The sequence below is a fragment of the Dromaius novaehollandiae genome, chromosome 4 (assembly GCF_036370855.1).
Source record: "Dromaius novaehollandiae isolate bDroNov1 chromosome 4, bDroNov1.hap1, whole genome shotgun sequence".
Classification (NCBI taxonomy): Eukaryota; Metazoa; Chordata; class Aves; order Casuariiformes; family Dromaiidae; genus Dromaius; species Dromaius novaehollandiae.
The window spans coordinates 73120662-73409019 of record NC_088101.1 but is presented as its reverse complement, the minus strand read 5'-3'; the positions used below and the strand labels follow the sequence as shown (position 1 = coordinate 73409019).

Below are 288358 nucleotides of genomic sequence, written 5' to 3'. Positions count from 1 at the left end.
GAAAAAAACTTCTTTGGAATATTTAAATGGTTTGTTTTTAATACAAAATCAGTTCTTTTAATTAGTACAATGTGTTGTACTTGAGAGAAGCACTTTGGATCTCTCCCACTCATTTGGTCTAAAGTTAGCGAATAATTGTGACTGCTTAGTTGTGTCAGTAGTACAGTTAACTCTGCTTAACACAGACACAGTCAGTCAACATCAAATTGGTAGTATGTGTATAGTATGTAGTTGTAAAGTACAAACAATTTAAATGTGCATTAACTTTTTTCACAGAAACTCAAATAAAACGTACACTGTGTGTATCTCCCTGATACAGTGATGTACAGTGTGTTCTGATTCTTTCTAAAATCTTCCTTCTCTTGGGAAATGACTAATACTGGCTTTGCAATACCAAAGCAGGCTTTGATTGTTGGATGCAGTCTATGAACTTAGTGTATGAGAAGTGTTGCATTTTGCTGAAGTAAAATCTTATTTATTTGATCCCCTATGAGAAATGCATGCTGTTTGTCACATCCATTTCACTGATAGCAGTTTATATATTGAAATAAAAAAGGGAACTGAAACACTGAAAATATTTTTCTTTAGAATGATGAACAAAGTTTGAATGTGTTTGAAGTAAATGTAAATTTCAGTAATGCAGAGTAGAGGGAAGATGCTGGCAATTTCTGTCTCTGATAGTGGAAGCACCAGGGGTTTGAAATCTAGTGCGGTGCAAAAAAAACATTGTAGTAGGTGAATTTGGAATAACCAAACCGCAGAGGAAGTTTCTTCCTAATTTTTGTTTGTTCTAACCTTTATATAGATACTATATCCAGTGTTTGGAATATCTTTTGACTGCGGATCTCTTGATCTCAATGTCTTAAACAGCAAGGCCCAAGATACACTTAGCATTGTATAAAAGGTGGGAATATTTCCTTTTATTAAATACTCTACATTTAATGCCACTGAATACTACATGTTTGGCAGAAGGAATGAATAAGAATATTTGGCTTATCTTCTCTCTGCTGTTTGTTCTTCATTTGCCTCACTGAGTTTTTCCTTCTACTTTTTCTCAAAACTAGGACCACTAAATGTTTTCAATTTCTTCTATTTCAGCTACCTTCTTATATTTCAAAGTATTTTTATTAACTTTTTCTGAATCCATTTTTGTAAAGGTGGTGACTGGAATTGGTTTTAACACTTAGTGTTATCTTTTACTCTGCTTTTCATTCTCTCGCATTTCTGGGAGAGTGTTCTCTCCCATTACTCGTGCTCTGGAGTTGATTGTGTTTTGCAAAACACTAATATGTTTCTTTTAATTCTGTCTTCCAAAGCATGTCTCTGCCAACTCTCTAAATTATTGCAACAATTCTTCAGGGGAATTTGCCCCATCTTTCCGTCCTCACCTTCTCCCAACTCATCATGCTGGTATGGAGTGAATGGATGCTGGATTGTACCACTTCTCTGTGAGTGCACTGACAGTCTCATTTTTCTGAAATAACCAGAAAAAGCAAATCAAGTTTTCTGAGAGCAGAAGGATGAAATTGCAGTGCATTTCTGGGCTTGTTTTCTTCAAAATAATGATGCAGTAGAACTGTTTGCATCAAAACTTTTCTTATTAGGTATTCAGCATTCAAGAGCAATTGGTGAAAGAGATAGGTGGAGAGACAACATGGGTGTCATTTTAGCATTGACTCCTTGTTCAGTTCTTTTTCTACATATGTTTTCTCTTGACTTCCTGGGAAACTTCCATTGATTTTTTTTTTTCTTTTCTTTTCTTTTCTGGATATGGATGTAGCTACAGTTGTCTGCATCACGGTGAGATGAGGTTACTAGTCCTAAGAATTACCTGCTGATGAGTTTTACATGTATGTGGCTATCCATCTACTAAGGACTAAAAAGCCAATTATCTTGTCCCTAACCAGTTTTCTAACTTATTTTTATTGATGTTTGAGGCTGACAAACATCAGTATACTTGCTCTTTGCAAAGCCCTATTTCTAGGGCAGTGCACTGTAGCAGTCAGGCACACTAGCAGATGGAGCACAAGGCCATGCAGAAAAAGCTTTCTCTGTCAGATGCTTACTTATCAAGGGTCAAGCCATTGTGAAGGTGTACCATGGTGTAAAAAATCTCATTCAGGTAGGATTATTGTAATAGGATGTTAGCAGGTAATATGAGCACTGTGCTTTTGAAGCCACAAATCAAACCCTACTCTGTAGATAAACATGGAGAAGAATTAGATTTCAGAAGCAGAAGTGACTGTCTTCTGTAGGATATATTGAAATGTAATGGAATCCAGAAATACCCAAGGGTCTATACACAAATGCATGTCTGTGCAGCACTATCTGTGTAAGGAAAAATGTTTGAGTAAGAAAGATAGTGAATAGATTTTAATCATTGCTGTTAGCTTTGGACGTCATATGACTGACATTTATCTTGTATGTGTCTCAAAAGGGTAATTTTTATTTGTTTATTTTCCAAATATCTGTGGCTTGCAGTCTGGCAAAAGCTTTTAAAGCTGAGCTCTTGTCCATGTTAAATATAGAAAAGAGACAGTAGGAGTTGTGGATCCGGTGGGGCCAGATACTCCGCACAAGTTAATGTGGTGGTGATTTTGCACTGGAACTGCTGTTTTACCTCTGCTTTCCATTGCATTGTTTATCTTGCTTGCTTTACACTCTTTGTATTATCAGGAGGGAATGAATTATTTACATGCTTGTCCACATATGCAGAAATGATTACACTGTGGTATTAAGAGAAGTGAAAGTAATTATTTTCTGCAATCACAGATTATTTTGACGTCATTATTTTGAGAATATGTGAAGTAGAAATCGCCTCGTGTTATGAATTAGCATTCAAGACTCTTGGATTGGAAGCACTGGCACTGATTGAAAAAGAACTTCTGTCTGTACTTAAGGATTTTTAAGTTACCTTGAAATTCCTGATATTTAAAAACAAACCCATGGTTCTGTGTTTCTGGTAAGCCTTGCAGTCTCTTTTATTTTTTTCTACTGAGATTCACAAACGAGTGACACCTGTAGCGCTTAATAACATCTTTTCCTGAGTCAGGGACTATGGATGAACTGAAATCGTATTTTGGTGCTCAGTTTTGTTATTAGGGATCTTTCTTGTTAAGCTTAAACACAGTTTTTGAACATAAAATTTTTGAAAACAGAGGGAAGAAATAGCATAAGCAGTCTAGATTTTGACAGATATTAGATCATTTTATGAATTCAAGAACGTTTTGAATATAAGCAAACATTAAAGGATTCTTTAATTGTGTGTGCTTTGCTTAGAATTAATGGTTGTATATGCACAATACAATCAATATTGTATTAATGGTAGATTTGCACACTGTAGTTCAGCTGTAGTTTGCTAGTACATTGATGGGTAAACCATAACTGATTTAATCTTCTGCTTTTTGTTTCTTTAGTGCTGCAAGTTGATTGAATAAAGTTAAGAACTCGGAATATAATATGGATGCAGTTCTTTGAGCAGTCTTTCTTCCGAAGTGCATATTTTGCAGATTGGTGACCTGGATGATTGACTGACAAGCAGCATACGCAAGACTAATACCAAGAAAACGTTCTGTGTGTTGCAGCTGTAGTTTGAGTATAGTGGTGCAGAGTCATACCTTCTGAAATGCAGTTGAAAAAAATGAGGGAAATTTTACCAAAATTGTACCCTGGCCAACTTAATGATAAAAATAATTCCTTAAGTACATCCCCAAAGCAGTCTTCTGAGGATAAAACAAATCCGTCAAAAGGAGATGATGACCAGAATTGCTGTTACCAAGGGACTGAGGCTGAGAATAATAATCTGTCACTGATAAGCTGTATAAAATGCAGAAGTGTTCAGAAAATTTCAATGCAAGATATAGAAAAGCATAAGAAACTTGGGTGGACTGAAGACAAAACTTTCATCTGCAAGAAATGCAGTCATATTACACCACCAGCTCTCCATTTTGTTCCCGAGGGTGCCAGTGCTGTAGACTTTGAAAAACTTGAAAAAACATCCCCAAGTAAAAACCAGAAAACTTTTAAAGTAAAAAACTTTCTGCCAGGTAAATATTACTGTGATAAATGTAGATTTTCAACAAAGGATCCTTTGCAGTATAAAAAGCATATAAGTCAACATGAAGAAATTAAATTTATTTGTTCCCACTGTAGTTATGTATCCTACACCAAAGGAGAATTCCAGAGGCACTTGGTGAAACACACTGGAACTTTTCCGTATCAGTGTGAATACTGTGAATATGGTGCTGTTAGACATGATTACATAGTAAAACATACAAGAAGAGTACATGAAATGCCCACAAAACGGCTAACAAATACTATCATAAACCATAAGCAAAAGAAGTCTTGCTTGCCAAGTCAAAGCACTTTATTTGAAAAGCAGAAATATAAAAAAATTCCTTTTCGAAATGAACTTTCAAATTCATCTTCAAATATGGTTTGTGAGATTCCAGATAAAGTGACTAAAATAGTCTGTCTGTCTCGTGATATAGAATGTAGCATAAACACAGCATCAACCCAGGATAAAACAGTATTGGAGCCATCCGAAATGAGTGTATGTGAGAATCAAAGTGTGGAAGTTGAGGTGTATTCTCCAAAAACAGAACCTTTACAACCTGGGATGCCTTTAACAGTAATTGCACCGTCTGAACTCGTAGTTCCCTCTAACTGTTTAGCTCAAATAGTGGAGATTAAAATAGTGAATGGAGCACAACAGCTGGTTCTTAAATTAATTCCTATGAAAGAAGCAACTTACAAACCTGTGAACTGTGCTGAAGAAGAACCTGAGAATCAAGGTATAGAACAATCTGCAGAAGGAAAAAAACCATCTTCTGTGTTTCAAAATGAGTTACTAACCATGGAAGTGAATGTAGACAAATTATCCAGTGTTAGTAACCAGCTCGCATCAGATAGTATATATGGTAAGAATTCTGAATGTTTTTGTTCTTCTAACTGTCAACCCTCAAACTGTAACTCTGTATCTATACAGAAAGAAGATGCATCAAAATTATGCTTTCATTTGGTGAAAGGTATTGATGTCCATTCAGGTGTTATAGAACTTTGTTCTCAGTCTCTAGTGACTTCTAGTACTGAAAAAGTAAGTGATCCTAAATCCTTAAGGAGGGAAACAGATGGAAAAAATAATTTGCATTATGATTTGTATTGTTATGAAGAAACTCTGGATATATCCCCTCACAAATATGCCACTACTTCTGAAGATAAAATTTCCAAGAATGTTTCAGTAGAGGCTGGTCAGGAAGGCAAAAATTCCTCTTCTGCAGTCCTTAAAGAAAAGGATACATTGCCTTTAAAGAGTGAAGACAATGAATGTAAGAGTCCGCTAGTCAGCTCTCCAGGTATACATTTAGCTAGTAAGGGTTTTGATAACAAATCTGTTAAATCTTCTGAAGCAGAAAGAAAGTTTCATGTCACTAAAACTCCACCTCTGGAGGATACAAATGTTAGCGTAAGCAAACTAAAGAAAGTTGATACCATAAATCAAAAGAGCAATCTTCTTCTAGAATCATTAGAATTACAGAAAATGGAAAATAAAGGCAACCCTTTTGAGGGACCTGTCATTTCGTCTGTATTTTCTCTTAGCGCTGGTGCTGAAAATGTTCCAGAAGGCATTAGATGGGATGATACAACATGCAGTAAAAAGTCAGCAACGTTGCTGTGTAGAAAGATTGCTCAGTTGATGTCTGCTGCTGAGTCTGACATGAAATCTATGCCTTTGAGATGTCAAGCCTCTAGTAAAAAGGTGCTTTTGCCTCAGCAGAATTCAGCAAGCTGTGAGAGACTTGTCCCTGCCGCTGAGTTGGAACAGTCTGCGTCTTCACCTCAGCTGCATGGTGGGAACAGTGTGATTAGTAGCGAAGAACACAATGAAGAACATCTCCTTGCAGTCACAAAAACATCTAAAAGCAGGGTGACTAAAAACTCCCATGTTGCTACTCCAGTGTTCATTCCCAAAGGGACGGTGCTGAGAGTGCTGAATGCTACTAGCAGTCAAAATATGAAAGGAATAGAAAACAGGAGTGAAGCATCAGCTCCTTTTACATATTGCAATGAAATGCTTCTGCCTCGTCCAGTTCCTGTCAGTGTTTCTGAGAAACTTGGCAGTAATTTGCCATGTTTATCTAATCAGAGTGAACCAAATGGTCCATCCCGAAGTATATCACTCAGACAAAGACCAAAGCGAGAGGCAAGCGTGAAAAATAATAGTAAACAAAATGGTGTTTTGTATCAAAAAAGCAGTGATGTGAATAAGCAAAGCAAACTCCATTCAAAGAGTCAGCAAGGACCCAAAAATAAAGGAAAACAAGCAAGCTTCAGGGAACTTCCTAAGAGGAAAACAAGAACTCAATCAGAAACAAGTTCTGGTTCTGACATGGCCTATCTGTTGACAGCAAGACGTCTTAGGCTTGTCCCTTTGAGAATGAATCAGTTGATAAAATGCCCTCGTCGTAACCAGCCAGTTGTGGTATTAAACCATCCTGATGTTGACTCGCCAGAGATAATTAATGTCATGAAGACTATCAACAAGTACAAAGGTCACGTCCTGAAAGTAGTTCTCTCAGAAAGGACAAGTAGTTGTCTTGGTGTGAAACGTTATCGAAAGCGTCTCACTCTTCAGAATGTTGAGACAGGAAACCAAGCAAAAAAGCAGAGTATGTTAAAAATGAAACTGAAAAAGACACATAAAAACAATTACCAGGTGGTGGAAGCTTCACCAGCTGAAACGCTTCAATGTATGTTTAAGTGCTGGTTTTGTGGAAGGGTATATATGGACCAGGAAGAATGGATAAGTCATGGACAGAGACACTTGATAGAGGCAACCAAGGGTTGGGATGTTCTTTCTCTTCCAACAAAAAACATCAAGTGAGAGATTAGTTTATTTGTCTTATTTTTAATGAGTGACACTAATTTGCTTGGAAGGGAAGATAGAAATAACTCCTTTATTTTGCCAAAAGGTTTGTATTATTAGCAAAGTGGGAAATGAGAACAGAGTTACAGAGACAATGAGAAGCCAATAGTGAGGGCTAAGCACCACTTTGCACTCTCATAATTGAAATATGTATTGGAGGGCAACTTCATCTGTTCCCTAAGAGAAATCTGAAAATGATTTGCTATGCAAACATCTTTCTAGTTGCCATTCTCTGTGCTAGGATACTGTGCTGTAACTGGTTTGTGCTAGTTTGGTATGGATTAAAATCTTAGACTACAAGATATGTGTAAACTTAACTTTTTTTTTAAATTACAACATAGTGTTTCAGAGATCAGGCATTCATGTACTAAAAAACACCTTTGATCCTGTATGGGCAGCAAGTATACATCATAGCTTTAGTTACAAATTAAGTGCCATGCAGAAAAAGTAAGCTTAAATGAAAGTACCCTGTTCTGGTGGGACAGAAGCACTTCCGCTGACTTCATTGGTATATAGGGATGCAAATGAAAAATGTGAGATCAGTTGCTCCTGCTACATCAGATGGCACTGAAAAGCTTAAGTCTGTGTAGTGCCGAGGCTTTACCTGGCCTGTACTGCATAGATGTGAGAGGCAGGCAGGCACCTTGCTGGCTTTTTGTACTACCTTTGTTCTGAGCGGGCTTTGCCGGCTCAGGTATCATCAAACTTAGGCTGTTAGGAGAGAAAAGTTTTTCTCTGTGTGGTCCCAACAGACTGTTCTGGAGTCCAAGGAGAGAAGAGCCAAATGTGTAGCTCCTTACCACCATGCGTATGTGTAGCCTGATAGAAACACATTGCAGAATTGGGCTTTTGGTTAGATCTCTAGACAGTGAGTTCATGCTTATTCACAGGGAGAACTTGCTGAAGATGAAGACTTTTCAAGATGAAAAACCATGTTACACAGCTTTTATGTTGACAGTGTTGAATCACATTTTCAGTGCAGTCTTTCATCCTTCTTAATCTTAAGGCCTTGGATGTTGTTAGAATATATTTTAGGTAGGCCTCAATTCATACGAGCATGTGCCTAGTTACATATGTACATACAGTATGTGTCTGCTGACTTGAGTGCAGTGTAAGCAGATTACTCAGTTGCTTAAATACTTTTCTAAATCAGGGCCAAATTTGAAGTTTTTAGTAAGGAAGAAGGATGGATGATACTGAAGTCTAATGTTTCTGTATGTGAACAATAGATGTTTTCTTCATCTTGTTAATTCTAAATCATTCTATTCTAAAATTATTTAGAATGAACTATATTGAATTAAGCACATATTTGCAATTAAAATCACTTCTTACATTTTTACAGATAAAAAGTCAGTACTGACTCTTATGCTGGATATGTATTATATGTTTGAACAGGGGCTACTATTTGGAAGAACTGGTAGTTCCTAACTTCTTTTCACTGTTGATGCATTTTTGTAAACGATTTAACTAGGCTGGGAATATTTTTTTTATATACTCTGGCAGATTATACATTGCTTTTGATAAAGTATGTACGGTATCTGTATTGAAATGTAAATATTTTAGAACTATAAAGTACATCTTCTGTTTGAGGTTTATTTTACAAAAAAACATTTAGAACATTGATTTCCAAGCATTTTGCAATACAGTGTTAAAATCCTTCAGATACTTGGTGCTTTCAGAAGTCAGATCTTATGTATCATTGTGTACACATTGAAAGTTTTTGTGTCATTTGTGCCATAGGCTAGCCTATTCCACAGAACAAATTTCCTTTTATCTGTTTTGTCAGTAATAACGAAATGACAGTTCTCATTTTGTATTCAAATGGAATTATATTTTTTTAGATGGGTACACTAGAGGGTTTTTTCACTTCATGTACTTTGATGCTAAGCCTAGCAGTACTATTTGCATTTTTGATTGTGAAAATACTTTCATCTTAAAATCCTGGCATATCACATATAATATTGAAATTGTTAACATAAGAAAATACATGGTTAAATCTGTCTGTTGTTTAAACTCTTTCAGTCCAGGTTACTGTTTGAATTAATTTTGTTTCTGTAGAAGCTACTAAATAAATGTTTTTGAATTCGCTTTTAAGAGTTGTCACTGGCAAAATTAGAACATTCTTAACAAAAGCTGTATTTTTTTAAAGTGTTGCTCAGCATTAGAAACTATAGATGTTTTAAACATACTAGTAATGCTTTTGTCTTTGTTTTAGTAGACATCTACAAAAGCTTTTTATGTCAGTGACACAGTCTGTTATCTAAATTGTTAAGCTGTGTTATTTTTTCATGTGTTTAGTTTGGAAAATGTCTTTTTTTTTTAAAAATATGATAACCTTTCGTAAATTAAATTGTATGGTGGCTACAAAACTCTTAAAGCAGATTATTTCATGCCTCTTATCCTTTTGATGAGTTCTGCCAAACTACCTAGCAATTTCTGTTTTGTTAATTTTGGTTCTAACTTCTAGGTAATGTCATGTCAGAATAATTTCCTTCAGGAAGTTCAGTAGTCTCAGTGGTTTCAGATAAGTAATTATAATGAATGTTCTCTTTTGCATTTTGATGCAGCTTAGAGAAGTAAAAAGGTTTCAAGTAAATTAACAACCAACTGCTATATTTTTTTAGAACTAGTCTGTGCCATTGTGTACTACAGCATAATTTGGATTGGAATGTCATGTTTTTGGGCTTGAATACTTTTATTCCTCTTGTTCCTGTTCTGTAAAGATAAAGCAGCTGAGGTTGCTTTCTGGTGTTTTCCAATTAACTAGTCAAACTTTGAGCCTGCTTAGAAAGGAAGATTATTGATGCTTCATAGAAAAGTACTCATGTTTGCTTTTCATATTCCAATATTTCCATATTGCAGTGGAAAAATATCACGTTCTTCCCATCTCCTTTGGTACAGATTGGAAAATCTTTTTTGTTGAGTTTAAACATTTCTGCTTTTCCCAATGGTGTTCTTTATCTCTGAATTTGCAGAGGCAATTCAAATGGACTGTTTGCATAAATGGTCTTACTGTGTAAGTGTTTGAAAGCTCAGATATGAATACAAGTATCTCTCACTTGAGCTAAAGAGCTAAAGTCTTACTTATGTCAAGTAACAGGATATATTTCATTAAAGCTAGCCTTAGAATCTGGTCTGGTACCTATGAGCATCAACTGACACCTGTTGATTTTGGTGGCTACTGAGCAGGGCTTTTTAACGTACACCCACAGATACATATGCACAATGAATGAAATAGCAATACAGTGAACCTTCAGATAAATAGAATATCATGTCTATTTTTAACAGCAAGAATATTTTTGATATGGATGTAACATAGTTTATTAGGTTTTGCTACAACCTGAGCTACAGTGATTTTTGCTAAGCAAGATTGAATTTGGTTTTCATCTTGTGTTACCAGGTACTGTGCAAGACAAGCAGTTTGTTCAGCTGTTGTCAAGATATCAGAAGTCAGCTTCTTTTAACACTTCCATGTGAATTAATACAATGACATGTACTTTGTTTGTAGTACATCCTTTTAATTAATACACTTGCATGTATTACATAAAACAAGAATCAAAAAAAAAAAAAAAAGTAGATCTATAGTCCTAGTTTGAGAAAGCTTTCTTAGTGGAAGATTTAGACTGCTTCACAATATTCATTGGGAGCTCATGACCCAAAGTCTAACCTGACCTCTTCCACATTTAAATAAGTGTTCTATTTACATTTATACAAACAAATTGGTGACGTTAAGGCAGAAAGCATCTTTTGCGCAATTTGAATGGATATGTAAGGTAGCACTGTTCTCTCTGGATTCCTGATTTGTCCTTTCCATCAATAAGCGTGATGGGAACATATTTGTAGAAGTCAATGATTTCTTTCACAGAATTAAATTTCTGGGGAAAAAAGTAACATTTTAATCAGTGACTGAAAATAGAAATGCTGGAAGTCTTTGTCCCTTCTAACATTAAAAGACTTTCTATTGACAATATTAGAAATAGGCGATATTTTGCACAGAATGATAAGATTCAATGGAAACTATCATAAAAGGAAGAGCACCAGAGTCTAATCATCTTATATTTCCTTTGAGCCTCTGAAGAACTGTCGTTTTTAGGAGAAAGCCGCTTCCTGCTTGGGACAAAAAGGGAGTATGTCTAAACCCCAGGAATGCAGTATCACCTGTAAAAGTTCGTGATCGCACATGCATGATAGACTTTGAAATGTTGAAGTAACTGTAAATCATTATTAACTTTTACCCTGTTACAAATCACACCTATGTAGTGCACAGTGCTTTACACTGCTAGTTCCTCTGTCCTCATTTAAATGTACCTTTTATTTTCCAGTTCAGTTTACTGAGAAAGTAAAGGGCCCTTGAAGAATGGGACTGAAAGGGTCTCGGCAGGGTTTTAGTGGTGTTCTCTGTTGATCAAACCAATGGCATCCTTTAATCCTGTTCCTATAATGACAAAGCTCTGGATCAAGGTTCCTGAACCAATCAGGCTGCAACTTAAAATTGTCAAGGTATTTATCCTCACTGCTGTGAGTCTCTTAAATTCTGACATTCTGACAATTATCAATCCTCTACTGTCCAGTCAATGCGTTAGTAATCACTGTCTATCACTCGCCTTCAGTTTAAATAGTTCTATTCCCTGAGGTTGGCCCTGTGTGTAGAACTTCTAAGTCTTCACTTTCTAGACTAAACAAGCTAACTTCTGATTTTGTGATCGATTTCTGTCATCACACTACTGTTTCTCCTCAGCTCTTCTTTGGATTCATTGTTACTAAAACACTAGAATTGTACACAGTAATGAAAGTTTACTGTGACATTAATACTTACCTATATCTAAAAGAAATACATTGTTCGTTATATTACATTTACTGTATCCATGGGCATATGGTGAGGGCATCTCATGATCATCTGTCATTTCCACCTGATCCACACTCAATTTATAACAAGAGAATCTTTCAGATAAAATCTGTGCTCTGGTGCAACTGGTCCTTTGTTATCTTAGCATCAAAATTATTTGATGCCAAAGCAAGTATAGTAATTTTTTAAGGTTTTGCTTTCATAATATTTACTTGTATATATTTGTTCAACTTTTCTGTCTTTGCCTCATGTTCAAGATTGCTATTGTTATTAGAAATCTAGGCAAAATTGTAGTTTCATGCCATGCCAAAGTAATCTTTCCTTTTTTTTCTTTTAATCCTAAACTTGTTCTTTAGCAGGTCTGCTGCTTTTCCTGTTGTCTGATTTTTGTTTGTTGAAACACTATGCTAACTGTTTAATCTCCTTTGGACCTAGTTTAGTTTCACTTGGCAAATGTCACATTACACATCACTGTAGCTCTTTTGTAATGGGGAAAAATGCCTCTCAGCTGTTACACTTCTCTCTTTTTTTCCTGATTTCTTTCATCCTCCATTCTCATTTGAGTTAATGAGATTTAAAATATTAAGTCCTGAGTCATGGCTGCTAGACCATAAAATTGACTTAGACATCATAGTGACAAGTATTGACAGTCCCAAGTTTTATGTTCTTGGCCCTTTTAATGGAACCCCACACTTTCTGTTAGGCATAAAGCCACAAAGATGAAGAAAATGCAGTCTTTCAGAATTGTTCTTCTCCCTTGACCATGTGAAGAGATTCAAGCAGATCTTTGCTATCTTAGGGGTGTCCTACCTGCTGGTCTCTAGGCTATTCAGAGGAGGCAGGTATAGGGTCTCAAGGGTCATTCATTTATTTTATAATAACTGTCATTTTAAAGAAAGCAGATCCTGATGCAGGAACTAAAGCCTCATACTCAGCTGTGCCCATGTGAATACTGTAATTGTGCTGCCTTTTGGCTCCTCCTTTGTCCAGCTAGGGATCTCAATGTTTTCCCTGAAAAGCAGAAGAGCTTCAAAAACCCGCTGAAAAGCAGTCGTTAGTTAGCCAGTCAGTACTTCCAGGAAGATGGAAGGTGTAGTGTTGAATTGCTTAGAGGTGGTGGTAAGACTCTGGACTAAGCATCTCACATCCTGAATTTAAAGCGTCATTCAAGCCACGGAGAAGGTGTTTACCTTAAAAGTATCTCTCTCTGTTGAAGGTATTACCATCCTTCTACAGGTGTTTGCTGCTCCCATTTTGTTGCAGGTCGATTTTGATACAGCACTGTCAGTGTAAGGGGTTGCGTGAGTGATTGCTCATCTACTCTAAAGCTTAATGGCTGCTGATGGTAATTTGAGCTAATCCATTTGACTCCCCTTGAAATGAATCAAGCTGAAATGATGTGAGCTGCATGAGCGATAGTTTGCAAATGACAAGTAGCTGCAAACAGTGACGGAGTGGTGATGACTAAGAAAACATCCGTGGCCAGCACAGCTAGATCCAGAGATGCACATCTGTCCATGGGTCTAAGTTATTCTGTAAAACAGGCTGTGAGCTGAAGCACAGCCTACTCCTGCTTTTGGTTTTAGAAAATAAAGCAGTTGTCACTGCATTTTGAGTTGAGCCTCAAGCTGCAGGCATGGTAAAACAATGTATTTTGTGTGTGACAGATTTAGTTTTGCAAAGGAGTCAACAAGAACAATGTCTAATTTCTGTGTCATGATTAGCTTTGAATATAAGCAAGCTTTTGAGTCGTTTTGAGCTGTCAAAACAGCTGTGTATATGAAAAGAAGAGATTCAGGTATCTGTGGATCTTTAATATTGAAAACTGATGGCAGTATGAATTGCAGGAAGGCAACAGCCAAACAGAGAGTGTTCATGACAGCAATTTTGAATGTAAATGCCTACATTTCACATATGTCCCATTTAGGGACCTGGCCATTAATGCTTTGTGTGATTTGGCCCATAGTTGGATCAACAAAATACATGAAATATATTTGTAGATGTGAACATCTGTGGCTTAACTGCTAGCAAAAAATTTTGGTATACTAACAGAGTTTAAAATTTTTTATTCTCCTTCGCTTGTATTCATTATATTCAAGTTTAGTACTAATTTATGTGCATGGCAGTTCAGTTACTTGCTGTTGATCACCATCACTCTGACATAGAAATAACAATTTTCTAAGATAATCAAAAGTCTGATGATGAAATATCTTTATAAGGTTACATAAGAGCTAATGATGCCCTGCATGAAAATTAAATTAAATTTTCAAAGAATTGTTAATAGAAAATGTAAATTCATGATGTAAAGTGTTAACACTTCATAATCTGTACCTGGAAAATCAAGAGTTGCAATAGGATAGGAAAAACTTTGAAGGATTTTATTAAATGTATAAGAAAAAATAAGCTTTTAAAGGATGGAAATAGACTAATCCAAAAGTGAAAATACACTGCAGAAAATCAGAAAGACTGAACCTGTGAATAAAATGAGAGAGAAAATGCCAATATGTAGATACTGTGCAATAGGTCTGCACTTTTGGGGGAAGGGGGTTTCTTTTACCAGGTAAAGAGGGGATATTCACCTAATTTTGATAAAGCGTCTGGTCTGCGTTGTATACTGCGAAATGTGGTACAACAGAGAGTTCCCTACAGAACAAAGGGACAATGCAGTGTGTTCTGAAAAGCATTTAACAGATGTTGGAAAATTATAGGCTGCACTTTGCTGACACAGCCTGACAAATTGTTTTAACCACTTTGAGACGAGAACCTTAAGAGAGGTGCAGAAGCTGAGATTTTAGTTTCCAAGAAACAGCAGTTTGGAAAATCCTTTCAGATGATCTGAGATGAAAGTAGCCCTGCTGAACAGGGTTGGTGCCACTGATTGTTCATTATTACTTATGCACTTCTTGCCTACTTCAGTGTTTTCATTTTATTTTCACATCTGCTGAAAATAATGCAGAGAAATGGGGGGCTGTCATCTCTGTCGCTCCCCAGTGCTACCCATAGCTGATTATCTAGCCAAACAATTCTGTAATTTTTCTGTTGTAGTTGATCTATAGAAGATTTCTAAATAAAAGAAAAAATTATTCACTCAATATTAAAAAAGAAGGTTTAAGGTGCATGTCACGATTACAGACTTGTCTGTTAGAGACAAGTTTTAGATATACTGTTGGTAGTTAACTAGATGCTTGAAATCCTTATTCTGGAATTGTAACATTGGAATCTGAGTAGTGTCATTCCAGAACCACTGCTTAAGATGTTTTCTTTCTGTGAACAAGTTGAAACCAAGGTCATGATTTTTTGATATTTCCTGAGACAGGAGGAATCATGTTCTCCTTCCTTCTGGTTCTGTAAAAGTTGTTGTTCTCCCTTAAAATTGTTTTCATATTGTGTTCAGGTCACTTTTTTCCTTTCCTAGTTGCCTTAATTGTCAGATCTGCTAAAGTGTTAAAACTTCGGCTTTATGTCATTAATTTGTAGTAATGTGTAGTACACATACTACATTATTTTGTAGTATACTCTATTTGTGTAATTCCATTTTTTTAATAAGTCATCTCTTCTAATCTGAGACTTTCTGATTTAGGCCATTATAGGAAGACTAAACAACCTAACAGTCATGGAAAACTAAACTTGCATTCTGTTAAGGACATACTAAAACTCCAGGAAATTATCTAGGAGGTTCAGTTCAGAGAGGCAGACAATGTTTTACAGAGGATTGATAGTCCTCAGCAACAATGCCATGATGATATATGCAGTGGTGTTCTCAATTTGTTCTACCTTGAACAAAGATTTCTTTTCTTCATTATTAAACCAATGTTCCTGAAGAACAATTTGCCACTAAAACTTGCGTCTCATCTCCGAAAGCTCATGAATCCTATTCCACAATTTCTAAGAGAGTCCAAATTTAGTCTTGGTCCCAGCAAATTCATCAAGTTATCTCGAATCAGTTTTGGTTTGAGTTTTTCAAGTCTACCTATAGAAAAGATAAGTTTTAAAAGTACTATCACTCATAAAAAGGACATAATTGAAGACAGCTGCAGTGGCTTTGCCACTTCACTTTAGTTGTTTATCTATTGATTGCATATTTAATAATCTTCATAATAATTTCTTGTTCTCCTTTACCTGCTGCAAAGTGTGGTCCTCCCTTATGCATGATCTGATGCTCAGCTAGGACTTCTGTAAGTTTCTGAATTTTTTTTGCCAGTATTGTATCTGTATGGAGATAACTGTTTCAGTTCTGAAATATTTTTTTCTTCATGTGAGGAAGACATGCAGGTATAGTATTTGTCATTTAACCATATAGTTAGAATAGCGATTAGACTCTTATGATTAATGTAATCAAATGTAATTATGTAAAGGAGCATATTGCTAATCTAAGGGGATTTTCTAATTTAAACATCATATTTCAAAGACTGTTTGAAGGGAAAGAAGTCATTCTTTCATTGCTTCTGAAGATCCATGATAACTTTTGTCGTATTTCCTCGTTTCTTTTTAAAGATACTGACTTCTCTTTTGCTATTTGAGAGAAAGACAATATGAGAAACTGGCTGATTATGCAACAATAATAGCAACAGGGCATGCTGTCAGATGTATACAGCTGCATATGTTTTAAAAAATCTGCTTATATTGTAAAAAATTACAAAAGGTGTTGTTGTATGTATAAAGATGTATACCTTGAAAGGAAAGACTCTTACCCTTTGCTTTGCAGGTGTTACTTAGAGTCAGAGTAGGTAGAAGTATTTAGACAGAATTATCCATTCTTAGGAAATTTTCACATTGATTTACATCAGAATTTGATTTAAATTATCTTGAAATTCCTTGAAACATTGAAATGTGCTTGAAATGAGAGGACTCTACAAGAAACTTCAATGAAGCATAAATCAACTTTCCTGTTTGGGGGAGTTTATAACTAATTGCTTTTAGTATGAAGAGCTGTTAATTGCAACACACAACCAATAGACTACAACATTAGATGGTATTTTACTTACATCATCTCCTCTGAGCCCTGTTCCCAGTGCATACTGCTGGCTGTCTTCCAGAAAACGTACTTTGATGTTGTATACCTTTTTTCCATAATAGACAACCAAAACATATGGTTCAGCATTTGATTTCTTTGAACAATCTCTGACCAAGAATGTCTCATCCTGTATGACACAGATTATAATAGTTGTTATAACAGTAAATTCTAATGAAAAGCATTTTCACACATTGTCCATAACTATAGTTTGGGGGTAATTCTTGCAGAATTATTATAACAGTGCTGTATTTCACAGCTGCAACAAAATCTACTTCTTAAATGGAATTTATTTGTAGGCAGTTTAGCAAAGTATTTTTGTAAGCATAGTGAAACCGCTTGTATTAAAACAGCTAATTTCTGTAATGAGTCATATATAATCAACAGACTTTGACACTAGTGAAAAATCGTAGTTAGATCACTACTACTATATTGTACAATATTAGTCTGAAATCTGTATTGAAATTCCATGCTAGAAAATGATCTTAAAATTAACATGGGTATTGAAAGTCAAATCAATGAAAAGAGGAAAGTTAATGGATGACAGCAGATAGGAAGAGAGTGATAGTAATTCCATAAAGGGTGTGGAGATTATAATCCATGTTTTCTTTCAAAAACACTTTTATTTTGTGTGCATAATTTCTTTCGGATAGAACAATTCTTTGAAAGACTGAAAGAAAAAAATGTAGATCAATGAAGCTAAGTTTTTAGATTCTTTCTGAATAATAACAAATTAATGTCACTGTAATAGGAACTGTAGGAATTGCAGACCAGAATACTTAACTGCACCAGGAGTCCTGAATTATATTACTTTTTTCAAGGATATGCAGTTAATTAATATCATCTCTTGATTTCTTCATCAAGAAATGTGTTTGAATTTTGGATAGCTGAAATCACTATGCCATTCCCTAAAGATGCTATGAAGAAAATGAAGTCCAAAACATATCCCCTATATCATTGTACTTGCTGATAGCCCTTCTAGGTACAAAGAGCTGTGAATCTCAGTATCAGAGAACCTGGTTTTAATGAGGTAACTCTCACACTTGGCTATGACAAATAGCACACTTTTATTAGTTGCTTTTCTCTGACACTGCTTTCTTGTAAAAACACAGAGTGGCTGTACTCTTTGTTTTCTAAAGTGTTCTTAGAGTGGCCAGTCCAGGGTAGTGCAGTAAAACATACAGCTCACGGGTAGCCTCAAGCCATCACTCTAAATTGAATTTCTTTCCTTAAGGAATAGCTGAGCCCATTGAGAAACTGGCTTCTCCGCCATTTGCCATGGGATTCAGTACTTTATTTAAAGTTATTATGCATAGAAGTAGTCTAAAGAAACATTGTAAAATCCTTTCCGAGCGTATGTGACTGGAAACCTAGCTTAAAAGTTAGATGACCACAGATTTTAGGAAAGTTAACAATATCAGAATATCTTGATGCTGTTGTAACTTAGCCTGCCTGTCCTCAGAATCTCTCTACAGCTGGTTCTTGTGTGGGTCTGCCAGAGAACCTCTGACAGTCAACAGGAAATGCAGCACTGCACAATGTCCTACAGGGCAGCAGCTATTTGAAGCTCTCTGCTGGGGATTAACCCTTTATAGCACCCTGGTCATTATTCTCTTAGCTGTTTCGATGAACACACTTTCTGAGACTGCAGCTGAGAGGTTCTGTGGTAAAATTACCCTGAAAAAACCCAGTCACTGTATTTAATTCACAATGTGCTCAGGGTGGAAAACTTCTATTGCTATTGTGAGTTTCTCAAAATTTGTTATTTTCTTAAGGAAATGTCTAGCCCACCTTACTGAAGATGAAAGTTGGACAAGTGCCCTTAAAAGACGCAACAAGAGGGGGGAAAAATAGTCAATAATAATAATAAAAAGAGAAAATCCAGCTTTCAGAATTTTGGGTACTGGAGGTTGACAGGTCTGAATGGGACTCATATTTCAGCCCTGCAGACATGATTTCAATCTCTGATTAAGTTACAGGTTAGGAATATTTTATACCTTTTTTTGACCATACTATATATCTTTTTTTTAAACCAGTACTTTTTATCCCACCCACTTTGCCTAGAGTGGGACAATGAAAGTATCCTTTCTACAGATCATAAACCAGTATCCTCAACCTCTGCTGTTCTATGTTGTCCAGGTCACTCTGCTCTGTTCTTTCAGCTCCCATGGATCATGCTGCTCCTTCTGTTCAGCCCACTTCTTTTAGATCTCACCTTGCAGAGAACTTAAACATAATAATGACTGCAAAACTGCAAGACATCTTGGATGCTCCTATGCCTATCAGTTTATTAAAAAAAAATAAAAAGTTCAAAATACTGAAATATGCTGCTGCTCCAAATCCCATTATTAATCTGAACAGTCAATCAGTAAAATACTTTGTGATAATATATATGTTTGATAGTGTCAAAACTGAACATTTTAATGTATATATATTTAGCAAAATGCAATAAAACCCTAAAAGGTTAGCAAACCTTTAAACTCTTTATATATTTTTGTATCAAATTTAAGTTGTTATGGATTGTATGACTAGATTACAAAGCACTTGTAAACTACTGTAGTTAGTTTACAAATGTTTTCTCCACAAGTCTACACCACTGGTTTCAAGATAAATTGCACTTACAGTGTTTTCCTGTAACAATGCCTCTTCTGCTTCATGGCGATCACATTCTCCAGTGTACCAGTCATATTTGTTTAAATCCTTAATTTTAAGATATCATAATTAGTATGTAGAAATTAACCACAGCTGGCAGAAGCCAATGAAAACTGATGTATCTAATTGCATTTAAAACAAGTTTATCACAATTTATCGAAACAATTGTAATGCATCTGTAACAAGAAATTATTTTAGAAAATCTGTTTCAAATTAGGCATCAAATTTGTTATCCGTAGTATCATAAACTCATTGGACTCTTTTCAGAGGTGCTGAAAACACACAGCTATCAGACCACTTAAGTTCATAGATAAGTATATTCAGTAAACAGCAATTCTTTTGTGTGTGTGTGTGTGTGTGTGTGTCATACAGTGATAATCCTGTTTTCCAAGAAACTGTCTCTTTACTAAATGAAGCATTCTTTACCTTTTCAATGGGCTGGGTAAGAGATTCCATTTCCTGTTTTACAAATGAATGTTTTGATTTATTTTCATATGATAGGAGCTGTGTAGGAGATGGTGACCTCTTAACAGAAAAACTCTCTACATTTAGCATGGACCCTGTAAAAGTATATTCAGAAGGAAAAAAAAATCACATGGTTTAATTATAGCTTTATTTTACCATATCACTTTTTACTCAATATGTGTTAGAGTACAATTTACAACTTGGAAATACACTTTTGTGATATTAACCTTTAAAATTTGGAATTGTCAGTTCCGATTAGTCTGGTACTAATAGAGCACCAGTAATTTCAGATTCAAGCCCAAAGAGATTTTTCAGATTTTTTTAATTGACATCACTCTGCTAGATTCATGTGCACATAAGCATAATAAACTGTTAAACAGAAATTAGTAATTAAATATTTAATGCTAAATAAAATATTTAATAAATATAGAGGGACATTTGTATTCTACAAATATAACAGTTCATTCTATTCTACTTTCACCTTTTGAACCCTTGTAGTAGTGTTTGATCAAAGCATATTATAGCCACTTATTATCCCACTGTCAGATAGCATTGTTTCTACCAAGCTGTAGGAATCTTAAAGGATTCAGGAGTTCTGCTGTCCTGATAAAATTCAGTCTGCTCTGCAACTTGTTTAAATTAATGAATTTTGGATTTGGCCTTGTTTTTTGAATGCAGAGGAGTGAGTCCGCTTCCTCTTGTATTATGAAGGTGGTGTTCCTAAGCTGCATGTTCCTGCCCCCTCCTTATGGGTGAGATTACAGTGAGCTGACTGAGGGAGCCTAGATAGCTGAAAACTGTCCTCCTGAAGCAAAAGTGATTAGCATTCTAGATGTTTAACACTGTACATTTAACGGCTGGAATCAACTTGCCATGTCCCAGGAGAGCTGTGTGAGCACAAGGGCCAGGGCAGGAACATGCCATGTAGGGTAACACGGGAAGGTGTGCTGTCTAAGCTTAGGCTGCAGCGAAACTGCAGGCTGAGGAAAAGCAATGGAATATTTCTAGTTGGTGTTTGAAATGCAGTTTACATGTACATGATATGGAAACAATGGTTACTTAGGAAGAATAAAAAATGTATCCTGCTATACAATAGATTGGATTTTTGTTTGTTTTGTGCAATGCCGTGGGGAGAACTGACCTAGTGAATGTTACAGAAGTGAAGGAGTGAATATGTGATTATCAGTCCTTTCCATCTTTCTTGCTGGTGACTGCAACAAGAGACTGCAATGTTTGCTGAAACTGTATTTCGTTATGTTTTATCTATGGTTCATGTTCTATCAGTTTATTACTTTTCTGCCTATACACAGTGTATAATAGAATATTAAGGAAATTCAAGTAGGAAGATGGTTCTTTTACAGAAGAATAGTTTTCATTGTGTTTCATTGTTTCCTGCATGTGTGTGCCATGTTCTGGTTTCTGACAGCATTACATTTATTTTTAAGGCAGTAAACAATGCCCACTGATGTCAGTAGAAAAGCAGCTGTCTTCAGTGGGCAATCAATCAGTTCAGAAATGAACTTGAAGCCACTCATTTAAAGGGTCTGGAATCAAGCCTCTACATTTTATCTGGAATCATTGTAGATATGTCACCATATCCAGTTTGCAGCTACATTCAATTTATTACATACTGAAGTTCTGTCATTTGTGTTCACATTTCATTTTTGGTGGCTATCTACAGGTACTTTATTATTAAAAGGAGACCCCACAGCTAAAACTGTATTTGCTTTGTGACTGGTGCTGTATGTATTCAGTAGAAATTTTTCTGCTATGTCTTAAACTGCAGGGCAAAAAGTGGAAAATTCTATTGCAATGCTTACCAAGAAATTGAAAAAGAATGTTTTAAGTTTTTGCACATGAAAATCATTAGTTTTCAACAATAAAATCTAAAAATACCAAACAGAGAAAGACAGACATATGTAGGAGTTATTTACATAAAACGTTATTTGTATAAGTTCAACAGAATTGAGATTTCTTCTCAAAAGTTTTATTTTAACCCAAACATGGACTTTTTATTGATATACTTTGATCTAGTTCTTAAGCAAATTAGGTAATTGAAAGTGTCATTTTGGGCTCCCCAGTACTAACTAGAAAGACATTGACATCCTGGAATGAATTCAGTGGAGCGCCACCAGGAAAGTCAGGAGTGGGGGAGCACATGATGCAGAAGGAGAGGTTGAGGGAGCTGTGTTTGTACAGTCTTAAGAAGAAAAGGCTGAAGAGAGATCTTATTGCTGTCTGCAACTACCTCGTGGGAGGGTGTGGAAAAGCTGGAGCCAGACTCTTCACAGAGGTGCCCAGGAAGAGGATAAGAAGTAATGGACACAAGTCATAATACAGGAAAATTCTGAGTAGGGTTTTTTTTGTTTGTTGTTTTTTGTTTTTCACCATGAGGGTGGTTAAAATATTGGAACAAGTTGCCCAGGATGCTGATCCTTGGAAATACTCAAAAGTCTACTGGACAAGTTAGTAAATCACTTGCAAAGAGATGTTTAAGCTTATTTAGGTATGTAAAAAGTCTAATGGGATTTTTCAAAATACTTGATTATATAACCTGCCTGAGTTTTGTAGTGTAGCTGGCCTTATTTTTTTGCTTAGTTTGCCAAATGTGGTGGTGTATTATACAGTTTTGAAAGGACATTGCAGCACAGCAGGTGGGAAGGCTGCTTGCTTGTTCCATCCTTGTTTCGCAAGGGCAAGGAACTTACGGAAGAAAAGGGAGATTTTGCTGTCCCAGAGAGCCTGAGCTTGAATAAAGAACAGTGATGGTAGGAATGAAAGAAAGTTCCTAAAGTACAGATTGAGGCAAAGTACCTAGAAAAAAGAAGTAATTGTGCATAGGAGAGAGGATTGAGAGACTCCCAAGAATAACACCAGAGACATAGATGAGCTTTGTGGATTGTATAAAGAAAGATTTTTGATAGATGTCCAGAGGAGAATATGTTGGAAGAGGGTGATAAACAGGAGTGGCTCAGTGGAGGGCCACTAGCATAGTTAGAGAGCTGGAGCACTTGTCTTATGAAATGAAGCTGAGTGAGGTGGCTAAGTTTAGCCTGGAAATGACTGAAGTTAAGGTGAATTCCACATAAGCAGATGGTGTCTTTTACTTTCTCTCTTGGATTTATGGAAATGCTTTTTAAAGTAGTTGTAAGTATATTGAATAAGTAGAGACAAGTCAAATAGAAATTTGGGGTTAAATAAAAAACAGGCCACGTTTTTCTAGAAGAGATTAGGTAGAGGGGTGGGTGGATGACAGATGACAAAATGACAGAAAAAAGCTAACACAATTTTTAAGTGTTTGCAGAAGTATCATCATCTGGATTAGAGAGATAGGAATCTCTATGCATAAGACAGTAGTGAAACTACTCCTTTATGTTGCATTTAGTTCTAGGAATCTCAGAAAGATAGAAGGAAAATGAACAGTGATGTTGCCATGGTTACTGGGCAAGCCATACCACAGACCTGTTTTTGGCAGGCACCCACAGAAGTTAATATTGACTTCCAGTGCATTCCCTTAGGTAAAACCATGCAGTCCAGTGAATGTACTGTTTCCAGACATCGTAAGTTGACAGATTTGTCTGAATATGGCACCTACAAATTTTTCCCTCTAGGAATCTGCAATTTCTTCACAGAAAAGCCCAATTTATTCCTTTACAAAGGAATTTAATACAAAGGTATTAAAACAATAGTGGAGCCTATATAATGGCTTGAGCATCTGTAACTTCTGCTTAGCCTAACTAATTCTATTTCTGCCTGGAAAAGCAGACTGTTCTCCTTACAGCATACTCTTTTTCTGTGAGTGTTTCTTTGTATACCTGAACAATTTTCCATCTCTTCCTCTCCCTATTGTCCTTCCTTGGCTTGTCCAAGTCTGCTTCGTTTTCTGGGTATGGTGTTCTGTAATGGTTTAACACTGATTCTAGGTTAGCCATGGGGAGAATTAATATTTCTTAGATTGAACCAGTCATAGGTGTATAGCCAAGCACGTAACTTTCTGTTGTTTCTCCATGACTCTTGCCTGTGTCATGTTTTACTTTTTGTCTGGTTTGTCTCTTTAACAATCCCTCTGCACTAACTCCATGCATTGAAAGTACCCAGTGCAGACATACACACACAGAAACACAGATTCATTTCTTATTATGTCATGGTTTTGCATATGTAACTGTAACTAGCATTCATCCATTCCTGTTTTAGGTTTCAAAGCAATCTGCGATTCTTACCTGAGCTGCAAACGTTTTTAGAACTCCGTGTACATGGAAGACTAGGAGAAAGCAATGAATGAAAGTAATGTCAGACAAATGTTTCTGATAGTGGGCAGGGCAGTGCATATATTCCCCAGAGTATCCTTTCATCCTTTAGCAAATTGCAGCTTAGGGCCTTCCTGGGTTTCAGGTAGTGGTTTTGTATTTATAGCTTTTGATAGATTTCTCTTCCATTAACTTCCCTAGCCACTTCTTGAAATTCTCGAAGTCTTTACTCTCCACAACAAGAGTTTCACATTTTGTCTGTTTTGAACCTATCCCCTACTAATTTCACCTGATGTTGCCAGTCTTTCTACAGAAAGAGACAGTGTCATTTGTGATTTTTATAGACTACTGCTGAGTACTCAACTGATTGTACTAAAAAATATCAGCTAGAACCCTTTCATTAGGAAGTGCACTGCTACCACACAACAAGAAACAAGTTGCAAATACTACTAAATTTAGTATATGCAATAATTTTATCTCTAAGAAATTGCAGCATTGTAAATAAGGTAAGGCAAGAGGTTCTGTTTTCTCAGTCAGCTGTATTTGTCTAGGAAAGATACTAAACTACTTCAAGTTATCCTATACTATGTTTTATTTTTTGTTAAGTGCTTAAGAAGAAGAGAGATGTGAGGGATTTAGATTTAAAAAAAAACCTTTAAAAAAGGAAGATTTGCTTAGGTTAGAAAAGCAGAAAATTAAGAGAAACTGGCAGACTTCTACAGAGGAATAACTGGCCTTCAGAAGGCCACCTATGTTTTCTTTATGTATTAAAAAAAATATGTGGGAGGGAAAATGCTGAGGTTGGAGATGACATGGCTTCTTTATATAGTATATTTAACACCCTATCATGGAAATTTAGGGAAAAATGTAGTACAGTAGTATATTAGTAAAGATAAAAATTGCATGTGCAATTACAATAGCTTGAAGGCAATTCTGAAAGACAGTTATTCCCATGCTTCAGGGCAAAACATAATATTTCACTATGTGGCATCAGAGAATAGTATCATCTTGCTTTTATTGCATAGTGAAGTACAGTTTTCTAGGTGCAGAATGTTTAGGTTTTGAAGCATCCAGTACATACTCATGAAATTCTTATATTCCTACCTGTCTTCAGGATGATATTTTGGTTTATACTGTTCTGCTTGGAAATTTAATTCAAGTTTCTTCTCCAAATCTGCCACTGTTTATAATTAAAAAAAAAGGTATTATTTCCTCTCTTGTGCAACTTTGACAGTATCGAACAACTACCATGAATTAAATTAATCTAAATTCATATGTGATGGGAAGCAGTTCAGTAGTAAAAGCTAAAAGGCTACAGTAGTAAAAGCTAAAAGGCTACAATCAGTCTGACTTTAAGAGTTAAACTAATGATTTCAATGGGAAACATTTATAGTAGTACTGAATATTGCATGTGACACTGAATATTACAAGCTTTGTTGATGGCAAATATGGATTAGTATATAGGTAAATAATGCAGAATGCTTTACCAGAAGTATATGGAGGATTCATAAATCCTTTTTATAGGGAGGTATAGGTAAGCAGTGAGTGTATTAATGCAGCTGATACTATTTCTAGTTAAAGATCAGGCAACTGTGCCTTAGGCGTCAAAAGGAACTGGCAGTGGAAATTATGAGCTTATTGATACAGAGATATTTACCACATAAATTTTTTTTTATCCTGTATCTATTCTTCAAGTATTTCAGAGTAATATTTTTTCATTGGACCTTAAGAAGCAGGGCACACATACACAGTGAGTGGCTCCAGACAGTTTTTAAAAGCTGAAGAAGTCAGTAAGTCTGAAAAACTGACATGTTTTTCAAACATGTTTTTTAAAAACTGATTTGGGCCCATTTGTATCTTTAAAAACCTAACATTTTAAAAAATATTTATTTCAAAATTCCCAACTTCAAATTACTGGAGAGAGGCAAGAGGGAGAGAAGAGAGATGATCTCTGTGCAGATCGATTTAATCCACAGGCTTCACTCTTCAACATATTCTTCCCTTAATTTCTTCAGGTTCCAACAGTCATGTTTTCTCCAGGACCCAAGGATTTTGATTTGCTCTGAACAAATGTGATAATACTCTGGTTGCCCACATAGGTGTTGTTAATGCCACACTAAATTCCTTTTCCTGGTATGTCTTCCACAACTGTTGAGGGCATTCTAAATCTCTCCGTTCTCAACAGAGGTATACCTGAGGGATGTCTCTTACTAGCCTGAATACAGGGCGAGACTGTGACGCTATATAGCAGCACAGATGTCAGGTTCCTATACTGATTGCTTCAGCTGGTATGTTCTTATATGAAGGAGAGACAGCAAATTCATATCATATTATTATGTACTAACCTTGTTCTCTTCCGAGTGCCTGTATAAAATGATAAAATAGATGACAAATACATACATTTTTTATCACCAACTTGAATTTACAACAACAGACCCAAACATCTTCTGATTTTAAAACAATTTACAGACATACTACTACGAATACCTAAATATCTTAATCACTTTGTCAGAAACTCAGGCTGAATTCTGATCTCAATTCACTGGCAACAAGGACACTTGAATTTTTAGGGGTATAACTGAACATACAGTTTGTCCCAATGATGCACTCACTAAAACATCATTTCGCGATCACTATTGTATAGTAGTTTAACTTATAGCAAGGTGTTTTCTTTGTTGATCTTGTATTAAATCAGATACTGGAGACATACCATCCACAGATTAAAATCAGTCATTTGTTTTCAGGCTCCTTGACTGATAGTACAATTATTTTTCTTGTTAGGGTAGATATTTCGTTCAAAATCACTGTGTGGACAGTGTTAGTGCAGCATATTATGTTACAAACAAGTGAATGATAGATAAATGTCTAGGGACTAGTGTTTGACTCATAAACTTTCGCTGTATTTCTGTATTACTTTGATTCACACAGGAATAGTAATTATTTTGATTGTTATTTTGAAACATAAGAGTATAATTCCACTCTTTGTAGGTGTTGCTACTTGAGTCTTCCTTAAGAGTTATTGCCCCCCAAATATTTTCCAGTTAATTAGAACTTTATAGCATCATTCAGGTTGGAAGGGACCTTTGCAGGTATCTAGCCCAAGCTCCGCTCAAAGCAGGGTGAGCTGTGAGATCAGACCAGGGCTCAGATTATCATCCAGTTGGGTCTTGCAAACCTCCAGCACCACAAATTTCACAGCCTCTCTGGACAACCTGTTCCAGCACTTACCCTCATACTGATTTTTTTCCCCTCTATCTGGTTGAAACCTTCCCAGTTTCAATTTGTGATCATTGTTTTCTACTTCCACTGTGCACTCTGTAAAGTGCATGGGTCTGCCTCCTTGGTAATCTTTAACTAAGTATTGGAAGGCTGCTGTTAGGTCCAACTCCCCCAGGCTCATTTCACAGGGCAGGTGTTCCAGTCCTCTGCTGATCCACTGCAGTCTATCTACACCAGCCTTGTACAATATTCCAGATGTTGTCTAATGAGTAAAGGGGAACAATACCTTCCCTTGATCTCTGGGCTCTGCTTCTGTTGATACAGCTCTGTATGCTGTTAGCCTTCTATTAACCGGGGCACACTGATGGCTTATGTTTAGCCTACTGTCCCTGGGTCGTTTTCAGCATAGCTGCTACCAAGCCTGTCAGTGTTGCACGGGGTTAGTCCATCCCGGGTGCAGGGTTTTGCATCTGTCCTTGTTGAATTTCATGAGGTTCGTTTTCTCCCTTTCCACTAGCCTGTCTGGGTCCCTGTGAATGGCAGTCCAGCTCTCAAGCATATTGATCCACAGTGTGGTGCCTGCAAACTTGACAAGGTCACACTCCTTCAGGTCACACTGAAACTATTTATGCCTTAGGAACTATATGAGTGTGAAGTGATCCAAATTAAACTGTATCTTTTTCATGTCATGAGACGTATAATATTTCTCCTTAAAATGTTGCTATAAGCTTATTATGAGCTGCAGTATTTGGGCAGCTGTACAGTGCCAAGTCAGAAATATTAATTACAGATGTAAGATATTTGTTGTTCTTGGGGGTTGTTTTCATATTTGGTTTTCGTAATGAGCCAGCATCTAGGACAAAACAAAGCTTTTTGTGTACAAAGTTAAAACATTATCTTTCTTGCCAATATCCCATTTTTTAGCATTACATGCTTATTGCAATATTGCAATCAAAGCCTCTATTGTAAAAATCTTGCAAAATAAAACCGTTTCTAACCATGGGAAGAGTAAAATTCTGGGAGTCTCCCACTTAGAATTGTGAAGAAAAAAAATTCAAAGGATTTTGACGTTAGAGCTAGATATAAGTATATGGATTTATGACACAGTTTTTGTGATAGAAGGAGGCCTGACTTTAAAATAGTGTAGATATTGTTTTCTTTTCTCCGTTCTCTTATAGTGAGATAAAATAGTACTATAGAAATGTAGTAGTGTAATAAAAAGTTCAGTAAGAAATGCAAAATGCTATAGATCATAACCTATTTCTGAATTTTGCAAACATGCTTTAACATTCAGCATTTTTGCAGGGAGTATATCTCTTAACACATCTTATGGACTGGTTTTCTATAGAAAACCACTGAACAAGTTATTGCTCGTCATTAATTTCTATTAAGGTTTTGCTAAACCCATTTCCTCTGCTTTACTTCATTGGCCTAAGTAGAAGGTGAAGGCACTTTAAAAAACCTTTTTTTTACATAAATTGGGAACTGAAAAATAATTAAAAAACCTCACTTGCTCTATGCCATATTGCTTTATTTTTTATGTATGCCTATGGGCCTGGAACTGCTGTAGAGTGGCTGGGCCTCACAGAGGCAGCTGTGCTGGGAGCGGAAGCCCTGAGGAGAAGGAGTCAGCTTGGAGGCACGGGAGGGAGGGAAGAGCTTTTTTAGCCTCTCTGTCAGATGCAGGACCTCAGAGCTGCTGCTTCAACTGCATTTAAGTTGAGAGCACACTAGGCAGTGCTAAAAGTTGCTTTGTGCCTAGAGCTGCACTTGATGCAAAGCAGTGAGCTTTGCAAACTGGCCAAGGGGAAGGTGGATTGTTAGTTGGAGGATGGGGTTTGTAGGACATTAACTGGGGGACATACAGAGGCTTACTGGGCTGTCCATGGTTCAGGAGGAGGAAGTGTTTGAGGACATAGTGGAGTGTGAATGTGAGCTTTGGCATAGGGCAGGTGGGTTGTGCTGTATGGGGCGGGGGAGGTTGCTGTGCTGTGTGCAGGTTCAGAGGCAGGTGAGTACTGTGCTTTGCTGTGGCTGAGGCCATCTGCCTTGCTTTAGAGGGCCTTGAATAGTACGAATGAGGTAAGCTACAGAATCACACAGCAGACTGAGGAGCATTGCTGTGGCTTTGTCAGGGACTGCCAGAGCTATTTTGCAAGCAAAGTAGCCATTTGTCTGAGGTGACACATTTTGTAGGGCTTGTAAGGGAGGTGGTGTGCAAAGCCCTAGGAAAGGCTAGGGGGAGCCATGCCTGTGGGGGAAGAGAGGGAGAAGTGGTTTGTGGGGGGTAATACATAAGGTTAATTCTGCATATAAAATTTGTCAGTTTTTATTTCCTCTTCTTGAAAAGGGTCACCTTTTATTTGAAGTACCCTTGTATTTACATCAGTGTAATACTTTTAAGCTCTACTGATCCTATCATTTCAGTTTTCTGTTTTTCAAAATATATCTGGAATCCATATTTCTCTGACACAGAATGTTCCTCCCTGCTGTTAATCTTTCATAGACGTCAGCAGCACTTTGCAGTTAGAGACGTGCTTTTATCTAGATACTTGGGAAGGGAGCTTTTCACTGTGTATATATTTTTATTCCCCTAAGCAACTTCAGGAACTAATCTGTCATTCACAGAGTAATGGTTTTGAAAATACTACATACACTAGAGATATATTTCTGCCCAAATATAATATGATTATTATATATTTTTACCTAATAATCCAAGTCATGAAATGAAATACTATTACATTAAATACTATGCCATCACATAATTTGTGCATGCTTTTTGTGGTAATATTATATAGAAAGATTATTACTTACTTCATTGAGTTCTTTAACAGATAGATGTCTGGAAAAGAAAGAATTATATGCAAAACATTTCACTATTGTAAAATAATAATAAAAAAACCCTGTAAGTACTTAAATACTTTGATTACATTATCACTGCAAAATTAACAGCCCTTAGCAAAAGAAGAATTTTATTACTGGTATATAAATTCAGAAGGTGGTTATTTTTTACATAAATTATTTGCAGGAAAAAGTTACGGACTTCCATAAAAGGGAATAGCACCCACTGAATTCATTATGGTAACTGAGAAAAGTTCTTATTAAGGATTTATTCTGGGAGGAGCGGAGAGGAGATCTGAGTGATCATGAGCTTTCTTCAATACTTTCATCTCATGCCAAAAAGTCTTATCACAAATTTATTATCAGCTATAAATGCAGTTAAGTTCCTTGAAGTTTGACAAGTTTCAAAAATGAGACATTCACAGTAGTATAATGAAAACCATAGAAGAAAGGAGAGACAGAAGAGGAACTCAAGATACAAACAGGTGAAGAGAAATAGAGAATGCTTGTCAGAGTCCTGATTCAAGTAGATAGTTAGGGTTTGTTTATGCTTTTTCATGATATGCCTGATCAACAGGCACACCTTCTCCTAAGAAAGATCACCAGAAAATATTTCAAAAAATAGTTCTGTTCCCTGAGAATCAGAACTCCTTTTTCCTAGCCTGTTTCAAAGGATTTATACAAGAGTTTACAGGTTAGCTTATTCTGTCATCAAAGTAAACCCCTGACTTGTGCAAGCTGGCATTAAACAGTTTTAATTTTGGTGCCTGTGCCACCTGAGTATCAGACTAGTCACCTATCACAAGGAGAATACCAGGACCCTGACTCTTCTTATGTAAAATCTGACAGATTAATTCAGTAGTCTGATGAAGGTCAGCAATAGGATTTGTTTCTGTACCTTTTGTCACCGGAAAACTGTAGTGTGGCTTTGACATAGGATAATTATGTTTGATAGTTTAAAGATGTAATTTTGAAAAGTGCTTTTTAGCAGCTCAAATCTTATTATACAAGAGATTAAGACGAAGTTTTAGAAGTTATTTAAGAACATAAGGTGTGGACAGGCATCTATTAAGTTTTTCTAAGGCTCTAGAATCCTGTCCCTTTTTAGCTTACCACCTGGATTAAAAAAATATAAGACAATGAGTTATTCTGTTAAATCAGTCAGAGAGAAGGCAAAAGGAAGACACTGTAGAGGAAACCCTGGGACCTACTTTTCAACACCTATTCAGTGAAAAGGAGTCTATTCTGTGCACCTCTGTTGAAAACATAAGCACAGAGAGCATATCTAACAGTTAAGAGGTAAGAAATTTTCAAATGATCTGTTAGAGGAAAGCTTCTCCAAGTGTAAGAGAAAGGACAGGAATTGTTTGGCATTTGGATGGCTGTCTTTGTGTTAGCTTGTGCAATTTGTTAGCTTGTTCTCTAAGGTCATTATTTGACATGAGAAAGTATACATTCAAGATACTGGGTGCATGGTAAAGGTAAGAGATAATAAACGGGTACTTGCAGAACTAGATTCTACCATGAGGGGCTTTGCCATTGATATGCCCTAAATACCACAGGCATGTAAAAGCTTGCATCTCACCAAAGCTTCTAAGATACATTTTGTGATCCTGCACAGGCCTAATTTTTTATCAGGCTATTTACAGAATGTAAAAATAATGATGTGTATAATTTTCCAAGTCTTCCAGATCTTGTTGGAAGATGGATCTTGGAGTCCTAAATCATGTCTGCAGACTTTGCTTACAGTCTAGCTGATAATGGCTGTATTGGCATACAATCCTGGGACTAGATTCACTTAGACAGGTGACAGATATTTTACATGAAATGCCTCTTTAGGCTTGTGTGAGAAATCTGTGCAGTGCTTTCCCAGATCATATGTGGTCTTAATCTGTGCCACGCCTCTTTTACTCATGTGATTAAAAAAAACTTACAATTAAAAAAAAAATTAGAAATATGCTGGTATCTATAACTGTAATATGAGGTGAAGTTTGGTAATGATGATTTTTGCTGCCTTCTTTTACTTCTAGAATATGAAATGTCATGTATTTATATTACAGAATTTGGCTTTATAATAGGACTTTTCAAATTCAAGTGCTTTGCATACTGATGACTACTGGCAAACACAGCTCGTAATAGTTCTCACAGAGCTTTCAATTTATATGCTGCCCTACCAAGGGGAAGGATGTTGTAGCAACTGCATGACTGAAGAATCAGTCATGGGATTTGGAACTTTCAGCTATAGGTCAGGTCACACATCTGAATGTGAAGTTACTTCATATAAATAAAATGTCTTAATATCCAACAGCTTTTGGAACCTAATCCATGAAAGAATTTAAGCACCATTCAGGAAAAAAAAAAAGATCATACTTACAGCAGGCTCCTTAAGTATATACTTAACTGTAAGCAGAAAATTACTTCATTGATTTGTAAGCTTTTTCTTTTTCTTTTTCTTTTTTTTCTGTGGGATTTGGACTGTAGGATTTGCACTGTAGTGACCTTTGTGAAATGAAAAAAGTTCCATCTTGACTAACTGAAATTGGAACTACTTACAAAAGGACAGACAGAATGGACACAGATCAGCTGTGCCCAAACGTCTGGCTGCAAGAGCTTTCTATAGAGAGGCATTTGAGCATTATACGCTGTGGCCCCTGGATGTGTATCAGCCCTGATTTTCCAATATGTGTCTGCTGCCTTCCCCAATTCAGGATGTGCACTTTAGTCACACAGCAGGAGTGCTTATGTATCTGGTTACCTGACAGTGAGAAGTGTGCATACATGACCATGTGACTAGACACATGTCACAAGAAGCAAGCCTTCTCATAACTTAACATATGCGTGTTCAGTCATGTGGCTGGACACAAGTGGTCCCTGCTACATGACTCAGCAACTCATACACACTCGCATGTTAAGATGGTGAGTGAACATGTATGTCGTATGACAGAGGAAGAGCTGTGGGGTTCTGGCGTAAAGAACAGCAAGAGGTGACCTCCCTAGACATTTTCTGCAGCCTGTGACCTGCCTTCTATGTGTGTGCAGGAAGGAGGGAGGGAGCATGTAAAAAAAGGGCAAGAAGTGACTCATGATCTGGATCAGTTGGTCTCACGGGCTGGAGCAAGATTTCTGACTACAGATTAGTCATCTCTTTTCCTGAATATAATGTTCTTGGGATATGGACTGTTTTTATGTATGTTTCAGGAACGTTCAGTGTTCACCTGGTTCACCAGCTGTGCTAAGCAAGTGCAATTCTTTTTACTCAGAAGTGGTTGCAAAACCTCTAAATGTTACTGAGAAAAAGTAGGCCAAAACTTACATAACGTGTTCATAAAAATTCCACCTACTTTTCTACTCCTTCACTTTACCATTACTTGGCAGTTTTTTTCTTTATAAAGTTTAGTGTCATATTACACTAAATACCTCTACTCTTGATTATTCACAGCTGTCTAAAGAATCGACATTTTTATTCTTCAGTAAAAGCAGGGATGTGATGGAGATACAGTCTCATGGTTTTATCAAGGAGAGTGTTTTGATTCTCAGGAAATTAGTGTAAAGAAACTCCAGTGTTTGAAATAGAACATAGTATTACCTTGTGATTTTTGCTGATATTGGAAAGGTATGAGCTTGGCTGAACGTTTTCCTTGTGTGAGAGAGCTGGCTGCTTATCTTTGGTTCTGGAGGAAGTGGCTGATATTGCTTTGGCAGTGTCTTTAGAGGCCTAGAAAAGTAAAAGAAGAATTTGAAGAACTAACTATAAAGGAGGCACAAGGACTGTGTTGTAAGTGCAGGTTCAAAAAGTAAAATACTGCGATTTTCCAAGAGTGTTTCGATATATTCATGCTGAACTTAGCTCAGGTCCAGGATCTTTTTCAGATCTTTCAAAAGTAATGACAATTTTGGTTAATACTTTACATTTGCAAGATGCTACTGTACCCTGTTATGTGCCACATAACACTCTTTTCATACACTTCAAAGTTATGTACCAAAGACAGCTCTCCAGTGTCAATATTTGTGGGTGGATATGGCTGTATATAAGGCCCAGCTAGGGAATGCACTGCAATTCAGACACACCTAGGAAAAGATACTCTTTATCCCAGAAAGCTCACAACTTACAGGTACCCAGCATTTTCTGGGAGATGTGGGCTCACCCTGCCCATGCTCTAAAACCAGCCAGGCACAGACCTGCTCTAAAGTAGAAACTGTTGCTTGTAGTTGCTTGTAGCATGGAGATCTGCCTGAATGAATAAAACTGGAGGTGCATCCATTCTGCACTGCCAGTATATACAGCAATGAGTTCCTTGCAGCAGAGCCTTGTGTGTTTGTACAGCATAGACCAAAATTGTCAGGTGAGAAAATTAAAACCTATTGTAGCCACCATAATACAAATAGAACAAATAGTGAAACATTGTAGAATAATTAAAAAAGAATGTTCATATTTGTGCACTTTTACAATTTTGAATCTGTAAAGCTGTATCTTTTCTCTTTTTACTGTTTTATTTCATATTTTAACTTAAGGAATAATCTGAATATGTCTGTAATGCTAATCATATTTTAAAACTGTTTAGAGTTTCCATGGCACTCAATAGGCATTAAGAAATAAGCTTAGTAGTTATGGACTACCTTCTGAAAGTAAGTCTTAATTGTAGCAATTGTTATTGTTTGAGGCTGAAAAGATCAAGAAGTGATTAATTTTTGTTTCTGGGCACACCACAGAAAAATATATTATTCATGGAATAGAGCTTGGTCTATCTTCTATTTGGGTAAGTGGCGAAATTCCAATTGATTTCTATGGACATGATTCAGATTTGTGGTAAAAAAAAAAAAGGCAAAAAAGATTTCAGAGACAAGGAAGACAGTATTAGCAGGGTGAACAGAACCTCAGACACCAATACAAATCAACGGAAGTTTTTCCTACTAATTTAAGTCTGGATTGAATCAGATTCAAGGCTTCTACACATTTTACTTGGTCTTACTCTCAGTCAAGTTGATTTCAACTATGCAGACCTGAGATTTAGTTATGAAGACTTATGGCTCATCTTTTTTTTTGTTTTCCCTACTTGCATTTCAGAAGCTGGAAAAGTCCAAATAGAACCGGGTAGAAAAATGATGTCTGCTCACTTCCAGTCATCTTGTTAACGTGAGTGATGCAGATAGATGTGAGACTTCATTAACTTTCCTTGAGCATATTTTTCAGGAAATGCATGTAAGCTATCTCTTAAGTGATCTTACCGTGGGGGAGGCATAGGATTCTAGAACAGAGGAAACAAAAATGTGTGTAAGCGTTTTCTTCCTTGTTTTAGTACAAGAAAAGACAAAACTTTAGATTAAGCAGACATATCCGTGTCAACAGTCAATTTTTTTTAACGCTACACATAACACATACTTTAATATTCCATTTTTAAGTCACTGAGTTTTAAAAGACTGCTACATAAGCCATGAATGCAAATGAGTGAAATAATGTAGAACTGCAGATAACAGTGTGCTCTTATTCTTGGGGAGCGCAAGTTAGTGCTAGCAAAACTGGAGCATGCTTTTAAAAATCAAGTCCCCATATATTCAATGGCAAAATGATCAGCAAAAAATTGTAACTGATGAGAGATTCTGCTTACCTGGCACTCATCTGTGTTCATTCTTTGTCCTAAAGATAATTAGTAATAATTGTTAATAGCGTGCTGTCCATATAATTCACAAATAAAGATACAGTTTTATTTTGGTATTTATTATCAGCAGGCCTCATGGACTGGAGTGCCTGTAGATAAATCTGTGAAGTGATAACCTACTCCACTGTATGAATGACAGTGAGAAGTGCCTCACCATCCAGCCACAGCACTGATGTATACCTCTGCAGTCTACCCCCATCCTCCCACATACACCCTGCTCCACCTACAGAACATTTTTCTCCAAGGAACTGATAGTCATATTGCTGGCCCCATAGCATTCAACTTACTAACACATCTGTATTTACATTTTTTTCCTGTTAATTAATGGGAAGAAGGTACCTTGCTTTTCTGTGAACCCAGATGTGAGGCCTGGGAACTTCTGAGATTCAGTGAAGGATTGTTATTTGTGTGAATGAAGTCAAGCCACAGCCTGGACCACAGACTGAGTCACTGAAGCCAGGAACTGTGTGTGTATTTTTTCTGTTACCTGTTCTGCACATGACGCCAACAGGCTCTGAATGAAGCTTAATGCAAGTGGAATGGATTTTGTTCTTCCTGTATGTTAGCGTTTTTGGGGGATGGATTTGCAGATGGATGCAGATGCAATTTATACATCATTCTGAACAATTCGTGCTTCTCTCTGTATAAAATGTAAGACTAAGTATACTCAGATAATTATGTTGATGATAGAAATGTGGAGAAACTTATCTTATAGCCAGGTAATTCTTTTTAACGTCACTCACAAACATTCACTTCATAAGAGGGCTAACTAGGGAGTAGCTAAAATTAAAGCAGGAAATGCAAATATTTTGGTTATTTCAGCTGGAAATACAAAATAATTTTTTTAATGATACTTAGTAAGACAGAGTGAACTTTGATTGGCCTCTGGCTTTTTGAATAAAATGTTTGACAGTGATATTTGTTCAGATACTTTGTAAATTTAAAGGTAGCTCAGAGATTTTATATGTATGTTTATCAAGTTGTTTGAGACTTATTCTGTTTGGCTAATTAATTTGATTTGTGTATAGAAATCTATTAAAATCTTGAAAAGCAATAAAAAAAACTATTTTATTTTCTATACAAATTTACCACAGTATGACTGATTATTTAAATGAACATAGGACATCTTAGAAATAAAAGAAATATCTCACTCTAGTTGAATTAGTTTTAATTTTGAAAATATTTTCATAATTCTACATATTGGCATTCTAACTAACGGAAATAGAGATACAATAGATCTTCAATTCTGCTTCAAGTAAACCATAACAGATTGCTCTGAATTAAAATAATTGTACATTAAATATTTAACAATTCTAGAAAATAATCGATGAAAAAATCTTCTGTTCTATTTATGCCATCTTGTGGCAAAGCCACTTAACAGCACTGCGCACAAGAATAAATGTTAAGATACATTTAATAACACCATAGTTATTAACTAAAAATAAAAAAAGATTCCTGCACAAGCATAAAGTATTGAAATATATATATATAAGGTACATTCTCAAACTTGCAGAATTTAATTTGCCTGCCTGCACCATCTTTTCCTTTGTCTTTCTTAATTTCAGCACATATCCTGTGGAAGCAGATAAATGTGTAAATCCAATCTACTAAACCATTGTGGAATCTGAGGTTATATCTAAACTGGCTGTCAGTGGGAGCGTTCCTACTGATTTCTGTTGATTTTGAAGCTGGCATACTAAGAATTTCTCTTAATTTGGCTTTTGTACAAGCTATATCAATATTTACTTACAAGATTCAGTCTAACCTTTCATTTTTGCAAACTTTATGTATATACTGCTTACTTGCCAAAAATCCGTAGGAATTATTTTGACTGTATGCTTTGTATTACAGCATGAACTAAAAGAGGAAAAATAAATTCTTCTTTGTATTGAATTCTTAGCATTATATTTCTACCTTGTCAAATATAATACTATTGTCTGAACATAGAAACTGATCATATTTTCCTGATTTGGCAATTTCATTCTTTTTGCCTGTATTTGGGCGTATGGTTGAGAAATTTGAAAATGATAAGAGAAAAATCCCTTTTAAGGTGAATCAGATGTTTAATCCTTCAGTAGTTGACTTCATGAGGTATTGCTACCTCTGAAGCACATCAAATATATAAAAAAGTATATAGAAGTGTACTTTTAAAATAAACTTATAATTGAGTAAAATTATAAATTAAAAGATTTAGTAGTTCAACATTTCATTAAATGCTTGAAGAATTAGATAGTCTAGGATTTCACCATAAAAAACAAAATGGAACAAACAAAAAAGATGCATTTGTGCCTCAGAATTATAGAATTTTGAAATAAATTTACAGTTAACAGCAAAGCAATGGAGAAATGAATGTATGCTAGGTGATAAAACAGATTTTGCAGATCCTTAGTTGGAGAACACTGTCAGCTTTAGTATAGGTGGTAAATCCTTAATAGCTATTATTCTAGATGATACTACTATTAAAATGGTTATTAGAGTATGTTGTAGAATGTATTTCCTTGTCTAAGCAATCATACAAAGGCCAAGCAGATTCTAGTAACACTTGCTGAAATCTGAGATGTCACCATTACTGTCACTAGCTGCAGAGTTACAGCACAGCACAGCAAGGCCCCATCCTACACCTGCCAGCATACAGTTCCACGCTGCCACTAGCATCTACAAGGGTAGAAACGCTCACAGAACAGTGAGTCGAAAAGGCAAGACAGCACAAGGAGGAGGAAGAAAAGAACAGCGGGAATCTAACAGCTTTTAGTTGAAACTGTTTAGGAGATACAGGTTATTTCACAAGCATACGGATTTCACTTCTGAGAAAGTTAAAATGAATATAGTATAATAACTGAGCTCAGAATAAAGGCTTATAATGTAGGCTTTTTTTTTACCTCTTACATCTTTATAATTGTAGAGAAAAAGGACAATCTGATTTTTAGATAGAATGTTTTTTTTTCCCCTGAGGAACAGCGGGCTCATGGGATAAAATGTATCTCCTTTTGTAAGTAATTTCTTCAGTGCTAGGTAGCTGAAACAGTATTCTAAATTTCTCCCTATGATTATTTTTGAAAGTGGCTGCTCTTCTGAAAAGTATGCCTTTTTCATCATTTGTAATGTCTACTTACATATGTACAAAATTAAATAAGGAAGCAACATTTTCTATTTCTGATTGCAGAAACAGTTATATTTTATTATACCTTTAACATTTGGCACGTTCCTCCCCTCTAGAACAGACATGTGTTTCTGTCAATAAAATAAAATAAAGACGTGATGTTAGTCATTATACGTGAAACTATAGCTAACAGAAACCATGTGGTTCTTGATTGAGATGCCTCCAAATGCTTCCTTTGTAGATGCAGGCTTGATCTTATGCAGTTAGGTTAGGCACTAATCACAGTTGTGGGGCTGATTGTCTCCCATAAATGTAGGTATGAGCTATCCGTATTCAGATATATATAGACAGACACGGTTGGTGTGGTTCCCATAAGCTACAAGAACAACAACAGCAATATTTGTTGCAAAGTGAAACAGGAACGTGATGCAACTGTTGTGAACTTGTAAAAAATAAATGTTATTTGCCTAAGATTTTAACTAGGTTGTGCTTAACTTTAAGCAATAGCACAGAAAAGAGGAAATATGTTTGTGAACTGGGTTTAAGATCTTTACTTACAGTCAGGTATTGAGGAGGCTGAGAAGATGTGTGCTGGTTAGTCATATGGGAAGTGGTACCTAAAGACGTTAAACAACGTGTGTCTGCAGAAGAGGAAGAAAAAGCAAACTTTAGTAATTCAGTGATATGTTTTAAAAACATGAGGTTTTAATGTTTAAAGTGTGTTTTTCAGGTCAGCTACTGAGATTTTTACAGCATTTTCATTTTTTCTTTACAGAACTTCTTTCCTGTTACAGTATTTTAGTAACTGTATTGAGGACATAAGCATGACCCTGGGAATAAAATTCTATGGTTAACCTCCTTACTGTGGGTAAGAAAAAGCCTTTATAAGCTGTTACACAGTTAAGGCAGATGTTTGCTTCATCTCTGAATAAATTAGTGAATGTTTTTTACTCAAATCTTTGTTCTTGCAGTGCTGTCTGCATTCTTGTATGTGTTCTTTTTTTTCTTTACTCTCTAGAGAGTATGTCAAATTTTTACATTAACTTTAATAAATACTGCACCCATGACCATCTAAATGAAATGCACAGATAGACAAATATCCTTGCATGCTAGCATGTGTTCTAAAGTAATTAACTTTATATCTTAAGGGCATTTTTATTGTTCTAGGAAAGATGGCAAAACAGGGTGTTACCACTGTATTTTGCCTTTTGTAATATTCTTTCAGATCTTTCCTCACTGTTGTATCCCTGCCACATTGCAGTTACTGGGCATAACATATAGGTAAAGCACAGCTTTTTGTTTAATGTTTTTTCTCTGGAACCATAAAACAAAAATGTTGTCTTTTTAATACACACTATACTTCAGGACAATCTTACATAAAAAAAAAAAAGATGCCAAATGCTGACTGAAGGTCTCCGCTACTAACCAAGATGAAGAGAGTACTTGAACGTTACTTCAGCTTTCCAAATAAAATACACAAATGAATCTTTCGAACATAATTTAGATATTTGGATGTTCAGACTGTATTGTGATCTACTCACACACTGGTAAATTTACTGATGTAAAAAGTCATCCATTAGTTTAAGCATCAAACTAACTTTCACTGAAATCAATAGAAAAATATTTGCTTGGCTTTGATGTGAACAGGACCAAATCTTTCACATACATATTGATCCTATACTTTCAGATAGTTTTGGCTTACGTTTTCCATTCTTCCTTTTCTCAGATTCTGCCCTCCCCATCTGGCTGGCCAATTTCCAAATGATTTAAAAACTCCATAAAGTGTTTATAATGGCCTCTCACTATGATAGCTAAGATGATATTTCACTTCCCTAAACTGTGTATCAATTGACTTTCTATGCTTGGGGATTAAATGTGGCTTAGAATGGCTTTAGTAAACTAAAGCTTTACTAATGCAGCTACCTCATCAGGTTAAGAATGCTTGAGAAATACACTCAAAATAATTGCTTATTACTGATATTGAAAGAGGCAGCAAATGCCTTTAAAATGAATGCTACATTTATTCATCTGCAAATTTTCATGTGAAGGAAAGTTTCATATATCTTTTTTCATGTTTTTCATCTTAAAGTTTCTTGGCCTAATTAGCAGTTGGCTTTACTGAATTAGCTGTGGATTTGACCAGTCAGTTCTTCGCAGATTCCAGGTGGAATGGAATCACGGAATTTCTTATTATTTTAGGTAATACTAAAATTAAGAAAAGCAATGTGGGAGTATTAAGTTAACATAATCTAATGGAGAAAGAGGTAAACTGAAAAGGAGGATGCAGACAAGGCTCCTCTCTTGCCTGCCAGTGTTTTATTTTTCAGTTGAACTATTTTATTTTGAAAAATATCCAGACTGAAAACACCAAATCTGTACTGTCCCAATTTATATTTGGATTTGGCTCACTTTTAGCAGACATAAAAAGTTACCTGCATATTCAGACTCTTGTAGAGGTTTGGCAGGAAGAATTCTCAAAGCATGGATAGCCTCCAGAGTGGAACTACTTACAGTCTCATAATCCCCTTCCTCCTCATGAGATATTTTGGAAGAAAATTTTAACTCATCGCTGCCTTTTCTTGTTAAATCTTTGCCCTGGATAGAAGAGAAGAGATACGCAGATAATACAAGTAAATTTATGTCCAAGATTAATTTCAGATTTGGAAATAGTTAATAACCAGAACCAGATATTTTGGTACACAGGAAATTTTCTGATGGAGAGTGAGAGGTTGGAAAGTAGGTGTGCAAGTGTTTTGAGGATCTAAATTTTAGACTTGGATTCATAAAATATCATCTATGTGGCATTTATATTGTACTGACTGTTTACATATGCTACTTGCAAGAGTGTGTGTGTGTGTGTGTATATATATATAAATATATATATATATAAAATAACCAGCTCATCATGAACATCATGTTTTAAAATAAAAACATACACTGTTTTTGTGAATTAATCTTTAGAATTTGAATCCTGGGTGGTGTGCTAGCAAATTTGCAGTCCAAGTGAGCAAAAGAGCAAGTATATACTGAACAGTAAAATTCACACAAACATGGTGCTGAGAGTGACTCCAGATGGCGCTGAGTGACTCAAGATGTCTCAAGATGTGTCTACACCATTGTACTAAGTTCGTTACAGATTTTTTTTCTGGAGTCCTGCTCCACCCTTCATACTCCCTATTCATACGGCAGAACATACCTGCTGTCTACCTTTGGGAGGACACATGCGTGAACAGCACCGAGCTGAAACTACTAGGATGTGAACCCAACTGAGGATACTCTATCAATCTTAGAAAGTAGCATTTTGCTACTAGAGACAGTATAGGTGCATCCATTGACTCAATCTCACTCATAGCATATCTGGATCTTCTCTGATTTTTGTTTTAATCTGTTCTTGAATTCACTCGTAACGGGAAATCAATAGCTTCCCAAGGTGTGTTCTTCCATGAGTTAACTACCTTTTCAGTTAATGCTTTCTTTTTTTTAAGTGCTACAAATTAAACCAATTTGTATTACCATCCAAGGACACTAAAAACAATTGATTACCGTTCACTTTATTTCAGTGTTTACTATGTTTGATGCCTATAATTATATTTCCTTGTAGCTGCCTCACTCCTTGACTAAATAGGAACAATTCTTTAAAGCTTTTCTGAGTTGTCAGCCTCCACAAAGGATTTTGAACCTCTTATTCTCAGTGTTTCTCTCCTCCAGATTCTCTCCTGTTTGTACACATCTTTATTAAAACATCAAACCTTAAAGTGAATAGAAAATTTCAATGAAATCTTCCCAGGACCTAATCTTAACCTCCAGGGGTTACATACAGTGTTCTTGACAGTACATTTCAGGGTGAGGTTTGCCTTTTTGTAGCAGAACACATTATATAAAAATACCACCATATCCTAGACAGACCCCTGCAGGATACCTGGATTTGCAGGGTATTCTGCTGGATATCTCATTCCAGTTTGGTAGCAAACTGTTGTTAACCAGACTGAGTGTGGATATGTTTTCAATCAGTTGTGCAAACACTTTGCACAGTTTTATCTAGACCAGGTTGCCACAGATGCTTATGAGACTGTCTTCTGAGAAATGTCAAAAACCTAAAAAAATCAAGATATATCACATCTACTGTTTTCCTTCTCTCCAGTATGCCAGTATTTCTACCAAGAAAGAAATTATGTTGGTTTGATAAGTTCTTCTTCATGTTCATGATAGCATTTTTTTTTCTTAATCAGAGTTATTATTCCAAAAAATGCTTTCAAATTGACTTTCTTTAATAGGCTCGCCATGTAGCCAGTGTACCTTTAGGGTCTGCTTTCCTTCTTGTAAGAAACTGAGGTTACCTTTGTCCTTCTCCATTTTTTTTAGGAACTCAACTCCTTGGAGAGTTCCCAAAGATAATCAATTAATGGCTCAGAAATTACTTCAACTACATCCTTAAGTGTTTTAGAATAAATAAACATTCTCTCAGTTCTTTTCTCCCTGTCCTAGTCTGTGCTATTACTGCCTCCTAGTTGATATTAATTTCATATAGCATCTGATCACAGTCAACCTTCCTATGAAACCTGATGCAGCCAAAGCATTGATTAGATCAACCTTCTTTAGTCATCCTTTGTTCAGCTTCAGTTAAGCAATAGACTTGCACTTTATTTTCATCTTTCTCTGACTTGTAATGCACTGGTAGAGTCTTTTCTTATATCTCTTGATAGCTGACACTCAAAATCAACTTTCAGATACAAATGAGAAGTTGTTGAAAAGTTTACTGTTACTTTTTCAGCTTTCATTAACATTGTGTACATATTAAACCTCCAGATTCATGACATATACTTTTTCACCTTGACTCCTGTTAATTTCACACTGATCTTGCGATAAGGGTGTACTTTAGATTTGGACCATAAATGGATAATTAGCTAGTGTGTGGATCACTTCCCTAATCTAGCTCCCACTAAAACACAGTAAAAGTTCTTACCTATTCTTATAAAATTCTCATGCTCTATTTTACATTAACAGTGAGAGTTACATTTTCTGTTATCAGCATTATAGCTGAGATGATATTAACACACATGTGAAATGAAAGAAAAATAAAATTTTAGGAAAACAGTATGATACTTACAAAACTATATGTACTAGCAGGAATATTTCTTCTCTTGTTTTCTGTATAAAATGAATGAAAATTGACAGCAGATGTCATTCTGTAGAAAATGATATAATAACTAACAGTTTATATAAATGAATAGAAACGAGTGAACTGCACAGTATTTCACAGATAAGGAACTGAAACGAAGGAGATGAGGCAAATCCATTGATGAATTTGTTACCTATACAATGCACAAGGAAGCAGCTAGCTGGAAATGGGATTGACAGCCACCAGTGTGCCTAAGCCAGTCCACAGAAAATATTCAGAGAAGGATGTGTTTGAACTCCTATCTCTCTTCTGAGTTTAGCTGCCTAGCTCAGAATTGTAAATGTTTATCCATGTGAGCTTGGGAATCTTTGCCTGAAAATCCCTCTTATGAAGAGAAACATATATTGTTCCTTTAGCAGTAGAATACAATCTGACTTTCTGATTTCAAGACTGAACTGGAAGAGGAGTTATGCTGATGTCTTTTCTGTTACAGCATAGCACTTGGAGAACTTGCACAGGAAATGGGAGTCACGGTTTCAGTTTAAGAAGCTCCAAATCTGTATTTCCCCAAACCAAGAATATTCCAATTATACCAGGCTATAAACTATTCTAGCTGGTGGCTGCCCATGGCAGTTGTATCATGGTATAGCTAAGTAGGCATGAGTAACAGGGCCAAAGATCTGGCGAACAAGAGAGCACACTGACTTGAGAACGGAGTCCCAAATTTTACCCTTCATCTGATTTACACGTTTAATCCAGTGACTGTGTCCTTCCCCAGTAAGTGCTTTTGTCTGGACTGTTGCAACAACCCTTGCATAGCCTGTCTTTAGCCATCCATGTCTATGCAGCCATGGATGCAAGCCTTTATCTTGCATCCATGGCTACATAATAGCCTGATTTCACAACCAGGTTTCTATGAAGCCTAGCCTAGAAGCACATAATTACAGCATGCTGTAATTCTTACAGGGAAGGGAGAACTGTGGATGGAAACCCTTTTGTGCTGAGGAGGGATCTGAAAACAGACCCACTTCATGCACAGGTGTTCTACCCTGTGTTAGTATGTGAATGATGGGCAGCACTCCATGACCCTCCCTTTCAGCTGTGTTTTGAAAGTACTCTTGGCTTAAATTTGTCACTATCGTTAAGTTCTCAATAGTGCATGATCCTGGCATTTCAGAGTTTTGTATGGCCCAGCAGATGGCATTGAATGTTCATTTATATTGTACATGTAGTACTTTTCTCTCTCCTCAGAAAGTCATTCACAAGGGGGAGAATTATTCATGCAAACTGGCTGTCTGATCTTCTGTTTAGTTATGCTAGTGCAGATCAGAAGTAAGGCCAGTTAAATCAATGGCATTAAAGAGGAAAACTGATGCAGATGAGAGTATAATTAGATAGTATCAATATAATGATGAGAAAATGCAGTCAGTGTCTGTAAGTTGTAGCCTTTTTACTTCTGTTAATAAAAAATGGGTTACTCCATATGCCACAATAGGAAATGAATAACAGTGGTAAACAACAGCTATATTAGCCATACATTTCATAGGTTAATGTTTAAAGTGGACTGTTTGACACAAGCCTTGGAGTAGATTTATTCATATCCAACATCAATATATAATTTTATGTCCACGTTACTCTATACTCTACTCTGTTATTCAGGGATGACCAGAGTTTGGAGGAACTGCAGCCCTCCCTCTCTCTTGCTGTGGAGGACACCTTCTTTAAACAATGAGTGAAGAGAGAAGTGGAGTTGAGACTATCCTGCAGGCATTTCCTTTATACAAGGTAAATTCCCAAATACTTGCTTTGTTCTAGCTGAAGGGTGCAAAGCAGACAGAAACTGCTCCTCCTGTTATTAAAGGATGACATTTTGGCAGCAAAGATGAATATTTCTTTCTGTTAGCTATGCAATACATGTTGGGCCTTTAGAATGAAAAGTGCTGAGAACCATCTGGGTGGTGGAAGACTGTTGAAGAGACTCACCACTTGAGGGGCGATCATTTCTGCTGTTTACTATTTATATTGCCCTGGAACTCTCAGTTTCCTGGCTTCCATTGTGCTGGTTGTTGTACAGGGATAAAACAGGACAGATTCTTTGTGCCGAGTAGTTTACAATCAGTTGGATCATCTCTCATGACTTTTTTTCATCAGAAGCTAAAGATTTACAACTGGCAGGAATCAGTTTCCTCGAGCTATAGAGACTGATCATGTCTTATTCAGTTTTAAAATTTCTTATTGCCTTGCTACATCTTCTGTGAAATTAAGTGTTGTAGTATATCAGTTATAACAATAATAAGTTGTTATATTTTTATGGCATATGTGTGGGTGTGTTTTCTGTCAGTTGACAGAGAATGCCTGATGTCAAAGGACAAAAGGAAAGCAGTGAATTTTTCTTTAATCTACAATGGAATAAAAGTGTGTGCATTTTGTGGCAACCTTGCTTGTCTTTCATAATGACCTAAAAACATTCTGTGCAAAAGGGGATGAAAACCTAATGTCAGAAACATATCCCTTATTAAATGAGAAGTCAGGAGCTAAATCTGTTCCCATAGACTTCAGTGAGCCTATGAACATGCTGTGGTTTTTTTAGGCACTATTTGTGGTGTTTCAGACAGTTACAGATAATAAAGACAGTACAGGTGATAAAGCATTGTGCGTTATGTTTTAATAAACTTTGTTCTACTTGCAGGGTGTCTCCAAACCCGTTCAGTAGAAAAACAAAAGCAAAAAAGAGAGGCTGGAAATGTTGCAAGGAAGAACCTGCACAGGAATTTTCAATCCCTTTTTCCTATTCAGTCCAAAAGTACCATCTAAAAAGCCTGTCCTGTTAAGTGTATTGGCATCTCCCTCTAGCCTCCAGAGGGACAAGTAGGACAAGTAGAACCTTCATAAATTATATAGGTTTAATTCCAGGGCCAAGCAAAAGACTAGGCAGGCTTCTCTTCAGAGACTTTGAAAAAGTTATATGAATAAATACCAGTTGTGGTAAGCTTTTGTGATATGGCCCCTTATCTATAGACAATAAAAGATTTCTGATAAGATGCTGGACTGCTGGGTTTTATTTTAGCAGAATTGGTTGTTTTCAGCCCTAAATTTATTTCTTCTGTATTATCCTGATATTGAATACATTTAAGAAAACTTCACATAGCACAGTAAACATATGGTATATCAAACATGCTTAACTAGCTAGTAGTGCTCCTATTTAGTTAAATATTTTTATATGCTTTGCATTAAATCTCTTTTAGTTCAGTTAAAAGTTGTGGAATACAATATCATTTTCCACTGACTTGAGTAGGAGCAGTGTTTTACTTATGAAACCAGTGGGATTTAAACACATACTTAATACTAACCATAATCTTGTTGTGGAATCAGAGTTAGAGATCATATGTTATTGTCCCATGGTTTTGGAACTACAAACAAAATGTTTTAAAAGTGGGGAGTCCTTTGTGTGCAAGCATAGGGAAATGGAAAACTCCTTCAATTGTTTTCCAAACGTGATCAGCCAATCTATTCAAATTGTAATGCCTTCTGTCTTTAGCAAGGGGATGATTTATTGATGGCTTTTTGTAGTGTATAACATCAGGAAGTCAAAATTTATTGGGGCACTCTGGAAATAAACAGATTTTTGCTTTCTTTATTAGTGGGTATCCAAGAAGTTAGTTTTCTTTTCCTTTTTTCTTACAATTCATTTTAATTTTTATAATCTTGGAATGTTCTGATCCTTCATTCCTTAAATATTACAAACTATCAGAGACTCTGAGTAATAAGTATGGTAAAAAGACATGTTATAATGCTTCCTTTTTCAGTACAGAAAGAATTTTACCTTTTGGATTTAATTCCAGATTTGTTGCTGCACATATATTTGGGCAAGATCTAAATACATAAAAAAGAAAAAAAAATCCATGTAAATATTAGAAATTGCCATTGTTCTCCGAAACTTTTCCAAGAGACTAAAATGACTGAAAGCTGCAAGGGTAATAGTTTAAATTTGAAAATAATTTGTCAGATATGGAAATCTGACAATTTTGGGTTGAACCTTACGATTTTATTCACTTTCTGCCCAAAATCTGGTACAGTTACAGAAGAGTCTATTGATTTTGCAAATATGTATTAAATAAACTTTACAGGTAAATACTGTAACCGCCTTATCGATGCTTTAGCATATTTGATAAATTGTTCCAGGAATTAATTTGCTTAGGGAGATAACAGCTAAAGCTCCTTTTAGTATGCAGCTGTGCCACTATGCACAGCTCCCTTCCCACTCCACCAGTCCTCATAGGTATCATGGTTTCCCTCAACCCCTGAGGTGGTATTCTTTCCTCCTGTTATTACTCAGCCATACAAAATACAGGCCAATTGGACATTGATATATCAGTGTTGAAGAGACACAAATGGGTCTTGACCTTAGCCTGGTGTCCTGGATGATGGTTCTCTCACCATCACCCTCTCACTGACTGGACCTTAGATCTAGATCAGCCTGTCCAGCAACACATATGGCTCACTGCAGCAAGTGACCACATACTTACTATTCAGCAACAAAAACAAGAAATATTTTTCAACCAAGATGAAGTCGGAGACTGCACTAATACTACATTTATGCACATTTATTTTACCTAGTATCTGAGAAGCTACCCTCAAAACATGCAAAGTCTGTGAAGTACCAGCCCAAGTCTTTGGACTTCAAATGCCTCATTCGTAGAATTATAAAATAATTTAGGTTAGTACCAACTTTTGAACAAAGAGTGAAGCTTGTGGTTTCCTGTTCAGTGAGCAGTCTCTAAACCACACTAGAGTCATCTGCTCTTTCACTGCCCACTGCTTAGAGCACTGACACATCCATAATGAAACTTTTTTTGAAGTTACTTATCAGTGCTTTAAAAAGGAATTTATTTACTTACCTATTTTTTGGCAAAGTTATCTTCCTGCTGTTTGAATCTTTTGGATGCTCTACTATTGTTTTCCTGTTAATGCTGATAAAATTGAACAAAGTTTATTGTCAGCAAGCAGCAATAAGTGGAAAAGAAATTTGATTGGGAGCAATATTAAAAGGCAAATTTTCAAATCTGGGAAACACATATATGCAAATTACTTCCTTCTCTATCTCAAAACTTTCTAACTTCTGTATAGTATGCTGATTTTCTTGTTTTTAACTATTCAGAACAAAACAGTTTCCTGCAGAGAGAAAGAAAGGTTGGAAAGTGAATTCCTACATCCAGTGTTTTATTTTCTTAAAGTGTGGTACTTACTAAACTCTTGTATAACTGAATGGAATTAAAACCCACATGCACCTATCCAAGATCTCTACTTCTAGCAAAACACTTGCAAAACAGCAAAAATGTACGTATCAGAACAACAGGGATCTGTTCTCTTGGCCTTCTACTTCTAGTTGCTCTTGAGCCCCAGTTCGAAACAGATCTCCTTAATTCACTCATGTAAAAGAATACTGATCTCTAACTCATTAAGAGAAACACTGAGCAAGTTCCACCTCTTAACCTTTGACTACCAGAGACTTCAGTGTTTGTCTGCGGCAAAAGAGTTAGGGTTATCTCACCAAGTAATTCCTAGAGATTGTAAAGATGGCCATGTTCTGTTGAGCAATTTCACTTGGACATAGTCTTGCCTAACTCGCTCTAAATTCATAGATTCTATAATTAGTGTTGTCAAATCAGTTCTGAATTTTTTTATAAACATGTGCCCAAATCCTCTTTAGAAAAAAAATCCTTTAATCAATATTTGAATGTGCACATTGATAACAGATTTTTCTAATTGTCAGTGTGCAAATACTAATGGTCAAAAGTGCAAAGATGGAAATTTTAGAGGAACAAGAAGACTTGCAGCTGTGGAATTAGCACCAGAGATATTTTGAACAGTTGCTGCAACTGTTCATAATTTTGGCTTAGCATATTTCTCAGGTTGCAAGACAAGACCTCTAAAATCTGTATGGTACTCCTCTAGCCACCTGAAGTATAAATGATTAAATCTATACTGCTGAAGTTCTCTCTCTGGAATACCAGAAATACAAAGAGATAACTGCCTCTATACTATTTATCATTCACATATAATCTTTTTTTCTTTAAGAGAATAATTCCATTCTTTGCAAAACTCAGTTCAGTTCCCCTAAAGAAGTACTACAAATGCAAAAGCCTATTGCATATCATACATACAATGAATGTAATTTTTGTGTGTTTGAATTTACTATATTCCTCCCCCACCCTTCTGTATGACTAATTTCCCAACATGCATCTGAAAAGGACCTTCTGCAAATTCTCCCTTGCCTGCAGCAAATAGTTTTGTCTGCATATGAGATCCAGCACTGGGGTCCAGTGCTTCTTTTGCTGGCTGTGTCTGTAAGTTCTTCAGAACTGCATACGTCCTAGCGGTAGCTAGTAGCATTAATGGCTCAGAAGTACAGGATTTGACAGAAACTTTTCTGAGGTTCAGACTGCGAGGACATCCTGCACTTTTGGGGTGATCTATGTTGACAGAATCCCTACTTTGCTTAAGAAGATTACAAAATGTCCTTTTCACCACTTTTGTTTTAAAAGCTAGCTATACCATTTGTTAAATCCCCATGTCTAACTACGTGCCAAGGAATTTTTCCTTCGCATGATTTTCTTCATTCTCTGGTCTACACTACAGCCATATTGCTCCCTCCTTTTGCAAAAGGGCAGGTCTTTCTATGCAATGTAAGACCCTTTCACCTCTTTTAACTTGAGGGGTATGTGGAATTTCATTTAATTGGCAATGTTTTCTAACTTGCCATCTGTGTTATTCATTCCAGATTGACCACGTACAAAAATCTAAATTCTGTGTCTGTGACAGTGCAGTTCACTGACACAGAGAGAGTAGCAATGCCTATTCAGCTCAAGATTCAAGTTACATTATGTATGACTAGAAAATATACTGAGGAGGAAATTTAGGGTAGCATTCATTTTAAGTGACCGTTGACTAATATTTAACTGCAGACAAATTTTAATGGAACACCTACTGAAATACAGATTACATTTACCTTAATGCCAACTGAATTCACCTTGATGGGTTCTGTTGTGACAAATTATGATTAATTGATGCTGAAATGGATATATAAAAATTTCTGTTCCAAAATCTTCAAATTTGCAAGAGTTGTGAGCCATTCTAAGAGTGGCATATTTTAAGACAATAGGCATATTTTAAGACACTTACTTCACTTGAAAGTTTGTTTACTTCACATCTCTTAAGGGGATCATTGCTAGGGTAAATTTTACTTGTCAGGAATAAAAGGAACAGAATATGGCCATAACCAACAGCTGAAGTATAGCAGTTAAAAAAAGAGAAAGGTCCTATTTTCTGCTCCTCATTCCCTTTCTCTTTCCTCCTGTCTTAGCAGTGAAATAATGATGCAAGTAGTATCATATTAAATAGCTCTCCTCTAACTGCAACACTTTACATGAAGCAGTTCAATATTGCTTGATGCTTTGTTCTGTAGATTACTGCTTTCCAAAAACCCTGTCACACATGTCAGATCCTTCTCCATGAGAAATTGTAAATGACATCAATTGGCCTGAAGTATTTAGAAGCAATTCCCTATTGGTTAAATGTTATTGTGGTTATTTGTTTTTGCGGTTACTTATTTTTGTAGTTACTTGAATATTTATTTGGTTTTGCAGAAATATTTGAAAGTTCCTATCATAGAATAGATCTTCACTGTGCTAGATAATTCAAAAAAACATAAAATCAGTCCCAGTCCAAAGAATGCATAAAAAAAAAGCAAAGAGATAGATGCAACCAACAAATGGGGGACAATAAGCTGAAAGTGAAAAAAAAGTTTTGTTAGGAAGAAAGGACTAAAACGTGAGTATGCTTACTTTGTGCTAAGAGTAGAGTTCTGAAGGGGGACAGCCCCTGATTAGAAAATCTAGGTACTATCAGGTCCATGGAGAGAGAAAACAGTCTTCGTATCATTATTAGTGTTGAAAGAGCTCAGTTTTATATTTTACAGGATACTTAATACAACCAGAGGATCCTACTATTTGTCACTATGATTATCCCAATCCATGGCTTCTTTTCTCAGTAAATGTTTACCAGGGTGATTATTAAGGGATGCACTGCATAAATAAACAGCTTGTTTCCTGAATTGTGACTAAATGTGTTATGTGCACTGCATGTGGCAGTGTGATTAGATTTTTGGGGACTTTGCAATCACAAGGTCATTCTGTTATACAGTGGTTTGGCAGTGCATCATATTGTTCATTTCCTGTTTTGGTAACATTTCTCTCTGCAGACACCGTTACTTAATACTAAGCTTTTGGTTCTGAGGAGACTTAGCCACATCTGTTGTGGCCCCGATTAAGCAAAACTGAAATCAGTTGGACGGAATTATTTTTCAAATTTAACAACAGGTAACATATTGTCAAAAGACGCTAACGGAGTGCATTGCAGAGTTCACTTCTGGAGGTGACACAGGCAAGTAAGAGACCATACACCAAGCTTTACTGGGCTATCTCGCTATTTAAGATAAACTTGGATTTCTAAATTGCTTGAATATAGATGTGCATTGCCATCTTGGGTGCTGAAGTACATCCTGCCTGGCCTCCAGCTGCTGCTCTAGTGGGATATCGGTCTTCAGCATAACTTGGACTGAATTTCTTTTGCAGTGTCTAGTGTTTGTAGAGTTAGTCATCTCAGATGAGAGTCCCAAATATTCAGCTTGCTGAACAAGGAGCTACCTGGGCTAGCTGATAGGGAAGAGCAGTTATCTGAAATCACAGCCTCTCAGTGATTGTTCAAGCTTCAGAGGAAGTGCATCTGTGTACTCACAGTACGCAGTCAGGAACATGTGGCAGATGCTTTCTTCCAAAGAAAAGTGAAAGCTATCTATCCACCATCTTTTGTATGAAAGAACCTAATAATTAGAGGGTGTATGTTGCTCAGTACATCAGTTTGCATCATTAGGCCAACAGTGTATTCTGCTTTTATTTGCTCTCCACTGAAAAGAAAATAGAAGTACAGGACACCTGGTACGGCGTTCCCTTTTTGCTGAGTGCACTAACCTCTTTACTGTTCACTTAGGGCCTGTTCTGCTGTGCATGACAAATGAGTCATGTTTTTTCTGCATAGTGGTGGGACAGGTGATGAGTGCTTCTTGACAAAATACCTTATAGTACTAGTTCTTTGGGTGCTTTCCAAAATGGGAGTTTTGATCCCCTGAGGATGTGAGCCCAAATCTTCCATTTCCCTAATGCTCTAACTACATATAAAAGGGCAGTAGGAGAGATTCACCACTCCCACCACACCTCTTACAGAGCAGTAACGGCTGGTAATTTTGTGACCAACCCCACTGATGGATGGAAGGTATGCATGGAGACTGCATATCACAGCGGGGCTGTTCAGGGCCTCTAATAGGCTGACACAGAGTTTCTGTATCCAGACTTGGCTTAAGCCTGTGGTATGTGCTCAGAAGTTCTGCCTTTTCGAGGTAGTTTTGGCAGGTACAAAGATGCCTTTCTATGTATTTGAGATAATTTGTAGTACATCAACAAAGGAAGAGTGGGAAGAGACATTTGACCTTTAAACTCTCCCAGGGTTTTCAGGATCATAGTTTTGAACACAGGCACATAAGCATCATCCCAGGCCTAACCCCTTTTTTTTTGAAATCTGTCCCAGATAGTGTCCTAAAATGGAACCTATCTTTGCTTTTAATTTATAAAATCATCTTCTATGAATCAGTAAGAAGATTATCCATGGAAAATACATGAAATGCAACAGTGTATTCAGTGCTGTGGCATTAGAAAGAAACTCCATAAAACAGATACTAAAATGATTAACGTATTTAAACTACTTCAGCTGTGGTCCTCCAAGTGTGTTGTCTAGGTGTAGACTTGTTTTGTTTTTTAGCTAAAGTGAATGTTAGGAACATAATAATAAATATTAATGGCTATACTCTCTTAGCATAATCATGTAACTGATCATTTGCAAAACTATTTAAAAGTTGTGACTGCCACAATTCATTTGAAATATGTTTTCCTGGTAACCTTTAAAATGATATAAACACACCAACCAAATGCCATAATATCAGTTCAAATAACCCCACAGAAACACAAATATAATGAACATTAATTATCCCATTGGGTAAATGCAGATTTTAGAAATGTCAAATAGATACATTTTCTTAGTGCCAAACCACATTACAAATCTATGAAATGCCAGCTCTTTGAAACTCAAGATACAAAACACTATAAGATATTAAAACTGGCTTTATCAGGGAAAAAGGTCTCCTGGTGCATGTGTTCTGAATCCCACTTCTCTACTTCTGGGATGATACAGGTATTCAGATTGACAATTAAGATACACACAATGCATTTTTATTTGTGTTACAGCCTCATCTTCTGGTGTGAAATTACTGTAACGAATCCTAGCCAGGTGATTTTGCACTGGATGAAAGAGATTAAAAAGAGAAAAAATAATAAACAATGTAGCTGAAGAAAAGTATGGCACTATACTAACGCATGTTTCAAACCAAGCATCTGTGATCTTTAAGGAGAAGGAACTATTTTACTCAGCCCTAATTGCACACACTCACAGGGACTGGCCCTTTTAATAAATTACTGTTGCTAAACTGAGATTTATTTTTTGCTGTTGTACCTAGTACCATGCTGTGCAGAGAACTACCTGGAAAAGATTTGGCGTTTGGCACATTTTCCCTTCTAGAACTCTTCTATCAGATCAGACAAAACATATTCAACCAGCAAGAGAGTATTTTGGAACACTTCAAGCCAAATGGTGCAATATAATCTGAAATGCATTGCAAAGCTTCTTTGGGGAAGTATAGTATCTAAATTTTGCCTCCAAATAAAGCAGTATGAACTGTGGGCCTGCCTCCTTCTTGTCTTACCCTTCCTGTATGTCTCCTTAAAAGTATACATTGCACAAGGCAGTACCAAGCAGCTTCATTAATATTTTAATACATACTTGTTTAAACATAGCAACCAGTTCTGCCACCTTTCAACTCAAACGCTAAGGAGTGTACAGTAACCAGTATGCATTTGGTCAGATTCATGTAGTCTGAAACCCCTAATAAATTTTCAAGCAGTGACTTCCTGGCTGAACGCAGGCTGTCTGGAGAGTCATGGGCCTTGGGTACCTGAAAGATAACCAGAGACATGTGACACCTGGAAAAATGCTGGCAGGAGACTTTTGGTACCTGCAGTTACTGTTCACATTACAGTGCACGTTTATGCCAAGCGCTTTCTTATCTGCAATAGCAGCTCTGTCATGGCACAGCATAGACCAGGCAGATTAGGCAAATGGTGGATTGAAATAGAAATGCTTATTAAGAGTGAATAAAAACGGTCTCCCAGTAAGTTTTGCTAAACTCACCTGAAATCATGTATTCTATGGGAAGATCAGGAAAAACACAAATGAACCATGGCTATCATGCAGATAGGGTTACCATGTTTTTCAGTCCAAGTCGCTGAATATTAATGTGAGTGGGATTGAGTGAGGGGAGTCCTTAATGCATGTAAAATAGTTTATAGTAACATAATAATAATAAAAAGATGCTATTCAAACATCATGGTTTCTGGCCATAGAAATGGCATTCAATTCCAATACCTCATCTGAATTTGGCCCTGGGATGATATTGACACTTTGTAAAGTGCATCACTGCTGCTATTTTCATTTCTACATTTCTTAGTTTCTGTACAGCCCCTCGGGACTTTTTACATCTAAATGATAGACAGTTTCTTCTGGAATGACAAGCAAAGATATGAATGGGATATGAACGTGTTTTATTTCTTCGTGAAGATCCTGGTTACACAGACTCTCTCTGAGGACATGTAAAATGTGAAAACATCCCATTGAAAGACAATACTGCCTGCAATATATGTCTTTCAGAATTTTCAGAAGTATATTTTAACTTATTTTCTCTTGTGCCTCTCTCTCATAAACAGTATAGTTTCCAGACTTGTTCTATGCCTAACGAGTTATTTTTACTGGCTGGTTAAGTGCATATATTAGGATACTTTGCTTATCTCTGTCCTTGTATCTTGTAATGAAGAGTATAAATCCCTATTCACCTGAGGAAGTCTGAGGAAAAATATTTAACTTCTTAATTCTGTCACTACTGAAATCCTTCAGTTACAATCTACCAGGCCTTTTGGGGACTGCTTGGTGTGATAAGGGAAGCCAAAGCCTTCTAGTTTTCCATTTGCCTAAATAACATCTAGATATTCCATTCTCAGTGGTCAGAAGAGCAGAAGGTTTATTATCTCCTTCCTTCTCCAAGGATAAGCAATAACCTGGGAGCAGAAGCCAGGCAGATGATATTTTATCTCAGCGCATGTAATGTTGGCTAAAGCTACTTGTCACAGACTCTGGAGAGGCACTGAGCAACCCAGTGGTCTTATCATTACATGCATAGCTCTTTCTAGCATATACAGGATTGCAGCGATCTTCCCCATAGCCCTTGCCATAGGCAAAGGATAGACCAGGACTTGCTGCCTCAGGAAACATTTGACTCAGAGGTAATCTATGAATCAAAATTCCCTCCTTATTCCCACAATACTGATGGTTTGTTGCCTCTTTATAACAGCAAATCATAAACCATTCTAAGCAGACCTAAATGCACACAGCAAGGCAGTAACAAGATAGAATTAAAAGAACATGCCATTTTTGTCCTTCCTTGCCCATCTGCTGTCAGGTAGAAGCTAATAGGTATGCAGCTTTTAATTATTCGCTCTTTATCTGAGTCAAGGTGGAGTAATCTGCATAGGAATATAATAATGCAAGTGTTCTCTTCATCATGGATATGGAGTTTAACCTACAATATGGCTCTTAATGTCCAGGAAGAAAAAAAAATTATTCTGCCCATGGTAGGATGGAAATACATATCTAGAGAGAAGAATAGTATATACTGAAGCACTCAACCTTCACTTTACAGCTACTGTACTGTAAAACTATATCCTCACCCTTAGTAGCTGTGAACTAGACAACGCTAGACAGCAGTTACAGGTAGCCAATTAACTCCAGTTTATAGGTGGTTGAAAATGACTACTCCAAGTATTCTCACAGAAAGAGTTTTCATGCCGTATTAGAGGTAAGTATAGTAGTCATTCTTCTAAGTAAAAATGAGAGCAAGCAAGCATCTTCATAGGAGATTCCTTTGTTCATATGCTTATTGTTGGCATTTTTGAATCATGACCAAATAACAAAAAATTTTGATTTTTTTTTTTGATTTAACTGTTTGTGTTTTGGTAGAAAAACAGCCATCAGCAGTTCCTAAATACAAAGTTGTTCATGGAGGATGGCAAATAGTAAGACAGTGGTTACTGTAGGGATCTGACTGGAAAACAGTATCTATTACTTATCTGTAAATTTCATGGAATATTTTGGTGTGCTTTAGCAATCTGTACAACTTACACTGAGAAGTAAAAAAAATGTAAAAAATGCTGGTTTGGGACAAAGAGATGGGGCTTTGCTGAATAGGTTATATTTACTTATTTAAACATTTATACCACTCAGTTTGGGATCCTGAAATATGAATTACGCATCCGACTTAGCCTGCTGTTGACTCACCATAGGCATTCATTTTTGAAAAGATTGGCTTTTCCTAGCTGTAGCTAAGTGCCTCCAAAATTTAAAAAAACTCCACTTAGCAGCTTCTTTCTCTCTCTATTACCCAACCTGACGCAAGAACTCATGTTTTTGAGCAGTTCTATACTGTCATCTCTCTGTTCCCGACTAATCTGAGGTTATCCCTGCTTGTACAGTTATACCCCACTTTGGAGGGTATAAACTCTTCAGAAATCATGGCTGGATATCTGCTAGTGCTGCCAGCTACCTTAAAGTTTCAGCCAGTAACACCTCTAAGTCCAAAACAACTATTTTTGGTATTTTTTCCCCAGTGGAATATAGAACAGAACATAGGGAAAGAGGAACAGGAAAACCAAAAGGAAAGTAGCATTTATCCTTGTCTGTCATGGTCGTCACTACAAAACTATTCTGCAAACTCCATACGCTGCTCAGCTTGTGTGTACATTTCTCAAATTAATTATGTTCATGTAATAAAAACATCTATTCTCAGGCTGCTTGGTTTTACATTTATATTCATGTGCATGAGTAACGTGTTTTTTGGTGTCAAGATGATAACCAGAGAAATTTTTTCTTTTGACAGCACTAGAACTCTAGAAATACCATGTTAGAGATAGAGGGCTGCAAAAGTCTTCTACTTTTCTCTGATGATGTCACCAGATGTAGATTTAGAGACCCACATTTTTTGATGCACAGTTTCAACCCAGGGCCTGCACCTTGTTTCTGATCTCTGCTTTGTAGTAAAGGACATCATTGTTATTTTTGGGAGGCAGAAGATCTCTTGCTCTTTGCATTCAGTAGCACAGCAAAGGAAAAGGAAGTTTTGGCAATTTAAAGGTATATGTCAGCATGTGCTGGAAAATGGGGAGATTATTTTACTTTACTAACATGAATTAACATACTAGAAAATGGTTTATAATAACGCATTTTGCAGTCCTGTAATACAGTTGTCTTTAATATTTCTATAATGGCTATTATGATAAAAAAATGAGCACCCTCAATTTTCATCATGCCCCCGTAGGAAGACTAGATTTAGCACCGTATGTATAGCTGGGAAAATGAAGCAACATAATAGCAACAATAACAATGAGTCTCAAGATTAGGCAGATGTAGTCCACACTACTTAAGAGTTAAGTGACGACTTAGTGGAGCAGGATCTTCAAGGTCCTGCAACCACTGTGCACATGTGCAGGAGAGGCAGTATTGCAGGTTAGAGAATAGCGGAAAATAGCTACCTAAAAGGTTAGATACTTGCAAAAGTAGACAGTCTAAATTGCTTTGTGATTCTCATATAAAAAGAATATGATAAATCAGAGAACTGAACCTGGTTCTCTTGAGTTGTAGCCTGATGACCTACTTCTTCCTTCCCTACCTGAGAAAATATGACTTTGTTTGTTTAAAGACATTTGAGAGTGAAAGGAGCAACTTCTTGATTTTTTTTTAATGGGAAGCTTTGCATCGTTTGATCAAAATGTCCCTATTGTGACTGCAGACTTATCTATAGTCTATGACTCTACAGGACCCTGAAACTTTCGCCTAACCCACAGCCACAGTATCAGTGCATGCTTTGCCACATGTCCTTAACAGTGTTCTTCAAAATGTTATTAGCAGAATTACTTTCAAGAGTGAGATCAGTAGTGCTGTATCTAGGCCAGATTTACTGGGATGGTGCCTCCAAGGTGGTGACCTAAGAAAAATCCTATGGAAAACTGGCCAATTTTCCATCTAGGTCAACAGAACACTGGGATTGCTAAAGTTCAGATGTTTTGGTTTCAGTTTCAAACATATACTAGTAAGGTCTAACACCCAACAGCATCATTTACAACTAATACCTCTTCAGAAGGAAGATCTGCATTCAGTACTTGTCCATGCTAAATTGAATACTGACATTGAAAAAAATCTATTTTTCTGAAGGAAGAAGTTCAGCCAAGCCCCTCATCATCACTTTTAGCTGATCTGCAACTTATTCCTGTTCACACTCAGAAGAAAACTACCAGAAAACCATTCACATTTTTTGCCATTTGCCTTCTTAGTAAGCTCAACCAATACCAGGGTTTTTGGTCCCAGATAGCAAAAATTTGTCCTAGCCCTCTAGACAGACACTGCAAGATGATCCATTCTCACCCTAAAATTAACCCTGAATCATTCACTCAGCCAGCAACGCTTAACCTAGCCATATAGCCTTGAATGATCCATCAATAAACCATGCTTTCAGCTACCACTTAAACCTGCCTGCTGACTCTAAATTAGCTTTAGCTATACTGAGTGATACCTACCACAGAACTAACCATGCCATTATCAGCACACATCCTAATTCTGTTGGGTTCATCTGACACAGCTATAAAGCTAGCTCTTCAGTCTACATCTTGAGCCTCAGTCCCAATTCTGAACCATAACGGTAGCTCAGGGATTTCCGCAGAAGTTGACTAGTCCAGAATTGACTGCAAATCACCCACTGTCAGGGCCCTGAGGGCACTAATAGGCCTTAATGGCCCTGACCAGCCTCCACTTGGGCCTTCACTCACACCCCCCTGCCCATGGGCTCAGGAACTCCATTTTAGCTCAGCTCTCGGGCTACAATTACTGCCTGAACTATGCTGTAAGAGTGCTGGTCTCCAGCTCAGCCACAGCCATGCCTGTGCCAAGCCATGGATCCTGTTGATCCAGACCCACAGACTGATTTCCCAGCTTGATCTTGGCCTTGCCTCATTGCCACAAACTTGCCTGCTGATCTAGACTCCTGGCTGAACGTGGCTGCCATCCCTTGGTCTGCCCTGCTTGCCTCACTTGGGTACGTGGGATAGGGTCCTAGACAGCAAGGCCCCTGCCCTGCCAGCTGTGTTATCATGCTCAGCTCCCAGCTCCTTGACCCCTTAGGGAGCAGCTGGCACACACTGCTCCCTGACATCCACTATGGTAGCCCTGAAATGAACTCTTCAGGTCCAGTCATATCCACCAGTGTACTAAGTTCAGCTACTGCTAATCTAATCCCCCACCTTTGCCGTACATGTAACTGTACCTCAGTAAGCCATATCCATCTGAAAAGTCGCCTTATACGATACGTATCTGCTAGCAAGAACTGCCATCCAGGCCCTGTGGGTCTCACCAGCATTCAGCAATACAGTGACCTTTTCAGTTCTTAATATGTGAGAACTTTATACTAACTCCAATCCTAATACCAATTTTAACAAAAGAAGCCCAGAACAAACATAAACCTTTTGTTCATACCAGCAGAAGTCTTCATCTAGCCCTCGTTGCCTTGCAGAGTTTTGTAATAAACAAACTCTTTGGTTCCTTCAGTCTCAACCTCCAGTCCTAGAGGTGGTTGTATGCCAAATTTAAATAATGATCCACTATCCTATCTCCATTCTCCAACCATTATCCAGTGGATTCACACTTCTACTGACTGTCTTCATCTCAGCCCCCAGTTATGTCTGTGTAAGTATAGTCGCTAGCGAGAGACTCTTGGATAGCTGTCTGTCTGATTATAGTACAATTATAAAAGAAAATGCTGAGGCTGAACTAACAGTTTATTGCTTTGATTCCTTTGAGTGATTAGCTCCCTGTTGTCACCAATTTCATGTTTTTAATCATTTGTACTGAAATTTCTAAAAATAGAAATAGATTAATGTTTCCTGTAAGAAGGAAATCAGTAAAAAAATTGGGAAATCAAGCTAAAAGATTAAAGGCCGATGCCTGCTAAAGCTTTGCTTTTCCAGACAGGGTACCAGTCTTGCTTTCTCAGCGGTCAGAGCTGGCATCAGCATCTTAAAAATCGAAACCTTTATTTAAGTACTTCCATGTAAATTGAGAGGCCAACTTTTAAGCATAAAACTTTTCAAATATAAATGTTTAGAATATAAAGAAAAGCAGATGAAAACCACAGGAGCGTCAGATGTTCTATCAGTTGTTAGAAAGCTAACCTTAATAAAGCAATTACAACTTACATGATCTGGGCTTTGTACCACAGAGTAGGGAGATGTATAATGGCTTTGAACTGCATGTTTTCCATTCTTCCCGAATGTAGATTATAGCTATGTTAGATGTACACAAAATGCTCAGAATAAAGATTTAAAACAAAAAAAAAGTATCACATTATGAAAAAACTGGGTAATCAACACTACAAGCATGTCTGCTGTGACGCAGTTAAATAAAACTAATGTTTTAGTATAAGAGTATTATCATTTCTGCTTGCTCCCCCGATCATGTACCACATAGAAAAGCACTTTCCGACATCTCTCAGTGGTGCCTTACTTTAAAACTTTCAATATTAACTGGAAAATTGAACATCCTTTAACAGGTGGCTATGAAGTGAATTGTATTGTGAAGAGTTGTATTTCACTCTTGGGGCTTTGTGGCTATTCAGAAGTCACTTGAGTTTAAACACTCATGGTTGATAACATCAGTAGAGCCACTCCAGTTAATTACAGCATTATATTTACTCCATAGTTCTCTATTATTCTCTAAATCAGAGTAAGAAAGATGGCAAGCAAATGATCCCTCCAAAGAGATTGTTCTGCCCTTGTTAAAAAGACAGGGAAATCTTCATAACCATGGACAAAATGTAAACTCCATTATGGTATAAGAGATACTCTTTAAAATTGGTTGCACAGAGCAGCTTAATTGACAGTAATTCCAGACCAGTCAGATAGCAGAACTTTGTACTGTTTCTTATACAGGGCTAATAAAATGGAGTATTTCCTCCTGCCCAGAGGAAGAAAGGAGGAAATAGAAAGTGTAATGGGTATGTATAAATGAGTTCTACAAAGCACAGAGCTGTCTCCAGTTTAATTTAGTTTCCCTCCTGACTTCACCCTATTTTCCACTTTTTGTACTTTTTTATCATTTTGTTTCTGAAGAAGATGAAATGTGTAAATAAAGAGAAATAAACTAGAATATTTTGTTTGCCAACTAATTAAGACAAAGTAAAATAAAGCTACTTCACCAGTGAAGTCTTGAGAAGTTTTTTAAGAGTCCTTTAAGTCAGCAAGGTTGTAAATTATTGACTTAGTGTTTTCATTAAAAATAAAAGGGCAAACTCTAAAAAGCAGAGCTACATTTCAGAGGAAAAATGCCATGACTGAAAAATGGAAAAGACAACCAAACAAAAGCCTAAGGTCCTGTTCTTAAGATATTATTTCACTCCTTCTGCTGGTTCAATACCCGCTGTAGACAATGGACTGGCAGCGAGTTGGCCTTTATGTGTCATTTGCCCAAGTTTAGATGCTCTCTTTACACTCCAAATCCACAAAGAGAAAGAGAATGGCAGAACTATATAGCAGTGGACCAGGCATGAGACATAGGCCTATGGATGAATCTAGGAAATACAATCTAAGGATGTATCACAGGGACCATTTTGATTTTTTTTTCCTTTCTTTTTTACAATTGTATAAAATTTGTGATCTTCCTCAGGGAGCACTGAACTTCCCTTGAATGCAGTGTCTCCATGGTGAGGAGTTCCTTCTCACCCTCCTTGCCACACTTTACATAGTGACAAAAGCCATGATATTGCTGTAATTTTTCCCTTCAGGCATCAAACTGTGTACATGAAGTGTTTTAGTTACTTCTGAACAAAATTAGCAGAATAATGGTATAGCTCTGTAAAATAGCACTGGCCTTTTTACAGTGAACACTGTACTTGGGTAGGTTGTGAAATAAATCCTCAGTATATTGTATAAATATTTCAGAGGCCTTGGCTGATCTTAGGAACCATTCTACCTGACATGCTAATAAAGATGAATTTTACTTTCAGTACCTTACAAAACTACAGGAGGTATACTTGTGATCCTTTGGAAAGTAGGCCTACAACAAATGTAAATAATTCACAAGTACTAAAATATACACTTCATCTAAATAATAGTTTAGAGCATAGCTATATTTCCCACTAAAACTTGTTTTAAAATTGCAAATTAATGTGATAAATGACTTGCAATTGATTAAAATGTGTATATTTATATAACTGATGATGGAAATCTTTAGATCCTAAAACCTAGCTTGTATTGAAGCTGGCATCTCAATTCTAGCTTCGGTTCCAGCTGTGGCACCTATGCCTTTGAAGCACTCACAGCTGGGGTTGAATCTCCTCTCTCCAGACAAAGAAACCTGCTGGCTTAAAACATAGGCTTTAAGTTTGCTAGTAGCTTAGTTGGAATTTGACTTAAAGACTTGCTTCTCATTGCAGAGAGCTATCTTTGTGTCTACTTCAAAGGCAGGTGATACCAGGCTCAGGTGTATTTGAAAATCTACTCTCATAGCAAAGGTAAGTCAATAGCTTTAAAATATAGGCTTAAAATCTGTTTCTAGCTAGGTGACACTTAGATGTAAAGACCTGAGCTTAAATCTGAGCCTCTTTCCCATGCAAAATGTCATTTAATCAGTTTAAACATTTTTAAGTGTATGTATCATCCTCTCATTTGAATACCTCTGCCTGCTGCTCAGCAGGAGCTTTTCCAGAACAAGAAGCAAGTAAGCTCTCTGGGTTCAGGCTCCTTGGTTCAAAACAGCAGGGCTTTCTCTGTTGAGCTGCCCCTACCTGTGAACACTTCAAAAGAGAAGCCACAGCAGAGGCAGAAGCTGAAACTGAAAGTAGTGGTTTTATCTAATGGGGGCGATTTTAGGACTCTACAGCCTTCGGGGCAACTTGTACACTTAAAAAATATAGTTTTAAAGTGATATATACCATTGCTGCTATAAGAACTTGAAGAAGATAATGCTAGTTAATGTTCTTTTCCTTGTGTCTGTTTCACTCTGGTCAGCTTTATGAGAAAATGAAATAGAAAATAGAAAAGAGGATGAGTATACTGCTCCAGAAACTCCATGTTAACTTCATTTCTTTACTGCACCCATAGAGTGACAAAATGCAGACAAGTGAGCTGCAAAGATTGTTCTCTTTGATGCTCTTTTATGCTGTACAAAAACAGTACCATTTTAGACATTACTTTCCTTTTCAGCCTCAGTTTAAAAATATCAGGAAAATTAGGTTATGACTTTGCTCTTTGTGGTAGAGAACTGATGGTGGCAAGGCTTTTAGAGATTTTGGGAATGTCTTTCCTTGAAGATGGAAGAAAATGTGGACTTTAATGTAGTTTTAGGCTCATGGATTTAAAGGTATTTAGGCATCTACTTCCTATTGGTTTCCAAATTAGAATAAATGGCTTTGTCTTCCTTATCATAAGAGAAAAAAACATGTGTGTCACTGTCGTTTTTACTGACTATAACCCTGATGCTATGAGTGTTAAGTGACCTTATACACGTGAGGTTTTTCCAAAAAAGACTATACTGGTCAGGTTCACAGGCATGTGATTTACTGACAGGAGGTTCAGGGACTAAAGTAATTTGTTCAATGATTACTGAATTTCTGTATTTATAAAATTCTAGCACCTATGTATGTCATAATCCACATTCATACATTATCTTAATTTCTTTTTTAATCGCCTTCAAAATTAAAGACTTATGCAGTGTGGGAGCTACCACTGATCAGTCAAACTCAAAAATGTAGATAAGTTAGAATGGAGAGCTGACTAACTGTATATTTGACTAGATATATATAAAAGCTATAACAAAGTATACATAGAGATCTATCTATCTGGCAGTCCTGGCAAGACCTCAGCAGCTGCTCTTAATTCTAAGGTCAGACTTGCCTCTTCTTATTCCTAAGTCCAGTGTCCTGAGAAAGTCTAGCTTTCTCCAACCTGTATTTTCTGTGATAGCTTAGAAAATTGGTATCTATGTAGTCTTTTCATTAGCTAAGCCTGAGACTGCAAACTTCTCCCTTCTCCCAGCTGAACAAAATAAAACTGTAAGTACAGAGTAGGTATCGTTTTTCAGACACAAGGAACTGATACTAGCTATTATACAGCAACTTCTCATTTACTGTAAAGAGTTGACAAAAATTCAGAAGTACCTGCCAGAACATGTATTTGTGCTAGATTATTATCTTAGTGCTTTTACACATCCACAGTTCCACCTGCATAAACCTTAAATGCATATTTCTAATTTTGTTACTGCAGTGACTTCAGCCCAGGTGGATCTAATGAAGCTAATTTTAAACTAAGAGCTGCAGACCTTGCTTGCTCATCTGGGTAAACACTCAGGTGGTTAGTTTTATTGAGCAGTGAGCTGCTGCAGTTACATTACTATCAGTATTAAGCTTTAAGCTTAGCTTAAGTTTAAGGTATTTCTTTATACGATCTGGTGGCTGTAGGATGTATTTCTGCAGTAACTTTTTCTTGGCGTCTGGAGTGCCTAAAACCAACAATAAAAAAAAATTCCAAACCTACGTTTGCAAGTTCAAAATTTCTTATAAAAATCAGTCTTTGGAAATGGTAAGCATACTATAACCATAAAATCCACTAATAGGAAGTTCAGGGGGCTTTTGAACTGCAGCCCATACTCAGACCAGTTTAGTGAAGTACAGACTGAGCTCCTCTACCAAAAGGATGTTTTTCACAGATTCTCAGAATGTCTACTGTGGTGGTAAGCAGAGGCTCCAGGTCCCCTGTTTTTTGTGCAGATGTCATGAGGTGATGCTAACTGATGCACCTGAGCCAGAACAAAGGACTGCCAGAGCTAAAACCAAACATTTTTGCTCTTACGGAAAATGAAGTCTTTCAAGATATGGCTTCAGTCATAGCCTCTGTAATGTCCACTAGAGCATTTTGCAAGCCTGTAACGAAGAAATCACATAGCCTCCCTTATGTTCCCTTTGAATTTCAGTTCTATTCTGAAGCCAACCGATGTAAGAAGTAAAATGTGGGTTTCTTCTTGGAAGAAAACAACTGATTAGGGAATATTCCCTATGGATTCAAACTCAGAACTTCAAGCAAAATTACAGATGCTCAACTACTGCTGCCCCCTGAACAGCTCCTATACAAGTCACAGGACGGATTCCTTCATCCAAACATACATGCACAGAACCCACTCTGGCAATATCAGGTGCATTAAAGTATGTACAGGTATGCAATAACCGTCCTTCCATAAGGCCATTAGGAGAATGGGGAAAGAATAGGAAAAAAGTGCTACAGCATAATAGAATTTGTGCTACATGTATGAATGCACAAATCTTATACATTACAACACATGGAAGTTTTCCAACTGTTAAAAAATCATTTTCAGGTTAGTAATCAGAGGAGCTCTTAAAGCAACAAAAATGTCCTGAATAGTGGCTCCAATCAGGTGGGAGCACTGGAGGAGACATGGACAAACCCATGCAATGAGAGAAGAGTAGTGAAGCAGTAAAGTGAGAGAAAGATAAATAAGGAGGGAGGTAAAGCTGTGAGAAAGCTCAGGCTTAGGATACTTTTTCACGCTGATAGCCCTGATTGAGTATTTTCTTCTATTTTCTTTTTTTTTAGTCTAAGACACAAAGATCTAAAACAAAAGACTAATTCTAGGAGTTGTTCCCAATTGTCAATTATAGCAATTACTCTCAGGAATCCAAGACATGTTTTAACATAAAAAATGGGCTCCTGCCACTGTTTGTATTGCTCCTTTGTTGTTGCAGACCAATTCAGTTATAAGGAACAAATAAAAGCAACAAATTTCAATGCTGAATACTTTCTTTCTGTGTGTGCTGTTGAATCCTGATGTAGCACATGGCACTTCCAGGCAGTCAATATGCTGTTAGTTGTAAACTACAGCAGAGAAAAAGGTGGGGATTGATAAAAGCAGTGATTTTTGTGATGCTATCCAAAAGTAAAGCCATCCTAAAATGAAGACTGAGAGATTGCAGTGGTACAACATTGCAACACCAATGTAACATTGGTGTGAGCAAGGCAGCCTGAGGGGGTAGGAGGCAAGATGCCTTACAGTAGAAGAACGATGGATCACCGTATTAGAGAATTAGATTTCCTTTGGGAAGAAATCCCAACAGCAAACACAGAAGGCCCTTTCAATCTTTGCCTCTCAGTCCTGTCTTAATATTTGTTGCAGGAGGCAGATATAAATTTGGAAAAATATGCAACTTAAGAAAAAAACAGATAAAGAAAATGAAAAATTATTGGCTCACTGTCCCAGATGAGTTGTTCAGTTTTGGATACTCACATGAGAGAAATATTTTCAGGGATGATGAGACACTGAGACACAATAATAATTTTTAAGTCCGTTTATTACCAATGGAAAAATCTACTGGCTTCAAGTTATTTTAAATATATTCTTAGAGCTATCCACTAATGTACGATTCCAGAACTGCTCTGAACAAACTTAGTCTTCAGATATCCCTGTTGAAAAGAAAAAAAATGAAGTACTGCTTCTCAGTGCAGAACACTGGAGTGGGATTCAGTAAGCTTGCATTCTGTATTGGGAAGTACTGCTGAAACCCTGTATGATCTTCGGTAAATGACTCTGCCCATGTATTCAGTATATTTAAACTAGCTTCAGAATCAAGCCAAAACTTTGCTGACAATACTTTCAGAGGATCCTAGGAACCAGCTCTAGGGTGGTGCAGCTGTTTTCCCCAAGAATGGGAAGATGCTTAGATTTACCTTTCTCTCTGAAGTCTGCTCAAGGTTGAGTATGTGCACTTTGTGCCTGGCTTCATTGCCTCCATTCAACCCGTCTCCTCAGGCACTAATATATGACCAGTGGCAGGCCGATGGCCCCTCAGCTTTCTTTAAAATCCCCTGAAATACTCTGGTAGAAAGACGGATGAGGTTTATACACCGAAGGCCAGATGTAAGAGGAGTGGAATTAAGGACACTGTTCAGAAATCTTCCTAGAGGAGTGATTTGAGAACTAGTAGGTGGAACAGTTGAGGACAGTTTCAGACAGGAAAAAGGCAGTTACATATTACAGAAGAAGTGGAAAGATTATGAGTATCACCTTTAGTATGATTGAAACATAAAATAACGTCAATAATCATATGCAGTAACAGCTAAGTACAGCGTGCCAGAGAGGTTGGCAAATATCCAAGTACAGTACTTACTCCCTGCTCATGATTTCTAAATCAAGGAAGTGCAAAATCTTCAAATGAGTCTGTGAAGAGAAAGTAAATGTATTAATTATCTAGGGTCTGAAAAATCTAGATGTATATACTTGTAGACTGAGGATCCAATCTTCTATTTTTTTATTTTTATGTATTTTTTTTTTTATATGCAAGGGTTCCCTTTCAAATCAGAAGAATTACCCGGAGCTGGCATATTGGTAGCCTGGTGATATTGCTAAGAACTTTTTGCTAAACCAGGAAAAAACTTAATTTCAGATACCATCTATTTTTAAGGCAGGAGAAATTTGACACTTTTGACATTAGTAGTCTGTTCCAAGACGTGATGGTGATTATGACCAGCACCAGAAAGTGCATGGTTCAGTTATATTTTCAAAGGTGGCCTTAAGGAAATCTCCATATGCACATGAACAAGTTTTCATTTATGCATGTGCTGTTCTGCCACTACCATCTGTGCACTCAGTGATGGGATTTGCACATATAGATCTGTGTTTTTGGGAGAATTTGTGAACTGATATGGAAGTTTTATAAACTGAGCATGCAGTTTGAAGAGAATCTATCAAAACCATATCTAGATATTATGGGTCTGTGAAACTCCTTGTCCAAAAATGGAGGTCTTAAATATACATACACACACATATATGTAAATTCAAAAAAGCATGGCTTTTACAGTTTTCTTGGAGAATTCAAAAATTATAAAAGCTCCTTCAGAGTTGTCAGCTATTGTATTGCTTTGTCTCTTATGCTGATGACTCAATTTTCCATTTCCAATCGCTTGTCTCTACCTGTTATTTCTTAACAAAAGCCTTAGTGGTCCCATAATTTGGAAATAAAAAATAGAATTCTAACTTTTCCATGTACTCTATCTCTATCACTGTTCACTGCCATTACTTTCTCTCAGCTTAATAACTTTAGCAAGAAAAAAAAATAGTCTTATTTTTTTCTGTATTAATTTGTAGCTGCTAGTCAAATAGCAGGGCCTTGCAAATGTGTATCAACTGTTTCTGAGCTGTTCGCTATCTTCAGCCCTTTTCAATTTTCCACTTTAAATTGGCCTTAAATCCACACAAAAACATTCTTAAGCTTTCTATTTACATGGGTGTGTACACATTCACTTTAGTTTAAAATGCCTTATCCTAATTTTAGCTATTGCTGAATGGTATCTCCAGTGAACTAAAAAAAATTTTTTTTCAGTTCATTTGCTCCTGCTAGTCTTTTTGTGCTGATTATTTTAGTCAGTATTTGCAGAATTCTTCGTAGATTTCTATGGCAAGGTTGTTCTTTATCTGAAATCACAATTATATGTTTGAATAGACAACCATGGTTTGTGATTTGCAGTAGGCAACAACATTAGAAGTAGATGGACATCTGATTAAGAAAAATGATTCCTTAATGGTTCAAATGGAACCACTGGAAAAAAATGGTTCCTTTTAAAATTAAGGCAGAATAAAAATTCTGGAAGATGTGCAGTAAACTCTCTTTTTGTCTAAATGACTGCTTTTTTAAAGTTGCCCCCAAAGTGTCAAATTCTCTTATAGAGCAACAAGAGAAGACCAGTGATTTTTCCTGCCTTAAATATAGGACATAGTATTTCAGATATCTGAAAAGAGCTAAATACTGAGAAGGAAGCTGTCTAGAGCTATCCGAAAGCTGGACACCGAATGTGAGATACAGGACCAAAAGAATCATTTATTAAAACGTTTGCCCGACATTTTCTCTGTTAGGGTGTTCCTTGAGGTTGTTAATCTTGTTCTGAAAATATTCAAACACAGATAGTGTGAGTCAAATTGTAAATTTATTATAATTCCAATAGTTACCAATAATTCATAGTATTGTAAATGAAGGGTTTATTAGGAATGTAATAATTACATAGAATTACACAATAATCTGGTTTTTTGGAACATTTCTAGCCCTTTTGGTGTAGAATGAATCTCAAAAGTACAAGGTCTAAAGTAGAGGAATGTCAAAATGAGACAATTCACTTAAAAAAGAATCAAACAAATATATGATTTTTCTAAGGCTCACTTTAGGAATATTGAATAACTGAAATTGTCAGCATTAAGTATGAAAGATGAACTAGGGAGAAAATTCTGAAAACGCTAGCAGGATCCAACTGAGAAAGATGTCAGAGAACACTACGTAGAACTCAGCTGATGGATTGTTTGTAGAAATACCCTTTTTTTTTTCTTTTTAGAAGTAAATCTAGCTAGAAGTCATCCCCAGCTGAGAAGTAACAGAATACAAAGTTTCCCCCCCTACAACTGTTGTGATAAGCCACTCATTTGGCAGTCCACACCTACTGAATTTGGGTGGCAGCCTTTACTGTAGACATGGGGGCCTTTTGAAACAAAATTCTTGGAAAAAATACAGGTAGTCAAATTACCAGACATGTCTGATATTGATTAAAAAAACCCTTTTGAATCATTTAGACTAGTAAACTTGACTCAAATTCAAAATTTAGATCTTCCATGGATTAAGAGAGGAATAAGTGACAACTGACAGACCTTAGCTGCTTGTCTGCTTTTCAGTAGGACCACAAAAATCTTACTCAGGCAACCAAAATGTTGGGGCATCATGATGTGCTCTGCACTGCCTTTCTCCCTCTGTCAGTCAAACACAAAGATATAGAGACTTGCAGCACATGGCACAGGAGCCATGGAAAGCATCCATTTCTCCTCAGCTAAAACCCTGTGCTGCAGACAGCTCCTGCCCGGAGCTCTGATGCAAGGGCACACGCAACTCACCTCATCGTGAGATGGAGGGAGGTACTTATCCCCCAGAGCCTGTTCCTATTTCAGTTGTAGAACACTAAACTGGCTGCACAGGAGAAGAGCAGGTCACACTGCAGGAAAGCCCTTGCTAATAAATAAACTATACTAATAAAAGTATAAACTATACTAATAAAAGTTCCAGCCAAGTGACACACATTGTTTTGCATAGCGCTGTACATCCACATCATAAATCCCTGTCCTAAGATCAGCATCGTCTTAGTAGTAAAAAAAAAATCAACAAAACCTATTCTCCCTTAAGCTAGGCTTGGATTGGGTACTTCTGTTCAACTTAAAAACAAAGGAAAAAAACCCCCCAAGCTGCCAACAGGAAAAAGCATAATTAGTTGTAACTAGAAAATGAGGAAGAACTATGCCATTGTTAGCTTTTATGGGCTGTCTGAAAAAAAAAGCTACAGTCAACATTTGAAGCATGGTTAAAAAGCCAGCCACATAGTCATATTTGCCAAAAACAATGAGAACTGGTCAAAAACTTTCAAATATTGCTATTCGGATGAAATTTCAAATTAAAAGTCAGAGGGAGAAAATGTGCAAAAACATCTGCCTTTGCTTTTGTTTTAGCTCTGTTGCACAGAATATAGCAGATTTGCCATGACTTTTACCTTCAGAGGAAGGAAGCACAACCCAAAAAGATTCTCTGCAGGAAATTTCTTGAGTTATCTATCCAAATAGAGCAGAATGGAGTAAACCATATAAACCTGCAGTGTTCTTGAGACGACCCAGTACCTTCAAATGCGAAGCAGAGATGTCCTATTTTAGAAATGAGCAAGATCACTGTCCATTAAAGTGCTAGTTAGTATTCCAAGCTTTTATGCCATTGTTACTTGAATAAGAAAACTACATGTTCCACAGGACATTTAAAGTTAACCCTTCTCTTCTCTCCCCCAAACTAAACCTACATGGCTCTGGTGCAGAACTGTTTTTTTTTAAAATCAAATATAGGTTTGCAAGCCTAAAATTTGCTTCTGAAAATGGTACATAAACTTCTAAATCTTTTAGACATCTTTGAAAACTGGATTTGAAAATCCAGCTCACAGTAGAGTCAGATTCTTCGTCAGGCCTCACTGCAGTCAATAAGAAGTTTGAGGAAGGACTGAAGAATTCAGCTTTCAGTTCTGTAAATAATTACTGCTGTCTTTTATATCAATTCCTATAAACAGCTAAAAATGTCTACCAGGAGCTAAATTTTCAATCAAATATCTCAACAGTACACCAGATAGACCTTATACTGGTTATTCTTCTTGCTCTTTTAGCCGTCTTTATTCTGACAATAAAGTTTAATGGAAATGGATGAAAGCTGTTGTAGACACTACAGTTTGCCTGATTCAGACAATCAGCTGTAGGGCTACAGTGACAGTTCAGGAAATGTTAGGTAGCTTGATTTTTATTCAGCCACTGTCCTGCTCCTCTCTCTCCTTTTGAAAAATTCTGTAGTACTAAGCCAATGAGAGTATTGAGCATAATAGGGAACAGCGTTAGAAACTGGAACAGTTATTTTACCAGAAAATGTAAAGCAGTTGTCAAATGGCATTGCCAAGATTATTTTCAAATTCCTTCTTCACAGCAACAGAAAACAGTCACAGGTAGGAGGCAGAAGTACTTAGGTATCTGATTTAAAAGAACACAATCTGGTTTTACTAATTTGTTTCTGGCAATAATTAGCATGTTGCTCAATTTATGTTAATAGCACATTAATTTGATTCCTTCTCTTGCCAGAAATATAACCAGAAGTTTCAGAGTAACAAAATATATCTCAAATAGGAGCCATCAAAGTTCTCTGTAAAGATATTTATTTAGGAAACTATTTGCCTTGGTTTATTAAGTTTAACTGTATAATGAAATTCTGTTTTAATATATTGCCTCTACACAGAAATATAAATTAGCAATGCAAAAAACACATACAGAAAAATTAATCAAGAAAGGTCCAGTTGCTTGGTAGAGGCTATATTGATCTGCTTATTGGGGAAAGGATGAAAATAGTTTGAAAAAGCATTGGACAGCTTTTGCTATATGCCATGAGGTCACCAGATGTGGCAGGCTATTTCTTGGACCTACATCCCATGCAATCCTAACGTTTTAAGTCATAGAAGGAATCTGTTAGAGCAAAAACAGACTCTGAAACACAAGCCAATCCCTTGGTTAAAACCCTTTTCAAAGCAGAAGAGCATAGGAAGAAACAAGGGCAACTCACAGATCCTTCCCTTTAAGGTGCGTGGGTTCTGAGCTAGCACAGCGCTGAGACGGTTTCCCCTGTGAAGCAATTTCTGTGCAGCATTCTAAATGCTTCACAAGCTAACTGAAGGTCAGTGATGCACGTAAGTAGAAACACTGCAAGTGGAAGAATCTTCTGCTGCTTTTGATGAGTTTCCTGTGGATGGCTACCACATGCTCAGGCACCAATCAGCACTATGAGATTTGACCAGTGAATACCCATTATTTCCTTTCTGCCTCAAAAAATCTGCCTCAGTGAGATAAGACAGAGCACATATTCTCTTGCTCTTGTCTAACTTAAGCAGTGTTTAACAATTCTATCTCTGCATCAATAGCTGTTTTAAATCTTACCATGGGGAAAATAAATTTCTTTTGATAAGCAGCTGCTTAATTTTAACAGGGAAAAATAATTATTTCTCCTGATTTTAAATTTCGTCATCTTCTTAAGCTGTTTGAAGACCTCTTAAATTATTTTAAGATATGTTTAACTATTTTTACTATCTATATCTCGAAAGAAATGAATATTCTGAAAGCAACGTGCTTAACCTTACTCTGCAGTTTCATGGGATTTCAGTAGATTTTTGAACCTATGTGTAAGCCTACTGTGTAGCCCATGAAGATTATTTTTCCTTACATTTTAAAACATTTTAAGACTTCTACATATTTAGAAAAATGTATGTGATTTCTAAAAGATATACTTTGGTATATACATTGGTAAATACATTGTTTCCTTTAAATATAAAATTTTGTGAAAAACGGTGAGGGAAAGCTGCACATGATGAAAACATCTGCCCATAGCATACCATGAGGAATGCTGTGCAGTGTAAGAGCATGAGGGCATCTGCGGGGCACCAGAAATCAGCATCATGGGGCACTCACATTGCAGTCCCAATAAAACATTGTGACGGAATTTCCAAAACAAATTCCTTTTTTGTAGGCTGACTCCCTCTACAGCAGCTTTGCTACAGGCTTATCATATTCAAAAGATGGGTATTTCAGCTGAAAATCTGCTCTTCAGGAAAGGAATGAGTTAAATGTGGAATAGCTTATTCCAATTCTCACTTAGTTCAGCATGCAACCCACAAACCAATGGGTATTTTGCCTGTATTTGGAAAGCAGGTCAGGATTTTATTTGAGATTTTTAATACAAAAAATCTGAAGCCATAGCATTTACAGTACTGTGTGTATAAATAAAATAATTATAATTAGAGTGTAGCACATACTTATCGTTATGGCAGACAGACAAATTTATAATCAAACACTCCAAAACTACAGAGCCCTGATTTAACATAAACTGGATTCTACAGGAGTCCTCCCATTATCTTTAAATGTCATTTTAGAGAAGGAGTACAAATATCTCCCTGTAAAGCAAACTGAAAATTCAGCTTTCATCTTTCCTTTCTTAGTCTGCTCTGGACGGTCCTAGTTATCTACTCAGGGAGATTGATTAGAGGGATTCTTAGGAAGAGATTTAACAATGGAACAATAGTGGCACTGGTTTCTCTGTCCCATTTAATACCGTTCATTGCAGGATGTATTTTCCTGCTCATATTGCAGGAGTGCCTTCACAGCTGTTTCATTCTCTCTTCTCCTTGCTTTCCATACAGATCAGTGTTTCTCCCAGCTGAGACAAAGCTAACATGACTTTGTTTTGTTCCAGAAGTCTGTCCTTTGCTCATTGTTTCACAGAACAGAAAATTCTGGAGCTGGCAGGCAGTTTCTGGTGGGATTGTCTCTTTTGTGCTGTGCTTATGACTTGGGGGCTTTTGCCTAGAATTATTTGCTTTATTCACTGATAAAATTAATTTTGGTTAACCCAAACCTGCCTGCAACCTTAGTTCCCAAGGGGTTTCACTAGTAGTTCAGCTGAAGAAAAAGTGAAGAAAAATCAGTAATTTTGAAACAGTTTGGATATTTCTGTAGTTACCAATTTTTTTTCAAACTAAATTCAGAAAGTTTATACAGATACCATTTACAAAAGCACTATTTGACTCCAATGGTGCAAGCCTTCTTTAATGTCTTTGCAAATCATACATAAGTCTTTGTGACACACGTTTCTGTTTTATACTGAACAGCAAAGTACACTGCACAGTTATAGCGCTGTGAAGACTGAGACTAACCTCAAAATTTCTTTGTGCAACCATCATCCCTGAGCAACAGATGTTGTCAAAGGCTTAATTCTACAAACACTAAGCTCCTATTTCAATCAGGAGAAGTTGAAAGATTTCAGTTCCTCAGAAAATTACTCAGCACCTTGAAGTGGTTAGCTGCTAAATTCCCTCAAAGTTTGTTTTCTTTAGAAAAAGTTCCTTTAACATTATAAATTACATCAATATTACTTTGTCTTTAGTAAACTGTACATCACTACCTTAATATCCAAACTGTTTGCTCTAAGAAAATGACTCATTTACAGGGAGGGACTCAATGCCACATTCACCTGCAGCTTCCATCTGCATGGCTACACACACACGGCATCCCTAGACGAGGAGGTTGCTCTTCTTTCCCATGTAAAGTTGCTCTTGTAAGCCTACCATACAGAAGAGCTGACTCTCAATGGGGTCTATAGAGATGCCTTTTAATGAACAATATGGACATAGAACATTATTCTCTGCAAGGGAGACAGAAGAATGGATTGTACATTGCATTTCCTGTTTTGGGGGATGTCTGTTAAGTTTGAATCCTTAAGAGGTTCTAATTATTCTCTTCAGTTCTTGGATAGAGAACTAAAACTCCTGCAATCAGATGTCAATTTTATTTCCCTTTCATTTCTGCACTTTTGTTTTTCCTTTTTAGTCAAAATTTTTGTTAGTCATAACAACATTGGTAAGCTACTCACATTTCAAAATACTACAGGTAGCCATCAACAGAGAATGAAATGCCAGAGTCACAAAACTCAGTTTCTAGCAACATAATTATTTTTGGATGTGAGTGCTGATGAACTGTTTAACTGTATGTTATGCTAATATAAACAAGGCTAGTATATCTGATTGGGAAATTCTGTGTATAGTGTGCCTCTGTTATTTTTTGACTAGAGACCACCCCTCTTTTAAAATATCTATGTGTAATCAAGTTCACGAAATTTGCAATAATATATCAACTATATCAATATAAATGAGGTCAGACCATGGCTTTTTACTCTAGAAACATTCTTTGTCAGATGCCAAATCATAATGCCAGGAAGCATTACAGGAGCCTTTGATGCTTAATTACTGGTGAGAATGAAGTGCATTATAGTGCAGTTTTATATAGTGGTTAGGGAAATCATGTCAATAAAACTCTAAAAATAATGGGTTTTGCTTTGGTGGATTGAATGAAGAATGAAAATAAACAGGAAAAACTTGCATCAGTTCAGGTTAAAAACCAGAAATGATCTTTCCAGTGAAGTGAAAAAGCTGAAATTTTGCAATTAAATGCTTTGTTTTATGTTTCAGCTATTCTCTCTGTTTAACCTTTTTCATTTGTGCAGTCTAAACTTTAGGTGCCCAGCTGAACTGAATTAGGAAACTGCTCACTGTATGGTCAAAGAAGAGAGACTGATTCAGAGCAGCATCTTTTTGTCCTCTGAATTGCTCTGACTCTTTCCCTTGTCTGTAAAGGGAACCTGGAGAGAATGTAATTGTCTAGAAGTGGCACAGTATGAATCTCTTTGTACTTGTCCCCCTAAATGTTGAAAAGTTTCACTTTGTTAAATTGTCAAACCAAAATATTTTTGTTTGCAGAATAAATTTTGCCATTTTGGGACCAGGACCACACATCACATTTTCATCAAATATATGTAAAAATTTGGTCTCCTCCTTTTCATTATTATTACACATTTTGCTCCACTCTGACTAGAAGTATGGTATTTGCATATAACTAAAATGTCTGTCTGGGGAATATAAAAACTTACTGAAAAAAGATGCAGGTTTTGACTGGTAACCTATCAAGATTTCACTGATATTAAGCTGATTACTCATTTCCAAGATTTTTTCTTTTTCTTTCTTTCTTTTCTTTCTTTCTTTCTTTTTTTTTTTTTTTAAGAGAGACTGTAATCCTCACAGTGTGCTGCCAGAAAGCTTGACTTTAATCAGATGAAAGGGTTTTTTTATGCTGATTAAGGAATAAAAACATATCAGGCCTGGCTGAACAATGAAAATAGTCTCCACTGATATTTTATTCTAATTCAGCTAGCTCTAGAAAGTATGTTATTAAAATAGCTATGATGTTTATATTCATGAGTGAAGAATAATGGAATACACTAGTTAAAAACATAGCTACTAATGATTTGTTCTTAGCCCCTTTCAACTTATGTGGTCATTTGTAGTCAACTTGCAGTATTAAATAACACAGCTGTCAAATTTGGGCTTGGGTTCAGCAACCTTTAGGTTGCTGAAATCAGTTCCTTTAGGGAAAATGGGTTATTTGGATTAGTCTGTATAAATTGTAACAAAGATCTCTCTAACTCACCTTTCACAGGCTGGAATTACCATCTCTTCCCAGACAGGTTACTGAAGTCTGATACTGTAGTTGGCTTGGTTGTGGTAACTGGGCAACAGAATAACTTGTTTGAGTTTGGGGAAAAGGAGTTCAATGAGGAGCTTCAAGTAAATTCTGAGATATCTCAGCAAGTATTGTAAGTAGGTAGTAACCCGCAGGATGCATTCTGCCACCTTGCTCCTTGGTGTTAATATGGGACTGCGAAAGGATCAGTGAAGCATTACTGATTGCTGTGCCTTTAAAACACTGAAGAAAACTACTTTATTTCTGTCCCTTCCAGTTCAACTGATAGGACAAGATAACTTACTCAGTGTCTCATGTCTAACTGGGACATGAAGGAGCAATTGGGGCAGTCGCTTTTTCTCTATCTTTTTACTCATCTACATTTCAGTGTCACTATCACTTTCCAGACACTGAATTAAAATGTCATATCCTGTCATTGCATTTTTTCTTAAGTAAAGCCAACCTGCTCTTCAAGTTCCAAAGATGAGAAGGTTTTTTTTTTTTTTTTACTTCCTATGCCAGCTCTGAAATAGGAGGTTACTCTTCCTATGGAGGGTTACTAACCAGTTTAAAAAAAAAAAAAAAAAATTAGTCCACAGCCTTCCTCTGTCCCTTGTCCCTTGTATACCTCAGTATCAAGCACTGAAGACATAGTTGTAATGTTTAACACATTGATATAACATTGTCCAGTACAGACACACAGTTCGTATTATTTAATTAGACTTGCTGCCTTTCAAAAAGGTGTCCAAGCTCTGAGTGACAAAGACTTTCAGCTGCTGCTAAGCTCAAAGCTCAGCAGAAAGCACAAGTCTGGAGCCAGGTCCACACTGTTGGATGCAAGATGCTGTTCACCAGGTGATCACCCATCTTTTGCATTGTGAAAGATAATGGCTGACAAGCCGGTCTTCCTCCAGTATGAGAATTCCATATCTCTCCTTTGGCTTCTGCACGTATTCCAAATTTAGCCATTTTCCACCAAAAGTGGCATTTAGCTGATGTTCTGTTCACAAAGAACAATTTATTGGCAAGACAGTGAATTCCAAGGCCTGCTTTTGTGATGTATGACTGCATCTTAATTTGAGTTTTTTGTTAACAGAGCTAACATATCCTGTGCTTGAGTTTGACCCAAGTCAGAATACTTGGAAGTTTTATTGGTGATACATTTAATCAATTCAAATAAATTTTGACCAATTTTTTGGACAAAGACAAGTTAGTAAAAATGAAATGTCAGTTTTCTTAAATATATCACACTGTAGTTAAAAAAATAAAGACCACTGCACATGCTCTTGCTTTTTGTAGGTGTGTTTCTTCCAATTTAAAAAGCTTTTTGTGGCTGGTCATGTTTCCTGGAACAGGTTATCAGAAATAACTTTTTGTTTACTAAAACTACTTGTTGAATGAACATTCACTGAAGATCTTAGCTGCTAGAGTCTCATTTAGGTAAATACATACATCAAAACACATCCAGTTTTATTCTCTGAGTGATTATGCAGGGATTCAGCATTAAAAGGCTTTATGAAGGTTGAACAGTCAGCACTCACAAATTAAGAAATGCCAGAATGTATTTGTGTGGGCAATCTTATTCCAGATTAAACATAGTTTAATTTCTTATTGACATGAAAAAATGCTCCTCTGCTTTTTTACCTCAGGATGCCATGCTAAATACATACAGCAAATGGGATTTGCTAATTGAAACAGCTTATCTTTTCTCCACTGTTCAGTTTGTGCCTCATGCCTTTTTTTACTGCCTGTTGTTGGAAATCTGCTTTGAAGTAAGAATAATCACTTTCTTGAGGGTCTTGACAGACTTTCCTATGGCATCATCGCTGTGGCATCCAAGCGCTTCATAAACACTAACTAATAAATCTTCACAACACCCTTGAGAGGTGACGGCATGATGTTATCCAAATTTGACCAACAGGGAACTGAGAGATTCAGATAAAAACCTTCCATTAATTTTGAGAGTCCACTCTAAGGTGAAAAAAATCTAATTTTCCAGAGTGCTTACCCCTCTATAGCTATTTCATCCAAAATACAGCACGCTCTGACTTCAGTTAATGAAAGCAGTCACATTTCTCTGGCTCCTCACCCTCCTCCTCTTTTCAGAAAAAAAAGGAATTATCCTAAATGTTTCATTTGAAACCTCTCATCTTTAAGGAAATATCAGTGAACTCAAGAAGAGGCTGACAAAATCTCTCCTGGTATTATGATGGACTGCCTGGTGGTTCTACAACTCTTCAAGAGACCCCCACACTGGATGCTCTGATACAAGATATTGGGGAGCTCTTAATCTGAAATCCTTGGATGCCTCATTTCCCAATGCTTTGTTTCCAGATTCTCAGTGAAGTATCTGAGAGCCCTCAGCTTGTACAAGAGTAAATTATCTGTGGGAAACACTACATTCTGCAAACAGTGTACCCACTCTGCCCTGAGAGGTTTCCAGAGTCAGGCAGTTTGGGAGCTGTGGTGACCCAGGTCTCAGGCACTCTGCCTGATGTGACTCCAGAGGCCACAGTCCTGGGCAGCACCATTTAAATGGAGGCTCTCTGATTGAGGAACACAGGCTCTAGCCAGAGCTCAGCTCTTACCTTCATAGCAGGGAGCCCAGGAGCTCTGGGAAACCCAGCATGAATCACATCTCTGAGTTTCTGGACTCTTCGCTGTGAAGTTGAGACTTAAGCTATGGGAGGATTCTAAAGCAGTCTGCAAGGAGGGGAATTCTCAGAGTTGCAGCTGGCAGGGTTCCCTTAGAAGCTGCTCAGTAAACTTGCATCTCAGTTTATCCAAGCAACTGCAGATCTGTGAGGCTATTTTGTTTGCATTAATTTTGAAATATAGGTGATTTTTGACAGGAAAAAAGACTATCTGTCACCTAAAGGTCACTTCTGTGTCCCATCTCAAGCCCTTTCTCTAAAGTCTGTGTGTTGGAATACTAGATGTGTTCATAAAATGGTGAAAAGTATTTTCAAATGCTTAAAACATTATATTTAAAGCAGTATTTACATGGGCCAAATACTATAATTTCTCTTAGTATCCACTTCAGAAATGACCAAGTCATTCAGGCTGAAATAGAAAGAGAGACAACTATTTTTTTCTGTTTGGATTCTAAGTTTCTAAGTGCTAACATAGTATGAACATAAAAATAGTAAGTGGATTAGCAGTAGCACATACAGAAATCTAGCCACCTTTTAAATAAAAGAGGGCTTTGTTACTAATATCACTCTGTTTAGGCACCTTTATCATATTTGCACTGCATTATATGTATTAATATAATACATACATCTCTACATACATATGTATATATAGTATATATATGCATGTCATCTTCTGCTCAAGAGAATGTTGGACAGATGGTAAATGCACAGTTTGAAATGAATAAGATCAAAGGTCAGTCCCTGAGAATATCTTGTTTGATCTTGTTTATATTAGAGCTTATTAAATGAGACAAAATATTTTAGTACTCAGAAAATGAATGCTTACCACAGGTAAGAGAATGAAGTGCCATCAAAGTTAGAGATTTCTGCAATGACAGGGACTTAGGGTGGACAGAATGAGTCTTTTTAAATCAGGAACTGTGAAAAGTGAAGGTTTCTGACATTCAGACTTGAGAAGAAATTTCCTTTCCTACTCCACATTCAATGATTTATTTATTTATTTAACATTCATCAGAATTGGAACAAGTCATACCAGTTGGGAGGCTCAGAGGTTCACCCTTCTCAGTATCTTACCATTTGCCTGTGACTTAACTGTGTTGCTCCTGAAGGAGATCAAACTTTTATTCCCTTGGTACCAGATAATGTGTCAAGGAAAAACCGTTCTTTTCAATTCTTTACAGGCACTTTGATAATCCCAAAGCATGAAATTTACAATCCCTATCTTAATGAAGAACTGCTGAGCACACTGGGGACTCTGCATGCAATCTTGTTCTCCCTGGGATCAGAAATAAGAGAGAAGACTAGTATTAATCCAACCCACAGACTCCAAACCCAGAAAGATTCTCTGAGCTTACTCTTTGCTTCATACCTTGATCACAGGCCAAGGAATTTCTTCCAAAAGAGAAATTAATTCTATTTTGGAGAATTGTATCTAATCTCACTTTACAGAGTCAAGGTGTTAGCAAAGCTAAGTTGCTGAAGTACTTAATTGCTGTCATTTCTATAAAATTTCATCTTTTGTGAAATTCCAGCTACTTGGAAGTTGGATTGTCTAATTTCCATTTCTAGTCATTGGATCTTGTTATGTCATTGTCAGCAAGGTTCAAAAGCCTCCCGCTATCAAGCAGCTATTTCATATATTCATGATCAAGCACTTATTCTCTAAGTTGAACTCTTTAAGTCTCATATCATGCAGCTTATTTTTCCTATCCCCTAGTTTATTATTTTGGCTCTCTTTGAACTGCCTTTGCATTTTCATATCCCTCATCTGTGGACAATAGGAAAAGTACAGCTTTGCTAGCTGTGGTCTAACACTGGCTGTTAGTCCATAATTGTTTGTTGACTGTCTCCAATTAGTCAATCACTGTTGGCAGAGTGTCTTATATAATGTTCCATTGTAGGTTTTGTTACATACAATCATTTCCAAGCTAATTTTTCCATACTTTTCTGGGACATTCTTTTAAAATATAGAGGAAATACCACTCTAGGGGTCAAGCTGTATACAATGTATGCACTATTTTACAAGCAAGACTGAAGGTGTCCTTTATTTGCTTATTACCGCTTTGTATTTGCTTTATTTAAATTTTCTTCATATATTTAGCATGTGGAAATGAGTCTGTAAATTATTTTAATCTCTAATATATTTTTATCTCTCCTGTATACTAAAAAAAAGGTCATTTTTCTGACATGGTAGTAGAAAAGTTGTAAATTCCTGCGATCATACTAAATGAGATCAAAAGCATTTAGCAAACCAAAGGAAAACCTGTTCTTCAGTATAAATCAGAATAAAGAGCATGTCAGTGTCTTATGTTGATGCCAAATTTGGGGTCTTAGATTTTTATTTAGTTTTTTTTCTTCTTCTTTTTTTCCCCTTGTCCTCTAAGTTTAGTATTACTGAGTCCTTCATGACAATGAAGGACTGCTTATTACAGGTTTTGGATTCTGCTTCAGTACTGTTACCACAGCAGTTCTCATCTTGGTCCATGCATCTCAGCATATCCATGGTCCACCCTGCTGACTGCATGTAATTCAACACTACCCTCTACCAAAAGCTCAGTGCCAACACTTCCCAAATAACAAAATTGCTAAACCTCATAAGGCCGCTGAGGAGATAAACTTACTGAACATGTTTTCTAGAACTTTGATGTCTGATATTTGGTATCTAATGTCTGTGCCAACTGTTTGGGCTATATGTGTATATACGTGTGCGTCAGGAATACAAACTGATCAGTGGTAGTATCACTGGTTACTTCAAAGAGCCTGTGGAATGACTCTGAAAAGTACACTGAATGAAACAGTGATAAAAAAGAGCATGTGTTGGAAGAGAGATGGCTCTAAGACAAAATTTCTCTGAAGAAATAACATATGTAGAATGAGAACTTCTGATTTAAACCAATAAACAATATTACTCAAGGAAGGCTAATCACAGGAAAACTTCCAGTAAATGATTCATTCCACTACTGCTGCTGCAGGAGACTGATTTGGATAATACCAATTTCTTTAGTATTTTTTCCCCCAAACAATAGTTATTGCTTCTGGGTACCCACATAATTACATTCATAAGTGGCTGGAATTTCTAATGGAACAGATACATATGTTTCAGATATCGTAAGATACTTTGCTGGGATTCTCACATAGAACCTTGCTCAGAGCACACTGAAACCACTGAATGTAAGCCACAAGAAGGCATCACAATTTTAAGTACTGTAAGAAAAACATCATTATCTTATGGACAAATAGGTAGAGTGCGTCTCCCAGCTTCTTGGAAGTTATGACTCATGCTTATTGTTTTATGCTGTGACTACATTTTACATTATGAAAAGAAGCATAGCTAAGCCTCGCACTTCTTATTCATTTTTACATGTTAATACTGCTGTCTTTAAAAATCCATTTCTACAGCTTACTAAATAATCATTACAGATACATGACATGGGGAAAATAAAGTAAGAAGTAATGTTTAGCTCATCTCCAAGAGAATTATTTTCATTGAGATTCAGAGAAGCTGTTACTTCTTAAACAAACATTATTCATATTATTCTACAACTTTATTCTTCATTTTGGTTTATAGGGACAACATCAACTTAGATTTGGCTTTTAAGTTGCATACAAACAGACTTTAATACGATTCAGATTAATATAAATATTTCTGCCACATTTCATTCTGGTTTTATATATTTGATTCCAAACATTCTCTTATGATGATTGAAAGACAAGCATTACACTCACTGCTGCCAACTCTCATGAGTGAGTTTTGGAATATATGCTATTTTTCCTCTAACAGCCCACAGCCCCAGAGTCATGTGCTTATGTGAGATTCAGCTTTCACTTAGAACTGAACTTTTTCTGATCCTTAGAGGAAAGCTTGTAAATATAAAGCCTACATTTTCAAAAATCATGAAACAGATAAAAAGAACTACAGTTTGTTATTAAAAAAAACCCTTACTATTTTAAAGCCCATCAAATATGGCGTTAGTGACGCTCATATTTACAGTCATGAGGCTAGCAATAACGAGAACCTGAAAGTTTAAAAAAAAAACAACCCAAAGAAACTCCAAGTTTGTCATATTACAGAGAAATACAGAAAATAAATTCACAGCAGAAATACTGTCTACTGGATTTTACAAATTCTTTCAACTTCACTTTCTAGATTTTCTTAGTTTGAATCTAGGATATGGAGCTGGGATATGGATATGGATTTTCCACTACTTCATACCTCTTCAACCATTTCTAGCTACACAAAAAGATAGTAAAATGCTGCATTCAAAAGGAATGAGCAGAGAACCAAGCCCAAGGCTGTTAAAGGAGAACTGTCCTAACTGGAAGAGTCAGGAATTGAAGGCGCAGTAATCAACCCCCTTCCCCCCGCCCCTGCCCCTTCCCCTGCCCCTGCCCCCGCCCCCAGCACTCTGGCAGCCTCAGAACCTTGAATAGTCAGTGATTTTCCCATCCAAAACCGCTCGTTCCAAGTTTTCCAGTTCTTCAATTGCCTCATTTTAGCAGTGTTCTTCTGGATGTCAAAGATCAATGAGGCTACCTGTGGATATCATGCACTGCACACTCCCAGACAGGTCACTACAGTAGGCGAGAAGATAAGGTGTGAGATAGGGGCTGAGTACAGCTGAGGCTGGTGTCGGTTGTTTGTCCTTTTTTACAGAAAAAGGACAGGGATAAGATTTGAAGGGGGGGAGATAAAGAGATGCTGATGAGAATTAACCTAGTGTGCCAAGCGTCAGTGGGGTTTGGTAGGAGACGGTTGAAATCGAAATCGGATAACTTGCGTTTTCAGTCACGCCTATGTATTTAAATGCAACCTACTTTATAATGTTTTCAAAACAAGTGTACCTAAGTAGTTGTCAAAAAAATAACAAGGCACTGTTAAGCCACCCACAAAAATGAGTCTTGCGTTCCTCTGGCTGAAGCTTCTGCATGTAATTCAGCCCGGAACCATATCTTGTTGGGAAACTGAATTTAGGGAGATGAGTAATAGAAAACAGAGCAAATGTATAGAGCTGTAGAAGTGGAATAGCTGGAGTTTTAAAAGCCATGAAATACCTTCACCCCGGGTTAGAAATGACTCATATCCTGCAAACACAAGAGACAGAAGTATCTTGGGGGGGAAATATCAGGAAACAAAGATATTTAGTTTTGTCTTTCTTGTTATTTGTACCTGAGTGGGGCTCATGCTGACTAAGTTTTGTTTGCGTGTTCAGCCTATGTGAACGCCACAGGGATATTAACTTCTTCTGAACCCCATTCTGTAACAGATTTGGAGTCTTACAGTCTGTGATCCTACTCCTCAAACCACTCTAACGGAGATACACTTTTGTGCTTGCACAAAATTTCATTGGCTCCGAGCTGTGATATAGTACTATGACTGGAAAGTTTTAGGCGTATTATTTTACCCTCCAAACTATAGGCTATATAATAATAATTTATTTACTCTAATAGCTGCCCATTCAGCAGAACAGTTAATACACATTTAATTGATAATGTTAAGCAGATAACTAGCTGCTTGTGAAACAGGGACACAGATGTGAAACTGAACATAAAATGTTTGGTAGGAGATGGCTACTTGCCTTTGTTATTTGGAACAAAAATTTGGAAAGTTCCTTTAGAACAGCTTGCATGCTTATGGTTTGAAGACTTAATAAAATTCTCACTTTCCTATGGAAAATTGATAATAAGTATCTTATTGTTCTAGTACCTTATTGTTCTAGAGAACTCTCAGATTCACTATGTATTTTTTAATCAGACTGCTCGCAGGATGTAAATTTTCAGAACCTCCCCCACCCCTTGCTAGTTCTTTGCTTAAGTTTGGTGTGAGGCGGATGTGGGTGTGGTTGTGCAGCTATTAGCTGCTTGGTCTTTGAGTGATCTCAAGTCCGTTTTTCCTCTGAAACTGAAAAGAACAGAATTATAATGGTCAATTTCTATTTTCTCATGAGATAGAGCCCCTCATGAGGTTCCTGGAACACAAATTCAAACTGAACATGTAAAGAGAAGAAGACTAAGATGCCTATTTGATGAAAAAAAACAGGAAGAGCATTGCTTGTACAAAGTCTGGGAAGGGATTCTCCCTACTAAGAGGGAAAATAGGACGGAGGGAAGAATCGTTTAAGCTAAAGAACAAAACTGGCACCGGTACAAATGTGTATGACTATATGCATTTAGATTAAAGTTAGAAGGTAATATACATCAATGAAGTGAGTATGTAGCGCTTTCAATCAGTTGGAGGGAGAAGCTGTCTGCTTTTGAGATTAAGAATGGGGGGGAAGGGGTTCACAAGACTCAGTCAGCTGCTTAAAGAAAAAAAAAATCAGAATGATGTCATGAAGTACCTGGGGAAATACAAAGATTGGAGATCCAAATCCTTCCTCCATCTCAGAAGGATCAAACTCACACATTGCATCCCCTAGGAAAAAGGCCACCAATCTCTACTGGGGTTTGCTCTCCAGCTTCCCTAAGCATCATTTAGCAGCAGCAGCAGAAGAAGAATTAAAGTAGCTGTGGGAAGGATGACGGCTGTGTTGGCTAGAACCATTGCAATAAGTATCTCTCAATGCCAACAAATACCTCTGAAAAATATCTGTTTTTTTTTGTGATATTAGTTAATTTTGAAACATGAAAGTTTTACCAAGAGTAAAAATGCTGAGGCAAAGATGATGTTTAAAAATCCTGTATCTTAATGGAAAACTTGAAGTGAATAAAACAGTTTGTTTTAAAGAATGGGAAATGAATTAGTATAACTAGTATAATTATTAATGAATTAGTATAATTAGTATAAACTAGGAAAAGCTTAGCTAAGTGTGGATATAGCCCTGTCCTGCATTTGTGACTGCAGAAACTTATTTACAAGATATAATTTTCCTAATAGAAATGAAGGTAATATGTGCAATCACTTAAAAGTTGAAGCTATTTAGGTGGAATTTTTTTTTCTTGAGGCTATTTGAGCCAGGAGGGTATTTGGAGAGAGACAAAAGCAAGCCAGAGGAAAAACTGAAGATGTCAAAATCTGACAAATTACAAAAACACAAATCTTGAGATAGTTTGTGGAAGACTGGTGGCTAAAAGTGCCTTGCAGCTAAAAGACAGAAAACCGTCTCCATTTCTTTATTCCACACAGGTTTAGGAAAAAGAGGATTGTATCAAAGAGCATTAATTCTGTTATTGCTGTCAGAATCCAAACTAGCTATTCAAGCCCAAAAGAGCTTGTAGTAAATGCTCCAAAAAAGGCTGATGAACTACTTAGTTTTTTTTTTTTTTAAATGTTACCATATGCCCAGCTTGGCTAAATGTTGATGGAACGTTCAGGGTGCTTCTTTGCAATAAAGCACTCTGCTGGGATCTTAAACCACTGGAGTGCTGAGTACTGCCTTCTCCCAGCTGGGAGTCCTCAGTTGCTGTTGAGGAAGGAGTAATCTCCTTCCAAGTATCTCAGGTTTTCCCTGACCCAAAATGTACAAGCTGGACCAAAGAAAATGAAGCAGCTTTCTTCTCTGCTGCCCAGCTACAGCTTCATAAAGGATCAGAAGTAGGGTGATTGTGAACTAACAAATTCAATTATACAGTCCATAACAGAAAGGGCTTGAGCTTGAAAAGCCTTATTCCCCACCCAGTCTTACAGCTGGCTGAACTGAGACATAAAATAGTTATTTGCTCAGGGTCAAACAGTGGCTAAATCAGTGAGTCTGAAATATCAGTGCTTCTAGAGAAGAATCAGATTTGCAGGGAGATCAGTGTGACATTTAGAAGCAGTAGTCACTTTCAAAAATGTGCTGAAGATACTTCCAACAAACATTTTGTCCCTTCTCTCCCTCCCCAAAAACAAATTGTTTTTCCTTCCTTTTCTTTTTGATGTCAAATCAGAATTTAGGCTGGAGTTCATAGCTATACAGCTATAAACTTGAATCATCTGGAAACCATAAATCCAGAAGGAAAAGTTCTCTCCTATTCTGAATAATCAGAAGATTATAAAATTTCTAAAGATTGTTTTCTACCTTGGCTTTCATTTCTGGGAAGAAAAGATTTTGTATGCCTTTTTCTACGCTAACAACACAATTCCTGAATGAAGCCATTCATTCCTATCGTCAATGTCCTTCCAAAAACATACCTTGTAATAGGTTAGTGGCAGTTAATTCCAGTTTATCAGAATCTGCATTTGCTACTTAATCACTGATTGTAATGTTAGAAGACTAGGTTCTCAGAGTGCCTGTCCTTGACTCCATCTTTCCAGGACACTATGATCCTTGCACATCATTTTCAGTGATTTTGTCATAACTTACAGTCTGGACTTGTAAAGAAAGTAAGGCAGACTTAGATGTAGACATTCCATTGTTCGAGTGGAAATACTGCTTCGGTGTTTGCTATTTTCTATTTTAAAAGCCTGTCTTAAGAAAACTGATGACTGGCAGTGCTTTCACATGCTAAACAACGGGCTGGAAAAAAACTTGAAGCTTAAATGATTTCCATTAGCAAGTAGGTGTTCGTGGAAAATAAACACTGGCACAGTAGTAAAGAGCACTATAAAAAAGCCTGGAAATACCAGTTTTAATGATTTGTAAAACAAACTGGTCTGGATCCAGGTGGAGATACAGGCTAGACCTAAATTAGAGGGAGAACAGAGGCTGCACAGTCCTAAGATTAGGGTATCTTATAGCACTGGGTCATACTCTTTTTGAGCAGAGATTCAACTCTCTCCCAGATAAATCCATGCCTGAAATCTACAGCTGGTATAACTCTCAAAGTCCTGCAGGAGTGGTCCAGGACAAAAGGTTCATATGTAAGACTCAGTTCATTGCTTAGCACACCCTTCCACAATGCCTAACCCCAAAAAGGGTGATCAGGAAGGAACTCTTCCATGAATCTTCCAATAGACTTTCTCTCTGACAGTCTTTTTGGATGAGGGTTGTAGTGATCTAATGACCCAGTGCCATGTCTGGCCATACAATTCCTTAATCATTCTACCCTAGCTATGAAAGTTTGATTGGAGACTGGTGCATACTTGAATGTAATAATTGAGCAATGCATGCTCAATTTTCAACACGAAAACATTGGTCCCCTTTCAAATAAGCAAAGGCATGTTCCTAAAACAGTTGCGGTAAAACTGCAAAATGGCAAGTAGCAGATATTTAAAGAGCTATGTATCAATAATAGACCTGAATTAACAGTGTTTGTATCAGCCTGTCTGTGAAGGCAATCAGAGGTGGGAGATAATGGAAGGGCAGAACACTGCTTCCTGCCTGCAGTATGCTTGTAGGAGTCTCTGAAATTATGAAGATGTATGCACAGAAGCACACACATAACTATGCTCATCATAGATTAAAGCAATGTATCCTAGAGTTACACAATAAATCTGTACTTTATTATAGTCATATAGCTATGTTATACATATATTATAACCATGCTATATGTCCAATCAGAATCTTAGAAAATCAAAATCTTTCCTTTTGAAAAAGTTGCAATAGAGCATGTTGGAAAATTTAAGTCTAATTTTTAATAAGAAAAATTGAATAAAAAAATCTGATACTATTACATGAAAAGCTTCAATTCTGAAGATTGTTTTCTGACAAGAAAAGGGCAATAAAAATTGCTATTAACTCTCAGTCACCTGATACCTTTGACATTCTGGGTTTAGTTACTGTATAGCATCTCTGGATATCTCATTTCATCCTCTTCCCTTTCCATTACTCACTGTTACTGCATTGCTGCTTTTGTCATGGTGCTATAATTATAGTATCACATTCATTATTTACAAAATGGGGCCTCACTATCTCCAGTTCTTGGCACTAGTTAATTCTGAGAAGCTACTGGAACAGCTATATGGGTAGATCTTCAGACAGGTATGTCTATAGAGGGAACATCATTGCTTTCTAAAATGTGTATTCATTTCCTTCTATTTTTAATCATATGTTAATTTTAATTAGCAGCAGGATTTCATTGTGTTGAGTCATTCTTCATAACAGAGAATCTGAAATTCGGTTATTCATGTAGGATTAAAGGCATCTCTATTTATTCAGAGATTTAAGAACAATCAGAGTAGATGAATATTTGTACAAGGAATAAGGAATAGCATTGGCAACACCTTTGGAAATTAATTAAAATATTTCATAACTAATTTAGCTGAATCAAGTAATGAATTGTGAAGAGCCATGTTTTTAATATATGTCAGGAGCACTTGGATATTTAAATGTTATCCCAACTGAATATTCGTTCATTCATATCCTGTAATTTTTAAATACTTTAAATTGGCTTTTAGACATGCAAGAGTACTCCACTCTTAATTTCCACTGGTAGGGGAATTGAACATATTCAGAAGACTTAACTCTGAGTTAATTACTAGTTCAGACTCATCAGAATTGAACTACCTTTTTAATGGCATAACCATAAACTCATTGTTTTCTGTTTTGTCAGTGCAGTATGTCAAAATGAAAGGCAGACTATTGATTTAATCTAATTTAATCCATTTCTAGTGACACAAGGCTGAGCTGATACAGCAATGGTTACCATGCAAAACTTTCAGACTTAATTATATAAGTATGAAAACACAGATACATCTACATTTCATGATTCAATTCTATGATATAATAGGTTTTCCTTACACTTTTAGGCTGGGAAATATAAATGTTTGGGAAATATAAATTAAAACAAAGTATTCTTGGAAGTGATACTTCCATCTTAACCTCAAAGGGAAACAGATGCCGTTTAGAAGAGACATTTGCTGGCATCAAATAATTATTAGATTTTTGCGGTCACATAGATTCAAATTTTCCATTCTGACAACTCTGCCAAACTTTGGAAAATGTAAAGGTGTGACAAAGCTGTCATATACTACAAAGCAAATGAAGTGTAATTGGTGCTAACTGAAATCTGTGCCAATTGTTGACAAGCAGTGCTGAAGGAACAATTAAAACTCTTTCATTCTGAAGTCAGGACTAATAGAAGACACATTTGCCAAGTTATGTAGCTATCATTGCCATGTCTCCCTTGAGACAAAACCATTCTGTTTTAAGTGTTACTCATAAGAGATTTAGCATTACACAATTACCTCCCCCCTCCCTTTTTTTTCCTGTTGGGAACTTGGAAAATTAGAAGGTGAATCACATTAATAAGCTAGCTCTTCAGCAGCTGTAATACATAAAATGAAGAACACTGAATTTATGAATTCACAGGGGCACGGAAAATTAGCTTCATGTGGCTAGATCAACTGATTTAACTTCCTTAACTTCACAAAAATATGAGCTCTTTAATATCAATGGGAAGACCTCAATTTGAAGCATCTTCCAGCAGGGACATGACCTGAGAGTATATCTGGCTCATTATGAGTTCAGAAGCATCCCACCTTTTAAAATTTAAGAATACTTTTTGTTCCCTTTGAGTTTGCTCTGGCTGGTTTCTATTCTAGAGAAGTGCCACCATTTTTAATTGATCAGAATTGAGGTGTATGGGTCCCCAGCTGTGAGCATTTTATCACAAAGAGCCATAAAGTCATAAAAGAAAAAGAAAGGGCATTCACCAGTGTCTGTCTCTGTCTCTCTCCTTTTTAAACCGGGAACATCGGCATTGAAGACCATAACTGCTTATCCCTGCTTGGAAGTTGTATATTGATGAACAAACATTCAAGATATGTTTGAGATTTTCTTCTAAAAATGCTTTCAAACAGAAAAACATTTTTCTGTCTCAGAATTCTAAGTAAAATAGAAGTCTTCCTTGTGTATAGTATTGTTTTCACTTATGAAATAGGGCTGCTATATCAATGCTAATACTTGCTATCACAGAAAAAGTATATAAATATATCTAAAATTCAGAACTTCATACCTTTTAGTAAAGAAAAAGTTAACTTGCCTAAGGCAGTAAGTAGCTGACTCTCCATTAACACAGTGGTTATATCAATCAGACAAGGTGTTTTGGAAAGCTCACATCAATCAGAAGTCTTGTACTTAAATTATTATCTGGGGTGATATTCACACATTGAAAATCTTGTATTAACAATCAAATTGCATGAGGCTATTTCTGATACATGTGTTTCTACGTATATTTGTGGGTTGGCTGTTTAGAGGAAAAATAAAGACGTGCAGGCTGCAGGAGGACAGTCAAACTGTTAAGTCAGAGAGAGGTGAATAATTCACTTTGTTTTCAAATTTTGCTCAGGTGAGATAGTTTGACAGATATAGTGTTGGAACTCTTCTACTTGACATCAGTGACAGAATTTAGTTGTCTTTCAGGCATGTGGACTTACTTCAAAAAAATCTTTGTATTTAAACTTCATATATTTTATGTAGACTGTCAGAAGAAGTGGAATAACTGGACAAAGTGCTCCCTTGTTTTACATGTAGTCTAGTGTCCCGAAAATAGCAAACAGCATGCAGACATACATCTCTGCTTTAAGCTGTAGAAGGACACAATAAGAACCCGAGCTTGGAACTATTTCTATACTCTTTATCCTAGAATAAGAGGAATATTTTAAGCTCCTCCCCACCTTTTCTCATTCAAGGAATAGAAGTTTTACAGATTACCAAGATTATATATGTCATTATACTTGTGTGAATATATACAAATGTATATCATCAGGTTGCAACCAAACCTGGCCCAGGCAGGAAAGCTTCATTAAGGGACAACGTCCAAAGTTTGCAAGAAAGTATCATCTTCTGAATTATGATTAATCTATGCATAGAACTGGGACTTTTCACATATAAATTAAGCTAAAGACAGGAAATGAATGTCCATATATATATATATATATGTTCTGGAATACACACTCCATGAAAGTATTGCAGGAAATTGAGTATAACTTCCTTGTAGATATTTCTTATATCAACTTGTTCTTTCAGATTTTGGCTATGCTGCTTTGCAGCTTGGACCATCAGATGCTACTTCCAAGTTATAAAGCTGACTTATGTCAGCATAGCTAGAAAAATGCATCTTTTCAGCACATTCTCTATTAGACCAATACAATAGGTGGTGTTTGAAAGTGTCTTAAAATGTGTATTTGTTCTGCTAGATTTGTACCTAGACTGTCATCCTCATGGACATGGTGTTTGCACTTTCCGAATGGCTACAGCCTTAGAGTTCTGAGCCTAGAGGTATTTTAGGCTGACTTCCGAGATAATATTTCTACACAGAAATACAGAAAACACGACAACACCATTATTAGTACGATCATCATGATAGCAGCAGTTCCTAGTTTATCAACCGCAAGACCAATATAAGTACAGAAACACTCACAAATGCAAGTACTTCCACTGTAAAAGCAAAGGGACTACCCATGCAATCAATCATAGCAAGCATGTATGTATTCATCTCCCTGCATTTTTTAAGTTTTGCCCTCCCATCACATCCCTAACAAAGTTCAGTGATGCAGAGCCTTCTTTCTCAAGTATGAGAAAAAGTAAGATACGGCTTTTTCAAATGCCTTATCATTGCCAAAACCAGATCATGTTAAATGCAAGTCATTTTTAAACCTGTGATCAAATGAGCTGGAGGTTGGCAGTCCAAGTCAATCATTTGGTAACTCTATTTGTCAAGCACTATTCTGTTAGTTCCTTTAAGTGTTGTCATTAATTATACAGTACAATAGAACAATGGTGGGTCTAACTGCTAAGGCCTTTTCAGTCCTAAGGTCCATTATGAAGAAAAAAAGAATTCCACTCATTATATAAAACCAGAGTACAGACTAAAGTAAGGCATTTTTCTCATCTGAAACACCCTTTTAAGAGGGCTGTAAATTATTATCACTTTGACAATCCCTGTTGATTTTCCCTCCATCGAAACTGGAATTAACATTGCTGATTTTGTTTCAGAATCACAACTTCAGCTTTTTCTAGTCAAAGCCTATTCGCTTGTGCAAATGCACCTGCTTCATCAGTGATGTCAGCTAAGCCCTGGAAAGGGTGATTCCTAGATAAATACTACTGTAGAACCAGCCGTGAGACCAGAAAACTTAGGCTCACTTGCTCTGTTTCTATCAGAAAAAAACATGGGAAAGGTGGATACAAACTTGTGAAATTATTAATGCAGTGTTTACAAGCTTTATGGGGGAGATGTTAACCACTTAAGATACCATTATTAACATATTTTAGCTACTGAAGCGGCCCATAGGAAGTTAAAATCTTGTCTGCAGTCTCACACAACTTACATGTGGATATCTGACAGCTCCCTGTGAAAACCTCTGGAGCTTGACCTAGTTTTCCAGGGTTGAATTAGAAAATTAAGTGTGGTATAAAAAGCTTCCCAGCTCACTGTTCATACATGTGCTAGGTACATCCCCAAATATGTCAGCTGGTCAGTAAGAACATGATGACTGTTCTGAAAGGTTCTAGCAAAATCCCCCACATAATGAAAGGCAGAAGCCTTACTCCCAAAGGCTGCTTCTTTCTTCTTTTTGGCAAATTCTCAAAGAAAAAGCCATTTAAACTCAATAGTTTGTCTTTCAAATCTAATTACTGAAGTAATGATCTGTATTTATACCATAGGAGTTCAACTGATTATAAAATTTATTAATAATTAGATTTGTTCGATTATTATATTCAAAAGCTAATGACAAAGTATACAATTGTTTTAAATTATTAAATGCAGTCTTCTGTATTTGCTGTTCTTTTTCCTTTCCATGCTCTTTGCCTCTCCCATTCACTTTGCTTCTGTTTTACATTTTCTTGTCTAATTCACTGCCCATGTAGAAATGTCATTGAGTAATGAAAAGCATTGTAAATACAAGACTAATGTAATGATTCCAGCCTATTGGGCTAACTGTAGCTGTCCACATTCATGCATTAGCTTAAGCAGACTCTTCAGAGCATCTTAACATGTGATTTAGACTCCCTCAGACTTACATCCAGTTACAAGGGTGCTCCAATTGTGTATCATTATGTTCCATCCTAGAGTATCATCTCCTGCCGTGAACCTTGTCTGTACTGGTATCTAAAGATCGTAACGGGTAACACTGTAGTTCTACTTTTTCTGCCTTACTGCTGAGCAGCATCGCAAACTCTTTAACAACACTCAATGACCTAATGCGTAGAATCATAATTTAGTTGGAAGGGACCTCCAGAGGTCATTTTAACCCAACTGCCTGCTCCAAAAAGGCCTAATCATGTCAGGTTGCTCAGGGCTATGTCCACTCAAGTCCTGAACAGCCCCAAGGACAAAGATTTCACAACCTTTCTGGGCATCTCTTCCAGGATTTAACCACCCTCAGGTGTACTGGGAGCAAAGTCTGGGGCTGCTGTGCATATACTGAAAGCACTGACCACAAAACAAGCAGCAGCCTGGGACCCTGCCCCACCAACAGCTTGGTCCCTTGTTTGCACTGCCCCACTGAAGGGCAAGACCTTGTTTGAACTGCCTCACGACGATCAGGCCCGCTTATACTTGCCCATCAACGGCTGGGCTCTCGTTTGCGCTTCCCTGCTGATGACCACTCTCCTCCTCGCAGGGCCCCACTAACGGCCGCGCGCATGCTAACACTGGCCCGCAAACGCCGGAGCACTTGCTTGAGCCGTCCCGCTAACGGTCAGGCTCCTGTTTGAACTTCCCGCCTACAGCCTGGCCCCTCTTTGCCCTGCCCCGCCAACGGCCGCGCGCCTGTTTGAACTGCCCCCCCAACGGCCGCGCGCCTGTTTGAACTGCCCCCCCAACGGCCGCGCGCCTGTTTGAACCAGCCCGCCAACGGCTACGCCCTTGCCGGCACTGCCGCGCCGGCAGCCGGACCGCGGTTTCCCCTACCGAGCAGCTGCCTCGTTGACAAGGGCCGCGCCCAAGCCCGGCCTCGTCGGCCGCCCCTCCCCCGCCTGCCGCTGGCTCTGCTGCCCCTGCTGCGGCCCGCGGGTCTACGAGCCCGCCAGAAATCCTCGTGGCCGCTTCTCGGTCACCTCCTGGGCAGCGCCGCCGCCGCCATCCGCTCCCGCCACCCTCACGGCGAACCAGGTACAAAAATAATCCTGAATAAGTAAGAATGAATTGCAAAGATGGGCAGTGTCATTAGGCAAACTAGGATATACTGAGCTGCTAATTGAAAAAGGCCACTTTAGGAAGAATGGCCTTGAGATTCTGAAATGGCTGTTATGTGGAAGAGTGACATTCAGACTACAAAATCCCATGCTGTATGAACTCCTCCAGCTCGGCAGCAATATGAAGAACTTGACAGGAGTCACTGAATCAAGGCTGCTGTCTTCTACAGCCAAGGCTTTCTTTGGGAGCATCCCATCCAGGCAGTAACTTAGGTCCAACCTTTCTCTGTGGTTTGCAAGAGCTACTGAGTACTAATTATGTTCCTGAGAACCATGAACTCTACTAGCCACCCAAGAAATAACCCCCTGTTCCTGTGTTCTCAAAGAGTAGTTTAAAAAAAATAGTCTCAAGACATCTATTTATTGTAACTTGTCTGTTTTTTCTATTTATTAGCACTGTGCTGTCACCTAAGTGACACAGTGATTCCTGTAAGTGGAAGGAGACTACTAGTAATCCTAATTTGAGAACAGAACATGTTTTACAGATTAAAAAAAAAAACTCTGGAGATGAACAAGGAGCACTAAAATTCATTAAGAATTTGGAATTTCCAAATACTGCCATAAATAAACAAGTCTCCTGAATATTCTTGAGTTACTATAATTAGAATGGTACCCATAATCCAATCAGTACTTTTATTTAGAATAATATTTGTTATCATTCAGTCAAAGCCATTAGAAGAAGCAAAAATTGACTTTTTTTTGACATTCATTGCTAACAGCTAAGGGATAGATTGTTTCTCCTTGATTACTGACCAGAGCAAAATATTAGCTTCATTACCTGTTCTAAGAAGACTTTGATACAGGCATTCTCCTGAAATACTGTTCATCCAAGTCCTGTCCAGCTCTGTGGAGTGTTTATTTGCTGCCCACTGGCATCAGTTAAATTGTGCAGAGCAGTCTGCTAAAAGCAGAACCAAGACTCAACTCATTCTTAATCTCTCCTTTGCATTTGCTCTGGAGAGGAGAAAAGAGATAAGTAAGCAGAGAAAATACTGCTATCCATGTGCCTTTGGATCCAAAGATCTCGCCCATGCAATGTTGGAGGGGAAGTTTTTACATCTTGATATGACAAAGCGAGAAGCATAGACCCTGGGAGGATAGGTACTAATTAGTTTAGGCAAACTAAAGGAAAGTTATTCCAGTGCAGGAAAGCAAGCTGCTAAAAGTCTTTCTGTTGCGGTAAATAACACTTTTACTAATTACTTAGTGCTAGTTCTCCAATATGATAGTGCCTATAGATTTGTCTTTTAAATAGCTATTAACATTAAAAAGACAAAATGGAAAAGTGATAGAGAACTAATGAACAGAGATTTTACATTTCACAGATCACTGTTCAGACTTTTTAAATAAGCTGAAATACTGTGTATTTTATGCTGCAGGGTTAAAATAATCTCTTTCAAAAATTAACCAGTCAAAGGTTTAGTAGGAATTTATTAGACTTGAACAGAATATGGCATCTTTGAAGAAATTTATATAAGGCTAAGTCAGAAATGCCATTTCTGCCATAATGTCATATTAAAATTAATGAGCAGAAAAAAAATGTACTCATCTGTACTGTTCCCAGTGATTGCAGGTAACCTGAGATGTAAGAAAAATAAATGGATTTCTAGAAGTTCTAGTCATTTTGGCCTAGATTCATCTCATTTAATTTCAGCCATCAAAAAGATACAGCTCTAATCTAAGGGTAGTCATCTAGGCTCACTCTGTAGTCAGTGGAGAGAAATAGCAATCTCCAGAGAGCTATTCATTCCATCTTAAGATGGATGAGATAAATTGTCTTTTTCAGTCTCCATTTCTCTTCATTGACTACAGAGGAGGGTAGATGGCTAATTTAGGCCAAGAATGGGATTTATTTCCTCTGCCTTTTGCTCTGTTGAAGCTAGACATGTAGTGTAACGATTCAGCTACAATAACTCAAGATTTTTTACTTTTTGTAAGTCTCAAAGGATTTCCTGGTTAGCATCTCTAGCAGCATCAATCCAGCATCCATGAGCAAGGCTCATTTGGTTGTAATATAGCTTCCTTTTGTGGCTGCTATTCCAACTAGTGTGCTGAAACCACGGTCAAATACCTTCCATTATTTAAGTGTATCGAATTCTATTTTGAATCCATATGTTCTTATGGCCACTTATGTAGCCTCTACCTGCAGTGCCTTCCAATTTGGGCCATGGAGTTGGTGACAGAAAAATCTTATGTGAAAGTACAGAAGGTGAAGAGGCCATGTGACTACATCTACTACCTACTATTTCCTTCCCAGCTGTCCCCCTTCCCTCTAGTACAGGTGCAGACATCTTAATATAGGCTGTCTGTGCAAACCTCCTTCCATATTCTTCCAGCATTTATTTACTTTCATCAATAATTTTCTTTTCCCTCCTATAGCATGTTTTACTTCTGGTGATAAATCAACACTTCATCTGTTAGTGCTAATTAGCTTGTGTCATGTTATTCACAGTAGTAACACTTAGGAAGTAGGTTCTTTAGGGAACAAGTAAAATGCTAGATGTCAAAAGTTTAGAAGAAGACCAGTAATCCAAAGACTGACATTCAGCTACTCTTTAATACCTTTAACAGCTAAGCATTGTATTTCCAAAAAAAAAAAAAAAAAAAAAAGAAAAGAAAAAAAGGCAAACCTTCGTTAACTAATTTGGAATTTCTAAATATCAGTGTTTTAATAATATTTAAAGAAAAATGATGCTGAAGCATTAATGGATCTTCCTAAATCTGGCATACTGTGCTAGCAGGGCAAACAGGACAATACAAGAGCAAAGCGAGGCTGAAATAAATCAAAAGATTCTCAGCAAAAAAATACTACATTTTTCTCTCTCCCCCCCGCCCCTCTTTGCAGAATATGTGTAAGGCTCAAATTTACTGCCACACATCAAGATACTAGCCATTTTTTTTAATAGGCTGGACATATTCATAAGCTGAAGGAATACTCACCAGTGTAAGAAAGCATTGTTTTGAGAAGATGTCCAACATAATAGTTTAGGGTTTAAGCTGTTCTGTTAGTACTACAAATCAGGGGAAAGACAGAGACAGCACATAGTATGGAAGGACATTGTATCTGACCCAGTGTGAAAATTCTCTGCTTGGATTGTTGCAAGCTGAAAACTGAAATAGAGGCATCAAGGTAGTGCGGAGGGAAGGAAATGCAGTAACATACAGATTTAGCGTAGGGTATTATACATCTATAACAAAAGGAAAAGGGAGCATAACAAGATTGGCAGGAAGCTGTTAAGTGATTCTTCACCTAGCCACATACATCTCTGAGAGGCAAACTGTCCTTTCCATTATCATTTCTCCTATTTTGTCCCATGAATCCCACTTAAAGTTTGGTTTCAGCAAGTACAACTCTACAGTTTTGATATGCCCTCAAGAAACGTTGCTTCTGTTCTTTCAGTAAATGATGTCAGGCCCAATCCTACTCCCCTCATCTCATTTTGATTTAGTAGTTTCAAAATTATATAGCAGCCGAATAGCAAAGCTGTTGGCAGAATTCACTCATTTGTGCTTTTGTTCCTCAGTGACTTCAGCAGAAATTCTCACTGCATTGTGCTTTTCCAGAAAATCATCCCCATATCGTCTTCTGTTATTAGTTCCTAGGCTGTACCATCTTACTCCATATGACTGTCATGAGCAGGGAACTAACACATCTGATACTCTTGGGCAAAATTGCTGTTGCTAAGATTAAATTCCTGGGAGTTAGGAATCCCATCCCCTTAAGATGGGAGTTATTCTTGCTCAAGTGAATTTAAGTACTAACTAGTGCTGAGTTTGTGCTAAGTTATGGTGATTCCCAGAGTGTCTTTGGAACAAAAGTCTGGGTAGAGCTCTTGCGCCGTGAAGCTGTCTTTCTCTGTATTCATCTGGACAAGGCTAGAAAGTGCCTTCGTTTTGGAGCTTCTATTAGTATCTGAGTTAAATAGCTTGTGCAGATAAAGGAGCTTTGAGGCTGCTCTTCACCCTGCCTGTCAATGTAGAGAGACCTTCATCCTCCACAGCAGTATTTCTGAACACATTCACAAGTGACCCTACTCACAGACTCTTTCTGAGGTTTATCGTCAAACCTTAATTCATTTAAAAGTCTAAAATAATCTTCAAAAAGGTTAAATTTATATAGGTGAAAGCTTAGTAAAGCAAAAGTAAAAATCACAGATCATATGGCCTCAGCTTAGTTTTTCATTGAATGAAATAATTTTAGATTAGTAATAAGTGCATTTATTTGTCTTAAGGAGGTTAGGATCACATAATAATATTCACTTAGATAGACTGAGAAAATAATTTTGTACTAGCAACAACATGATAAAGAAGTGCTCTGTCTTGAAATGGTGCTTGCCTTGCACTAAACTTGCATTCAGGCACAGGCTCCAGTTTCCACTGGATCCATCTTCCTGGATCTTCTTTGAAACTGTCTCTCTAAACTTAAGTAAGCTTTCTTTCCAGTGGAATGGCCATTGGTTAGTGATATTCAAGATAATATTTGAAGTTTTAAGTACAAGCATTTCTTTTTCATTTATTATTCGGAGACTCAGATTTTGTGCTGCTTTCACATGTAGATCCCCCTGTTTTATCTGTAATGCATTATTCTTTATTTATTTCTGTATTTTTAGTTTATGATTTAAATGAAATTGTTTTGGCTGAGAACTAGGTTTCTCTGTGAAACCTGTTGGTTCCTGGTTCATATCTGATGTCAACATTTCTGGTTGCAAAAACCGCTTCTGCAATAGAATTTCTGTCAAGTTCTTGATCTTACTCATAACTTTAATGACCTCAAATGGCTTTATAACCTCTGGTTTAGGAGCTGCTCCTCTAGCACCTCAGACTAGCTGCCAGTTTTAAGAGCTGTTTTTATTCCTGATATGATTTATTCTTTCTATGAATGTTTTATTTTATATTCATTAATTTTATGTTATTCATTCCATTTATGCATTTTATTCATTGTTTGCTTTTTTCTCCCCATCAAAGCCCTTGTAGTGCAACATACCTGCTAAAAATAATAAAAAAAATCAGTGTGATTTTTTTAATGATGAAAGAAAACAGTATTCTGAAAAGAAATCTGCTTTATCCAGGTTCCAGACTAATTCTATCTTTACTTTGGAGATAATGTCTTTACATATCTGGCAGAGGAGAAATCTTCAAGTTGCATACTACCTGTTTACTAATAGACTTACATTTCATGACTTCTAAGTAAAATTAGGTTGTAAAATGTACTTGGTAATTGCAAGTATGTTGCAGTGCTCCTTGATTAGGATGTCCGTCTCTTGGTTTGTATGTATGTTGTTCAAAACCATATTTTAAATGTAGACTGTATGTGTTTAAATTACAAATGAAGATCTGTGTCAGCAAAACTACTATTTGAAAAAAACTTTCCTCATGAGCAAAATCTATATTTAAAAGACTATTTCTTTTGGATAGAAGAGGGAAAAGGCATAGTAATGATATCTTGGTTTTATGTGGTAGAAAGAATAGGAATAGGAGAAATCTGTGTAGTAAGTTTCTTCTTAAAGGCAGCAGTGAATGTCAACGACTGTCAAAATGAGGAAAGAGACTAGAAAGAGGCCTAGACTGTGAACGTGGGTGAGATTCATATGTAAAATAGGTACTAAGCTATTTGGCCTTGTCAGGACTAAGAATGCGTAACACACACATTTCTGAGATACTTTAAAAAAATTATATGGAGAGATGTGTGGATTTCAGAAATTTCAAGGTCCTTCTGTTACCTCCCTGGGGCACTCACTCATGAGATAAAACAACAGAATTTAGTATATAGCTCTAGTGACTTTCAGAATTTAGTTATACTGATGTACAGCTGATGTAGCTGTACTGGGTATGTCAAAGCTATCTTACACTAGTAGCTCTACTAAAGTCAGTGAAATTACTATGCCAATAAAGTTGTAGGATTTGTCCCATAATCCTGTATAGGATATAGCTACTAAACCACTAGAAGCTGATTTAGTAATTAGTAAAACACGTTTTTTAGTATATATGAGCCCATATATACTTAAACAGACCTGATATGGTCCATTAATTAGAATAAACACATTAAAAAACATAAAGCTGTGTTTAGGGGGTAGAGAGAGATGGATAGAGAAGCAAAAGAAAGGACAGTGCAAATGTCAGACTGTGATGTTATTTTTAAGCAGTGATAAAGGCAGTGGTAAAATGTGGCATGCTTTGTTACAATTTGTTAAGTGCTAGGAAGTGTCTGATTTGTAGGCTGCCTAGTCAAGTGGACAGGAAAAAAAAATCCATCAACTTGTTCTCAGTATAACATATTCCTTTATTTTAGTACAAATGATTTCCTGACTAGTAATGTGTTAGGATGGCTCATGGTTTGAGGCTTTGATTGAGGTCCTGATACTGTGGGCTTAGGTTTTCATTTTCACAGCAGGTTTCCTTGATGACTTTCTTAAAGTCCAATGACTGATTTCCTTTGCAGTGTGGATAACTACTTTGGAGCACAGCACTGGGATTATCGTTATTGAAGACTCTGAAATTCTCAAGGTGCCAGAGTGAAAGAATATACGTTAGATAAAACATAAGCCGGTGACTATATTTCAAAGGTGTCCCAGTATTTCCAGCTACGAAAACTGGCCCTAGTTTGTAAACAAATTAAAGATATCTTCTTTCTTTGCCTTTCCCTTTCTCATGTAGGATTTTAACAAGATAAATGCAGACAGGTGGGGAGGGAGAACAATGTGAGACATTATCTTTTTAACAGTGAGTACATTTCTGCAGTTAGTGGGCTTGGTCAGATAGTGAAAGAAGTCACAGCAGCAGTTTCTAATCTGTTATGTCAGAAAATGCAGTATGTGCTCTCTGAAATTATCTGCTGTCTACCAAAAATGGTGTGGAAAAGTGTTGTATCTCTTGGTGATTCTGTCTTCTCATCAGACAAAGCAGACTTATTAGTGAATCATTCTAGCTCAGCCTGTGATAAGAGTTGGCTTTGTGTCCTTAGTTTGTCTGATCAGACAGTAAATCTTGCCTCTAGCTAAAGGTGTAAGCTTTAGAGGATAAAACAATCCCCTGGATTTCCATGGAGCTCCCACCGGAAATGGACAACAAACACGTCTGCTTTATGTAAAAGGTTTTTTCTTTTTCTATACTGACATGTTATTTTAGAACAAGATATCTGAAATTCTTTTACTGCACATAAAATACAAAGTTATATCCAAACACATGTGTAACTATACCTGGGAAGCCACGGGGGCAGTGGTGAAAGTGGTCTGAGTAAGAAATCCAAAAAGCAAAGTAAGTTTAAAGTCAACCACAAACAGCAGAAAAACAATCTGCTTGTACACAAGAGTCATATGTTCCGTCTAATGCCTGACCTAAAAATTATACTTTTTTTTTACTAGAATATGAAAGATAAAACCAGATGCTGTCACCAACTTATTAGCTGCCAGCAGTGAAGCTATTGAAAACACAGAAAAGAATAATTTCATCATTTTGTTGACAATAAAGAAAATTATATACCACGTACCTCTTAAGATGAGTTAGGAAAATATAACAGCATTTAAAAGACTGTATTCAGTTGTAATGGTCAAGCCTAAGGCTATCTAAATCATCTGGAGTCTTGCCTATACACAGAAATTGTAACATTTTAACTCTAGTCATAACACTGAAAAACCTCCTGGGGGATCTAATATAACACTGCCCTGAGTTAATACAGTTTATTCATCTTTCCATATGGAGAGTAAAACCTTTGGACTGACATAATTGCATCCACTCTTGGAGTTGTATCAGTGAAAATATAAGATAAAAACTCATCTTCTGAATGACCTCATGAAACAACAAAATAGTCCGAACTAAACCTTCTAGGTTCCATCTAAATCTTTTAGGATTTTCCTTTATTAGCTATGGCTGGATATATTTGAATCACAGCAATTATGCAATGATAGCTCTTGGCAATGTCATAAGGAAATACTATAATTATAGTTCATTATAGAACCATTAATATGGTTCCTTCTTCGTATGATGCCTGGTGTTCTCCTTATGTTAGCTCTTGGGTAGAACAAGAAGTCTCAAAGATGTTGAGAGGCTGTTGAGTCTGTCTGCAGTGAATGGAATTCATATTAATTACTGGAAAGTAGAGGGGAGATAAAGTGGGAGGAAGGCAGAGAGGTATTACTAAAAGAACAGAAAGGATATGGATGTAAATCAGAGGTGAGGAAGGTGGGTAAAATACCAAATAAGAAAGAATGCCAAGAAGGTGGTGAGAACTGAGGTACGATGAAGATGAAGAAGAGTTGAAAAAACCTAATATAGCAGAGAGAATGGTCTTCTGGGAGAGCTAGAGAAGAAAAAATAATCAGGCAAAGGAAGGGGAAAGAAAAGCAGAAACAGTTCAGAGAAGGTTAATTATCCAAACTAAGCAAACCTGCAAGGCAGAAGCTGCTACAGTCTAGAAAAAAAGTTTTCTTAGGCAATATTGGGAGGGACTTAGTGTAAAGAAAAAATAAAACAACTGGTCTAAAAAGGAGTGCAAAGATGAAAACTGAAGAGAGAAGAGGATGAGGTAGAACAGATAGATGCGGTATAACAGTAGGACTTTTTAAAAAATAATACTCTCAGATATTCCTGTGCAGACCTCATTTATGCTGTTATGGGAGGTCTGGGACTAGCCATGCATAGGTCATCAGTGCAATAACGATTCAAAATGAACACTATTTGTCAATGGTGAATTTCTGTGCTTTCTCTCCAAACTCTTATTAGTGTTGTGCTGCTCTTAAGTCTTAGGCCACTAACAACTGCATAGCTCTCTAGCTCCACTACCAGACATGAGTATTTGGAATAGAGGAATCTAATTTCTGTCTCTAGTGCTACCTGCTGCTGATGGTCAGAGTATCTTCAAACAGGCTTTCATTGCAGCACATGAAAAGTAAAGGCCAGGGAGAGATCTGCTGTTCTTAACACCTTATTACTGAGTTTTTACAATTACAGTGATTAAAAGTAGAGCAAAAATATGGTCAAATCGAAGTAATAATTAAGGTTGGCTTAATAGATCAATGAATCCCATTGGTCACATCAGCAAATGGATATACTGGATAGCCATTTTTTGGATTATGTGCTTGGAGCTGGATATTTGTTCATTTTAATCTTATTTTAAGAAAGGACACGTGGACACTGTTCTAAATCATGAAGATGTTCACTTATCAAAGGTATCTGTAGATCATAAGTTTCCACTAGATTATATTTCATCCATAGAACTTGAACAATGATAGTCACTGGCTGAGGAATTAAAGCCTGCTGACTCCTCCAGAATGGAAAGATTGTACAGAAACTATGGATATTCCTAGGCCTCTCAAAGAAATTGGCTTGAAGAGTTTCTGCTGGCCAGCTCAAATGTAGAGGGTCTCTGTTACCCCTTAAAACAGTATGATAAGGTTGTAGGATGCTCTTCATCCGTTAGAACAGGGACCATGTGTTAAATGATGTATGAGACTGAAGACTTTTCTCCTTAGAAGACTAGCCCTTGAAAATGCAGAGACCTTTGAAGAACAGATTGTGGGAATTTGAGGAGACTGAGCTGTGAGAGGAAAAAGTTGTTGAGCTGTAGGTTTGAAGAACTGGGAGCCATTTCAAAAGATGGCTTTAGGTGCATTTATGGTAACATTCCATAGTGTTGTACAAATAGCATTGTTTAAAGTCTGACACTGGTTATCCTTTATTTCAGGTAAAAATCCAATAGTTTGGGGAGCTCTGTCAGTGTTAGAGTTATTTTTTTTTAAACCACATATGTTCTGAACTTCTCATCAAATGCTTTTGCTCCCAGGGCATGCTAGGTGACAGAGGAGGCTACTAAACTTGGACAGGCATCTCTGTTAAATTTTTGGTGACTGGTTCATAGCATCCCAACTGAAGGTGCATGAGGAATCTTCATCTATCCACTGCTTAGGTTCAGTGTGTTTTGCTGAAAACAGAATCTTGTAACACAGAAAGATCACAAATTGAGAATGAAGGGAGCAACGCAGTGAGAATGTAGTGTAGTTACTGTTTATGACAAGTGGTAAGAAGCCAAAGAGATAAAATAACCAAGCCTTTCTTTTCTTCAATAATATGTTTATATATATTTACAAAAAAGTGATAATCTCAAGGTTATTTCTGGTCTCCTATCTGTTTTTGATTATTCTGAAATGTAATCATTTCATTTTTATGAGGGTGCATCATACTATGTCCCTTATCCTAAATCATTAATACCATATTCTGTGAATTAAGTAAGATTAAAACTGCGTTATCTAATTACTATCACAACATGTTAATTCCTTCACTATGTAATTTAAATAGAATTTCTTTTGGGGCAGAACTTAAAATAACTGGACCGGTAAGTTATTTCTCTAGTCATAGCAAGTGTGGATATGTGATACACTGTTTTGAATTTTTATGATTGTTGGTGGATGCAATGAATATTAGTAAAGGCAGCAACACTGTAGCAGTTTCATTATAAAAATCACAAGGAGTTCAAATAGTTAGAGGGAGTTCTTTGGTCAGTTTAATGTAGTAAAATGGAAACTTGTTTACAAATATGCATCATTTTAGGAAGGGAAGTGAAAAAGAATATCCAATCCCCTTTAAAGATAACAAGGAGGAGGAGGAAAGTAGAATAGAACAACCTGTCTAGAATCTGGCTAGGATGTCAGTGATAAAATAACATTGAAGAAAAATCCCGTGGTATCCTCAGTGTCTGCTAGCAATCAGCAAATCAGTTTTATTTCTAAACTGAAGAAAGGTGGAAGGTGGCTGTGACACAGGGGATGCACCTGCTTCAGACTGACCTGCATTTTGTGTTAAGTGCTCAAAATGTACTGAAGCTCATCCAGGAAAATCTATTGTGACGTATTCTAGACAAGATTGGTGACAAATTCTGGAGAGCCTGTGACTGGGAAAGCCTCAGACAGCAGTTTGAGACCATCAGTTTTGACTGTTTCTGAATTGCTGGTCCAGTTCCTTATAACAGTGGATTGTCTTCTCAGCAGTGGCAGCATGCTTGAAAAATCTGCAAATAGTCAGCCTGCCTAGCAGGAATAAAGGGCTGCTTTTCTCAACAGAGGAACAGATCATCACACCAAATGTGCATTGGTTTTAAAAAGCAAAGAATGAGCATATTCCTTGATTAAGCCAGGCTTAGCATGGCTGAGTTTGTGCACCCTGTTTTTCTGCTCTATTGGCCTAAAAGAAGGCTTAATTAGAAATCCATGCTGGCCAGAGAGTAACTAGTAAAAGACCAAGTGGTACTTCAAGGAAGGGTGTGCAAATGTAAGTGATTATGGTCTCAGAATATCTAGGCACAGACTCCTGCAACAAAATTGAATGTACTGCAGAATCTCGTGAGCTGAGCAAGGACCCCAGTTCATGGTCAGAGTTTTGGTCCGTACTTTTGGTCTGTCAAACTGGGGATGCTGATTGGATTCTGCCAGCCTTGGTTGTCTGGGAAGCACTTGTTACTCCAGGTGTAGATTTATCCATGCCTGATGATCAAGGGAGAATCAGGCATAGATTATGACATCAAATGTAGAACATTTTTTTTATTTTGCTTCACTTTCTTGTTAAAGGAAATTATTGAATTACAAAACATGTAACTTGCAGAACTGTTTAACCTTAGGACAAAAGTTTCTAATGCACTTTATTTCCAATTCAGTTGAATTCTGCAGGGATGTGGAACATTGTCTGGATCTGAAATCTGAGAAAGTTAGTTATGTCAAGGAGATTCACCCATCTCCATTTGCAAGCACACAGGAGATGGAAGTGAAATCCTCTTGTTCATATTGGGAAGTGAACTTTTTATAAGTTACATCCCTTGCTTCACAGTCAAGTGCTGTTGCAGTTGGCACCTGCACTCAAAGAATTTTTTGCTCTAATAAACTGGATGTGACAGAAGTTTTCAGACATAGACATACAGTTGGTTCCGTGGGCCTTGATGCATTAATGCATTTAATTCAAACACAGTAGGAAGAGGTTCCAGCTTAGAGATGAAAAGGATTTACCTAAACTCATTTAGCTTTTTAGAGACTTGAATGTGCTGTCTTGGCACAGAACAACGGACAAATGCATCCTGGAAATAATACCATCAGTTAACAGTAGAACTGCACCATAGAATTAACTTGGCCTAGTGCTTTTTCCTGTAGCTGAGCTATTCGTAATAGAATTACAAAAATATACTAACATTTTACAGAAAATGTTAATTAAGAAAATATTACATGGACAATTGTTTTGCTCAGAGTTTTCAGTCATGTTATTGGAGACTTTATTTTCCCCAAATTAATGCGTACTTGAAGAACAAACAAAAGGAAAACTGATATTAAACCAATAAGCATTGTAGCAATAATTGTTCCCATGCTGTGTGTGTCTTTCCTGAAGTTTCATATGCTAAGTGTGTTGGTGATTTTCAGTGTAATGTTGAGAATCATGCTAAAAGCAGCTTAGCCATTTAAGAAATTTCTCTCCACAGAATTTAGGCAACCTGTCCATCAGAGCCCACTGATAAATTCATCTATCACTGTCTCTGAGTTATAATTACCAGTAAAGAGCACTGCCATCCATTTGGGAAATCAGAAGGCCATTGCACTGTCTCTGACACCTGCATGCTAAACTTCCCCATCTCTAAAATGGTTTGTGGGCTGGTGAGCTGTGCTCAGATTTACTGGAGCCACTGCTTAATATTGTAGGTTGTAATACTGGAATTTTTGGCATCAAGGTTAGTAAGCGCTTATGTATTTAGGTACTAGGAATAACGCCTTGCATTGCTGGGGGAGTGGGAGGTGCAAAGAGTTCAAGAGCAGCTCTGCAGAGAAGGACCTGGGGGTCTTGGTGGTCAAGATGTTGACGATAACCCAGCAATGTACCCTCATGGCAAAGAAGGCCAATGATATCCTGGGCTGCATTAGGAAACGTATTGCCAGCAGGTTGAGGAAGGTGATCTTTCCCTTCTGCTCAGCACTAGTGAGACATGTTTGGAGTACTGTGTCCGATTCTGGGCTCCCCAGTACAAGAAAGACATGGTTTTAGTGGAGTGAGTCCAGTGAATGGCCACAAAGGTGATGAAGGGACTGGAGCATCTCTCGTACGAGGAGAGGCAGAGACAGCTGGGACTGTTTAGCCTGGAGAAGAGAAGGCTGAGGGAGGATCTTATCAAAGCGTATAAGCATCTGAAGGGAGGGTGTAGAGAGGATGGAGTCAGACTCTTCCCAGTGGTGGCCAGTGGCAAGACAAAAGGCAATGGGCACAGACTGAAATACAGGACGTTCCGCTTGAACTTAAGAATACAACTCTTTACTGTAAGGGTGGTTGAACACTGGAAGAGGTTGCTCTGAGAGGTTGTGGAGTCTCCATCTTTGGAGATGTTCAAAACCTGACTGGACATGGTCCTGAGCAACCTGCTTTAGTTGACCCTGCTTTGAGAGAGCTATGGACCTGATGGTTTCCGAGCTGGTCCCTTCCAGCGTGAACTGTTCTGTGATTCTGTATTTAAGTTTATCTATGTTAGTATTCTTATGGATACCAGTAGGGCTGCTTGTAAATGTGAGGAAATTAGTCTTATCTGTCCCTAAATATTTGCAGGATCAAGGTCTGTGTGAACAAGTGACAATCTGATCCGTTAATGTGGAGAATTTCGTCAAGAACTTAGGTTTAGCTATTGCAGAGAAAATGGCAGAGCAGTGGACAAACAGATCCTGTTCTCACTGCATGGAACTTCATGTCTGATTCAGAGAAGCTAAAAGTTCATTTCTAAACGTAATTGTTATAAACAAAATTTTAATATATGGTTGCTGATCATGGGGGTTTCTGGATTGCATGGCAGTATCTGTAGTATGCTTTCAAAAACTTTGCATATTAGATTAGACTGTGCCCCCAAATATGTTTTTATCTTGCATCTGAAGTACAGACTGCCTTAGGGAAAACAGTTGACTATCTCCCATATGGCCTAACCTGAGAAGTTACAGAATAATGAGAAATTTTCATTATTCAATGAGTTTATCTGCATTTCATTTAAGCTTAGTACTTTATGTAGATACATAGAGAGCTTTAAAACACCTCCAAAACGTGTTGTAATATAGCAATATTAAGTACAGGAGATGTTTTGACATTGAAAATATTGTTTATTCATATTTAATGAGGCTGCTAAATCTTAATGGCATTATCTGCACATCAAACCAAAGTAAACAGCTCGTTACCAATACTATCCAATAATAGTAACAATAAATTTAACAACTGGTGAATAAGTTAGAAGGAAAAGAGCAAAATAAATATTTACGGAATTAATTAGTGGCCTTGTATTACCTCATTCCATCTTTGTTCTATTACGGATGTTTGTTTTACTTTGTGTATTTCAGTCAACTGTCAGATATGCAGTCTGCAGAAGATACTTGCCTAGTTCTGTTTGCTTATTTTGATAACTTTTTCGGTTTCTAATCTAATGAGTATATTTATCAATTCTGCTGTAGCATCCTATATTATTGTTATCATCCTTATACTTGACTTGTATGTCATGTAAAGAAGAGAATGTTACTGTAATTGAATATTATCAAAGTTTTTCAAGTATTATATAACAATTTATTTCATTCAATGGGTATATCACCCAGGACAAAGGAAATTTGACAATTACTTCAGCAAGAAATCTGAAATTTGACCTATTAATCAAAACTTCATTCCTTTTGTCCTTCTTAAGGTTGTTTTTCTCTTGTCAAATGATTGCTGACTGGTGGCCCTCTGATATCCATACCTTGGCTCTTTTGAAGGCCCTAGGAGAAAAGCAGTTACATGATTTTACTTTGGTACGTATCTTTATTTATTTATTTAATTTTTCTGGGCTCTCACGGGGATAAAAGACATTCATCAGAATGTAAGAAAATCTTTCTGCTTGTTTCCTAGCAGGCTGTACCTATTTATTGTGTGGTGTAACACCAACAAGATGAACATACAGCTATGGCTATTGCTTATCTTATGCCATTATTATAATCATGACCACTTAATCATATTTCAGTGTTAGACTAGTAAGGCAACTAACAAAACTTAAAACTGCACACAAAATGTTTCTCTAAATCGGAAAATGTATGCATTTCAATAGAATAGCTAGCTTACAGCTTATCCCTGAAATAGTACTCATTAAAGGCTCTACAATGGATAGGTGGATGTGAATGAAGGGCCTGCTTATTTATTTTTATTTGGGGGGGATAACAAATGAGAAAACATGTGGTGATGCCATGATATGAATGCAACTACTGTGAAACTAATATGAATTGCAGAATCTGACACTGTTTCCTGCTATTTAGTGCACATCCTTTTTAAACTTGCTATCTCAATTAACCCAAGCTGTTAAGGGGATGATAACAAAAGGAGGATTTTCCAGGGATTATGTTTAGTAAGACTCTAATAGCAATACTCTAGAAGAATCTAGAAGAATACAACCTCATCGGATTTGGAAATTCAATTTTCAGGATAAAACTGAAGCATGTCATTTCTCCATTTTTCCCCCAAAGGGAGACAGCATCTCAGAGGGATGCTGTCCCAGCTCAACCTTACACTGAAATTACATTGTGCTAAGTTTTACATGGAGCTTTTCTAATCAGTTCATAGTTTAACAGAAGTAATTATTAGCCATTCCATTTTGTAGAAAAGGAAAATTTGAGCATGCTAAAAGTACCTAAATGAACTAAAACAAATGCTCAGATTTCATGGGAGAGATAACTGAGTTATCTATAGTAAGGTATTGCCTAGCAGTGAAGTTGTTACTAATTGCTATACCTCTAGGTGGCATGTAATAGTAAGTTGTAGAATGAATGTTGGGAACTGTCAGCACACTGTTTAGCAAATGCACAACAGAGCAGTCTTTGATAGCTGAATTTTTATCCTGTCTTAAGGTTGTTGCATTACCCTTTAATTTTAGTTTTACCGATGTGCAAACAATTAAATGATAATCATCTTATTATGAGTATTCCTTTCTTTTCTGTATTGCTTCCATCATTAAATCTCAAAGCAATTTGTAGTGGAGGTCAGTGTTATTGTTCTGTTTCACAGGAAAAGTGGAAGTGAAATGACTCGTCCAGCATACTCAGAGGCTGAATCATGAAGGGAAACTCAAATGCATGAATTAAAACTAGATGCTGTTGTCTAGTGGGACATGCTATGTGCAATAGAGCACAGGCTGAAAATTGCTATTTGTTTTGTCTTATTTATGTCATAGGGTAGGTGGTTGCTTGAAAAATAATAAGATCTGGTTCAATAGCACACGTGATGCAGAGTGACTAGAAGTCTGGCATGATTAAGCACTTACCTAGATTATATCATAGTTTTATATACTAATGCTCTCCGTGTGACATGATCTCCTGATATTTTAACCTGAGTATTTTAATAGAGATTCTGATCGGATTTACATCAGGCCTTGACTGAACATATATTTATGCTTTAGTTAAAAGGAGAGCCCAAATAGAGGTATATGTCCTTACTTTAGCAGATTTGAGTTAATGGAACTGTCCTTTGAAAAAGTACTTTTTCAAGTTTGAGTGAAAGCAAATTTATCATTGTTTTTGCCGACCATTAATTTTCCTCATGGTAAAAAAAAAATGAACAGCTCTCTGCTACAGCCACTTAAAGAACGCTGTGCCCCTTTGGCACAGACAAGTAAATAAGTCACACAGAGCCTTGGAATATTATCAGCTGCCGAGGAAGCAGACGTTTGACTGTGAGCCTGTAGACATACCCAGCAGGGTGCATAAAATAAGGTAAAAATAATTGTGCCAGTGCGTCTGGTTGAGAAATTCAAAATTCTTGCAAGTGAGAAAGTAAACAAACATATGAGATAGAAAATTGTAGTAACATCAGGGTGAGGTGGTTTGTGGATGAGCTACTTGAGAGCACAGTTATGCTTTTTGTATTTTGCGCAGTGTCAAAAGAGTAGACTTGCAAATGTATGACAGGAAAAGAATGGGAGCACAGAAATGAAACCAAAGGTATGATTTAACATAGTTGCATATGGGAGAGCAAAAGCAGACTCTTCAAAATAAGGCATTGATCCTTAATAGCTTTGCAAGAATCAATGCAAAAATCAGTGGGCTGATTTATACCATTTACATCAATCTATTCAGTTATCCTTTTGTTACTACTAAACTGCATCCACAAAGAGAAGATAATATTCTATCATAAATTGTGGGGAGAAAAAGAAATCCATTAATCAAAAATAGTAAAGAAGTCAGTTTAAGCTTTTGCTTTTACCTGCCTCAGGTTATGTTCCATTGCTTTTGCCTCGTGTACTGCAAAACATGCAAGATTCACCACAGTAGTGCCTCTGAAGTTTGTGTTAGAGTAAGAGAAGTGGTATTGGAAAGAAACTGTGGCTGAGATCTCAGCCATTCTGCTGTATGCTTGCTTACATAGGTATGCAGTCAGAAGGGATAGAGTTTGATACCTTTAGGCTATATTAATGCTACTCTTCAAAAAAATAGTCTCAAGAATGGCTGGGCTTGTGGCCGGTTGTCTCCAATGAATGGTGGCCTCAGGGACAGCCTGTGCCTAAAACGTCTGAGTATTACTGGCAGCACACCGTGATAGAGTCTGAACGCCAAAGTAAGGTAGAGGTGTGCTGAGGAACTGTGTGATCCAGGAGGAAGCTTCTGGACACGTGTGGGGTGTTGCTAAAGAGAGAGGACCTGGGCTTGAGGGCATCTCAGGTGCTTCTCAAAATTAGCCAATATTAGCCTGTGTGTGGAGAAGTATCTGATGTGGTCACCAAAAAGAGCCAGGGCTCTTATGAGTAGATTCAAAAAATATGTTTGATCGTGGAAGGAACCCAGGGCAGAATGATGAGAAAGTAAGTATTATGTGAGGATACGGTAAAAGGAATAGTTAGGAAAGGTTTGTACAGCTTTCCAGCTTATCTCTTCTTGTACGTACTTGCCAATGTATCCACACAGCTTGCTTTGATGTGTATTCCCAGAGATAGTTGTATGTGAAAATTATATTTGCTTCTTTGACTTCCTCTTCTTTAGAGGGGTGCCCAAGAGTGTGTTTTTTTGTTAGCTATCAGCCACTGTTCTCACAGCATTGCCTCACATAGAGCATTGCTTTCCTTTGCATGAAAGCAGCCTTATATTTGTAGGGAACAAACCAGACATGAATTAGGTGATTTCTTCAGTTTCCTTTTTCTTCACCGATATGCCCTCTTTTTGCATGTCCTAGCAAGATTTCCTCTGCTTTTGGTCTCTGTGAATGCTTTCATTGATCTGAAAGAGAATCAATTACGAATATTAAAAAATGAACTTCTGTGACATGCACAATCCTCCTGTAGATTTTCTTCTTTACAATAGGTTTTGTGTCATTTCTTTGTTCTAGACCATTCTGGAATGCAATGCGCAAACTTACTTCTTGCAGTTCTTTTCCCTGTGCTATAGGATTAATGCTTCCCTGAAAGACAAGCTAAGGTTACATCATTATTCTGGATTTATCTGTTAGTAAACGGTCTTTGTCACCTAAAGTCTTGAAGTTCTAAGTCTTCTTTGCATCTCAGTTACATGCTTCAAGTTTAGTGTTCCTTGCTAATTGTTTTTCAGAAGGGTTCCATGTAATCTTTGTGAATTTATCTTTTATTTAGGGAACGGATGTTAATAACACTCATAATCCTCTAAATATACAAATCAAATGTCACAAACTCAAGTGCTTGATTTATTCGTATGCAGGCAGCAAAAATATTTAATAGTCCTGTATTAAACTGGCTGTTCTAGTCCTTTCTGAAGTAAACAACTGTCAGTAGATGTTTGTGATTTCCATGGTAAGATGTTCAAAGAGTCCAGTGTATGTATGGTACTTCCCCCTCCCAGCTCTTGGTTTAACCTCGTATTCTCTCTGTTACTGCTTTTACTTGCTCTTCAGGATCAGTACTACATATTAGTTGCAAGTTTTCCCACAGTATTTCCATCCACCTGTTTTACCAAGGGAAGTTTCTATATGGTACCATATTAGCAATAACTTGCATGATCATCTGTTGAGAATTAGGTGCATCAAAGAGAAACAGAGTTATGCGTGGGATGTTGGCTACCAATTTTGCTTTTTTGAAAGGTGCAGAAAGTTTATTACTAGACTCTAATGCAGTCGTTCAGTTATATTCCATTTTTAAGGAATTTCATCATCAATATTGTTATCAATGTACTTTTTATGGTAAAGTCTGAGCAATTCACGTTGATAAATTATGTCTATCTGTGTTCTGAGTAAGAAACAAAAATAGGACCACAGAAATGAAACTTTGAAAAAAGTCCCTTAAGTGCTCAAATAATGTCCTTAATTTCAGTCTGGGTATCACAGAAGACTGTGTACAGCTGCCAGTCAAGACATGGTGCAGATAATCAGTGACTCCTGTCTTTTGGTAATTTTAGGGATTCACACATTTCCCAGTACCACAATGTCTGTGCCCTTCACAGCATTTCTGGGTGGTTGAGATACACTGCTTTTGTACCCTTTTTAGATCAAGAACCCAGCATACTTCTGCTTTGTAAAGAATTCAAAACTGTATCTCCTGACTTGAAGCAAAAGTGGATGACACTATCTTTTTTGGGGGTGTACTTTTATTCTGCATCATTATAGAAATTTCTTTGTTAAGTTTTACACAGATTCTTGGTTTTCATGAACAATTGAGCTTATGCTATGAGGAAAAGAGATACTTACTTCATACTTGTTATATTGTCTCTAATACCAAATTAGCAGTTCATGAGTTGGAGAAGGAATACAATATTTGAAGTGAAATTGAAATTTTAGAAACTGTTCAGGCTTTTGGAAACATTAATATGTAATGAGAATTTGATACATTGATACATTCCCTTACTAGTAAGTCAAAACCTAACCTTGCTATCTACCGGGCAAATAGACTGGGGAGTGCTCAATGATGCCTGTGAAGTCTTGAAACTAGCTAAGAGACTTTCAAACAGAGACTCACAATCCTTTTATCTCTGAAGCCTGAATTGTTCTTGAGGGATATCTGTTTTTGCTGGACCTGATGGCTGAATATTTTCAAAATGTCAGTTTTGTCCAGTATTAAGAGACTTTGGGAGTTGACATGTTTCCAGAATTCGGCTTTCTAGAGGTCCCTCTTGGCTCTTCAAAGCAGAACAGCTTTGACGTCAGTTGTTACACTCCTTCATCTCCAAAGCCTATTTGCTAACAGCTTTGGAGAATGTTCAAGCTGGTGAAAAGTGTGATGTGTCAGAAAGTACCATTCCCTAGCCCACCCAGGTGTGTGATCACACAAAAGAAAAAGTATTTCCATCTATTACATGAATTTTGATCTTTGACATGATGATAGTTCAAAATAAGGGAGATGAAAGATCAAACATAACATAAATTGACATGTCAAGTAAAACACTAATGAAGAGTTACTTTCTTTAGCTTTAAAAACTGTTTATTGTTCGAGTTACGTGCCATATAAACTTGGGAGAAAACTTATTTGTCAGTGTCTTTTTCCCTTGTTCTTATCAACAACTGGGAAAAAAATCATTAATATTCTTGTTTTCATGAGAATAATGGACTACTTGCAGCACGGGTCACTATCCAGAATGAACAGGAATGACGGAATTGGTTCCTGTGCCTGATTGTTAAAGTACAAGTTGTGACAAGTTAAGGAAAGCATCACCAAACTGAATGGCAGTGATGACTGTTGATGGGGTAAGAACAGGAGGGATTTGAGGAGTGTATTAAAAAATAGAAAGAAAAAGAATTTGGAAACAGTGAGCAAGGAGATGAAATATAGCTTAATCTAAGAAACAGCTTAAAGGTTTTGGAGTCTTTGTGTGTGTTAAGCTATCTGAAATAGCTTGCCACTTGCTATAAACCATTTAGAAGAAGTCAGGTTTTCACAGTCATCTTAATGTGCAATGTGGTGCAGTAGAACAGATGTTCAATTTCAGTGTCCTAAGGCTCAGCATATGGAACGCATGGCTTACTGAATTAGGATAACTACTTGTCAGCGAGTGGAATGTTTTTCAGGGCTTTCCGATGTCATCCAGAAAGATATATTCTAACTGAGATACGGATCTGCTTTTAAACTTGGGTGTCTAGGGACTGCCGTCTAAATAAAAGTATCCTGTATTTCAGAAACATCTAGGGGATCTGTGTTTGAAAGAGATTTCGATCTTCACTAAAATGAAAGTTTGTGAGTAATATATCATAATGTATTGATTCTATAAAAATATGTATTGGCATGGCTTAGAGATGTAAGCTGTCATGTGTTTTAAAAAATCAACTACTGTCAGTAGTTGATTAGCAAATACAGAATAACTACAAATTCATGACACAGTTCCATACTAGATTCAGTTACACAGGATTTGATGCCAAGACCATTGTCAGATAGGGTACTTGTGTGGCTTCTACCTGATCATTGCATCAGGCACAAAAGATATCAACAGGTTTCTGTGGTGTAGCGATGTTGTCCTTCTGACCTTCATTGTAACTAGTTCTCTGCTCATCTTCATTCTTTTATTGTCCTGTTCTGTTTTCTCACTCCATTTTGTTTATTATTGTCCTGAATGTAGTCCTAGTGCCATGAGAGTGAAGTGACTGAAACTTTGATTACTCAACAGATCTTTTCAGAATTTAGCTCACTGCAGCATGTGCTCATAGAAATATATAGCATTTGTTATCGTCAGTGACTGCTCAGTTATATGTTTACTGAAGAAGAGAGTAAAATTGTCATTGTGCTTTCCAACAGCAATCTTACTGATTTTTTTAATCTGCTGTCCAAATGTCTTTATTTTTCATTTTTGTTTTCATACCACAATGAAAGAGAGATTAAATCTTAAACATATTTTAAAAAAGAATTGATTTAACAGCAGTCTGGGGGATTCTTCTGTTGGTTTTTGCTTTTTAATCACTCTCTTTAGTTTAGGCTCTTCATTTGGCGCTTTGCATCTGTATATTTATTGAGCTCTGAGGATTTTGATTCCTACAATGGAGACCCTGTGTTCCTCTGTTCGTATTATTTTGGCTCCTACAGACTACTTCTTTTCTGTCTTGTATTTTCCTGCATTTTATTTTAAAGAAAGCCAGGGAAAGTGACAATGCAAATTAGAGTACTGTGCTTTGTAGATGAATACTGTGTCAGGATGTGACATCAGCCACAGGGCCCCTGGCTGCTTGTTCTTCTTTCTTTCTGCTTTACTTGATGCTATTCATTGACCGACGGGGGCTGTGGGAGGCATGGATGGAAGGATGGTGCTGGCTCTTTAAAGTATTTCTGCCTACCAAATAGATTTTGAAGGTGCAGTATAGCGCTCAAATTATGCTTCCTTTTTCTTTCTGGTGCTTCTCTGGTCTTATTCTGACGCTCTTAATGTGGCTTTAGAACAAAGTGTATTTTTTAATTTTTTTATTTCTGAACTAATAAAACATCTATAGAGTCAAGCATTAGCCCTGCAGCATCCTTTCTCTCTGCTGCTTTTGCAGCCTGTAATAACCAAAGTAGGTTAAAAATAAAAAGAGAAAGGAAAAATGATGAAGAATTTGCCTGTGGAAAGCAAAATGCTCTGTAGAAAACTAATAGTTTTTATGACAAAATTCAGAAAGGTTTTGCAGACTCAGGATGCAAAGGTAGGAGAGGACCCTTCACGTTCTTTCTTGGAATGCACAAGACAAGGCTGCTGCTTCTTCTGCTTCGTGGGGAAAGGGTTTTGAAACCAACTCTAGCAACTTCTTTGTGAGAAAAATAAAAATATGTTTCAGTTTTACTCTGATGAGGAGTGAGAACAACTGGCAGCCTTACTGCTTTTCATGAAACAAAATTCTGTATTTTTTCCAGAAAGTCCTACAGAAAATGCTGTGTAGAGTGACCTTCATAACAAGAGTAACCGTTAGTGGTATGATCTCCCTGTTGCTCTCCTGCCTTCAATTTTTTGTGTACCTTCTTGGACATATGACAAAACCAGCGGGTTTCGAGATGGTCTGCCGGTCATTTTTGGGAGCCATCAGTAGCTCTGTGTTGGTTCAAAACCTTCCAAAACACAATGAGAAGAGAAAGAGATTTTCTGTGGGAGTTGGAAGGATTCTGTAGGAGGAGGGATTGTCTCTGGTGGCTGGCAAAGGGACAGAGATAGGATTTCTAACAAAGGAAATATTGTCCTTAAATTTCTTTAAATTAGGCTGCAGGTCAGGATCACTGGATCACAAAGATGGCTTGAAGGAGATGTCCTTCTCTCTTAATTGAGTCTGTACTGTGAGGAGATAAAGGCTAGAGCCACTGTTGAGATGAAGCAGATTTTACAGAATTCTGTAAATATTTATTAATTTCAGTATTTTTATTTTTATTTTTTTGAATTACATGACAGTTTAAAAGACTTTCTCTCTCAGTTTAGGTGGGTTTGGTTGTAATTTGCTTTCCATTAGTTTTATATTCGTGTAAACTACCACCTCTGGTTTCCTTTCAACCTAAGTCTGATGATAAAAAAACAAAACAAACAAAAACCCTAATCGCATGAGAACTTGCACTGTTTTGTATTCTTAATGAATACTTATTTGTCACTATCCATATCAATAATAGCTTCAAGCAGTGGTGTCATTATTGTCTGTTTAGCTGTTGTCTTTTGAGCTGTGCATGAGAGAATCTGTATCAAGTGTCTGTGGTTCCGCAGTAGCCACTTGCTGCATCTCACCTCACACTTTAAATTCTAAGTTCTTTTGGTCAGAAAGTTGGTTTCATCCTGGTGTCTCTATCAGGAGTTAATTGCGCTAGTCACCCTTTACAGAATATAATCAATATAGTGTGATTAAATGCAACTGAAATTAAATCTGAAAAAGTAAGATAAGCTGCGTATCCAGCAATGCTTCTTTCTCCACATTAATATGAAAGGAGGTTAGCAAACTAGCTCAGATATAGCAGTTTAAAATTAAGTGAGGCGAGTCCCACCAGATGTGTCTTAATGAACAGTTGTTCATTGTTTATGGTGCTGTACATATTTGTCCTGCACGATCAGCTGCTGGTTCTGTCTTGGACTCCTACAATACATGTGATCCACTAGAGAATGTTTATCTACTTTGTGCACAGAAGATCAGATGAAAGAAAGAGGCAGGAGGCAGGGAGATGACCATGACTTGTATCCTGAGACAAGTTCATAAATAATATTCAGCTGCCATTTAGGGAGTTAAATGAAATAGCTTTCCATTCAGTGAAATAACAGGTGATTAGATTTTCTATGTCTCATTTAACCCAAGACTTGTAGGAGACATCAGTCTAGGCTTTAAGGCACATGGAATTTACAGGACATGTTGGCAAAACTGAGGATTTTTTCTTGGTGGGTTTTCCACTGTGGCCCTTTCATGGGAACTAAAAGGCATCATGAGGTGTCAGAGCGGTTCTGTTTCAGGCACAGAGGAGCACCTGCATTCTGACCCTTGTAATGAGCATTGTGGTGCTTGCATCCGCTGCAATTACAGTAGACTCACTTGGTTTCAAACGTGTGTTTCACGTTTGAATTAGTAACAGAGGCAAGCGGGCAATTGGAGATCCAGACGCTCCCGTGCTACTGAGTAGGAAGTATATGTCATCTGTGCTCTCTTACAGCCATGAGGTACTTGGCTTCTAACCAAACAGAGTTTTAACTAACAAAAGTAAGATAATATGTCTCTCAGGCAGGCATGATAAAATTGGATCAGAGCAGTCATATGAGCCCTAACCCTGCAAATGCTTAGGTACAAGCTTGACTCTAACCACACAAGCAAAACCAGAGATGAAAGCTTTGCCTACTATTAAGTGTATACTTGCAAGATCTAAGCCACAGTAGCAGAATTTTGAAATACAGAGAAAGCTTATGGTTAAAATAAGGAAGGGTTTATGGAGAAGTAATCTTGTTACCAGTTACGTCAATGGGAAAAGTGCCTCTGACTTGAAGAGTGCCCGATTACAACCAAGAATTGTATATGAGGGATAATACTCTCTCTCAAGATAAATGGGTATGAACAGGAAAATTCCAAATGCATCAATAGCTTGAATTAGAAGTGAAGAGAGGAGCTAAATATGTTTGTCTTTGACACTGTTAACTCTACTCAAGCAATATTTGTAGAAGTTTGTAATAAGTGCATCAGGTGAGAAGATATGTTGCCATCTGTTTACCTCACAGAAGCACACGTTGGCTTGTGCAAGCTAGGTATTATAACTGACTTGTCAAGCAAATGCCTGTTTGTTTCTGCAAATACCAGTACTGAAGTTTGCATACACACCCACAGAGGGGCCACCTGAAAAGTGAACTCGTACTGAACAAGAGCAAATGAAGAAAGCGTCAAGTACTAGCCACAGTGTAATCTTTCTTGTTCCTTATGAATATGAATGAGTGAGTGTGTCTTCTGTCTTTGTAATTTATAACCAATTCAGTATGATTATACTTGCTTTCAACCTTTTATTTCGCTTTCTTGAATATTATGCTTATTTACCATCAGTACAGGTTTTAGTAGATGCACATGGGCAGAAAAGCCGCTGTCTGCTATCTCTGTGTGGAAATGTGAGAGCGAACAAACTAAGCAGCATTATATTCTCGCTGGATAGAAGCTTCTACTTCAGCTTGTCTCCCTCTGAAGTCTCTGGCAACAAGACATCTAGATATGGAGCCTTAACTGCAGATTCAAACTTCCTGTTAGTGACAGAAAAATTATGAAGGAAGAAAAAATTACGAAGAAAGGTTATGAGCAAAGACTGTGTATCGAAGAAATACAGCAACTAGCTCCAAAGAGACCACTGATTTCTTTAGCTAAGAGTTTCTGGTTACAACAAAGTAATTCCTCCTGAAATACGTGGTCTTTTTATTACTGTCATATGACAAGGCTGACTGTCCAGTGGAGCCAGACTAGCTGGAAAAGGTCAAATCTATGTTTCTCTGCCATAGCTCATTGATTTTATCCCAATAAGTTAAACCAGGAAAATACCTGCATCTTTGGTGACAAGTTGCTGAATGTGAAGAACCAGAATTGTCCCTCGTTGCTGCTGATTCTTCTGTGAGCATTCACTCACTGTCAGGAGTTGCTTCTAAAGTACTTTGGTGCAATTGGATCATTAGAAGTAGCAGGTAAATAAGAAAAGAGCAATTCTATAAACCCATCAGATTTCATCATTTGCCTTCTCATTGAGTGCTGAGAATGCAAGTAGTCCCAGCATACTCAAAATTTGATGGGGTTGTCACAGACATATTCAGATATATTCACAGACAGAAGCAAAATTCGTTAATATCTCCTCAGACACTCTAATAGATACTAATGTTGAAAGCTAATTGACCGATAGCAGCCAAATTCACCTTACGCACCACTGTCTTCAGTGGCATTACCTACTGGCTGCTAGGTCCAAACAGCTATTTTGTTTTGGGGATTTTCTACGCTTCTTGGCTGTTGACACCAGTTAATCAAACCTGACTTTCTTCCTGCCTTAAGCATCTTTTACAGTGTACACATGGTGCAGAGGTTGATGACTTCCTCTGATCTGTGGTGGCTGATATTATTTAGTTTAAGGATTCACTATGATTGAAATAGTTAGCAATATGGATACCTTTATTATTGACCAGAATTTATAAACTGTTCTTTTCTGGATTGCTTCCAGTTGTCAAGGAATAGGACTTGCTTCTGCGTGGGAAGAAGAGTAAGCTGTGCTAGAACACCAATGTAATCATGTCACATAATTGTATTGATATAGCTAATAATACAAACACTTATATGGAGACATCAAACTGAATAAAAATGTAGTAACGCTACTACCAAGTCTATTAAGTGGACCAGATGTGAGGCTACAACAGAAGAAGGATGTTTCAAAGCACCAGTAGTTTTAAGGAATGAGACCAAGAAAGAGATTAATTCTTTCCCATTATCATTAAGAGTACAAAATTACTGTTACTGATTCTATCCTGTGTCATATCTAGGGAATTGACTTGATTTCTGCTCTAATAGAATCTACATGTTTTCTTTATTTTCCTTTTCTGTAACTCCTTATGGACCTACTTTCTTCCCTCATGTGGATGGCTGCAATGAAATGCAATGGGATTTGCTACAAGGATTAAGAATATTTGGCCCTGAAATGTACATATGTGTTTCAGTTTGGATTCTTATTTCTAAACTGTGAATCTTCATGACATTGTTTAAGAAAGTTTTTTGCATTTTCTCTGAAAAAGTGGTATTCTAGCTGGAGACTTTTATTTTATATTTATAAATGAAACAATACAAAGATCATGTATTTTTCTAAATGTATTTAAGCTTTATATCTTCATTTGTGGATTTCACAAGATAAAACATGTTAGAGACTAATGCCCAGTTACTCTGTCTTTTGTGTAATCCTTGCAGATTTTTTTGGTTATGGAGCAGAAATATTTACTGCGTTTTATATAATAAAATAACTTATTACATTTTGCTGAATATCTGCAAATCTCTTCATTTTTCTGATATGAAGTGAATACATCATTTTATCTTTATCCTGTGATAATATGAAGGGGAAATATTTATTAAAAAAGTGGTAATTAATAATGCATTGATTAATGTAATTTCTGACCTGAGGACACAGTGAAAGTGGATTAAATGGACAAGATGAACGTGGGAATTGGAGCAGAATGTGGAGCTCATTGAATTGTGTTGCTTTTTTGCCCTCATAGTATGCCTGTTAGGTAGTCTCTGAATCAGGCTGCCTTGCTTGCTTGTAAAAGTTTTTTCCTTCTTAGAGATACATAGCTCAATGGATATGCATAAGCGCTTGAGCAAATGCCTTTGTAGTTGAGAAATGCAAGCTATTTGCTGGGAAAATAAGCACAGAAACCTCTCTGTGGAAGAGAAGTATAAGAGGACTCTATGTTTTCCCTGCTGCTTTCTATATGCCGGAGAACAGCAGTTCTTAATCTTTGCTAAAGGCATATGAGATAATGAGTGATATTCCATGGTTTGCTCTAGTGACCTGTTTGTCATTTTCCGGTGGTTAATATCCTTGCCTCTTCTTCAGCTTTGCTGGCTTCTGCCCAGCTTTGGCAAGCTTGTTACAGAGACTGAAGCTTAGGTGCATTTGTTGAATTCCAACCAGTAATTCTGTTCTCCTCCCCATCATCGTTAGCCACCTGGGCCACTATAACTACCATATTCAAAAGGGGTCACAGTGCTCAAAATGAGATATTAAGGTTCAAGACTATTCTACATAAATGCCTGGTCAAGGCAGGATATCTTGCTGCAACCCAAGCAGGTCCTTAAACAAAAAAAAAATTAAAAAAGATATGGAACTGAGGTGGTGGGACTTCTCTGTTTTGGGATATGTGAAGAGTCACTGAGGAGGCTGGTTCCATAGCAAATGATCAAGGAAACTAGGAAGGGGTAACCGCAGCAGTAGGCCCTTTAGTCGCCTGCTCCAAATGCACAGGAGGATCATGTGCATGAACTCACAACAGCCAAAAATTCAGATACCTGAGCTGTGTAGAGCTGGCATAGGTCTGGCAGATCTGTTTGTGCCCCTTGCCATGTTCCACCAGCTGGGCACCATTGTGCTGGAGAAGTAGCAGAAACCGTCTGTGCACAGGAGAGAGAAACATTTTCCATTATGGGAATTTCTGTCTCTTCCCCTTCTCCCTCACTACTTTGTCAAGGCTGCTGTAGAGAGTGAAAAGGTGTGAAACCCTTATAAAGCTAGTAGTAATTAGAGGGAAGTTGAGGAAACAGAAATGAACAGGCAATGAATATTTTGCCTCCCAGCCCTCTGTTTCTATTTATAAAAGTACAGACAGCAATGTGAAAATTAGAGAGATTAGATTTCATTATTCTGAGAAATTTCTCCCGTGAAGACTACATTTGTCATCCTGTATAATGAAAACCTGATTTTGACAGTTCCATCTGTAAGTAACACTCCACCATGCAAATGCTAATCTGTGACTCATCATGCCACAGAAAGCAGGCCTGCATTTGCAGAGTGACTTTCCACTTTGTCTTGTCTTTCCACTTTACAGTTTTATTTCTTTTATTAAGGAAGCTTCTATCCACTGTTGTTCAGCAAATAGGATCTCATCAAGTGCATCATCTTCATCTTGACAGAATTGATTCAGGAGCTGAATTATACACTGAGTAATTGGAGTGACCTAGCAGAGAATGTGCCTGAATTTATAAATAGGATCTGAACTCAAATAACACATAAATAGGTAATAAACCAATCTACAGATTTCCCAGGAAAGTCTCATTATCAGCATCCAAAACCTCCTTGATTAGGTTGTTGTCCTGGTCTAAAGTCCAATTTATTGCTTTCCCTTTTAGATAATGAATTATTCCATTGGTCTCAGCCAGAGCTCTGTGAGCGAAAGATTTTGAGAGCTTATTCTAGAGAAACTGTCAGTGTTTTACTATTCTTTTCCTTTTTGTGTTGCAGCATGGAGTTGTGACAGGAAAAAAGTGGAGGACAACTCAAGAGTTTTTGAGAGGCTAGCGTTCCAGGTTTCTGTTGTCAGATGATCTTGATACACAGAATTTTTCCTGAAATTCTCCATGGGAATGACATATTCTTGATTTTTCACAATTTAATTTGAGCATTTCAGTGATTCAGCTGGCAAAAACATTTTGAAGAATTAGCTGCTAAGATATGGAAGTGTTTGAGTGAGGTGGTACTATTTAGGATCTGTTAATTGGAATTTTTTTTAAGATATTTTTTCAAGATTGTTTTAAAAGATCAAAAGTTCTCCCTCATGGTTGCTCTATTACTGTAATACAATAAATGAAGTTGGAGCATGTTTCTTCAAAGACATTGAATGTGGCTGTAAACTGGATGAGAGTTTAACGGTCAGGAAATGGCCAAGCCTTGGGATTCTACTTGTATTTGCAACTCTGCCTTGGTAGCCTTAGGGAGAACTTCTGCTTCAAGACAGACCTAGATGCATCATTTCAATGAGAATAAATCACTAAGGCATTACATGCTTTAGTGTGGAGAGTGCAGAAGTTAGAAGTTGTCCAGATACGTTGTTTTGTTTTGTTTTTTTTTCCCTCTTTTCTCTGGAATATTTGGGTTTGTTACAGTTAGAGATTAGACCTGAGAAAGAATGGACCAGTGCCCTGAGGGTGATACAGAGATGCTCACACTTGTTTGGCTTGTGTAATTTGCTCACCTGTTTAGATTTGAATGGAGTACTTGAACTGCAGTCAGGAAAACAATGTCCTCATCTATAAGTAGCAAGATCATCTGGCCATGTCACAGCAGTCTGTTCTATGCCAGCTGTGGTCATGAGTGATAACTGATATTTTTTATGCACTCCACTCTAAGTGGAGTTAGTTTGGTATAGAAAGAGGTGCTATAACATCCATGAAAATTTCTAGAGCTTTAGACTATCAGCAAAACTGTAATCTGAAACAGCCAATAGCAGCCAAAAATACATTTCCATGTACAGACATTCCAGATAGTCCCATCACAAGGTTAGTTCTGAGTTTTATTAATATCTCTGGGCTCAATTAAAAAGTGTATCTGTATAAAGGCTAATATGTGGTGGCAGACCAGAAGTGAGTCTACATGTTCTGATAGTCTCTTCTCTCCTTGCAAGAAGTAATACATTGATCCTGTACTACCACTGTTTCTACCATTTTCTGAACTCTGAATGGCAGGGTTTTAAAAATATGCAGGGAACTGTTTTAATCACTAAGTGGCTGGTTCAGTGTGATTTACCTGTCATGTATATCAATATATATTTGATTTATATCAGTAATTCCTGGCTATACTTTCAAAAGAGCTTTCCATAGAACTTAAACTCCTGAGTCACTATGTCATTTACAAAGAGAGTCCTGAGTCACTTAATCACTTTTGAAATGTTGCACCATACTATTACATTGCTATAACCTAATCAGCCCACATTCTTCTGGAAGCTTTTATATATGGTGAAACAAGGGTGTAGTAACTGAAGGCATGAATTCACTGAATACCTAGAGAGGGATTTATTGCCTTAATAATCCCTTTAATACACTATGAATTTCCCCACACAGACAGCCTAAGGATTCCGCAGACTGGTTCTGACTGATGTTTGACCTTTCTGGTCCACCTTCTAATTTTGACTATAGAAAACAGTTCCCCCACCTTTATTGTCACAAGTGAAAACAGCATATTTCAGTGCTTCAGCTAGTGAAAACATTTTGAAGAATTAGCTGCTAATACATGGAAGTGTTTGAATATTGCGGTATTATATAGGATCTGTCAAAGCCCTAAAATCAGTGATTCTGCTTACCACCACTCCTGGAGAGGGGCACCTGGAGTCAGTTCTGGTTAAGAGAAAGAACTCAATATTGTTTCTGACACTGTATGACAGATGAAGGGGTAAAAGCAGTTCTCTCTTGGTTCTTTTCATCTTAGCTGAAAAGCATGGCATTTTCTTACATATTTGACTAAGAACTGTCAAACCATGGCAAGCCTTTGATTTACATATTTATTTGGTCTTGTAGGTTGCTAGCTATTAGGTTTAAAGGTCCTTGGGGAGCAGCTGTAGAAAGCAGAGGAGAGGAGGGCTCTTTGAGCTGATATTTTGCTGTCCTATTTTGATTTTACCAAATCAAAGACTACAGTTTAAGACAGATGGCAGTTCCAGACTAATAGTGAATAAAGCTCACTAACATTGAGAGGCTTTGTGGGACCCAGGGTGTGTGGTCTATTGCAGTTAATGATGTGCAGTACATTCAGCTTCAAAACAACAACAATCCAATCTCTAACTGTCTTACTATAAACTGATGGAAATCAGTGACTGTTCATTTTGTCTGCTTAGTGATTTCTGAATCTTTCTCAATGAAGAACTTTGTCTTTTCCTTGTTATGGAATTTTTTGGCAGGTTGTTTTTCTTCCTCCAGTGTAGTTCATTTCCTTTAACAATCATGCAAACCATATAGGAAGAACAGCAATTTTCAATTTCTAAATAATACTCTTACTTGTAGTAAAAATAATAATTGTATTAAAAATCCTAGTTGAGAAATTTATTTACCATCAAAATAATAAAAAAGATTAAAGTTTTGTTGATCCTATCTTAAAATTCAGGTTTTGCCTAATTAATGCTGTGAATACTTCTAGGATGAACAGGGTTATCTCCACACTCTGTAGAACTGAAAAAGAAGCAGAATTCTGTTTGAAGTTAACAATCTTCTGTTATCCAAATGTTTAGTAGTTTGTTTCCTGAAATGTTTAAAAACATGTCTAAAAGAAAATGAAATGGGCCATGCCTCATAAAGTGGAATGAGAAATGTAAAAAGGGTATATAAATGATAAGACACTCATAAGCTTTTACTTTTTCTCAAACTCTGTAAAAAATTTTCTGTTGCAATATTCGCTTGATTAAACCTATTGGCCTCAATGATCCTATTTCGGAAATATATGAGATTGTAAAAAACATGTATTTTTACTTCTATTTATTTATTTCTAGTGGAACAATTAGGAAATTTTTACAAAAAATAATTCATCATTTATAATCCCAAAACGTAGTCAAGCTGTGGTAGCCATTCTGAGTGGTCTAGATATCTTAAACAAAAAACTACTGCAGTTTAGCTCAACCAACACTGACGTTAAGGTAAAATACTACATAGTGGTAGGGTATGTCAGTTATCCTCAAAATGAACATATAAACCTGGGAAATCTACAGTTAAAACTATATGAGGAATAGACTGAAGAACATCTTAGTGTGGTTATACATCATTAGGATATGCCAACAATATCTCTTTTCTGTATTTATAAATAGCTTTTGGTTAAGATTTTCTAGAGTATATAGATTTCTTTGAAACGTAAAAATCTTGATTCCCAGGATTTACATAAATTGACTATGGAAAATTATTATATTTTAATTACGTTCCTTGTATATGTTATCAGCTTTAATACTATGTGAATATAATTCTTTTGTATGAAATTGTATTTCCTACAAAACAATGAATTTCACATGTAAATGCTAATCCTAAATTAAATCCCAAGGAAATAGCAACCTGAATTATTTCTAATGAAGTATCATCCTTAAATCCTCCTCAAAAGCAAATAAACAACTTTTTTATTATAAGATTAAGTATCTCCTTCAAAGACCTTGTGTTCCTGGTACTGCTATTTCAGTTTGAAGTGGACGAGCTATAGAAGTATAATTACAAGCTTTGAACAACATTCAAGGTAATATGTAGCTAGAAGCCTAGTGGCAAATGTAAAAAGTAGACTCTTGATAAGAGTTCTTGACACATTTGTCCAATCTCTAGCATATTATTGAATTATCGCAACAAACTTGCTGACGCAAATTTTGAGTAGAAAAAAGCTTGTGATGGCTGGGTAATTCCCCTGTTACAGTTTCCTCTTTAAGATAGTCACTGAGCCTGTCTGTAGCATTACAATAATAAAATCAGCAATAGTTAACAGCTTAGCTTTGCTATAGTCTAAAGTCACCAGTTAAACCTCAACATAAGATTTCCAGTAAGAGTTAAATCTGTGGCTGTTAAAAATATCATTAAAGGGAAAGAGGAAACTTAAAAAGGTACTTCTTCTAAAATTAATCAGAAAACACAGTTTGTTTCAGCTCGTAATTTATTTTTTTCAAATGTTCTTAAAGAACTTATTTTAGTCTTCAGAATCAAAGTTACATATTTTGGGGAGACAACCTAAAACAGCTGAATCACTGCTTTGAATAGAAAATAAAACTCAGTCCTAAGTAAATGTCACAGTGACAGTTTAACTCCTTTATCTGTCTTTTTTCATGTGTGTGTGCACACACGTGCGTGCACGCACACACACACACACACTATCCCTGTGTTAAGAAAAGGCAAAACAGAAAAAATACTAAAATTGAAAGGACAAACATCCCAAAGTTAAAAAATCACAGAACTGAAGATGTCTGTATAGTCCAATTTTTATATGTGTAAATATGACTTCCTGCTTTTATGAATATATGTTTCAGTACAGTCTGATTAATTACTATTCTCTGTCATCTGTTTTGGCCTCAACCAGTCCCATTCATCATCTCCATCAGGCCTTCGCCCTCATCAGTATTTTCATAATCTCAGTCGACTTCTCCTTGCCCAGTAGATCTACTACAATATCAACTTTCTTGTGTTTGCTATAAAAAAGCCCTAGTTTTCTCTCCCTGAATCCTTGTCCCTTGTTTCCCCCCCCCCCCCCCCCCTCAGGTATGCTATGTGCCTTTATAACGGGTGAAGGTAGCTATCTGCATTTCTTTGATGGCTAACATTTAGAGGGAGACACTGAAAATAGTGGACAGATTTTGTTTCTGTTACTTTTAGGTCTGGATCCTGCACACAGCATGGCCTAGAGCAGTGAGAAAAAGCAGTTTCATACAAAATCCTTGATAGCTGCAGCCACAATTTGCAGATGATTAAGCTGCACAAGTCCAGCAAGATTCTACTGATCATATGCAAGTTAATTTTTTCAATAATTTAGATAAACCAAATAGAGGGAGCATCTGACTCCTTCTGCAGTAATCTGTAACACATTATGAAGAGGTAAAGTGCAGTAGAGAGGGATTCAGTCAAATTTGATCAGATGCTTTTACAGAGAGTGAAATGAATGTGCAAAATAAGCTTTCCAACTCTGCTTCAAAGCACAGGGGATGTAAACCTTAAAGAGACAACTCAGCAGATTTTTTTCAGTTTGTCAAAATAAACTATTTTACTCTGATCTTGTTTGTGCTGAAGCTTTCCTCACACATGCACACACAAATCATTTGATTTAGATATTCGGTGCCTGGAAAATTGCAGCCTAAATGATTTCAAAGTTCATGATAACATAAGCAAGTGAAAACTTAGCTTGGGAAATTTGGACAACCTTGTTGATAAACATTGCAACAAATTCTACCCCTAAGAATAAGGACAGATGTCTAATCCTTTTTCAGATACTAAGATTGCTATCTTATGCTAATACCATTATGTGAAATGAAATGTGTTGCACAGAAAAACAAAGAATATCTGTGAAATCAAAAGCCCAGTGTTATAAAACAATACACTTCAAATTATGCCTTTTTATCAAAGCCTATAGAAATAGAATATGAAGTACTGGAGCTTGCTCCAATCCAATAACCTGTTTCTTCACAGCTGAGCTCTGCTATTGGATGTACATGACACACACTGTTGTTTCATAGGGAGTGGTTTGTACTGGGCCTCAAAATCAGACCTCCTTTGTGAAAAACATTGGGAATTAACATAATGGATGTAACGAGAAAAACAGATTGAGGGGAAAAGCCTTGTGTTTGAATAAAAGGCATAGGTAGTTTTTATTTTCAAATACCTTTTAGTTACACTAAGTTTGTGTGCAACTTTTAAGAGCATTTAGAGAACACAGCCAGTTGGCTGAAGGGCAAATTCCATTAAATAGCCAAAAAAATGGAAACACTGACTCAAGAAATGGGTCTTCTGCCTATCGATCCTGTTTCAAAGGATTGTGAATGTAGGCTGGCAGCCAGGGCTGTTGGGGAGTTCCACTGGCAAGGGCCGTTGCAAAATACATCCTGCCCACACACAAGTATTCCAAGAGGAGTTACCTTGCGAGCTCTAGCTTATCTCTGCAAATGAAATGATGTTCTGTAATGTGTTCATAAAATGAGCACTTCCATGCCACACCTAAACAGACATGGTCTTTCCAGCAGATTATTCTGTTTCTTACTGCACTTCCAACATAGTTTTTTAAGAATAGGATGTTAGTGTGTACCCCCTTCCTGAAATCTTAAGTGCTGTTTCTAGTACTAGAGAATTGAAGTTTTTTGGAGTCAGAGAAAGGCAACTCACCTGCTTACATTGAAGCTTTTGGCTGAGCGTCTTGATGAACTGGATTTTCTATGACTGCAGACTGGCTAATCATTTCCATTAAGGAGATTTTCCAACCTGTTTTCAGTGTGATCCAACAGCTTTTTCTGTGAATATCTGGACCCTTTCTCACACACTGAAGCCTACTGACAATATCATATTTTTTAAAGTTACTTTCACTGCTCTCTGAAAAGTAATCTATGGACTTCCAGTGGTCTTTAAATTGCTGATTGAAGCCCCGTAGCCTCAGGAGCCTTTCTATGTTCTTTAGTTTTTGCTGAGAGAAGTCTTGAGCACTGCCTCTTCTGAACTGAGGGCTTTGCACTGGGAAGCCGTAGTTTGTTTTCTATTTTCCCCAAGCAAGACACAAGTACAAAATGGTCTTTTATCATACGCACAGTAAGTGCATGGTCTCAGATGATGATTTTTTTAAACTTGTGCTGCAAATAACTTGTGCAGAGGCTTGTGACTTGGTGCTATGTCCTTTGTAGTAATCTTTCCTGTATTGAGTGCATCTTTAATACGGTGTAGATTAGATTTCAGTATGACTCAGGCAGCTGTTCTGCAATTGTGGTGCATGTACCAGTGGGAGAATGTAATCATTTTAAAGTCATAGCATTGGCACTTTCTGTAAGAAGGTTCTTACTTGGGCTACAAGATAAACATCTACACACAACCAGTGATATTGGCTGGTAAATTGCTGCTTTGTATACATAAAACTGGCTCCCCAGCTTGCCCTGCTTGCAGAAGACCTGTAGTTTCCATTCAGAATATGGTTGTAGAGATAAGCTAATGTGACATAGCAAGGACAGAGATGGTGAAGTGGGAGAACCTGGGTGGAATATGGAGGAGTGAAGGTAGGAGGGGGCAGAATTGGGCCCTGCTTTGCAGGAGAAGGAGATGTAAGGAGGGACATGGAATGGGATTCAAATGTTGGGGGTAGGGAGTCATGACACTGTGCTGTACAAACATAGGACAAGAGCAAAAAGAGGTACATCTTCTCTGGGTTGCATTTATGAACTGGCACAGAGCTGGGAATCCACAGTGTTGCTGCTGACAGGGCAGCAGCTTCCACCTCAGGAAACCTGGCGTCTGTGCCTGTTTTTCTGACGTGCTTTGTCACAATCAATTTCATTTGAGTTACAAAATAAATTTTTCAAAGTGAGCAAAAGGATACTGTGGCATTCAGCTTTCATGCTGTGGTTTTTACATGAAGTGCAGTATAAAGACTACCTTATTTTATAATAAATTGTTCGTTAAGCCATGGAAAACTCAGAAAGAATTAGGGAGGAAGTGTAGCAGAGGACAGCATTTTTATTTGTACAAAAGAGAGCAGAAATATGAGAAGAAAGTACATTTTATCTTCAGCCTAATTACCAAGATAGAAGAATAAAATCTTGATTGAATACATGCTGAGTAAAGTCTTTGGTGTGGAAACATACTTTACCTTTTTTTTTTGCGTGTGTGCGCAGCTGTGAGTCCATTCAGTTCATTTTTCCATCCTTCCACCAGTGGAAGCCCATGGAATAGATGTGTTTTTGTGCTGGTAAAGGAGTCGGCTGATTTGCAATGCTTTTTGAAACCAGGAAGCCTTAATTGTTCTTTGGGCAACTGTTTTCTAATTTTTTGCATAGTAGTTTTTATAGCTTTTTCTAGGGTGAGGGAGACCCTTCCCCACCCCAACCACCGACTTTCTTTTGTTCTTTAGTGCATGGGAGGGAAACGAAAATTTGAATTTGACCTAGTATTTTGGGCCACTAAACCTCAGTTTGCTGAAAGACCTTATCATGAGCTATAAATGGTTGAGTACTATGTATACATTTTTCAGTGAGTACTAGCCTATTTCCTTCCCTTTTTTTCAAGAGTGGCATTCAGAAAGCTGGAAATACTGGGGAGGAAAAATTACTTCTCTCTTAGGCCTATAAAGAAGCAGCTAGGAATGGCCTTGATAGTATTTCTGTGGCTTTTAGTTGGACTGAGACAAGGCTGAGTTGTTTAAAGTTCACAAAAAAATCCAACAGCCCATAGGCATGCAATCAGTTACTGGGAGTTGGATAGCTAAATTCTCTAATTGGCTTTGAACATTTCAAGCAGCTGTTTTTGTTTTACAGTCTCTCTGGGCTCAATAGCAAAGATTCTGTTTTCAGCAATATGAAATATCCTGTTTATTATTGATGGTGGTAATGGAATTTTGAACACTGTTATAAAACCCTCCCCTATTGCTTAGCTTTCCTAGTACTGCATGGTGTTTACTTTTTTCCTTACCATTTCCTTCTGCAGTTATATCCTGAGATGTTCTTTGTCCTATTCTCAGTCAAGTCACTCTTTACAGTTATTAACAATCCTGCATGATCCTATTGCTTTCTTTTAGCTTTGCTTCCAGATTTTCACATTTTGTGCAGGAGGTTGAAGTGATTCTATTATGGTTATATTCCAAGAGCTGTTAAAATAATGATTCAGAAACTAGATAGCTAAGCTATTCTCAGTAACTACAACATAAAAAATCTTTACTGTAACATCAGAGTTATCCAAATTAAAGAGACAACTATATCTCAAAATTAAAGATTTATTTACCTAATATAGCCCCAGATTTCATACAACTCTGCTAGAAAAAGCTACCAGCAAGTCTTCACCCAGGTGTATGTTACCTTTTGTTATGTGTGTCTTTGGACTTCTTCAACTACCTATCTAGCAGGAAACAGTCTACAGTAATAACATCTTGTTTTGACTACAAAGGGCTAGAAAATATCCTGGAATAATAGAAGAGGGAGGAGAAAATGAAAGAGACAAATGAAAGTCATAATAAATAATACATTCTGAAGCTAAATACATTTAGTAAAAGCCTGACTGTAGCATATATTGTAATGTCAGAGAACTGCTTTCTCCCATGGAGCATCAGCCATTGGGCAACAGTCACTTCATCATTCTAATTCAGAATCCCTTTCAGTACTTTCAGAAAGAGTCTTTTTCTGTGTTTGGACAGATCTATAATTCTCTTGCAATGTCATAAGCATAAAACCAGTATTATGATTTTTAGAAAGACATCTTTGGAATACTCTTGATAGCTTTAATCCTATTGTCTCTGACAGAAGAGAAGACTTCAAGGTAATTTAGGGGACAGTTAGATTTACAATACTTTTAAGAGAGCACATAGAATAGATGTGGAAAGACTTAGCCAAGTAAACTCTGCCTTAAAAGATAGTAATTTACTTATACAGACCTGTATAACTTTAGCTATCTAACAAAATATGGGTATCCAATTTGCATATAATTCCTTCTCCTCCTCCAGGCTCGCTGCATAACTGCAAGGTAAAGACAAATAAGAAAGTGTTAACTCTAATGAGTTTGGTAGTAGCTCTGCTCAATTCTGCAGTGATGAAGAACTATAAGGGAACCTATGCTGGTTAGACCAGTAGGGTGGCAGGGGGCACAGGAAAGGAAAAAACCCTGTCATGAAGTGCCTTTTAAATAGGGAATTGCTCCACTGAGAAATTGTAACACACCCAGCACTGTTGCTGATAAACTGTTCAAATCTACAAAATGTCTAATCTACTAAAGGATGAGTAGGATAAAGCAGTGTAAAAAACAGCTCTACAAAAGCTCATACCTCAACAATGCTCATGCCAGTAGAAACTGCAGGGTAATCTTAATTTCTCTGTTTAATTTTATTGTGGGCTTGTATTTGCATTTTCCCTTCTGCTGACCAGCTGCATGAAAATCATCTGTTCGTTATTAAACTCTTTCAATCCTATATAAGATTACTTACTGCAAAGATTGTGCTCCATTAATCAAAACTTTGGTTGTGTTCTTTCTGCTTTCCCCACCCACTGCTTCCTGCTAAATTGTATTGAAATACATTTTGGCAAAACATTTTAATTGCTGTATAGAAAAGTGAACCTGAAACAGTGAATGAGACATAGGCAATAAACAGTTGGTATTCATTCCTTTGTTTTAATTATCAGGGAGCACTCATTTCTATTGACAGTAGAGAATTCCTTGCTCAAAGGCTATTTTACTAGTGACCTATTTGAGCAGTTGAGCCAGCTAATTGGCCTTCATAGTTAAATTAGTCAGCCTGAGTGTTACAAATCAGAGAGGTCCTTTTCAGCAAAGTGAGGACTATCAGTGCTTAATATCTACAGAAAGATGAGGGTTTAGGAGAGTATCACTTTATCAGAGAAAACATGTATCACACTGTCACACACAAAAAATAGTCCATGGATTTCTCCAGAACTGAATCAGTTTAATTTGTGAGCAAAGGAGTTCATAAATTGTCTGAGACAGTCCCATTGACTGCCAAAATGCAAAATTCTTATTAAAAACTCAGGACTCTGTATCAGACAATAGCTCATGCATGCAGTACAGCAGATGAATGGCACAGACCTTCAGCTGTGCAAGAGGGAAAAATAATCAATAATCTTTATTTCAAGAAAACTTCGTGCGCAGTTATTCTTTTATTTGCTTGCAGCTGAAGGGAGTTCCTTGATACAGAAAGCAAAATACCCAGTTTACATTGCTTTTGCAGAAAAAAACATGTCAGAAGTGTAAAAATTCCATAATCTTAAAATGAAAAATTGTTAGCGTATTTGTGGAAAGTACCACTTTTCATAACTAAGGAATAGATCCCCAAATTTTACCATTATTAATTGGAAGCCATTGATCCCTAAAACAGGTTTATAGTTTAGTAGTAAGGAGGGCTGGAGAGAGTCTGTACTCCAGAAAACTTGCTTTCTGATTTCTCAAAAAAAAGAGAAAAAGGAAACTTTATAGTAAATGGGAAATTCTGGCCTAAGGAGACTGTGACCTGGTGGAGGATTTGACTTCCTACCAAGACAGTGTTGCCCTCCCTCCTGTGAGCTTATTCATATCTGTATAACTCATTACATATGGAAGGAAAATAAAATATATGCGTATGTCATACTTATATTGCTATAAATGTGTTCGTTCTTAGGTTTCTATGGATTTAGATATGTTTCTGCATTATGACAATATAATTTTTGTAGGTTGACAGGGATAAAAGTAAGGATTTTGGAAATATTAAACACCTAACACCCCCCCTCCCCCCAAATACTAGTCAAGACTGCTAGGCAATTGGTATGCTTATCACATACACAATAGAAGTTATATTCAAGGAAACACCTGGGAGTGATTTCATCCAAAGGCGTAAAGCAAAAATAGCAGACAACTGATGTATCTGTTCAATCCCATCTTACCATAAAATGACAAATTTGATATGATTCCCTTTATCCACAATGCCCAAGGGTGTGTGTGTGTGTGTGTGTCTTTTCTTTACACAGTTCCTGGAGACCAAAAAGAACACAGTTAGCAAGTGAGCAGTGACAGACGCCACGTATGTCTACCTGAACTGCATTTACATGTGAGATTTACTGAGACACATCCTTCATGTTCTGTTGGTTTGGACACAAGCTTTTCCTCTTCAACCCGCATTTCTTAGTTGCCTCAGTGATCTGCACAATGAAGGCCTTATTCTTAAACTAGTGAAGAACAGCTTGTTGTCCACTTGAAAACATCACTTGCTTGTATAGTTCATCTTTCAAGAACTCAGAGACTGGATTTAGGACCTGACCTAATTGTACAGATGGAAAAAGTAATCAGGACCGTGTTGTGGGGAATCTAAAAGTAGTTAGGCCTCAACTTCTGAACAGAAGCTTCAAGTGAAAGTCAGTCAGAGAAATGGCTGTCACCAAAAGGTCTGTGATTTTTACTCGCAGATGATGAGTTAAACTGTTTGCAGATAGTTTTCTTTCAGTATTTCTCACTCCGTCTTTCCTTCCCCCTGGATCCTTGGACAGGCATAGGGTAAGACTGAGAATTCCTGCAAACAGCAGAATGCACAACAGTTAATCTATACTTGGCATCCGTGCTGCAGGCCCTATTTTTATAGGCTCGTTATTTTAAATGATTTCCTATAAACCCGACGTGTTTCCCAACTGTGCACTTTGACTGTCTTTACATTTTCATGACAATCAAAAGTTGAAGGAAAAATGGGTTGTGGATTGTAAATGCTGGACTATCATCTACTGTCTGGACAGGAATAAGGCATAATAAGATTGAAGGTTATTTGATCCTGGAGCCTAGTCTTTTAAAGTCATGAGCAGAAATAGCCATTAAGTGTTATTTAAATTTCTTCTAGTCTAAAAGTCAGGTCCCAGCTGTCCTCAATTGCATGGCCAAAACTTGTGGTTATAATTTGTAATTAACTGTAATGATGAACTTCAAGGAACACCATAAACCTTTAGTTTAATAATGTGCAAAAAAATAAGGCATTGGACCACACATTGAATAGAAGGCAACAGAGTATTGAGTAGCTGGTCCTTAAATGAGGGCTGAATGAGGCAGGTCTTCTATTTGAAAGAAGTAAGTAGGTGATCATATGATTAGTCTGTATTAGAATGCATAAATAAAAAAGGCAGTGATTTAAGGTGATATCACTAACTCAGTTACAGCATCTGCAAATATTTAATGATGACTTTGCAGTATTAATGGTGTTCTTTAACATGGTGGATTGGGCGATGCTACTGTATAAGTGCTCTTACTTAAGGCAGGCAATGTGGCCTAGTAGATAAAATATTGAGCTCAACAGGGATGGCTAGAATATAATGCAGGTCCACCAATAACACTGAGCAAATCTGCTCAGCTGTGAATGCTGCTATTCTTCTAACCTGCATCCCAAGGGTTCAGCTGAATGTGATGCAGGCCCGGTTAGGTGCATCACAGCTCTGTGACTGTGGCTCAGTTTTGCTGAGAAAATTTTTATGAAGGAATTAAAAAGTATGTGAGCTAAAGCCATTCAAGATAAGAAGAGTAAAAACATTTCAGAAATGTAGTAGTTGAGATGGTAGTAGTTAGCAGCTCAAGAATGCAAGAGGAAGGCTACTGCAATGAAAAAGTATAAACCCTAAGGAAAAAGAAGAACAAAACAAAGCAGAGAATTAGAACTCAGCCACATCAAGGATCAGCCAGTTCCCAGAAGTAACAGCCAGCCCTTGCCCACTTGCCTGACAGCTACTTGGCTAGGAGAGCTGCCCCCCTCCAGGGACTGGTGAGCATTTTAATACTTAGCCTAGTTACATGCAAGTTCTAGCTATCTACTATGTTAGTCAGTAAATGATTTCTGAGTAATCTTAATTGTGTATGAATGATAACAAATGCCCAAACAAAAGTGATTCAGTGCAGCTTTTATACCCTGTCCCACCATTGTTTCCTCAGTGGTACCACTCAGTAGTGTAGTGATATCACCAATACCGATCAGAAAGGAGCTCTGCTCTCAGCTGGAACTGTGGTTCACTGTGATTAAAATAAGAAAATGGAGGAAAAAGTTAATATACTAATTGTTTAAGTATTTTAACAGTAACCAGAAAATATGATTTCTTGTCCTGAAGAGACTAATGCTTTTCTCAGAGAAACATCTACCTGGATGACAGGTGATGTGCTCAGAGATCAACACTGAAAACCAGAAAATACAAAAAATGTTTCAAAGAGGAACCCGGAAAAGAAACTAGAGGCTGTTTTAGAAATAACATGCAGGTGCCACAGATGCTTATTTTTAGTACATATTCAATCTATTAAATAGCCTGTGTCCTTTTTTGTTGTATTGTAGAATATATAGTGCAAGAACATGCTCTAGTTAACTATTTTATGCTGTTGAGCAACAACATAAAGCAGTATCTTCACTGAGGAAATAAAAAGGACTTGTGAGTCAGACAACTTTATGTATAATAAATTCAGCACATTAAATCTGGCAGCAGCAGATCACAAGAAGCAGAATTCCCACAGAGATGCAGAACGATGCTCCATGTGAGTTTTTTGCTGATCTTCTCACTCAGCGATGAAAAGAAATTGCTCGGCTCTATTTTAACCCTGAATATTCTCATTTCCATAACAAAATATTAGCAACTCCTTTATATAATCTTTATCCTGTGCTATTGAGATTACTTATCCAAAATGAATGCCTGCCAGGCTGTTATGACACTCATAAGATTACAGGCTTGCATGTGATTCATCATTTTTCATCTTTAGTTCTACTTTCTGTAAAAATATTGATTTTTTTATTGATATTCTGATATATTCTAAGTATTTACTGAGAACCCGAATGATGACATGTTAGCCTTCTTTTTCTAACTCTACAGTGGTCTCAGTGGAGTAGAACACACTATAACACATCCAATTTAATTAGCACAATTTTTGTTACCATTTTAAAATAGTATTATGTAGAGAAACTGAACAGGTTCAAACGTTCATGAGAATTTGCATTTGAAAATGAGATTTTGACTTACAAAAGTATATCAAAGAGTCTGATTCATATCAAGTTTTGAGTCTGAAGTGCATAAACTCCAGAAAGCTGGGCTGGGATATGTTATCAGCTCAAATAGTGAAGGGGAAAGTATGCAGCATCCTGTACTCAAGCAAGAACACACTCTTTTCCATATGATGGAGCATAGGGAATCTACTTGAGGAAGGCATAAATGAGTTCTAAGGCTCATCAGACCTCACTAAGCTAAACATTAGTTTATGTTAGTTGGTCAAATCTTGGTCCCAGTAGATGTAATGAAAATCTGGAATAATTTGCTTGACCTCCAAAAAGAATAGCATGCTTTATCTTCCTTAATAGAGCTGAAACTTCAAAGTGAGAATTTTGTGTTTTGGACACTTTACTTCAGGGGACTATTTACAAAGATGGAGAGTACTCTGAAGAAGTCTATGTTGATACTAATCTTGTTTTTGTACTCTTTCCTAGACTTTTGATTTTTACCATTGTTGAGATGGAATAAATACCAAGATGTTTTGATTTCAATGGCTGTTCTTTTTTATGTAATGTGGGACAAAATTTGATTGTCACTTAAACCTAGGAAAATTTTACAAAGAAGATTAATACAGGTACCATTTTCATTTTTGCTACCTGTTATCATATATGAGAAGAAATCTAGTTTGATTCTAATGTCCATTGCCAGTCATTAATTAAATTCAAGACAACTGGCAATTAAGAAAAACAATATTGTGTTTGTTAAGTGATAGGGAATTCAAGGGAAAAGCAAAATAGCCACAGGTTTTTCTGCTGTCTCTGGTAATAAAGTTATTGCCTGTCTTGTAATGTTGGTAGTAAATTTTCTTCCTAATAAATATGCTGAGGTTATTGGCCATGGTTTAGGAAAATGCTTGCATGAAACATTACATGCTCAGTTCATCAGCTAGATCTATGTGTACCATAGAGGATTTAAGATATTAAGGCGGTGGAATCATAGCATGCATTTGATGTTGAGTACACAGTTAAGTACTGTTGAATGAGAGTGAACAGAACTGGGATCTTCAGAAGAAGGGTCATCTTTCATATGTTAAAATGAATGGGGAGGTGACTTACTGAGGTCCTTTCCAGATATTTTGCCATCTGGAAGAGTTTTGCAGACAGATACTATGTGTAGCCTAATGTATTCCCTTTTTTTTCTTCTTTTTTTTTTAATTGTTCTCAAGTATTTCCTATGGGATTAAGTTATGCCTCAACAAGATGTGAATTAGCATCAGAGGAAAGGATGAACTTTCTTTGGGAGATGGAAATTGCCTCTTGTTATCTGTTCAATTTGATAGATTTTTTTTCAACCAGAGCTCCTATAATAAAAACCCTGTTGGAACTGGAAAAGCATCTGAACTGCTCTGTTTGGTGGAAGACTATGTAATTCTGAGGTCATGTAATTAGTCAGGAAGTTTGTACAGGGGAGCTAATTAGTGTAGGCAAAACAGTGTATGGTGGTTTTATCTATATACTCCTGTTTTTTTCAAATGAGCTACTTGAGAACGTAAAAGAGGCTGTGATGATAAATTTCCTTGATTAACTGTAAGGAAGGAAAACAACATGCCATTGACTTTTCTTCAGAATATTTTAGTGTACTTGAATCAAACTGTCATCTTGTCTGTTGCTGAAATCACATAATATGCTGTTGATAGTAGATCTGGACAAATACAGGGTAATATTATGTGCAAATGTTACTTTAAATTTTAATGAGAACTCGGTTTTGAATATATTCTTAGCCTGTCTGTTTTGGCAGTGTATGTGTTTCTCTCTTTATATATTTAATTAACCAAACTTAGTAGCCTGAATAATTAGGAAAAGCTATATTAATAGCTCAAAATCTTAATTTTGCTTTTGATGATGTTATGTACATATTAACAATTCAAATTGTGGTGTTTAGACTATAGAAGTTCCCAAATACTTACAAACTATCTCAGTTTCATCTTCAGCTAACTAGAGAACTACTCAGGAAGCAAATTCTTCACAAATTATCTATAGACCAAGAATTAATTGCTGATGATATTCATAAACAACTCTCATTTTATACTCAGGACTGAATCCACAAGGGGTTTTAAGCACTTAAAAGTGGGACTTTGGCAGAATTTGAGTGCCTATCTGTAATCACAAGACCCCTGTCTTTAAGTTATACATGTAAAAGTGCACATTAATCTCAGTTTTACCAATGCAGATTCCTAGGTGCCTTCATTTCTGCTTCTTTAGAAGCTTAAAACCGCTGCTCTCACAGCAGAGTTGAGTGCTTGTCTCAGTCCTATGCCTGTCTGACATTTACAGCTGAGCCATCCCTGAGCCTAAATTCTCTGAAAGGCTCCAAATCGACAACTATGCGTGGAATACACATAATACTGATAGCACTGATTTTATCAAAAAAAAAAAAAAAAAAAATTCCTGCTGAGATTGATGCTTCCCAGCCTTAATATGGTAGAAATAAGAGTGTTCACTTGGATTTATTGACCTTTTTGAGAAAGTTCAGATCCTTATGTTCCTCAAGACTGTCCTTCAATCAACCATTCAGCAAGCAACGCCCCATCTCTGTTTTTGTGATGAGGTCATTTTGTACCAAGGGTCTTAATATGCATAGTCTCTATTTGTAGGACTACTCCCTCTTAGGCAATGGCTGTTAATGCAGAAAGCAAAAGTGAGGCTGGGAGTAGAAGCTTGACTCCATTTTAGATTCCCAATCGTTGCAACTTCATGTCATGTTCATTTTAGCTTTCCTTTTTTAGACCCATTTGAAACAGATGATGAAAAAAGGTACTCTACAAAGCATTGCAGAGCAGGTCTCTCAAGCCTTGTGCACATGTTTAAGATAAGGAGCCAAATATTTCACTTTTATCCAGCCCCTGAGACATCTTTCCTATACCTATAATTCTTCTTGCTGTTTTGAAGCAAAAAAATATTTTGTCTTACAAGACTTCGTAAATTCTGTACCTCAAAGCATTTCTTGAATTTTGTGAACTCTGGAGAGAAGGAACAAGTTTTGAACCCAGTACCTGCAAATCATTACAGACCCATCTCCACTGGAGGCAGTGAGAGTAATTATACAAATATAAAATTGCAGATGTAATGTTGGAGCTGGTTAAATAAACATGCACAGATGTCCTGCTTAGTACAAGAAAGCTGAATAGTAAATGCCTCTCTGTCTGAAGAAGAATACAAGACTATGAAAGGGACTCATGAATTAAAAGAACAGATATCAGCAATGGGAGTGTGAGAGAAGCAAAGAAAATACATATTTTGGTTTAAGCCTATGGTTGCATTTAATTAAAACACAATTTGTTCAGTTGGCTCTGGCTAACGGTTTTCATAATGTTTTTAAGTTCACTCACAATAGCTGGCAATACTTTTTTCTTTGTAAGAATGTGCAGTTGGCACTTGTTTGAATAAGATTAAACTTTATTAGCCTTCTTATAAACTGTGTTAACCTTATCAATCATTTAAAATATACAGCCATATTAATAATTATTGCATCAAATATAATTATATTTTCACACTGAAGATTTAATAAAATCAGAGGTATATAGAATTCTGTAAGAGGCTTTAGTGCTTCTTCAGGGTTTGGTTTCAGAGCACAGAATAGGTAAAGCTCCATCTTTTTAAGGCACAGACGGCCATGGCCAGGTTTCTCTGCCCAACTAACTTAACTGAAATCTTTCTTTAGAAAGTTCCTAATTTTTTCCTACAAGAAATATCCAAAAAGTATTTTGGGTTTTTCAGTTTCAGCTTCTTAAAGGCAAAAAGCAACAAAAAAAGCCATATAGCACAGCAACCTGAAATAAGTAATTTTGATGAGCTGATGGTTTAGGTTTTATAGAACAAAGATACCTCAACATTCTTAGTCAGTAAGAGCCTGTGACATACTGCCAAACAAAAATACAATTGTCAACTTAATTTGAGAGAGGTGAATCTCAAAAGATACTGAATATTCTCAGCATTTTACAATGATTTAGAATATTTGAAAATTTAAATGAATTGAAATCCAGACTTAAAACCAACCAAACATCTATCCAAATGAGTGGTTTTGTTTGTACTTTGAAGCCATGTTCACCTTGTGTTAAGAAATTTTCCTTATTATATACCTATTACAAGTGCGTGTTGCCTTGCAGTCTGGTAAGAGGAATGTATATAATAATGTAAGAAATTCTGAAAGCAGTGTCAAGCCAGCATTTTTTACTAGTTTAAGAAGCCTCTTACTACTATGAATTAGGGAGATTAAGGAATGCCCTTTACCTCCTGCTGCCCTGATCCTTCCTATTGCCAGTAATATCTAGTAGAAGGATTACAAATAGATCTGTAAAATTTGCTGGATGACAGAGTGATCTTTGAATTATGTTGACTCTTCAGTCTTTTTATTCCAAAGAAATTCCAGGTGTTTACAGCATGAGCTATTTTTTAAAATATAATAGGTTTTCATATCTTTATCTATTTAAAAAAATTGTTTTCATACCTTTATCTATTTTTTATCATATCTCTATCTATATGTCAAATATACTCATTAAGACTCCAGCTATTCTTCCCAACAAACATTGAGGAATCTGAATAGCTCCATTAAAATGAAGAAAATTCCCTCTTTTATTAATACTGAGCATTTGATTAAGTTCTTTCTTATAAGAAGTCCTAGAGCAGATGTTACATTATACAGTTAATAGTTGAGTTTGTATTTTTCTTTTTTTCTTTTCTTTTTTTTTCCAAAGTTGCAGTATTGGAGAACCAGTGGATTAATTTCAGCATGGAACCACCTTCACTGAGGAACTGTTACAATATTCAACAAACCTTTATCTTCTTTCCCTACTTCCTGAATATTTTGCACCTCTTCAAATATGTCTATAATATGTCTTTATTTTCATAAATATTTTTGCCAATAAGTGCAAATTAAAACTTGGTTTGAACAGTAACTTTCAGTTGCTCACTCATTTCCTTGTCAAGTTAAATCATTAGTCCAGTCCAGTCCAGTAATTGTTTTAATGCACTTAATTCTTTTATTCTCCTAGACCATACTTATGAAATGGATATCTGTTTCTGTAAACAGAACCAAATTTGAGTATCCTGCTTGCCTGGATATAGGAAGCTCCTTTAAAGTTTATCATGAATCAACAGGTCCAAAGATAGAGAGTTGTTCTTTATGTGATACATATTATTGCTTTATTTTTTCATATCCCTACCTGGTTTTGACTGGCTGTACATCTAGTTTAGTCTGTCTGCTTTTCTTTCTCATGTATCAGTGATAGCAAAACTGTAAGATGATGAAAACCATCCTGTTTTTCCTGCAAGGATTTTAGTTCAGTCAACCCATGTATTATCCTACTATGGGGCATCCCTTATCTTTCAAAAGTTAGCTGTTTTTTTTTCCTTGTGTCTCATGTTGTCTTCAGTGAAAGCCTGAGGCTGCAATTTGAACTCTGGCCTTCACGCTGCACAAGAACTGAAAATCATCAAACTGGGTGAAAACATTTCCTGCAAACATGTGCTTGTGTGGAGGTAGAAATGACCTGCTGGGGCTAACAAAAGGGATAATTCCAATGTCTAGTGAGGTGATTTAAAGTGACACAAGCTGAAGCTGGCAATACTTGTTATTATATATACACCAGTGTGGCATTTATTTGGCTTTGACTTTGATGAATCATAGCTCTAGAGAATGTCTTGATAAATCAGAGTGGTGCCTGCATAAGATATAGTATTCCCCCTATGTAGTAAAAGAAAACATAACATACAGCAACACTTTAGGAAGTCACCATTGCATATCAGAGGCAGAAGTAGACATTGCATAGCACACCAAGTGTTACTTTCATGCAGCCAAGTGCATTCCCAACATTTAATTGTGTGCTGAAATGTCAGCTTCCACATGGCTAATGATCAGAAAATACTTACAGCTGGTCACTTGCCCAGACTTTCCAGCAATGCAACTGCGTTGACTTTAATAGTCCTAATTTTTAGCTCATGGAGACCAGATTCTGAATTGATCAATGAGAGTGGAAATATCAAAATGATAGTAAGTGCACAGATTTTGTGGTACTAACATCAAGTCAGTAAAAGAAAGAAAATGGTGTTGTACCTCACCTTCTTCCCCAGTATTTCCTGAGTACTGATTCTGTGGAAAATGCATCATAAGTTTGTAACTTATGCCTTCAGGTGTATATCACATGTGTTTCCAGTTAGCAGTATTGAGTACACGTTCATATTTAGAAAACACAAATATATTCACTGGTAATTAGATCATAAAAATTATGTTTAACTGATTATCTGGTGCAAAAGTGAGGACAATTATACTTAGCTTCTTTTAAAAACTGGCTGGAGAACAATGGTTGAAAGCCCTATGTAAAAAAGGGAGTTGAAAAAAGAGCAGTATTAATTAGTTAACGCTTTGTTATTATGGCATTTTTTGAAGACGATATCAGTAAATGAAGTATCTAGAGTGAGAATATGTTCACAGTAAATTAATGACAGCTTTATTTTTCCACCGAGAGTCCAATTCCAGATGAGTGGCAATGTGAGAGGAGTACAGCAGTTAATGTAGTAGAGGTTAAAAAGAAGAAAAAATGAATCTGTGTGACTGTGATGTGGCTGAATGTGACAGAAGAATTTACTAATATATACAAGTGATAAAACACATTGGACAGAACCTGTTATTAGTGTTAGGACAGAGATGTTTCCTGCTCCGTATTATAGAAAACAGGCTTTTTTCCATGATTTCTGACTGGTAATTTAACTCCTCCTTCTGTACCGGAGTTCCATGAGTCCTTGTCATGGAGAAGGGAATTATGAACAAAGATATTATTCACTGTTTTCTGAATATGGCAGAATTGATCCAACGCATTACCTGTTTGCACAAGGGAAGGAAATGGTGAAAGTTCCTGGCGGGAGAAGCAGCTATGTGTCACAAGAATTGTTGAGGAATTCTCGTGCAATGCGAAAAGTTTTGATGTTGTTTCCAATGGTGAATAGGATGAAGTTTCTGTAAAAAACACCAAGTTGACAGTTGACATAGGTTACTGTGACCTTTCAGAGTTCATAATCTGTTTTTCCTTTACATTTGAAAAAATTTCTTTTGGGGATTAGGAAGCTGCTGAAAGCAAATAAAATCTGTGAACACAGATAATGTGAATGGCAACTGCCAAGTCTGCTACTCCTCTGATCAGGGAACACCTGGAACTGGTCTTTGTAAGCTCTGATGGAAGATAGTGTTTTAGCACAAATTCTGGTTCCAAATGCAGATTTATTTCTGTAGCATACTTTTATTTCCTGAAAACCTCTTCTACTGTGGAATTTTTATCATTCCACATACTAAAGACAAGCCAGAATCAAGAAAATACTTTTCTGGGGTTTCAGCTGTAGATAGATAGACTACTTTTTATTGTAAAGAGAATTCAAGAGGAATCTTAAATCACTTTTATTTTCCACTTTTAATTCCTCCCATTCACAAATGAGACCCTAACCCCAAAAGACTTGTACTTGTGCTTAGCTTTGCTCATTGAAGTCAGCAAAACTGACAAATATAAAAGTAAGCAAGCGCAAGTCTTGGTAAAACTGGGACATTACTCTGTAAATTAACTCTTATCCAAAGTAGTCTGCTGGAGTGTTCTGGTGGGGGTTTTTTAATTGTTCTTTGCAAGATTTTCCAATTTAAGAAATGATTGATGCTGACTTACTGCATCCCCTTTTGGAAGTTGGTAAACAGGTCTGATTTAATTTCTTTTTTATAACATTGAGAAATTCAAAATTCCTCATATTTTCTCAGGAAAAAAAATGGATGGGGTATGTTTTTGCACTGTTTTCTGCAGGGCAGTAATGCCCTTCTAGCAGTTCAGGGAGGTGGCTTACACACAGCAGTTTGACTATTTACTTGTTTTATGCACAGTCTACACCATCTGTCTGTTAGACTGGAAAGGCTGTTGGGTGTTTCTGGAAGAACTGTAAGCAGCACTGATTTTTTCCCAAACATTTTCCAACAGCAATTGCATTATTGAAAAGCTTTTTTTCAGATGACTTTGTTCAATTCTATTTTGTATTTCAGTACAGTTGGAAAAAATCTAAATTTTTCTCACTCCATTAGTCCTGTTCTTTTATGGTAGAAAAAAGTGGGAAAATACTTTTGCTTCCTTGGAAATGTGTGAAAATTTAATTGAAAATACATTTTACTAAATCTGAGCAGGCAATATGGTATTTTTAAGGTGAAAGTAAAAGGGGAAGCTTTGAGAATTCTAAAAACTCCTCCTCTCCCCCCCCCAAAGTGATCTAATTATGTAAAGAAGTTAAATGTTTACAAGAAGCAAATAAATATATGAAATACTTTGAGTTTTTTGTTTTTTAAATCAAATGATCAAATAGTGAGCTGATAAAATAGCATGTGTATTTAGAACAGAGATGCAAAAGGAAATACTTCGAGGCTTGAAATTCAATGGAGAGATTCCGTTTTGGGAAGCCACAAAGCATCATTTTCATTGGCACAACTGTAAAATATAAGGAGAGTTCAAAAGACAGTGAACTCATCAGCTGAGGTCAGTGACACAGTTCCTCCTGTATCTTTTTCCCCAAAACAAATGTGAGATGTCATCTCTGCACTGTTGATAAATAGGACTTCCCTGATTTTTGCCTTCTCATATCTGCTTAAAGGCTGAAACTAAGCAACACATACCAAATACAGTGTTATTGCATGTGTATCTTATTTTTGAATTTTTGTTCTAAAATATTAGGTATAACAGAAAAACTTTACTGTTGATTTTCATGTATGTATTAATAGAACTATGAATAATTTTCATGTAATATTTCGCCCTTTTTTTTAGACTTCTTTGGAGTTTGTTTTCTGATTTATTTCTCATAGCAGTTTTGATACATCGCCTTCCTTCAGGACCATACTGATCCTGAGTTCCTTCAGTTTTGAAGCTTACAGGAAGCTGAGGCATAAAGAAGCAAAGAGTTTTTTCCAAGTATATTTATTCGTTATTAGGTTAGAGTGAGAATCAAGAAAAGCATGTGACTGTTGGTTCTTCCAAAACAAGGGGCAAAGCTCTTCCTGAATTTAGCAGTGCTAAAATTTCACCCTCGTTGTAGTGTGCCTGGAGGATTGTGTTTCATGTAACTTTTCTTGCACTGTATGAAAATAATGATTAGTACCATTAAGTGAGGAATAAAATTTGTATCCACAGAAATGCACATGTTAATAATACCATGTATGTGATGCATAGAGAATTGCCATTTAACTTTGGCTAAAAATGTAGTGATGTAAATGGGAAATGCTTTAATAAGTAACAACAAAAGAGGAATCTCAGTGTAGCACCATATGCGTCCTGTGATAATGAAAGGGAACTGACAGACCCTGAAGGCTGCTGTTTGCCTGCTTTTCCTTTCTTGTTGCTTCTGTCAGTGCTGGGACAGTTCAGCTTTAAGACTGTTAAATTTCATTAAATAATTTTAGTTTGTAGCACAAGTTGCTATATTTCAGCTTTTCATTGACCACATTTAACTCTCTTTCTTAACTGTGCCTGTGACAATGCCAGTGTTCCTGCTTGTATCTTCTTGACTTTCACCAAAGTTGAGCTGTCTGAGCATAGACAGAAGAGTACTAACTCATGAGGGAGAAAGACGTGGTGTGGCTGACTGCAAAGAGCCTGTGACAAAGGAACACAGCACACACCAGAGAACCTGAACAGTTGGGGTCCTGGAATCAGAGACCCTAATCATTTCCTTTTTAGAATAAGTTGTGAGTCACTGAGGAAAACTTTGTCAGTAAAATACTTGTGTAAGTGGGTCCTGGTTCTTGTTAATGTTGTGGTGAATCTGATGAGAATGTGATACTTAAGCCTTGTTGTATGTAAGGATGACTCCTGTACTTAGGTTCATTTTTATTCCATTGCACTTGATTTTGATTTGTTCTCTTAGAATACAAGCGAAAAGATCCTCTCACCAACTGCAATATGCAGCAATATATCAAAAATCTGAAGTGGTCCTAAGGCAGTCAGGATTTTCTCACAGCCTAATATATGCGGAGGGATGGAGGGGAGAATGGTATGGGGTAGCACAGGGAGGGATTTTTGGAAAGGTCTGTAGAGAGAGGTCTGTAGAAGCTTTCTTCCAAAAACATATTTTTCTTAGGGATCGGTAGGCTCTGTGAGCTTTTCTGGTAGCAATATTAATACTTTGCAGCACACCACCTGAGTCAAGTGTATTTATTCTTGTAAAATTCATAGAAAAGACCTTACCTTCCTTCTTGCAGGAAGGTAGACTGGAACTCTTACACTCTTTTGCTGTCTCCCTCTGGTATATTCACATCTGGAGCAGCTTTGCAATTAGATTATCATCTTCCATTAAGATACAAGTTTTGATTTCATCATCATCTCAAATTAATTATCTTAAGAGACTTTTAATCATCATATTCATCAAACTCTAAGATCATTATCTTTCTCGATCCTTGAAATTGCCTTTGTTTTAATCGTCAGGCTGGAATTTCCAATTAGAGCTGTAAAGTTCTTGGTAAAACTTGAACTGATACCTATGAAGCCATTTTATGAGATGCTGGTTCTCCCCATTCTGATTTAAGTGGGATTTGTCTTAGAATTGGCTTTTAGGAGTACTTTCTTTCCTTATACGCTAAGATGATGTTTTTTCCTAATTTTCTCTTCTCATTTTTCCTCTGTTATGCAATGCATAAAAGCTTCAGCTTCAGTCTCACTCTCTCAGTATGTGTCTCATTTATTTTTTTTTAAATGCATGTGTGCATTTCTAAGATCATTTTGCATTCTGCCTGAGCCATAATGTGTTGATCTGAGCATCCATTAAAAGGGCAGAATTAATAGTGAATGCTGAAATCAGTTAAGTGGAGAGAATTGGAAGAGGTTGAAATGCCTGAGAATGTGCTCTAAAATTAGGCATAGTAATGAGAAAGAATACAGGATCATCTGAAGGGAGGTGCAGAACAAAGGAAAAACTGGCACATGATAGCAGAGCATGAGATGAGGATGGAGGAAGGTAAAAATGAATTGAGACAGGATGTAGGCAAATTAGGCCTATGCCTTGATAAGGGCTCTAAGAAATGTGGCGTTTGTAAGAGAAGAGCTGAAGAGAATTCTGAGAGCTACAAGGAATATCAGACTGAAGCGCATTTTCAGACTCTTCTGTCTCCATAACATCTTAACAATCTTTCGCAAGCTTTTACTCTAGAGGCTGTTTTTCAAACTTTTGTTCAAATTGCCTGATCTCTAAGCCAGAGACACTACAAATGGAAAAGACTAATTTTCCTCGACTGCTGTTAGAGTAGGCTCACCAAAGATAGTACAGAAACATGACTAGAAAACTAACACCACATTTTGATGCCATCCAGAGAGGATTCAGGAGTCTTTTCCTTGATTTAGCCTGGAGTAGCATCCACTTTGCTTCCTTATATTACTCTGTTTCCCTGTATTACTCATGCTACTTGTCTTTGGCATTGAAAAATAATCTGCAGTGATGTGAGAGCTGTACTAAAAATATTTAACAAGATTTTGTAATATTGTTGTCTGCCTCTGTTGCCTTCTCTTGTTCTGACTTCCCATCTTCATCTAATATTTGCTTCAGTCCTTACGTTTTTTTATACAGTGTAATACCCTGTGATTCTTATTGTATAGGTGCCAGGTGCAGTTGCAGGAGAATGACATTGCGTGCTGATCTTGGATTTGATTACTCAATATCCAACAAGATCTCAGCTAGTAAGATAAGGGGAACAGTCATTGCAGGCTTTTGACTCAGTATGAACCCTCTGTCCAGCTTAGCTCATGGTTATTCAGCAGTTGATGGGAGAGAGACCATATTCATATTATGGTGATCTCTGGGAACATTTCTAGGGCTATGCCTGGATGCAGCTTATGCACATTCGTGTAGCCATTGCTTATGCCCAGTCTAGAAATCCCACAAGTCCATAGCAATAGGTTCATCTTTTAGATTCACATTAAATATCTATGATCTATTGATGTTTTTCCTTTGTCCCTGTCCTGCACAGTTCAGTGTAATCAGACTCCCTCATGGTCATATTAATTTATGCTGCTGTGCCTATTTCCCTTCACTAGACAGAAGCCTCTGTGCAGAAAAGAGGATAGTTGGTAGATAAGTCCTTCTTTCAAGTTAATCTGTGTTCCTCATTGCAGCAATTACTGCTGAAATTTAAATGGCAACAGGTGAGTTGCTGAGAAGATTGATGTACCCTGTGGGTTAAATACAGCTATCAGTGAATGGAAGTTTTATCAAAGAGCTTTGTGAATGAGAACTCTTCTCTCTGTGCCTGAACCTGGAAGGTCAGAGAAGAGAGAAGTTCTGCAGAACAGGTTTTTCACATTAAGAAGGAGACTGTGGTTAACAGTATCAAATTACCAGGGAAGAAAGATGTAATGCAGACATAGCCAGTACCCTAAAGCTTTGACTGGGAAGGTATTGCGGTTTGCTAAATATCTTGATAAAAATGGTTTCTGTAATGAAAGGGGGAAGTGCAGTGCCAACCATCATCCAAGAATTACAGAAAATGATTGTAAATATTTGTTGTTTTGTTTGTGGGTAACATCAACCACATCTTGACTGTACAAAGATCATGGGCAAGGAAGTATACTTAGTATTTTTTCGGTATTTTTTTCTATTGAAATGACTGGGTCTCTGTTATAGACTTCAGGAATATCTGTGAGTAAGTAACAACTAAACAACAGTAGATAGTTAACATGCATGCTTACTGGATCAGTAAAGTTCTGTTTCTTCCAAACAGTATTTATATTGTCTAAGTCAAAGACAAAATGTGCGGATCAACATAAATCAGTTAAATTCTTCCCTTGAGAGCAAACTATTATGTCAAAAGAAGAGTTGCTCAGAACTGTATCATGCAATACTGGCTTTGTTCTGGCAATACACAGATTTTTTTTTTTTTTAATTATTATTATTTTTTTTACTATGGCAACTATTCTGTGTTTTGGTCTTGTTTTTTTCTTTTTAACCCCAAAATGACTGTAGTGAGTAACTCTTGCACAATGTATTGTACGCAACCTGCTGCTCTATTATTATTTTTTTTACTATGGCAACTATTCTGTGTTTTGGTCTTGTTTTTTTTTTTTAACCCCAAAATGACTGTGGTGAGTAAGTCTTGCACAATGTATTGTACGCAACCTGCTGCTCTTAAGAAATAAAACAGCTTTCGAGAGGTAGAAACTGCTGTGCAGCATGAACTTTTAAACAAGGAATGACCTATTTTCTTGTTTTTATGCTATCTGCTACTTACTTTTTACTGGTTACAGCTACAAAAAGACTTAAGGAGTGAGGTATTAGGAAACCTTTCCTGAGGTAGAGTAGGCACCTAGTCATTTTATTTGTTGCTTTTCCAGGTAAGACACCGGATGAGCAATTTTCCCTACCAAAGCCTTGTTTTTAACATCAAGAATCCTCTTTGCAGTTAAACAGGGTAAGGGTTTCAGCCTCTTAGGCTAAATAGCCATTATAATATTAAGAAATAAAGATGTAAATGAAATGTGTTAGCTTCCTCAGATGTAACTCTTTGGTGGAAGTGGGTGCAATCAGACTTACCTTTTGAGTCATGTTAGTTCTGGTCTGTTATTTGGAAAAAGTAGCAGGAAAATGAAAATTAAGCTAACATGTTAGAAAGGAGATTGAAGATATGAAGGGAGCAGAAGAATAGTGAGCAAGACAGGATAAAAACTCAAAGTCATACAAGTAAATTAATACATTTATGAGACTGAAGGGATAAAGCACAAGTGACAAAAGTGACTTGGGAATATGGATACAGATATTGCAGAGAAATAAGTGAAGGCATTTAGATTGGGGAAGAAAGCCTAGATCAAAGGAAATGTGGTCTGGATCAGATTCTCTCAGCACGTTTGTGTCTTTGCACTGCTCTAGAGATGGAATCTCACGCTTACTCAACTTTGCTTTACAGCTGCACTGCATTAGCTCTGCAGCACAAAGGAGACAGGACAAAAGGGAAGAAAAAGTCTCTTGTTACTAGGACTAACTAGCTATGCCACTGCAAGAAACTCTTCACTGGACATCCTTCTCCCTCTATCAGCTGGGAAGGCAGCTAGGCTGGAGCAAAACAGCCCACAAATTCAGAAGTGATACTAGATGTTTCTTATAAAAATGGGATAGTGCTGGGTCAGAATGGAGCTATTTTATTGTTACAGTATTGACCCCATGCTATTTACTGTAGAAACAAGTCTGGGACAGATTCCCCGGGTGATAAAATCAGCAGAGCCACATTAAGTTAGTAGTGTTGTGGCACATTACACCAGATGATGATTCGGAGGAGCCTTTATGTCCTATACTATAATTAGATAAGACACAAATAAGGGGATAGGGGTGTATGTGGGCAAGGGTACATTAAAAGCAATATTACTGAATGGAGAAAGAGCCTGTGTCTTTTTAGTTTAGCTTCTATGTATCTGTATGCTTTTATTTAGTATCAGGTTAGAAGAGGAACTTAAAAGAGGAAGAGATGATGTCTAATCCTATGGAGAATGTCAGACTGGGTCAATTACAGATAAGGAGAAAAGGATGGAAGAAAGCTTAAAAACAGTGGGGGAAAGGATCAGCTGTGGGATTGTCAAGTATAGTGAAAAAAGGTGAGAAGGGGGAAGAGGCAGTAAGGAGCTGTGTTGTAGGGAATGTTGTTACTGATAGGATTTGGATCATATCCTTTTAAGTCATGGAAAAGACTCCCACTGACTTCACTGGACTACAGGTAAGACTTAAGGAATTTGCTTCGTTTGTAAGGCAAGTGAAAATCAGAGAAGGAATCTGAAGTCAGAATGGTGAAAGAAGTAGGTGGTTCTGGAAGAACTAGGAAGTCCAGGATGGAAGGAAGAAGAAATCGCAGTGGTCAAAGTCAAGTCCTGAGGAAGAATGATAGGATCATAAATGATAAAGAAAATAAAATGTATTCAACTCACATATTTAATTTTCTTCTTTAAGTTGTCCTGGACAAAGTGGTCCCAGTGATATATCCTAGAATAGCTTAGATGAGGTCAGAAAGCCTTTGCTGACTTGCATCAATTGAGCATTTGGTTCAACACTCCACTTTGCTTGCATGCCGGCCTTTCTTCTGGTATTTGGTAAACAGGCATCACTTCACTGACTATATATGCCAGTGATAAGTAAAGTGTTAGCGCAGGAATGAAGTATTGTGGGATTGTTTTGGAGACTAAAGAACTGGTTATTTCAATATTGTTATGCAATGTGAAGCATTGTAGTTGATCTAAATATTAGCTTATATTTGGAGAAATAAAAAATAAAAAGTGAAATAAAATGGAGCAATCATTTAATAAGCAATACAAGTGCAGGAGACCTATGCTGATCTTCTGTTTCTGTATTTTTGTGGCACAACAGTACCCAAACAAATCAAAAGTAACATTCATTCTCTGTAAATGCCCACAAAACCAGAACGCTTCTTTTACAAGAGAAAATACTTTTCTGTAGCTACCTTTTCAGTTTTCCTTTATTGCTCTTTGAAGTCCAAGTGAAAACAAAAAAAGCCCACCTAGCCACCTATCCAACCCAAACCCCAGAATCTTTCTTGTCTCAACATGGGTAACGTTTTTATATTAAGTAAGTAAATACAATTCTTTTCAACTTGTATTTTGAAATTCTACACACCTATTACATTAAAAAATCCCAAATAATTACATTTCAAATAAGTATATTGTTGATATTTTGCTGGTTCTGAAACCCTGTTCTGGCAAAAACTGTTTCTAGCTGACATTTTCTTACCAGTTTAAATAATGCCTCCAAAGAGCAAATTCATCCATCTCTACAGATTTGAATGAAAGTGGTATAAACTGGAGTTGGAACTAAAGTTGAAACTAAATTAGTATAAATTGCAAATAATTATACTTAAGTAAAACTAATTACACCAATTTACCCTGATGTAAGTGAGCAGTGACTAAGATCTTTAGGTTACAGATCACAAATTTAGATCAAAAGTTAACAGAAATTGTCACCATTTTAATTTTACATAGCCTATGTAGCTTTTCAGTGATTCACATGCAGCAAGTCATGATTTGAGTCCCGTTCTTAATGGATCAGTGTCTACAATCAGATCATTGTAAGCTGTAGTCCTGCTTTCAAAGCATTCATCATAGTCCAGAAAGATGCAAGTGTATGCTTTCCCAAACTCTCAGGGTGTCTTCAATGTCTATAGTGAGAACTATGATTGCCACATTCTTTCAGAAATATGCAGCAATATACTTACTGTAGAAGATTTACCTCTTCCTTCTTCTGTGTTCCTGTGTTGTCTGCACTAATGTCTGATAGGCTGTGCATGCTGCAGTGCACTTACTTTCTCCATGTCCTCTCAGGCATTAGAGCTGTCAGATATGCTGGAAATGACTGCAGAGGTGTAGTCTGTAGGAACTGCACTATTCTAGGTTACCCAAGATCCACTTGGAACTGATGGTTTGTTTTGGGGCCTTAGTACACAAGGCTGTTCAGATTGACACATAGTAATGGAGATTCATAGCTAGGTATTTTGGAGGGTAGAGACCATAGACTGAATAGAAGTGAAGAAATAGGGGGCAGGAAGAAAGTGTTTGGAAACAAAAAGATTGGGGAGGCTTTTAATCTTCCTCTGGGAAAGTGGTGGTACTAGGGGGCTTATCTTAAGTGCCCGTACATGAGCACATGCAACATGGGAAGCAGACAGGAGGAATTAGAAACCCATGTTGTGAGCTGTGACCTCATTGGGATCACAGAAATGTGGTAGGATAGTTTGCATGGCTGGACTCATCATGATGCATAGGTATAGGCTCTTTGGGAAGGACAAGCAGGGAAGACAGGGAGAAAGGGTTGCACTGCACACAAAGGGGTGGTTGGAAAGCAGAGCTTTGCCTGTGCATTGACCATTAGGATGATGAGCCTGTCAATGGATCAGGATCAGAGGGGAGGCTAACAAAGCGGGTGTTGTGTCAGGTGTCTGCTATAGACTACATGCTTGAGAAGAGGAAGAAATGAATGAAGGTTTCTTTACAAAACTAGAAGAATAATTTCAGGTCCTCATTTTTATCGGAGTGTTAACCACCCCAACATCTGAAAGGGCAACATGGCAGGGTGCAAATAATCCAGGAAATATCTGGATTGTATTGAGGACAAGTTTTTGATGCAGGTGCTGGGTGAGATGATCTGGGGAGATGATCTGCTGGGCTTGTAACTCATGAATAAAGAGGAATTAGTTGGAGATATGCAGGTTAATGGCAGCCTTGGCTGCAGCAATGGTGAGAGAGTGGAGTTAAAAATTCTGATGGGAATGAGTAAGTGAGTAGCAGAATAATGACCCCGGACGTCAGATGAGTGGGCTACACTATGTTCAGGAAACCAGTAGTACGATCCCATGGGGTACTGCATCAAAGAGCAAAGGGACCCAAGAGAGCACGCTCTTCAAAGCACAAGAATAGTCCATTCCAGCATGGATGAATATGGTACTCTTCACTGAGCCCTTTCCTAGTAATATCTGCTCTCAGGTCCCTGTGCCAAGTGGCAGAGTCTCAGGAGATGAAGTACTATCCACTTGAGTAAAATCAAGGTGTGGACCATATAAGCAAACGGGACATTTACAAGTGCAGGGGACTGAATGGGACATATCTTAGGGTGCTCATTTTATTGTGAGACTGCTCTCTGTCATCTCTGAAAGGTCTTGGTGGCTGAGGGAGGTTCCTAAAGACTGTGAAAAGGCAACTGTCCACTTTCAAGAAGGGCAAGAAAGAGGATCTGGGGAACCATAGGCCAGTAAACCTAACCTCAGTCTAGCAGTGTTATGGAGCAAATTCTCCTGAAAGCCATTTTCTGGGACATGAAGGACAAGAAGGTGACTGGGAACAGCTGGGATTGTATTGAAGGACAAGTTATGCCTGACAAACCTGATCTTATGTGCTGAAATAAATGGCTTGGTGAACAAAGTGCGAGTGGAGGATGTAATTTTCTTTGACTTCAGTAAGGATTTTGGCACTATCTCCTTGTAACCAAACTGGAGAGATAAGGACAGGATGAGCAGACTACAAGGTGGGTGGAAAACTGCCTGGACAGGCTCACAGAGTAGTAGTCAGTGGTTTGAACTTCAGCTGGTGGCTGGGTACTAATGATTCCTCTGGGGTTGATATTAAGTTGGTATTAGATACTGTTTAATGTCTTGAATAACAACATGCATTAAAGGGATGGAGTCCTCAGCAAGTTTGTGGGTTTGAGGGAAGCAGATAATACATTGGATGGTAGGGCTGGTATTGGAAAGTATCTTGACAGCTGGGGGAAAGGGCTGATGGAAACATAATCCACTATAGAAAAGGCAAATGCAGAGTCCTTCACCTGAAACAGAATAACCCCATGCAACAGGACAGACTGCAAAGCAGCTTTGCCAGAAGGGACCTTGGGTCCTGGTGGACAACAGGGTGAATGTGGGTTAGCAGTCTGCCCTTGCAGTGATGAAGGCCAACTACATACTGGTCTACCTTAGCAAGTACATAGCTGGTAGGCTGAGGGAAGTGATTATTCCCCTCTCTTGAGTAATTGTTAGACCACATTTGCAGTACTTTGTCTGGTTTTGTGCTCCCCAGGAGAAGAAGAACAGGAACAAATTGAAGCGAGACCAGTGAAGGGTTCTTAGGATGACTTGGGGGCTAGGACACATGATGTATGAGAGCTTGGATTTATTCAGCCTGGAGAAGAAAAGGCTAAGGGCGGGGGGGCCTTAAATGCTGTCTTAACTGCCTGATGAGTAGTTATAGAGAAGATGGAGCCAGACTCTGCTCAGAGGTGAACAATGAGAGGGCAAGATGCAGTGGGCACAAGCTGCAACAAGGGAAATTCCAATAGACTATAAGGAAAAAAAATTCTTCACAGTAAGGGTAGCAAAACATCAGACCAGGCTGCACAGAAAAGTTGTGGAATCTCCAACCTTGGAAATACTTGGAACTTGTTGGATTTGACTCTGAACAACTTGATCTAACTTGAAAGCTGACCCAGCTTTGAGCAGAGTGTTGGATGAGATGACCTCCAGAGATCCCTTTCAACCTCAGTTATTCAATGATTCTATGATCTCTATCAGATGCTCTTGCTCTAAGTGACTACTGAAAAGCCTGCTCTTATATAACCACTTCACGGGAGTGTAGACAGGAATGAGGCAAGTTCTTATATGTGAGAGAGGCAGGCACTGCCTGGTTCGCTATCAGCAATACCTGAGAGAGATCGAAGAATGACTGGAAAGAGGAAAGATATCCTCCTTCATGTCATTCAGAACAGAGGGACACATTTCATGTCTGAGGTAGAAGAATGGTCACTTTTTATGATCGTCTTTTCGGTCAGTTTAGAATGACAGATACTTTTCATTTGGTTTGTGACTAGAGGAGTTTTGTTGATTGATGCTTCTGTAAGTACTTAGCTCACTAAAAGTTCTTTCCTTCCTGGTCTTTTTTTTGAATTACAAAGTAAACTAATATGAAAGTGAAATTAAAGAAAACATTAGAAAAATACTTAGACCCTGAACCAGTTCAAAAACTTATTTTTGGGTGCATTTTGAAATATAAAATCATCTTTAGTGATACAGGCCCACTTACATTTAAAAAAAAGCCTTTTCCTAATTTATTGTTTAAATATTGCATTAAATGCTTAAAGCATAAATATAACCAGTCCAGGAAATGATATTATCTAAATCCAATGGCATCATTATTTTTAAAGTAATACTTGCCCAGCCCAATTGCGAACAGTGTCATATTGTATTTCAGAGGAAAACCACTATATATTACTTAAATGCAGCTCTGTTTAAAATTCACCTGCCTAAGAGTTTGTAGGGTTTTGTGAGTTCAAGAACAGTCCCTTTATATTGTTTTAGTATCACTTGGATGAATGGATTAATACTAAAAGCGCACGTACTAGAGAATGTTCTTAGTTCCTGTGGAAATATAAGAACTAACTTTCTGAAAATAGGAATATCGTTATTCTTCACTAAGTAAAAAGCCAGCACTCATTTTCTGATTTAATTTTCTCATAGATTCCAAATTCATAAGATTAATTAGTGCATTACTCGGGAATGTGTCTAGAATGGATAGCACAAATACATCTGCACTGGCTTCTTCAAACCATGCCCACAGTCACAAAGATTGATTTACCCTTTTATTTTTTATCACCTGCTCCCAAACACTGACAGCTAAGTAATACACAGAAAATTAATGCCTTGAATTGGCTTTACTCTCAGTGGACTACACTAATACAAGCATGAAGGGACCTCTGCAGATCATCTGGTCCAAACACTTCTCAAAGTGGGCCTAGCTTGAAGCAGAGCTTTGCAACATATACAGCACCTTTAATGAGGTGTGGATAGGTAACCATTCTGATTAATAACCCCAAGTCAGACTGCATTGTATGAAAGTATAGGATTCTAAATGTGTCTTCAGAATTAAGAGTCTTTGTCCAAGTAAATAGCAGTGTGAACACATCTTGCTAATATCTTCATGAAATGATCTCCTTTCGGTAAAGTATACAAAAGAAAATATGAAAGAAAATTTCTACAGGTTTAGCTCAGAAATTCACCATTTCATTTAAAAAGCCCATTTTGAATGTTTTATTCACAACATCTTGAACATGTTCTATGAAATTGTGGATGAAATGGCTATTGTGCAGAAAGGATCACATGGTGCTCAGACAACTTTGCTAAAGCTAACAAGGAATGTTCCTCCCTCATCGCCTCCCAGAAAGTGAAGGGAGAAGTGAGAAGGGGATTCTGGGTAGGGAAGCGTGAGAAGAGATGTCCCAGTCCTGCAGATGTGAAATTAATGATTATTTGTAATTAACTTCAGCTGATACAAGATCAAACCCAAAGATTACATGGAAGGAAGGAAGGAAGAAGGAAGGAAAACAAGGGAGAAAGTGAATAAATATTAACATCCTATTCTGTGTTAACAATGCAGCAAATACTGTATCACACACCTAGCTATAAACATAGGTCTGAATCTGAACTTAAAGTGAAGCATTTTCTGCAAGACCATTTAATTTTTCAGCTGCCGAAACAATCTGCTTTTCTCCTACAGAAAGATTGATTTCTACTCTACAAACAAAACGGAGAATATGGTTTTTAGTTCCAAGTAACCAAATTTATGCTAAAATACAGTGCTGTTGCTGTCATAATGACTCTTCTCTACGATGTATTCCCTGGTGCTCTGCAAGTTTCTTAGTCTCTCAGGTGCTTCTAACATGTTCTGTGTCTCACTATAGAAAAAATAAAGCATGTTATAAAAGTTTGTTTAAAAAAAAGCCCGTAACAGCCTGGCATAGTCTTCTGCTACCATATTACTGTATGCAGGCCTGAGACTTTAACAGGACAGACGTGTGAGTGGGAGGAGTGGGGTTTTGTTTTTTCAACTCTGCCACAGTCTGCTATCTGACCTGGAACAGATCACTTCATTTCACTGTATCATTGAGTACTAGTTATAAGCGAGGATAGTCTCTATATTATGTGTACGTGCAATAACTAATCCAGCAGATACCAAACTTGCACGTGAACTTTTTGTGGTATTGTATCACATATGAACTCTACAACAGCTGTTCTGTCCCCAGCCTTCTTGGAGTGCAAACGACTTCCTGAGACAGTGCTCCCAATGGCTTCTGGTGCCTGTAGTTTGTCTTCCTCAGAGCACAGTCCTTTCCGTTAAACCATTTGTTGTTGCTCACTGCTGTGGCCCTCAATCTGGAAACGTAAGTCCAAAAAGAGACTAAGAAGATAAGCACATAACAAGTGCATCAACAGCCCTGGCTTTTCTCATGTTTCCCCTCCCTCTTTAGACTTGTGCTCTAGGATATAATAGTTGGAAAGATTTTTAACACCCAGTAGGTCGTCACTTACAGAAGTAGGTCTAAATACCCTTGAATAGTTTGTAAACCTTTTGGGTGGTGCTCAAGGTATTCTGCATTTTAGAAGTTGCCAGTAGGCAATAGGATCAAGAGAGTACGTACAAATACCCGCAGTAAACCTGCTTGTTAATATTTAAGAGACGTACTCACTGAGATCAAGGTATACCTGATGTTTCTTTGCATTACTTCTACTATACAAAGAATAAAAGAGACGAAAGGGATCACAGGCCTGTAACTAACTGGGTCTTGTGAAGCTCAGTGTAGAGAGGCTAATTTTTCCTTCTCAGCTCTTTGTACCCTCCACACAGGGAAGTCACAGCCTGCTAAATTCCTTGGCGCGAGGCTCTGTCATTTTCATTTGTCTGAACTATAATAAATGCTTCCCTCACAAGATTTCATTGAATTTCACTGTATGTAATAAATCATATTACTGCATGTGAGCTTTTCAAAGCAACTTTTTTAATTCAAATTTGCTCAGTTTCCATGGAAAATGATAGAAGTCTTTATTAGTCTCAGTGAGCATCTGTTAATGCTGCCACACACAAAAATAAAATCCACATTAGCAAACTCCACTTATTTTCTAACATTTCTTCTGAAACATCTGCTTGAGCTATTTTTCTCCTTCTATCTCAACTGATCCATTGAAGTAGAGAGAGGTGAGCAAGCAGCTTGAGACTTTAGTTTGAAATATATTAGATAGGAAAAGCTCAAAGGGGAAACATCTGCTAAAGTGAAAATATCTGTGCAGGGCTCGAAGATGGGGTTTAAAAACTGAGCAGTAGGAAGAGGAGGAAGCCTTCAAATATTATTTAAAATATTATCTGATTTTTATTGTTCTTATAGGTTATTTCAAGTTCAGTACCTGGGTCAGACAGCTACATTTATACAATGCTGTCTAGATTTCTTTTCCTGTATCTGTGTCTGTATGACTTCTGACTTGAAAGCAAACATCATCTAAATTGAATAGCATCCGGTTAGCTGCAGAGATATCATTTGTTTATTACTGTGGCACATGAAGGAGAAACCATGAGATAATCTCATATAAGAAATCAAGTTGCCTATTGTTCTAATCAAATCAGTAACACTTCAGAGCATCTGCACATCAAGTGGTCCCACAGCATCTTTCTGTGTCATCCAACTGAATCGAAAAAGGGCTGCGCAAAAGATGGTCTTGCTAGCCCATGTGAATTCCCACAGTCTGTCCATACCAGCAAATGTTAACTGAACATACGCGGAGGAAAAAGAAACACCATTGTTTACTCAGTCCTCGACATATGAGAGAAGAGGTTATTCTTCTGTGTTCAGTGCAAGACTATGGATAGTTGTAGTATGGCTAGTTTGGAAGAAATTCTATAACAGATTCCTAGGAAAAGTGGGGCATTTTACAGGAAAAAAAAAAAAAAAAGAACCCAAAGCTGGCATTTAGCCTAGTCAAATGTTTTGATTTCAGGGGACTGATCTGTGGAAGATGCCATTTCTTTGTCATGGCTAATAAGGTGACAGCACAGTGACAGCATTCTTGGTCAGAGGACAGGGACAACCACAGAAACTGCTGAGAAACAACCTGATGTGAGCATGGTGAGAGAAAATTATGTTTAGAGAACTAATTCCACTCACTGTTCACAGGAGGAAACCGGGAGTATTCACATCCAGTTCAACACATGGGGAGTGCCATAAACAAGAAAATAAAGTAGATGAGCTGTCTTCAAGATAGTTAATAAAATCATCTGTATGTCTTAATCAGGGAGTCACTCAAGTGTCTTAAATCTGGGTCTTTAGCCATCTTTAGCCAAAGAGGAATGGAAGATATTTGGGGTCATCTGTCATATCCTAGGTTGTTTTACCTGCTTTTTCCATCTCTCCTCTGAGATTAAAAACTCTAGCGATTCTTTCTGGCTAATTTAGAGGTAAGACTTGCCAGTGAGGGAGCAGAAACCACATCAACTGACTTACATAATGTCAGATTCCATAAGCAGCAGTCCCTGTGGACTGTGGGCTGTGTGGACTTTGCTAAATATTATTGGAAGCCATTAGATTAGCTCAGATTGGCAAGAAGAGGATAGATGTTACCCACCCGTGTTTCTTTTGAAGTGTTGTTGCCTTTGGAGGATTGGAGATCATTAATTTTTAGAAAATTAATTTTAGAAAATCACGCTCTTTGCAAAAAATTTAAGAAAATTAGAAGTTCATTTATACAGAAAGTAAAATAAATATGCAGACTACTATGACACAGTGCACACATTCAGAAAAAATAAAATTGATTTACTGAATATCTGAGAATAGAATGACATCCAGAGTTCAAATTTAGTGGGCAATTCCAGTTATTTAGCTTAAAATTGTACCAGCCAGATCATGCTTGTCTCCAGCAGCATAATTACCTGGATAATGGGTGGTAACTGTATAGACAAGGGATACAGAATACATGTGGTGCACTAGGGATTGGTGGCACATTGTAGGAGAATTTTTGGAAGCAGAGCAAGAAACTCAAGGAGGGCTTTGCTGCGACAGGGCTGAAGGAGAAGTAGGGAAGTACTGAGAATGCCTGGGTCACACCTGCTGTCCCTCTCATTCTGATTGCCTGGGAGCATTGGCTCAGGACAGTCTGCAGGAAGAAGGTGAGGTGGGGCTGGGGCTGAGGATGGTGCAGAGCTGGACTGACGCAGCTGCGCTCGCAGCTTTCCTGGTCTTCACAGCCTCAGCTCATCACCCCGCAGTTCAAGAACCTGTTTGTGGGGGACTCTCTGACTGAAGGGGTATGGAGAAGGGAATGACATAATAAAATGCACCCTAGACAGAAAGTAGGGGATCAATATGGAGAACTGCAGGTGAATACTACAGAAGTTTATACATTCAGTGCAGAGATGTGAGAAATTTTCCAATAGCCAAGAAAAGTATCCTTTGGCAGTAGGTATTTATTTTAACCCCACCTTTGATATATGTTTAGAAGGGTTATGTTCGGGGGAAGCTTGAACTGAAGAGCAATATTCCCACATTTGTCAGGACCAGCCCTGCAAGGCAACCTACTGTGGAAACACACTTCTTTAACATTAATTATTCTTATGTTTGGCAATGGCAGGAGGAAGTCTGTGTCACAAGCATTCATGCGCCTCTGCTGTATGAGGAAAGGGTAATATCAAGATTCTGCTCTTCCTTGTTTTCTTCCTGCTTTAAGCCTTTTCCAAGGGTACAGTGCAGGCAGTTCCTGTGAGCTGATGCAAGGGAAACCTTACTCCTGTGAGTGGTCTTATAAGTGGTGAATCTAGCTAGAAAAGAATTCAGAGCCTACGGCAAACACTTTGCCTAAAGATACTGGAAATGGTGTCTCTGCTGTGATCAGTTCAGTAATTACTAGATCAGAACATTTATATAAAAAGAACAGAACCTGAAAACCCCTAAGTAACTCTGCCTTGCATTATTGGTGTGGAAATTGAACCGAAGTTGAATAAAGCAGCCATGTAGTGGGACTAGATTTATCCTGAACTACTCACTGGAAAATGGGCTAACATCTTTGCATGTCCTGTCACTTTTAAAGTGTCCTGGGCTCATTTTGTTTTGGGAAAAGAAAACAACCAAAAAGCCTTTTCTTTTCAGAAGCAAATAATAACCCATCATTATTTCAGTACTCACAATTTACCACCTTAAAATAAGCACCATCTTCCTTCCCTGGTGTGGAGAATGTGTATGCCTTCTCTGTCACCAAAGGATGTGCTGATTTTAAGAAGAGCTTGTTGTTTTGGTGATACAAGTTCAGTAGTATTTTGATTGCCTATACAAGTGTTTAGAGTTTCTCGCACTCATTTCAGTTAGATAATGCTACAGTGCCAGCAACCATCTGCTTAATTTTATAAAATATTTGGGTTAAATTTAAGCCAAGGTTATTTAAGCCCTTCACATATATAAGGTTACCACTAGACTCTTAGACTGAGGAAGCAGGCTTTATTTATCCTGTTCTCCTAAACATTTCATGTATTAAAAATATACATATAGAAAGCAAAACAGAGGAGCTATATAAAATTGATATTTATAGAAAACATTATGCTAAAGAATGATTAGCCATAGAAATAGTCAAATTAAACTATCCTTTCAAGATTCAGTCATTTCTTTGAGTTAGCAGTTTATCAAACTGCAAAGCAGTTTGGTTGTGACTCTAAGAATAGTTTGTTCTGTTTCTTTGAAGAAAATAGTGACACAATTTTTCTACATGGGAGTTCTTATTTGGCCCTACCTTTTGAGCCCTTTTAAGGCTCAAGGGATCTGTTACAGAAAAAGATTTGGATTCCCCTCCCTTGCTTCTAGCTGAGATCATTCTGAACCAGATTCAGGCATGAAAGAAATACTAATCAGTCTTTTAGACCAGAGACAAACTCCCAGGAGTATAGTACACTTATAAACTGTCTTATAAATATGAATATCACAACATCTGAGAAAAAGGCCATATAAAGTGGGGAAGTTTTATTTCTTTTTCTTTCAAACATGAAGATGAAAAAAAGATTTTGCCTGATATAGGGAAGGTTGCATAAATTTTGGAAAAGTGGTTTTACAATCCAATCTCAAGTTGTTCGTAGGAGACACCTATCTATTGTTTGTGGCTGAAAGACCCAAACTTCTTGATGCTGTCTCCTCAAAAGAGACTTTTCTTTTCAAGGTAATGGAAGGATTTTTCCCTGCTCTCACATGAAAGAAGTTTAATCATATAGACTGAACAGGGGAGGATGAGGAGACACAGATGTTCCCCAGAATTTTTTAATGATGTGGTGTATGTGTAACTTCACCCTTTCTTTAAAATAAGTTGCTTATTTTTCTAAAATCAAAGATAATGATGTTAACTACTAAGAGCCTGTCTCTTGTCCCTCTCCTGTCCATTTTATCCGGTATCAGTTTAATACAAAATCCACATAGGAACTGTAGTTGCACAGGGGCCTGGAACACAGGTCTCTGCTTCACAGCTGGCTGCAATATCCTGCTCTGCTCGCCACCCATGTCTGTTGTTAAATGTTGGTTCAACTTCAGCAGAAAGGCATAGCTGCTCTGTCCAGATAGGCATATTTACTTGTTGATTAGGGCAGTCTCCTAGGAGATGAAAAATGCAGTTGAAACTATGGCTTTTCATGTCCTAGACAAGGCCTATCTGCCATGCCACTTAGTTGAGCTACACTACTATTGTCACCAGCCAGGTTCCAGGAGTGAACCTGACTCACTTCTCTGAAAGAGTATATGTAGGCAGAAAAATGCACAGGAGGATTTCAGTCTGTGCATCAATCTATGAATGGAGGGAATCTCTGAATTTGTGCTCTCGAAAGGGATGATTTTGGTTATCCCCCTGTCCGAGAATTTCTTATTGGCTAACAGCAGGTCTGTCTTTACTGTATGCTAGCAATTTTGGATCTCATTCTGAGGTACCCAAGTCCATGCCTCAGGAAGCTGTAATCCTTTTTAAAGAATATGACTTAGCTGCTGTGTGGAGGATCAGCTGAAGGAAAACGGACATGTGAGCAATCCAGCCCTAATGCTAATAGCAAGAGTGTGAAAGTAGGTTTTGCGGCCTACCGGTAAGGTTACTAGAGGGCATGCAGTGTGGTGAGAAACTGTCCTTGGAACGAGAAAAACAACTCCCAGATGTTCAGTAAGGAACTTACAGGCTTAGGGGAGTTTCTTTGCCTCCTTGTGGACAGTACATGATATCCAATTACATACTGTCCAGATGCGCGTGCTAAATGAACATGTACCACTCACTGTATAGTTTGATTCATGTGATCACGGTTAAGGCATATAAAAGATGCTATTCGGGCTCAATAAAGTGTCAGCATTTAATCATATTGATTGGCGTGCTGTCCGTTTATCTCCCGCACTGCTGCACTGCTTTTATGCACATAACTCCTTTATTCTGTGCAGGCCTAGGTATCTGATGATAAAAAAAGAGAGACAAACTGTACTGAGACAAAACATGATATGTATATTGTCGCATCAGAAGGCGACAAGTGGTGACCCCGACGTGATAGCTGAGACGGCGGACCGCAGGCGGTCGAGAGGATCCGGATCATGGACGCGGTAGTTAAGGTTATACGCGTGGGTGCCCGGGAATGGGGGCTCTCTATGAGAGCGAATGCAGTTGCGAACTGCGTCGGGCGGCTCCTGAAAGATGGAGCGATAGTTAGAACAGGGGACATTTTTTCCCCTTCTAACTGGGAGAAGTGCACTCAAGCACTTGCTCAGAGAGCTATGGCCACTAAGAAGGCCGCAGAGCTTAAGACGTGGGGAGATATAACGATCATTTTAGAAAGGACTAGGGAGGAGCTTGAGACCTGGCAGGCTGCCCGCGCGGCGCTACACATGTCCGCGGAAATGGCAACACAGACAGCAGCGAACGCAGAGGAGCGAACGGAGGCGATAGAGGGAGAGGCGATAGTAGGGGATGAAGTGAAAACGGAGAGTGTGGAAACAGACATAAAGGAGGAGGCGGTTAATCAAGATCCAGAGCAGGGAGAGGGGGAGGCAAAAACTCCAGAGGCTTACCCAATAACGCCCTCTTCTCCGCCTCCGCCGCGGTATCCGTGGAAAGAAATGAGGGCGATGGAAGGGGGAGAACTAGGAGAACCAGGAGACCTTTGTGGAGACCGAGATATGAAAAAGCCAGAGGCGGGTAGAGGAAAAGAAAGCAAGGTGAAAGTGAAGGAGGCAGAAGAAAAGGAAAGACTGCTTATAGTGGATGATCCCCGAGACTGGCTACCGGGGACCATGATTCGGGTGCAGTGGGAGGACGAAAGAAAAGAAGCAGGGGAAAGACCAGAAGCAGGGGAAAAACCGAGGGTGCCGCACCCGGGAAAAGATGGCGCTGGCCGAGAGAGGAGTGGGCGTCGACCAGCATTGCAGGAGGAGGAGACTGAAGACTCAGGTACAGACACTGACTCCTTAGAAGGAATAACAACGAAGATGCAGCAACTAGGGCGGAGTTCCCCGCGCAGTCAGAGGCGGGAGAAAAAAAAAGGGAGGAAAGTTACAAGAGATATGGAGCAGATGTTTATGCTGCTTACAGCTCTGGAACAAGAAATAGCTAAACAAAGAGGGCTATTAGAGGCAACAGCTAAACAAAGAGGGCCATCAGAGACAGCAGGTTTCACCCAAGCGGGAGGGGGAAAAGAAATTCCCCTAACAGACTGGAAACTGATAGCGACGGAATGTGCCCTGAGTGGCCTCAAGTTTCGTGCGCCAATAGGGGCCTTCCCAGTACGAGTTGCCCCGGGGGGGGGGGCAGTGGAATGGATGCCCCTCGACCCAAAGACTGTACAACAGCTATTGAAAGCAGTGCAAGAACAGGGCCTGCGACACCCAGTGACACAGACATTGTTGGACGCGGCGCACGCGGGAGGCCTAATACCGTGGGATTGTCGCGCCCTCGCACGACTGGTTTTATCACCCACGATGGTCCTTATGTGGAAAGAAGCGTGGACCTCGCGCTTACAGCAGGCGTTGATGGCCGCACAGGCAGACCCGCAGAACCCACTGGGCCAATCCACCCTACCGCGGTTAAGAGGAAATGATGCGGCCATGGCTACACCCCAGCAGCAGGCAGCGGGCCTGACACCTCGGGAGATACTGGTGACAACAGAAGCATCTCGAAAGGCCTTTGATGATATTGGGCCACTGGTGCAGCAGACAGACCCATGGACGACTGTGAAGCAGAGAGTGGGAGAGCCGTTTGACAAGTTTTGTGACAGGCTACAGGCAGCAGTAGAACTTGCATCTTTACCAGACGCTGCAAAAGGAGCAGTGATGTTGGAATGTATCAAACAACAGGGCAACGAGTTGACAAAAGAAATCCTAAGAACAGCGCCTAAGGGAGCAAGTCTAGGGCAGACGATCAAGTACGTATTAGAACACCGGGACAAGACCACAGCCCTACAGATTGCTGCAGCAGTTATGGCAATGCCGGAGGTTAGAGCTAGAGGAGGGCCAAAGGGAGGCCCATGCTTTGGCTGCGGGCAAATGGGCCATTTGAGAGCACAGTGCACGAATAAGGGAAGTTACGCGCGCCCAACAAGGGGTATGGGGAGCCTTACATGCTGGGCCTGTGGAAAACCAGGACACAGAGCACGAGATTGTCGGCGGTCGGGAAACGAGAAGCGGGGAGGGCAACTAGGGGGCCACCCCTCCCCGGTGAGCCGGCTTCAAGTAGCCCCTGTCAACAACAACACACTGCGGATGGACAGCTCCAGCGACCAAACTCCGAAGGGAAACCCCGCGTGGCCCTGGTCTTAGGGTGTGAGAAGAGACCCCGAGTGAAAGCGCATCTGATAGGCCCACCAGGGGCGGGTCCTCCTAGCATCCCCTTAATAATGATGCTAGATACGGGGGCAGATGTTACATGTGTGCCCTCGTGGTTGTGGCCATCGAGTTGGCCAGCAAAAGTGGCAAGCTCGTTAGATGGAGTGGGAGGCAGGGCGGAGGCTATGATTTCTGAAACCGATATCACAATTGTATTGGAGGACCCGGATAGGCCTGCTCAGATCATCCGTGTGCGGCCGTACATAACTGCCATAGGGGAACCATTGTTAGGGCGAGATGCCTTATTGCAAAGCGGCTTTCACCTGACAAATTTAGGGTAAGGGCCACTGCCTACCTCCTCGGGGCTCATTTCGCTGTCCCGCTGACATGGTGCTCCAATGAGCCTGTGTGGGTAGAGCAGTGGCCATTGACAGCGGACAAATTGGCGGCTGCCCGACAAATAGTAAGTAGAGAATTAGAGCAGGGACACCTGGAGGAAAGCCACAGTCCCTGGAACACTCCTATATTTGTGATACACAAAAAGGATAAGTCTAAATTTCGATTACTGCACGACCTACGAGCGGTAAATCAGCAGATGGAAGCGATGGGTGCCCTCCAGCCGGGGTTGCCACTACCATCAGCAATACCAAAGAATTGGCCAGTGGTGGTGATGGATATCCAAGATTGCTTTTTCTCTATACCATCAGCCCCTCAGGACAAAGCTCGATTTGCCTTCACACTGCCCACAGAGTATCTGCAGGAGCCAGCAGCGCGATATCAATGGACCGTCCTCCCGCAGGGCATGAAAAATTCACCTACGATTTGTCAGGCGGTAGTAGCTAAGGTATTGCAGCCGGTAAGAGCGCAGCTCCCGCGCGCGCTTATCATCCATTACATGGACGACCTCCTAATAGCTGCAGAGACCCAGCAAGAAACCGATCAGGCAGAACAGGCAGTAATTAACTGCCTAAATGAAGCGGGATTGTACGTCCAGAAAGCGAAGACACAAAGGGGAGAATCTGTCGACTATCTGGGAACCACCATCCTCCCCAGAGCTGTGGTCCCACAGCTGATAAAGCTCAATAGAGAGATACGGACGTTGCATGATGTACAGCAATTGGTTGGAGCTCTCCAATGGCTGCGAGGGCTGATAGGTATTCCCAAGGAGTGGATGGAGCCACTGTTCGAGTTGCTCAAGGGCCACAAACCATGGGAACCGAGGCAGATGACACCGAACGCGTTAGAAGCCCTCCGAAAAATAGAAGATCTCATGGCAAAGGGCGGAGTAACGAGATACGACCCGGCCAGACCTATCAATCTGTACGTGGCAGTTACAAGAACAGGAGCCATAGGCGTTCTAGGACAAGGGACACCGGAGCGTCCGGAAGTCGTATGGTGGATAGTGTCAAACCAAATAAGTACGGCATACGTCACAATCGTAACAGCGTTGGCACAGATGATACAGAAGGGACGAACCGCCACCGTTCGGCACTTCGCGAAGGAGCCTGAGTCCATTTACCTGCCGGTAAAAAGGAATCAATGGGACAGCGTGGTCCAGAAACAAGATAGTATAGCAATAGCTTTAGAAGGATTCCCAGGAACAATCAGATTATCACCTGTGCTGGAGATGTATACACACCTCACCGTCCTTCGGCCCCATCTGAAAGCCCGAGTGCTACAGCGACCTGCACCAGGGCGCACAGTGTTCACCGACGCGTCATCGGTGACCAGGGCAGCGGTTGTTGTGTGGCAAGATCAAAAGGCCCAATGGCACCGAGTGAAGATCAGCGAGCCGGACAGTAGCGTACAGCATCTAGAGGCCCGAGCTGTGGCGCAGGCATTACAAATGTGGCCAGAAGAGCATTTGAATGTAGTGACAGACTCCATGTTCGTCTTTAAATTGTTACACAACATGTCATTACCCGGATGGGCCGGATCGCCCATTGCGCTAATGCTAGAAGAAGCCCTACAACAACGGCGGGCCACTGCCTCTGTTATTCATGTTCGGAGTCATGAGGCAATCCAAGGAGTGTACCAAGAAGGCAACAATAAAGCCGATCAAGCGGCCAAAGGTGTGTGGACAGTCGCAGAAGCAAGGCAGGTGCACGACCTTCTCCATGTTGGTGCAAAAGCACTGGCAAAAAGCTGCAACATCCCCCTCACCACGGCTCGTGAAGTGGTTGCGGCTTGCCCGTATTGCCAAAAAACCCCCCTGTGGGGCGCCGGCATCAACCCCAGGGGGCTGAAAGGAAACCAAATATGGCAAACGGACTTCACAATGTGCCAGCGACTTCGACCACGGCCCTGGCTGGCTGTCACAGTAGACACACACAGCGGTATCATCGTTGCGACCCAACATAAACGAGTCACAGCGCGGGCGGCACAGTTGCATTGGCACACGGCAATGGCCTGGCTGGGTGCCCCAGAAACTATTAAAACAGACAACAGCACGTGTTTCACAGCGCAAAGCACGAGAGAATGGGCCGTACGGTGGGGAATTAAGCTAGTGCACGGTATTGCCTATAATAGCACAGGTCAAGCCATTGTCGAGCGAGCAAACCGCACTTTAAAGCAAAGGATCGAGATTCTTGGGGAGGGGGAAGGATATACACAAAGAATCCCCGCGCACAAACAATCAGAAATAATTATGCGCGCCTTATTCGGTCTGAATCAGTTCATCAGGGGGGAGGAGAACAAGACGCCAGCGGAAAAGCATTGGGTGGTCCGAGCGATGCACGAGGGACCAGACGTAAAGGTTCGAATCCCGGAAAAAGGGGAATGGGAAGAGGGGTGGCAGCTGGTAACCCAAGGACGAGGGTATGCAGCGGTCAGGCAGGGAGAAATGGTAAGATGGGTCCCTATGAAGTGGGTACGCCCAGACCTCAGGGCAAGGACAAGACAGGAAGCAGAGAGTCAGGTGAATTAATGAATGTCTGAGTTTTATTGCAGGGGAGGACCACCCTGAAAAGCTGATGATCCCTTCTAGCAGCAAAGACAGCAGACAGGAGAAGAAGAACAGATGAGAAAAGGCGCGTGAAACCACAAGAAGAACGCGTAACCAGAAAACCCGAGAAGATGGCAGGGGGAGCAACCCAAGTAGCTCTCCTTGTAGCGATGCTGGGACTGGGACTCCAAGGGGTGAAAGGCGAACCAATGTTAGTGAAATGGGGTAGTAACAATCTATGACTCACCTGGCAAACCGGACAGGAAATAAGCAATTTTGCCTGACGTTGGTGGGTGCGGGGCAGCCCTTTTAAGACATGCTTAATAGGGGTCCCATTGAATTTGACCGTAGACCTACCAAAGCTGAGAGAGCATTGACACGCTGAATGCGTCATTGCCCTGGGATCCGCAAGAGCTTGACCTTCTGGGTTCAGTAGTGGTAATTGGCTTGGGCTAGGACCATGGGCCAGGCAATTACTAATAGAAGAGTTGCACCTGCTACTGATGCTCGTGCTAGGTATATTAGTATGTAGACTAGTGTTTAGATGCTTGGTAAGACAACTGCTAGAAAAAGGGGTGGTCCCACCCACACCCACACTATGAACGCTTAACCCGCGACACGGCAATTTAAAGCAAATAGCATAGTCAAAGCATGGGGAGGGGGAGATGTAGGGAACGGCGATCGGAAGATCTCGCGATGGCACGGAAAGAGGAAGGAAGAGGAAGGATATGACGTAGAGATAGCAGTATGCTTGTAGGTATATAAGCAAATACATGCGTACAATAAACGCCATTTGCAGCATCCTCATATTGGTGTCAGTGCTCATTGGCCCGGAGGCTGGGGGAGCCTCCGTGCCGTCTCAGGCGAACGGGAGATTGTCGCATCAGAAGGCGACAGTATATTATGAAATTTTCTAGCATGTGTGAGGAGAGAAACATTCTTGAATTCCAGGTCAAGTTGTTTCATCTGATTTGCATCCAGAAAACAGAAGTGCTGGTAATGTATGTGTCAAATTAGTGATGGCAAAAGCTATGCAATGAAATGAATATAACGATGGTATGTAAGCGAAGGTGACCTAGTAATGAATAAAGTGTGAAGGAAAGCCTGGCAAAGCATTAATTGATATGTCAAATCAGTGATGTCAGTCAGTCGCATGGAAGAAGAGAAATTAGTCAGTGTAAATTACGTAGTGACCGTCAAAAAATTCCGAAAGTAATTTCACATTGCTCAAAGAAGTTGACAGACAAAATGTAAGAACAAGTTTCGGGGAGGGGAAAAAAAGTAAATGCACCCTATCTGATCTACTGCTTGTTCCAGGTAGCCAGTAGTGGTTCACTAGAAGATGCTTTTTAATGTTATTAGAAAATAATGTTTGTAGCATCTATGTACCACAATAATCCTCAGTTCATGCTGCAGATTTTTCAGAGCATCTCTTTAGAGAAAACCAATAAAATCTAAAGTCTGATCTATATCTTCTAACACTGAATGGGCTAGTGAGTAGCTGAAGTGAGATAAAAAATGTATGTGTGTGAATGTGAGGTCAGCAGGAACTGGGGACTCCAGGTTCCCTCTAAAAATGTATAGAATTTTTAAGTAGTAGCTTCAATATGTACTTTCTTACAAAATACATTGCACAAAATAGATGATTGTTTCCTCGGTTGAAATTTCACTTAGCTTGCATTTTAAATGGACTTTGGTGCCTTTATTCGCAGAGCTCTGAAACATACAACCATTACCTTGGTGCTAAAAACTCACATGGGTGCCATGCAATTGCAGTGGGTCATTCCAGCCAGCGAGAGAGAAAGAAGACCTGTCATGTGGCTTTGGGCATACAGTTTACACTAGAAGCAAAATAAAATAATACATACGATTTTTTTTTAGAAATTATGTCTACATTTCCTCTCTGCTTTGGGCTACCTCAGAAATGTTCATGTTTGGGCTAAACTTCACACTATTGTATTTCACTGGCTTGAAATACATGCAGAAATTCTCCAGTCTTCAAATGATGCCATAAGAAGTTATACATCATTTTGTCCACTAGAGGGTACCCAACATATTTCCAATCTTGCAGTAGGAAGCATCAGCGACTAAGAAAACAATTAATATCAGGTCAAATTAATGTTACCATATTTTCAAAAAATACCAAGGCCTATGTTTTATATAAAATGTTGTGAAAAAGAAATTAACTTGCATTTTCGGGAACAAATCACTTCCTCTAGCTATAAAAATTCATAGATATATTGTGCATGATGAACTGTCTTTACAAGATTTTGACTCCTCGTGACAAAGAGGTCATGCTAGATTGAAATATTTAGTGATATTTCTTGTCACTTCTTCCAAACTGGAGCTGAAAGTAAGACCCAGTTTTGGAGTTAATGTCCAAAACCTCATGGTGTAGAATTTAATCTAATCTGAGTATGCTAGGTCTGAATTTGAAGGGGTTTGTATTTCAGTGTCTAATTGGGATGATCATTAAGAGAAAATAAAAAGAATACGGTCTGCATGTGTTACCAAAACAATACTTCAGATTTTGTATTAGCTCTGTAGGTAGCAGATCTGCTGTTGCCTACCTCAATTCTAAGGTGTTTGCCTTTGTCTTTAAAAGGGGGAATTGAAAACAGTCTCTCTCCAAGCTCTGGGCACTCAATAGACCTTTTCTCGATCCGGGATAATTACCAGTGCTGTTCGTCAGCACTAATGAAGCACAATCTGTGAGACTTCTCTGTGCACAACCTATGAAACAGAGGTGCTTTCAAAATCGATTGCTCTTGCTAGTTTGGAGCATTTTGTATTGAAATAAGGTTAAACAAATTCAAGCAGGAACTGAAGTACAGCTCCTTAAAGATGAATTTAATTACCACTTCAACTAACTTAGCAAGGGAAGGTGTGAATTTACTATCACTTGAAATCTTTACCAAAGTTGGGCTTAAAAAGATGGATTTTTTTGCTTGTTCAATCAAAAGGTAGACAGCATGATGCAGAAGTTAGTCAAAATGAGTGAAATTCTTCAGTATATGTTATTGTGGGATCTCTGATCAGAGTGGTCTCCTGTGCCCATAAAATACATGATTTGTAATATGTGATTGTGAATACATGTTCTGCATTGACCTGCAGAAACTAGTTTGTGGGATCCTGAGAATATATCATGTATTCATTTTAGACAGAAAACTCTAATACTGGAGTTTGAAAAAAATGCAGGCTTATTTGGAAATAGTTTACCCTTCTTATTACATGCAGAAATTCACAGCTGACTGTCCTACAAAGCTTTGCTTTGTTTGTAGTACTTACTGTAATGAACTCATTTTAGATACTTATTTCTGACTTCTACGTATTAAAAGTGGTTGGCATGAATTGGAGAACCTCAATTACCTGGCCCTCTACATTGTGCCAGTTCTCCAGAATATATGCACTTCTAAAAAGGTATCATTGAATTCTTTTTATTTTTGTTTATTTCTGAGTTTTACAATCCTTAACAGCATCACATAAAATCCAGCTCTTTGGGATAGACGCAGTAATGAATTTATAGCGGGTCTTCTTTTCCTTTTGCCTTCACAAGCTAATGTTGCTGCCTGCTGCTTAAAAGACAGATAATATGATGAATCATCCTACAAAAGTAAAGAAATAAAAAAAATTCACAAAGGTTTATTTATACCTCCTGTGAAACTCCTTCAAACACAAACTCAGGATAAACACTGCAAGTTTAACTCAGATGAAACTGTGGAAAAATTCCTCTTGAGTTAAAGTTATTAAAGTATTCAAAGTACTTTCTTGCCTAAGTTAATGAAGGACTGTATCGGAGTCTACTACTGCCAAGGAAACAGCAACTGAACATCCTGGACATATTTTGCTAAGTCATATATAATAAAACTTTCTCTTGTATGAGATGATAATACAGTAGCAAAGTCAGTAGCCAAGTGAGGGCCATCACAAAATTGGTACTCACCCAAAATGAAAAAATCTAATCAATCAAGAGTGTTAGCCATTGCTAAATCAGTGCAAGTCATTAGCAATTTCTTGCTGTTCTCATGCTTGATGATACAAAATGGTGAGAAATAAGATGCCCCAGGAGACGTTTTATGACTTATTAATGAATGTCACTAATATAAGTAAAGACAAAATTCTGTGATACCTAAGTTCACCCACAGTCATCTACAGCCTCAATTTCATAATTATCTAATCTTCATTATGAATACGATCTTTTGGTTTGGGTTATAAAGGGACACTCTGAGTGCTTTAAAGTGATGCTCAGTTTTAAGTATGTGTTCTACTGTTAAGTCTGGGTTCCAAGAAAACCTGAAACCATACAAATACTCCCTTATCACTACCAGGATTGCACTTATACAGGGCTTTAATATATTCCATGATTACATTTGGGATGTTGCAGTCATTAAAGTTAACATTTGACATTCATGACAGCATATGGTTTAGCAATGGCAATTTGTACCTCTTGTTATTCATTAACTTATTAAAAATAAGTACGGTTTTTTAATAGAAGAGTTCTACATATATAGGAGAAAATAAAAACTTTGCATGTGTTAAAGAAACACAAATTACTGGCAAGTCTTTTTCACAAGATTCATAACTTCAATATGCTGCAAGATATGGTGTCTTGTTAAAATCCAAGACTGACTATTACAATGAAGGGGCAAAAAAAAAAAAAAAAAAAAAAAAGAGTGGGTGAATGCTGTTCATAGCGTAAGGAATTATAAAATATCTGCCTTTTTTTTAGTCTCACAATGCACTGAATAATGCACACACACAGTAGGGAAACATGCTCTGCTCTTCTTCATGTAAAAGGAAAATGACTTATTTTCTTTATGCCTAGTGAATATCATTGTATACTCTCAGTGCTAAATAACTTGTCTGAAATGACCTTCGGTAGTTCAGCATACCTTAACGCAATACATTAGCACACTGCATTCAGATTGTCATCTGAAACATGCATATTAGAAAATAAGCTTGCCATTTGAGTTATCATATAATAGCAGTTAGTCTTACAAGCAGGGTTTATTTTGAATGTGTCGTTTGCATCAGCGAACAGAGCCCTGTATTCCTGAAAAGATGATCAGTGGCAAAAGATGTAATCCACAGTGACTAGAAGGCAGAAAGTAGGTTTTCTTTAACATCTGTGAGTTTTGGATTAAACTGTACAGGTTTTACTGGATAAAGAGGAAAGCTCTACAATTGTTAATTTTCGAGGTTTAGTAGCTCCCAACAAATGCTGCATTGTTGAGTTTTCTGAGCCTGATCCCATAGTCCTTATTCAGGTAATCTCTCATATACATGAAATTAAAGACCAAATGAAACCCCAGATACTATGTTTCAGCCCACTTACCGTCATCTACTTTATGCAAAAGTACTAATGAGACAGAATTTTAAAATGGGCTCAGCATTGGCCTCAATATACTTCTCCAAGACCTTTCTCGTTAAAGATGCAAAATGTTACTTGTTTTGCTTCTTTAACCCCCTGATAATGCAGGTTATTTCCAAAATGCATGAAAATGAGAATAAATATCAGTTAGCTATTACTGCAGTGAGAGGCAGAATTGTACACACTGACTTTTATGCAGACATGCCCCTGCACATGTGTTAATGTTCTACTTTCTGATCATAATGAAGACATCAGAGACCCAAAGTATTCCCTGTAAATATTTTGCACTCCTTCCTTTCTGGCTAATTATTACAGTTCATATTCAAAGAGGGTCACATTCTACTGCAATCAGAAATATTAACAACTTGGCCCTAGGTATCACTCACCAAAGCACATTTCTCAAATCCTAAGGAGTAGGATTTTAGAAATGTAATCTTCTAGTATCGGTATCAGTTGTGCTTACTTATTTGTTCAAGATCTGTAAGTCATACTTCAGTAGATGAATGCATTTTGTGTGTGTGTACATATACAGATACATATAGGAGTAGCAATGCAAAAACTCTTCTGAACTCAATTTCTAATAGAAATTAGTTTCTTTCCTCCTTTCTCGGAGGAGAATTAAAACTACTGGGTAGCATTCTGCACTGCTGTCCTTTTACTGATTTGCCAGTTCAGTGCTATTGATCTGATACTCACTTCCTGCAAAGAGCAACTGTGTTTTTAGTGTAATCACTTTGCCCTTCCCCGGATGCGCCTGAGGTTTCTGCTTTATGCATCGCCAAACTCCACCCAAACTTTCTTTCCTTTCAGGAAGAGTCCTGAAGGGTGCATCCTGTGAGTTTTCCTGACAGCTAGTATGGGGCCAGCCTATCACTGTTTTTTACATATTCATCTAACTTCACCTTCAGCATCTCCTTATTCTCTTAACCTCTTCCTGTTGATGGAAGCGTTAAGTACTACAACACTGGGGGTGATAGTTCATTCTGTCAGATTTTTCTTCTTTCCTTGTAGGAAATTCGCTTCCTGCAATTCAGTACTTTAATGCATTCACGATAGAATGGCTAACTTTGTTCCACCTTAAACCCTCAATCTCATGAATGGGTATACATCCTAATATACTGAAGATTTTTAGGCTTACCAAATTCAAGTTCTCATTCTCATATTCATTTCATACTTTTTTTACTCACTCACACTGTATTCACTTCAAAATACATATATGCCACTCATATGTATATGCCACCTCAAAATTATAAATGCCACTACAATTCTCCAACATACTAGGTTTCTTTAGGCAGCTGGTGATTCAGAGGGTGTTTTAAGCTCTCTGGGCTTTCATAATTACTGTCTGGAACATGAAGAAACCTGAAAAGATCTCTAAGTGTTGGATATTTTTGCTATGTTGTCCTTTAATTGTTCATTTCCTGTCGTTCTTTTCCATCCCATCCCAACCTATGCTTGCCCTCAAGATTTCTGCTGTGAAGGCTTTGTTTCATCTCAGATACTTTCGTTTTTCCTGAGCTTTCTGCCTTTCTCTCCTGCGCTTTCCTTTCCTTTAGTTCCACAAGATCTTCCCATCATTCCTCTTCAGTATTCCCATCATCTGCTCTCATGTTGTAACCCTGAGTTACCTGACCTCCAAATATATTCTTATAAATAAAACAGTGCTTAGTTAAATAGCTATAAGGTGACAGAATGAACATGGTGATTTGTGTCTATCAAACTTCAAAAACCTCTTTTTTTTATTACAGGTTGCACTCAATTCCTCTATTTTTTATTTAAATTACAAGAGAAAGATTGATTGTTTCTAGATGGAAATAGAGCACCTGGCACATGTGTCCCCCTTATCTGATTGTGAATTATGCCAGATAAATGTATTTGAGGATGTTAAAGAGGTGGGAGAGATTCCAACCCTTGTGCAGCTCTTTTCCTTGCCAATATCAGTCTCTTCTGTTCCTATATTGATTTTTTTGTATTTTGTGATTTTTTTGCTTTACTCTCTTGTTCATTAAGAATGCTTGTGCAGAACAAAACAAATTCTGTAATATGTGATCTTCCAAACCTGCTGTCTTTGTTTTAACAGAACATCCTTCCAAATTAATAATATCCTGATTGCTGCACGTCCGTTATCCATGAGATAAGTCCATTTCTTAAGTTATCTCGTACACAGAGTATGTGCAAATAATACTTGCATGACTTAATATATTGTTGTTTAGAGTGGACTTTTAGATTTATCTCCAGATTTCAGGGCGAGGAATAAAAGTCTGTTGATCTTTCTGATTACAAATAAATAAGTAAGGAGTTTGGGATGGGATTTTTTGTTAACATTAGATATTGCATTTCCCCATACATTTTTCCAATTTTGATTACTCTCTAATGTTAAATATTCCCTGGCTTTCTGTCCTCACCAATGTTTTCCTGTGAATTCTCTTTTATGCTGCACATTAACTCAGAGGCAATATACTCAGTTCTATATTGGAGCATGGAGATAATTCAGCAAATTAAACTCCTTTGCCAGTGAAATGACTGTTCCTCATTTAGATCGTGTATGTTTAAGTACAGAAAGTAAAATCATTATCACTAATTGTTACAGAAAATAAATGCTCTGAAGGTGGAAACATCCATATCATAGAAGTAATAATAGGTTTAAGAAAAATAAGTATTCTTTATTTTTCAAAATGCTGTACATATGTGAAAACATGAATTTCAGAAAAGGTGCTAAGTGTTGCAAGTGCATAACATATTCTAATGAAGACAGTGAACTGTAAAAGAAAAGTTGCTCTCTGAAATGAATGAAAAATAAGAGCATTCAATTTCACTGGTATTTGTAATTCATTGGAAAACATTGTTAAAAACATCTGTTACCTAAAGCTGCATTGGCTTAACTGAATGCTATTTTTAATCCTCTCCCACTCTCTATTTTTCTAATCATTGATTTCAGTAAGTATTGATTTCTGTGTAGAAACTCAGAAATGTATATTAGTATGCACTATTACACCTGGAAACGTGTGGGTGTTTTATCATTCATAGCTTGCAAAGCAAAATCTGAGAGCAAATGAACTATGTATGCACAAGAGGGTTTTGGTCAAATAGTTAGCACAGATGAGCTCTCAAAAGTTTAAGTGCTTAACCCCTTGCTAGAGATCTCATGAAGGCTGTCAGAATTCTGAGCTCTAACAGAATTGGCACTTATTGTGACTACTAATGGAAATGAGAAAAGAATGATTTTCTCTTTTTGGCAGCCTGGTGTGCCAGGAGATGCAGGAGAGGATCTGTCTTCTCTTCATTTCTTATCCAGTGGTTGGGACAATGGCTTTTTCCTAGTGGCATCTTCAAAGGTCTGCTATAAGGAGATCAATCTGCTAGTATTCATGAAGAACAGAGTCATTCTGGATGACCTCCTCTTTGGGCAGGAGACCAGTGAGGTCAGTCCCTGAAGAAGACAAAAAAGGTAGTCCATAAAATGTGATGGAAGGAGTATCTGACAAATGGCGGTCTCTCCCTGTATTTTCTCACCTTCCCAGGGAGAAAATAATGTATTACTTTGTCTATGCTTTTCTAAGGTGGTTTTACCTGTAGCTTCTCCTCTGCATCTTAATTTCATCACCTTTTTTTCCCCTTATTTTGGTCTACCTTCAAGAAAATCTGCAGTGTTTTCAAGTGAATGAATTCTTCAGGTTTTTATGTTCATGGCCATGACTATGCCCTGCAGGGTTCATTCAGCTACATTTTGCAAGGGCTGTTTCTTAATGTTTCACAATGCAAGCTCTAACTCAGCAGCTTTATATTCCTCCTGGCTACGTTTTCATCTCTGCAGCTCTGCTTGCCCATCCCTTTCTTTTTGAATCTATACTCCCTCATCAGCAATTTTTCTTGCAGTCCTACTGTTAGTAAGGTTAGGTGAAATGATGGCCTTGTATTATTTTTGTCCCATTTTCCACTTGCCCCTCTGCAAGAGACAGCTTTTCTGATATTTCACCAAAACTACTGTTGCGTTTCAGGAGGAAGGCAGTACCATCTGATGCAGCTGCTGCCTTCAAGTCTCTTCAGATTAAATCACATTAATTTACTGCAGGATCATTATAAAGCCATTCATGGATGCTTGTATACTCAGAAATCACATTTACCAGCTAACTGAATGGATGAATGAAGAGGAAATTACAACTTTCTTCTCTGAAATCATAGGCCTCTTCCACTTGAACAACAAGAGAATTTCCACTAGCTGGGGGCTATTAGAGACATACATTTGAAGCTCTACAGCATTTCTATAATAACCTCAAACCATGTTAAATACACTGATTTGAAATTTTATTAAAAATCTATTCCTTGGAGCAGATTTCTATTGAAAAATACAAACAGCATGATATTATCACAAAGAAGAGGGAGTATGGAGAACATCAGCAACAAACAACACAGGTTAGAGAGGAAAGATTGAAGAAAGATTAAAAGAGCCAAACATATACTATATTGGTAAAAAAGAATTGCAGGAATGCATGATTATTCTCTATAGTTATCTTAAGGACTTCAAGAGTAGAAAATTACTTCTACGTAGTAGAGAGGAAGTATATACAGGAACAGTGAATTAAAATTAAAACAGAGGAAAATGTAGTTTGAACTTTGAGAAACTTTTTCCATCAGCAAAAGATCCATTAAGCTGTTTCAAGTGAGGTAAATTTTCTGCAAAAAAGTTCAGGAAGCATCAATTCCTTTTTTTATAATTTGTATTTTAATCAGGAATTTAAAAGAAACTTCAAAATGTTTTGGCATTGGTTATGTAGGACTTTGAAAACAAGACTAGATAAACACCCACATAAAAACAGTAGGGTTAGATAATACACTGTCAGTGTGGTGGGTTATATGATTTAATAAGTCTTTTCTGTTACTGATTTCCATCAGGCTATGATTTCTCAAGAAACTCGAGTTAATTTCTAGTTTTAAAGTCTCATTTTGCTTCACTGTGAAGCCAGGTGAAACTTGCAGTTTAAAGTTTCACTGACTGTTTGGCTGTGTTTCCACTCAAATGACAAACTGATGATGAGAATAGCATGGAGATGCTTGGATAGACTCTGTGAAATACAATCTGTATTTCATGCCTTTTCTGGTTATTCACAAGAAGCTGTCGCAATTACAAGATGTGTAGAAGTCCAGTCGTTTCCCTGCAGTACCTCTGCAGGCCAGGGAGTGCTTGACTCCAGAAGGAACACATTACAGAGGGTTAAAGTCAGCTGCAGGTGCCCTCAGGAACCAGCCAGCTGATAAAAATCTGTTATTTCATGCTCAAATATTGTAAATAAATAAATAAGATGGTTATTATATTTCAGGGTTTTTTTAAGACTTTCTTTCATTACCTGACCCTGACAATATATATGACACATGCACATTAAAAGTGCTGTTGCCTAATATAACTTAAACTGTTGTGGCTGAACACAGGAGTTGCACCCAAGGATTCATTATACAGCTATATCACAGAAATAACCATCTCTTTCCCAGGTATAGAATACTTAGTTGTCAGGATGTAACAAGTAGAAAAAATACACAGAATTCTGGGATGAGATGGTGGTAGTTTTAAGAGAAGCAGAGGCTGGCAAAAATGCAGAAGTCACAGATCAGCATTTGCCGAACTAATAAAAGAGAGGAATGGACTATTGACTCGCAGTAGAGAGAGAGATTGAGAAAGGACTCAGTGGCAGCTGGAGAAATTTCTATGCTCATCTTCTTTGACGCCAAGAAGATAGGATGGGAAAGTGCATGGAAGGGCTAACAGAGGAAATGAAAAGTTGACTGAGTTTGAAGTAGCTGGCAGAGCAAAGCTGGAGATAAGCAAAAACATGTGCACACACCCCTATGCAGAGAGGAAGGAGAATAATTAAAGCTTAGAAGACAGTGTTGTGCTGCTAGCTGTGAAGCAACAAGGAGAATATGTCTCTTAACTTAAACATAAAACACACCAGTCATAGGTAATTGGTTTCGTAGAAGTATTGTTAAGAAATCTACTGAACAAGTATGTTCCTTTTTATATATGCCAGTGGCTTTATTATAAATCCTGTAGGATTCTTGAGATTCATTAGGAGAGAGGATCTGTAGGATCTTTTCAAAGACTATCTGTTTTTGGTCTGGAATAATCACCGTGTCATGTTGTGTGGACCACTGTGCACACTAGGAAAAAACAGATACAATTTTAAAATTCGTAGGATGTTTTTCTGATTAGTAATGCAGATATCTTATTTTTCCTCATTTTAAAATCAGTTTCAGGGAACAGTTGAAGTTCAATTTTGAGGATTTTTGTTGCTTTGAAGAATGCTGTCATGAAAACAAGAGTAGTTTTTTTGCATATCTAAGCTCTTGTTAACACCACTGGTTACTTTTTTTCTCTGAATCAGGTATTCTTCCGCACTCCCCACAATTTGATTTATTATTTGTCTCTTTAAAAATCTGTCTTGAACACCTCACAAAATAATATTTACAGAATTGTCAGCACTTTGTGATTTATACAATGTAGGTTATGTGATCTGCACAAAGTACATTGACATTATTTAGTTTTTCAAACTGAGGAAACATAAAAGACCTTGATGCTATTGCAAAATGTTACTGAAGCAATTATATTTTGTCACTATCCCCTTTTTTAAACTGAATAAACATAAAACTTTGAAACTTTTCAAGACAAAATATGCTTTAAATATAGCACTTCAGTACTTGAAACATATAAAGAACTCTAGGAGGGGCAGTGGGGGGTCTCAGCTCTTCTTTTGCATATGGGCACAACACATTTCTTATTAATGTTAATTGGATTTATAAGCCTGCATCAAAGCAAGCATATAAGCTTAAAAGTAACATTCAGCCATGCTCAAATCTTGCTACCCCTTTGGCATTTTGCACATTTTCCTAGTGTTTTTCTCAAACTCTGTTTTGAACTAAACAAAAATGTACTGAAAAGCATAATGATGCATGGTTTAATCCCTTTATCAAGGTCAGCATACCAAGTCCACTTACGTAGAGACACCTGCTCTTTCCTAAGCATATTCAGCATGCTATATTATGATTCCCCTGTAGGCACTGTGCTGAACTACATGAAAAGAAGTTTCTTTGCATTTGCCCCCAAACCCCTGTCATTCTAATTTCATCAGAAACAGAAAGAAAAGAGATAGGTGGCTTCCTCGACATTCCTTGGTCCACCATCCCACCCCCTCCACCCTCCTGCTTTCAATGCTAGAGGTTTGGGAAAACATTTCAGTGATTAGTTTTTCTAAAACAATGAAACTGTGTGTCTTCAAACAGATGATATAAAGCAGCAATGAATATCATTGAGAGTAAAGTCAAAGCTACATTGTATACACCTTATCTATAATTACATGAACACATTGGGAATTTGTGGTAGTAAGGAGCATATAAATATATTTATTTATTTATGTTCTTTAGGCAAAGGGAAACTCATTGCTACCCTGATCTCTGGAGCAGATGGAAATAGTTACTGCCACTCACTGGTGCTCCCTTTACTTGTGCATCTGCAGAAGGCTTCTCACAAGACCTAGATCATACAGTGGGACAAAGGATGAGAATCCTACAGTAGCAGCTGCTGACCCACAGCTACATTTATGACTTTGCAGCATTTGGCAGTCCTGAAGGGGAGTCTAGAGACCTGCCATCCAATAAGTAAGAGTCTGTTCTTAAGGCAAGATGGTAATAGAAGTAATAGCTTCTCTGATACCTGCTCTCCTCCTGTCACTGTAACTAGAAATCTAGTCAAGATCAGTGCATATACATTGCTTTCCTTTTTTGACAAAACCCCAAATCCTGAATTTCTGCAGGCATAAATGTTTCCAGCTGTATGGTAAAGGTAACAATATTTCCACAACAGGTTATGATTTAATACAGCATGAAAAATAAGACAAAAAGAAGTCAAAGTAGACCTTCCTGCACTGTCTATGGTTTTTGGTCTGCAAATCATTTTTCATTTTAAATCCTCTTGTCAGTACCCCACAGCTTTCTAAAACTTCCCTAGTTGCAAATACATTTCATAGCATTGTTAGACTTATGTAAGATTGACCTAGAGTATACATTGACCTCTTCTTCTGCAGAGCTCTTTACACCTTCATAAATTTAAAATCACTGGGCAGATTTTTCCTCTCAAATGGCTCGGATTAAATCCTCTGTGTGTGACCTCTTGCCGTTCTATTGACATGAGGAGAAACTTTCCCCTCCACATTGAGTAAATAGCATCCCTAGCAAGCAGTTATACGAGTGGTCTATCTAGGGCTTCTGTGGGTTTGTAAGTCTTTTGAGCAATCTTTTGCTCTCTCATTAACCTTTTTAAAGTACAAACTGATCTTCTAGGGTATTTCTTGCAAAATATTGTCTTGAACTAAAGACATTTGTCCAAACAGAGTAAGAACAGAATCTAGATAATGCATTGCATGTGGTGTAAAATTCAACACAATTGTGTAAGTAGAGATTTTCAAAATTGTGGCTGCTGTCATACAATACTCTTTTCCTAGGCTGGTAATTAGCAAAAGGATAATACCTTTTTCTTTCAAATATAGACCTAGTTTTGATTAACTTTAAGCATGTCTGGGCTGTAGTCAATCAAGGACTAAACACAAAGCCACAGTTTATTTGATTTAGCCTACACTCTTTATGTATCACAGTCAAATGAAACACTTGTTTCATACTGTACATTAATCCTGCAAATTACTAAGCACTCTCAGCTTCTGTTACTCTGGTAACAATTGATCCCTCAACCTTTGATATCTCTGGCCTCAAAGACTTCACTAGTCTAAGGCATAGTTAATAGCTTGTCCTTTATGGAGTTGAGGTTGATAGAACTGCAGATAAAATTCCCAGCTAGGGTTTGGACACTCTTTTTGGCACCCCTCAGTGTCATTGGAATTAGTATTTCTCAAATCTTGCTACACTAAGGTTTCAGTTGCCAGGAAGGTTTTTACGGACTTCCATTTTTTTTTCTGCTTTGGTGCTACTTTCAATTTGTCTTTGTTTGCTTTACTTATCATTCTATTGCCAAGAATTCTGTTTTAATCTTAAATAAAAAAGTTTAGTGCTAATCTGGTTGTCTGATTCAAAGATATCTCTTATTCCCTTTCTCTCCTATCCCTTCCTGAGAATTTATATTGTTTTGGATTATTTTTTTTCACTTTCAATTTTAAAAGAAGTACAATTTAGAATCTGAGCAAAGCAGTTTTCACAATGATGATCGGGAGGTGTGGTGGGGCAGGAGAGGGTCCTTTATACAAAAACCAAGCACAACGTTAAAATGAAGATGGCACAGATGTGTACCTCAAGATCAAAAAGAAAAAAATATGATGGAAAGGGGAGTTTTGCTGGGTTTATGTCCATAAAGAATTCTTCCCAAGGTGCACTGGTGCATCTGTTGTGGGTGTATGTATATTTATACTGACAGCTTTAGAGATATTTATGCAGGTGAGCATCTGTAGATAAAAGATCCTAGCAGGCAGCTTTGAGGAGAAACAAGAGAATGGTGAGATGCTCCCATCATAGTTAACATATTTAACATAATAAGAAATAACATAGAAAATGACAAGAGTTTTTCAAACATTAGGCAGCAGTCTCTCTCCTCCTCTCCCACAGGATTTTGGTTGCATTCATGTCCAAATGCCCCACTTTTGGCAGTAGGCTGCAAAACATCCACAGGCAAGATCTGGCTTTGACTGATTCTGGCCATCTGTGCAGAAGATACCTATGGCAATTTTTTTTTAATTTATTATTAATTGTGTTGGTGAAATGCTGAAAAACATCTGTTTAACTTATTAGATTCAAACAGGCATGACTTTTTTTTTATTATTTTTAGCTGATATAAGATGAATAGTAACATAACACTTTCACAGTATGACCATGCAGCTTATCTGTGGGGAGAGAGGGGGAAACTTTTAAACCATAGAGCAATGGAAGTTCATTCAACTTGTCTTCTGTATTTTAAGGATGACAAAAACTTATGTATAATTTCATCACATACTTCTGCAGTCAACAGCACCTTCATTACTGAAAACTGACCTTCATTTCTCTTACAGAACACTATCATAAATCCATTTCACTCTTTGATATGGTTGATTGAATTACAAATTATTGCCTTAGCTACAGTCTGATTTTAGGCAATACTGCGCTCAGCCCAGGTGCCATTACTGGACATCTCTGTCTCACAGGTGGTTGCCACAATAAATCCAGAATGATTAAATAGGTTATTTAAAGCTTACAGTCTGTTTTTATGTGTACTAACCTACCATATAACAGTATAGTGATAAAGTGATAAAGAATAATACAAGTTGAGCTTTAGACCTGTGTCTGTATCATGGTATTGTCTAATAACATCAAATGCGAGCACATGTAAAGTTTGTAAGAATGTGACCTACAGGTGTGGTTTAACAAGATCTCTCCTTGAGCTGGAGCTTTGCTCCTGTCACTGCTGTACTTTCTGGAGTACACATACTTATCTGGGGTGGGAGAGGTGGTGGAAAGGCATCACAACATGCAGTTCATCAGAAGCCTGTTGCTCATGTCACTAACACAGATATACACTAGCATATTTTCATCAGCATCACTGAATTTATTCCCATTTTACATCAGTGTTAATCGGGTCAGACTTGGTTTCCACACTGCTGCACTGCTTCTAACATTCACCACACGAAAAATATGGTTGCAAGGCATTATAATTGCCATAATAGTTTCCATTATTTTTCTGAGATCTAGTGTAATCACTATCTAGGGACTCCAGAATTACTGGTGAAGTAGGACTAGATTTACTGACCAAAAGTATTTTTAATTTTTCCCTGACAGCCATTTGTGTGTTGAAAGAATTTTAGTGCTATCCTGGAATTTTTGTGCAGAGATTAAAAAGGAAAATATTTGTTCTACACATCTAAGGAATTTTATTCAAAGATTTCTACAGCTTTTTTCTTGGAATTGAGACTGGAGTGGGCAGGTTTCTTCAAACAGACTCTCTGCCATTTCACTGTTTGGGCTAGAGAAATAAAACAAGCCTAGAACAAACTCTGATAAGAACAACAACAAGCCAAATGGAAATTCATACCCCGTGGGTGTTAGGAGAGTCCCTGAAACCCTCTTCCCTTTCATGACCGATTGGTGACATTTTTGAAGTTTGGATGGAGGCTCACTATATTTTTGGACTGACTGGGGACCTTTGAAGCAGTCTCAGTAGCAATTCACGAGAACTGAAAATTATCTCCCCCAAAATGAGCATGCAATAGAAACACACTGGTTGCTCAAGAGAGAGTGAGATGTGTATTATTCCTTCCAGTACTATAAGAATTGGTTAGATAGCAAAGAATTTCAGTGACTAGAATTGTTGCTTAGACTCGCTGCAGGAGGTAGAGCATTCGAGGAGTTAATTCCAGTAATTCTGCAATTTGCAATGCACAGTGATCATGGGCATTCTGTACCCTAACATTGTCTGATAAATCAAGGGCTGTTTAGTGCATCTCTGGAAATAAAACTTTGGCTGAAGGAAAATCTTTAAGAAAATAATTTTAAATGATTTTTGTCCAAAACTGGATAGCTGCTAAACTGGTAACCTGTCAGACGGCTTCATCACATGCTGTGCCATCTGCTTGTGGTCTAAATAGTTGAGCACGGTGCTGAATTATGATCCTGAATGCACTCTTCAGATGATCCTCTGTATCTAGAAAATTATTAGGCTAAGAATCTAAACTCTTAAGATGAAATCCTTGATACTGTCTGACCGCATCATATTTGTCTGGGTTCTGAAGAATCTGAATCCAGGAGCTATCTTTCATTCTATCTGTATTTCACCTAGTTCTGTAGTTTCCTGGTTTAGGGGTAAATTGGTCCAGCTTTCCCATTCTATATGCTTTAGGTACACTTGCGGAAAACTTCCAGAGAATATAATTAAGGATGATAAATTCTCTTTGTATTTTTTAATTTACATTTTTTTATCTCTTGAATAGAATTTTGTGGCACAATTTCAAAAATAATGGCATAGTTATTACCTTCTATTAAATTCTGCAGAGTTTTAGAATGATTTCTGAGAATTCTTTTAAATCCATGTGCTTTCTTCTAAATACTGTATGTTCCTGGTTCAACAATAAGAGAAATTTTTTCTAGTGGGAGAAACATTTAACCTGTGACTTTGGAGATCTAAATTCCAGTCCCTGCATCACAAGATTGTCAGCATGACTTGAACAAATGAGTTTTTCTGTTCTTTCCCAGGAAAATTCATTACATCAGTATTAATTCCATTTCATAGGTTTATTGCCAGTATATATTCATTTTGCACATTCATTCAAACACCTTGGTATAGAGATAGTATTATTTAAGACTGAACATGCTTTTCTGTGTCTGAAGTATAATAAATAGACACATGAAAGTATTTTTTGTAGAAGGACTGGATGCACTGAGCCAACTATTGTAGGATGAATTTGACATGCCAGGAGTCACCCTTATTCTTGCTCTTAGTCTCTTTAATTCTTCTCAAAGGAATCCAAACTGGAGGACCTCTGTCTGTAGTACTCCGTCTGTACTGCCTTGGCAGGTAGGATCTGCAGAATCCAACTAAAAATCTACTGAATACACAGCTATTGGCAAAGATATCCTGAGATTCTTTGGTCCTTACCTTACTGGTCCTTACCCGGTACATTTTACAGAGCCTGCATAAAAGCTCATTTAGAGTCTTTACAATCATATGATATGGCTACAGAGAATGATTGAATACAGGTTGAATGCAGATGTTTCAAACTTTTTTATTTAGATTTTTCAGCAGTGTAAACCTTGTATTTTGCTGAGTCTTTGACCAAGGACCATAGTGGCTTGTGGAATTATCATAAAAATCAAGATTTTGTGTTCCGCAAACCTGCCCCTGTGTGAACCATCCTTCTTTCTTTTGAAAGTCCCCTTAGTTGTGCTGAGGAGGAGATACCTGACAAACTGCTGCCAGGAGATGCAGAGTTTTTTGTTGGTTAATTGTTGTTGTTTTTTTCCTGGATTGTTTGTTATAATGGCTAATGCACATAATTCTCACAGGCTTTTCACAAGAGATTTTTATCATACGTTCTTAACCATATGCCTGAAATATCACAATCTTGTTGCTAAAATAATGAGTGGGCACTTTTAATGCCAGCCATTATATTTACAATACAATTTGTATTGATCTTGTTGACATAAAAATGAACTTTACTGTTATAAACAAGATTTTTCTTCTATTTTAGAAAGGCACCAGCATCCCAGTTACTCTAAGAATAGTTAAGATGTTCTCCTAACTGGGGAAGATTTTAAATCTATAAATTTTTCTGCATTCTTTACTGAGTCAACCCCAAGATCCTCTGAGCTTATTTACAGAATATAAGATACCCAGATACTACAGAACAGTCACAACCTGCAGCTGGGATAGGAGATACCAGGTGGAAGCTCTTAGTCTTATCCAGTCAGAACACAGACCCTAGCCTCCCTTTTGGTAAGAGCTTTACTTGTCAGCCTATTGGTCTTGTTTCTTCTGATCAGAAATTCCATCCTAAACCCAAGAAACCTTTCTGAAAGGTTTGCAAAATCTTGCAGAACAAGTCCTAGCATTTTGCAGCACTGAATTCCTGGCAGCTCTAGGACTGAGTAAGACCTATCTCAGTTATCTTTGGCGAAGCTGAATACCTACAGCATGCTTTAGTTCCTAAAACACTTTTATCTGTGAAAGGTAGAAATTGCAGGGGGATATCTGTGGGGATTGTGGACTGGTGTACCCTTTGGGGAGCATGCAAGAAGTTTCCTTTGTGATTGAACTTCTAGTCCTATTTGACACAGGGGAGATGAATGGGGGACCTACTGTCACACCACCGTAATTAACCACACTGGTGCCACTATTGACAGTAGTTTGTACCCATCCATCCCTAGTAAAAGGCCTGGAAGGACACAGAGATATATAGGTAGAGATAGGCTCCTTGAACTTCCAATTCTGCGTTTTATTTTAGGACACAAGTACAGTCTGGTCCTCATGTGATTTAGCATATCATAAAGCTTTAAATTCAGCAGGAGCTTAAGAAGAGGAACAAACTGAAAACACCTTTCTGTACAAATTGTAAGATGTATATTGTTACCCTCAATCATATGCAGTTTCTGAGAAAGTTACTTTCAAAAGTATTTAGTAGCTGATGATTAAAGAAAAGAATGGATTTGCCAAATCTCTATTCTGTACAGAACATTTAAATTAAAGCTGTGCAAAACCTCTCTCTTTTCCCTTTCCCTTCCCTCTCCAGTAAAAATACCTGTTCCTCAGGAGTTTTGAAAGTTCTCCTTGTTTGTTATTTTTATTTTAAATATACCAGCAGATCATTTATTGAATAAGCAATGATTTAAGGCAAGCAGAAAGAATCAGAATGTTTAAAAACAATAAATCAACCAAAAGAAAATGTATGCCTGTTTTATGGATTAGTATCTGGGATATGTTAATTAGTGTACTGTCTTGTGGGTTTCAAGAACATGCAGATTATTCTATCTAAAATGAAAGCATGTGTCATTATCTCCAAAGAGTTCCCAGAAGCCCAGTAACGGTGCGTAATGACAGCACAGTGTGAATGTGAAGCAGCTGTGAGTAGCTGTTTGATACTATCTCTCTAGTCCAACAATGTAACAAGAACTGGCTCTTATCAGAAAAAGTCCATTGTATTTTCTGTTTATTTTTCTTACTCATTAAAAATAATATTAAAAAAAACTTCACCTCTCATCTTGCATCCTGGCATTGCATGGCCTTTGTCATGCGCTGTTTTCATGCTCCAGAAATAATTCATCTTACTTTTTGCCTCTTGCTGACAGAAGCATGTATGTGTGCTACATTATTAAAGCAGTAGTTTCACCTGCCTGGACTTCGTGACAGAATTCACTTGTAGCCAAGTGAAAAATATTTCACCTCAGAGGGGAAGATCTCTCCACTCGGCTGCATGTAAAACACGTGCTGGAATACACACAGCTTCTGAGACCGCCTGGCTGACTTTTCTTTGTGCAGCTGTTACATCTGCAGTAGCCACTAAAAATACTGGAAAGCTCCCTAAAGTCAAACAGCATGTCATGGAAAGTAGGAAGAGAAAGCTTAGCTTTGCTGAGTGCTTCTTCCTGAACTGATTCTCAAAGATATTATCTCTCTACCTAAAAGCTGCCTTTTATTGACTGCTTTATGCCCTTGCTGCCGTTGGTGGTTGTGCTCAGTTCAACGTGGCAACAGGAGAGGGGATGGAATGGAGCTTCCCCAGGAACTGAGGAAGGGCCAGGGAGATCTCTCGGAGCTGAGAATTATCCCTCAGAGGACTGGGAATATGGGAGAATGGGGTGGCTAAGTAAGGGTGGTATCTCACTGCATGCACCCAGCATGGTTAACTGTACTTACTTACCCTCTATTTCCAACAAGTTATTTATTACTTTAAGTACCAGTAAGAAAACTCTGAGAACATTTCAGAAATATATAAATGAATGGTTTTGGAGACATATGAATGATGAATACAGAAACAGCATTATTCCTCTGACCACCAAATCTTATTTGTACTTGTTTGGGAAGGGTCACCCTTTGCCTACCTACTGAGTTCCCATTGTTGAGTTTGCTCTGATGTTTTCGTTAGTCTTTACAGGCTGACTTTTGTGTCCTCTTCTTTTCACGCAGCGTAGAAAAAAATGAAACATGGAAGAACAAAACCCCTTTTCTTTCTAAAGTGCACTAAAAGCAAATGATGAGGCAGACTGTGCATATTGATTAGTAAATGTTCCTCTAAGACATCTTATGGCAAGATAATGCAGAGGGGTAAATGAAGATCCAAGAATGTCTTTTCCCTTGTTTTGATAGGAAGCCAGATATGTTTTAATATATTAGCATTGACAGACAGGTGAGCGTTTTCCTACATTTACAGACTTAGATGGTTGTTTCTGGTTTTGGAGGGCACCAGAGGGATAGCACATGTTTGTACACAGTTTTCATGGTTGCCCCCACTGCTGTATTCTGGTGGAATGTGGTGTTCAAGAGTTGGGAGAGTCCTATTTGACCACAGCTGCAGAAGGAAGAAGGCCTCAACTACAGGTGGTGGTTCCCTGCTTGACTTTACCTTGTCATGCAACCAATGTAGAATATAGGGAAGGCTCACGTTCTCTCACTGTCCTAGTGAGATAAGATTACTTCTCAGTGGTAATCCCATTAAACAAAAGGCAGATGTTCTGCACTGAGCTTTCAGAATGTATCAGGATTTATAGTGTTCCTGGAAAAGCAGTCCCTTGGGGACACACAGAAATAGAAAGCTCACTCCCACGCTACTTCAAATAAAGGTATGTCTGCGTTCTAGCTGGTACCAGAGAAGGTATATGTTTGGATCTGTGTGGATCTCAGTTGCTTTTGGTTGTGCTGAAAAGTGTGTTAGTAAGAACTAAGGTTTTATATATCTATCTTCAGCTTTTTGCTGTCATTCATCGACGTATGTTTTGAACCTCGTGAAAACATTGCATACGTCTACCATTAATAGCAAAGCCTAAGGCTTCCCCTAAGAACCAGTTGCAGGCCATTCAGAAAATGACCCGGAAGAAAGACTCAGCCCTAGCCAGAAGATCCCTTCCAAATCATTCCCAGTCATTCTCTGAGGAGTACAGTACCAAACACCACTGCATCACCTAGACAGGCTGTGATACCAACATGAATATTGGTAGCAAGTGAGAGGAACAGAATTCACTCGCAACCCCCTGGAGACTGCTCTTTTAGACAGGCGCTGGCATTGCCTTTCACATGGGTGAAATCCTGAGTGGCCCATGGAATTTCAGGTATTTCCCTAGTTTGGGACATGATATCCTGGACTGGCTGTTGTGTGGACTTGCTAAGAATTAGTTTTCTCTTTTCTTCATTAGATTTTTAGAAGTGAGAAGGGATGCTGTATGGACTCCAAGAGTACAGTGATACAGTATTTAGGGGCCTGTCTTCCTCACTGTTTTCCCTCTACTCTGATTACTCAACCTGTGTTGATAGAAGGTAAAAGCAAATGTTAGTTCAATGGATCTGATAGGCATTTAGCGTAAATTTTCCTGGAAAAAAAAAAGCTGTACTCATCTGGGCAGAAGAGAAGTTCTCTGCTGCCCTCATGAGAGCTTGAGTCCATCAGTTTTACTATGCAGGAAAACTGGACATAAAGCAGATGGAAAGCCAATCTTCTTAGAGCTACCCTTGAAGACCATGTTGAGTGAAATGCCTGAAGTCAGAGGGCATGTTTTCACCCTAGGAAGTAGTTTGTTTGTCAAGCGTATCCTAGCTACAATTCATCAGTGGGAAGTTTAGATTCTCAAGAAAAAATGGAAGCTACAGGCTGGTGGTAAGAGCCATGAAACAGGAGCTTCCTCAGTGAGAGAAATTAGGAAAAAGAAGAAAAATTGCGGTCATTCCCTGACAGATAGAAGGGGAAGCTTGGAAGTGGCCATTTCTGTAAAATGTCCACAGGATAGCTGGGAAAGGAAAAGGCTTCAGTTCTTTGCTACGTGGAGGAAACTGATGGAGGCAATGATTAATCTCCATACATACATTAGAACTGATGTGACAGCAGCACATACCTGAATAAATGAGGCAGCAGATGTTCTGGAAAGGACCTGAGATAGAGGTGGATCACTAGGATGTTGGCTGTACCCTTTGCAGGGAGTGTGGGGAAGACAGAAGGGAAGACAAGCCAGAAGTCAAAGCAGGGCAACTCAGCCAGGGACAGTGCCATCACCAACCGAGATGCAGTCCCACAGTCCCCAAGCAGGGTGAGCAGAGCAGGGTTGGTGACAGTAACAGGTTTTAGCAGGAATCCACAAGACAAACGCAAGATGGTAAGTCTAGGTCTAAGTTCAGCCGAGGAAGAGCAGGAGACAGGGCCATGCACAGATCTGCTTACAGCAGCCAAGAATGAGATGCCCAGGCCTGAGCTTAAATGGAGTACCTGAAACAACAGGCGAAGCGTGTGTAGGTGGGGCACCAGATGAGACTGATCAGGGCAAGTGAGGCCTATTGGTGCACACCCTTTTGGTCTTGAAGGGTGACCAAAACTGGCATACCACATTCAGCAGGTGTGCAGAGCCCAACTCACTAGTTTCAATTCTTCCACTGTTTTTTCTTTCAGTCCTACTGACTGAGGTTCAAGCTATTCTTTGTCTTGCTGGAGACTGGGCCCCTAACTCTCTCTTCACCCTGCATAACCATCTGCTGCTTCATGTCTTTGCACATTGCAGTTAACTAAACAACAGGGAAAATATTCCCAAGTAATAAACTGATGAAGAATCATGAACCTTCATTTTCATAAATGTTTATTTGGATCTTTAGGTCTTCTTAAGGCCATTTTCATACTTACTTAGTCCTTGAAGGAGCCAGGGACAAGTTCAATTTGCATCATAAATTAGAACAACTTTACAGCACATGGTCATTTGAAGGAAATAAACTCCCCCTTGACAGCCTTACAGTTTTTCCTTGAGTTAAATAATGTAAAGTCTGACCGTAGTTGGCATTCTGGAAAATTAAACGATGCGAAGAATTAATGGGTAAAGAACTGGCTGAATCACTGGGCTCGAAGGGTAGTGGTTTATGGTTCATACTCTAGTTAAAGGCTGGTTACAGATAAAGTTCCCCAGGGCCTATCCTGGGACCTACCTTGTTTAATATCTTTATAAATGACCTGCAGTCTCATCAGGCTTGCAGGTGACACCAAACCAGAGGGTTTGGTTGGTATCCTCCAGGGCGGGGCTGCCTCCCAGGAAGTTATTGAGAAGACAGAGCCAGGCTATTTATGGAGGTGCACAGCAGGGGAACAAGAGAAAGTGGTCATATATTGAAACAGAGGACGTTCAAGCTGGATATAAAGAAAACAATTCCCCATAAGAATATTTAAGCGCCAGAAAAAGTTGACCTAACTGGACAAAGCCTTGAGCCTGTCTGAAGTGATTTGAACCTGGTCTGAATTCAATGTTTATCCTGTTTCGAGCAGGGGGTCCCATGGTCCCTTCTAACCTGAATGGTTCTATGATTCTAATGGCATTTTCGCCCAAGGCCTGTTGGTTATAGTTTTATAAAGAAACCAGCGTAGTGGTGTGAGTTATTTAAAGCACTTCACAGTTACTTTACAGGGTGATGCAGAATGAGACCTTCAACTAGAGAAACTGAAACTTAATACTTCTGATTTTTTCAACAGAAAACATAATTATGTGGTGTTATAATGGACCTGTGATGAGTTATGAAGGCAGTCAACAGTAGCCCTGCCCTGGACTTACAGCTTTGGTAAGTTGCTTTAATTGATTTTTTAAAAAATTTGTATTTCAGTTAAGATTGATTGTGATGAATGGGGAGTTTATGTGAAATCATTTACAAATGCTGACAACTGTATATCTTGAAATCATTGTTTTTGTTAATAAGTGTGGGCAGATTTTTCAGCCTCTGACAAAGACACGTCATCTCTGAGCACTCTGCCAGTCTGCTGCCTTTTCTGAACATTTGCAGAACTGTCTTAACAATAGGAACCTGAATTATTAATGAGCAAATTATGACACTGTACCAACATTTGAGTAAGGAGTTACTGACAAAAAATGGCAAAGTAGTTATCTATTCCCTGCTGTCTACCTGTAACTAGAATTGAGTGAGAAGCGGTACCACGTTTCAAAGAATATTGATTTGATGATAATTCATTGCTATTTGGTGTTCCCCTGCTGTGAACAATGGAGTGCTCTTTCTGTCCTTACTAGCCTGAATCATTTAAAAACAATATATTTTTTCTATAATAATAAGCCTATTTATGTTTGTCTGGGATCGTGTTAGAGGCTACTTAGCTTATGGAAGAATATCTTACAGGAACTAAGAGGAACACTGATTTGGATCTGAAAGTAAGATGATAGTGAGAGATTAAAGTACTCATTTAATTTAGGTTATCACCAGCTTAGGAGAGAATTTGACTATGATGTGTGTGTCTAGGGGGTGAAGTTTTAATAGTAGGGTAGTTAACTGCTGGAACAATTTACCAGAGTATGGAGCCGATTCTTTGTCATTCCAAGGCCTATAAAATGATGAGATATTCTAAAACACATTCTATGGCACAACCAGAGCCAAGGAGAGAATGGCTGAGGTTCTATGGGATGTGTCATGCTATATCATCTGATAGCCAATATATTGCCTTCTATCCTTAGTACTGTGAGTCAAAAATACTTGTGAAAAATACATGTTCAATACAATATTCCCCAGAAGTGCATTGTACAATGAGGTATTTTCACCTGCTGCCCCTAAAGAGTACAAGCCCACGTGAAGTTAATGTGTGAAAAAATACCACTGGAGCATCATAACTCCCTCCAAGTTCTTTCCAGCTAACAGATTCTACTTTAGCCAGAGAAATACCACGTGCTTTTCAAATAGGAATACAGTCTGAACCTGCAAGATTTTATAAGCCTAGGGCAGGAATAATTTTCAACGTGTTACTTAGCTGACTGATACACATTACATGAAGTTATGGTCTGAGCATCCTTCTGTTGCATCAGTATTCTGATTGTAGAAAATGGTTGTCTTGCATTTGATAACTGCTCAACTTAAATTTGCGTCAGAGGTGTTTAGCATTGGGCCTGTGCCGTACAAGATGCTGCTAGAAAGAATGCTGTTCAAACTGGGATGTGACTGATCCCTCTTTAACACTGGTTTTCATATGACAGCTGGTGGAAATGGTAGGCAGATGCTGATGTCAGAAAAATGAAACTGTTAACAATGAGCTCTAAGGGAGACTGTACCAAGCACAGAGCTGTTTTGAGCCATTACTTTCTTGTTTATAAGCACAGCCTGCACCACTACTTTGACAGGGAAGGCATGAAGAGATGTAGGAGAAAGGGAGGTCAGGGTAGATGTGATTATGTATACCCCGGAGCTCAGTTTTATTGCATTTGTGATGACTTCTGGAGTCTTCTGCAGTTACAGAAGACCTCATGGTTTGCAGAGGAACAGCCTAAGCATATTTTCTAGTCTGATAGCTCTGACTGTTTTCCCAGGTGTTTTTACAGATTTGGCTTAGATCTGGATAAAAATTCTACTTTCTGAGTTATATACCACTGAGGGAAAGAGCTTTATGAAATATGAAGTCTCTTTTGAGCTGTATGTCTGGCTTGGGTATTTATTTGCCTTTTTTGCCAGTGGAATTGCATGAGGGAAGATTTTGTGGTTTGGATGGAGACTTCAAACAGTTCAGGATTTTATATGTGTTTGACTCAACTTCCATATACAGAGGTACTAAACAGACACCAGTCTTGAGTAGAAAAGGACTTTGAACATAATTAAAATAAGCATTTTTAAAAGTTGCATGACAAACACATTCTCTGTTCTTCTGGAGCTACAGAAGTAACATCTATAATGAAGCTAATAAATTGTTATAGATAGCCATGTGTCAGAACAGTATTTAACATTATGGTGTGGGAACTGCATACACCATGGATGCTTTTTTTGCATGTGTTGCATGCATACAGGGCCTAATACTGTTTTCTGATATAATACTACTGAGTAGGGGACACTCCATTTAAACTTCATCAATATTTTCAAAGGTGCAAATGGTACCCTTTTTCACCTTTGAAAACCTTGTGCCTGCTTGTTCGTCACGTGTCTAACTGGCTTAAGCTGGTAAAATTAACTCAGTGTGAAACTAGGAAAAGTAAACTTAGTATGTGGGTGAGTGTACATGTGTACACTTATCTGAGAATATAAAAGGAATAGTATGAGTAAATTTTGAATAAATTCATTTTTAAAATACATTCTTTATCTTCTCACTAAAGAGATCAAAGACGCAAAGCACAGTTATCAAAGAAATTTGGATGGTCTCTGGAAGATGAGATAGTTAATGCTGGAGAAGGTGCAAATCCCATCATACATTTATGAGAATAATAAATAAAAGGTAATGGCCCATTATCACAAATACACTTGGAGAACAAAGAATGGTTTATTAGGTTTACCTTGTTCTGTCATTATGGCTTTCTTCTGTGAGAGCCATTCAGGCATGTAACCATTGGTGGCTTTATAAAAGATAATAAAGTTTATTAGTATAATAATGGGCAATGAATAATACTTGAGAAATAGCAAATAGGCTGTAAAAAATGGGATCAGGTCAAAACTATGTTATCAAAAGCTATTGCTGTTACTTTAAAGGAAATGGACTTTGTGGTCATGTCTTTTGCCTGGTGCAGCACTTAATGGATGAAAGATGTGAAAATCTTTATAAATTAAATGCAATAAAAAAATAAAGCAAATGACATTGGATCATGATCCTGTAGGGATTTGCTGGGAACTTTATGTGTGTTTTCCTATTTGAGGGCCTTTTGTCATATGTCTGGCAGTAGTCTGGAATTTTCTATGTTTTATGGGGGCCAGAAAAAGAAGATCTTTGACATATAGATGATGTGTAAGCAACATTTTTATACTCACATGCATTTCTCTTGAATGTTTGATATTCTTCCATTTAATTCCTTGCTCATTAGAAACCAAGCACACTCTACTCAATGAGCAACATACTGTAAGTCTGGACTCCTCATTTCATTTTTTTTCTGTGCTGAAGTGACTTTGAAATTAGGATTATCTTCATCCAGGGGAGAACTGCATTTCCTTGGAAGAACTCTCAGACATTTTGTCTTCAGACATGTGGGAACACCTCCACAGAGAAAGGAAGATCTTTGAGATCTGCACTGTGCAGAGTTAGCCAGTGAGTATAACTGGTGCACATCACACTTATCCAACGTATCAATTGCAACTTGGGCAGGCCAAGATATACTTTATTTTTATCATTTGTAAAACAGTTTTATGTTTGGCTCAGCTAACACTTTGGGAAATATCTGTGAAAAATCCTCAGAAAGTCATATGCACTCATGAAAATAGTATCGGCTACCATAGCAACATTTATGCCAGCTGAGTTACCAAGTAGGGACCGATAGCCACAGAGATGATCAGAGCAGTTATTGAAAAGAAAGAAAAGGCATAGAAATTGATTTCTAATGTTAATTGCAAACTCAAATTGCATTCATTTGAATGGGCTTTCAAAAAAAAAAAAAAAAAAAAAAAAGAAGCTTGCAGGCAGGATTTTAAAGAGAGTCCTCCTTGGTAGAAAGAGAGGTATGTAAGAAATTTAGGAAATTTCAACCTCACTGAGGCGAGGAAAAGGAAATCAACAGGGAACATCCTCACTTCCTTCTGACACTCACTGTGCTGTTGTGTTTTTAATACTTTATTTTCCCCTGTATTATGGTATTGTACGACTGGCCAGATTCCACACAGGGACCAAGTGTCCTTTCTATCAGTTTTCTTTCCTTATCATTTCCTCTGAACTATCATGCCGTGGGCACTCACGGCAAGAGTCTAGATAATGGATGTCTTGCACCAATAGATTTTGCCACTGTAGTACGGGCAAATATACCTGTCACAGCACATATAGATCTACCTAGGTATATAACTGTTTTGTGCCAAATGTTTGGTGTGTCCTGGGCATAGGGCCCTCTTCACACTGTTTCCACTGTTTCATGCAACACACAAACCTCAGTTTGAGACCTTTTCTCCATTTCTCAGTATCTAAGGTAGCAGGAACCAACCGGGAATTGTGTGACATCTAGGATGTGTTGCATCCTTTTAGGATGAAGATATTTAGTATAAATACTCAGCAGGCATCATGGTCTTGAGGCCTGATGGTTCCTATTTCATGAAATACTATATAAGTCTTCACTAGCGATGTAGACAATTTCAGGGCAGTGGTAGAAGAGTTCAGTGGCAGAACATTTCTTTTTGATGACTTTTTTCTGCTAAGTACCTCAACACTAAAAAATAAAATTAGTCTGTATTTCAGTTCCCAGCTTGTATAGCAGTATGGCGCCTGCCTCTCTTACTGGCCTGTTGTATAAATGCGTTAGAAATCATGAGACTCTCCAATACTGTGGTGTGATAAATAGGTGGCTGTCTGGTTTTGTTTGTTTCCTATGGCAAAACTAGATGCAGAGATCTTTTTAGCTTCCTGGAGTACCATTCTCCAGTGCCCTGAGATAGAATAACCAGCAGTAGAATAAGCCAGTAAAAGACAGACTGACATTTCTCTCTGAAGCACCTGAAAGTTATGGAGGAAAGGAGAGCTGACCTCAGTAAAGACAGAAATGTCTTTCTCACAAATAGTACAATATGTCCACTTGCCATGAGCTTTATTCAGACAGGAGAAAAAATCAACAAAACCAAAAAGTTATTTGGTATACTAGAACTAACTTAACTCATTTTGATGAGTACTCCTATTGAGAGTACTCATCAAGGTACTGAGGTATTGAGAGAATACTGGGTTTTATACTGGCAATGTATAAACTTCCATAAGAAATGTATGGAAATGTATAATTAAAACACAACTAGATTTCACCCTGTTTCATTAGCAGTCCTAGTCTTGGAAATACATGACCTAGATCTGCCTCCTAACAGATAAATTTCATAACAATTCAAGACAAATTTTCATAATGGGTGACATTCATTTGTGCACTGAGGCCTGAGCACCACTTGCATCCTTGTTAAATTCTGTTTCTCCAGACTTCAATGGTATTTGATTAAATTGTTAGCCTCATGTTGCTTCCTTTATAGGGAGCTGAATTCACTTGATGTGAAGAAAGCTTTTCTGTTTAATTAAGGTAAACTTATAGTAAACTTTCCATAGAGTGTACACAGAATTTCTAATAGATAAGGACTGGGAATGAGAAAAACTTGAACAGATGTTTATAGATTCATGTGAACAAAACTTTTTCAGTCAAACCATGTTCCAAACCGGAGACAAAAATTCTGTTATGTGGATCTGAATGAATAAAGAATGTGCGGAAATGAACGGCAAGGCTGTTTATCACCACTGGAGAAATGCTTGTGCTTGGTGAAAATTCACTCCCAAGTAGAAGATCAGGTAGTTAACTATCCACAGTTGCACTTTGGGAAAGAAGTTTAGATGGTAAACACTTCTGGAGCAGCTCATTTAAAATTCTTCTTCTGACTTTTTTTGTCTGTGGGAGCAGCACGTTGTCTACATGCAGGTTGACTGACTGGCACTCAGGGCTAGGTTTGCTAATAAAAATAAATGATAATGAAAAATGTGCAGTTAACTGGCATAGAGCATAGCCCTGGGGGAGGAGCTCTGCTCTGCATATTGGTACCAAAGTGCTGCATAATTGCTGCAATGTTTGCAAGTGGGGAGTGATCTTAGGACTGGCATCTTAAAAATGTTTTTAAAGAATGACCATGAAAAAGAAGTGAGTCCAAAGTTAGTATTTATCTGGCTCCCTTGCCCAAAGATCAAATTCTGATTTTATGCCAACTTCACAGAAGTAGAACTAAACAGTTTCCTAAAAGGAATGAGTTCCAAATCAGGATGGGTTTTTTTGAAAGTATACAATGGGGTTCATTCTGTAGACTCTTGTTCTCAGGAAATGGAACTTGTTCGGACTGTTTTTTTTGCAAGAGTAAGGACAATTTTATGATTCACAGAATCCATTCTTTATTTTAGATGATATCACAGGAAACAAAAAAACAAGCATGTGCATGATAGAGCTGTAATCCCCAAAGGGGCATCTTAGGGGCACTAAACTCTCTAGTTTTAACAGCCTAAACAGTAGAAAAGACTAAGCTTGTGTACTCAGAAGTGAAATTGTACAAAAGAAGAGATCCAAAGAGGTATGCAAATGAGACAGATCGAAAAAAATATCCTCTTCCTGAGAAGTCTTATAGAATGCCTTCTTCATGTGTAGGCTGTACCACAGCTAGGTAGCAGGTCTTTGCTGGTTGCAATTTGGTTTGCTGTTGTCTTCATTCATTCTGTTTTCATAGTTTCCACAAAAAATGAATTGCTTGGCCAGCCAGGCCAGTTAAGGTATGGGACTGTACTTTCTTGCTTACTCTCAGAATGAAATACTTTTTCTCTTATTATAAATCCTCAAGCACATGCTAAAAGCCACTTTCTCCTGAGCTCCAAGTCCTTAAGAAAGGACCTGGAAAGTCTTTTTTTTTCTTAGAGTTGTAGAATAATTTAGGGTGAAAGGCACCTCTGGCAATCATCCAGCCCAGTCTGAAGCAGGTTCAACTAAGTCAGGTTTCTCAAGGTTTGTCCAGCCAAGTTCTGAGCATCCCCAAGGATGGAGATTTCATGTCCTCTCTGGGCAACCTGGCCTAGTGTTTTACCACACTCCTGGTGGAGACGTTCTTCCTTATACGTAAATAATATTTCCTGTGCTCCAGCTTGTTTCCTTTGCCTCTTGTCCTATCACTGCATACCTTGGAGAAGAATTTTGCTCCATCCTCTCTATATCCTCTTACTAAGTAGACAGCAAGATTTCTCTTTAGCCTTCTCTTCTTAAAAGGCTGAACAAACCAAGTTCTCTCAGTTTCTCCTCATACTTTTTTAGGTTCATGTGATCTGGATAGATCATGTGTGGCAAGGCCTGAGTGTACTACAGCCCAGGCTACCAGGTCTTTTCTGAGTTGAGCTTCTCCTAAGTGCAGCAGAGGTAATTTTGAGCCAAACACAAAAGCAGTGAACGGAAGCAGGGACAGAAGTACACTCTCCAGCCATTTACTGTGCTCTTTAGAAATATCCTTGGGCATTTCTATACTATTAAATGAAACAGCGCCAAGGAATGTTCCAAGGAACACAGCTTAAATGTATGTACTGTAATACTGCTAGAACATTCCCTGGCAAGCTTTTGGCCCAGATCAAATTTTATGCTCCCAAACACTTGCCAAGAACTGTTACGATCTTAGCCTAGGCCATGGATTGTTATCAAAAGGTAGTTCGGATATCGTTATCCAGCTTTGAAGGATAAAGGGGTTTAGTAGCAGGAACATGGGCCATTCTATGCCTACTGGTCTCAGTGCTAGTGAATGCTCCCTCACACACTTATTGGCAGGGATGTAACTCTAGACTTGACTCTGCTACAGCAACTCAGGGTAGCTTCCGTCAATGTCAGAAATCTCTCCTGAAATGGCTGTATCAGAAGAGGGTAGTGAACTGGACCACAGGGGAGTTAACAGTGAACTCAAATGGATAAGATCCAGGAAGGTGTACTTTGGAGGGAAACATTAATATTTCTTTAGGCTTTTTTTAATGCCCATTTTTTCCTAGAAAATTCTCTTTAAATTGGGGAGGAGGAAAGCAGAGGAATGACGGAAGCTGCTGAAAATGCAGGAAGCTTCACATTTGAAGGGACTTAGAGTTTTCATTCATAATTTCTTTCTCTTTGCTTTTCACTTTTTATCCATTAGGTTACCTTGTTTTTGTATTTCAACACAACTTCATAGAAAATCATGCACAAGTCAGGCAGGGTAATCTTGATTCTCAAAATGTTCAGGAAAAAAACAATCTATGCCTGATGTTCTTGTTTTTTGCATTAAATTCAGATTATACTTAGATATTGAGACTATGTGTAATTGAATGTTCCGCAGTCCAGGCTCTGGTTACGAAACCATCTTATATACCGTTGGTTTGTAATGAATTCTGGAAAAGACTACAGGAAACTAGAAAATATCAACCCTATATCAGAGCTGATTTGGTATTTAGTGTTATGGTCTGATTTGATCTCCTGATCTGATTTCATAGCTGACCCTGCTTTGAGCAGGAGACGGCACTAGACACCTCCTGAGGTCCCTTCCAGTCTGAATAATTCTATCATTATGTTAATTATTAGTTGCATCAAAGCTCACACAAATAGAGTAACAAAGGGAAGTGGTGTATCACTAAGGGGTTGATTTTATGAGCTGTCTTCAAGTGCTAACTACTCTTAACTCCTACTGATTTTGATAGGAGCTGAGATCACTCAGCAAGTTGTGGAATAAACATCAGAGTTCAATTCAGTAGACATTTAAATCACAAAGTACACTTACTCTAATTTCAGAATAGGTCTACAACAACATCAAGTGTAACAAAGAAGCATCAAAATCTCCAGCTATGGATTTGCCAAAAGGCAGGCCCAGTTGTGGTAAATGGGATGTCCTTCAGGCTAATTATGGAAAAGAAGGTATCTGATGAGAAGGGTGTTTTATTCCCCATGAATCACCAAGCTTTGGTGGGAGGGAACAGTGGGGTAGTGGAGATGATAGGGCTGTACGAAACATTGGTATCATGGGTAGGGGCCACCAGATTACCATGCACAAACCCAAGGTTTAGTGTGCTTGCTAGATCTTGAGGCAGAGATTGAGGTAATTGAGAGCCAAATCATTTTTTTGCTACTTCCAGCTGTGTTAACAGAATAGATAATATAACCTGCACAGAAGGAACGAACCCTCAAATATCCAGCTATATTTTGGCTCAGAGCTACCTACAAGCTGAAACATAGGAAACCCATGCAAAACAGTCCAGTTAATATACTTTTCAGAACTAGTCATTTTAATTCATAAGATATATTGACTGCAGGAATAAAATAAAGCACAGAGTTCAATGGCTGGAGGAACATCATACCAAGATGTTCTCAGAGAGGCCCTAGTTTGACAGCCTTTCATTCAGTGGTGTCCTGGTCTGCTCTCCTTCTTCAAGTTGATTATTCTTGTCACTCTTCCCTCTCTTCCCAGTTTTGCCCCTACTACTTTTTATGCAGCTGCAGAGTGAATCGGATCAGAGAACGGATCATATTAAAAACAACTTCTTTTTTCTGGGTTATTTTTAACTTGGCCAGTTTTCTGATATGATTCGCTGCTGAGCTGCACAAATGGATACTGGTACAACTGAGTGGGCAGTGCTCAGATAAGGAATGAGCAAGTCATCAGAGGGGAAAAGGGTGAAGCCATTGAAGGGGAAGCACTGTTGCAGAAAGAAATGTTTGTTGAGTGACAGCCTGAGAACATTGTTCCAGGGTAGTTTAAACCACGTTACAGCTGAGCTTCTATGGTCCCACCTTTTCCTTTACAACAGCAAAGGAGTATGATCCAGCTCATGGGGTGAGCTTATTCTGGTGGCTCCTGGTGCAGTCACACAAGGGAGGAAGAGGAGGAATGCTGTAGACCAGACTTTATCAGGATAAGTTCTCAAGGAACCATACCTTGTGTCATCAAAGTGATTTCTACTTTTCAAGAGAAGGAGTTGTTATTAGTTGGTGAAATACAGGAGATGTCACCCTTTCTATCCAAAGAGATGACGCAGTCCTTATTTAGTAGTGGGAAAGTCAAAATTATCTCCTCTTTAAGTCTGAGGTAAGTGAACAGATGAGGAAATCTTTGATTAGATAGATTCAGATCTAATAGAAGTATTTGGATTTCTGAAAAAATTGCCAACTCCCCAGCACGTTGTTCCAGTTCGTCTCTAGGAGAAATGGGCCTATGTAAGAACTGTATGGGCAGTTTTAAAAGCTGGTATCATGTTAGGAAAGAATGAAATAGCTTTCAGTAATCACTGAATTCAGTACCGCAGAAATAGTAAAGCTGATCATGTGGGTTAATAAAGCAAGGCACACATCCCAGAGAAACTTCTGGAACGGGATTAAGTCCTGCTGAGGTCCAGGAAGTCCAGAAAACTTAGGAGCCCCATTTCCTCCCCGGGCAAAGAGACAGAACCGTCTCATTTGTCACTAAGCAGAAAGCTCTGACTGAATTCAAGGCTCCCATTCATCTAGCCATTAAGAGATTGTAGAGGTTTGAGCGAGTACTATCAGAACACCACAGGCTGTAATTCTGCAGCAGCCGGCAGAACAGGCGAGCTGAGGGGCAGGCAGTCAGCTCTTGAACAGTTTGACACAAATGATGCGTTACCACGGTTGTTTGATTTCAGCAAATTGGCATTCTCCAAAGAAAAAACATTCTTTCACGATATTTCCAACTACCCCTAATAGATGGAATACTGTCCTCAAACCTAATATTTGCACCTTTAAAAGGAGCTTGACAAACTTGAAAGGGTTCAGAAAGGAGCTATACAAATCAGTCAAGGTCTGAAATATCCTACTTACCACAGGAGATTAAAACTCAGTCTATTTGATTTAGGAACAAGGAGTTCAAGAGGTGACTTGCTATAAAAGTACTTTCTCCCAGATTGTGAGAAAAGAGTGAATGGCTGAGACATGAGACATCAATGCAAGGAGACTAGTCTTACTTAAACCTCTGTTAATGTTTTGGGAACTTGCAGCATTTTAATGAAATATCCAGGGAATAAATTAAAAGCGATAGGAGAAACAGCAGAAAGAAGTAGCCCTCTTCCTAGAATAAGATTCGTCTGGGACACTGCAGGCTAATACTTCCAGGAACAGATGGGGTATGTATTTAGGCGGTGAGAGAAAACTGAGAAAAATTAAGAAACATTGATCCTCAATGAACTTGAAAAGGGAATGGGTTGCAAATTAGATCTGATTTTTCAAATAGGCAAAGGTGCAACACAAACAATGTAGTTCTGCATGTTAATATGTTAATGGCTGAATAGTGCTTTGTGCTTTCAGACTGAGCTTTCCTCTGTTTTTTTTTTATCCTTCATTCTTCTAATTTTCACAAAGCTAGGAAATTTCTTAGAGGCTGGAATTTCAGGCAGAGTTTTTGCTGAAATCATTATCTCTTTAATTTTGTTCTCACTAGTTTTTCAAAGTATATTGCATGTGGTATTCTGCTTGCTGAAGGCATTCATTCTCATGATGAATTTGTATGTGTGGGATGAAAATATGCACATCAGCTTCATCAAGTATTCCATTAAAATTGGACAAGACAGCTCAGTGACACACAGCAAAGTATGGTGGTGAATTTATGGTGGATTGCACAAATATTTGAATTTAAGTGCATGTTGGCAAGCAATAAATTAATTTTATAAATTGAAAGCCTCTCTGTATTAAAGCCATAGGAAAGGGTCTTTTCTCTCCAGACCACCTGCTAAACCTGCTAAGGCCAAAATAGTTTTGTAATTAACACTAACACTATAAATGTGAAGTGGCTAGGGAACAGCAGTGATGCTTAATAGCAACTCATTAGATTTTGACATTTGTTTACATTCCATATTAGAATCAACTTAAAACTGTGCAATTTTTTTGGAGAAGAAAATAGCATTCGGTATTTTTCAGTGAGGCAGGTCAGTTTTTGTCTTGTTACCTCTTCTCTGTGTCATGAGACCTGGGATCACAGAAATCTCTAGCTATGATTTTCAGATAAGTAAAATGTTACATTCTAAAAATTTTACATATGACAAGGAATATTTGAAATGGCATTATAAGTCTTTCAATGCATTATATCCTTTTTAAAAAATGTAATGTTTTCACATTCCATTTCACATTTCAAAATTAGTATCTTTGGATATTTAGGTCAAAAAGTCACTATTATGCAGGAATGTAATTATTTTTATATACTTTCCAATGCCTTTAACAGATGCTGTATAGTAATTCACCTGTTCAATAATTCAGTACTTTTATTTTCCCTGATTCCCTAGCCACAATTTTTCAAGACTGCTGTAACAACAGGAATATTTCTCACCTGATGAACCAATTTAGAGATAGAGAAAGTTAAAATATCAGTATCCCAAAATCCTAAAAAAAAAGAATCTTAGAAGAGAAGGAATGATTGAATCTCAAGGGAAATTTAAGTAGGAACTTAATTCCATCAGGACTGTCGGGATATTGTTTTTTCAATTAATTCTATAAAGAAAAGAAATATTTCCTGCCTAATTTATCACTATTTCATGCCTACTTGCAGTAATAATTATGGATGCCCATCTTTGTATTAACCAAGCTACAGGTATCTATTGCTGCTTATCATGTCATGTCCTTCAGTGTTATTTAATTCTACATGAAAAACTTGACAAAGTTTACTGCCTGCCAGTGCATTGTCCAGTTGCTGCTTAGCTGTCCACACCTGGAAAGAGTCCAGAGCTATTTCTGCAAAAGAGGCCTTCCATGGAATGCATGTGTTATCTGTACATGCAGCGATGCCAGAAGACCATCACTCCTTTAGAGGCGCCTAAATGAACCTAACCTTAACCTTGAACCTAAGCGGGACTGAACGTGACCCTTGGCAAAAATATCCCACCAGTGGCTCTGAAGAACAAGTATTCAGGCCATCAGCTTCATCTCACAGCCCGTTTCTAGCCCCAGTCCAAATTACACCTCTAGGCTTTGTCTCTCTACCAACCCTAACGCTGAGCTGGGGCTGAGCATGAGCCTTGGCAAAAAGCCCCAACCAGTGGATGAGATGGAGTTGTCAGGAGTGAATTGCATTTGCAGCCCCCACTTTGTTCTGGAAAGCTGCTTCGAGACACAACCCAAGTGCAGCTATAGCCTTTCTCTCTCTCCCAACCCTACCCCTAATGCTGAACGTGAGCCCTAGCAAAAGGCCCCCATGAGTGGCTGAGATGTAGGAGTTGTCGGGATGAATTGTGTTTGTAGCCCCAGCTTTAGTCTTGGAAGCCCTTCGCAGGCGCACTCCAAGTACAGCTCTAGGCTTTGTTGCTCTCCCAACCCTAACCCTAAGCCTACCTCTAACCCTACCCCTGAGCCAGGGCTAAATATGAGCCCTGGCAAAAAGGCCCCCACCAGTGGTCTAGATGAAGAAGTATTCAGGTGCAGCTCTAGGCTTTGAATTGCATTTTCAGCACATAACTGCATCTCACAGTAACTTTCCAGTTCTTGTCCAAATGCAGTTCTAAGCTGTGTCTTTCTCCAAACTCTAATCCAATATCTAACAGTGAACGTTAGCCTCAACCTGGGCTTGGACTAATCTTTGGGAAATGGCCTCCTGCAGTGCACCAGATGAAGAAGCTGTCAGGGGTTAATTCTTTTTGGAGCCTTCACCTTATCTCACAGCTCCTTTCCAACCCCACTCTAAGTGCAGCTCTTGACTTATTCTTACTGCTATTCCCAGTCCTAAAAATAACCCTAATCCTAGGCCTGAGTTGACCGTAAAGGTCCCCAGCCACACAGGGAAAAAAACATTCTCAGGGAAGAATTGGTTTTGCTGCCCACCCCTTATGGTTTCCCTTTTCCTTGCTATTCTAACTGCACTTTTCTTTTTTTTTTTCCTCTTTCCAAACACTCTACCTGAGCCTTTGCCTTCACTCATTCTGAACCTATGATACTAAATCCTTTCAAGGATTAGAGCATTCTCAGAGGAAATGCTTTTTCAGCCTAAACCTTCCTCTGATAGCCTCTTTCCAGCCACAAGTGCAGCTCTAAGCCTTTTTTTCTCCAACACCTGACCCTAACCCTATCCTTAGTCCTTGGCTGAGCTTTAGCGAAATCCTCCATCCATGGCCCAGGTAAAAAAATTTTCAGGGAGGACTTGATTTGTTCAACCCAAATTTGACACAGTTAGCTCCTTCCCAGCCCTTCTTGATCTATTGCTGTAGGCTTTGGCTGTATCACAACTCTAGAAACACAGTGAGGGTCACTTATATTTATTGTCGGGAGATAGACAAATCCCAGAAATGCAATTGGAAGAGGGCTGGGAAGGGGCTTCCAAAGCAAGTGGTGGGCTTCAGACTTCTCTCTTGAGAGCTTTTTCACCTTGCCATGGCTAAAGTCTGGGGCTAAGGCTGAGCTATAGCCCCAGCTCCAGGTTTAGGTTTAGGGTTTCATGTTAGAGTTAGGATTAGCACAGTGAGAGAAGGAAAGCCAAGAATGGTATTTAAAGCAGGGCTACAAAGAAGCTTCCAGGGGAAAGACACATGGAGGATTCAGGAAACTATGTGGAAACTCTGGAGATGGATATTTGACTGGACTCTTTATAGCTTGCGGTACCCGAGGCACTGGGGTTTGTGTTGGTTATAACATGACATTTTATGTAGCTGAATACGTGTAGTAGTTTTGATTGAAAGATATGTGTCCAAACTGTAAGAGGCATCCTTGCCTATGTTGTCTTTTTGATTGCAAGATATTGCTGTCTCACTAGCAGTTTCTTACTAAGACAAACAGGATGTATATTGGTATGTATGTTTCTGACAGAAAAATAATCAATGTAATGGAAGCCGTTTATATCCCCGAAGAGGTCTTTCCATTTGAGAGATTCTAGACCATAGTAATGGACATTTATCTTCTTTGCGGAAGCTTTGAAATATTGCTTGTTGCAGCCTTTTTACTTTTTCTTCTAGTCATGTCTCCTATTAAATGCGCAGCTAATCAGGAAGAGATTTTGCAATATAATGAGCTTCAGTGTCACCAATAATTAATGCCATTCAACTTTGCAGTCATGATTTTAAATTTCCTTTCATCTTTGGCAGTTATTTACCCCTGTGCAAAGTGAGTGTAACACTAACAATCAGATTGCTTCTCAATTTACATATATAGAATGTCATTGCTTGGGAAAACAGTACTTATATGGGCAAATGAACAGTTAAACATCTGACTTACCATTTGCATCTGCAATCATGATAATCACTTGCATAAACAAACTGCAGTTCTGCATGTGTTTTTGTGTATGCACCTGCCTTATGGTCCTTTTCACCTCTGTTGCACATATATTTCTGAAAATTTAGCTTCTAATGTGTTTTGGTACCCATTTTTGTTTTTTATTCAAAAGATGGCACAACATAATGTTCCCAGTTATTTTGGGTCATTTATTCACAGTGCATAGCCTGAAATGAAAATGCCATTCAACAGATAATCATATCTTTTTTCACAAAACAAGGAATTTCGTTGGATTTTTCTCTGCCAGTTACTGAAAAAGATCAATATATGGCCATACAGTAAAAGCACAACTATTTGACACAATTGCATTTAAATTGATATAGAACTGCATTGTTGTAAATGTAACTCTGTAAGGATTGGTTCTTGCTTAACTGTAAACTGTTCCATAATCTGCCATTTAAATAGTTAAATAGTAATATTCCATTCATTCACTGTGTGATTTTTGTGCATTAGGGGAAAAACTACTCTTCAGGATATTCCAATCAATAGTTTAAGCTACAGTTAGTTGATTAAGCATATTACAGATATCTACCATGCAGTGAGCACATGCTTTTGTGACCAGCAGTGGGCCTTCTTGAAGACTGATGAAATCAAAGGAAAGGCTTCTACTGAGTTCAGCGTATTTAGGATTTGCTCTGAACAGACATCACTAGCAGAGTATAGAAACAAACTTATGACTGTGGACCAATAAAAACAGTCTTATTTCAATATAACATTAAATATTGCTAATCATGGAGCTTTTAGAAGCTCAATACTTGATTAATTTAGTGAAGCATTTCACAAAGGTATTTATTTTTGGCATTATAATTGCTCAACAGTTCTGGAGAAGGCAGAGAATTCAGGCATAATGTACTTTACCTATGCTTATTTTTCTCATCCAAGTATTCATTCTTGAAATCTACTGAGAAGTGAAATTTAGGCACAAGGTCCATGGCTCTAGCAAAAATACCCTTGCTGGCTGTTATCTTTTTAAGCCCTTCTTTTTTATAGTACTGAAGAAGGTCTTTTCCTCTTTTCTTTCATTGACCAATAAAAGTAGAAATATAATACTTCAGGTTTTGTCACACAGAGGAGATTCATTGTTCCTAAAATTGCAGATTATAACAAAAAATAATTTTTTTTAATTCAGTCCCCAAAGTTTTGCAAGTATTTTTGAGAAAAAAAAAAGAATAAAAAACTAAGGTGTTCTAGGCTTCCTAGAGAAAGTTGGCCATCAAAGGAAACATAGGAAGAGGGTTGAATCTGACAAAGGGAGAGAGAATGTGAGCAGGTGAACGAGGCAAAGTTCTGCCTAGCTCAGACAGACGATCTTGGGCAGGAGACTGGTGTTCAGGAGATCCTGTTGTCACTGTTACCTCAGAGAGGTGATGTTAAAGAATCTGTGGTTATAATGTTGGTTGCTGACAAGGACTACAGTTAGATTGCACCAAGTGATAAGACTGTACTGAAGCCCAACCAGAAGGCTTAGATTGATAAAGGCCACACAAAGCTCATGAGATCCTATTCCAGGTGAAGGAGAGGGGACTACTTGTCTTTTAGGTTTGGAGGCTGATAAGACCTATTGTCAAAACTGACTTCACCCAGTGAAACATGAGGGAAGGACGGGTTTTGACCATTGTGATTATTGTATTTCTTGTGCCTTTGAAGGATGGGGAGAGGAGGAGGGAGCTGTTGTTTAGATACACAGGTTTCTTTAGGGTAGGAGAAGGAGAGCCAGAGGCAGTAGGTGCATTGCTAAACCAACCACAATCATTTTGTCACAAAGAGAGTCCTAGAAAACTCTGGGAATAGCTACAGATCTTCTGGAAAGTTACTTATCGCAGGCTCTGGAGAAGCTGTTTCACTGGAAAAAGACATATTAATGGAGTTTGCTTACTGGATGCTTTTGTTTGCTACTCACTTATACAAGCGGTTCGCTAATCATAAATGCTGGGTCCCGCAGTGATTGTCTGGATTCGTGGGGAAGGTTCAGAAAGTCTGTTCCTACAGAAACTGTAAATCCTGTGGGAAGGAACTACACTGAATAATCTTTGGTCCTGCGCTGCCGTGCCCTCTCTGTAGCCAACGGGCTATTTTGATTGTCTGGCATAGAGAGGATAGTAACTCATCCCACAACTATTTCTCCCCTTTAAGGAATCCTGCTCTCAGAATTGAGGGAGTGTGTCTCTTTCTTGCCCTAACAAGTAGCTGTGGGAAGGTTTTTTTTAACACTTCTTCCATGTGTATTGCACAAAACCAAAGGGTGGTCTAGCTGCAGGTTTGGTTGAGCAGTTGGATCACAGTGACACTGGCTGGATTTTCTTAAGTTAGGACTTCAGGGTCAGACCTAGGACTGATGGTGTCAAAAGCTTAATCACAAGTGATTTTAAGCAAAAGGTCATTATTTTAAATATGCACTGTTAGCTATGCAAAGCACATACATAGCTGACTAAATGCTGTCTGTTTATCAGGACTTGAGAAATACAGTCAATGGAAAAAATTGGCCTTTTAAGGGGTCTTTATATCTTATCTGAGTCTATTATGCATTGCAAAGCAATTGTCAAGATGGATGTTGTGTGCTTTCCTTGCATGTGTTCTAAATCAATTCAAAGGTATAAATTATTGGTTTCAAAAGCAGCATCTTTGCTTTTCCCTTCCTGACTGAAAAGCAACTCAAATAATACAGCTTTTTGGACTTCTATAGGTATTATATGGTACATTAACTTTGTTCTTATCCTCTGCAGCAAGGTGAATTTCATCCTTTTAGGGTGTATACAAAGGATGCTTTTAGATCTGCTGTGTTGCTTCATTATTATTGCTAGTAATAATGCTATCTATAGTAGGTTGATGTTTACATCTGCTCCATCCAGTCTGTCTTTGCCTGTACATAAGAAATTTGAAGACCTATCTCAGACATTTTAATTTCCACAAGAATCCATCCGAATCGGCACGTTCTAATATTATTTTGATATTAGCCATGCAAGGAACTTTACTAATTAAGTTTACTTTTGGATAGATCAGGACTTAAAGCACAGTTCTTCAGAGAGAAGTCAAAGATAACACCTGACAGTCCCCTTTATGTTACGTGTTATTGTTCAGATGATAACTTCAGTTAGTGTTGCTGTTATTTGTCATGGCAAAACATAAAGCACTAGTTAACGTTATCACAGAATTTCTGTTACATGGTAGTAAATGTAGTGTCCTTTTAAGCCACATCTAATTACACTGATTGCAGTAACAAGTTGTTCAATTTTTCATAAAATGTTGTCAAAACTGAATGCTAATACATTTACTTTATGCAGATGATATTGAATGCAAACACTACTAGAATGATATATTACATTCATTTACTGAATAGACAGACTAATCTAATATGGAGCACACTTATTGCAAATGCTTTCGTATAAAGAAATGAGACATACTGCAGGGTTTTTTTAATGTTTTTGCAGACTATTCTTCTTTAAAATTAATTATAAAGGGGGAAAGTCCATTTACAACAAAAATAGCCCATTGTTATGAAAAAGTCTCCAGTGTAGTGGCAGCTCCATTTGAAAGAGTATTCATTGATTCCTTTGGGAAAATAGGAACTGTTGCCAAGATATGTATCAGGCCTCAAGGAAGCTGACAGGACAAACTGTGAGAAATACACAGGCTGCTTATATAATTAGAGAAGGCTTGAGACTCTTAAGGCAGGGATTATAAGAATGTCAGAGAATGTAATGGGGACATGACCAGCCAGTTTGCATATACCTTAAAATACACTCTGACCATATCTGAAGTTTTTTCCAAGAAAAAAAAGACTATTAGCCAGCTCATTATTTAAAATTCAAAATATATGCAGCTATACTAGCATGCTGAGAACATACTGTCAAGCAGTGGGAGACAGTGCTGGTTAGTGGCTTGCGCAATGGACTGATGTTCAGAAAATCCTGGTCTAAATCCAAGATCAGGCAGTGTCTTACCAGGTCATTTAGCATTTTGGTGTTAGTTTCTTCACTTGCAAGGAAGGAAATAAAACTGTTTATCTTGTAAAGTGCTTTTGATCCATGAAAGAAAGCAAGCTGCCCATGAGCTAAGTATTATTACTGATTTTTTTCATGCAATTTTTAGTATTTCTCATATTATCAAGCACAGCTTGACAAAATGCGCAGTGAGATGATTCTTTTAAAGCAAAAGGATTTCATCTTCCTGAGCCCCCAACAATACAAATTGGTTATTAGACTGAAGACTGCTCTCATATGGCACCTGATTCTCCAGACCTCAATTTGTGCAGCTTTTAGCAAGCAAACTTGTTCCTCATAGGCACGCTTATTGCTTCCAAGCAAGGCTTTTGAAACTTCATCACTGCCAGATCTTATCTCCCTGTTTGTCTTGTTGATACACTTGAAAATTCATGCTCTTCAACAATCATTAAACACTTGTAACTTCTCAAAATCCCTCATGTCCACACAGATAGCTGTCTGGGGTAAAGTGTGGAGTACACATCTCTCGGTGTGAAAATGAGCACTCTAGGAGACTTGAAAATTGTGCAAGCTATTTCATAATACTTTTTTTAATTTAAAAAAGGAACAGTGGAGAATTTTAGAGACCTTTCTGAGCCTGATTATGACAATGTCTGAGAATTCAAGATTCTCACTGAGGTAAGGAAGTATACGTACTCATTTTGTACACTGGAAACCAAGAGACAGCTAGGACTAGGATGCCTGAAGTGGATCTGAGGATATATGTATACAGATAGGCACAGTGAGTCATGCTTCTGCTCTGACCGTGCTCCATGCTAGCTGTCTGTGAGTCAGCTCTGCTCCAGAAGCCATCTAACCTGGACTCAAAACCATACTAATGCAGCTATGTAGATTCTTTGGAGAGGAAAGGCAGAACAAATCATGCAGCTTACTGCTCCCAGTCATGTAAATGCATACTCAGGTGCCTAAGTTTTACCTCTGTCTAAAACTGCAATCCTGAAACCCTTTGCTTATCTGGTGCCTGATAACCAGAGGTGCAAAGAATCCAGTCTCATAGGCTACAGGCAGCAGGTGGCATCTTTTCTCCTCTGGTGAAGTTGTGCAGCTGCTTAGAGTCACTAAGGTAATAAAACAGTTTTGAAAAAGTGTCACAACCTGACCAACGCAATTTGACCATCTTCCTTGTGGATAGTTTTTTCCTAATATGTGATCAGCAGTTCCTTTGTTGCAACTTGAGTCCATTGCCTCTTGTCCTTTCACTTTGCACCTTTGGGAAGGATCTGTGACTCCATCTTTTTTACATCTTCCCATTAGGCAGTTGTGCATAGCAATAAGATCTCCCCTGAACCTTTTCTTCCTAAAGCTGAGCAAACACAGCTCTTTGAGCCTTTTCTCATAAACCGTAAGCTCCAGCCCCCTGAACATCCTGATGACCCTCTGTTGAACTCACTGTGGCATGTCGATGTCTTTCTTCTCTTGGGGAACCCAAAACTGGACACAGTATTGCAGATGTTGTCTCACAAGTGTCAAATAAATGGGAATTGTCACTTCCCCTGACCTGTTGGCTACACTTTTGTCAAAGCAGCTTAGTATGTAGTTGGCTTTCTTCTTTGCAAGTGTGAAGTTTTGATTCATGTTCATGTTACAGAACTAAAACTTAATCACATTCCCATAAATCATACATTTATTTCAGCATTAACTCAGAAAATAGAATGGCAATCTGTTATTTGGTAAGCCCTGGTCTGCAGGATGGCTACTGTATGGGGATTACATGATAGCCTAATATTTGCAAATCAGGAGATGGAGGGAAGCAGAAAGAGGAGCTGCAGACCAGTTGAGGTGACTGGGGAAATGAACAGTGTGTTTTAGAAATGTCAGATGAGATCTGATGTAACTGATAAGCTGTTTTTCATGTACTGTTGATAAACTCAAGGAAAATTGTCATCTATTTGTTCATATGAACAACTTAAGAACAGTTGAATCAAAATCTCTGTTAATGTCAGTTCAACATGTTATTCCATTCCTGGAATAACCTCTGGGATGCAACCCGAGGCAGAGAACATGAGTTGCTACAACACAACGCAAGCATTTTTAGCCCTGTATTTTATAGTAATGCTCAAACAGTTAAGATACTAAAATGTCAAGTATTAAGTCAAGCCTGAAGTTGGGAGTTGATCTTGACATAACTCAAGGAATTTGGCAACAGACAATAAATTAAATTTATGGAATCCCTATCTGTAACTAGTATATTCAAATTCAAGATTTAACAACCTTAGAATTACTGTTCAACTTCCAGTACAAATAACATTTAGAATAGCTCACCAGCTTTTTATCACAGATACCTCATTCACATGACTACTGTCCTCTTTAAATAACTGTCCTGTGACTATATTTTGTCCTCTTTCTGTTTGTTCTTTGAGATTCGTCCAAGAAACAAGTTCAAAAATCGGTAGAAGCCTGACTATAAACCCATACACTTGTTTGGCAACTTCCTATTCATTTTTTCTAATAACAAAAGAAGTTATTCAAGCTGTATGTTTTCTCTGAACACTTCTTTATTTCTTATGTTTTTAATATTTGCACAAGAATAGATTCACCAGACCAGACTAAAAGTCCATCTCATTCAGTATCTTTTATCCAAGTAACTAGTACTAGATATTACACCAAAAGTTATAAGGATCAATTTTGTAGTGTATTGCTCTGGGGAAATTTTCCTTCAAAACCCTGGGCAGAAAACTAAAGTTTCTGTGCTATTAAAGGTCATAGATAATGCCATCTAGCTGTGTGGATAATTTGACCCTGAATCCCCATGGCTCTTTTCCCCAGCTTTGCTAAAGCTGCCTAAACTTTCTTCCCTTCTAACTTATCTAAGCCCAATCAATGCAAATTTTTGTCGTCTGCACGCTTTGTTATTCACTCCTTTTTTAGATCCTTTGTAAACAGATTAAACTACACTATTGGATATTCCCAACGCTTTGTTAACACCTGCTGTGGTAACCACTAGTCCTTTTTGCGTGTAATTTGTTTTATTTCAGTCATTACAATCCCATGAGAAAGCCATGTCCGTCACTCAAGATAGTTTAATTTCCTGAATATCTTCTCCTGGACTTTTCAAAAATCTAAATACATTTGTATCCATTCCTTTTTGTGCCTTCAGCTGATAACTGTCCAAAAGTTCTACATAATTAAAAGAGACATCAGTTTCCACTAGAAAAACCATCTGACTTCAGAAGATACCGTATTCTACATATTTAATGCTTAGAAACATCATGTCAGGTATTTATACAATACTGAAGTAACAGTCATAGCTCTGTAATTCTAGAAATCAGTCAAATGTCAATTAAGAGATGGTTGCGACTGTATCTATGCCTAGGTACTCTGATGTGGTCACAGCTTTTCAGAGCAGAGCTTTGGCAGTGGATTTGTGTGCCTCATGTCTAATTCTGTGATATTTAGGGTTCAGGCATTCAGAGGAACAGGCAGTAGGTTGGCCTCTTGTTGCAGCAAGGGACGTTTGTGTACGTACCTTTCTCTTCTGAGCTGTATACAAGCATCTGCATGTCTTAATCATACATGTAGCCCAGTAAAAATTGTTTTTGCCATTACTAGTAAAAGGCCACAGACTTTTTATTGGCCTAACTGCACAGGGTCTTGAAACTTTTCTGGGCTTTTCTTGGCCTGAGCTGATTTTAGCTTGTTTTAGATTTGATACCATTTGTGCAGTTCTAGTTAGGAACAAACATCAGCCTTTTCTATTAATTGGGGCAACGAACTGAGGATGCTAGTGAGATGCTCTGAGCCCCTGCCTTTTCTTCTTACAGAAGCCTGGAGCTGTTGACTTTAGGTCCTAGAAAAGCACTAAAAGAGTGAAAGTAATACCAGAGAAAAGGGGTAGGCACTAGGAAGGTTATATATAATTTCCTATAGTGTCAACTCTTTTTTTCTGTAATTCTTAGATAATTCAGACTAGACATGTTGGTGTTATTGTAACTGGACAATAATAACCGGATGTTGTATTCTGATTAGATGCTAAAATCTTCATTAGTTGAACAGTACATTCTTGGCTAAGTATATAAGGTGCGTTCCCTTTTGCCCGTAACAAGATTTTGTTGTAGAACATGAACAAGCTTATCAAAAGCCCAACACTAAGTACATGCCAAGCTTTGAAATTCTGAGTAGTTTCACTGACATTAAAAAAGACAGTTCCTTCTCAGTTACACAGGTGTTTGAGGTTTCTCTCTCTTTCTTTTTTTGGAGGCTTAAGAAGAGGTATTTTCATTCATGGTATTTACTCTTAATGGAAAATATACCTCTGTACCTCTAGCAAGTGCAAAATGTTGTTGTTCAGAAAGCTGGAGCCTCCCTAATGAGTAGTATCTGAGCTTAATCACTTGATAAATTGCAACTGCTGTTTTTCTTCTAATGTCCTAGCAACTCTATCAGGGTGGTTGCCTCTTTTTATCTTTATTCTCCTGTGTTTACTTCAGTTATTGTAGTCTCATTTGCACTCCCTCCCCTGACATCTTTTGATAGACAGTCATTATAAATCATGGGCAGTTTTGTAAAGTTCAGGGGTATTTTTCCATTATACTATAGTTAATACCTCGTTACAGATGTTATTTCAGATCCCCTGTGTTTGCAAAAGGATGGCCACCTTCAGTAGTATGGAAATGGTAGCAGCAGAAGGGACTTTTCATCATGAAACAGTCAAAAAGAAAGAGCCCAAAATAATTGCATCATGATAGTATATCAGTAAGCACAGTGACTGTGATTTTTATTTTGCTATGGCTCAGGGCACAGTTATGTCAAGTGCCACACCAAGGTACAGCAGATGTTTTGTTCATATTTCACATGTGACCCAATGGCAAAATATGCTCACAGCTCCCCCAAAATTCCAGGAAGGGGAAGGAAGGGTTGCAAGTCCCGCTTCAGCTTTTCTTTTTCTTAGCCAAAGGAGCACCTTTCCCTATGAAGAGGAATTTCAGCAGTGTGGTTTTTCACCCTAAAGATGTTCCACTTTTTACATATGCCCAGTTTCTTCCTTGCTTAAGAACCAGTTCCCCATGAGGCTATTCTCCAGGCAGACGTGAACACTCACAAAGATGAGCAGGAAATGCCATGACAATGAACCTCAGGTTAAGTAACGGAGACTGAGTATCTGCATGCTGGATTTAAGATTGTTGCCCATTGACGGTGCTGTGGTTGTTGTGGGGGCCTTCTTCCACGGAAATTGCTATTGTAAGGGAATCCAGTGACGCTGCTGGATGTCATGGCCCCTCTTTGCATGTGCTCTGTGCATATTGTGTTTACACTGTGCACACAGATCGCATTGATCTTAAACAAGGGAAATACAGCAGCGTACAGAGTGCTCGTGCTAGGTGCCTCGGTGTGAACACTGTTACCTAATCAACCAGGAAAAGCTGCTTGGATTATTGTACTTTTTGCTCTCCAGCTGTTTTAGAAAACTCATACCAGTACTGAAGATTAACTCTCTTTTTATGCCCAAGCATATTACATATGAGTTCACAGTTCCTGAAAAAAAACACTCTACCTTTTTTTGGTAGAAGCACAAAGATGCTTCATAATTTTAATGCAACTGCCCTTTTTCAACATTTGAAATTGTGAAAATGTAGTGACAAATGGGCGCAAAGGGGTCTTCAAAATTCTGACCAAAAATAGAATATCCAAGCAACATCATCAGCATAGGCAGTCCTGTCCCTTTTCTTCCCCAAGCAGGAGGTTTTGCATTTCTTGTTGTTATCCCCTGGGGGTGGAGATGCCTCTTCCCGCTCTGAGCTTCGGGTGTGCTCAGCTTGCCTGCTTGCTGGCAGGTTTTGCTGCGCTCAGCAGCTGTTACCGTCCTGGGTTTTATTTGCCCATTTCTCCTTGGATGGAGTTGCTGGCTTCGAAAGGCCAATGGAGTTCAGCAGGCTGGTCGCCGGCTTTTGAAAAGTGAAGGTGGGAGACAGAAAGTGGGGGAAAATATATTTTAAAATTCCCCTGGTACGTTCTGCATGCACACTTTAGAAACTTTCGTTATAGATTTGAAAGCACATGCCGAATATTAGGCCCCAAAGCAATCCTTTGAGGTAAGTAAGCTGTAAGAAGTAACTGTTTTCTAAAAGTTGTTGTTTTGTTTATGACAGAAGACTACAGGGGGTAAAATTTTGGCTCTATTTAGAAAATGGCAAAACTTGAGTTTTTGCTCATAGGGAGAGAGGTTTCAGAACTGGGAATAAAATTTAAAAGTAACTCTGTGCAGGAGATTACATGTCTACCCCCCAGGACCTTTTCAGTTTTTTAAAGCTCTTCCTAACTTGAGCAGAGAACAGGAAATATGAGATTTCCTGCACAGTGGAAGTGTTTGAAACATTTCATTTTAGGAGAGTTCAACATGGAGCTCTTGGAATGTTTCTGGCCGGTCCCTGTGAGCCTTGTCACGAGCCGCCCTGCAAGGTGGCTGGTGTGTGAGAGGCAGCTCCCGCTCAGGGACGTGGGGAGCCTAGTGGGAAGGCCTGGCAGCCGAGGAGCTAATGTACAGGTAAATTGAGACTTAGGAGGGCTCCACTTTTTCTAGCGGGCTGCCACGGGGTCAAGGAAATGAGATTCTGGCAGTGCAGGACCACCGGGTGTCCGCTGGCTGCGCTGGTGTGAGATGGAGGTCCTGGGAGTGGGGTGACCTGAGTGTCTCCAGCAAACTTTTTTGCCAGAATGATGACAATTTACTCAAATTAAAATTCTTGAAGAAAGTGTACCAATTTGAGCAAGTTATTTTTTTTTTCAGGAAATATTTTTCTGCTCCAGGATAGCATTTCTTATGAAAAAACCCAAACACTTGGCCTTCTGTATTCTCAAGTGTGTGACCTAAATGCTGGACTATTTAGTCTGATGTGTGCAATAAATATTTAATTGTTTATATAAAGTAGGAGATCTTCCTGAGGACATGGTAAGAGATAATTCTGACTTGAAATGTCAGTGTCCAAGGAGTGGGGAGGAGGCAGTTGTCACATTCATGAAAGGAGGAATAACAGATCAGGTATTTGAAATGAAATCTTTTCTATCCTGAGTAGGCACCCCTAACTTTAAGACTTTTAGCAATTCTAAACATCTCATGTTCAATTTTAATGGGTTTATTTCATGCAGAGGTTTTGGAGAGTTTTCCTTTTCTTTTTTCTTTTTCCAGGAAAATTCTTCAAAGTCTTTGGCTTTTATCCTGATGAGAAATAAGAATATTTGTATAAACTTAAAAAATTTCCAAATGATAGAGAAAGATAAATGTCCTGTCTCCCATTCCCTGGCTGCAGAGACTCAGGCTTGTAAACATTCTCTGCACGGTGGCTGCTTCGCAGCTGACAAATTCGCAGAAGTCAGAGGGGGAAGGAATGCACCAGAGAAAAGTACAACTGCTATTTTGTGACCGGTAATAGCTTTATTTTACTGCTCCTTTATGTGATGCTAGCCACTTTGCAGGTAGCAGAGAAGAGCTACAGCCATCGTGTCTTCCAATGCAGTGGACTATTGCACTGGAAACTATATGCTACACATCAAGAAACGTCTTACAGCAGACTTGCTTTTGCTAGCCATCCATAGATTGCAGGATACATGGATGTTAAGGGGGGAGGTTGATACTCTGCATTGCGTGATCCTCGCTCCTTGATCCCATCCTAAACCTTTGTCTTTTGCTAGTGTAAGAGCACATGTTGAGACAGTGAAGTTGAATATATATATTAATTGCTGTAGGTTAATAATCTGCCAGCTTGTGCTTTCTGTTTTCTATAGAGCTTTCTCCAATATAAGATTACTTTTTGGAAGGTATTTTAGGACTCAGATCAACAAAGACATTGAAGCCTAACAGATTCTCAGGATGCCTAATGGTTGGGTGCCTAGGTACTAAGGCTCATTGAGATACATGATTACATTCAGGAGGAAATTCTTAAGCTTTAAAAAATGCTTCTGCCTTTGAACAAAATTTAGACATTCCTCTTAGGAAAGAGTTTACTGAACTTCTGTCTGTATGAAGAAATTAAAACCAAAAGCATCATATGTATTCTTTTTTCAAAAGCAAAATGCTGATGAACTTCCCTGAGCTGCCTGGACACTGCTATATTCTTGTTCACATATTCCTGACCACTTGCTGCTAGCAGAGCAGTCTTGGCCTCAGTCGAGTCCCATGACCAAAAAGTTTCCCACTCCTTGGTGGGGAGGCTAAAGCTCTAAGACTAGCAGCTTTAGCTGGCATCCTGGAGTCTCCAGGACCATGGCTGTGTGGTAGCTTTTCTGACATACATACTGCTGAGAAGATGGTGACCTGCCAGGAAACTGGGCTTTCTTCCCTAAAGAATGTACCTGCTTCTGTCAAATGGCTCAGCAAATTCACCTGTTCTTGCAGAACACTTCTATACCGCAATGTTCACATGGGAATATTTCTAGCCAACCCTACCAGGGATGGAAGCATTTTTTTGTCAGTGGGATGGGAAAAGCTTCAACTAGGCTCACGCTTGCAGTAATTTGCAGGGCTGGATGCTAAGTCAGAGATTCTCCTTTGGCCAAGCCAAAAGGAAAGATGCCAAACTTCTGGAGAGAACCTCTAGCACAGAGCCTCTTTGAGGCTTAAGCAGTGCTTAAATCTCATACCTTGAGTTTAGAGGTATTGGGACCCACTACATTAGTCACAATGGGTGCTCAGCCAGGTGGGAATTAGTTAAGACTTCAGTAATGTATGTCAGTGTTGTGTCAACATCTTAAAGAAAATTTTGGCCTCCCCAAATATGTTTGTGTTTTTCACATATCTGGCAGCACTGGTCCTTTCTCATTGGATGACCATTCATTGTATGCATGTAATAACAGTTATTAACAGGGGCATTGCTGAAGATTCGCAAGGAGAATGCAGAGCTGCTTCTAATAAAATGAGCTTCTTCCAAATGCTGTACTGTGCCTGTTTCATCTGCTACTCCCTGAGCTGTAACAGTCAGAGTTATTTTAAGTTTGTCACAGATTAACAGAGAATTGTCCTCTGCCTTTATTAGTAAGGAAACGAATGGATCTATCAGACCAGGTTCTTTGCTGGTGTTAATTGCTCCAGCTCTATTTGAAGTCAAAGGGACTAAATTGTTTCCTGCTAGCAGAGGATCCAACCTTTCATTTTTCTCCTGACATGCAGGCATTTTGGATATTGCTTATGCTGAGTTGCAAATCTCAGTTGTGAAGTTTTATAGATCTGGGCTGCGATGCTTTGTATCCTAACACTGCAGCTCTTATTCTGTGTCCTTTTCTGTGGCTTTCACTGTGATGTCTAACGTTCAGTTTCTGTTCTAGTCTGAAACAATTTTTGAAACTCTCTCCTTCATCATTTTTGTGTCTCTTCTTCATCTTTTGTCCCCAGTCTTCACATGTAGTTTTTCCCCATCACACCTCTATTCCTACTGTATAATCTTTTGTACTCCTATTCAAATTTTCCATGCTCTTTATTTTCCTCTTTCTCTGATTCTGTTTCAAGAACCTTACCAGCAACCACATTCTCTGTACTTTGCAGCAGTATGATTAGAGTTTTCTTTCTAGTTATTATCTTGCTATGTGAATCTTTCTAAGAATATCTATCATGTAGAACTGCAGCTAGTCATTTAAGATATTTCCATTTCTGTCCCCTCCGATTTCTTCCACCCTCTCTCCATCTATCCTTGCCATAAAGATTCAGAATAACTTGTTTATCACAATAAAATATTTCCACTACTTACGCATAGTCAGTTAGAAGCATTTGCTTTAGGTAGGTGAGGCATTTCTTTGAAAACTGATTATAAAAGGTATATTTCTTTTTTTCTTATATGGCTATAAGCTCCTGAAGAGTATGTTGTTCTGTTAGATATCTACATCTGCACCCTTTCTACCTCTGAAACTGAAATTTAATTGTGAAATTTCACCTTATCTGCCAAATCCTTGTAGTTCTTTGAGATTTCTTTAAAGGTTAATAGTTGGCTAAATACAGTAGATGCAAATATGGTGCTAATACATGCAGTCTTCCAGGAGCAATGAAGAAAGGGATCTCTGTAGGGTTTTGGCCAGAACAGTCTTAAATATGGGGCTGAACTGTCATCTGCCTTGCAAAGATGGTCTGGGTTAAAAACCATGATAGAAAAAAACCCTCCAAGATCAGATAAAGCTTCTAACCTCAGTCATTTTAGTGATCTAACGGCATGTTCAACCCTGCTGGATACGTTAGGACACCACCAGGTGTATCTGGACTGCAAGGCAGCAGTGTGGTCCCAGAGATGGATGGTGCTTTGGAGGCTATGTTCAGGGGAAGACAAAGATCACTACTCCTCCAGAAGCAGTGAGAAGCAGCCTTGTAATGCCTCTGAAGAGCTGAGTGCTGCAGAAGGATTCCTGTGTTGTGTTGGAGAGAAAAGAGGCAGAACTGCCTACCTATAGAAATAGAGAAATGATTTTAGTGCACGTGACAAAATAGAACTTAGCATATAGATAGCATATCTGGATTTGTATCTCATATTATGACTCAAATGCTTGATTTCTAGGATGAAACTAATCAATACTATCATCTGCATCAGAAAGGAAGGAGCTGGCCTTTTCTAGAGCATCCTCTTGAGTCAGAACACTCACAGTTGATACCATTTCAGAGTCTTCCTACATTCACATATAAAACCTTCTAATTCTGTTTGGTGTTAAGCCTGAGCTAACAGTCTGGCTATTATATTTGTCAGGATATGATGTCAGTTTTACCCTTGCGAGGGATGTGTTCACTGTTGAATGAGAATTAGGACAAAACCAATCAAGTGCTTATGGTCTTCTAATATCATCCCATGATGTCCCCAAAAGGATCCTGGGAGAGTCAGCTCACTGGAAGAGTCATAAAGCAGCTCAAACTATTGAACTGAAAATAAAATTGTGGACTTAAATGTATGTTCATGCTTACATATGTCTATGCTCACATAAAGGTGAGCAACTTCAGTGAAAACAATTTCTCTCATTGTGGCTTCTTGCATTTTTACAATGTTTAAATAATAGCAGAATCAGGTGGACTAACCACCCTAATTACTTCTGCCTTGAAATGAGACCATTAAAGTGATCTATTCATTAATAATTAGGATTTCATCAGAGAGAATGTCAGGCCAGATAATCTGTATGACTCTGGTGTCTGTTCTGAAGATGTACAAAAACTTTAGAGTGTGTGTGAATGTAGACTTTGTGTTTTGAGGCACTTGTGAAGGAATCATTTTTGTTTTTCAACAGCTATCGTTACATGAACAGGTTAAACTGAAGATGTAGCACGATGCCTAAAAGAGAGGCCAACACTGTGCCAACAGTTAGAGCTTCATCCCTAGATAAACAGGCCTTCTTGAGGGAAACATACTGAATTTTCTTTAAACTTTCAATTGTACAGCCTACTCATTTATTTGCAAGCACTATTAGTGGTCCAGATTCCTGCTTCACACTTCACTTTGTCATTCATGTGTTCATGGTCTGAATTTAGAGGAAAATCTACCTAATCTATCTTCTTAACAGCAAATGAAGGGTGCCTCATTTTAAAGTTCTTTTTCTTATAGGTTTGGTTCCAAGAAAGTTGCATATCAGTGATATTGGTCTTGATCCCCAAAAGGAGGAAAAATGAGTACTCCAAAGCTGCCATTTGGTAACATCAGAAAGAAGTTGGAGTTGCAACTAGACCAGTGAGTTTCTAGAAGGTGAGCTTTATCTATTTCACAGCATTGGGAACAGAACACTCTTTGTTGGACTATTGTGCTTAATATGTTTGGGAAAAATGTGTATTTTCAAATATTTATACTCCTGCACATTTAAGTCCCTTTTTTTTCTTTATTTATCTTATTGTTTCTGAGTGATGGCTATATTTCTTCTCTCCCTTCTTCATGATTTTATTATGCACTCTTTGTTTTTGTTGTTCTGCTCTGAAGCTCAGGAAATTTATAGTAGTAAGATGGAAAAAAGGATGAAAATGAAATGAGATTGGTCAATGACTATGACGTTTGGCCCATTGTTTATTCAACCTCAATACCAAAGTAGTAAAAGGTGGCAAATGTGATGTGAAACCTTCAGAAGGACCAGAGAGGATTCTAAGGAACTAATGGTCAGTGAGTTTGGCTCTTATACTGGAGAAACTTATGCAGATTCATACCAAATTTTCAGCTAACTGAGCTAAATAACCATCTAAACTCCATTATCTTTCTGTGTATTAAATAAAAATTAAGGATTCTCCCAGAGGGAATGTGAAAAGAGTAAGTTCCCAACTTAACCAGCTAGGAAACTTTAAATTGAGTGATGAGTATCCTACGTACTAGAATTAGATGAAAAATGATTAAAAGTGATATGAAGGAAGAGTCATTTCTGTAAAGGGAAGTCTCATTTCACAAATCTGCTGGGGTCTTTGAAAGTGTAAACAACATATCAGTAGGGATGATCAGGTTAATATTGTAAAAGAAATGAAGCTGTCACAGGAAAAAAAGAAAAGTCCTTTCATGGGTCAATGAGTATTTAAAAGATCTGGTACAAAGGATTCCAGGATATATGCTTGATTGTGGCAATAGAATTAAGTTAGAAGTGGGATCCCAGTACTATGTAGCAGATTCAAATATCTTCTGCAAAAGGGATGAGTAGGGAGATGACAAAGTTTGCAGATGATTCAAAATTATTTAAAAGAGAGAAATCTAAAGCTGACTCTCAAAAGCGGCAAAAAATCATCGTGCCACTAGCTGACTGAATGATAAAATGACATATGAAATTTACTGTCGTAAATGCAAAGTAACGTAAATGGATAAAAATAGACCGTTTTGTTATACAGGTAATTAGGGTTAAGGGTATTATTAACATACAAGAAGGAAGGATGTTCTTGATTTCTTAGAAAAAAACATAGAGGTGGAAGGAAGTGAAGCACAAAGAACTTATTAAGTCTTTCAGTACTTAAAAGAATCTGAAGTGAAACTCAAGTTTCAACAGAATTTCTTTGACTAATTCTAAAAAGGGCTTTGCAGCATCTCAGAGAGATACTGTCAGTTACTCTTCACTGATGCAGCCATGAAGCTGGAGAGGAATCTTGCCTCTTATAGTTCAGCTCCAAGGACAGAGGAGATTTTCAAAGCTGCATAAGCAGCAGCTAGGCTTCAAACCTCACTGACTTCCAGTAGAGATGAAGTGCTGTATAAACATATGTGTCTTTATTTACCTCCACCCCCCACCAACACCCACACACAAACTAGCCTAGTTTCATATCCAGTGAGTGGGTAGAGAATGGGAAAATAGCTCCTGGAAGATGCTCCTGCTCTCTGCTTGCAGGGAAGGGGGAAGTCTTGGTTGTTCTTAAGGTGCTCTGACTGCAGCTGCCGAATAGGAGAGAAAAAGACTGTGCCCTGGCAAGGGACTTGCACATCCTGCTTCTACCACAGGTGAGAACCTTGGCCAAATGTCTTGGTGTCAGCACAGCCACACATATCACCCTCTCCTGAAGACAAAACTTTTTATTCTTACATAACTCAAGTGTCTAATAGCCCTTTCCCTCTTCACACCTTGTCCCTGCTCTCCCATCCCCCAGCTTCAAATGGAGGAATTAGCTTCTTCTAGTTAAATAACTTGGAATATCAAGTAGAAGTTGTCAAAGCCTTCTTCAAAGCTATTCACCAGTTTACCATAGCCTCAAAATATGCTTATAGCTATCAAAATATATTTATACCTATCTAAAGTTGATTGAATAATATATTTTTTTGGTTATTTGGAAATTCTGATAAAGAAACATTTCATTTGGTCTAAAACAATTGTATTGAACAGCAAATACTTTATTTCTGCTTCAAGTATTTTTAAAATGATGAAATGTTGTAAATAAAATCAAAGGGCATTTCAAAACAGAAAAGGTTTAATAAAAATCAGTGTTTTCATTTTGGAAATATTCTGTAAATCTTTCCAGATTTTTTCAGAATGTAAAAATTGCATGGCTTTCCAATGTTACTAAATATTTTGCTAGCATTTTCTCAGGAAAAGAAAGGATTGACTGTAAAATCTCACTGTGTTTCAGACACTCTCTCATCCTCAAAATCTACCATTAATAATAATTTTTAGAAGCTAAAATTTTATTCCAAGTTTCCACCTTGGGGGAGTTTTCTTTTTATCTTGGCATTACAAACCTTTGAAAGGAAGCATTTAGAACGGAAGGCATGACAGATCTTTTAAATGCAATATGCAGCTACTGAGCTCCACACTATAATTACTGTCATACTGAAGATGGTTAAATATTTATGAAGAATGTGCTTTTTATCATTCAGTCTAATTTTTAAACCTGAGTTCTGTAATTGCATTGAAATGCCAATAATCAAGGGGGTTTTCTTCCTTGGCAGGCATAAGATTTTTCCCAGTCTCATTTATTTGTAAAGCATGGCCCGATGGAGATATACAAACAGAGTCTTTGCAGTTTTTTCATTTTGGACCAAAAACTAAATTGAAAATATTTCTGCCAAATAACTTCTTAGGCACTGCCTAACTGACTTTTTCCAGAGATTAGAAATTTGGCTTCCCTCTTCTATGTATGTTGAGTTTTGTGTTTGGTCACTTTGTATTATTTTCTCCAGATTTGGTTAGGCTAAATACCAAAGTGAAAAGTAATCTTACATTTTTATTAGCATAGATTACCATATTGAAATCATAAGCTGGGATTCTCAAGGGTTTGAGGCCAAAATCCACTAGGTACATTTCACCCTCCATTACAGCTCTAGAATCAAACTACTAATAATACAAATAGGGAAAATATATTTCTGTTTTATAATTCGATTGATGCACATCAAGCCCCACTATTTTCATATTTGATAGTTTTATCTATATTAAACCAGAAGAATTATGCAAACAGATTTACTAGAAAAGTCATCCTAAAAAGATGTATAAATTGTGATTTTAAAGATAATAGGGTTTTTAAAAACTTCTAATCTTTAATTTGAATGCATTGTTTTGTCTTTGGGAAGTGTTAGGAAAAAAGCCAGTCATCTAAAACAGGCTCTAGACAGGCATCATATACCTAAATTGCAATCCAAGTTTTGCCAGCACAATAGCTGCTTAATCCAAGAGGCATTTAGATGTTTTCTCATCATCCGATAGCTCCCTGAGATTCCTGCAATCCTGTCATTTGTTCAGGCACAGAACAGAAAAGGTAATTCCCACCTAAGCTAAAAAGTCAGAAGCTAAGTCAGAGCAGTGCCAAAGCCTTTGGCTTGGCAGAGAAGGAGGAAGTTCTTGCCGAGTCTCTTTCCAGTGAAGAGATACTGAATTGGGTCCCTGTCGGTGATGTTTTCTAGCTGTTTTCCTTAAATGCTTAGCTACTGGAGGAGGAAGTGATGGCAATGTGACCATCTTTTATCTTACAAACTTGTGGCTAATACGCTTACCTGGGAATTGATGCTTACCTAAGAGACAAGGAGTCCTGGGTTTGATTCTTGATTCCAGGACTATTTATGTACTTATATTAAGTAGACTTTGTTTAAAAAAAAAAAAGAGAGAGAGAGAAAGAATAGAAAAGCAAATGCTTAGGTCAGAGTTTGGTACCAACCTGCTCTCTCTGGAGTCCTTCAGATGACTAGCCTGTGCATTTTGTGTTCTTCTCTGCTCAGCAGCACAACTTCTGTTCGAGGCATGGAGGTCCCTGGCCTGCTGGTAAGGGCTCTTCATTTGCCGAATTAATGTATGGGTTTGACCCCACTCATGCTGGAGAGGGTCCTCCACTTCTTTGCAAAGCATGCCAATCACTGGCAGGGGGTGAGGGGTTAATTTAATTGAACTCTAGGTGTCTACTTCTGAGGCAGGAACCCTAGACTACGCTAGCAGTCAATGGATAGCATATTTAGGATGTGATTTGTCTTATCCAAGAGTAGATGTCTAAAAAATGTCAGACCAGTTAATCTCCTCCAAAGTCTATTTCTTTCCATTGGCTGAAAAGGGGGCCTGAAGTAATTAGCTCAGTCACAGCTACTTAAAGCTGTATGAAATAAATGCTACCCACTAGCATTCATAGGAACATCATCACCATGCTGCTTTATTTTAAAGAAACCAAGTACTCCTCAGTTCTGTGAAAGATAGGGCCCTGTTCTCAGGAAGAGATTCTGGGTGCTCCTTCCAGGAGAGCTGGAAGGACCGCCCCAAGCTCACAGAAGAGAGCACCCCTCAGGCCAGTGTTTTGTGCCGGGTAACCCTATGCAACTCTCTACTAACAGTGCAAGGTAGCCTTTCTGAGAGATCTACGTCTTCTTGTGCATCAGATAGGGAATATAGGGGGTCAAATTCTGGCTTGGATTCTATTCATGGAAACAAGGTGAGCATTTATATCCTCCACAGGCTTTTCGCAGCTACCAGAAAATCTTCTAAGAGGCCTAAGTATCTTATTGGTGTCGATGAATTTGAGTCACAAAGCATCTTGTATTTAAAGTGCATTTAAAATGCTTCATTTGATTACAATTAAAGTAACTACTAAGAATTGAAAAAAAATGTTAACTGACATCTACAAAATACGGTTTCTTCTACCCAAGCTGTAAAGCTGGGAATATGTAACTTGAGAATTTGTTATGAGTATAATATTTGACTCTTCCCCTGTTCAGTTTTGTTCTGCTGTCAACCTGAATGTATAGAGTTAAATCACAGGAAACGGTAACAAGGTTGTTAAAGAACTGAGCAGAGAAGGTAGAACAATGGCACAGATAAGGCAGCCTCAGGTATGTAACTTCAAAGAATTTTAGATAAGAGTGGCTGCTGGGCTACTGGGAGACAAACTGACTGCATCTAGGCTGGAATGGAATACTCTTCCTAGGGCTAGGCCTGGGTTCAGCAGAGATCTGACACTTCAAAGACTTTGGAAAAGGGGAGGGGACATGGGTAGATTAGGAAAGGCTATGAGGGCTGAATCAGTTAAAAGCTGACAGTCAGACTGTGAGAGATGGGGAAACACCAGCTGGGTTAGCTGACTGGGGTGGGCTTTTTTTTTTTTTTTTTTTTTTTTAACCTCCAGTAATGAGGTTAGCTGAGCTCAGGAGAATGTACAAAGAACTAAAGCTTTCACACAGTTCTGTGGATGCTGCTTTTCAGGAATTCATGTTTTACTTTCTGTTTTGAAGGTGTGGCCACTGTGTCATAATATAGCTGTAGGATCCTGTAGATATGTCTAAGAAAATAGTCATGATCATCATTTATTGTGACCCAGATCAAGCCTTGGAGAGGAAGACATGCAGGCCAACCCAAGAGAGGTGGAGTAAGGTCAAGCAACCTTGAGGTACATTCAAGAAAATCCAAAAGAAACAGAGTTTTGGGTATTTATTAGCTCTGACACTAACATTCATAAGTGCTTCTCTAGCATTAAAGAAAAAGAAAGTTTATAAGTCTGGACTCTTCCGGGGATCTGACCTGAAAGAGGCAGACTGAGTACTGGCAAGATGAATAAATGATTTGCCTGTGGCGAATATATTTTTGAGCTAGGTTAGAAGTCAGAATCTCATGTTCCCAGTTTTATGTTGTGCCTACTTTGACCAGAGTGACTTTGTATAGAAATTATCCTTTTTAGGTAACATATAAAACTAAAATATTAGAGCTTATTTAACCTTTGTTATCCATTCTCCATTCATCTCTTTATTCTCTAGCTATTCTTCACCCAGGAGAAGAGTGGGTTTTTGCACAGCTATTCTGAATCCTTTGCTGCTTTATATTCATGAATGCATGAAGGATCACCTTTGAACTCTGTTTATGGTGTGTTAATAGCATTGTATTACTGATCAGCATCTAGGAAGCAGAAATGTTTTTAGATGATCACTTGGGGGTCTTTTTGGCTCCTTTAAATTTGAGCAGAACAAGAGATGAAGGGGAAATAAGTGCTGAACCAGGTTGCAAGATCTGGAAAAAATATACTCAGAATACTAAAAGTCATGTTAGCTTTACTAAGCCAATAGTTGTTAATGTGCTACCATATCCTCTTTGTTCTTTGAAACAATTTCATTGCCCTTGAAATATTATGTTATAGGCAAAGCATAGAATATTTGAGGAATTCAGAATAGATAAACCATTAAACCAAAAAATCTATTAGCAATAGAGCACAATCTCTTTTCTCTCTCTAGCAGGTACTTTATCAGGGCTCTTTAACTCCAGTTACACTCCTTACAAAAATCACTGATTTGAAAGGCCAGGCATGGCATTGAGAACTGGGGGAGAACTGGAGAAGTGATAAATGTTGGAATGACATGATTTAAAGGGTCTAATTTACAAAATTTTTCTAACAAAGCTGGAGAAAAGTTGTTTCCAAAAATCTCTTCATAGGGAGCCTTAGAAGAAATCCTATTGACTTCTCCTCTGCAGAATCCCCCTCTGAATTCCTACTTAAGTACTCATGCAGATTTAAAGAAAGATGGTGAGTTCCCTGTAATTTTGTTGTTCTATTTTGGAATCTTGCCTGACAACATTACTACAAGCATGTCCTAAATTACACCTAGCAGAAACTGCAGCACAGAAAAATTCAGTATTGTGTGACTTGTTTTGCAAGTAAAGCTGTAAAGATTTTTGTTATACGTGACCTGGACATCTGAAGTAATGTTGTCAAAAACTTTCAGAAGTCATTTAAATCCTGTACATGTTCTTTACAGCCAACTTGGGAGAACAGCAGTGGAACATAACTTTTGCAAACAGTACTGTAAAAGGTATGACAAGTTGCATTGGTTACTTTTCTTAAAAGACATGAGGTGTATCTTGCTACTGAGCAGTTAAACTTTTAAATGATTTGATGCCAGTTTATTTAGGTGAAAAATGAATTTTCATTCTGATATTCACCCACACAATAAACTTTGTTTATTTTACAGGGCCATCAACTATAGAATTGCAGTTTATTTTTCCTATATTTAATCTTCAAAACAGCAAAGTTACAGCCAGATCTGTTCAATTACTCTCTGTGATTTAAAGGAACTTTTTTACCTCCTGCAAATGAAATATCAATATAAGCACTTTAAAAATATTGAAGAACGCAATCCTTTCAACAGTTCTTATTTTATTTACAGACATTTTGTCTTGTTATATTTTATGTATCCGTTTGTTTTCTTTGTTGGCTTTACTAGGAAAGAACATAGTGCTATCTTTAGCTTAACTTAGCTAAATCTGTACATCTAATAAAAATAATCACTGTAGGAGATCTTAGCCTTGACCTCATTGCTGCAGCACCTTTTTCTCCCTGCCTGCCATTCTTTGCTCTTTTTCATGATTTCTACAGAAGCAGGCAACCCCTTTTGACCTTACTTCAAGGTTTACCTAAAGCTACATTTTGCTTTCCTGAATCTTCTTCTTCTTTTTTTTTTTTTTTAGCTGATGATCTAGACAGTGGCCTTGATACACACTCAACAGGAACAGCACCACCATCTCTCAGCCAGGCTAGGAAAGCCAGGCACAGAAATGCTGAGAGAAAGCTTCTATTGTGTAAGGTATGCACTAAATAAAGCTGTCTCATGAAAGGAATGAATTAAAATGTCAGTTTGTTGTGGGATAGCAACTAATGACCAGCTTTCAAGTTTGCCTTAATTTTCACCTTTTTCCCCTGAGCTGATCTACATCTGATGGTAGCATAATGTGCCAGGAAAGAGCTTTTTTGAGGACGGCTCTTGTTCTAGATTGAACTGAGGGAAAACAGTTAGAGATTCCACAGCACCTCTCTGGGGAGGTTATAGATGGAGTTGGTTCTCTTTTCCTGCATGAATTTCTGTATGAATTATATAACAAAAAAGAGCAAAAATGTTTAGCAATTCCAGATTTCCACTTCCTGTTATCTAAACTACAGCTGACAACTGAGCTTAGTCATGGACTTGTGCTGCAGTTTGTGAGTGTCTTTCTCTGATGACCATGTCCCTCCTGTCAGAGACCTCGCTTATCAAATTAGCATGGTCTTCCAGACATGTTTCTCTTAAAGAAGAGCAGTGGTTGTGATTGCTGCTGCTTTCCAAAGTACTATTTTAAACTTACCTACCTGGGCAGTCAGGTTAGGAATCATTGCTTTTTCTCAGAGATCATCCACAGAGGCTAAAAAAAATGTTAAGAAGTGATTAATAAATGCCTTTTGAAGGAGTGATGACTGGTCTCAAGGTCCACATTTCGTACATCAGTCTGCAGTCGTCTGCTTCAGCTTATTGCTGAATGGCTTGCCTGTATAAGCAAATTGACATTTCCTTCATTAGCAACTCCTGCATATTCATTTTTTTTGTTTCGAAGTATGAACTGGAGAGAAGGAAACTGGCATGCACATAATATACTAGAAATGGTAAAAAGGATACTTTCCTTACTGATATACAAGCTCCAAGAAAGCCAGAAAGAAGAATTTGATTTCATTCACACAGTGTTTCTCCCTGATGCGTAAGTTACAGATATTGAAATTTCAGTAATTTAGTAGACTTTTCTAGGGATATCAAAGAAAAATAACTTGAACCATGGCAAATCTTTAGCTTGGGTTACAGAACACTGTCAATGAACTGCTGGTATTGTCTCCATCCTGCTGCTGTGTTTAACTTCATTGTCTTTTCTGTGATAAACTGTAAAGCAACATATCAAGTTAGCAGATTATTGATGCCCTGCTGGAAAATTTGTAGAGCAAGCGTGATTTTAAATTAGATTGGTAAAAGAGTGAACACGTCAAATCTGTGCAAGGCAACTTTACATAGCATGCATTGGATTGACAGGCAGCAACTAAAAACTAAATGTGTTTATTTGGGTGGAGGGAATTTTATGAGACACGAGTTGCTTTAATGGACACTTGGAGTCTAGCTATAGATTTTTAAAGATTTTTGCTATGATGCAGTCTAGCAGTTAGTTAAGGAAGGATAGCTAAATAACCTTAAATATATCCCTGCTATTCTTTTCTGAGACCAGGGAGGAAGACTTGAGTCTCATTTTAATAAAACCCTTTACACCATTTCAGAGGTGCAGAGGGACTATAGAACAAATATAAGTAGTTTTTGCTTTCTTGAAGTCCCCATTCCAATGATAAAAAGTACTAAGTAGATGATAACGAGGTGTTTTGGCCTTAATCAACCTGTGTTGATTTAAAGGAACTGAGAGTCTGGTTTGCTATCTGGAAAAGTCTCGTGTATGGCTAATGTCTGTGTATGTTGTTTGATGCGTTGGGTTTCTTCCATTTGTTCACTTCCTGGGCTAAATTCCTGTCATATCAATTTGCAATTATTCCTTAGAAAATTGAGCTGAAGCAGGGAGGTTTCTCCCCCACTTTGTTTGTTTTCTTTTTAACTTTAGTCTAAGGAGAAATTATTCAGCAACACTTTTCAGAAAAGGTTTGCCTAAGCTACAGAGAGTGCTTATCATTGGTGATGGCATAGACAGAAAAATGATACTTCTTCCACTGAAATGACCTTGCTTTAAGTATTAGGCATCTTTAAAAATTAGGAGATCTTATTTTTATCACTTCAGTTTGTAGATATGTAAAATTTAACATTTTTGCTCCAGTTGTGGGTTCTATGTTTTTGGAGCTTTTTTTTCAGGATGCGTAGCCCACTTCCCCATGACAATATTCACAAAACCTTCAGAAGACTGTCAGAACCACATTATTCAAGCACCTAAAAAGAATCACATACTTCTAAAGGTCCTTTTGAAAATCCCTCTGGGTACCTTTCTGCATTTTCAAATACAAAAATGCCTTCAAAAATCTGGCCCTTACTTACCAACTTCTCACTAAACAGATTTGCAATGTGTCTATTTCTGCTTGAATGTTCTGTTGAAGGGCATTGATTTAAAATACCATTTTTTTCTTTCTTTTTAGAACCATTGATTCATTCCTCAGCATTTCCATTTTCAGAGCAAAATAATTTGATACTGCACAGTAGCACTACATAAGGCTCTGGTGCATATGCCTAAAATTAAGTTACTGTTTGTCTTACCTAGACATTAAAGTTTTCACTGTGCTTATTAGGGGTAGATTTGCAGTTGTTTTCCTCAAAAATGTTACCTCCTCTGCTCTTCCTCTTTTTTTTAGGATTTTCATACTTAACTTGAATGTTATTATCCACTGTAAAGGTGGTTGCATTTCAGGGGTGTTGTAAAACACTTGAAAGAAATCATGTTCTAGAAGTATAAATTATCATCACTGAACTGTAGATATTTCACAGTAGTGATTGTGGCACTGTTACTCTGAAAGATATTTCGCCAAAGAATGGTGTATCTGCCAGAGCACTGGAAATTAATATCCTGTGTTGAAAAATCAAATGTGCTGAATGAGGCCATTAAGTGAATAATGCATAACAGCAAATCGAACTCCCTAAACTGTTAGTGACGTATGTCACTGATGGGATATGGAGGAACTGACTTAGGCACCAAGGTGATATTTTGCTATGGTGACTTCAGTGAGGCTGGGAATTTATTAGTTTAACTTGGAACTTGGAATCCACTGGCTCTACCGTATGTTAGAAAACTACTTCAGTATCACTCTGTTAATGGCAACCAGAACTGTATGAATACATATGTCTGCAGAATTTTTTAGATGCCCTTCCCACTTACCAAGTTAAGAACTGAAATTTTTTGGAAATTGGTATGACAGATGAGAAGGTACTGAATTCATCAGGGTTATTAATGGCATTTTAAGCATTATAGGTAAAATTCTCCTCTCAGAGGTATAAAGTCTGATATTAAATACAGTTAAAAACTGCATGTTCACAAGCAAGAGAAAAAAGTGGCCTTCCTGGTCTCTCAGTACTTCAAAAGATATGATTGCGTACTGGTTATGGTTGTGGAGCTGTAGTATTGTCTCCCCTCTTTTCTCAGATGACTTTATGCAGGGGTCCATATTCATATCAGTGTTCCTGAAAGCAGAACAGGGTGATCATCCTGCTTATTAGAAAAGATCTTCCCAGTTATTAGAATTTTGGTCAAACATGCACATTATCAAGAATTGTCTATCCATTTAGGGTATCATAGAGGTTTTTAGGTCATTCTTTTTCTCGTTGATTTTACCCATCACATCTGTAACTATAAATAGGAAGCTGTGGTGTAGGTCCTTTGTGAAATTGGTTAAGGGTGGTACTACAGGTGTCCCTTTCAGAAACAGGTATAATCTGAGACTCTTTAGCCTTTGTTAGCAGAGAAACAAAGATGTTAAGGACTGAATGGAAAAGTAAACAAAGCCCTTTGAGTGATGAACATTTTGAGAGAACTTCAGGGAAACTGCATTCTCACTGGTTTAGTATCCTCACAGATAGATTTGGGGTCATTTACCACACATTCTTCCTCCTCTAGAGTGTTTGAATACTAGACTTATGTCTAACATCCGGCAAGAAGTAAAAAGGAGCTGTGGGCATTCACTCCATTTAAATGTTTGTATCAAATGTGTTTGTCAGTTCACAGGTTCGTCTAAACAAGAAGATTCAGTGGATGAAGATGCGGCATGCTAAAACTTACGCACCAAGGCTGTGGTGGGATAGCACAAAGCATTCAGTGACTAAATGGGCATTGTGTTGCCCCCCACTTGGCCACAGCGTGCTAATTCTCCAGTTGTGTCCATATACCAGCACTTTAAAAGAAGCATATATAAAAAAGTACATTGGTTCCCTGGCCCTGTTCACAGGGTAAATGCCCACAAAGTTGTGTCAGCCCAAAGGACAGGAAGCACATTGGTCTCAAAACAAATAGCAGGAGATGAGAGGACAGGAGTACCTCAAGGTGCTGTAATAGCTGAAGGCTTTTCTAGTTTGATAGGCTAATTTTCAGTGACAGTGTTGGAATGAAAGGTTGTCTCACACTCAGGTCCGTTCAGGGCTGCTTGTGTTTGAGGACTGCATGAAGAACTGAACACGGGGCCTGATGCAGCTGAAAAAACAAGTTTTGCTTGGGTTCTTTTTAGCTGAATCCATATCCTGTTCTGGCCCAGCTTTGGCCAGCTTAAGCAGTATATCTGAAAGTCAAACCATGGCCAGTGTATCCTGAAACCACACTTTCAATCACTCGTGAGGAAAAAGAAATGGAGAGGGAGTCACCCCCCAGCAAGTAAGTATTACTAGACAATCAAACACAGGAGATGTTGGTTGGTCTGCCAAGGAAGTGGCTGCAATTTTAAAGAGCTGAGGTCCTTAAGTTAGTAGAAGCAATGCCAAAACTCTCTTCTAAGTAAGGTAGTGTAATGAAGAGTTTAGCAGCAATATCCATGTAATATATTCCTGCTGTCTTCATGGGCACATTGTCCACCTAGCTGGTTCAGCATAACTGGTAGGAGGGCACACAGTCATGGAGGTTGAGAAGAGAGTTGATTCTACTAAGCCGCTTCTTTATGTTTAAATTGATACTTGGAGTATATCTAGAGGTCTGTTGCAGCAACCAAGCAGAGCAGTTCAAGGGCACAGGAGAAGAGGCATCCTTTGCTGACAGATGAGAGCCAGTAAAACTCACATGCCTGTGGCAAGGTGGAGGGAACATGCCAGAACTCTGCAGGTCCCCACAGAGTCTGTGACACCCATTTTAGCCTTACTCTGAGACCAGGAAAGGCTCTTCATTTTCCTGAGCTGTCGATCCCTGTTCATTTTCATGAACAGCTAATTCACTTGCTAAAATCCATTTTTCATGTATTACCCTATTTGTAAAGAATATTTAATCCTTTCCTTTATTTGACATGCTTCAAATTTAACTTTCTCCCATACGGCTGCAGAAAAAAGTTCTTGTATGAGTCATAGAAAAGGAGCATCTGAGGCAATTTAACTTTATATTTTCTTTTCAGGTTGTGAATGGCTAAGTATCAGCTGACTCTAGTTTATTAAATATGAAAAAATGGGACTAGGATTTTAACATCACTTGATGTTAAATAATTAACTTAGAAAACTAATGCCAACATCATAAAACATGATATGCATGATATTCAATATACAGCTATATTCAATAATAAATATCTTATGAAATTCATATAACTGAAGCCCACACAAGAACAGTGAAGCCGCCAAAAGTGGTATCATATCCAGTTGGCTTATTCAGCAAGAAACCAACTGGTCCGCAGATGCTCTTTTTTTCTATGAGAAAAGAACCTCTTTTGCAAGTCTCCTGTCTGCAAAATGTTTAATATGAACTGTTCTCCTGCAGGCTGTAAATCATTTATTCATCAAACCCTTTTATTTGTAGCAGATGGAAAACTTGGTACAAATTTAAAAACAAAAAAGGGGGAAGGCTAGACATGTAGTGGATAATAAGTCTAATTGCATTATATTGCACTGGCTTTTTAAAAAGAGAAGTAGGACCTTATAGCATGGGAATGGACCAATATTCAGGGATGGATCTGGATGCCTTTTCTCTGATTTGGTGGCACAGACAAGAACTGGACAAGAAACTATGCTTCCTGAGAATGCTTGTTCATCACATGCAAGGATGTGAAGTCAAGGAATGAAGCTGTGATCCCCTGTATCCAGTCTTCCATTACTATCCACTTCCAGTGACCTTGTCTCTTCATTTGGCTCTGTAGCCCTGGTCCCAGCCTGTGTGATGGTCAAGATGGACTAGTTGTTCTGTTCCTGTAGAGTTTATCCTCTTTCTCTTTCTTATTCCCCTTGCACAGGTATACCCAGGTTCAGGCAACAGAATGAAAAAATACTACAATAAAAAAGACATGGTACGGTTTAATTTCTTTTCCTGCACCACATGTACACTTCCGATTTTACCTTTGGTTTGGCTACATTTCCACAAACTTGTTATCTGTCTACATAACATAGCTTGCGTTGCTGCCAATACCTCCTTGTACCTGTACACTAACTGGCAGGGGAAAAAAAGATGCCATTCCCACACTGCTCAACAGGTCTCAGATTATTTACATTGTTTCAAAAGAAATACTCTTCCAGTTGAGGGTCACAAGGTTGCCAATAACATAACTGCTACTCTAGCAACAAAAAAAAGTCCCTTTGATTAAACATTTCTGTTTACCAACTACATAAGATAAATACTTGTATGTGACCACATGACAATAGTTCCTCCTGTAGTGCAGGGAGGGAGACCTATTAAGCTGAATTTTATCCAGTTAAACTTTAAAACATTAGAACAAACATACAAAAAAGTATGTTTTGGACTTCATAATGCTTGTGTTTTCCCATTCATTTCAACAACATTCTATAGCTTAACCATCAGAATATGAGCTTGCTTTCTTATGAGGTTTTAATATTATAGTTAATCACAGGACAGATGTGATGCAGAAGTATATTGGAGAGGAAAGAGGAATTTCACAAAATTTAGTAAGAGGAGATTCCATGAGAAGTCTGTCTGGTGTAAAAAATATTGCAAGAATTCTTGTTTTTGAACCTGAGTGTTATCTCTTCTGAACTAGGTTGAGTTCTGGAGTCTGGCCTGTTCATTTCAAGACAACTTGACTACAGATCAATATTATTGTTGAAATACTGTTTATTGAAAACCCAGGAGGTGAAGGCATGCTATTTACTGTGAATGCATACAGGATCCTGTTTCTGTAACCCTCATCCAAATAAAGTCAACAAGAATTTTGCCATTAACTTCAGAATAGTCCTTTGTTCAAACAACTGTGCCTTCATAATTGAAACTGTGTCTGAGTTTTATTACAATTGTTCTTTTATATTAAGGGGTCCCTCATGCACCTGCTGTCTGGGGTTGGGGCCTTAGATTGTGTTTTGGCACAGCATAATGTCAGAGACAAGTAAAAAGGTCATATCGTTATGACAGTATTGTTGACCTGGAAGTTAATTGAAGGCATTGCTTTCACAGACAACATAAAGTGACATCCAAGCCAAAAATTTCATATCCCATACCATTAAACAAAAATAAGTGTTCTCAGACCAATGATACCAGCTGTTCTATGCATCCAGCTGCTTCCCACCCTGACTTGCACATTTTATATATCCCAGAAGGCATTTAAAATCTGCAGCATCACTGTTGAGTTTATTGCGCTATTAACTTAAAAACTGCACGAACTATTGTGTGGGAGTTAAGTAGAAAATTTACCATGCATGGGTTATTGTTCCAAGAAAAGTGAGTACTGTTCTTCCCCTGCTAATATTCTAAGACACATAAAAGCAATTTCATTTCTTTCTGGAGAGCAAAATATTAATAAAAGTTTCTTCCATTCAGATAAGATCTTCGCATAGCTTCCACCAGTAACTGGCCTTCCCAATGCAATTACATTGCAAAATTTAGGAATTGATATTCAACATGCAATCTTTCCAATTTAACTGGGCACTAAAGAGAGAGACTCATATGAATAAAAGGTATTGGGTTAAGAATGTGGAAAGAATAATGTTGCTTACAGCTGTAGGGCGAAATGTTTGCAAATATGTCAGCTGGTATATACTTAATAGCAGGTCAACATGCTTTGTTTACATATGTTAGTTCAATTTATTACTTTTGCCTTACTATACTCATTACTTTATTATTTGTATTGCTTTATTACTGTATGAGAGAATATCTACTTGTTCTCCTGAGTTTGGATGTTTATTAGTACTCCTGCAAAATTTCATTCACAGTGTGATCTAAATTGGGACTGCTAAGTCACAGACTTTGAAAAAGAGAAGTAAGAAGGGATACGCTTCTTAGAAGTACTTTTGATGTACACCATCTTGCTTGTGGTGTGCAAGTATGAATTTTTGTAAATGTCTGGTCAGTCATGCTAACTAAAGCAGAAGAAAGATACCTCACAATATTCCTAGCCCCATCTTACTTCTCTTTAGACATCTGGAGTCTGTGTGGGTGACAACAGGGAATGAGAAGCCTGGCTTCCTGGAGATACTGAGTCTGAACATGGACACAGAGGAGGAAATGTGAGATGATCAATCTGAGCCCCACACAGGAAGTTTTCATCTAAAATACTTTGTGGTGGTAAGTGTCTCACACACTCTTCAATCGGTGCAGTATTATCATACTCCTAATGCAAACAGACTCAAGCAAGCTTAAAAAAAAAAAGGGTGGACCTTGTCTGAGATGTTCCAAAGCAATGTTGATTTATTCAAGCACAGTAGATACTATTTCACCTTCAGCATCAGGAAAAAGGTATAAGGAAAGCAAAGCTCATGCAAAATGATCATGAAGTAATAACTTCTGGGTTTTTTTTCCTAGGAGACTTCTTCCCTTTCCACACTCTTGTTTTATGCACCACTTGTGAATATAACTGCACTAATCTTTCTGCTCATCGGATAACCATTATGGTTTAAACTTTGTCCTCTTCAGTATGTATAACTGCTCACATTAATCCATGTTGTGAAGCAAAGGGCAAGGCTTAGTCCTGCAGTGCCACCCTAAGTAATGGCTTGATTGGCATTTCCACTTGTAGTCAAGGGAAGTGGTAGGCTTTGATTTGGACATTGGATTCTTATAAGGTTTGTGTTTATCTTGTTCTTTGCAAGAGTGATCACAGACTTGGCTGGCAGCCTTGAGGAAACTGGCCTCCGGAGCAACACCCAAGCGATTGTACTTTCAACCTGAGACGGTAGAATTTTACAAAAAGAAATACCTGTATTGAATAACAGTGGAAAGGTATTTTCAGGGGATTTTTTTTCTTTTATGAGTAGGCATGACTTCGAAGCTCACTATTAGTATTTCGAAATCTAAATCTGAATGCACTTCAGCCTCTTTGTGTGTTCTCTCTTCACTTCTGTTTACACTTTTTGCTGTTGTTTGGGTTTTTTTTGGAAATTACAGTAGCCAATATATTTAAATGCAGTGATGTATTTGTGGAAAGTGAATGTTGCCCTTGTTACGCTGAGAATTTGCACTCAGAATGCCAGTTCTAAGCATTGTAACTCGTAAATTAACACTTAGGGCATTTGTTGTGAGTAAATATTACCATTATTATTATTAGTGTGGGAGTCATTTGCTGGGCATTTCCAGAGTAACAACAACCACACAGCTAGCTGTGCAACCTCCAGGCTGAGGCATTGTACAATCCTGCCACCCCTGCACAAGGCCTACACAGTAGGTATGATGTACTGTCTGTGGGACACTTATGAACTCAGGGTCTAATGCATGAGTCCTGTGAACTTGTGCCTCAGGATGTCCTCCTGAAGTGGTCAGACTGCAGTGTGAAAAGCTTGTAGCTAGGAGCATGTCAAGGCCCTAGAGGCCTCAAATATCCAGCACTATCTCCAAAGTACCCCCTAGCATCAGGCTGTGTTCTTTCATAGGGCTTCTGGGGGTGAGGAGAAAGAGTCCTCCTCTATTGTCTCCTGTATTCTCTTTCCTCCTGCAGTTTGCTCACTCCCTCTTCTGGTTGCCTCGGTCCCAGCCACTTCACTTCCTGATCCCACAGAGAACATGCCCTGAGGTCCCAGCACTAACACAGTAAGTTACCCAGATGGTTGTTGCTCCTCTTTCTATGGAGACTAGCCCATAAGAAAAGTCCAAATTGGGGGATAGCCTGCTTAGTGACAGGCAAGAAACTGATATCAAGCAGCATTATACATCTAAAAGCATTCTCTGTACCGAAATTAGGCATCAATATTGCTGTGGCATTCATAGTTCTAGACTTGTGCCACATGATGCACCACCCTGCATGGCCTGCCACAGGTGAACTTGATGCATCCCTGCCCTCTGGTATTCCTATGGCTCTTTGACTGAAGAGGTAGTAACTGATTGTCGCCTGTGCACTAGGAATGGGAAGGCAAAAATGCAGACAGAGCGCTGCATGCCCCCCTTCTTTTTTGCTGCCTGGCAGTATTTTTCCTTTTTCCCAGCAAGAGATTGGTGACTGTGGGATCAGTCTGGGATTATAAGGAGGGAATAGTGAAGGTGGGACTATACTAATGTGGGAAACCCTTCTTCCAGGCTGAAATCTCTTAGGTCCAGATGGTTCCTACAAAGATAATATCAGCAGGGAAATGAGATAATAATGAGGGGGGAAAAAGATACTATCCCGCCTTACACAAAACTCCCTGAAGTTCTGTTTTCTAAAACTTTAATAGGACCATGATATTTTTTGGTACTGTAACCTTTTTTAGTATATGTCTAATGAAAGATGCAACATCTTGCCACCAGGAACACTCTGTCCTTGTTGTAAGTTCTGGGTCAGTGACGGACCACAAAGGGACAAGCCAGTAGCAAACAATTACTCACCAATGAATCCACTAGGCTACTGTTGAATTCCTAAGTAACATTTAACCTGCATCTAAACGGGTCGAGTCCTAAGTTATGGTCTTCCAAAGTAGAAACTGTTGAACAAAAGAGAAGGGAAAGATGCAATTCAGAAAATATTTTATTGAGTACAATACCATTTCATTGTAGGCTTTCGTCAAAGGTTTACTTTATAAAACAACACCAACAACCTCTCTGAGGTTGAATCCAGCTTGGGCAGGTGCACAAGGAGTGGGAGAGAGAGGGGCAGCATCTGCAAATTTTCATGCAAGCAGCATAATATGAGATATTTGCATCCAGACGGTACCTTGTCACAGTGCCCAAGTTTGCACCATCTCACCAGAAAAAAAATAATGCATCTACATTTAAATTTTGTAAAGGATTGTAACAATCAGTTACAAGTCCAAATTTACACAGTGCTGTCACTGAATGTTCAATGGGCATACTCTAGATCTTAAAATGAAAATTAAGAATTCATAATGGCAGTACTCTAGTAAGCCTTGTCTGGACAAAGGATTAGCTCTAACTCCAGAAACTGATGGCTAACAAAACATCAGAACTGCTGTAGACAAGGAGAGCTGTAGTTTTTACTAATGGAACGTACTAATGACTAACTTCCATTTTTAGTAGATGGAGGACCATAAGAATTCATGGAATTGGGATTAATTCCACAACAAACAAGGCCAGAATCCAATCAAGATTTGGCATCATGGTTCTTGGAAGGAGAGCAATAGAACAGTAATCCATGGGCAATTTTCATTAGCCTAAAACAGCTGCTCAACTCATATGAAACAGCCTTAAAGGGGGTACAGGTATGTTAATATATGTAAGAATGAAGTTGTTGTTTACTAGAGTTTAGAACAGGTAATTTTTCTGATGTACATATTGGTTTTCGGTGGTGGCGAAGCATAAATATATGCTATAAAATTTAGGAACAGTCATAAGCAACCCTTAAAATGTCCCCATACTGCTTAAATTTTTCTCTCAACTCACTTTCTTTCATTATGAAGTATATATACATTCTGAGACTGTAGGAAGTTTTCAGGTTGGCTGTATTTCTGCAGCCAATTGTAGATTTTATGAGCTGGTCCCCAAAGAATCTTAAAAATCTGCCATGAAACTAGCACTGTACTTCCAAAGAATTCCAGGAGCACTTGCTATAACATTAAATATGAAGGTAAGTGCAGCAGTTAATATGTCTCATTACAGAGCATTCCGTTGTCCCTTGGATGTGCATGTCCCAGCGTGTATCGGAAGTAACACTTTATCAAGAAAGAATTTTGTAAAGCAGGATGGAACACTTTGCTAACCACAACAACATTTTCAAATAAAAATAAAGAATTAAACAACATGTTTTAAAGCAAGAGAAAGGGAAATGTAAAGTTTAATATATTCATTAGCAATTAAAGGGGAAAGTCCAGAATAGTCCAGAAAGACCAAAATATCCAGATAATTCTGAAAGGTTCTGTTGAAATGAATCTCTTATTTCTTAAAAAGACAACGCATTCTCAAGAGAGTATCTTCTGCAGTGAAATATTTTAGTTTCTTCATATAGACACATAATACACAATGTTAACAACCATGAAAAACAATACAAAATGCTTTCAAATTTAACAAGTAGAAAAATATAACTAGTATATATGGCAATTGTGAATCTAATACTGTACAGAAGTATTTATGAATTTTACAAATAAATTATAGCTTAAATGCCCTTTTTAAAGTTTCTAAATGTACACTGGAACATAGGTTCTGAAGCTTACCACTAACTTGCCACAAATGAGTGCCAGTCAAATGTTCTGCCAACAAGCTCAAAAAATTTCTTGTTGGGTTCATGGAAATATTCATGCAGTTTCTCGAGTAAGTGGGTATCTACCTGTGGGTGCGCTCGTCCTTTTGACTCATGTAAACAACGTTCCCTACCACTGTCTCTTAGGCAATAGAAGCCTTTAGTTTTATTGAAATAAAAGTTTGAAGCATTTATCTGTGGTGATAACTTCAAAAATCTCTCTACCTTCTCTATTTCTGGAAAGGGATCTTTGATTAGTTTATCTCCATCTACAATGTGGATGCGATCAAGAGGAAAATACTTCAACCAGTTTTGCATGTGAATGTAATATAAGCTTCTGTTTATTGCCTTGTAGTCCACATTGAGTTCACCATCTTTAATCAGGAACTGTTCAATGGATGGATACGGCTTGTGCTTCTGCATGTGATTATAGAACACTTGGGTGTAATCTGATAGTACTCTCTCACTTGGGTCTCTTAAAATCAGGAGTAATCTCATTGATTGGTTCATGTTATAAACTCTTTCAGGCACTTTCGGTGATGTGAAATATGCTGGAGTTTTTTCCACGGTGATCTGATGGGGATAGGAGAATGGCATTTGATTAATATACCACTGCAATCCTTTTCCGTAATGATCTTCCCAGTCAAAGAAGTGAACTTCACTTTCTGCTGCCGCGATATCTGGATGGAGGCTTAACATCTCTAACAAAGCTCTTGTTCCCCCTTTCCTCACTCCAATAATAATAGTCTGTGGCAGCTGCTGGCATGATCCATTAGAATGAATGTTTTCCTTGAAGTCATTTTTTGGAATTGTTTTCTTTAAAAGCTCTCTCGGAACAGACTGAGAAGAGGTCTCAGCCTTTGAATTTACAGCCGGTCTGGAAGGCACTATATGAGGTTGAACAATAAGCAACACAGCTCCCAGCAGAAAAGCTGCCATGACAGAGGTTCTTAGTCTGGTTTCAGTCAAGCAGGTAATGGGGCATGGAGTGATTTCCACAGAAAGCAACCTTTAAAAGTTGTTTCTGTTTTGCTGAGCGAACACGTATTTCTCAAACAGAAACTTTGCTGAAGGAAAAAAAAAAGAAATTATTTTTAGTCATATGTATCACTACTAAAGCCACATTGCAAGTATTATTTTGATATTCAAAACTGATCAGTCTCTTTCAGCTTTTCCAACTTGAGGCTCATAGATCACTGCATGGAATCAAATTCTTTAAGAACAGGCACATACAATAATGCTGTGAGAAACGGATTTCCAGTCATCAGGAGATACGAACATTGTGAATCTTTCTCTCTCTTGCATCCAAGATTCATCCAGAGTATTATTATTATTATTATTATTATTTGCAAATCTGATTTCAGTGGAGTTCAACACTATCACAGGAGAATTCAGTGCTTTTTATCTGCAAGAATAGGTCTGTCTGAGAAACAAAACCTGGGCAGGTGTGGGCTGGGAGAGGACAGCCTCCCTGGAAGCCGAGGGTGGTGCAGGAATCGTGGGACTTGTAGTCTCCTGCAGGGCCTCCGGGGAAAAAGCCCCCTGCTCGGGGAAGAGAGCTGCCCCCCTCCCCGTGCGGGGCGTAACGGTCTCCTAGGAGGAAGGTACAAGGAGCTCCGGGTGGGCAGCACCAGAGGAGAGTGGAGCTTTTGTATGGATTTTAAGTGACATCAACATCTGCTGTGAGCTTATGATCTCTGAGGCCAGAGCCTGTGTTTGAGTGGGTTTCCCCACGCTACAAAACACAGGGGTAAAGAGTCGTGCAAAAGGAAGAAGCTCTACTCTGGTCTCAGTGACTATGAGAAGACATTTCTTGTTTTAGTGAGTCACCTTTCGAAGCCCGCTCTCCGCGATAGCCGGCCTGCATTCCTTTTCTCAAGGCCTAACTGCCCGTATGCCTTGGAAAAGAAGGTGGCATGCCCTCTTGTCCTGCAGAAAGGTAAGATAATGATGACATTATAACCTATAGTATGTCTGCATCAGCAAAATGCTGAAAGAGCTGTGGTCCCAATCCAAGTACTCAGAAGAGAAAATATGCCATGGCTATTTGTGTAGGCCATTTCCAGAGCTGGCTAGCAGGCTGCTGTGATGTAAACAGCTACATTTGTCCTTTGTTTATCAAGACTGGTAAATACTGCAATTAAACTTAAAGGGCAGGATTTTTTTAATACAATGTTTGGAGTGATATCTTAATGGCCTTTTGAGCCTCTCTCATATCACATGTGTGAATGTAGCAAACCTGTTAAGATTGTCATTTTATAAGCTGGCTGTATATATAAGCTTCTGATATTAGGATGCCTCCTAAAGATTTTGTAACCTCGATGAAAGGCTACTGTAAGTGGGATTTTGGTATGGTACAACTCCAGGTAGAAGCGGAAGCCATGATGGCAGTGCATTTTGCCTTGCTAGGCCACTGTGATACTGAATTTCAGCTTGGAACGACTCGTGCTGCACGAGCTAACGAGGCTGGAACACGAAATTACGTATGAACAACCTGCGGAAACGCAGGGGCTAGGTTTTGGAAATTCTCCAGAGAATCTGAAAAGAAACTAATGACTTCCACAATAAGCTAAGCCCCAGTGTGACAAGGACTAATGATGTGTTTCTAGGCAATCTAGAAAGATCTGTTTGATATTTTGTCATTTACAGAGGTCACGACTCCATCCTGAATGGAGCCCGCCTGTTTCCTGATGTTTGCTAACGATTATTATTTTTATGCTTTCACTTTTCTAATGGCTTTTCAAGGGCTGCAAGGCAGCTGTATTGTCAGGAAGCAGAAATCAGGGCTGGGAGGTGAGGGAAGCAAAGCGTTATGGTGGACCTGAAGCCATGGGAGTCTGCTTCCCTGGGTGCCTGTGGAGTTAAAGCTCGTGGCCATGCAGGCAGAAGATCATGCCCTGGGCTATTCTGCGATGTCTGGTATGAGGAAACTTTACAGAGAAACTCGTTCTTTCATTTTTGGTCACTGTTACGAGTTTTATCTGGTTATAAGAGTTCCATTTTGGCTGCTGTCAGTAATCTGCTCTCTCACCCTGTCCTTGTTGTTCTTGTTAATCTTTCTCAGTTTAATCCACATCAGCTTTTGCAAGAAATGTTCTTAATTTTTAACCCCTCCCTGGGGGAGCACTGGGTGACAGTTCAGTATAGGTGAATTCATGGTCTGTGTCCCCTGTGAACTAGCTACTGCCATGTTTAGGTGCAGTGTAATCAAATGATACAGCAACAGTCTGCTTAGATGGATGGCTGATGAGTACATAAGAGCAACAAAACATCAACTCTTGATGAATTTTAAGGTCACAAATTAAAGGAATAGCCACTTACTCTAGAGTATATTTTAAGAGTGACTAGCTCCATAAATAGTAAGTCTGAGTTGTTGTCTTAACACCTTACTGGAAAAGCATAATAGGATTTCAGTGAGAACAGGTTGAATTGTTGTTGAAAGGAGTTAAGTTAAAACCTGACACTGGAAGCCCTCATTTCTTAGTAGTCAGATTGAAATATGCTATGCTAATAACTTGAGTTCTGCAATAAGCAATCTGTCTCCAGAAAAATCAACTTTTAGCTGCTACACCCAGTTATTAATGACACAACACACTGCTAGGATTTTTGTTTGATTGTTTTCTAAATGAGCTGCATGTACTAGTTCATGGGACTGTTTTCTAATGTATAGTTTATGTACTACTCAGTTACCAATTTTTTTTAACATGCTTTCCCTTGGCTGGATATAGCATGGGAACGTTTGGGTGGAATAAAGTATGCAGCAAAGTGTTTCTTAACTGCAGCTCTACTCGTGTCTTAGGCTGACATAGCTCTGCTGGCAATTGAGCTTGGGGGATATTACAGGTGTGGTACTAAAGGCCTCGCTTCAGGTAGCCCCCTGAGCCTCACTGGAGATCTGCCTCATTGTCTTCTCCTTCCTGGCTGAAATACTTGTTTAGGGAGTTTTTTTTTTTTCTAAATAAACAACAGCAACCGCTTTCTGCTGCAACATGAGACTTCAGAATAACTTGGGAGTATGGTATGTTTCAAATATATGGAATTCGTGTTTTTGGGGGGGGTTGTTTGTTTGTTTGTTTGTTTGTTTGTTTTTGCTTTTCTGGTTTTTGGTTTTTTTCCTGCTATTTGTTCAGGTGTTCATCAGGTGTTCCACAGTGCAACAGAGTAGCTGTGGTATTTACTGCCTTTATGCATACCTAATGAACCATGTCAGTAACTATGCCACTCAAAGTACATTTATACTACTGTTGTTTTACTTGCAAGCAATAAGGCATTGTCTTTCTGTTCATTCTCTTTTGTTTCTTACAAACTGTATAGGTTTGATATCTGAACCAATGATTTTGTTTGTGTTAGACTAGTGCAACACAATGGACATGAATGTTCCTCTAAATTCAGCACAAAACATATGTTGTGTGGGCAAAGTGGTGTCCAGGAATAAAACTGCATATAAATTGGTTGTCATTCAACTTTCTTCTCTTATGCCCTCTTTAGTGCTTTATGCAGATCTGCAGTTTGGTGACTAAAATTGCAGCAGTTTATATAAAATGATGCAAATGTATATTCCATAGCTTTGTAATTTGTAGGTCTGAAAAACTGTTTCAACAATAATAAGCATGCACTGAAGAGTTTATAGCAGCCACTCTGCCAAATTACTTTTCTGCTTTAAGAATTCTCTTCAGTGCCGCCACAAGTCATTCAGAGCATACGTGACTTCACTGAATGACTTTGTATTCCAGATTAGTACAAAAATGTAACTGACAGTTAGTAGTATTGTGTTTGCTACCAGTAAACGAGCAAGTTGGCAAAAGAAACAGTTTATGTTAAATGGTGCTTTGAAGATTATACGAAGACTTTTCAAAAAGTCTGATTGCTTTTTCTTAATCTTTTCTTCAGCTTTCTCCGATTAATTAGCAAAAAGTACCATACTGTTTATTCAACAAGACTCAATGTGGACACTGGCAATCAAATCAGCTTTAATGATTAAAGCCTTTTCAAAAGTAATAGTAACTTGGCAATAGATGGAAACATTTCTCAGTAAATGCAATATGAGGGCAGTAGCCATCATATTTCAATGACATTTAAGCATGTTTCAGTGCTCTTTGAAACGTGTCACTGTTTTATGACTTCTGACCACATATTACCACATTACAGGGTATTTGAATGCCTCAGTATATTTATCCTCACTCAAGGATATGGCCTAAACTACCTAAATTGTGTATAATTTTTAGTTTAATCAGCATAAACTTTTTGTCTGGATTGATAACTTCATTTTTGCTGGGGGTGGGCAAGAGAGGAAATAGAAAAGTGGATATAGCTCTGAATTTTCCTAACAGCCTTAGAGATTTAGCTGCCCAAGTGAATAGGAGGCAACACACAGGCGTGTCTGTACGGCAGTCAGTAAGCGTGAGGTAGGGACCATGGGGACTCTGACAAGGGGATACTTCACTAAAAGTACCAAGAGGTTCAGCAGAGCAAATGAGACGTGGCTGCTGCCAGGACAGCGACTGGGAGAAGGGCCCTTCTACACCCTTTCCACAAACACGCAGGTGACTTCCCACCAGCATCATCACACAGAAGCCATGGGGTTTGTGGTACTGGAGGGACAGAGGAAGAGCAGGCTTAGTTTCACACCTCATCGCTTTCTCTCATTGCGGAGCTGAAGCACTTCACTGCAGGCATCTTTGCATAGGCATCTAAAAACACCCAGCTGGCCTGAATGAGAACCACAGATCAGTTGCTAAGGTTTGTCTCTAGAGGGAGATTAGAGCTGAAAATCTGAGGGAAATACCTTACTCTCTAAAATATCTAGTTTTGCAGATATGACAACCTCAGGACAGTTTTTGGGCTGTATTATTTCCCTTTGCTTTAGAAGCCTATATTTGGGCACTCAATACCGCAAAAAACTTCACTGCTGGCAAAAACTAGCTGTGCAGTACAACTCACAAATCTACTATGTTGGCTTCTTATATTGGGAAAAAATCCATAATTGAGCTAACCAGCTCTACAAATAACTTTCTAAACTGATGAAAAGTCAGTGTACTGAACATTTGTATTCAGTGCTGTATTTAAAATACACTGAACTAGATCAATTCTAGTGTACTTGAAATTCTTCAAGAATTCACTGCTATGAACAGTATATATTCCTATTCTCTAAGAATAGATGATGCTTGCCATAGGATATAATCCTTAGTAGTTTATATGATCTCTTTCAAGTGACATTTTGTACCCAGTTAGCATTATACTCTGTAGTACAGGTACTATCACTTAAAGCTCAATCGAGAGTTTTTCCTGAGGAGGAGCAAAATTTTCTTTTAATAAAACTGGTTTATGAAACTCTTTTTCCTTGGAAATACATTCTGCATTTTGCTGTTGTTAACTCTTAAACCTTTTCACAATGCCCTTTTTCCAAAGAAATGCTTCCCACACTCCCTCCCCCCACTGTTTTTTTAATCACATTCAAAAAAAAAAAAAAAGTAACGTGCCAATAAATGCTTGAATTCTAGTTTCCCATAATTAACTACAAGTAATTGCTTGCTTTGCAGTGAGTTGTACAAAGACAAGTGTATTAAATAGAACTATACACTACTGAAGCCATAGATCTCCAGGGGCATAAACTATTGATCACCTCTCATTATAGAAGTAAAAAAAAATCTATGCATTAATAGGGGAGGAGAAAAGATAAGAAACTAGATTAATCTGTATTATGGGGACTGATACTGTCTAGCTACCTAGACTGCATGCCTCAAATTATATTTAATTATATTTAAAACAAAAGGTTTACCTCTTATAGTCAGTATATTAAGAAATCTAGTCACAGTTTCAGTGTGGTAAGATGATATACTGTCTATCAGCTTAAGACTTCAGAAAGATACTTTAAAAGTCTCTAAATATTGGTTAGAGGAACTTAATAAGCTGAGGAGGGCTGACTCGGTGGGAAGAATTTTTGGCTGAATTTGCTACACTTCTGCACCTGCTGTGATAAATACAGCTTATAAAAATTAGCTAGGTCACCAGTTTGTGTCTTCTAAAGAAGGAGTTCAGCTCCAATGTGAGCAATAAAGTAGAAGAATTTATAATAGACTGTAGTTATATATAACATGCACTCTTTCTCTTAAGGTCAGAAGGGACTATTGTGATCTTTCACGCCAAGAGATTATAAAAAATTCTTAGAAGTAAGATAGAACACTTTAGATGTCAGCGAATCTCATGCAGGTAGAAGTAAAATGGGACATTACAGCAGAACAAAAATAAACTGGAAAAGCTCAGGATGTGTAGAAATTTTTGTACTGACTGCTAAAATGGAATCCCTCTACCAGCCTCTTCTAGCAAGTGTTCAGTAGCTGCCAGGACTTTAATTCTTTCATAGAAAGGGAAGTACACTGTAATGCTGCCTTTTCTATCCCCCAGTAAACCCAAATGTTCAATTCAAAATCCAGGAGCTACTCCCCTCCCCACTTCCAAGCAAAATGGGTCACCTTCTAATTAGGAAGCAGCAATGTATCACAGAACTAATAGCTGCTTCCTAATTCATCAGAGCCCTCCCCAGGAATGCAACCTGCGGGAAGGGATGGCTCTGTCCTGTCTTGCTCCCTTGCTGTATTGAAAAAGAGAACACAATATATTAAGCAATCCCATTTTCATTACCTCCGCCAAGCAATTTCTTACCATTCTCTGTAGATGTAGGCCCTGTTTCAAATACCAGTAAGACGCATTTAAAAAAACAGCAACAAAAAAACCTCCAAATGATCTTTTAGTTCATATTCCAAGCTAATTTCTGTCTGCCACCCTCCTGCTGCGTGGCTTCAGAATAGCACTAACGCAGAGTACCCACTGGTGAGGTCACTGCTGTATTAGGCTTAGCTAAACCAATCAGTTTACCAAGTGAAGTGCTACACGGTGACCTGGAGGGAACCCTCACCCTCTGGAGCGAGGAGAGAGGTGACCCAGCAGGGCCTTCCATTTTTGACCAGCCAGGGATATTTTCATTTCTTTACTTATTGAAACTCTTCATGGAAATGCATCAGTTCTGACATATTTTGAGGCTCCAATAGCTTCTTAACTCTAGGGTGGTGTTTCTGAGGAGGGGAGGGAGAGGACCTAGGCTAGTCAACAGACTAAAACATTTCTCGTTTCCTCTAATGGAAAAATAGAAGAGTTATGTATCTGTACAGGTATATATATTCTTCTGTGCTGGAAAACTGTTTCCCGCCCACTCTCTTTTTCTGTAATGTCTACAGAAGTATATGGCTAGTTCGAAATAATCAAGGTAGTATCCTAACAAGGAGGGCACAAAACAGCACCTGGCAATTCTGGGGTCAGATTTTGCTGTGTTAAATTACTGCCTCTCCACTGCAGCAGCTGGATTTGCTTCAGATGCATAGTCTTGCTGCTGACCTGCCAGAGGCATTCATTTGACAGTGGTAACTTCAAAAACCTCTGCATCTTCTCCCCCCACCCCCAGAAAGAGGGGGGTGCTGACAGGGTAAATGTGCAAGAGACACCTAAGCTGATGTCAGTAACTGTGCTCTGATTGAAAGGTGCACATTTCTGAGGAATGTGGGAAATGCACCTGCTTAAGAGTGCAAGAAATGCTGGCAGATATACAAATATTTATTTCTTATCTATCTATCCATACACACATTTGTAAGCCAATTCATGGGCATATACTGTCCTGAACCTGTTCTACTAAACGTTCCACTTGCCATATATACTGCAGGGGCTCTTGGTACGAGTGGGCAACGAACAGGTCTCTTATGCCAGAAGGATGGTCCCTGCATCCCCAAACCCTTCAAGCCTGGTACATGTGGCTGGTTGGAAGCTTCTTTCAGTTCAGATTGAAAATCCCAGATTTTTTTTTCTCCTCGGTATCCAAAGAGAAATATTCTTGGAATAGAGAAAGCCCACAGCACACTGCACTAACATAGAGTGGAAGGAGAGTCATACTTAAATCCCCAGTCAATTGGGATGACTGAATTGGCTCTATGTAGCAGGGTGCCCTTTCCTGGTCTTTTGAATGGCTGGAAGAGGAGACCAGACCAAGACAAAGAGCTGCCGGAGCTCCCCGGTGAGGAGTGCCACCTTGCCTCCCAGCATCTTTCTAGCCTCAAAAGATTTTATATCCTCAGCCCTGTAAAGCACGCCGAAACTGCAGCGCCCGAGCGTGCCCTGCACTATCGCAGAGCAGGGAGGCAGTCCCTCAAGGCAGAGGTGAGCCCGAGTTACGGTTTTGTGCTCTCCTGCCCGCCGCTGAAGCCCACTCGCGCTAGCTCTACACGGCTGCGGGGTGGGAGCGCGGCACGCTGCACCTGGCTGGCGCCCGGCGGGCGAGCGGAGCAAAGATGCTCTGGGGAGCTTTTGCAAGTTGCTCTGCCGTCAGGTCGGAGCCCTGCGCTCTGCTTTCGCATCCGTGCCACTCCACCTCTACGTGCCTTTGCCAGGCAGCCCCGAGGGAAGCGAGGTTAAAAAAACATAAAGTGCCCAGGGGCCAAACCTGGACGGACCTGTGACCCAGGTGCTGCTGACCACTTTTTTTTTTCTTCCCTCTCCCCCGCTCCCCCAGCGCCCGCTCTCTGCGGCGATGCCTCCCGAGCCCGGCGCGCCAAGCGCGGAGGCTGCGGGCCGCGGTGCGGGCGCGGGCGGGTTCGCACGCCGGGGCGGGCGCGCAGCCGGCCGCGGAGCGGCGCTTTCGCGGGCGCTGCCGCGGGCGCGGGGCTGGGCGCGGCGCGGGGCTCCCACCTGCTGGCGGCAGGTGCCGAGGCGGCGCGGCGGGCAGCGGGGCTGGCACCCGCGGCGGAGCCCCTCCGCGCCCCCCCCGCCCCAAACTGCCCGCACCCGCGGCTCCCCGCGCAGCACCGCGCCCGCCTCCGAGGGACCCGCGTCCCCGCGCATCACTCACCGCCGGGGCGCGGAGCCGTGCGGCAGCGCCCGCCGCGCTGTGCCATGGGCGCCCCGCGGTGCCGGCGGCGGAGCCGGGGGAGCGCGCCCGGCGGCGTGCGGGGAGCGAGCGCCCGCTGCCTCCCGCCTCGCCCGCCTGGAAGCGGCGCAGCCGGCGCCCGGCGCCAGCTTGTATGGGCCCCGCTCCTCCCCGCGCCGCGTCAGGGCTGCGCCCTCCCCCGCCGCCCCGCCCCGCCGCCCGCCCCGGCCCCGGCCCCGGCCCCGCCGCCCGCCCCGGCCCCGGCCCCGGCCCCGGCACCTTCCCCGCGGGCGGGCAGCGCAGAAAAGGGTAACGCAGGTCTGCGCCAGCGATTTGGGGCCACGGAGAGCAGCCCCCCCCCGCCCCCCCCCGTGTCTGCCTCCTTCCCGCACCTGCACAAGTAGCACCGATAGGAGGTCTCGTGAATAAGACTTTGCTGCTCCGCTGATGGCACCGTCAACCACTTGTAGTTTTATTTACTTTTTCCACTTGTTTGTTTTCTGGAGTTGACGTGGCTTTGATTTTCCTTTTTTCCTTGAAATGCTCTTTGGCGAGGTGCAGAAACTTGCAGCAGGGTGGATGTTTAGAATGGAAGAACTGCTGCTTCTTCAGAGCAGGGGGACAAAGGTGTGCTGGGGTTTAAGTCATTCTGTTAATTTATTGAAATAGGTCTGTATTTGCCAAAACCTGATGGATGCTTTTTTTCCAAGAGAAAATGCAATAAAAATAGTATTAACATACTGCATCTTCATCCATTAATTCAACAGCTAAACTCTTAAAATTGCCTGGGAATAAAAAGCAGGCCCATTCAGCCAAAAACAACTGGCAGGGGAGCTCCTATCTCATTTGCTTTTGATTTCTTTAGCTCCTCTCCTGTCTGTGGAGTTTCATGCAGCCTGGCAATGAGATCTACTGTCAGCAAGTGCTGGAGCGCTCCTAAGAAGGTGGATTAGTGCTGTTTTACCCAGGTTTTCGTGCAGTTTGCTTAAAGAAATAATTTACTAACAGACTAGGTTAGCGCTTTGCTAGCTGTGGTGGAGTGGCAGCCTGGAACCTCTCTGCGATTGAGGGTCTGTGTAACATTTCCTGAAACCTTTTTTTTTTTTAAGGTTTTATGTTTCAAACGTTTTTTACCTGTAGTTTCAGTCGAAAGAATTGTTGCATGTCCACCAGCCCGTTTGGAGAACTGCTGTTCTCCAGAGGCACGGGATGATGTTGATTTAGGGTTTGCTGTTTCAAGTTTCGTCCGCGCTGGTGGAGCTGCTTGCACAAGCGCTGCAGGACGGGGCCCAGGCCGCACGCGTGCGCAAGCCAGCGTTTCCCACCCTTCTGCTAGAAACCGTTGCTGTGGCTGCTCTCTGGGGCCCAGGAGGTTGGCGTTGGCTAGAGCTAAGCAACTAAGGGTGATATCTTTAAATAAACAGTGTGTAAGAACGGCTTAAATCACCTCTTCTGCCTTTAACTGGCAGTGGTTAATATTTCCACTGAAAGTGAGCTAATGACAGGTTTGCAGGATACTACTGAGCAGGACTGCAGATTATTCACGCCTTGCATCCCGGTCTGCGGGAACGTCAGGTCACACGTGTTTTCTGCCCCACAAACCAGCTTAGTGCACTCATACCGTGTAAAATCTCTCATGGTATGCGTCTTTTAAATCCTTCTCCTTCAGCCCTGGCCTGTAGTCGTGGTGTAATAGCAGTCACAACAAGCAATTATGGAGCTCGGCTCTCTAATTATGCAGAAACAAAGATGCTATGTTTATTTAAATATCACCAGCAATTTCAAATGGATTAAGGGAAGTAGGTGTGTGTGGGTAGTTATTTTGTTGACAACTGTTTGTCTGCCTCGAGCCTTGCACAGGCATACTTTTGTGTGGGTAAATTAATCAGTAAAATAAATATGTAATAGAAAATCTGAGGAATAAAAAGCACTCAGTTATGTTTAAAAAGCATTGTCTAAATAGAATTTTGTCAGAGGTTTTCAAGAAACATGCAGCTATTTAAGGAAAATTAGGATAGTTTAATTATGAATTTCTCTTATTTGATGTTTTTCATATTTAATATTTAAGATATTTCCTGTATTTAAACTTATTAAATCATTTGAGTGCAATGACTTTATTGGCCACAGATGTATGCAAATACTGTACTTTTAAGATAAAAAGGAAGAGTGCATTTCAGAACTGTGTTTACCAAAAGAATATAACAATAATACTGTCTTTGTACTTCTATTTTAATATCTTCCTTTGTGTTTTATTATAAACTTGAGAGTCTAGTAGGAAAATACTTTCATTTGTGATTAACCTTGCTTATTAACCCTGCTGCTTATGGCAGGATAGTGGGTTTTGGTTTTCTTGCAGAGAGGTTAAAAGCAAAAAGCTTAGATGTTGTTCAGCTGTTGGAGACTCACACAGTTCAGTCATAGGGGATCAGTATTTCTTCCATGTGATCTCTAGATCAGATGCTGTAATGCTCATCTACTAACCTTCATGCTTAATATTCAGTCTTGATATAAAAGAATCAAAAGATGAAAAAGGCACCGTTTCTTTAGGTAGTTTGTTCCAATAATGAACCATCTTCAGTATCAAAATAACAACAAAAAGTGTCTGTGCACCTTTTAATCTGAAAGTATCTAACTGTAGCTTCCAGCCATTGCTTTGTATTATCACCTTCCTGGGTAGATTAGATATGTTTTGCCCCAAAACATGCTTTCTTATTCTGATGAGGTCACCTCTCAATATTCTTTTTTTGGTAAGCTAAACTAAATGATCTCTTGGATTGTCTCACTGAAAGGCATTTTGTCTAAGCTCAAGTGATTTTGTTTTTTAAGCTTTTCTTCATTTTTTACAACTTTTTGTCAGCGGGTGTAGTACTGAGCCTTAACATTCATGTTGGAAACATTTTCACAACACTTTGATAATGAGTCCCAATTGCCTATAAGGTTTGAGATCTATCAGTTACTCTGTCCTAAAGCTATTTCATGTGAGCCTAATTGACATTAAATCCTTATTTTTTTTAAATTAGAATGTTCTTGTCTATTAAATCTGCTTTATGAAATCCTATCTTATCTGTCTTATCTATTAAGCAAATGTGTAATTTCCTCGATGCCGATTTGTTTGACATGATGGTGATAGTTTCTTCAATTGTGGGAAAACTAGTAAGAGTGAGTGATTCAGTAAGGACACACGTGCTATATTTTACTGTGTTGATTGAGTAATGACTAATGTAAGAAAAGGAAATATGAATTCTCACAGCCAAAGAGTGAGAAAGGAAATGAAAAGTCTCAGTGCAGTATTACAAGTTCATTTGCTTTTCCCTAATTAATTTGAAAAGGAGGATGCGAAGAATAGGACGTTTGGTATTACCGGAGTTCCAGTATACGCTGGATGACTGGCGTGTGTCAGACGCTGGAGAAAGGTGCTCTGTCCATACGGTAACTGAGATAGGATCCTGCTTGGAAAAACCGATCCTGCTTGAAGACGTGCCAGCTTACTCAGAGCCGGGTTTCGAGAATTTGGGGGACAGGGCTGGAGACGTGGGCAGAGGTGGAGACGGGAAGGCACCAGGCTTCCCGGCGCAGAGGTGGGGGTGACCGCGGTGGGAGGAGGAGGCGGTGGTGGCTCAGCTGGAAGCAGTGCAGCTCCCAGGAGAGGCCCGGAGCGGAGGGAGCTGGAGGTGCGCTGGCGGCTGCCTCGGCCCCGGCGTCGGCCGCAGCTGGCTCAAGCGCAGCCTGGGCAGCGCTGGATTATTCATGCTGCCGTCGGCGTCAGGCGGGGAACTCCTCAGCTTCACTTGACAAGCTTCCCTTCTGTCCTTGTGCCACTGCTCCAGTGTTTCTCATAACAGCTGTTTTGGAAATGCAGAGGTGGAAGATAGCTGAAAGAACAAAGACATGAAAATTACTTAATTGAGGAAATACTTAAAAGCTTTCTTTGTATGGTCGACTTTGGAGCCGCCTGTTACATAACAAAGTTTAAATTTGTCAGGCTGAAGTAATGCAGTTACGACTTAAGCAATTTAGGACAATTTAGGCTCACGGATATCTAGATTTATCACTAGAAATGTTCAAGGGAAAGCGGGGAGGAAGCAGTGTTGTAATCGAGTCAGCTAAGGGAATTCAGAGGTTGAGTTATAGGATGCATTTAAATGTCTATATGTTATGATGGTCTTTTAAATTCTGGAAAGAATAGGTATGTTAATTCAGGTCTAGTATCTAAAGTAGGTTTAATTCAGGTCTGGAATGTAAAGACAGAAAAAACCATGGAGGTATGAAAGAATATATCTGACTGGGAGTGTGAGGTTATAAACTGGCCTTTGCCCAGATGAAATGCTACGTACATTTAATGTTTTCCCCCATCCTACACATCATGGTTTTCCTTTTATCCCCAATGACAAGCACTTGTGAGATGTTCAGGTTGGATGACAGGGTGCCTTATTCCTTCACTAGGCAATGCGGCTCTTGATAGAAATAGCAAGTGGATACGAATCCACTGATTCCCTTTGCTCTGTGAGCAGTTCCCTCCTGCACGTAGGGAGTAAGGTAGTGCTCCTTATTGGGCCTGATATCATTGTGGCTAGAACTGTGGATTAGCAGATATGGTCGAAAATGTATCCTTGGGTAATAAAAGCTTGTAGCATCTAAGATGTGTGTGCTGTCAGTTTTGAGAAAAGGGCCTGGGATTTTGTGGTGCAGAAGAAGAGTTAGCTCAGTATGTTGGCAGAAGAGACTGTGTCTCCAACATGGGGAAGACTTTTTGCGCTGCTCGCCAGAGAAGACCTGTTGCTGAGGTGGAAGACAGCAGCTCGGCTGTTCTTGCTAGAAGGTACAGCTGAAACAGGAAAACAGTCACACTGTGGGAAGGGTACAGTAATTGCAAAATGATAAGAGGTTTGAACCATTCAAAATGCAAAAGAACAAACCTTTGGAAAGCTGCATACAGGTTCAGCTCTTTCTTTTGAGCTTGCTTCTCTCGAGTGTCTCAGGACCACTGATAACAAGCTCTGCTATCAAAACTTTCCAGAAACAATACAGCTTAACGGTACTGAATTCACTAATGGCAATATTGAAGAGATGCAATATTGTGGCCCAGGCTAAGAGCCATCTTTACTATGCATTTTCTCTGTGGTTCAGGTTTTTTAAAATTAAGTTCACATGTGAGATTAAGCAATAATATGCAGGCAAAGCAAACAAGATTTAGCAGTTGAAAAGCCACTATGGGAGGAACTAGGCTAGTGTAGGAACAATACTGAAGGTGATATAAGGAAAATCTAAAAAGACCAATCTCTTTAATGCATTCAGGCAATTTTAGGTTTAACTACAGAGAATGAATGAGGGCTCGCTGTATGCTTATAAAAGCTAGGGGAGGGGGAGGCCTGCAGAAAGGAACTCTTACAGGGAAAGGAAGACAAATGAATAGTAATTAAGTAATAACATTGGTACCTTGAACTTTTACAGAAAAATAGATAAAGGATTAATGTGGAGATTTCACATAGCCCCACCTCATAGCGCACTTTAGATTTTGATTAAAATGATCTCTATGAAACATGGAGTAATGTTATGGACTTCTAATACATTTTCTATATGCAGAGTCTCCTCAAGTTTGCATTCCAAGCTGCAGGAGTAACTGCATTGGAGCTGACACTGCTGTAAGAAGTCTGTCAAAATCCTGTAGTTTGGTCCAAACATTTAATGCTTACTGATGCAAGACTATGGATGATGGCTTTTACCTGACCTGAAGAATATTTGGTTTAACAAATTGCAAGGAAAACAAAACAAAAAACAAAAACAAAAAACCAAGGCAATGGATGAGATCCAAATTCCAGAAGAAGATGTGTCAGACTCATTATGGCTTTGCAAGTGATTAAGCCTTTTCCTTTGAGAATACAGGGACCCCTTGAAGGTATGGTGTTGCTATGTAAAGAAGAGGGGATAGGTACGGAGTGATAGTTGGGGCAGTGTAATCCTCCCGAACTGTGTGCACGTGGGTGAGGAGAGAGCTCTGGGCGAGAGAGGCAGAGGTAAGTCGAGAGTAGTTCCTGCCGTGCAGATTTTCCCGTCCTGCTGTTCAGGGCGACGTCCTAAGGCCGTCAGAGCCTTGCAAGGGTGGCAGAGCTTGCAGCTGCTGTCAGGGCTGGTCTCTCGTTCCCCATCCCCTCCTTTTTGCTGCCAAACCCACTGATGGGGCAGTTGTTTGCTACAGCAGCAGAGAATCACCAGCACAATCAGCAAAGTGAATCTTTCCCTGTTGTTTTATGCCTCACTGAGGGTTTGCACCGGCCAGAGCCAGCACAAGAGTGTGTGGCCAAGAGCTGGTGAGAAAAGGGCAGGATCCCTATTTTCAGTGGTACCTACCTATGTGATCATTTCACACTTGCTGTTGGAAGAAGAAGGGTGACTGCGACTGCAGACCTTGGCTGTTACTTGCAGCACACAGACTGTTTACTTAGAGTAGGTGACAGCAGTCCAAGCGTCTGAGCATTACTGTGCCGCTTCAAATCCAGAAAAAAATCACGATAGTGAAAGGAGGCAGGGCGGACACCTGACCCGGGTCCATTCAAGCATCGTTACACCTCTAGACTTGTAATTTCACAGATCTCTCAATGTCAAAAAGGCTCCTGTGTGAATTAGGTCTATTATGCGTTTAGCCTGAGAGCTGGAAGAAATAACCTTTTTCTAGTCACAAGCGTGTACAGATGTAAGTAACTAGCCAGGAGGTCTTCATAGGACAAGTTAATTCTTTGCTGAATCTTCTGGCCACTGTAAATTAGAAATGCAAATTATCTTAAGAGAAAGATATTTACAGCCTTCAGAATGACGGTGTTTCACTCTTTCCATCTCACTTTTTACTGGGTGCTAAATGTGATTGAGAGGGCTTGTTTCTGCATCTGTTCTGCCCCCCCTTATTAAAATATATGGAATATATTTTACTAGAATTTTTTGTATCACGGTCACTTTCTGCGGAAGCCCATTCCCGTCGTGCCAGTGCTGCACGGCCTGTGAGAGCTTAACAACAACAGGCAAGAGCTGATCTGCGTGCTCTACCTGAGGCGTACGCTACTGCCTTCTTGCTTAAGTGAGGGAAAGACTTTCCCTTGAATTTATACTCTGCAGCTCGCATACAAACCTTCAGGAGGTGCTGAGTGTTTCCTCTAGTACCACGCTACCTTGTCTAGGGCGAGGCTTTGCTGGCCTTTAGGTTGTGACGTGGGTCACGGGGAGACCTGTATCACGCACAGCTCTTTAGGAGCCCTGCGGTGGCAAGACACTTTGCTCCCAGCCGAATCGCCTGGGATGCTTGCTGGCGTTAAAGGGACTGAAAGTGGGTAGGGCCGTGGCCCGCTTTCCTCTCGCACAAGTTGGCATGGGGTGAAGCAGACTGCATGCTTTCACAGGCGCCAGGGAGTGGTGGGACACTTTCAAGCAGTCTTTCCCCTAACAGTATGGTGTCTCACCTGCCCAGGACCAAGACTGAGATCTGGCCTGTGGTCATCTGTCCCCTGGGTTTACACTGCAGGAAAAATTTCTTTTGATTGTGGACTCTCCCTTGCTTGTTGCAGATAGGACATAATATCACAAAATGTACTGGAAGCCAAAAGCAGCTGTGATTGTTCTTGTGATAACGAACACGAGGTGTTTGCGGTAGCTACAGCAAAGGCATGGTTACCTTGGATGAAAAGAACATGCCCAGGCACACACACATGCTGGGTAGTCTTTATTAGACATGATGTTCAAGGTTGAGTGCTTTCACCTATCAGATGATATCCAGCATAACTGTGTTCCTTTAAGGGCACAGTTGCTTTTAAAAGACTTCCCTCCCTCCCCCGCCATGGCCTCTAACCCTTGAGGCTCAGCTCTGCCACTCTGATTCAAAGCATTACCTTAGTTTGCAAGTGATTCTGTGGAAATTAGCTGTGCTTGCACAGAACGGTACCTGCAACAGGGGAGAAAGGGAGCTCTGTCCAGGCTCTCACTGAATACAACTCATGTGAATAACATAGGCTGCTCTCTGGTTGTCTTTGTTGCATATAACTAGCCGCCACTAACATCTCTGGGCTTCCCAGGCACAGACCAGCTGGGTTATGAAACCTGAGTTACAGATACACAGCAAAGTCCAAGGGGATTAGATGACCCACGTTACAGACACAAGACAAGTGCAGTGTAAAATACGTATTGCTCCAAATTATCATTGTAAGAGTAATAAAACAAAGCCACATTTGTAAGTTCCACAATGATATATTTTTATGATCTTAGAGCTGCTGTTTATATAAATTCAATAGAGAAGCTGTTTGGACTTGTTTCAAATTTCTTTAGCTACAGGGGCAGAACATTTACTTCCCTATTTCACTTGTTAGAAAGAATGAAAAGCAAATTTTTATCTGTTTACTAGCAAATACAGCTTTAATGAAACTCATTACCTTCCCGAGTCTGGCTATTTGCGTTGTCTGAGATGGAGTCTGTCAGGTTGCTTAGACATTGAGGGACAGAATTGGGACCCACTCTCCATGGGCCTTTTTATAAAGTACAAAGTGAAAATGGTTAGAAAGATTCAGCTGAAGTATATACTCAAATATAGTCAATAAATATATACTGAATATGTAGTCAAATTGGAATATTTCAGCTGAAACTAGCTTTTGCTGGAGTTTGAAGGAAAACAGTTTATTTGTGAAATTCTATCTAATCCTGCCTAACTTCCATGCTTGATTCCTTCCCCTGCGTCCTGGGACCCAGCTGCATTTGTGGGGTCACTAAATCGTCCTGGCTCCATGGTTGCAAGAACTGTTAAATGCTGAACCGTGATCAGAACAGACCACATATCGAAATATCAAAATTGTCAGTGAAACCGAGTGACCTTTATCTGGCTAGCACTACTGCAGAATGCTTTCCATAGGGGTATCCCGCCTGAAAGGCACCTCTGCGGGCTGCGTGAAGGATGTTTTGTTACATCCTTAGGACCAGCATCACTATGAAGTACCTTTGTGCAGTGAAGAAAGAGCCCCGAGCCGCTGCTCCTTCACATTCACTGTTAGATAAACACTTGATCATCCTGGCCTAATTCAGGGCTTGATTCAGTTTCCCAGTGGAGCTCATTTCAGTGCGCTTTGGGTTTTAACAGGTGGTGGTGCCTTTGGGGTGTATTCTGGCTGAATAAAAAAGCAACATTGCTGCGGAGAAGCATGTCTTAGGAAACGGCTAATTTTTTTTGGTGACAGAAATGAAAGTTGATCCCCTTTACATCCTTAAAGAGAAAATGCAGCACATTTGCTCCAGTCTGTACATCGCAAATGTAGGGTTTAGAGGATTTTTTTTTCAAATTACAGTTTTAAAATTGTGTCCTACTTATTTAAAGAAAAAAAATCAAAAATTTGCATTTAGTACAAGAATAACCTGAAGCTTTTCTTGACAGCTCCCTTCCCACCCTGCAGTCCTTGCTGCTTGGGTAGGGATATGTCTCAATTTGAATTTTTCTCAGTAGAGAAAAATAGGAAAAGTTTCATTTTAAGCAAAAGATTTGAGTGGTTTTTGGAGAGAGTTGTTTTTTTCCCCAGACAAAAACCAGACTGTTTTATCTGTCCCTCTATCTTTTTCTCCTGCCTGTTTCTCTTCCTGAATGAAAGAGGAGTAAGATACATGGCATTTGTAATACTGTAGGCTCCTCAAAATAGGCATGTGTACATGAATAGTAACTAGTGTATTCTGAGGCAATGTTACTTAAAATCTGGCAGGTTTAAAATTCAGGCCCCTTTTTAGGCTCTTGTGTCTCCATGTAAACACCTTTCTACCTCTCCTTCCTCGCTGTTCCTCTGTTGCAGATAAGATAATAGCATCTCAATTCATCTAGTTCCGGGAAATGAGAAGTGACTGGAATTACAAGCTGCAGGCGCTACCCCGGGGAGGGAATAGGTAACTACTTCTAAATGTGGGCACGAGTCTGCTGCTGTTTTTGGCACAGACTCATCGTGAGGCCGCCTTAGCAGCTACCGGCAGTCAAAGGTATCTGTGGCCAGCTAATGTAAAGCGTTATGTCTCTCTAACACAGTTACGGATCCACAGTTTGAAAAATCCTCTGCTAAAATAATAGTTTCATCTGCCTTTATACTGAAGTTCTGCCGCTCAAATTAAGAAACTCTTTCGGTTTGTCTTTATGTTGCAGCAAAGCCATAGTAAAGGTGGGATGACAGATGCGGTAAACATACTCAGACGCTGCCGACTGTGCTGCTGCTGCTGCTGCTGCTGCGGCTGCGCCTCCGGAGAAGAGGGGCGGCATTTCAGGGGAGCGGGGGCAGCACGGGGGGCAGCGGCCGGAGGGAGATGCAGCAGGAAAGCGGCGGGCGTCAGGGGTGCTGAGGAGCCTGCCCAAAGTCAAACTGTCCTCAAATAGCATGTTCTTCCATTAATTCTGCCTTGTTTAATTGTCACTATGCAATGTCCAGCCCTTCAGTCAGTGCAGATCTGTTGGGCAGATCGTGCTGTCTACCCTAATTTGTTTAGCATTCTGCCACCACCTTGTTCTCTGTGATTTCCCCACTACTGCAATTTTTTCAGCTGCAGTCAGTTCTCAGCCATGCCTTCGCATGCTACTTATTATCCTTCTCTTTTATGATAGAAAACATTTCTGTCACATTAATGTTTTCTATCGTGTTTCTCTTTTAAAAACTTCTTTCTACATTTTTCTGCAAAAGGTTTCTCTATGCTTAAAACATTCACTATTAGGACAGGTAGGTCTTTACCCCCAGAGCTAAAACCTATTTCCATTTCTCACCAAGAAAGGCCAAGTTTTTTTCAATAGATCTAATCATTTTTGTCCAATTTTCCACAAGAATATATTTTAGTACTGAGATTTGTTAGGCTGGTATTTCTGTTGACATGTACTGGTTTATACTGGAATATATTTCAGTACTGAAAAGTGCTTGGCCAATGTTTCTAAATTTACATATTTATGTTAAAAATAATGGATAATATGACTAGAATGACAGGCTTTTTTGAATTAAATAGGTTAAATCTCTTTTTTTAAAAAATGTTATCATGAAAGAGTTCTTCCTGTTGGTGCGCATCAGCTCACACATTCTTTGTTCTAAATCAAATAAAGAGAAGAGTAAGCAAAAATGAACTGGAGTTAATTAAAGTGTATTTTTAAGCAAGCTCACTTTAAAAAGTATTAAAAATACAGCCTCCATTAATGAGGTGCAGCTTGATTAAAAGAAGTCGCTTTAAACCCCTTGCCTTTTCTTGTTCTCTGGAAGAGCTGCAGAAAGAATTGTTCGGTTGCATTGTGCAGAACTCATTAATAAAAGAGTGATAATGCACACTGGTTACCCCGGTAAGCTGTATCTTATATAAGCCTGATTCAACTAGACAAATGACCTGTTTTTAAAAGAGATGGAAATGTTTGCAGTAAACCTCTCAGCTGTCAGACGTGTAGAGGAGGGATATAGCTACTACAGAAAAGATGTTTATTTAAATTCTCCAGACACTGAAGGTCAAACAAGCCTAGTTAAAAGTCAAGAAAAGGAAATCAGCATTTGGGACTGAATCCTTTCCTCAGTACATAGGCTAAATACCCGAGCAGTTCTCTTGGGATGTCAGTGGGCTCTGGGCGGCATTGCTCCATCACAGCTGGAGTGGAGCAGAAGTAATCTGTGATGACTCTCTATATACCTGCTGTACAGAAGAGGTTGTTCTGCTCACTTAGGTCTGCACCTTTCATAGTTCTAGTGGAAATCAGCTCCTTCTCATGTAAATAATCTCCTTTGTAATGAAGTATACACAGGAGAGGAACCATACCAGAAGAAATACTGAGCTATTGAAAGGCGTGGAAAGATTCCCAGTAGGTTCCAATTACACTTCTTCCAGCCCTGCCACCAGTCAGAGAGAGAAGCCAGTTTTATGCATTAGTATATTTGTAGAATTAAAAATGTACAAGTATCCAGAAAATATCATTAATCATTTACTCAGGCAATTGCTTTGTAAAGGTATCTTTTTTTCAACTTGGCTATCAGTCTAGCATCATGGAACAGCACCCTACAGCCCGGTTCTGGTCTCTCTCACCCATGTGGTTCACTGACTGCAGCAGAATTATTTCTAATTTGCTGCACCAAGCCAGGATTTTCAAGGGAGGAGTTAAGAAATGTAGCTTTCTTTCTAATACTTGTAGGAAGAGGACTTAAAAAATGCTGTTTTCAGTATTTTTGTGCTCAGTTTATGCTCTTGCATTTACAGTCTCTCTCTTGCTGACACGTTCCTTGCATTTCTCATCTTTAAACAACACTGAAGATAGCTGAGTTTCGGGTTTTTATCAGTCATTCCACATCTAAGGAAAAGCAAAGGAAGCATTTTCTTATAACTTTCTAAAGGAGGTGAAAACTAACCAAGTAGAATATTGCAATCTTTTTCTTCTACAAATACTTGTCAATGCTCCCATTTTCCAAGTAGCACTCATGTCACAAAGAGGAAGGGGCCTAATATGTGTCCCTCACATTTAGGGTCATCTTCTTCATCTCCAGGCTTATAGAGTTGTATATACTTAGGCCAATTTCATATACCTTGTTGTTGGTTAGCTGCTTGGGAAGCAGGAGGCCAGCAGTTCACAGGTTCTCAGAAAATTGTCTTGTTAAGGTTGAGGGGTGGTGGGAACACTCTGTGTGGTAAAAACCGTCTCTTTGTCAGGTTTTCACTCCCTAGAATCTTTCTGAGCATCTGCGAAAGAGGGATCTTACAGACTGTCCAACAGTGGTCTCACCTAAACTTACGTATTTAAAAGTCAGGCACCTAGCATAAGACAGTGTAGCCAGCACAGAGATAGGCACTTCTGGAAAGGAGTTCCCTTATTCCCACATCTTAGGTGTCCACCTGTAGAGAAGAATTGTCTGCAGCAATAGTAGGAGCCTGTAGAAGGAGCCTTTACTTCTGTCTTGCACTGCCTAACCTTAAGGAACTATGGTTGGGTAAACCATTTCCTAGCAGATATTACTTTTGGTCAGCACTGAAACTTCTCTAAGTTGGGCAAGTTGAGCCCATCACATGCTAGAGGATGGAGAGTGCCCAAGGCAAGATAAAATCAATCTGAATTAGAATTCAGCAGTTTTAACCTTTATCTGTACTTCCTTAGTAGAAGGCTTAAGTAATCATAATGTCCTGTTAACACTTAAACTTCTGAACTGACATGATTCCTCAGTGAATAAATATAAGTCCTTTTTCAGCTGACTGAGTCTGAACATCCTAGAGCTCTCCGGCCCAACTTCCCCAGTCCCCATCTCCTACAGATGACTGGAATTCCCATGGAAAGGCATGCCGAGATTTCCGCTAGTAGCTGCGTAAATGTGTGTTGCTGTTGTGTGAATGTCAGTGTGACCGAAACACGTCATACTTTTTGGCCTTTTAGGGATGCAGCATAAAAATGCTGGTGTGTGAAGAGCTGCAGTAGACAGTGCTGTTTACTAAGAGGAGATGACACAACATGCTATGAAGTCCTAGCCTAGTTTAATCTTCCTCCTGTGTTCTCCCACAGAGTGTTCAAAAACGGTGAAGTAACATGAAGAATAGTACGTGTACTTTCTATAGCAGATAGGGCACATCATTTTTATGGATTAGAACAATTCATTAAAGGTCAGGTTCTGCTAAGCTTTATCGTGCTGTGGTTTCTTCACACCTTGTCTAGTCTCCCTAGGCCAGGCTGATCTTAAGCTAAGTAGGGGACTGAAGGAGTCCTCTCAGTGGTCAAATATCCTCTCAGTGGATATTTGTCTGCACAGAAAATAATCCAGTTCTTCAAATTATCAGCCCTCTGCCTTTCCTGTCTTCCCTCTTTCCTGCTCCCCCTTTCTTCAACAGAGAAGTAAGGTGACTTTGGAGAAGCAGAACATAAGCTGTGCTCTCTTTGTGCCCAGAGCTGCTGATTAGGCATGGAGGCGACAGACCACATGCATTCAGGTGTTGCAGAAAGGTATTTTCATCCTCTAAATCCTCCAGATCAATGAGCAGACGTGGGCAAAATGAATCACTGCATATGCTTTTGGGACAGTGAGAACTGTTTTTGGAGGGCTTTGCCAAGGCTAGGAGGGCTGGCAGGCAGATTCTGGGATGGGGCACCACAGGCCTGATGTGCCAGCCAGAACAACTTGTTCCCCCCTGCCCTTCTCTCTGCCACCCTTTTTCTCTGCGGACCTGCCATCCTGCCCCACTGTATCACCAGTGCCGTATCCATAGCATGACTGGAATGTGATACGACGCGAGGCGTGCCTTCTGGGTGTGCATGTGTGTAAGTTCAGGTGACCCGAGATTGTTTGCATGCCCCATTATATATATATGTATGTGCACATGCCTCTCAATGATGGTGGAATACCTGATTTTTGGGAAAGTGTCAGGTGCGCAAAAGTAGACAGTATTACTATGACTTGCCATATACTTTTAAAAAAACGTAGATGACTGTAGGCATCTGCAGTTTGATTGCAGGATGGGTGCATATTTGCTTGTATGTCAGGGAGGGACCATGGTGTAAAGCAAACCTTCATGAGAGCCTTGGTAACCTGGAAGGTTGGATGTCCCTATTCTACATAATTTTTAACATCTAATCTTCATATCACAGACATTTGTGTAATAACAATCACTTTCCTAAACTGCTATCTGTAGACATGGTTGATGAGGAGGGAGCATTGCAGTTTATTACCAAATTGATAGTGTGGAGACAAAATGGACTTGGATACCAAAACACAGATACATGCAATTTAATGAATTATGTAACCTCCCTGCCCTGTGGGAGAGTCGATGCAGTCCAGAAGTAGGGAGCATCAACTTGGTGATTCCAGTCACGTGGTGCATAGCCCTGGGGCAGAGCTGTGGAGAACCTGGGGGGTCTCTCAGGATTTTCTCTTCTTGAGTGACTCTGGGCACCATCAGCTATAGCACTGGGTAGAGAACACTTGATGCTTGGTTGGCCTATTAAAATTCCCTTGGTGCCTAACTACTGGCTGGCGTTGGTGCTAACAACCTGCCCTTCTCACCCCTTGATACCGTAGCAACTTTCACAGGTTGTTTGCGCTCAAGGTATTCCTCTATTTTTAGAACGTAGCTACTGCTTTATCCTACAAGGTTCACTAAAGTTCATATGCTAACGCTGTTTTCAGCTAGCCCTGCCAGCTGCCACAAGGAGCACAGTCCAAGTTTCACCTGAAGTTGGTAAGAGTTGTTCCAGTGTCTTCACGGGATGTTGGATCTGACCAAGGTAACAGTGCCAAAATCTAATGCCCTTTAATTCCTGTGCTAACACCTCACCAGGGTACAATGAATCCAAATGCTACCTCTGCAGGTACATTTGCCAGCTGATTAATGATTTACTAATGTATGTGTGTATACATGCTCAACCTACACTTGTATCGCTGTAAAGAAATACAGCTGGATAAGTTGATTCAGACTGTTCAATGATTTTGTTTTCCTTGGGCTTCAATGGCATTTAGTGGCACCTCTGCCAATCAGAACTATGTTCAGCTCCATGCAGGATTATATTTTATCTTGGCTCCAAGTATGTTCTCAAATTAGAATGATGATACAGATGGATTCTTGTCTCAGAGCCATATGATTGATTTCATCTGTGATATTCTGCTCCATCAACATGCGAGGAATTATCCCTGACATCAAAGGGCAATCTGTTTACACTAGAAGTGCAGAATATGAGCACTAAGCAATGCAAAACAGATTAAAAAAGAGAGTGTCACTGCCATTTGTTTTTGGAAAAAAAACCCACCCAAAATAAAAAAAACCCATATTATTAGGAAAGCCATACACTCCCTTCTCTAAGACAATTATCTTAAATGCTAAGGACATAAGAAGATCCATAGTGAGTCAGGCCAAAGGTCTGCTGTCCCATCTAAAGCGGTGGTCAATTGAGGATGGCGGGGATTAGAACAGGGCAAGCAGACAGTGCTCTACTTCTCCTCTTGCACCGGATTTAAAAAGATACAACCAGCTGTATTTCTTTACAGCGATACAAGTGTAGGTTGTGCATGTATACACACATACATTAGTAAATCATTATTCAGCTGGCAAATGTACCTGCAGATGTAGCATTTGTAGTAGCAACCAGTACAGCATAATAAAAAAAATTACAATCTGTATTGTATTCTTTTGTAAATTAATACATAGGTATTTTTTATTTTTGTCAAATAGGAAGAGAAATTCTGACACAAAGAATTGTTTTCTTCCATTTGATTTGGGAACACAAATGGTGACGTATTTATTTTGATTCAGAAGATTGTCTTCTGTATTTGTCAGTGTAAAGGATGAAAATAAATAAATAAACCAGATTAAATTCTGACCTTGACATTTCTAGTTTAAAACTCACAATTTTTTTATTTTAATTCAGAGCAAGTTTTTACTTGATGACTTTACAGATACTTACTTTTTACATTGCCCTTGTTGTACAGCTCGTATTTGTGAGTTCATTTTGATTAATGTGAAATAATAATAGCATCTCTTGAAAAAAATTAATGACTAAAATGGTGAGTGTGAACTAGTCTGACACTGAGAAAGAATACAGCAATAGATTGGGTAATACGTAATTCCTCTGGGTAATATATAACCCTCTTTCCAGCCTATCACTTATTTTGCAAGGAAGATCTTTCTTTTGTGTTTGCATTGCATACAAAGAATGAAGTATCTGGTTTAGTCAGCTTTTGGTACTGAATTGTTAAAGGAAATTGAGTTTCTGAACCAAAATATGTTGTAAAGGGAAATGATTCTGTAGTAGAAACAAGTGAAGTTACTTGAGAAACTCTCTGCTTGCTGTACTGGCTCCAGCTTCTCCAAGTAGCAAAGTCTGTCTTGGAAGAGAGAGAGATGGAGATTCAGGAACTGATATTTAGATTAATAAAAAAGAAAAAAAAATAAAACAATCACATTTAAATGGGTAGAGCTGCATGGAAGTAATATAATATTTTGTTGGACTTATATTAGTTTCAGAAAATTTCTGTCTGGATAGATTTCCTTTGAGAGAGTATACTCTCTCCTTTCTCAGGGAACTCTTGCCTTTTGGGTTTTGCTCCTGATCTGGAGTGAGGGACTGTAAAACTTTGCTGCAGTCAGGCTGAGACTTGAGCTTGGCCTTGCTCAGTGTGTGAGATATTGAGTATAAAACACAGACGTGACCACGTCTGTTTTTGTATTAAAGGGACTGTGGAAGAAAAACACGTTTTGAAACCTTCCTCATTAAAAATTGCAATGAACCAAAGTTACTGTGTTCCAGGCGCTTTTCTCTGGACAGCTCTGGGGAAATGAACCCGATGGGAGGATGTGGTGCATCACTTTTATTTATTATCAGTAATTAGCCGTGTGAGCCACTTACGCCTATCCCTGCATGACAGCAAGGCAGGCGAGTACATAATTCTAAGACAGATGGTTGGGATTATATTCACTTGCTGAGTTAAAATGTTTCTTAGAAATGTTTTCTACCTCAGATTTCCTTCCATCTTCCTCCCTTCTTCAAATCCTGCTTATGTGGGAGTATGCATCGATGTCCTGATTGCTGTTTCAGTGCATTGCCATGAATCCTGTTTCTGGAACTCCAGCTTTTTGTGTTTGTTTTTCTTTTTCTCTCTTACATTTCAGGCTAATGCAAACAAAATTCTTTTGACTGTGAGATATGTTAGGCGGTGGAATATTCCTTTCTTGGTAAGGGCAGAAACCACATCCCTAAAGCTAACAGCTTAAAACGTGGCATAGGAAGAGGTCTGTGTTGGGAAGGGGGTGAGTTACATGGCTGGTCATTTCCAGCCCCAAGCAGAATGTTGCAGGCTCATTGGATCCAGTGGGACTTTTACTTGGCTAAAAACAGCAAGGTAAGCCTTAGGATCAGTGTCCACAACCCTTTCAGTAATTGTAATTACTTGCACTTTTATGCCATGTCGTGAAATATATGAAAAAGTTCATCATTTTTTACCCCTCCACTGAATGTAATTGCTGCATATCACAGTAGTCCTGCTACAGGCTTATTTGCAGAAAGTAGCTGGTTGAAATCATTGAATATGATTCATACAATACATGAATCTGTTTTTAGCACATATTATTTTCAGTCTTCAAATAAGTTTATTTTTGCAGTGTAGCACAGCCTATAAAACAAGGAATCTGACTTTTTCACATCTCAGTAGCTTTTAAAGTGGCTTGGTATGGATCATGACACTGATGCTGCAGCACTGGCCCAGCTAGAACCCTGATGTCCTCTTTTTATATAACAACACCTTATTCAGGTGATTATGTCACTGTTTGCACAAGTAGGGAACAAGGTTTGACCCTGGCAAGAATTCCCGTCTATTTTAGGAGTTTGTAAAGCTGCCCACTCCCATGATGCCTGAGTGACATTTGCCTAAAGGAGAATGGCAAAAGCTATGTCCCTATTGGACTTCCCTTTTTCCTCTCCAGCTTACCTAGACCTCTGCTTAGATGGGCTTTTTCAATTGTTTTTAGTAAGACTAGTGAAGGAAAGAGGAATAACTAATGCTGGACTGTTGTTCCGATTATGGCACAAATGATTGTTCAGTTAAGGGAACAATTAAAGGAGGTTTGGGCATCGCTTTAATTATTTCTAAGCTCTGGAAAGAAAATCCTTGCTTTATTAGTATGTATAAAGATATTAAAAAGTATTTGACACTGAAAAAATAATATGATCAGTCAAACAAATGATTTTGAAAAGCTTTTCTGTATAATGTGACCTAGGGAAGTGCATTAGCCGAGTAAGTACGTTGTTGATTTGTTTTTCCATTAATGATGAGTGAGTTCTGTGTAAGTGACCTACAGTAGTGCTTTCTGGGAATAAAATAATATTGATAAAGAGAAGGGAATCTAAAGGAAATATTTTTGTCTTTCCAGAAAACTTGCACACAAAACCAAGGCACTCGGGCTTCTCTGTTTTTATATCCTTTAGAGTGACATGTCTTTGTTGCTTTGTCTTCCTTTATCTCCAGGTCAAAGGAATCATGCTGTACGTTATAAGAGCAGCACTGCTTTCATTTTCTCAACATCTATGCTCAGGCCATTCCTTAAAAAAAGACAAATTCATCTTGTGACTGTCTGCTCTGTGACGTTATATAATTTGATGTATATTTATTTATATCTCTTCATTGCAAAGAATGACAGTTTCCACCAAAAGAAAACAAGACATTCATTCTCATTTGTTTGGGGATCCAAGATGTATCTTAGCAAACAATTTCCCTGCACTGTTTGCTTCAAGATTGAGAACAGAAAATATAGATCTGGGATGGAGAATATGACAAAGCATGTGGCACTGGAGCTAATCTGTTATAATAAAGGTTGGCCCATGATAGGCTGTGTCTGAAATTGCCATGCATTTATGCTTTTCTGATGTGTTAAGAAACACGTATACAGCCACTGTAAATTGATATGTGGCAGATTTGTTAGTGTGCAGACCTTTGCAAGATAATCAAGAGGGGGCTTAGGAAGTATTGCAATAATAAATTTCTTAGAACAGATGTTCCTTAGCAGATTTTCTGTGTCATTTCGGTGATCAATCCTTCTGACTTCTTAACCTTTAACTAAAGTTACACGTTTACCTTTGGTTGTGAGTCAGTAAATCTATACCAATGAAAAAAGTTCCCTCTAAATTTGCTGTGAAGAGGAATAAAGGTTAAAAATTGTGCAAAACACTTGGTAAAATCATTGGGCCTTATACTGTGAATCCTCCAAGTTCTTGTCGCAAGCTCTTCTTGCAAAGTATTAAGTCAAAGGTATTAATCTAACCTTCCTAAAACACATTGTCCCCCATACACTTTTTATTCAGATTTGGTTGTGGCCTCACAGATGGATTAAATGTGGAATTCATGTCACCTAATTTTAACCTTCTAAAATTATGGTATATACACCAAACTAGTTCATCAAGACTGTCTTTATAACTGATAGAGAAGACCTCTCCTAGAGGGGAACTAACCTTGCATACCTTACATATGTTAGGTATTTATCTTAGCACGGGATGAGTCATATCTGAAGTTGCCTAAGTGTCACACTTTCTGTGGCTTAGTAGCAGAAGAACTACAAGGTCAGTTTTGGCATTAATCCTAGCTGCAGGCTTTGTCCACAAAAAGACAACCTGTTCCGTTTGCCTGGGATATAACCTTGACTGGGTTTAAAGTCCTTTCTGCCCATAGATTTCTTTGGTGAATAAACTTAAACCTCGGTCTTTGAAGATGTGAGCATTACATACCGGAATGCTTTTGAGAAAATAAGCATTATTTTCCTTGGGCCCTTGCAGAGCATAATTTGTTCCCTTCTCCCACCCTAAACTGAAGCTCAGTAGATTAAATATTGAGAGATAGTAAGATAGATACTGCTACTGCATCTCTACTAGAAAATTAAACAATACCAGGAAATGTTTTAACTGTAATGCCAGGTGGCGTGATCTGGCTGTATCCACAAGGTTAAACTCTCTTCCCCTCTCAAACAGCATGGCCCAACTGCGTGTTGAAAGGGTCCTCAGCCTATGTTAACACCCAATACGTGCTGACAGTTACCTGGGATATGGCTAGTTGGCCCTGGCCATAACCGCACTGGAGACGATTCGAACATCATGGAAAATCACATTTCCATGTCAAGAACATTGCTGGCATTTTTTATTTTACTACTGTCATTGTTGTCTGTGGAGATGGAGGACATGTAAGTACTTCAGTAAGGGCATCTTGATTATACTTGCCTTGGCAAGTAGAGCTGTGTGAGCCTCCTATTAGCAAAATAAAACTTTGAGGAGCATCACCTGAGTGATGCAGATATGGCTGAAATTGTTTCTTCAGTCTTTACTGTGGCACTGGGAGTCATTAGGAATGGCTTATAGCGCTCTGCAGTCTGGAAGCTTTTCCACAGTACAATGTGAAGAGAGTCTGTAGAACAGTGGAAAAGTTAGCAGGAAGATGCAGAGTGTTTGTCCTTCCATCACATCAGGGTGGTGACACACCAGTGGCAAAGCAAGAGGAGACAATAGAAGAGCAATGGAAAATTGTAGTGTTTGTAGGCCTCTGCCCCTCTTCAGCTTAGAAGAACCTAGGAGCGGACAAGAGCTGGACCGCAGCCGTTCCTGAGTGGCTGCGGTGATGATGCTCAGAAGATGCCAAGCCGTTATGGAAACAATGTGGAGTCTGCATGAGATGCTGAGTTGGGCCAGTGTGCACTGTATTCCTTTTAGCCTTTGCTATTTCCCCGTAAATGTATGTGTCAGCAAACTTAGGACTGGGAGATAAGTTAGTCGGATAGTTTCCAGTGAAATTTCCAGAGGAAAACATGGTGACTATTTGTTAGTGATGCTAAGAGAAAAAGATGCGTATGGGAAAGGGCAGTGGGAACTAGTTCACATCTGTCCCTTCCTCAGAAGGTGTTTAAGGCACCCCAAGGGCATAGGAGTACAGACATGCCTGAAGTCTTTTAGTGTGTCTTACCGTTTTTTTCAAGGTCTCACTCTGAATGAACCTGATATGCAATCAAAACTTGTTTGCAATCAAACTTACAACAAGCCCTGCCAGCAGCCAGAGCTGCTTCAAACAAACAAAGCCAGTTTATAGGCTCATAAATATCAAATGCAGTGCTTTGAAAACTGTATCGAGCAGCCCCAAATGCCATTGTGGCAGCTGAGCAAAGATTAAAAGAGTAATGCGGGGGAAAAAAAATCCAGACGCCTGGGTTTGTGGGGAAGCAAAACCAGAAAACAACGTAAGCTTAGTTTGTGTATAGTACATTCAAGAACGTATACAATTTACCGCACACCTGGATTTCTTTATTCTGAGAGAATGAAGTGGATCCCTACGAATAACGCTCCTTAGAGCTGACAGAACAGAGGAAGCAGCCAGTGCATTAGGGTGTCAATAAATACTTACCCACGAATGAATACACTTTTCACAGGCTCAGTGCTTATTTTCAGTCTTGTTAATAACACAAGCAATATGCCTTTTGTTGGCTGTGTAGCAGAGCTGAAAAAAGAGCAGATCATGCATCAAGGCACTTGAAATCAATATTCAAGGTAAGAGGGGTAGAGGAATGGTTGGCTTGTGCCTGTTGTTGAGTATTGCTGTGGGCATGGTTATTTGATAAGACAAAGTGTGCGTACTTTCTTACACCACCATTTGATACGGCTGTCTCCCAGGACTCCCCTGCTCTCCTAGAGAGGAGGGCCGTAGCAGATTCTGCTTTTCTGGCTGCTGCTGCTGTCGCTCCAGTGCGACTTGATCCCGGAGATGGTGGACTTGGGTATCAGAAGCTAAGAAGAGTCGTCTTTTTCTGTCATGACCAACATGACTTACAGTGACCTGGCTACTTCCATACCTAGTGGCTTTCACATCACAATTTCTGTAGGTAGAAATGTTACAGGCTCAGCTAGGAAAAATTTTAAACCTGGAGAGGATACTAGTCAAAATTTCATCAAATTATTTTCATTGGTTTTATTATGTGTGGTTCAGTGTAGTTCACATTCTCAATATCAGTCCAACCCTCTTCAACTAAACACTTCCCCATCACATTTCAAATGCGAAAGGAAGGGAAGGGACAGAGAACTGGCATGAACTGAGAATGTGAAGTCTTTGGGATTTGGATTTATTTGGACTCAGGTTAATTTTAAGATGTGTTGTGGTTGGGCTTGTAATACAAGACTGAATTGAGGTTGGAGTTCAAAGATTTGATTGGATTCTGGTTGATTTCCCTGAACAGTTCTCAGCACATTTTGTTTTTTATTTGCACACCAATAAGGCTTGTCCCTGTTTTGAAGCCATGCCAGAACCAAGGGGTAGACTTTGGATTTGGCTTTCAGTTGAATTCCTATTAATCCTCAAATCTGAACAAGTTCAGATCTGAAGTCTGGACTTTCAAATAGTTATTTCTTTGTATGTATATGTTTTTTAAAAAATTACATTTAGAAGGGAAGGTGCCTGCTTTTGTTGACATTTATGATACTCTTACACTTGAGTCATTCAGTTTATTGGGAATCGACACTGTATCCTGACACACTGGGAATTGTACTGAAATAGGTTAACTTTGGAGACAGGGTGTCTGAGGAAGAGCAAGCTAGAAGCCATGTCCTGTTTTGCAGAGGCAGTGGAAGTTGCCTTCTGAATTACTTCCCCTGTTAAAGTTCTTCAGTCTGGTGAGATTCATGGGTGCCGTAAACTAAAGTATACTGCACTCAGAGTGGCTTTGCTGGAGTCTACAGGGCTATTCGATATGAGTAAAGGCAAGCGACTGATTTTGTGTAACTCACAGGCAATTATAGCAGTGAAGGTAAGAGTGGGACTGTAAATAATCGAAGTAAATGAGAAGGCAGATGCTCTTGAGCTTTTCTCACCTAACACCACAGAAGTGAAGGGCAAGGGTAAAGCAGTTTGCACGACTTGAGGAAACTTATTAACTTATTCATTGAGAAGCAAAAGCAAGCGAAAGGGCACCTTCCACATCAGTATTTGAAGCAGGTTGTAATAGCATTTTTAATGAGGATGAGACATAGGCACAAAGAAGGGTTCATCTTTCAGGAGAAATCATCAAGCAAGATTGCATGGCTCATCGCATAGTGCCGAGACAGTCTGTCAGGCAGGGAGGTAAGTTAGCATGACTGCTGGCAGAGATGCAGCCACCGAGCCAGGCACAGCTCTTTGTCGCTGCCCTGCATGTCATTGCCTCCTTTTAACAAGTTGATCTGAGCAGGAGGCAATGTTTGCCCATGTAAAGTAGGACTGCTATTTTGGGCAGCACTTAGACCCTACCCTGGGTCACGTAGTCGTGTCCTAGTCCAGCTTGCCAGCTCTGATGTGGTCCTGCCAATGACTTGCAGTGCGATCCAAGAGAGCTTTGGCATCCTGTTTGAGCTCAGAGCTGTGTGTAAGATGGGGACAATATATTTATCCATTTTATAGTCACTCATGTTATTAAAATAGCTAAATTTTGATAGTGGCTCTTTTTATGGCAAAAGAACACATAATTTCCTGATAATTTCCTGATAAGTATCAGCTCCTGTCGTAGTGGTTGTAAACTTCACTAGTGTGAATCTACATTTGAAAATGTCTGTTTGCTTTCTTGTGAGAGTCAGATTTGAGCAAGGGTCAGGGTTTGGCTCAGAAGGTTGGTGTTGCCACATATATAGACAAGAAGGGATGTTTGGAGAGAGGGAGAGTGGGGCTGCCGCTGAAGAAGTTAATTGTCAATGCATCATATCAGATGGGTGGTTCAGAGGTTCCTAAGCTGCGATCTGTCAGTCATTGGTGGGTTTCAAGGCTGTTATAGATATCTAAAAAACCTGTATTACTTAAATATATTGCTTATATTTTTTCAAGTAAATTTGATACTACAACTTCACAGTGATCTGTGAGAAGTTTGCTCTGGTCAGTGAGCAATTCTGAAGCATGACTGTGGTCTGTTGATACAGAACTGGCCCCGTGTTTAAGTATATCTGGTCTTCTGCAGCCACTCCTTCAAATGATGGAGCAGAAGGTAAAAGAATTACTGGAATGAACGTTAGGGAAATAATGTGCTTAAAAGAGACATTTCTTCTGAACAGTATGCAATTAAGATTTTCCCCAAAGTGCAAGGATTTTCATCTCTTGTTTTCTTCCTATCTGATTTAATTGTGGAGGATTTAATTATGTATTCAAATGCCCAATTCTTAAATGTTTTGTTAAAACTAAATACCTGGCTCTTGGACTGCTCTATGAAGAACAGCTCAACTGGCTAATTAAATGCACTCTTAAGAAGAGTCCGGGGAATGTTTTGGATTTGCAAAGTATTTGTCCCAAAATAATGAAAGAATTGGACAAAATAATGAACTCGTGTTGTATGGGAATTTGGATTCTGCAGTTTAATGTGTTGCCTGTGCTTGTAAGATGAATGGAAACGCTTGCTATCAAACCCTTCCTCAGTTTTATGGCACAGAGTGGGGATTGCTTGCTCCAGCCCCTGTGTCGCCTAGGGCAGAGATGCAGGGGGGCAATGGAGTGCGTGCAGTCCAGGGCATGTCCGGAGATGGTGCATGGCGATGATCTTATGAGAGGGAACTGAAGGAGCTTGCCTGGTCTGACAGCAAAGTGACGGCTGAAGGGGGATATGACTGACTGTGTGCCGGTATTTCAGGTTTAGAGGAGGAGCTAAATGCGGGAATGGAGGCGAGTTACTTAAGCCAAAGGGCAAACGTTGGCATTAAAACAAATGGGTCTGAATGGCCATGAATACATTTAGTCTGGAAATGGGAAGAAACTTTATAACCATGAGAGAAGAGAGGCCTGGAACTGGCTCCTAATAGGAATAACAGGGGCCAAAAATGTCTAATTATTTTTTAAAATGGGAAATTATGAGAGGGACTATAGGGTGCGAGTAGTTAGGAACTGAGGGACTGGACTTGACGTGTGAGGAGATCGCTGCTGACTCGGTGTTTCTGTGTGGTGGTGAATTAACTCCGTTTAGCGTCTTTAAATGGTTGAGCTGGAGACAGAAGGATACATGGGACATGGGGGGCCAGTCAATCGAACACCTCCGTGCAAACAGTTTAAGCAACTGTTTAAAATATTGTGACTTTGATACTGTCCTAATTCTCACCAGTTGAGAATCTGGCTGTAACTGTCACACTGGAATAATCCCGTTCTGGAAGTCTGGCCTGCGAAGCCCCCGGTGCAAGTAGTTCCCCGGCACTGAAGGCCCTGATTATGTAGCATGGCTAACACCGAGTGAGGATGCCCAAATTGGGCCAAAAGCAATTATGGCCAGCAAAAGCAACAGTTCATGCATAGACTTTGTTAAGAAAAAAATACCACATTTCTTCTTTCTTTATACCCCAGAAGAAAACCCACTGCTTGAAAATCAGCAGATATTTGCCAACCTACTTCCTGAATTTTATTTGTCTATTGTTATCCCTTCTTAAAACTGAGGGTTTTCCTTTTAGAAAATAGTTTGGGTGCTTGCATTTGCTAAAAAAATATCCTGGGAGAAATAGCAGCTTTTTCAACTTAGTTTAATTGCCTAATGAATAAATACATTGCACAGAAATTCTCTTGTCTTTCCATTTCTTCTGAATTTCGTAGAAAAACTAAAAACCATCTGTAGGACGTGATCACACAGGTATAACTTTGTTAGTTGTTATTCGCGTGTGCTAGCAACATAGTGGGAATTGTTCATGAGTGCTGGAAACCATTGCACAGACCTGTGATTTTATGGAATAGAATTTCATAAACATATTTAAATACAAAAACACTCAGTCAAAAATTTAATAGTGTTCCTTGTTTAATTTTTTTAGGTATCAGACTTTGTTGTTTTGTTTTAAAACTTTCACACAAAACTTAAAGCACCCTTAAGAAAAGTAAAATAATCAGTGTATTAAAGAAGTACAATCTCTTGTTTTTGGGTTCTCCGTGATAAAACACCTGCTGTTACTCAGCTGCCCCAGCACAACTTGTTCATTCTTGCTCTATTTCTTTGCCTTTTTTTTCCCCAGCGAGCATTATGCAACAATCAAGTGTCTAACAAATAAGGTGGCTGCTTCAGGGTACATGAGTAAATTAAAACTTTGTGGCCTACCTTCATATCTGTCATTACTTTAAGCTTTTCACTGATAGTTCACATACGTCATAGGAAGGGATTTGTTCAACTTGCCATTCATGTAAAACTTACAGATATTGTGCATTTTGGGATTAGAGGCATTTATCATTTCCTGTACACCTTAAGCAAAGATAATGGAACATTGCTAGGGAGGGCTGATTCTGCAGTGAACTTTCCAGCTCACATTAAGTCAGATTAGCCTAAACAGTTTCACCAGATTTCGATCTGGATTTCTTGCATAATGAAGAAATTGCTCAATGAAATAAACCAGTGCTGTATGTATATATAGATGTACATGCCCACATTCATTTCTGATTTAATTCCACCGACTTCTTTATGACTCGTGCCATCGATGAATTTGGCATGTTCAGTGTAGCCTATCACCACTTTCCATAATAGTTTTAATGGAATTGCCACAATATCTTGCTTTGTCTTCTTGCATTATAATTATGCACTCAAAGAATAAAATACAGAAATACAAGGATAAACAGCAAACATTTGCATGTGTATGTATCCTGTGTACACAGAAAATGTTGACATTTCATTGTGTTTGCTTGAGGATAATTTTATAATATGTGAATAACAACAGGATCTCATTCTTTAATTAAGCTTCTAGCTTTTTTGTATGAAATGATGTAAAAATATGTTTAAATCTTTATTGCAGGACAAATCTGCAGATTTGAGCAAATTTAGAATCAGAAAAGGAAAATCATGTTAATATTCAGATCTTAACTAATATCTTTCTCTGGGGAAAAAACATGAAGAGTTGCTGAACAGTTCTATTCACTTTTCTCCCTTAAAATCAGACGTATAGTGTTGGCAAAGCAGTAACACTCCCCCTGTGAGTGCTGGAAAGTGGAGTCGTATAGAAAGAGAGGGCACGGAGAACAGCGAGGGAACGTCTCACCGCAGCCTCTTCAGGTTGCCTCAAGCCAAGGCCTGGGGCTGAGCCCTGCGCTCAGCCGTGCCTTTTTTGAATCCTCACCCATGCTGATAACATTGTATACTCTTTTTTCACAGGAGCAAATGGAAGGCTATGAATAATCTGGCCGGTTTGCTGTAGGCTTCAGATCAATAGTGGAGTCAGACGGACTGACTATACCGGTCTAATGGGAATTGCACTTTCACGGCTGTAGGACAGCAACAGCTATCGCATAGCCATCGTTTTCATTCACGAGCTAGATAATGGTCCATTAATACTGTCCATTTCCTCAAAAAACTATTTTGTGAACTTTATTTCCTCAGATCCATTCCAGGAGCACGTGAACCAGCTTAGCCGCAGCAGCCCGCCAGGCAGTCGGGCTCCGTTGCCGGTCACCGGGGCCCGGGTCGCTGTCAGTGCTGCCTGCAGGGCCCAGCTCTTACCAAGCGATGCAAATTGGACTCTGTCAGCACAATACGTTCATTAGCTTTATTACCTTCTTTGTGCAAATTTTATCAGTTGTTTATTTAGTTTTTCTTCTATGGAATTGATAAAAAATGCTAAATAGTAAAAGCCTGAGGTAGGGCATGAGCATAGGGAAGCTAATTTAATTTTTTATGAGAGCTTAAAGTCATGGCATCCTCCTAGCCTGACTTATGAGAAAAGGGGAGTAGCACGGTATGACTTATCACAGAGAAACCAGGGTACCGTCATGCCTCTCTGGAGAGGAACCTTACGTGGTTTGTGCAATCCTGCGTTCAAAACCAACCACCGGTGTTTATTTTCCAACACTTCACCTGACTATTGAATGAATAACCGTCACATAAACAAAGAGCACTGTTTGCTTTATAGGCAACTCAGCTTCAGGCAGTTGGGAAATCACGAAAGGTAACACCTAATAGCAATGTTAAATGGCTATGACAAGCTAAAGGTTTTGAGCAGTGTAGAAGAAGGAAAAACCACTGGATTGCACATCATTCCCTGTATAGAGTTGAAGGCTGTTTGCTTGGTAGTGATGATTCACAAGACCTCAGAGCTAAGAGGTTGACACTTACGCAGAGTTTCTGTGCGCCAGTTACACATGGCGTCAGTATTTTCCCCCTCCCTCTTCTCCCTGCTTCTTGTGTCCGGCCCGTTCTTGCTCTGCTTGCTTCTAGCAGCTCGCGCTTTACATCGTCCTGTGGCCTCTGCTTCGTGTACTGCATGTAATAACACACAGACTCTATTTGCATCTCTCTCTTTAAACAAATACTTACATAGCTACTCCTACTGCATCTTACTGTTTTACTGGGTGAGCTTATTACTAACCTCTTGCTGATCCTCCAAAGTCTTCCTTTCAGCAAGCCTTTCTCCTTCCTTCATTTTCTTCGTGCAGAGTACCACAGTGCTCTTTCCCATTCCTTCCTCCATTCTAACTTCTAAAAATAATCAGCTGTAAAAGTAGCTATTCAGCTTTGCTCTTACCAGCACAGTCAGATTAATAGTGGTGAATATACTGTACCTCGCTAAAAGGGTGCCTTAAATTGTTCAACACATCTCCCAGGACAATCAGGGAGTTCTGAGAAACCCCAGGGTTTCCTGTTACTCCTTCCACAGTGGTGTGGGTCTGCATTGATTTTTCCAGTAGTCTGTGCCAAACAGGAACAATTTAGCTCATAGGGAGGTGATAAAATAATCTTTACAAGCA

The 288358-nt window shown here is 38.5% G+C and overlaps 3 protein-coding genes and 1 long non-coding RNA gene across 11 annotated transcripts in view; 2 read left to right on the top strand and 2 right to left on the bottom strand.

Moving 5' to 3' along the window:
- Nucleotides 1-9019, top strand: part of ZNF518B (zinc finger protein 518B) — an 11025-nt gene extending 2006 nt beyond the window's left edge. Inside the window, exons 2-4 of one of the 4 annotated variants that reach the window (XM_064511424.1) lie at nucleotides 806-904; nucleotides 2773-2962; nucleotides 3417-9019. In XM_064511424.1, coding sequence (XP_064367494.1) covers nucleotides 3626-6883 — 3258 coding nt within the window. In that variant the 5' untranslated portion in view covers nucleotides 806-904; nucleotides 2773-2962; nucleotides 3417-3625 and the 3' untranslated portion in view covers nucleotides 6884-9019. Of the gene's footprint in view, nucleotides 1-805; nucleotides 905-1316; nucleotides 1449-2772; nucleotides 2963-3416 lie in introns of those variants that run through there. The other 3 variants (XM_026121949.2, XM_064511425.1, XM_064511426.1) reach the window with 3 other exon arrangements.
- Nucleotides 9020-10375: 1356 nt separating this feature from the next.
- On the bottom strand, nucleotides 10376-73687 carry CLNK (cytokine dependent hematopoietic cell linker). The gene is made up of 19 exons (XM_064511427.1): nucleotides 73568-73687; nucleotides 68570-68619; nucleotides 48981-49052; nucleotides 47906-47955; nucleotides 44071-44111; nucleotides 41396-41558; nucleotides 39522-39604; nucleotides 39049-39094; nucleotides 35813-35841; nucleotides 35433-35452; nucleotides 33793-33921; nucleotides 30180-30207; nucleotides 26492-26510; nucleotides 25251-25326; nucleotides 24120-24160; nucleotides 19861-19994; nucleotides 19405-19482; nucleotides 16757-16912; nucleotides 10376-10800 (listed from the first exon to the last, which is right to left on the bottom strand). The coding sequence occupies exons 2-19, from the start codon at nucleotides 68578-68580 to the stop codon at nucleotides 10654-10656; spliced, it is 1323 nt and encodes a 440-aa protein (XP_064367497.1). The 5' UTR covers nucleotides 68581-68619; nucleotides 73568-73687; the 3' UTR covers nucleotides 10376-10653.
- A 37711-nt stretch (nucleotides 73688-111398) lies between these two features.
- Nucleotides 111399-229132, top strand: LOC112996528 (uncharacterized). The gene is made up of 3 exons (XR_003262473.2): nucleotides 111399-111495; nucleotides 198331-198416; nucleotides 228999-229132. It is a non-coding gene; the product is annotated as an uncharacterized LOC112996528 (long non-coding RNA).
- HS3ST1 (heparan sulfate-glucosamine 3-sulfotransferase 1) lies at nucleotides 222199-259367 on the bottom strand. Of its 5 annotated transcripts, XR_010389127.1 has the most exons (5): nucleotides 259188-259367; nucleotides 247492-247586; nucleotides 237422-237474; nucleotides 227605-227859; nucleotides 222199-224653 (listed from the first exon to the last, which is right to left on the bottom strand). XR_010389127.1 is itself a non-coding variant. In XM_064511423.1 (2 exons), the coding sequence occupies exon 2, from the start codon at nucleotides 250232-250234 to the stop codon at nucleotides 249272-249274; it is 963 nt and encodes a 320-aa protein (XP_064367493.1). In that variant the 5' UTR covers nucleotides 250235-250362; nucleotides 259188-259337; the 3' UTR covers nucleotides 247613-249271. The 5 variants fall into 5 exon arrangements, 2 of the variants coding, with proteins under 2 accessions (XP_064367493.1, XP_025977839.1); XR_010389128.1 differs by lacking the exons at nucleotides 222199-224653; nucleotides 227605-227859; nucleotides 237422-237474 and adding an exon at nucleotides 242362-243021; XR_010389129.1 differs by lacking the exons at nucleotides 222199-224653; nucleotides 227605-227859; nucleotides 237422-237474 and adding an exon at nucleotides 245381-245861.
- Between the last annotated feature and the right edge of the window lie 28991 nt (nucleotides 259368-288358).

Excerpts from the sequence above, each read along its gene's own strand:
- CLNK (XM_064511427.1), bottom strand. Across the intron at positions 33,922-35,432 it reads AATCCTATGCCTCCCCCACG|GCCTCTAAAGACACTGCCAA; the intron begins GTAAGATCACTT and ends TTACTTTTCTAG. Across the intron at positions 16,913-19,404 it reads CATTGTTACAGGAAAACACT|GATGAGACATTCTTGGTCAG; the intron begins GTAAGTGCAATT and ends TGTGTCATACAG.
- HS3ST1 (XM_064511423.1), bottom strand. The coding sequence starts at position 250,234 with ATGGCAGCTTTTCTGCTGGGAGCTGTGTTGCTTATTGTTCAACCTCAT.